We start from the raw sequence: 288,358 nt of genomic DNA on the forward strand, positions 1-288,358 counted from the left end.
AAAATATATTGCAACAATTTCAGTGCAAAAGCAGCATTAGTGGAGCCATCCTTCAGCCACAAAAGGGAGTTAGCCACTCCTCTCACTGGGTTTTTTTAAAGAGATAAAAAGTTCATTAGGGTTTAAACCAGTTGATTCACATTTGCTATTGTTTGCACAAGATGAAAGTGGAAACCATGTGACCATCTTAATAGATGCAGAAAAAACATTTCACAAAAATCTAACATTCTTAGCAAACTAGGATTAGAAAGAGACTTTCTTAATCTCTTAAAGAACATCTTCAAAAACCTACAGCCAACATCATACTTAATGGTGAAAGACTGAATTGTTTCTGCCTAAGATCAGAAACGTGGAAAGGATTTCCACTCTCACCACTTTTATTCAATATCATGTTAAAGATCCTAATCAGTACAATAAGGAAAGAAAATGTTTTTAAACATAAGTGTAAGAAAGGAAAAAATGAGACCGTCTTTATTTGCAGATGACATGATTATGTATATAGAAAATGCTTTTAAAAAATACAAAACGCTACTAGAATTAGTGAATTTAGCAAGGTCACATGATACAGGATCAATATACAAATCAATTGTATTTCTCCATAGTAGCATTGAACAATCCAATAAAGAAATTCACAGGGCAATTCTCTTTATATTAGCATCCAAAAACGTATTTAGGAATAAATGTATAGATGATATATAATATCTGTACACTGAAAACTTCAAAAAATTGTTGAGGGAAATTAAAGAAATTAAAGAAAACCCAAATGAATTGGAAAATATACCATGTTCATGGATTGGAAGATGATATTTATACCCATCAATCTGTGGATTCAAGGCAATCCCAATCAAAATTGCAGCAGGCTTTTCTGTAGATATTGACAAGCTGACTCTAAAATTTATGGGGAAAAGCAAAAGGACTTAGAATATACAAAATAAGTTTTAAAAAGATGAGCAAAGTTGGAGGATTTACACAACCTGATTTAAAAATAACTAGAAAGCTGTGGTGATTATATTATTGGCATAAGAAAAGACAAAGAAATCAATGGAACAAACTTGAGAATCTAGAAGTAAACCCATAATTATATGGTCAATTGTTTTTCCACTACAGTGCCAAATTAATTCAATGGAGAAATAATAGTGCTAGAATAGCTGATACCTATATGGAAAAAGACATGTATTCAAGACATAAGGTTTAATAAAATTTAATATTCTTTACTAATTCATCAACCACATTCTTAAATGCAGCTGACATTTTTTCTATAAGAGCACGAGGGGGAAGAATACAATGAGTATTAGTACAGTTTGGTGCTGATGCCTTGATTCATACTAGCTGCCAGCAGTTTTATGAACCATTGCTTTTGTGCCCACAATATTGATATTTAGTATTTCAGTATTCTTGCAAAAATAGTTCTGACTTTCAAGGCCCACTAAGAGATCTGTGGAACACACTTTAAGAGCTACTAGTCTAGAAAGAGTTAAAAAGAGGAAAGAAGGAGGACTGAGATCAAACCTTGAAGAGATCTAGTACTTAATAGCCCCGCTGGAGAATGACCATTTAGGGAAACACAGAAGGAGTAACCTGAGAGGTAGGAGAAAAAAACAGAAGAGTGCAAAGTCAGGGAAACTAAGGGAATGCTTTGAGAAGGAGGAAGGGGCCAATAGCACAGAAAACAGGTTAAGGTCCAGTAAGAGGAGAGATGAGCAAGGTCCACTGGTTTAATGATGTGGTGTCACTGGTGATGTTAGTAAAAGCTATTTCTGTGAAGTAATCAGGCCACAAGTTAGGTTGGAGGGAGTTGGGGTGTGCAAGAGGTGAGGAAATGAAGCTGGTGAGGAGGACCAGTCTGCAGGGAGATTGGTGAAGGGAGAAAAGACACAAGGCAGCAGCTGAAGGAAACAGTCACAGTTGTTAATTTACTATGAATGAATAAATAAATGAAAGAATTGTTAATGCATTGCATATGTAGGAAAGAACAAAAGAAAATTCTAGATGACTGCTGGTTTCCAGCTTATGGAGCTAATTGAATAATGGTCTATTTGTCCAGATGGGAAACAAGGTCCAAGTAAGGTGGAACATACCAGTAATTTGAACTGAGGAAGTATTTACTTAGAAAACTTTAATTTCTTTTTTAAGGAAGAGGCTTTTTTCCACCCAAAACTTCAAAGCCTCCTTACTATTTCTGTTGGTAAAAAACATTGAGAAATTCAGGTCTTGGGGTAATGATCTTTTTATCTTGTCTCTTTTTGAGTTAAAAGTTCACATTAGTTTTACTATTTAACCAAAAAACTGTATGTCTTCATATAGTAGAAGATTCTCAAACTTTACCATTGAAATAATTTTGGTTCTTTAATTGAGCATTTTCTTATTTCAATGAAGAGAATTAGCTTGAGTTATATTTTTCTATTCAGAATGAGAAATTATAAGCAAATGGTTTCCGGTTTTTGCCAAAATGTACTTTTATCTTCCCTAATCTTATATAGGAATCCTAATTATGAGAATGCAGTTGCTGTAAAATTTTAACATTTTCAGCAATGTGTGCCTGTCTATGAAAACAACAAATTCTTTTTGAATAAAAGAGCTACTGTCTTCAATTACTTCCATTTAGTATGAGTGAAACCAGGAAAAACTTTTTCCTACTCTCATCTGTAGGAACAAATTTACTGAGTTTATTTAACATAAAAGATAAAGTTATTCAAGTAAAAATGAAGTTTTTAAAAAAATGAATACTACTGAATTAAAGGAATAATGGGTTTCTTTTTAGGGTCATCAGATTTAAAATTACAGAGTAGCACAGATACAGAACATGGACCTGAAATGATTTCACAGAACTATTAGAAACACAAAAAACTATCTGCTAACAAGCTGGAAAACCTAGAAGAAATGGACAACTTCCTAGAAAAATACAACCTTCCAAGACTGACAAAGGAAGAAACACAAAATCTAAACAGACCAATTACCAGCAAAGAAATTGAAGTGGTAATCAAAAAACTACCCAAGCGCAAAACACCCAGGCAAGATGGATTTACCGCGGAGTTTTATCAGACATACAGAGAAGACATAATACCCATTCTCCTTAAAGATTTCCAAAAAAATAGAAGAAGAGGGAATATTTCCAGACTCATTGTATGAAGCCAGCATCACCCTAATACCAAAACCAGGCAAAGACCTCACCAAAAAAGAAAATTACAGACCAATATCCCTGATGAACATAGATGCAGAAATACTCAACAAAATATTAGCAAAGCAAATTCAAAAATACAGCAAGAGGATCATACACCATGACCAAGTGGGATTCATCTCAGGGATGCAAGGATGGTACAACATTCTAAAATCCATCAACATCATCCACCACATAAACAAAAAGGACAAAAATCACATGATCATCTCCATAGACGCTGAAAAAGCATTCGACAAAATTCAACATCCATTCATGATAAAAACCCTCAGCAAAATGGGTATAGAGGGCAAGTACCTCAACATAATAAAGGCCATATATGAAAAACCCACAGCCAACATCATACTGAACAGCGAGAAGCTGAAAGCATTTCTTCTAAGATCGGGAACAAGACAGGGATGCCCACTCTCCCCAATGTTATTTAACATAGTACTGGAGGTCCCAGCCACGGGAATTAGACAAAACAAAGAAATGCAAGGAATCCAGATCGGTAAAGAAGAAGTCAAACTGTCACTATTTGCAGATGACATGATATTGTACATAAAAAACCCTAAAGACTCCACTGCAAAACTATTAAAACTGATATTGGAATAAAGCAAAGTTGCAGGATACAAAATCAACACACAGAAATCTGTGGCTTTCCTATACACTAACAATGAACTAATAGAAAGAGAAACCAGGAAAACAATTCCATTCACAATAGCATCAAAAAGAATAAAATAACTAGGAATAAACCTAACCAAGGAAGTGAAAGACCTATACCCCAAAGACTACAAGACATTCTTAAGAGAAATTAAAGAGGACACTACAAATGGAAACTCATCCCATGCTCTTGGCTAGGAAGAATTAATATTGTCAAAATGGCCATCCTGCCCAAAGCAATTTACAGATTTAATGCAATCCCTATCAAATTACCAACAGCATTCTTCAACAAACTGGAACAAATAGTTCTAAAATTCATATGGAACCACCAAAGACCCCGAATAGCCAAAGCAATACTGAGAAGGAAGAATAAAGCGGGAGGGATCTCGCTCCCCAGCTTCAAGCTCTACTACAAAGCCAAAGTAATCAAGACAATTTGGTACTGGCACAAGAACAGAGCCACAGACCAGTGAAACAGAATAGAGACTCCAGACATTAACCCAAACATATATGGCCAATTAATATATGATAAAGGAGCCATGGACATACAATGGGGAAAGGACAGTCTCTTCAACAGATGGTGCTGGCAAAACTGGACAGCTACATGTAAGAGAATGAAACTGGATCATTGTTTAACCCCATACACAAAAGTAAACTCAAAGTGGATCAAAGACCTGAATGTAAGCCATGAAACCATAAAACTCTTAGAAAAAAACATAGGCAAAAAATCTCTTGGACATAAACATGAGCGACTTCTTCATGAACATATCTCCCCAGGCAAGGGAAACAAAAGTAAAAATGAACAGGTGAAACTGTATCAAGCTGAAAAGCTTCTGTACAGCAAAGGACACCATCAATAGAACAAAAAGGCATCCTATAGTATGGGAGAATATATTCATAAATGACAGATCTGATAAAGGGTTGACATCCAAAATATATAAAGAGCTCACGCATCTCAACAAACAAAAAGTGAACAATCCAATTAAAAAATGGGCAGAGGAGCTGAACAGACAGTTCTCCAAAGAAGAAATTCAGATGGCCAACAGACACATGAAAAGATGCTCCACATCACTAATCATCAGAGAAATGCAAATTAAAACCACAATGAGATATCATGTCACACCAGTAAGGATTGCCACCATCCAAAAGACAAACAACAACAAATGTTGGCGAGGTTGTGGAGAAAGGGGAACCCTTCTACACTGCTGGTGGGAATGTAAATTAGTTCAACCATTGTGGAAAGCAGTATGGAGGTTCCTCAAAAAGCTCAAAATAGAAATACCATTTGACCCAGGAATTCCACTTCTAGGAATTTACCCTAAGAATGCAGCAGCCCAGTTTGAAAAAGACATATGCACCCCTATGTTTATCACAGCACTATTTACAATAGCCAAGAAATGGAAGCAACCTTAGAGTCCATCAGTAGATGAATGGATAAAGAAGATGTGGTACATATACACAATGGAATATTCTTCAGCCATAAGAAGAAAACAAATCCTACCATTTGCAACAACATGGGTGGAGTTGGAGGGTTTTATGCTCAGTGAAATAAGCCAGGCAGAGAAAGACAAGTACCAAATGATTTCATTCATATGTGGAGTATAAGAACAAAGGAAAACTGAAGGAACAAAACAGCAGCAGAATCACAGAACCCAAGAATGGACTAACAGTTACCAAAGGGAAAGGGACTGGGGAGGATGGGTGGGAAGGGAGGGATAACGGTGGGGAAAAAGAAAGGGGGCCTTACGATTATTAGCATGTATAATGTGGGGCGGCGGGGGGCGCGCATAGGGAGGACTGTGCAACACAGAGAAGACAAGTAGTGATTCTACAGCATCTTACTACACTGATGGACAGTGACTGTCACGGGGTTTGTGGGGGGGACTTGGTGAAGGGGGGAGCCTAGTAAACATAATGTTCTTCATGTAATTGTAGATTAATGATACCAAAATAAAAAATAAAAATAAAATAATAATAATAAGGAATGAGATGAATTCAGATACTGGAAAGTCAGAGCAATCACACCCCAATTTGAAAAACAACGTTTTAATATAGAAGAGAAACAGTTATAAAAAGCATAAGAACTTGCTTATCCAAACTGTGGCTAGGAGGACCACCTTGATGATTATGTGGATAGTATGGGATTAATGTAAGAAAAGAAATGTAAAGTTGTTATTCAAAGACCTGCTTTCTAGAAGAAGAATGGCAGGGGCTACTACGAAGCTCTTCCTTACAGCAATGTTTACAGTAGCAGAAGATTGCCAACTACCTGTCCCTCTGTAGAGTTGTGGCTAAGTCACTACAGTGTAGTCACACTGTGGAATTTTGTATGGAGTTAAAAAAGGAGGAAAGTAGATCTGCATGTACTAGCATACAAAGATCTCTAAGATGGTTGCAAAAAAAGAAAGTTACAGCACGGCAAGGAGAATATAACCAATGATTCAGTAACATCTTCCTATGATGACAGACAGTAACCATACTAGAGACAGTGAGAATTTAACAATGTGGGTAACTGCCGAATCATTGTGCTGTGTACTTGAAACCAATAAAAGATTGTACTTCAATGAAAAAATGCACAAAATGCACATTTATATTTTTAAGAAATAGTGCAGTATATATGTTTTTATAAAGACACATATGTGTGTGTGAGTGTGCACATGTGTATAGAATTTTTATACTTTTATTTTGTCTCCCCTGCTAGACAGTAAGTTCTATAAAAGCAGGAATTTTGTTTTATATGTTTTATTCACTGCCACACCCTTAATGCTCTTAACAAAAGCTCAATAGTTATATTCATCTACTTTTATGTGTATGTGCATGTTCCTTTTTTATTTTGTTGTAAAATATGCATAACACAAATTTACCATTTTAACCTTTTTAAAGTGTATAGGTCAGTGGCATTGAGGAAATTCACATTGTGCAACCAGCCATCTCCAGAACTTTTTTCAGCATCCCTACCCACAATTCTGTACCTATTGGACATTAACTCTCCCTTCCCCTCGGCCCCTGGCAACCATCATTCTGCTTTGTTCTTTATGAATTTAAATACCCTAGGTACCTCATTTAAATGGAATCATATAATATTTGTTATTTTGCAACTGGATTACTTCAATTAGCATAACATCTTCAAGGTTCATCCATGTTGCAGTATGTATCAGAGTTTCAGAGTTCCCTTCCTTTCTAAGGCTAAGTAATATTATGTAATATTCAACATCTTACGCAATAATTATAATGATATGTTATATATAATAATATATTGTACATAGATACATACACAATACATGTATATATTTTATATATACATATATTATTTTTATATATTATAATATGTACACACACAAAAAAAATAACATATATATACCACATTTGATTATTCACTTATCTGTTGATGGACACTTGGGTTGCTTCTACCTCTTAACTGTGAATAATGCTGCTATGAACATGGGTGTATCTGTTCAAGACTCTGATTTCAATTCTTTCAGGTATCTACCCAGAAGTGGAATTGTTAGGTTGTATGGTAATTCTGTTTTCAGTTTTTTGAGAAGCTGCCACGCTGTTTCTCATAGCAGCTGCACCACGGTACATTCCCACCAACAGCGCACAGGGTTGCAATTTCTCCACATCCTTCACAGAGCTTGCTATTTTCTAAATTTGGATAATAACCATCCTGATGGGTGTGAAGCAGTCCATCGTTTTTTGAATAAACAAATAAATAAACAGTATCTCTAAAGTTAGAATAATTACTATTTATTGCATTGTATCTTGTCTAAGGGTATTTAGTAGTATTGAAAGAATACAGTGTATCTTTTGAGATACACTGTTTCAGTTTTTAATCCAGCAGAACATTGGAGTGTCCATGTTATGCAAGACACCTAATGGGCCCTAAGACAAATATACTGTTAAACCCAAATTACTGCTTTAATCAAGATAAATAATGTCCATTGTCAAAGAGAGACTGTACCAAAATGCCTTTCAAGATTCCCATACAGTCTCATTTATGGGATGAAATTTAATATTTGAACACAATAAAAAGTAACATTTATTCTCAAAATATTAAGCCCAGAACTGCCACATGAGCCAACAATTCTACTGCCAAGTATGTACCCCAAAGAACTGAAAACGGGTGTTCAGATAAAAACTTGTATACTAATGTTCATAGCAGCACTCTTCACAATAGCCAAAAGATGGAAACAACCTGAATGCCCACTAATGGATGAATGAGATAGCTAAGTGTAATATATTCATACAATGAAATATTACTCAGCCATAAAAAGGGATGAAGCACTGATGCATGCTACATGGATCATGGAACTGTAAAAACATTATCCTAAGTGAAAGAAGCCAGAAATAAAGAGCACACATTATAAATTCCATTTATATAAATGTCCAAAATAGGCAAATCCGTGGAGATTGAAAGCAGATTAGTGGTTGCCAGGGGCCGAGGAAGAGGAGAATGGGGAGTGACTGTCATATGGGATGATGACAACGTTTGGAACTAGGCAGAGGTGATAGTTGCCCAACCGCAAATATACTAAGTGCCACTGGACTGCACACTTTTAAATGGTTAATGAGAATTTTTTGCTACATGAATTTTACCTCAGTTAAAAAAAATGTAACATACCTCCAGGCAGTAGTGAGGGTGGGCAAAGTACCAACATTACAGCAGGGTAGAAGGAACAAATTCTCCCTCCCCATGCTCCAAGCCCACTCTTTGGAAGGACCAGCTACCAGTGGTTTCTTGTTACTCCTTCCAGAAAACATTGGTGCTTAGGCTTTTTATTTTTATTTTTTAACAGTAATTGAATCATATTCTACACACTGCTCTACACCTTGCTTTTTCCACTTAAAGAAATATTTTACTAAGTTTTCCATGCCAACATGGTTAGTGCTGGCTCATTCATCTTAACAGTTACATAGTAGCATTTTATTGATGGAATGAATATACCTTAATTTGTATAGCTAACCCCCTCTTGATGGATGCGTATGTTGGCTACTGCAGACAATGGGACCTTAAATATTCTTACCCAGAGATCTTTGTGCATATATGCAAAAGCATAGTACAAATTTCCAAAACTAGATTTTCTGGATGCTCTGGACAATATTGTGGCCTCCCCCATATTCCTATGTTGAAGCCCTAACCCTCAATGTGACTGCATTTGGAGATAGATATTATTTAGATTTAGGGAGGTAATTAAGATTAAATGAAGTCATAAGGGATGGACCCTTATCTGAAAGGAGTATGTCCTTATAAGAAAGGGAAGAGGCATCAGAGCTCTCTTTCTTTCTATGGGTGCACATGTGAGAACACAGGGAAAAGATGCCATCTACAAGCTAGGAAGAGAGGTTTCACCAGAAACAAACTGTGATGGCACCTTGATCTCAGACTTGCAGCCTCCATAACTGTGAGAAAATGAATTTCTGTTGTTTAAACTGCAGAGTCTGTGGTATTCTGTTATGGCAGCCCAAGTAGACTAATACACTGGGTCAAAGGGGATAACACATTTTTTTGTGTGTGTGAGGGCATCTCTCATATTTATTGATCAAATGGTTGTTAACGACAATAAAATTCTGTATAGGGGAGTCAATGCTCAATGCACAATCATTAATCCACCCCAAGCCTAATTTTCGTCAGTCTGCAATCTTCTGAGGCATAACAAACAAGTTCTTACATGGAGAACAAATTCTTACATAATGAATAAGTTACATAGTGAACAGTACAAGGGCAGTCATCACAGAAACTTTCGGTTTTGCTCATGCATTATGAACTATAAACAGTCAGTTCAAATATGAATACTCATTTGGTTTTTATACTTGATTTATATGTGGATACCACATTTCTCTCTTTATTATTATGATTTTTAATAAAATGCTGAAGTGGTAGGTAGATACAAGATAAAGGTAGAAAACATAGTTTAGTGTTGTAAGAGAGCAAATGTAGATGATCAGGTGTGTGCCTGTAGACTATGTGTTAATCCAAGCTAGACAAGGGCAATAAAACATCCACGGATACAGAAGATTTCTCTCAGAACAGGGGGGTGAGGTTCTCAGCCTCACCTCTGTTGATCCCCATTTTCTCAGCTGATGGCCCCCCTGCGACTGTGCCTGTCTTAGGTTGTTCCTCCCTTGAGGAATCTTACCCGTCTCTGGCTAACCAGTCATCTTCCGGGGCCATACAGGGAAATGTGAAGTTGGTAAGTGAGAGAGAAGCCTTATTGTTTGAAATGGTTCGCTTTTTATTTCTTTGCCTATTTATGCCCTGTAGCTTCTATGCCCAGCATTTGTCTTGAGGTATCTTTACCACTTGGAAGAATTATGATACTCGGTAAATTTGATATGAGGCACGAATTCTATTTAAGGGTTGTAATTAGGAAGGAAGAAGAAAAGCTATAGAAGTAGCAGGAGGAAGAAAACATGGGAAGATTGATTATTTCTTTGACCTATCTTCTTGTAGAGTAACTTCAGCATGTATAGGTTTTAAGCTACTACTTAAATTGCGCACACACGTTAACATATTAGGAGTATAGTTACATAACCAAAGCATATCTGTAATTACCAGCCATCTCCAGTGAAACCAAGAAAACCAGTTAGGCACCTTAGGCATTTGTGAAAACTTATCTATGATATGGTGGATATTGTCCAACTGAACTTGAACAGTCTGAGAGAAATCAGACAAATTAAAACAACCCATTCCTGGGAAATGTTCACATCCCTTATGTTCTTTTAACAGTAAATAGTCTGTAGTTGTAAGATTTTGGAGCACTACAATTTGCACTTCTCCTAATTCTTGGTTGAGTTCCAACAGTACAGATCCAGTCAAATTTGTTGTTTTACTGTATGCACAGGCCAGCTTAGATATCTCCTTCCTCATTCCCATGGCAAGTCCAGGAGCTGGTGGGATGAGTGCATCTACAGCTGTAGCAGTGCGTGGATCTTTGTTGGGGTTTTTTGATGATCATCTTCTGGCATGAGTCTTCCAGAGAGTGCTGATGTTGGAAGTTCTCTTTCATATCGTATCTTAGTTCATTTTCGGGGTAGCCCAATTAGGCTTTGATCTTCTGTATAAACGCAAACAGGCCCTTTGCCTACACTTTTATATGCCCTTTATACCCTTGTGTAGAACTCATTGGAGGTTACCACACAGGAACTGCCCTTTTTTTTGTTTGTTTTGTTTTGTTTTTGGTATCACTAATCTACACTTACATGACGAATATTATGTTTACTAGGCTCTCCCCTATACCAGGTCTCCCCTATAAACCCCTTTACAGTCACTGTCCATCAGCATAGCAAAATGTTGTAGAATCACTACTTGCCTTCTCTGTGTTGTACAGCCCTCCCTTTTCTCCTACCCCCCCATGCATGCTAATCTTAATGCCCCCCTACTTCTCCCCCCACTTATCCCTCCCTACCCACCCATCCTCCCCAGTCCCTTTCCCTTCGGTACCTGTTAGTCCATTCTTGAGTTCTGTGATTCTGCTGCTGTTTTGTTCCTTCAGTTTTTCCTTTGTTCTTATATTCCACAGATAAGTGAAATCATTTGGTATTTCTCTTTCTCCGCTTGGCTTGTTTCACTGAGCATAATACCCTCCAGCTCCATCCATGTTGCTGCAAATGGTTGGATTTGCCCTTTTCTTATGGCTGAGTAGTATTCCATTGTGTATATGTACCACATCTTCTTTATCCATTCATCTATCGATGGACATTTAGGTTGCTTCCAATTCTTGGCTATTGTAAATAGTGCTGCGATAAACATAGGGGTGCACTGATCTTTCTCATACTTGATTGCTGCATTCTTAGGGTAAATTCCTAGGAGTGCAATTCCTCCACAGAGGCAAGAATGCAATGAGACCAAACAAGGCAAGTACCTGGCCCCTAAGCAGCACAGCTGGGGCACTGTTCACACGCAGCTGTAGCTACTAATGAACAGTGGCCCCTGGAGCTGTTCAGAGGGTTGATCCTGCCTGGCAGAGAGCTGATGCCTCAATAACAGGAATAATTCTCTTCTCCTTCCTCTCCTCTTAGCCACCCTCCTTCACCTCAGGTGGGCCTGGAGAAAACTCCTGGATGAAGAAGGAACTGAGAAATCTTCTTTATGCCGAAACAGCTGCCTGGCCACAGTTTCCACCCTAGAAAGGCATGTGTATGTGACTTTTAATGAGTGAATTCTTTATCCTCTCTCTCCACCCCTGAAAGTCCACTACATGGTATTTCATGAAAGCTTGTCCAACTATTCAGGGACATTTCAAGTAACTTTTCTTAATTTTTACATTGCTTTTTTAAAAAAATTGAAGTATCACTGATATACAATCTCATACTGGTTTCAAATATACAACACAGTGGTTCAACTGTTACCCATATTATTAAATCCTTACTCCCACTAGTGCAGTTACTATTTATCAACATAGGAAGATGTTACAGAATAATTGACTATATAGTCCATGCTATACTACTCTGCCCATGACCAAGTTATATTATGATTGAGAATTTTTGTGCCCCTTTATCCCCCTCACCCTTCCCACCCACAAACCCTAACCTCTCCCCCATGGTAACCACCAATCACCTCTCAGTGTCTATGAGTCTACTGCTATTTTCTTCATTATGTTTTGCTTTGTTTTTATATTTCACAAAGAAGTGAAGTCATATGGTATTTGTCTTTCTCCACCTGGCTTATTTCAGTGAGCATAATACCCTCTAGGTTCATGTTGTTGCAAATGGCAGGATTCGTTATTTTTAATGGCTGAATAATATTCCATTATGTATATGTACCACTTCTTCTTCATCCATTCATCTATTGATGGACACTTTGGTTGCTTCCATATCTTGGCTATTGTATATAATGTGATGATAAACATAGGGGTGCATGTATCTTTTCTTTATTTTTATTAAGCATCGTTAATTGTCAATCTTATGTTGCTTTCAAATGTACATCACAGTTGTTCAACAGTCCCCATGATCAACATACATTGTGATTGTGAATTACTGATCCCTTTTGTCCCCCTCCCTCCCAATCCTGCACCCACACCAACCACTCCCCCTTGGTAACCTGTAATCACTTCTCACGTCTATGAGTCTCTACTGTTTTCTTCCTTCTGTTTTGCTTTGTTTTTATATTCCACAAATGAAGTCATATGGTATTTGTCTGTCTCCACCCGGCTTATTTCACTGAGCATAACACCCTCTAGATCCATCCATGTTGTTGCAAATGGCAGGATTTCTTTTCTCTTTGTGGTTGAATAATATTCCATTTTGTATATGTTCCATATCATCTTTATCCATTGCTGGACTTCTAGGCTGTTTCCATATCTTGGCTATTGCAAATAGTGTGGTGATAAACATGGGTGTGCATATATCTTTTTGAATCAGGGATTTTGTTTTTTCAGGTAAATTCCTAGGAGTAGAGTTACTGGGTCAAATGGTATTTCTATTTTTAGTTTTTTTAGGAACTTCCATACTGCTTTCCAAAGCAGTTTCACCAATTTGCATTCCCACCAATAGTGTGGGAGGGTTCCTATTTCTACACATCCTCACCAGCATTTGTTGTTTCTTGTCTTTTGGATAGAGGTCATTCTAACTGGTGTGAGGTGATATCTCATTGTGGTTTTAATTTGCATTTCCCTGACAGTTAGGGATGTGGAGCATCTTTTCATGTGCCTGTTGGCCATCTGATTTCTCCTTTGGAGAAGTGTCTGTTCAGGTCCTCCACCCATTTTTTAATCAGGTTATTTGTTTTTTGGGTGTTGAGGCATGGGTTCTTATCACATTTTGGATGTTAACCTTATCAGACAAATTGTTTATGAATATATTCTCCCATCTTGTTGGAGACCTTTTTGTTTTGCTGATGGTGTCCTTTGCTGCACAGAAGCTTTTTAGCATGATGTAGTCTTACTTGTTCATTTTTTATTTTGTTTGCCTTGCCTGAGGAGATGTATTCAGGAAGAAGTTGCTCATGTTTATATTCAGGAGATTTTTGCCTGTGTTTTCTTCTAAGAGTTTTATGGTTTCATGACTTACATTCAGGTCTTTGATCTATTTCAAGTTTACTTTTGTGTATAAAATTAGACAATAATGCAGTTTCATTCTCTTACATGTAGCTGTCCCGTTTTCCCAACACCAGTTGTTGAAAAGGCTGTTTTTTCCCCACTGTATATTCTTGGCTCCTTTACCATATATTAACTGACCATATATGTGTGGATTTATATGTGGTCTATCTATTGTGTTTCATTGATCTTTGGATCTGTTCTTGTGCCAGTACCAAATTCTTTTGATTACTGTAGCTTTGTAGTAGAGCTTGAAGTCAGGGAACATAATCCCCCCAGCTTTGTTCTTGTTTCTCAGGATTGCTTTGGCTATTTGGGGTCTTTTGTGGTTCCATATGAATTTTAACTATTTGTTTCAGTTCACTGAAGAATGCTGTTGGTATTTTGATAGGGACTGCATTGAGTCTGTAGATTATTTTGGGCAGGATGGCCATTTTGACAATGTTAATTCTTCCTGTCCATGAGCATGGGATAGATTTCCATTTTTTGGTATCTCCTTTAATTTATCTTATGAGTGTCTTCTGGTTTTCAGAGTATAGGTCTTTCACCTCCTTGGTTATATTTATTCCTAGGTATTTTATTCTTTTGATGCAATTGTAAATGGAGTTGTTTTCCTGATTTCTCTTTCTGCTAGTTTGTTGTTAGCATATAGGAATGCAACAGATTTCTGTGTATTAATTTTGTTTCCTGCAACTTTGCTGAATTCAATTATTAGTTCTAGTAGTTTGTTGGTAGATTCTTTAGGGTTTTCTATGTATAGTATCATGTCATCTGCAAATAGAGGCAGTTTAACTTCTTCCTTACTGATTTGAATGCCTTTTATCTCTTTGTGTTGTCTGATTGTCGTGGCTAGGACCTCCAGACTATGTTGAATAAAAGTGGTGAGAGTGGGCATCCTTGTCTTGCTCCTGATCTTAGAGGTAAAGCTTTCAGCTTCTCACTATTAAGTACAAGATTGGCTAAGAGTTTCTTGTATATGGCATTTAGTACATTGAGATAAATTCCCTCTATACCCATTTTGTTGAGAGTTTTTATCATGAAAGGATGTTGAATTTTGTGTTGTGCTTTTTCAGCATCTATTGAGATGATCATGTGATTTTTGTCCTTTTTGTTAATGTGGTGTATGATATTGATTGATTTATGAATATTGTATCATCCTTGCATCCTTGGACTAAATCCCACTTGGTCATGAACATATATGTTTTCAAATCAGGGATTTTGTTTTCTTTGGCTAAATTCGTAGGAGTGGAATTACTCAGTCAAATAATATTTCTACTTTTAGGTTTTTGAGAACCTCCATACTGCTTTCCACAGTGGCTGTATCCATTTATATTCCCACCAACAGTGTAGAAAGTTTCCTATTTCTCCACGTCCTCACCAACACTTGTTATTTCTTGTGTTTTGGATGGTGAGCACTCTGATTTTTAGTGTGAGATGATTCTTATTGTGGTTTTTATTTGTGTTTCCCTGATTATTAGCAGTGTGGAGCATCTTTTCTTGTACCTGTTGGCCATCGTATTTTTCCTTTGGAGAAATATCTGTTCAGATTCTCCACCCATTTTTTAATCAGGTTGTTTGTTTGTTTTGGTTCTTTATGTGAGGTGTATGAGTTCTTTATATATTTTGGATGTTAACCCCCTATCAGATGAGTTGTTTATGAATATATTCTCTCATACAGTAGAGTGCCTTTTTGTCAAGTAACTTTCTTATTCACTGTCCATTTCTTCTTTCTTCTTTCATATTTCATGTGCTGAAATGTCTATAAAAGAAATAAAGGCAGGAAACCATAATTTGGAGGCTTCTCATATTGAGTAGTAAGATACTTTAATTCAGAGTGATTTGAGAAAACGAGGTATAGGTCACATAATATTACAGCTCAACATTATCTTCCTCTAGAGTCAAATTACCTCAGGTGCCTACTCATAATGTGAAATGGATTTAAACAGTCTCAGAACAGAAGAGTTATTACATGTGTCCAGAGCACACTTAGAAGTAGGGATAGAAGGGATGTGCAATTTCTGTTCCTGGAAATACATTGAGATGGATTCTTCCTGACCATTCTTCTTTCTTCCTCACCACTTGGGAGTCCAAGGATGTTCCACCAGGACCCTCTGCTCCAGGGGCTCCCAGGAACCCCCTTCAAGCTAGGCATCCCCCAGGTGCATGCATTCCAACCAACTGAGAAAGGATTTAGCTACAATGACATATATTGACTGGGAAAAACACACACTTAACCATGGACCATTGGACTGTGAACAAGGTCCCTGACTTCTGCCTCTTTGTACCCCAGTGTTAAATGTTGGTGGAATGAGTGAATGGATATATGTATGAATTAATGAACGAATGGCAAAGACACCAATTAATTATCTAAGTGTTTCTTGTGAAGAATGTTATTTTGGGCAAGAGGTTGAGTACAGCTTTTGGCTTTCATAGGCTTCAAAGTCATGACCTTGTAGCCACATTGGCAAGATGTGTGGCTTGAACAGACTGAATAATCAAGCTGATACAGCCTTAGTGTCACTTGTGAGAAATTGTAATGCTTTACACACCCACACACATACACAATTACACAAAACTAATTATGATTTTAAGAAGCTAGACAGAAATTATATCTTGCAACTCACTGGTTTTTAGCCATTAATTCACAGATGTTGATTAATCATTGAACATTTATCATGGTTGTGTGTTTTCAGGTCCAGTTTTAGAACTTTGAACAAGGTCAATAATCTGGTATTGCTGTGGTCATAGTCCCTCACTAATTAATGAGAGTGAGTAACTGTGTCTCAAATATTCTCCAGAGCTCTCAGAGAAATGACTTTCAGTGCTTCTTCAATTTGTTATATAGGCTAGTTTCAAAACAGGGGCTAAATTTGAAACTCTTCCACTAGCATTATGTCACATGAATTCTTTTTATGGGGTAACCCTAGCTGCTCCTAGTCATGACACATGGTATGTGGCTTTCAGAGCTCTATGCTGTACTCTTCAGTTTTCCTTGCTAGGTAAGGTGTGCTGTATGTTTGTCCTCAACCTACAAATTTCCAGTTGGCTTTTTTCCACCTCTACCATACAAATATGGAAATTGGCCCCCACTATTTTGACTGTACTTTTCAAAGCCTACTAGACCATCCCAAAACTCCAGGGTAACTCTGTAACTTAAGTTATTCAGATTTTTCTTCAATGAAAAGACTTCCAGGATTGATACACAAGAACAATAAGGGAAAAGCTTGGCATCCTTGGTCTTGCATTTTACCTTAGAAAAGGCCCTTGTGGCTTGGCTTACACATGTTTGCAAACAAAATTTGCCTTTCTGCTTCTTTGTAAGGCAGTCAAAGCATGATGTACCAGTTCAAAACATATTTCATTCTGTCTGCAGCAATTCTTTTGTGCCACAAAACATCCTGGAGGAGAATGAGGTAGAATTGAATAATAGACAAGGTGTTGCATGGATCGGAAAGGCAGAACACTGACTAAAGGAGTAAGTGCTGAAGAAATGATTTTACTATGGAAACCATTAAAATTTGAAGTCATGGGGGCTATTTTATTTTGTTGTGTGTGTGTGTGTTATATGTATGTGTTTAAGCGATACATTCATAGAGTAAAATTTTTCTCAAACACTTCAAAAGGATATAAAGTGATGTGACAGTCTTCCTCCTTCATGAATTTCTATTTTCCATCCTCAGACTTCTGTCAGTTTCTTGCATACCTTTCTAGAAACAGTCAACATTTATGCAGATATACACATAGACACATACACATGACTAGTAGCATATTATGACACTGCTGTCCACTTTGCTGTTTTGCTTTTCCTTAAGAATGTATTCATCAGCAAATATTTACTGGCCATCTAGTATATGATGGATCCTGTTCTAAGTATATGGCTTAGAGCAATGAACTATATCAGTTTTCTATTGCTAGGTAACAAGTTACCACAAATTTAGTAGCTTAAAACAACAGATATTTATTACCTCTGTTTCAGTGGGTCAGGAGTCTGGGTACTACTTAGCTGAGTTCTCTGCTTCAGGTTGTTGCCAGACTGCAACCATGGTGTCAGCAGGGCTGTGCTCTCATCTGGAGGCTCGATTAGAGAAAAATCTGCTTCTAAGTTCACTCCAGTTGTTGGTAGAAGTCATTTCCTTGTGGTGATAGGAGTGAGAGCTTCACTCTTTTTCCCAGCTGTTGGTCAGAGGCCCTCATTCCTGGAGGCTGCCTTGAGGCAGTTCACAAATGGCAGCTTGCTTCTCCAAGGCTAGCAGGAGAGTGAGAGCGAGTCTGTTAGTAGAATGGAGCCTTATATTATGAAACATAATCATGGGAATGACATTCCATCACTCTGCCATAGACTACTGGTTAGAAACAAATCACAAGTCCCACCTGCACTGAAGGGAAGGGAATCACACAAAGATGTGAACACCAGCAAGTGGGGATCATGGGGAGCCCTTTTAGCATCAGTCTGCCAGAAAAACTAAGCCCCTGCTGCCATGGAGCTTATAGTGGGGGAAGACAGAAAACAAAGGAACAGACAAATAAATGCGAGGTGCTGTAAGTAAGTGTCAAGCAGAACAATAAAGCTGGATAAATGGTACAGAAATGTACAATTGTTGCAGAAGCGGGCAGACAGGGAAGGCCTCTCAGGGGCCTTCCACTAGAGCAGACACCTGAAGTATGGAACCGTGGGACCCGCACAGGCAGCTGAAGTGGGTTCCAGTGTAAGACAGAAAGTGCACGGGCCCTACCTTTTGAGCATGCTCCTGTGTCGCTGGAGCATATGGCTCAGGTAATAGGACATGAGGCCAGAGACAGCATGGAGTCAGATCAGGCAGGGCCTTGGGGATGCAAGGAGATCTGAGTAGGTGCAGAGCTATGGGAAAATATGGGGCAGGGGAGAAAGACTGCTTGGCTTACCTTTTTGCAAAGGATCCCATTGTTTCTGGGGTGAGAACATACTGAAGGGAGGTGTTGGTGGAAGCAAAGAGACCAGTTTGTAGGCTGTTTTAATAATCTCAACAAGAAACAATGGTGACTTGCCCCCAAGTAGGGCTGGTGTGTTTCCTGGGAAGTAGGCGGCTGTGGCCTGAAGGCAGAGGCTGTCGCATTGTCGGTGGTGCAGTGGATGTGTAGTGGGAGGGCAAGAGAAATGATAAGGGTGAAAATACATAAGACAATGAGAAGAATGGGTTTTGGCAGAAGAAATCTAGAGTTTGATTTTATTATACAGTTCAAAGGGTCAAGTTTGTGCTTTTAGAAGTTCACTCTGGGTACTGTGAGATGTTGGATTGAGGGAGTTAAAGTGTGGACACGCTGGGACCTGCAACAGGAAGGGTATTGTGGTAGCCTCAGCAAGAAGTGTGGTGGTCAAGGCTCAGTGGATAGAGTGGGAGTAGAGGGAAGTGAGTGGGTTTGAGAGGGTTGTCTGTATGTAGGAGGGACAGTTTTATTGGGAGGAAGATTATACTTGTCTGATAAACATAAAGCAGAAGGTGATTTTCAAAGTAGAACAAGAACTAGAGTAAAGTTGGATTTTCCACAGGGGCTTTGGAAACTTCTTTCCTGACCAAGGACCTTGGTTCAGGCTGCTATAACAGAATACCAGAGCCTGGGTGGCTTATAAAAACATACATTTATTTCTCATGGTTCTGGAGGCTGGAAGTCCAAGATCAGAGTTTCAGCATGGGCACATTCTGGCGAGGACCCTCTTCTAGGTGGCGAACTGCTGACTTCTCATTGTGTCCTCATGCGGTGGAGGGCAGAGAGAGAAAGACTGATTCAGAGTCTCTCATGACTCTCATAAGGGCATCAGTTCCACTCATGAGAGTTCCACCCTCATGATCTCATCTGATTACCTCCCAAAGGCCTCTCCTCCTGTACTATCACACTGGGGAATAGGGTTTCAACATATGAATTTTGGGAGAACATAAATTCCATCTATAACATTCTGCCACAGGACCCTCCTAAATTCATGTCCTTCTTTCATGTAAAATACACTCATTTCATCCCCTAGATTCTAAAAGTCTTAACTCATTTCAGCACCAACTCTAAAGTCTAAAGTCCAAAGTCCCATCTAAATACCATCTAAATCAGGGATGAGTGGGATTCAAGGTGTGATTCATGCTGAGGCCAATTCCTCTCCAGCTGTGAACCTGTGAAACCAGACAAGTTATGTGCTTGCAAATTATAACGGTGGAACAAGCATGGGGCAGAACTTCCCATTCTAAAAGGGAGAAGTAGGGAAGAAAGCAGGGGTGACAGGTTCCAAGCAAGTCCAAAACCTAGCATGGCAACTCATGAGATCTTAAGACTCCAGGATAATCTTCTTTGGCACCATGATCTGCACTTTGTGCCTATGGGGCTAGAAATCCTACCTCCCTGATTCACTGGGGCAGTGGCCACCTCCACAGGGTGGGGGTACTACCCTTGCAGCTCTACAAGGCAGGAGTCAGTCCCCAGGACTCCTCCAGAAAGCCCCACCCCCACAGCTCTCGGCACCCCTGCCCCTACAGCTCTGGGAGGAGGCTGTCTGGCCTCCATGCAGGACAACCATCCCTTCTGAAGCCAAGGCAGCCCTGATGATCTCTGCATCATCTTTGGGGTTACTGTTCCCTTGTCTTGAGGAATAGTACACTATCTCAGCCAAATAGCGCTATGTTCTCATAAAATCCACGAAGTCTGATAGCATTCTTTTACTTCTTCCCATCTCCTCCTTCAGTTCAAACTGGCAGTTTTCTTCCTGGGGTGGCTGATTAATCTGTGGTTCACACCCCTACTCATTTCCCAGTGACCCAAATGGTTGGTTGGCCATATCCTTAGTGTTCTCATTTTTTTTGCAATGGGCATAGGCTGGGAATTTTCCAAATCATTAAGTCCCATTTCCTTTTCCTTAACAGTTCTGTTTTTAAGTAATTTCTCTCCTCTTGAATTTTACAGTAAGCAGCCAGGAGGAGCTGAACCACACCTCAACATTTGCTTCAGTTAAATATCCAGCTTCATTGCTTGCAAGTTCTACCTTCCATAAAGCACTAGAACACAAACACAATGCAGCCAAGTTCTTTGCCACTTTAGAACAAAGATCACTTTTCCTCCAATTCCCAGTAATAAGTTCCTCATTTCCATCTGAACCTCATCAGAATGGCCTTTACCATCCATATTCCTACCAACATACTGTTCATAACTACTTAGGTTTTCTCAAAGAAAAGTGAGGCTTCCTCTATAGTTCTTTTTTTTCTGAGCTCTTATCAGAATTATCTTTAAGGGTAGAGACTGAATTCCTCCAGTCTCTACCCATTACCCAGTTCCAAAGCCACTTCTGCATTTTTAGGTATTTGTTATAGCAGCACCCCCACTTCTCAGTACCAATTTTCTGCATTAGGGTTCTCCAGAGAAAGAGAACCAGTAGGATATATATGCACACACACATACACATGACTTATTTGGATTTATTGAATATAATATATATCCATATACAGAGATTTATGAAGATTTATTATGAGGAATTGGTTCATGCAATTATAGAGGCTGAGAAGTCCTATGACATGCAGTCTATAAACTGGAGACCAGGTAAAACTGACAGCATAATTCTGCTCAAGTCTGAAGGCAGGAAAAAAGGGGCAAATTATTCCCTTCTCTGCCTTTTGTTCTATTCATGCTCTCAACCAATAGGATAAGGCCCACCCACATTGGGGAGGGCAATCTACTTCACTGAGTCCACTGATTCAGATGCTAACTCATCCACAGCATCCTCACAGACACACCCAGAAATAATGTTTTATCAGGGCACCCTATAGCAGCCAGTCAAGTTGATACATTAAATTAAACAAACCAAATAAAACTTTTTTGAGAAGGTCTGCACTGCATTTCAAGTTATGTAGGTTCTAGCAAGAGAATATTCTGGAGTGAGCCTTTTACCTTTAGTAAGAACATTTATCTTTAGAAATGGAATTTCTCTGCTTTAGCTATTCAATGAGCGTTGACAAAAGCAGTTGTGGTAAGTACCTTCTTAGGCAAGATCACCTTATCTGGGTTCTTCTTCATCCACAGACTGCCCTGCAGTGATGAGTTACAAGAATTGTACAATGCAGAGTTATTTGGGTGTTGGATCTTGGCTGAGTTTCTGGGCTTTCTCTTTAGAGCGTGACTGCCCAAGAACCATCACTGGCTTTGCATGCTCATGGCCAAGGGTGCTGTTTCCCTTACAACAGGAAAGGTGGTTGAAGGAGCTGCCTTAATCAACTTGTGAAAACTTGAATGTGAAAAATGTCTGGACTTTTACTGATTGGTCAAAATTATGAGAAAATGCACCCACATTCTGGCAGAGTTTTTTTTTCTTTTTTCATTTTTATTAGGCTAGGCAAATCCCTTCTCAATAGGGATTTTGGCAGCCACCATGGTCAAATTCTATAGAAACACCATGTAAAACAGAGATTATCCAGAGAAGGCATATCTATACAAATAGAAGGTAGATTAGCAGTTGCCTGAGGCTGGGGCTGGGAAAAGGATTGACTGCAAATGAGCCCTAGAGATCTTTTTGGGGGCAGAAATATTCCAAAATTAGATTTTGGTGACGGTTGCATAACTCTGTAAATTTACTAAAAATCATTAAATTGTACACTTAAAGTAATTTTATAGTATATATACTATAAAGTTCTTAAACACCTACATGCATGCACACACACACACACACACACACACACCCCAAAGATCCTAAAATGGCACATAACTTGAGCAAGTTTGTTCCTAAAACAGGAATGGAAGAAATTTGGACTGACCAGAACAAGATGCAGGCTGCCACATTGCATATCATTTTGAAGCCTCATTGAAAGAGATTCTCCTACTTGGAATCCTGTTCGCATTCATGAAGGAGAAAAAAGTGGTACAATAATGTATATTTTGTGCAAGAATGGAGAAATTTGTAAATGGGGCCTAAGCCCAAGATTATTGATACCCGGAGCAAATGCTTCATAACCTCAACACTGAAGATATTAATAACTATAACTATCTGACTATTATTCATGGTTCTTGTTAACTCTGGAGTGGAGTAACACAATTATATACTAAGATTTAATTACAATGCTAATTATTAATAATTCCATGTAGTAGTGTGTATGTGCAATTCTCCTGTTTTACTCAAGTTAATAAATCAATGAAACAGGCATATTAAACTTGCCTGATTCTTGGGTAACTTGCTTTCTTCTCATTTCTCAATTTTTACTCTGTAGAATCTTGGTGTTTCAGTAAATCTTTCAAGTTGAAACTATCAACTCAACATTTTACCTCCTAAGAACAATAATACTGAGAATGAATAGGACATTAGATTATGGTAGAAAATGTCTGGGTTTGTGACAGCTGTATTTTTGGCTCATCAACTTAATGCAGATGGTTTTGATGACTGTTACAAATGTCTGTTCTTTTGTTCTAAGCAGAAAAATGAAAAGGTTGAGTAATCAAAATTTATTATTGAAATTAGTGTAGTCTATCTCTTTGGATGCAGTGGTAGACTATTTTGAGACAAAACATGGCAGATTTACTGGGGAAAGTGAAAAGAATTTTGTGTACACAAAATTTCCTACTGTTTTACTTTATGCTGGATGACTTGGGGGGAAACTTCCAGAAGAGGTATTTTGTGAATCTATGCCATGGTACACAATCAACACTCAATTACACTGCCTTATTATCTTGCACCCAAAGTATATTTCTGCCTCAGGGCCTTTAGACTTGCTATTTTCTCTGCCTGGTGGATCATTCCCTAGATGGGCATGGCCCACTGCCTCACTTAAGTCCCTATTCAACTGTCACTTCCTCAGAGCAGTCTTCCCTGATTAGCCCATTTAAAAATAGCACAATATCACTATCCCCTCAGCCTCCTTTCTTTTTCTTCATGGTGCTTAACCACAGTCTGACCTTACATGCTTGCCTTACCCACCAGAATGCAAGGTCCATGAAGGTAGGGATCTCATCAGTCTTGTTCATTGCTGCATCCCCTGATTCTAGTACATAATTGTTCAAGACATATTGAAGTTAATTGAATGAACTGCAGTTTGACTTTAATATTTACCTCTTTTTGCCTCGCTAACCAGACAATAAGTTCATGGAAGGCAGCCAAAGGCCCTGGTTGCTTATTTATCTTCTCTACAGCAATTAGCTCAGTTCTGCATGGGTTATAGCATTCAACCAAGATTTACTGAATGAATGCCCTAAAACAAGGATGCTAACCAGTCAGCCTTCCCTGCAGGTGAACAAGAACAATAATGTCTTGCCTTTCAGCCCACATTTTACAAAGTACTTTTATGTATATTAACTAATTTGATCATTTTTGCCAATAGTTTTAGTAGCTCTTAAGGTCTGCTTGGAGAAATGAATACTCAAATATAACAAATGTTAATTTCTGGGGTGTACTATTACAATTTTCCATACTTTTTTCTGGTCCTAGATATGGCATTTAATGTGTTCTTGGTCATCTGAAAAATATTTTAAAAGGCTGAATAACATTTAAAATAAATAAGTAAAAATAAAAGACTGTTTTGATCATACTTGTGCACAGAGAGATTTTTGGAAGAGAGTTTAACAAAGTCATCACAGTGATTACTTATAGATGGTGGGAACTTCAGATAGTATTTACCTTTTATGGCTTTCCATTTGCTTGAATTTAAAAGACAAATCAGAAGTCACCAAAAGAAACGTGTATTTATACAATGCCTTATTTTCGTTTGTCATTGTGAATTGTGTAAAAACGATCACTACTTATTTTCCTGGCTATGTAATTCACAGCATACAACCAATTTCATTCCAAGAATGCTTTTAATCCTGATTTGTGGTAAACCAATAACAAATAGAATGAACCAAAATTCTTTGGTTTTTTTTGGGTTTCTGTATTTTCCATATTTATGGCAAGAGCTAGAAAAATGTTTCATTGTTTGGTAATTTTTCATCTTCGCCAAAGAAAAAAGTAAGTTCCAGGATATTGCACTCCCAAAATAGAAGGCCAAAATGCGGCGTCAGGGACTCGTTCTGGACCTTGGACCAGCCTTACAGAGCACACGTGAAATGTGCTCATTTATTCTTTTTTCCTCTTACGATTTAAAATTCTTAAAAATTCCCTTTAGGTTTTTTTTCAACCACAGGGTTTGGGAAGATATGCAAATAACTACCTTGCGGAAAATCTCTACTGATGCCAACAATATGGATTTCATTTTAGGCTTTAAAGGGATGGGATTTTCTTAAAGTTCATTCCGAACTAAGCAGGGCTTTTCATGGTTGCTGGTGCGCCTTAGGGCAAGCGAGCTTCCTTTACAGGCTTGAACAGCAGCAGCTTGTGTCTCCATGTCCGTGCATCTGTGCGTGTCTGGTAACGTGGGTTTTGGGTGTGTGACGGCGGTTTTGAGCCCATGGCTTACACACTCAACGAGGATGCGGGTCCAGCCGTGCAGGTGGGTGCGGGATTCTCCAGTCTCGAGGTGGGTTAGGGGATCCTCCGCCAAGGTCTGCAGCTCCCAGCCCTGGCCAGGGCGCGGTAGGGCGGGCTCAGTGGGGAGCGGGGCGACCGGGGACTGGAGGTACCAGTGCAGCTCGAGCGCAGACAGGGCTCAGAGCACATGCTCGGGTCCGGGACAGCGCATTTTCTTCCCTTGTTGGTGTGCTTAGAGCGGAAACCGCCGGAGGCGTCCGCAGGGCCGGCAGAGCGAGGGGGTCCCGGAGGCCACTGGGTGGGGGAAGGAATAACGTGTGGGGCGGTGCCTCCCCTAATCAATTCCCTGCGGAGCTGGCGGCGACCTCCTTCTGGCCTCACCTAGTCTCAGGGACAGGGAAACCGAGACCCGGGACGGCGCGCGTGTCAAGGGCACCCAGGAACCCAGGTACGTGCTACCCCCTCCCGAGCCGGCACCCGGACGGTTGGGCCAGGCGGTTGCGGCCCCATACGGGCCGCGCCGCGGCCTCTGTGACGCACGGCGCGGCCTCCGGGTCTACGGGCGGCTCAGCGCGGCGGTGGCGGGGCGAGCGTGGGAGGGCGAGGAGGGGTGGAGCGAGCGGGGCGGAGCCGGTGGAGGCCCCGCCCCGGGGCCGGAGGAGCGAGGACGCTACGGAGCAGGCGCGTCCTGCCGCCGCCGCTGCCGCCGCCGCCACTGCTCACCCTTCTTCGGAGCCGCCGCCGCTGCCGCCGCCGTCGCCGCCATTTGCACGGGGACTTCGGTGACAGAGGCTCGGCAGAGGGGCGGTGGGAGGGGGGAGGGCTCGCGGAGCCCCCGAGGGCGGGAGCGACGCCGCCGGCGCCGGCCGGGCTCCCTGCGCGACCGCGCCGCCCGCGGCGGGTCCGGAGCAGCAGAGGCAGCAGCTGCCGAGGCCGGGCGTGCGCCTGAGGCGCGGCGGCGGCGGCGGCGGCCCTGCGGGCGGCCGGGAGGGGCGGGGGCAGCGGCCGCCGCCGTTTGATGGATCCGAGGATCGCCTGGTTCCAGCCAGAGCAGCTCGGACCGTCCAACAGTCTGTGGATGCAGATCTGGGAGACGACCCAGGGGCTGAGGAACCTCTACTTCAACCACCACTGTCACAGCAGCGGCGGCGCGAGCGCCGGCGGCGGTAGCAGCCCGGCCACCGGCGGGAGCGGAAGCAGCCCCGGCAGCCCCGGCGGCGCGGCCCCGGCCCCGGCCGGCATGTACCGCTCCGGGGAGCGCCTGCTGGGCGGCCTCTCACAGCCCGCGGAACAGCGGGACTTCCTGCCCCTGGAGACAAACAACAACAACAACCACCAGCAGCCCGCGGCCTGGGCGCGTCGCGCTGCCGCGTCGCCGTCGCCGTCGCCCGCCGCGTCCCCGGGCCCCGCTGTGTCCGCCGCGGAGTCCGCCGACCCGGCCTCAGGCGGCAGCAACAAGCGGAAGCGCGACAACAAGGCCAGCACCTACGGACTCAACTACAGCTTGCTGCAGTCCCGCGGAGGGCGCGCCGCGGGGACCGGCCGTGCCGATGGCGGCGGGGGCGTGTACAGCGGGACCCCGTGGAAGCGGAGGAACTACAACCAGGGAGTCGTGGGGTGAGTGCGGCCTGGCGGCCGGGCCCGGCGCACGCCCACACGGGGGAGCGGGGAGCCCAGGCGCGGCCGCCGCGCTCGGCCCGCCGCCGCCGCTCGTCATGGGGATGAGGACTCTCCCTCCATCCCTCCGCCGTCCGCGCCTTTCCCCTCGCCTTCAGCCGTGCCCGTCCTTGCGGGACATCCCCTCAGCCATCCACACCTCCCTCACCCCCCTTAGTCATCCACACTCTCCGTTTCAGCCATCCACGCCTTCCCCGACCCTCTTACCCGTTCACTCTCCTCCCATCCCCCTGACGCGCCCTTCCAGACCTCATCTTGCTCCCCGTCATCATACCCCAAGATGAGGTCGTAGCACAGGCAAATCATTCATTCCCTCAGAACGTTCCTGCTGGTGCCTCTTGATGGTACAGGACCTGGAGGTGCTTTCCTTGCCAAGAATAGAAATATCCAGAAAGCTCCTCCCCCTCCCCCAATCCCAAACAGGAATCATGTCAGCCCTGTAAGGCTTTGCCTGCTCTTGACCCTTTGGCCATTTTTTAATTTTTAATTTTGTAAAATTTCCTGTGTTAGCGGTGCCTTGTTCTGTGGGGAGTGAAGAACTGAGTGACAGCTAAGTTTAGGCTGGTGGAGACGGTGAGCTCGAGGCCGATAGAACTTTCTAGGAGTTCATGATCCTTGGCCCCAGCTTCTCACTGTAAAGTTGTTCTGGCAGAGATAGCCAATGCTGTCCATAGTAGGGGATAACTTTATACTAATGAGTGAATGTTGCACCACTAATGATTTACTGTTTAAAGTTCAACTATTACAAAATGGAATCTTACCTGATCCCTGGTGAATTATGTACAGAAGCAGGGATTGGAAGAGCCCCTGTGCTGAAATAAAATAGTCTTTTATGTTGTAAAATAAAGATTTGGTCTGTGTGTGTGTGTGTGTGTGTGTGTGTGTGTGTGTGTGTGTGTTTAGCTTGAGTATGGAGAATAAGCTTTCATATTGTTTTTCATTTTTCAGGTCCTGTATTACACTGGGGACTACAGTAGGCAAATGAAATTACCATTAGTTATCCCTTGTGAAACCTTTTCTTAGGTTCACCCATTCAGCTCTGCCCTGCTTTGGCAAGCAGAGACCATTGTGTACCTTTTTGAAGGTCTGGGTAAAATGAGTTGGTGGGTTCCATCTGCTTCTAGTGGGCTGGTGTCTGCTATATAGTACTGGTGTATGCTACTATTACAATTCCCACCTTTTACGGAAAATGCAGTCAAATGTTTTAGGACTGGTGCGGCGTATTTGTCAAACCTGTTTTCACTTTCCAGAGGGGAACCTTTTAGGGTTGAGTCCTCTGTTGCTAAGCTTCACAGGCGCTCTCCATGGTCATCAGATTTTAATAAAAGGCTCATAGTTCCATCCTGTTAGCATTTCCAAGACAAAGCATAAACCTGTGATTTAGTGACAAGCAAATTGATACTGAGGGGTTCTGATCGTTTCATTTGACAGGAATAGGCTCCAGTTAAGTAATCACTGTCAACTAAAACCTTGAAGTTCCCTAATTTCGTTTTGCTGAAGCTTCTGTATATGTATCTAGCAAAGATGCATTGTAAATCCAAAATGCTGTCTGCCTCTCTTTATGATAGATTAGAAATTGTCATCTCTTCTACTTGCTATTTGATGTCAAGGATACTGTAAAGGGTTCACATTTGAACTTACATAGAAGCAAGATATTCTTGTTCCTGATTCAAAAATTACATTGCCCTCAAAGGGATTTAGGAGAGGAATTTTCATTTCCCAGAGGGACTACTGTTTAAAAACTGATTGTAAATCTGTTTTAAAACTGCTTATCACATCATCAGACTTTCCATTCTTTTACCTTCTCTGTTAGAGGATATCAGCAATTAAAAATTTTAAAATTTTATTCAGCAGTTTCTAAGAGTGTTTTTGTAAGAGTGTCTGGGTGTTTAAATATTCTTGCTTTGATATATGGATCCTTATTTCCTGACTCTTACAGGATTTTTGCTATTTTTAACGTAGGTATTTAAAAAATTGAGTTCAGAGAGCACTTCAATGTTACGCTATTCTGAGATTAAATACAATAGAACTGTGACCATCATTCTGGGTTCTTGGGATCTGACTGACATATAGCTAATAGGTTAACAAATTGTGGTGATCCCTGGCCTCTGAACTAACAGTCCAGTAGGGAGAGGAGAAAAAAATACAAGGATAGTGAATGAGAACTGTGGGATAGCTGTATACATACACCCTTTCACATCTTTGCTCTCTCTGTGTTCTTTGTTTCAGCCAAACTACTTGACTTAGTCCTGGAACACTCCAGTATCAGTTCAAAATACTGACTTCTTCAGTGTGTAGGTTCTTGATTTGTTTGGTTCCTCCATTGAACTCTTGAAGTGCTTGGTTCATGCTCTTGGTATAGCTTGCTTATGTTTAATTTTTCTTTTATGTGTATGTTTCCTCTTAACCATTAGGTTACTATTTAAGATGGAAATGTCTTAAATGTAAAGTAAGATATTTGGATTTTATCTTGAAGTTTTCATATTCCTCTTTCAAAATTAAACTCGCTTAGACTTACCATCTCAGCTTTCTTCTCCATGTACCCAGAGACTTAGGGAGTTTGTTTACTTTTCTTTTTTTTTCCTTTTTAAAGTTAACTTTCACTATTCTATTTCTTGGACTGCATTCCCCTCCAAGCCTGGCTATGGTGTAGGAAGCAGTCCACTTGCTCCTTCTGGTTGTCCATGAAAACAAGCCATAGGCCCTTTTCAGAGATTTAATTGCTGATCATGGAGAAAGAAGATATGACAGAAAGTAGCAAACACAGAAAACTTACGGAGATTCGGAGTCCTTGGTCCTGAGCCCCAGTGTCCAGAAACTTGTGGAAGGTGCTTGGAGCTTGTCCAATCTCATGAGGATAGGTTTGTGTTGGCTGCACTGCCAGATGTGTAGATATTTTTTCAAGGCTTAGATGACTTGTTCAAAATAATGTTTTGAGGTATGAATTTGACTGTGGGGCATCACGAAGACCTTGTTGGGAAACTTGGGTTTAAGGAATAATTTCTTGGACTGGGATGATGGGAATGGGAAAGAAGAATGAATGTAAGAGGTACTGCAAGGTAAGGATGGTGAGAATTCTGACTCCCTTCATGGATTTAATAATCATGCTTTAGCCTTGAAATTGAGTGACTTGGTGGTAGTATTGAAAATAAGGGTTAAGACTATTGGTTTGGAGTAAAAGATGTAATATTTAGGTGATACTGCCTGGCAGGGAGTTGAAATTTTGGGGTTGACATGTTGTTGCTCTACTGCAGTGGGGCATTTTCCTCTTTTACTTAAGTTACACACTATACCACAGTAAGTCCAAGATAGAGATGCCGTTCTTCAGTGCTGGCATTATGACCTCTTTCTGCTTATTTCTACACAGTATGATCAGTGGGATTGGGGTTAGTGCTGGGCTCCAAAGTGACCCAGCAGATTAACATTGTTTGAGTATGAAAGAATTTAGAGTCCTTATTCCAAGTATAATATCTGTGCATTTGCAAATGTAGCCCGCAGTAATTCTTTAGTGAACTAGACCTTCAGATTATTGACTGTTACTGCATTTGGGTACTGAAATGTGCTTTCAAGAAGATACTAGATTTTCTACAGTGTAGATTCTATGCTGGTGTCATTCATATTTGAAAATTTCCCAAAATCTAGTATACTGTGTTCAACTAAGTTTCTTTCCTGCTGCAACTCATCTTCTCACCTAAAGTCTGTGACCAGTGAACACTGTCATTGTCAGAATCATTGGCATTTCAGTGTGTGGAATCTTTTTAAACCCCTGTTAAGTTTAGCTGATGAATGGGAAAAGAAAACAGTGAATGGATGGAGTCTTTGAAGTCTACCTTGGGTTCACACAGAAGGTTTAGTTTGTTGCAGGAAAGGAAAGATGGGAAAGGGATATTAGAAAAGTCTAAAGCAAGTAGAGGGAGTATGCTTCAGAACATTGTGGTCCTGGTGTAAATAAATGGCCTTACAATTACAATTTCTTCCATGAAACTTGTACCAATAAATCCTAATGTTAGGAATCCAAAAGAGTCCATGGAAGAAAAATTCAGGGGCTCTCTTGGCTGATAACAGACTGGTCAGATGGTGTGGTTAGGTATTCTTTTACTGGCTGAAGCTAAGAAGAATTTAAGCTACTTTTTTTATGGAATATAGAAAAGCAAGCTGTTGTATGATTTCACTCAGCTTTCTATTCTCTCTTCTGTTGAATCTGTTAGAGTAACAGTGGGAAACTATTTTAAAATCACACCCACGGCACCAGAGACTGTATTAATCACTTACATACACATAGGTATAGAGTAGTGTGAAGGGGCGATAGGCCAGAGAGGATGCTTATTTGAAAAATAAGGGTCCAGTTCCCAACAGTCTGAGACTGCTATCTTTGCTCTTTCCTACAGAGCTGATTGAACAGTTAAGAGCCTGCTTGAGAAATTCAGAGGACCACAGTAGAGTGTTCATTCTATCCTTCAGAATATTTGCCAATGAGTTAGCTGCTACAGAACACCATAAAGACTTCAGATTCATTTTACCATTTTTGAGGTGATGTGTGATTATATTTTTCTAAGGGAATATCTATTGAAATTAAGGATGGCCTTGAACAAGACTTTTCATTAATATGGTCCCAAACAGCAGGTGATACTTTTATTTCTATCCTCTGAGTTACTTGATGATACATAGACTTTTGTATGTAGTAAGGGCTTTGAGCCATATGGAAATTTGACTTAAAGATTTTGTGGAAAAAATGGAACGTGGAGCCATTTATGTCATGCTCTGGCTCCTTGTTTTAATAAGTTGAGGAATTTCAAGTCTGAAAAAAATTTTGCCATGTGCATAAGAGATTTCATATAGTATCTGGTAACTAAACTCAGTAATTTTGGCTCAAGTCACACTTGCTGCTGAAATAGTTTGAATAGTGCAGAAATCTGTATTTTGAAATTGATTTTTAAGAAGTGCTCAGTAAAATCAAAGTGCTCATGAGAGCCTTTTTATGATGTTGCAAATACTATGTTAAACCTTTTTTACCTGTTATATTAACTTTTTCGGGCATGGCCATATATAGTTTTTTTTCCCCTTACTTTTTATTTTGAAATACAGACCCACAGAAAGTTGAAAAAACAGTAGAGAGATCCAGTGATCCCTTCACCTAGTTTCATGCAGTGGTAACATCTTACGTAACTATAGTTTAATATCAAAACTAGGAAATTGACATTGTTACAATCCATAGCCTTATTCAGATTTCAGCAGTTTTACATGTACCCATTTATGTAGTGTGTGTAGTTCTCCACAATTTTATGACGTCAAGATTTGTTTGACCACCATCAAGATACAGAACTATACTATCACCTCAAAGCTTCCTTGTGCCACCGCTTTCTTTTCTTTTATTTTTATTTTTATTTTTATTTTGGTATCATTAATCTACAATTACATGAAGAACATTATGTTTACTAGGCTCCCCCCTTCACCAAGTCCCCCTCACATACCCCTTCACAGTCACTGTCCAGCTGCATAGTAAGATGCTGTAAAATCACTACTTGTCTTCTCTGTGTTGCACAGCCCTCCCCGTGCCCCCCACACACTATACATGCTAATCGTAATGCCCTCTTTCTTTTTCTGCACCCTTATCCCTCCCTTCCCACCCATCCTCCCCAGTCCCTTTCCCTTTGGTAACTGTTAGTCCATTCTTGGGTTCTTTGATTCTGCTGCTGTTTTGTTCCTTCAGTTTTCCTTTGTTCTTATACTCCACATATGAGCGAAATCATTTGGTACTTGTCTTTATCTGCCTGGCTTATTTCACTGAGCATAATACCCTCTAGTTCCATCCATGTTATTGCGAATGCTAGGATCTGTTTTTTTCTTATGGCTGAGTAATATTCCATTGTGTATATGTACCACATCTTCTTTATCCATTCATCTACTGATGGACATTTAGGTTGCTTCCATATCTTGGCTATTGTAAATAGTGCAGCGATAAACAAAGGGGTGCATCTGTCTTTTTCAAACTGGAGTGCTGCATTCTTAGGGTAAATTCCTAGAAGTGGAATTCCTGGGTCAAATGGTATTTCTATTTTGAGCATTCTGAGGAACCTCCATACTGCTTTCCACAATGATTGAACTAATTTACATTCCCACCAGCAGTGTAGGAGGGTTCCCCTTTCTCCACAACCTCGCCAACATTTGTTGTTGTTTGTCTTTTCGATGATGGCGATCTTTACTGGTGTGAGGTGATATCTCATTGTGGTTTTAATTTGCATTTCTCTGATGATTAGCAATGTGGAGCATCTTTTCATGTGCCTGTTGGCCATCTGTATTTCTTCTTTGGAGAACTGTCTATTCAGCTCCTCTGCCCATTTTTTAATTGGATTATTTGCTTTTGTTTGTTGAGGTGTGTGAGCTCTTTATATATTTTGGATGTCAATTCTTTATCGGGTATGTCATTTATGAATATATTCTCCCATACTGTAGGGTACCTTTTTGTTCTATTGATGGTGTCCTTTGCTGTACAGAAGCTTTTCAGCTTGATACAGTCCCACTTGTTCATTTTTGCCTTTGTTTCTCCCGGGGAGATATGTTCATGAAGAAGCCACTTATGTTTATGTCCATGAGATTTTTGCCTATGTTTTTTTCTAAGAGTTTTATGGTTTCATGACTTACATTCAGATCTTTGATCCATTTCGAATTTACTTTTGTGGATGGGGTTAGAGAGTGATCCAGTTTCATTCTCTTACATGTAGCTGTCCAGTTTTGCCAGCACCATCTGTTGAAGAGACTGTCATTTCCCCATTGTATGTCCATGGCTCCTTTATCATATATTAATTGGCCATATATGTTTGGGTTTATGTCTGGAGACTCTATTCTGTTTCACTGGTCTGTGGCTCTGTTCTTGTGCCAGTACCAAATTGTCTTGATTACTGTGGCTTTGTAGTAGAGCTTGAAGTTGGGGAGTGAGATCCCCCCCACTTTATTCTTCCTTCTCAGTATTGCTTTGGCTATTCGGGGTCTTTGGCGGTTCCGTATGAATTTTTGAACTATTTGTTCCAGTTCATTGAAGAATGCTGTTGGTAATTTGATAGGGATTGCATTGAATCTGTATATTGCTTTGGGCAGGATGGCCATTTTGACGATATTAATTCTTGCTAGCCAAGAGCATGGAATGAGTTTCCATTTGTTAGTATCCTCTTTAATTTCTCTTAAGAGTGTCTTGTAGTTTTCAGTGTGTAGGTCTTTCACTTCCTTGGTTACATTTATTCCTAGGTATTTTGTTCTTTTTGATGCTATTGCGAATGGAATTGTTTTCCTGATTTCTCTTTCTATTGGTTCATTGTTAGTGTATAGGAAAGATTTCTGTGTGTTAATTTTGTATCCTGCAACTTTCCTGATTTCCAGTATTAGTTCTAGTAGTTTTGCAGTGGAGTCTTTAGGGTTTTTTATGTACAATATCATGTCATCTGCAAATAGTGACAGTTTGACTTCTTCTTTACCAGTCTGGATTCCTTGTATTTCTTTGTTTTGTCTGATTGCCTTGGCTAGGACCTCCAGTACTATGTGGAATAACACTGGAGAGAGTGGGCATCCCTGTCTTGTTCCTGATCTCAGAGGAAAAGCTTTCAGCCTCTCACTGTTCAGTATGATGTTGACTGTGGGTTTATCACATATGGCCTTTATTATGTTGAGGTACTTGTCCTTTATGCCCATTTTGCTGAGAGTTTTTATCATGAATGGATGTTGAATTTTGTTGAATGCTTTTTCAGCAGCTATGGAGATAATCATGTGGTTTTTGTCCTTCTTTTTGTTGATGTGGTGGATGATGTTGATGGAGTTTTGAATGTTGTACCATCCTTGCATCCCTGGGATGAATCCCATTTGGTCATGATGTATGATCTTCTTGATGTATTTTTGAATTCAGTTTGCTAATATTTTGTTAAGTATTTTTGCATCTACATTCATCAGGGATATTGGTCTGTAGTTTTCTTTTTTGGTGGGGTCTTTGCCTGGTTTTGGTATTAGGGTGATGTTAGCTTCATAGAATGAGTTCGGGAGTATTCCCTCCTCTTCTATTTTTTGGAAAACTTTAAGGAGAATGGGAATTATGTCTTCTCTGTATGTCAGATAAAATTCCGAGGTAAATCCATCTGGCCCGGGGGTTTTGTTCTTTGGTAGTTTTCTGATTACTGATTCAGTTTCGTTGCTGGTAATTGGTCTGTTTAGATTTTCTGTTTCTTTCTGGGTCAGTCTTGGAAGGTTGTATTTTTCTAGGAAGTTGTCCATTTCTCCTAGGTTTCCCAACTTGTTAGCATATAGGTTTTCATAGTATTCTCTAATAATTCTTTGTATTTCTGTGGGGTCCGTCGTGATTTTTCCTTTCTTGTTTCTGATTCTGTTGATGTGTGTTGACTCTCTTTTTCTCTTAATAAGTCTGGCTAGAGGCTTATCTATTTTGTTTATTTTCTTGAAGAACCAGCTCTTGGTTTCATTGATTTTTTTCTATTGTTTTATTCTTCTCAATTTTATTTATTTCTTCTCTGATCTTTATTATGTCCCTCCATGTGCTGACCTTAGGCCTCATTTGTTCTTCTTTTTCCAATTTCGATAATTGTGACATTAGACTATTCATTTGGGATTGTTCTTCCTTCTTTAAATATGCCTGGATTGTTATATACTTTCCTCTTCAGATTGCTTTTGCTGCATCCCACAGAAGTTGGGGCTTTGTGTTGTTGTCATTTGTTTCCATATATTGCTGGATCTCCATTTTAATTTGGTCGTTGAACCATTGATTATTTAGGAGCATGTTGTTAAGCCTCCATGTGTTTGTGAGCCTTTTTGCTTTCTTTGTACAGTTTATTTCTAGTTTTAAACCTTTGTGGTCTGAAAAGTTGGTTCGTAGGATTTCAATCTTTTGGAATTTACTGAGGCTCTTTTTATGGCCTATTATGTGGTCTATTCTGGAGAATGTTCCATGTGCACTTGAGAAGAATGTGTATCCTGTTGCTTTTGGGTGTAGAGTTCTATAGATGTCTATTAGGTCCATCTGTTCTAGTGTGTTCAGTGCCTGTGTGTCCTTACTTATTTTCTGTCTGGTGAATCTGTCCTTTGGAGTGAGTGGTGTGTTGAAGTCTCCCAAAATGAATGCATTGCGTTCTATTTCCTTCTTTAATTCTGTTAGTATTTGTTTCACATATATTGGTGCTCCTGTATTGGGTGAATATATGTTTATAATGGTTATATCCTCTTGTTGGACTGAGCCCTTTATCATTATGTAATGTCCTTCTTTATCTCTTGTCACTTTCTTTATTTTGAAGTCTATTTTGTCTGATACTAGTATTGCAACACCTGCTTTTTTCTCTCTGTTGTTTGCATGAAATATCTTTTTCCATCCCTTGACTTTTAATCTGTTCATGTCTTTGGGTTTGAGGTGAGTCTCTTGTAAGCAGCATATAGATGGGTCTTGCTTTTTTATCCATTCTATTACTCTCTGTCTTTTGATTGGTGCATTCAGTCCATTTACACTTAGGGTGATTATTGAAAGATATGTACTTATTGCCATTGCAGGCTTTAGATTCGTGGTTACCAAAGGTTCAAGGTTAGCTTGTTTACTACCTTACTGTCTAACTTAACTCACTTATTGAGCTATTATAAACACAGTCTGATGATTATTTCTCTCCCTTCTTATTCCTCCTCCTCAACTTTTGCTTGTCTGGGAATTGTTTAATCCCTCCTTCATATTTAAATGGTAATCGTGCTGGATACAGTATCCTTGGTTCAAGGCCCTTCTGTTTCATTGCATTAAATATATCATGCCATTCTCTTCTGGCCTGTAAGGTTTCTGTCGAGAAGTCTGATGATAGCCTGATGGGTTTTCCTTTGTAGATGACCTTTTTTCTCTCTCTGGCTGCCTTTAATACTCTGTCCTTGTCCTTGATCTTTGCCATTTTAATTATTATGTGTCTTAGTGTTGTCCTCTTTGGGTCCCGTCTCTCGGGAGTTCTGTGTGCCTCTGTAGTCTGAGCAACTATTCCCCCCCCTGTTTGGGGAAGTTCTCAGCAATTATTTCTTCAAAGACACTTTCTATCCCCTTTTCTCTCTCTTCTTCTTCTGGTACCCCTATAATGTGGATATTGTTCCTTTTGGATTAGTCACACAGTTCTCTTAATATTGTTTCATTCTTGGAGATCCTTTTATCTCTCTCTGCATCAGCTTCTATGCGTTCCTGTTCTCTGGTTTCTATTCCATGAATGACCTCTTGCATCTTATCCATTCTGCTTATAAATCCTTCCAGAGTTTGTTTCACCTCTGTGATCTCCCTCCAGACTTCTGTAATCTGCCTCCAGACTTCATCCCTTAACTCTTGCATATTTCTCTGCAGCTCTGTCAGCATGTTTATTTTGAATTCTTTTTCAGGGAGACTGGTTAGGTCTGTCTCTGCAGCTCCTCTCTCAAGTGTTATCTGAACTATCTTGGACTGGACTAAATTTTTTTGCCTTTTCATGGTGATGCGGTGGCTATAGACAGGTTGCAGGTGTGTCAGCTGTGAGAAGAAAGTCCTTTCCTGCTTGCTGGATGTCTTGCCCTTCTCCGCTGCCTGTGTCAGTTACCCGCACTCCTGGAGCAGCCACCGGGTTTGCCCCCTGAGCTGCTGTGGGCGGGGTCTCCGTCAGAGCAGTGCGGAGCCCTGCAGGGAGTGGCAGGCACTCCAGGTGCGCTCCTCTGTGATAGCGGCGCCCCTGCCGGGCAGCTGTGTACCAGCAGCAGTCTTTGGGTCTGGCCTGGGCAGCTGTGCGTTGGGCTGGGATTCCGGTTGGCTGCTGGGAGCACGCCTGCTCCCTCTGGCTCCGCTGCAGGTACGTGTGGGGCTCTCCCGCGCGGGCTTCTACCGGGCTCCTCTGGCTCCACTGCCGCCGGTGCGCGCGAGCCGTACCCAGGCTGTTCTGTTGCTGCTGCTGCGGGCTCGCATAAGCCTCTCCTAGTGTCCTCTGGTGCCATTGGTGCACGCGATCTGCTCCTAGTCCCTTCCCGCACAGCTGCCCCCAGCATGCTCTACCACTCCCCGCTACTGGGCTGGTGTGTCGGGGTCCGCGCCAGTTGGAGGAACGACTGACAGGCTGCTTAGTGTCGTGAGGGGCTTCAGAGCTGCACTGCCTCCCCAGTGTCGAGGGCGCCTAAGGTTCCCCGGGATTCCCAGCTGCTGGGTAAGTATGCCAGGACGACTTTGTCCAGCTATGGGGTCCCTGTCTCTTTAAGACTTGCAGAAAGCACTCGCTTTTATTTTGTCTCGGGGGCACCGGTTGTGGGGACCTGCCCACAGGTTTTGCTTTTCTGTTTCTCTAATATCCAGCACCCTGTGCACCCTGTATCTGCGCTCCAGGTGCAGATTTCTAGAGCTGGTTGTTTAGCAGTCCTGGGCTTTCACTCCCTCGCCGTTCCGACTCCTTTCTTCCCGCCGGGTTCTGGGGTGGGGGAGCGTTCGGGTCCCGCCTGGCCATGGCTTGTATTTTACCCCCTTTGTGTGATGTTGAGTTCTCACAGATGTAGATGTATCCTGGCTGTTGTACTGCATCCACTGGTGTCTCTTTTAGGAATAGTTGTATTTATTGTATTTTCATAAATATATATGTTTTGGGGAGGAGATTTCCTCTGACCTACTACTCATGCCGCCATCTTCCTGTGATCCCTGCCACCCCTTTATTTTCACACACACATGCCCTCATCTCTAACCCCAAGCAACCAGTAATTTGTTCTCCATCTCTGAGTCTGTCATTTTGAGAATGTTATACAAATGGAATCACACAGTATTTTACTTTGGCCTTTTTCCTCTCACCGTAATTCCTTTGAGATCTCTCCAAATTGTTTCATGTATTAATAGTTCATTCCTTTTTAATGCTGAGTAGTATTCCATAGTGTGGATTGAGCACAGTTTGTTTAATGAGGGACGTTCCAGAAGGGTTTTCAGTCTTTGACTGTTACAAATGTTTCTTACTATAAATGTTCACGTACACATTTTTATCTGAACATAGGTTTCATTTTGGGGGCATAAATGCCCAAAAATGCTGAGTCATAAGGTAAGTACATATTTACTTTTAAAAGAAACTGTTCAACTCTCTTCTTGAGTGGTTGTACCATATTACATTCCTACCAGTAGTGTATGAGAGAGCCAGTTTCTCTGCGTCCTCTGCCAGCATTTGCTGTTATCACTGTTTTTTACTTTAGTTGTTCTAATATGGGTAATGATAGTTTACTGTGCTTTTATCATCTTAACCTTCTCATAAATAACCACATCTAATTTTGACTTAAGTTTTATTTTAAAAACTTCTTGGCATTATTGAGAATATTTTCAATTAAAAATATCTTAAGTAAAATTGTGACTTAAAAGGGTCATAATTTTCAGGTTTTACCTTTGGTTTTGTTCTTATCTCTGTCTTTGAAGTATTTTGCAGTGTTTCCTTTACATGTTGCTTTTTCTTGAAAACTAGTGAGAAACTAATATGAAGAAGAACTTTATTTTCACTTTCTAAAAACATATAAAAGGGTAAATGCAGAGTTGATTTCAAAATGTAGAGTCCTTATCTAAACCTGGTAATAATATCAGGTATCATTTACTGAATGCTGGATTACTTTGTGCCAAGCATTGTTCTGAGCACTTTACTTACATTAATTTATTTAATCTTCTCAACAAGTTGGCTCCAACAAGCCATGTCTTCTATGGAAAGAAAAACTCAAAATAATTAATTTGTAATTAGTTATTTAATCTCTAACCCACCTATTAGACTGACAATTCCATGAAGGTGAAGACAGTACTAATCTGTACTGTGTCCCCAGCACTTAGACTACACCTGGTACATAGTAAATATGCAATAAAAATGTGTTGAACGAAGAACAACAACAACAAAAATGTAGAGTCCTGTCTTTTCTATATTTTGAGTAAATTTTACTTTCTGTTGGCATGGCATATTTTGGGGAATAAACTCTGTGGTTAGTGGTCCTTTTTTTTCTGTCATTGGAGATGGTGAATGAAGTTTTTTTACAGTAGTTTTATATCTGAACAATGCTTTCAGACAGTTGAATAAATACTTTATCTTCAAATCTGTCCTCAGTAAACTGCTTCATAGTATCATATTCTGGATGGAAAATGGAGCTGATCTTTCATTTTTCCCTACCAGCCTCTTGTAGTCATTGTTTTGATTTTGTCAAAGTAACATGACTTTTAGCACCATCAAGAGTTGTAAATTTCTGCCAAAGTAAAAATTAAGAATTTATTAGGGATTGTGGTTGTGGAGTTTTAAAAGTTGACTTCTGGCAATTTGGTTTTAATAAAGTGTTAGGTCTTTGGTGAGGTTTTGAAATTTTGATGTCTTAATTCCTTGAAGTTACTCACCCTTTATTTTCTTTACATGAGGTGTTAATGGCTCTGTCCCTTAGAATAGTTGTTTTTAAAGTCAGTGTATATATAAAATAAATGTTATATTACTAATAGATGCTAATTATCAAATAATTAGAAAATACATCTAAACCAAAGGGAGAAAAAATAGCCCCCTATACTGTTAATACCAGAATATAACTGTTAACGTTTTGATGTAATTTTTAGACTTTTTAATATATGTATACATATATTTCCTTTTTTCTTTTTATGGACTCCTACTCTGGTATACTTAACAAATTTTTTCCAATTAAAAAAATGTATTGAAGTCTAGTTGATATACAATATTGACTGAATAATATTCTGTTATATATATATGTGCCATATCTTCTTTATCCATTCATCTGTTGATGGACACTTTGGTTGCTTCCATATAAAAAAATTTTTTTTTCTTAACAGTTCCAGAATATGAAATTCTGGAGGCCAGAAGTTAGAACAGTTTTTTGTCTTAAGATTGTTTTCTTCTTTGGGAGAAGGGCATCAATATTGTGGGCATACTTTTTTGACTTAAGAAAATTTATTAATATGACTAATATCTTTTCATATGAAATTGATCTCTACAGCATTTTGTACTACCCTGTTTTAGTATGAATCTGTGTAACTAGTATGTGTGGCATGGTATTCTACTGATTGAATGCAACTTAATTTATTTCACCATTCCCCTGTTGGATGTTTTGTTTGTTTCCAACCTTTTTATTTTTTATAAAAGACATATTTTAGCTGAGCCTTTGTTCCAGACAGGATTATTTCTCTCATTTTCATACTTATTTTTAATGAGATATAATTCCCATACCATCAAATCAACCCTTTTAAAATATACAATTCAGTGGTCTTAGAATATTACAAGGCTGTGTGAATTATCCAATTCCAGCTATTTAATTCCAGAACATTTCATTACCCCATAAAGAAATCCCATACCCATTATCATAGTCCACTCTCCCCTTCCCCCTTAGCTCCTACAACCTCTTACAGACTTTCTGTGTCTATGGTTTTACTATTCAGGACATTTTATAAGAATGGAATCATATAATATGTGGTTTTTTGTGCCTGGTTTATTTAGCATGTTTTCAAAGTTCATCCTTGTTGTAGCATGGTTCAGTACTTTTTTTTTTCATGGCTGAATATTCCATTGTATGAATAAACCACATTTTGTTTAACCATTTATCAGTTGGTAGATATTGGGGTGTCCACTTTTTCGCTCTAATAAATAATGCTGCTATTAACATTTATGTACAAGTTTTTGTGTGTGTAAGGTAAATTCTAGCTGAAACAAGCAGGCAAAGAGAGGCAACAAAGGGCCAGGTAATTTATTTGAATGCCCCCGGGCGAGGTTCCGCGACTGGGGAAGTCACGCGAAAGTAGACAGGCAGCAAGATTTTAATGAAGGTAGGGGGAGGCAGAGCTTAGATTACAGTGGCGTGAGGATTGGCTAGCCTAAAGCACATTTTTCAGGTTGGGAGGGGTCGCACGTCATCAGTGTCTGACGTGCTCCCCCCTCCCCCCAGTGCCTTCAACCTTACAGTGTGGACGTATGATTTCATTTCTCTTGGGTAAATATTTAGGACTATAATTGCTGGGTCACATAAAGCGGCCGTAACATGTTTCATTCCCACCAGCAGTGTGTGAGGTTTCCAGCTTTTCCATATTCTAGTCAACACTTTTTATTATCTTTTTTTTTATTAAGGTGTCGTTGATATACAATCTTATAAAGGTTTCACATGAGCAACATTGTGGTTACTATATTCACCCGTATGATCAAGTCCTCCCCCACATCCCATTGTAGTCACTGTCCTTCAGTGTAGTAAGATGCTATAGAGTCACTACTTGTCTTCTCTGTGCTATGCTATATACTGCCTTCCCTTTGACCCTCCTACATTATGTGTGCTAATCATAATGCCCCTTAATCCCCTTCTTCCTCCCTCCGCATCTGTCGTCCTCACCCCCTTCCCTTTGGTAACTGCTAGTCCCTTCTTGGAATCTGAGAGTCTTCTGGTGTTTTGTTCCTTCAGTTTTGCTTTGTTATACTCCACAGGTGAGTGAAATCATTTGGTACTTGTTTTTCTCTGCCTGGCTTATTTCACTGAGCATAATACCCTTTAGCTCCATCCATGTTGTTGCAAATGGTAGGATTTGTTTTCTTCTTGTGGCTGAATAATAATCCATTGTGTATATGTACACATCATCTTTATTCATTCATCTACTGATGGACACTTAGGTTGCTTCCATATCTTGGCTATTGTAAATAAATAGTGCTGCAGTAAACATAGGGGTGCATAGTTTTTTTGGGAACCTCCATATTGCTCTCCACAATGGTTGAACAAACTTACATTCCCACCAACAGTGTAGGAGGGTTTCCCTTTCTCCGCATTCTCGCCAGCATTTGTTAGTTTTATTATCTTTTTGATTACAGCTGTCCTAGTGGTATCTCATTGGGGTTTTGATTTGCATTTCTCTAATGACTAATGATATTAAGAGTCTTTTCATTAACTTATAGGCCATATGCATATCTTCCTTGGAGAAATGTCTATTTAGATCTTTTGACCATTTTTTAAATTGGGTTGTCTTTTTATTTTTGAGTTGTAAGAGTTCTTTATATAGCCTAGATACTAGACCCTTATTAAATATTTTCTCCCTTTATGTGGATTTTTACTTTCTTGATAGTATCCTTTGAAGCACTAAAGTTTTTTTTTTTAATTTTATAAGTTCCAATTTGTCTATTATTTTTTGTTGTATCATATCTAAGAAACCATTGCCTAATCCAAGATCATGAATATTAATCCTCTTGTATTTCCTTCTAAGAATTTTATAATTTCAGTTCTTATATTTAGGTCTTTGATCCATTTTGAGTTCATTTTTTTACATGGTGAAGATAGATGCCTAACTTTATTCTTTTGCCTGTGGATATCTAGTTGTTCCAGTGCCGTTTGTTAAAGACTGTTCTTTCTCCATGAATTGTCTTGGCATATGATTATTTCTTGAGGATAAAGGTTTAGATTAGAGGGTGTTTGTATATTGTAAGGCCTTTGCTAAATTTTCATGTGCAAAGATTGGGCCAGTTTAACCCTGTAGCAACAGAGTGCAAGAGTCCCTAGTTTTCCCCTAAACCTTCACCAGTGCTAAATATTACAATTAAGAACAAAACCAATACAAAAGAAAATAGTTTTTGCCAGTTTTATAGGCAAAAAATACTACTTGTTTAATTTGTGCATACCTTCTTATTAGTTGGTTATTTTTTAAAATTGCTTATTTCCCTTGCCTATCTTTGTTTTGGAGGTGTTTCTCTTTCTTATTGATTTGTTAAGAGCTCTTGCTCTGTCCTATTGCAAATACATTTGACCCTTGAACAATGTGGGGGTTAGCCACTTAACCCCCCTTGCAGTAAAAAATCTGGGTACAACTTTTGACTCCTCCAAAACTTAACTATGAATAGCATACTGTGGACCAGAAGTCATACCTATAAGATAAACAATCAATTAACACATATTTTTTATATGTAATTATATACTGTAGTCTTACAATAAAATAGGCTAGAGGAAAGAAAATGCTTTTTCAAATTGTGTCAAATCTTCTGAAGTTTTTCCGATGTATTTATTGAAAAAAATCCACATATAAGTGGACCTGGACAGTTCAAACCCCTTGTTGCTAAAGGGTCAAGTACATATATAAATTTTAACTCTAAGTTTAAGACTTTTAGTTTTATTATGGTGTAATTTACACATAATAAAATGCACCCATTTTAGTTGTACAGTTAGGTGACTTTGGGCAAATATATACAGTTGTGGAACCATAACAATCAAGATGTAGGAAGAAAATGTAGAACATTTCCATCATTCCCAGAGTAGCCTCATGCCCCTTATAGTCAGCCCCCTTACGCCATCCCTTGCCTAAGCAACAGTTTTTCCTTTTCTAGGATTTCATATAAATGAAATTATATGTGCTGTATAGTCTCTTGTACCTGACCAGTTTGCCTTTTCTTGATGTTCTGGAGGTTCATCCGTATTGTTGAATGTAATACTGCTGGTTGTTACTTTTTAATGGTGAGTAGTATTCCATTGTATGGCTCTATCACAGTATGTTCATCCATTCTTTATGATCTATAGAATTTGTAAACATGTCCTCTGAATTTGGTATTATATCTTGTTGGTTTTGCAACTCATCTCTGAACAGTCCAGAACTGATCCACCTATTTTTTGATTGGGTAATCAATTGCTAAGAACAAACCAGGTGCTAGGCTTTTTGTGGGAATTGAAGACAGTAAACCATATTCCTTGCTTTATAGAAAAATTATGGTCTGATTGGATAAACTGTGCATTTCAACTAGTGAGAGGAGGTTGCTTTCAACTAGTGAGAGGAGGGCAGACTTTGAGAAGTTGGAGATTTTTGCTAATGTTTTGAAAGATGAGGCAGGTTGTGTAGTGTTGGAAAGGAAAAATGGATTATGTTTGTTTCGGATAATAAGCTGTAAAGGGGCAGGTTGGATATATAGTATTTAGCCTAACTGAGAGATGGTGAACAGGATCTGCTATGATGGTTGAATTCTCTCAAAGGAATTTGAGATCTGAAGTTAGTATAGTTCCTTTCTTAAAATCTTCTTATTATGGAAAATTACAAATAATACAGGAGCAGAGATGATAATGAGCCTTCATTACACAGCTTCAACACTCCCCAGTCTGTGGCCAAACTTACTTCATCTACAGCTCAGTCCATTCTCACCCACATTATTTTGAAGCAAATTCCAGAAATGTCACATCATTTTGTATATGTTTCTCTATGTGTCTCTAGATAAGGACCTAAAAGGAGACCATAATCACAATACTGTAATTACATCTAAACAAATTAACAATAATTCCTTAGTTGCAGCAAATATCCACTGTTCATATTTCCCCAGTTATTCCATAATTTTTAAACAATTTATTCAAATCAGAATCCAAATAAGGTTTTTACATTGCTATTGATTGAAATGTCTTTTAAGTCTGAATTGACAGCTTTCTCTGCCATCTATTCCCCCCTATTAATTTATTTGTTGAAGAAACCGGGTTATTTTTCTATAGACTTTTCTACTTTCTGAGTTTAATTGATTGCATTCTGAAGTGTCAGTTTAATATATTCCTCTGTCCCCTGTATTTTCTGTAAGTTTATAATTAGACCTAGAGGCTTGTTTAGATTTTTTGTTGTTTTTTGCAAGAAAGTTCATAGATGGTGGTATGCACTTTTCCCAGAAAACATGTGATGTCTGAATGTCTTTCTTTTTGTAATATTAGTAGCCATTAATGATCACTGCCTATATTTATTTATTCATAATATAAGGTTGTAAACTTGTGATGTTCTTATTCTCTTGATCCTCTATTAGTTGTTAGCTGGAACAATCCTAAAAGGAGAAACTTCCTCTTTAGGTATCTGGTTATCCTGAGGGTAGAGTTCTTACAGGGGAAATGGGATAAGAATAAGGGGATGTAACTCCTAACTGGCTCTGTTCATGAGCTGCCATCCCTAAGCGAAGAGAAAAGCAAGATGCGCTGCAGGAAGCAGCAGTGGGCTTTTGGTTGACTAGTGCTGGGTGTGTGGAAAAGGCATTTGTTCTCCCTGTCATAAACTATGTTTGGCCTTTGGTCAGTGGCCAGGACTATCAAGGCAGTCCTTCACCTGCAACTACACCTGATCTTTGCTTTCGGTTTGTGGTAGCTGAAGAAGACCAGATGGGATCTAGTGGCCCGTGAGCGTGGCTTTGGAGACAGACTTTTCACAGCTTTAGTTCAGCAGCCAGGAGTAACACATTTACTATTCCTTGAAATGAAACTTGAGTTATATTTTTTCATCTTGTGCTAATAATTCTTTAACCTTAATAACATCTGCCCTATGGCTAATTTTAACCTGTGCAGCCTTGTAGGAAGGATTCCTACTGGGAGTAAATCTTTTCAGGTGATTTTTCCTGCAATCAAAAATTTATTTTAAAGTCTCAGAGATTATCCTCCCTATTGACTTCCCTAGAAGGGTTGGTCATGAACTCCTAAGGAAGTTGAAGCCAAACTAACCTAGCAGGCTCCCTTCAGATCATTTCGGAGCCTTCCTTTACAGAAGCCATACAGCCCTTCGCACAATTGCTGCCATGTTTCTGCATGGTTTTTATATGTAAATAGTTGCTTTAAAATAAATATTTGTGTGTGTTAGTAGAATTTCTTTTTTTGAGTAATTGTAAGATTTACAGAAAAATTAAAGTGTAGTTCTGATATAATCCCTTCCTCTCCACCCTTCTTCCCTGATGATGCACATTTGCATTTGTTACAGTTGATGAGCCATGCAATGATACATTATCATTAATTAAAGTCTATAGTTTACATTAGGATTTATTCTTTGGGTTGTGTATTCTATGAATTTTGGCAAACTTATTCTGAATGACATGTATCCACCATTATAGTATCATACAGAATAGATTGACTGCCCTAAAAGTCACCTGTGTTCCATTGGTTCGTTCCTCCCTCCCCTTGAGCCCCTGGCAACCAGTGATCTTTTTACTGTCTCCATAATTTTGTGTTTTCCAGCATGTCATGTAGTTGGAATCATACAGGATGTGGCCTTTTGATTGTTGGCTTTCACCTAGCAATATGCATTTAAAGTTACTCCATATCTATTGCTGGCTTGATAGCTCTTTTTTGCTAAATAATACTCCATTGTCTGGATGTACCACAGTTTGTTTATCTAATTAGCTACTAAAGGACATCTTGGTTGTTCCAAGTTCTGGCAGTTATGAATAAAACTGCTGTAAACATGTGTTTGCAGATTTTTGTGTGTATATATGTTTTCAGTTCATTTGGGTAAATACAAAGGAATGAGATTGCTGGATCAGATAGTAAGAGTATGTGCGTTGGTGTTGTCAGTGTTTTGGACTTCAGGCTATTCTAATAGGTGTGTAGTGGTATTGCATTGTTTCAGTTTGCAGTTCCCTAATGACATGTGATGTCTGGTATCTTTTCATATGCTTATTTGCCATCTGTATTTTCTTTGGTGAGGTGTCTGCTCAGATCTTTTGCTCATTTTTTGAGTTGGGTTATTTTTTTATTGTTGAGTGTTGAGAGATGTGTGTGTATTTTGGATAGATACCGGTCCTTTATCAGGTATGCGTTTTGTAAAAATTTTCTCCCAGTCGGTGGCTTGTCTTGTCATTCTCTTGGTAGTGTCTTCTGCAGATAGTTTCTTTTTATTTTTAGTGGAGTCCAGTTCAGCAATTCTTTCTTTCATGAATTGTGCTTTTGGTATCATGACTGAAAGTCATTGCCAAACCCAAAGTTACCTAGATATTCTCTTTTGATATATACTATGAATTTTATAGTTTTGTGTTTTGCTTTTAGGTCAGTGATCCATTTTGAGTTGATTTTTATGAAAGGTGGAAGATCTGTGTCTAGATTCATTTTTTTGCTTATAAATGTCCAGTTGTTCCAGCACCACTTGCTAAAAGACTGTACTTTCTCCATTGAATTGCCTTTGCTCCTTTGTCAAAGATCAACTGGCTGTATTTTATGTAGGTCTCTTTCTGAGCTCTCTATTCTGTTACAGATCTATTTGTTTTTTTTGCCAGTACCACACTGTTTTGATTACTTTAGCTTTATAGTAAGTCAAGTAGTGTCAGCCTTCTGACCGTGTTTCTCCCACTTTGTATTGGCTATTTTGAGTCCTTTGCCTTTCCACAAAATATCTTGCTGGAATTTTTATTGGTATTTCATTTAATCTGTAGATCAAGTTGGGAAGAAATGACGACATCTTGACAATACTGAGTCTTCCTATCCATATATCTGGAATAGTCCTCCATTTCTTTAGATAGTCTTTGATTTCTTTTATCAGACTTTTAAAGTTTTATTCATATCTTGTATATATGTTGTTAGGTTTATACCTAATTTTTTCCATTGTTTTTTATGCTAATATAAATGGTATTGCATTTTAAATTTCAAATTCCAATTGTTCATTGTTGGTATATGAGAAAGCAGTTGACTTTCATTAGATTTGAGTCCTATAACCTTGTTACAATAATTTATTAGCTCCAGGAATTTTTTTGTTCCTCTGGGACTTTCTACATAGGTATTCATGTCACCAGCAAACAGGCAGTTTTGTTTCTTCATTGCCAATCTGCACACTTTATTTCCTTATCTTATTGCATTAGCTAGGACTTCCAATATCATGTTGAATAGGCGTGGTAAGAGTAGACATCTTGCCTTATTCCTAATCTTTGTGGGAAAGCATCTAATTCCTCATCATTAAGTATGGTAGCTGTAGGATTTTTATATATATGTTTTTTTATTAAGTTTGTCATAGTGTTTGATTCTTTTTGTACATTTATGGATTCAGTTTGCTAGTATTTTGTTCAGGATTTTTACATTTGTGTTCATGAGAGATAGTTTTTCTTTATTCTATGTCTTTATCTAGTTTGAGGATTAGGGTAATTCTGGCCTCATAGAATGAATTAGAAAGTATTTCCTTTGCTTCTGTTTTCTGGAAGAAATTACAGAGAATTGAGATAACTTCATTTAAATCTTTGGTAGATTTCATCACTGAACCCATCTGGAGTTGGTGTTCTCTGTTTTAGAAGGTGATCAGTTATTGATTCAGTTTTCTTAATAAATATAGGCCTATTCAGATTGTTCTTTTCTCCTTGTATAAATTTTAGAAGATTGTCTCTTTCGAGGAATTGGGCTGTTTCATCTAGGTCATCAAATTTGTGGACATAGAATTATTCATAATATTCCTTTAGTATCTTCTCAATATCCGTAAGTTCAGTGTTGATGGTTCTTCTTTGATTTCTTATATTAGTAATTTGTATCTCCTTTTTTTTAGTTACTTTAGTTAGAGGTTTATCAATTTTATCGATCTTTTCAAAAAAATCACCTTTTGGTTTCATTGATTTTTTCTCTATTGATTTCATGTTTTCATTTATCTCTGTTCTGATTTTAATTATTTCTTTTCTTTTCCTTACTTTGAATTTAATTTGTTCATCTTTTTCTAGTTTCCTAAGGTAGAAATTTAGATAATTGACTTTTTGATCTTTTCTAATACTTACGTGCAGTGTTATAAATTTTCTTCTGACTGCTTTCCCTGTATCCTACAAGTTTTGATAAGTTGTATTTTCATTTTCATTTAGTTAGAAATATCTCTGGAGACTTATTTGTTTCTTGTTTTATTTAATCTTCAAATATTGTATTTGGGGATTTTCCAGCTATCTTTTTGTTACTAATTTCTACTTTTATTCCACTGTGGTTTGAGAGCATACTTTGTATAATTTCTATTCTTTTAAATTTGTTAAAGTGTGTTTTTATGGCCCAGGATGTGATCTGCTTATTTTTTTTTTTTTAAGAAATGCTGATGATGTAAGGTTCTCTCATCTTTATTGTATGTGACTTCAAAATAACATACAGCTAGAAAAAATCAGAAGGAAACAACCCAAGTGTTCATCATTGGATGAATGGATAAACAAAGTGTGTACACACACCATGGAATATTATTCAGCCTTAAAAAGGAAGGAAATTCTGACAAATGCTACAACATGGATGAACCTTGAGAACATGCTAAGTGAAAAAGTTACATAGGACAGGTATTGAATGATTCTGCATCTCTGAGGCACCTGTAGAGTAGTCAAATTCATAGACACAGAAAACAGGATAGAGGTTGCCAGGGGCTGTGGGGAGAAGAGAATGGGGAGTTCATGTTAATCGGTACAGAGTTTCATTTGGGGAAGATTAAAAAGTTCTAGCGCAGAGTTTCAGTTACTTAGTATAAATAAGTTCTGGTGATCTATACAGCATAATGCCTGTAACTAATAATACTGTACTGTATACTTAAAATTTGCTAAGAGGGTAGATCTTATGTTAAGTATTTTACCACACACATAGATAGATAGATAGATAGATAGATAGATAGATAGATAGATAGATAGATAGATAGATAGATAGATAGATAGGGCAGGAGGAAACTTTAAGAGCTGATGGATATGTTTCTGGCTTTCATGGTGGTGATGGTTTCATGATTGTACACTTATCTTCAAACTTACTGAGTTGTATATATTAAATACTAAATATTTCATTTGTCAGTCATACTTCAATAAAGTGGTTTAAAAAAAAGTTCTGTAGATCAATAGTGGTGATGGTTACACAATGACGTGAATATTCTGAGTGCCAAAGTGCCCACACTTATAAATAGTTCAAGTGGTAAAATTTATGTTATGTATATTTTACAATCTTTAAAAATGGAAAAAATTTAAAAAGAATCAGAACGTTGACAAAGGAAGAAGTTAATGAGTTATTTAAGAAATTTCTTTGATTCCAAATGTTTGTATTTAATTTGGGACTTAAGTGACTAGTTTCACTTTCATTGTCTGACAGAACATAATTATATTTAGTTAGGATTTCTTATGGTGTGGCGAGGAATAGGATTTTTATGTAGACCAACACAAAGTTGTATATATGATGAATCTAATACTTGCAGAAATTCATTCATTTATTTAAGAACCACTCTACTTACAGAATTCACTGATTTGTAGCCACCTGGTGGAATCATCATGAGCTTTGAGATCAAAGGATCTTAAGAGGTCATTCCAGTCCTTTTAAAAATTTTTTTTGGTAATATGAACCTCACAGAGGTTAAATGCCTTGCTAGTAGTATGACTTTATCTCTACCTAAAACCAGGGCTTCTTGTCCCTAGTCTATAAAGGGGTCTCAGCATACTGAGAGTCTGTCTGGTCCTATAGGTCCAGACAGAAATCACCCTGTAATTTCAAATAAAACTAGGGGTTGGTGTTTCACCTCCTCCCTTAGCATGCCACTGTGTTTCCTGTAGCCCATGTGGATAAGGTGTTCTGTTTAGTAAGCTTGATAAGAGTAACTCCCAAACCAGTTACTTCAAAGCAAGATTCTCAATCTGAGGAAGTTAAAAAAAATTCTGATGACCAGAACCTGCTCCTCAGAGATTATGATTTAATAGGTCTGTGTGGAGTGGTGGCTCTCACATCATTTAAACAAAAATCATATACAGTACAGGTTGAAAGGTACTGCCTAAAGGATCTTTTAAAGCATGGGTTCCCAAACCTGGTTAATTGTCCAAATCACTCAGCAAGCTCAGAACCCTCAGAGCTCACTGCTGTAGAGGGATTCCTAGTTGGGGAGCGTGATGAGGTGCTGGAAGTCCTCTAAGGTTATGCTCCAGATGGAATAGCTTTGCCTCGTCACTGAGTTTTCTGTAGTGATCCAAACCAGATCAAGTGAATGAAAAAGCTGCAAGATAGTTATGTGAGCAATAGACATCATTTTAATGAAATGACATTTGACTCAGGCCTTGGGACACTATCATTTTTTGGATTAAAAGTAAAAATGCTTATTAAGGAATTTGAGATTATATGCAACATTTTAAAAAAACTTGATCTTGTACTATAAGTGTTTTTCTTCATTTTTGACAGGGAGGGGTTCTGGGTTTGTTTTTAAGCATGGAAGAGTATGTATATTGTTGGAGAGGTAAAGATGAAAGTATATTTGCACATTTAAATGGGAAGACAGTGTGCCTTCAATGTCCTCTATAAATTAGATTCAGACCACCTGCATTCATTTAGATTTGAATTCCCTTAATGGAATATTAGGTAAATAACATGCAATTTATGATCCAGAGATTTTTCTTAAATTTTAATTATGTTAAGTACAACATGAGTATATTCTCCTTGTGTAGGGAAAATGGAAATTCCTATGGGCAGGATACTCAACTGACCCTAAACTACTTGATGATATATTGGCCTACTGCTAGGCTACTGCTTCCACACCCGTTGGCAATGAGCTATTATTTACTGAGTCACTATATAAAGAGTTCTGGCAAGTGCTCTGGGTGGAGGCAGAGACAGAGGTGGATTACAGACCTGCAGACTGTTGGATGCAGATGTGATTCTAGTGCTTGCCCTGCTGCCAGGAGAATAAAGCCAGGTATAAACCCTTTTACCCCAAAAACGTTCCATTGTCATTTCTTGGTATCACTGAATTCATAGTGAACTTGCCTGGGGCTGAAACCCTCAGGAAAGACACCTTGTGAAACTTAAAACATTACAGAAAGTCAGGAGTCTTACATGACCACCATTCTTAGTTTTTCCTTAGAGGTGGTAATTGTTTGCAGCATCCTGTAGATCCTCCTAGGACTTTTCCTACCAGCTGGACTGACCAAGGAAAATACATATTATTTTGTAACTTTTGCTTTTTTCCACATAATGTATCTTGGAAACTTTTTTTCATTTCAGTTTAAGTGCTATGTAGAATTCAACTGCCTAGCTGTGTCATAATTTTTTTTTTGGTATCATTAATCTACATTTACATGAGGAACATTATGTTTACTAGACTCCCCCCTTCACCAAGTCCCCCCACATACCCCATTAGTCACTGTCCATCAACGTAGTGAGATGCTATAAAATCACTACTTGTCTTCTCTGTGTTGCATAGCCCTTCCCATGCCCACCCCCACATTATACATGCTAAACGTAAGGCCCCCTTTCTTCTTCCCTACCCTTCTCCCTCCCTTTCTACCCATCCTCCCCAATCCCTTTCCCTTTGGTAACTGTTAGTCCTTTCTTGGGTTCTGTGATTCTGCTGCTGTTTTGTTCCTTCAATTTTTCCTTTGTTCTTGTACTCCACAGATGAGTGGAATCATTTGGTACATGTCTTTCTTCACCTGGCTTATTTCACTGAGCATAATACCCTCTAGCTCCATCCATGTTGTTGTAAATGGTAGGATTTGTTTTCTTCTTATGGCTGAAGAGTATTCCATTGTGTATATGTACCACATCTTCTTTATCCATTCATCTACTGATGGACACTTAGGTTGCTTCTATTTCTTGGCTATTGTAAATAGTGCTGCGATAAACATAGGGGTGCATCTGCCTTTTTCAAATTGGGCTGCTGCCTTCTTAGGGTAAATTCCTAGAAGTGGGATTCCTGGGTCAAATGGTATTTCTATTTTGAGCTTTTTGAGGAACCTCCATACTGTTTTCCACAATGGTTGAACTAATTTACATACCCACCAGCAGTGTAGGAGGGTTCCCCTTTCTCCACAACCTCGCCAACATTTGTTGTTGTTTGTCTTTTGGATGGTGGCGATCCTTACTAGTGTGAGGTGATATCTCCTTGTGGTTTTAATTTGCATTTCTCTGATGACAAGCGATGTGGAGCATCTTTTCATGTGTCTGTTGGCCATCTGAATTTCTTCTTTGGAGAACTGTCTGTTCAGCTCCTCTGCCCATTTTTTACTTGGATTGTTCGCTTTTTGTTTGTTGAGGTGTGTGAGGTCTTTATATATTTTGGATGTCAACCCTTTATCTGATCTGTCATTTATGAATGATTTCTCCCATACTGTAGGATGCCTTTTTGTTCTATTGATGGTGTCCTTTGCTGTACAGAAGCTTTTCAGCTTGATATAGTCCCACTTGTTCATTTTTGCTTTTGTTTCCCTTGCCTGGGGAGATATGTTCATGAAGAAGTCACTCATGTTTATGTCCAAGAGATTTTTGCCTATGTTTTTTTCTAAGAGTTTTATGGTTTCATGGCTTACATTCAGGTCTTTGATCCATTTCAAATTTACTTTTGTGTATGGGGTTAGACAATGATCCAGTTTTATTCTCTTACATGTAGCTGTCCAGTTTTGCCAACACCAGCTGTTGAAGAGGCTGTCATTTCCCCATTGTATGTCCATGGCTCTTTTATCCTATATTAATTGACCATATATGTTTGGGTTAATGTCTGGAGACTCTATTCTGTTCCACTGGTCTGTGGCTCTGTTAGCTGTGTCATAATTTTTAAAGCCATTTTCCTACCAATGAATACAGGGTTGTTTCCAGTGTTTCATGTTCCAGTGCTGCAGTGAATATTCTTATGCATCTCTCTGTGTGCATATGTGTTGTGATTGCAGAGGCAGGGGTGTTTGTTAAATGCTAAACTGTCCTCCAGCCAGGTTGTGCTGCAGAGATGATGGAGTTGAGGAGGGGCCTTGGAAGAATTTGTTGAACTTCTTTGAACTTGCAGATATTTGAGTGAAGACAAAATAGCACAGCATATGTCAGCTTTTTGTCTGTAGTTGTCAAAAATATAAGGAGCATTTTGGATTTGCCATGCAGACCCTGCATGCTTGCATGCCCAGTGCCAGTGTTCAGGGTGCTGACTTAGAAACACTTTATAAGAAATGCTGAATCAGGTCAGTGATGTGAATATGATTAACAGATAATGGTAGCCAAAAGACTGTGTCAAAACAGCATGAAATATCAAGAGAATTTGATGCCTTCTGCATTTTCTTTGGTGCCTACCTTTTGTAATAGTGTTAAAGTCTTATGGTTGTAGATTTAATATTTTTCTTGTATATTTGATCAATTTGACAGTAAAATAACAAAAAACATGCCATTTCAAAGAAGTGCTTCATTATAAAATATTAACCATTAGTTTCCATACACTCTTATTTGTGTCTTTGTTAAAGATCCATTTTAAAAAATCATTTTCATCAGTGTGAAAAGTTTTCATGTTTCCTCTAGTTTACATTTTGCCCGGTCTTTTCCATGTATTTACATAGTCTACAAATGCAGCTTTTTTGGGGGATGGGGTAAAGATATTTTCCTATATGAATATACCAAGGCTTATTGGAACACTCCCATATCGTTAGGCATCTAAGTTGCTTTTATTTCCTATGGTGAATAAAGCTCTAGAAGCATATTTAAACTAAATGTTGCTTGCTTTTTGCTGGTTTCTCCATCTGTTTTCCTTAAAATAAGATTGTTATGTTTCTTATTATACATGGCCTAAAAGATTGTGAGGGTTAACAGTGCCTGAGGGAAACTCAGCACACTTCTGAAGGCTCTCTTCTCCCCCAAGTAGATTAGGTTTTATCATCTTATTTTTGTCTTGGTATAGTGGTAGTGAGATTTTTGTCCCATGGGTTTATTGGTGTGTGTGTGTGTGTGTGTGTGTGTGTGTTTGGAGGTATGTGTAAATGTGTTAGTTGTATTGTCATTCTACTTTGAAGTTTCACTGTATGTTTGTGTTTTAATTTTTCTCATGCTTATCACTTTCTTATCAGAAAGTGAGGTAATAGTGGACTTGGCACCATGTAACCAGAACATTGTTTGTCCTTGGCCAGAAGATCATGTGAGCAGGAATGAGTTAAGGGAGGGATTCAGCAATTTCAGAAATGGATGATTGTGTTGTTCAATGGCGAATGCCAAAGAGTTTTTCAGATCTATGTGACTTCCCATAAAATGAGACAAGGCTCCCTGAATAATGGTAAGTTTAAGGATGTGTAATATGTGCTCATTGGTAAGAAGTTAATGGTGAAAAGGTTTTGTTTTTTCTTACCTTCCATGGATGCTTGAAGGTTATCCTGTGAAACCAGCAGTGTCCAGGAGAGAGTTAAGATGGGCAGATGCAGATTCGTGGACTCTAGTGACATGTGGAGAAGCTAGTTAGTCTCTAGGATTAGGAAAAGCTCTGAATGCCTTAGATAAGTGGCGACCTGGGATCTCTAGGCCCCCTTCTGGTCCTAATATAATGTGTTGTGCAAGTTTTGTCAGTATTTTAGAAAGGGTAACAGTTTGCCTTGGTCCGTGTGCTAATTAAAACGGCAAGTTGTTTTGTTTTGGGTGTGTATGTCATTCATTACCTGGATGTACAAGACTTCTTTTTATTGACTTACACACTCTCCTATTCCTCTTATTTTGCTTTGTGGTAGCACACCAGTTACAGCAGACTTTTTTTAGGGCTGCAACAGCAGCTTGTCCTTTCCCTCTCTACCTGCCACCCTTTAAATAACAGCCTCATTGAGATATAATTTGCCCAGCTGCATAATTCATTCACTTAAAAGGTGCAGTTCCAATGGTTTTTAGATACTCACAAAATTGTTCAGCCTTCACCGGAATAAGCTGTAGAACATTTTCATCACCCTGAAAAGAAACCTCATATCCTTTAGCAGTTACTTTCCATCTTCCCCACAAACTCCCCAACCCTAGGCAATCAGCAGTTTACTTTCTGTCTATAAATTTGCCTGTTCGGATGTTTTATATAAATGGAGTCATACAATATGGGGCCTTTTGCATCTGGCTTCTTTCACTTGGCGTAATGTTTTCATGGTTCATCCATGTTGTAGCATGTATCAGTGCTTCATTCCTTTATGTGGCCAAATAACATGCTGTTGTATGGATACACCACATTTTGTTTATCCACTCATCAGTTGAGTTCCCACTTTTTGGCTACTGTGAATAATGCTCTTATAAACATTTTTGTGTTGGTATAAATTTTCAGTCCTCTTGGGGAGATATCCAGGAGTGTTCCTCCTTTTTGTTCTCAGTGTCATTTTGAGCCTGGAGAGGTGCTTTTCCATCTCCTATACTTACATGGAAATAGTATTTTGGCTAAAAAGAAAGAAAAAAAGACCTAGTCTTATGTATATGTGTGTGGAAGGAGGGAGGATAAATGGCTGTAGGATCATTTCCATCCTGACCTTATTTGTACAGTCCTGGTAGAAACAGCAAAGTAGTGAGTTTTAAATTGCAGGTGCCTCCAAGTTCCTGGTTTGTTTAGGAATTTTTGTATTTTATTAATGACAAGTTTTAAGTTGCTTGCAGTAAGTAGTTATGTATTGCTAGTTTGATGTAAACCTACTTGTACGTTGGTAGAAGTACTACAGTTTTTACATTAATTCTAGTGGAAACTAATGTTTATTTAATTTGAAATTTTGAAGGCAAGCAAATACTGTAGGTCCAGTTATGTTCTCAGAATGAGAGAATGCTGATTGACAATTCTGATTGCTTGTTGCTGGCATCTTAGATCTATGAGGACAGAATGGGAAAGTGGAAGGTGCTCTCAATGGTAAGTTGGGGGACATGGCCTGTGCCAGGTGGGCTGTCTGCTCAAAGGCTAAAGAAAATTGTAATTACTCATTATGTAAATTTCTGATACTTAGTAATTTCAAATTTTTGTAAACTATTTCAAACATTGGAGAGGACTTAGAGTAATATAATGAACTCCTGAGTATCATCTACCACCTGGATATGGAAAATCTGACTTTTTTCTTTTTCTCTCCTTTTGCCCTCCTTCTCTCTTTCCTTCCTTTAACAAAAATTTTTTTTTAATTTAGGGAATACAGCTTTTCAGTCATACTTGAACATCCTTTTGTACAACTTCCACTTACCTCTGTTCCCAGAGGTAACCACTCTTGCAAGGTAGATGTATATCCTTTCTCTCCATGTTTTTATGCTCCTATCTATGTTTACATCCATAGCAATATATATTGTTGATTTCAGTATTTTTAAACATTACATAAATGGTTTAGTTTTTTAATTCTCTGTAGCAGTGTTTCTTAAATTAGGATCTTCAGAAAATATTTTTGGCAGATATCCAATGTTACCTTAAGATTTTTTATTGTGATAAAATACACATAAAATTTACCATTTTAACCATTTTTAAGTATACAATTCATTGCCATTAAGTACATTCACAGTATTTTTCAACTTTCACCACTATCCATTTACAGAACTTTTGCATCATCTCAAATAGAAACTCTATACCCATTAAACAATTCTTCCCTGTACTCCCTGCCTCCCACCCCACCCTACCCTCAGCTCCTGGCAACTAACCTCTGTACTACTTTCTGTATGAAAATACCTATTCTAGGTACCTCCTGTAAGTGGAATCATGCAATTTTTGTCCTTTTGTGCCTGGCTTATTATTTCACTTAGCATAATGTTTTTAAGGTTCAGCCATGTTATAGCAGGTATCAGAATGTCCTTCCTTTTTAAGGCTAATATTCCACTGTATGGCTATACCACATTTTGTTTATCTGTTCATCTACTGATGGATGTTTGCGTTGTTTCCACCTTTTGGCTCTTGTGAATAATGCTACAAATATTGATGTATAACTGGGTTTCTGCTTTCAATTCTTTAGGATTTATACTAGGAATAGAATTTCTAGATCATATGGTAATTCTGTGTTTAACTTTTTGAGGAATTGACAAATTGTTTTCACCACAACTAAACCATTTTATATTCCCTCCAGCAGTGCAGGAGGGTTCTTGTTTCTCTACATTCTCACCAACACTTGTTATGTTTGTTGTTTTTTAATTTTCATTATGATAGCCATCCTAATGAGTTGAAATAGTATCTTGTGGTTTTGATTTGCATTACTCTAATGACTAATGATGTTGGATATCTTTTCATGTGCTTGTTGGTCATCTGTATATCTTCTTTGAAGAAATGTCTATTGAAGTCATTCCCCAGCACTGTTTGCTGAAAAGACTGTTCCTTCCCCATTGACTTGGCACCCTAGCTTAAGTTACTTTTATTATAATGTAAGAATGTACAGAAGTATAAATTTCTAATGCTTAAAATATTATAAAAATAAATCATTAACAAATGAAATACCAATAAAATGACAAAACCAATAGATTAAAATTAGTTTTATGGGGCAGATGATGTTTTATTCAAATCAAATTGCTGCTCTTAGTGTGAATATACCATTGCATGCTAGTTGCTGGGAATGCTTTATTACCTTGCCATGGGCTGGCTCAGTTATTGCACCACTTTTTTATCTTCTGAAAGCTGTAAAACTTTGCAGGGGTGCCGTTTGACCTCTACTTGGCATATATGTGTTATGTATTCTTGACTGTTAGTACAGACCAGTTCAAATCCTATTGTTTGGCCTAAGCCTGAGGGTAAACACAACAGTACACATGGGCAGGGAAATCCCTGGGCAACTCTATGTTTCCAGGGAAGCATCTGGATGTTGGGAATAATGCTGTTATGAACATGAGTATACAAGTATCTGTTTGAGGCCCTGCTTTCAATTCTTTTGGCTTTATACCCAGAAGTGAAATTGCTGGATCATATCTATATCTATATCTATATCTATAGATATAGATCTATATCTATATCTAACTCTTTGAGGAACCACCATATTGTTTTTTGCAGCAGCCGCACCATTTTATATTTCCACCAGCAATGCACAAGTAATACAAGTTCCAATTTCTTCACATCCTTGTCCATACCTATTATTTTCTGTTTTTTTTTTTCATAGGAACCATCCTGATAGCTACTTTTAAAATGTATTTTAAGCTTTAATGTCAACTTAGTTTTAAAGTATAGCTAGGCACTTAGGAGTTAACACTAAGTTTTTTTTGGTATCAGTAACAAGTATGACCTTAGTTGGCCCTTTGATATGAACTGGGATGAGACCACAGAAGATGTTGAGAAGACAGTTTTACTGTAGTACTTCTAAAAGCTACCTCTAATTATGTAGATTTCTTTACCACCCCCAACCCTCACCCCAGCAAGTAACATGGTGTAGCTTAGTAGACTTGATCTGTCAAGTTACTCTTGGATGTCTTATGGAGCCTACCTATATATATCAGGAGTCAGCAAACATTTTTTGTAAAGATTAGTAAATGTTTTAAACTTTGTTGGTTTTAAGGTGTCTGTACTCAGCTCTGCTGTTGTAATACATGAAAGCAGTCACTGACAGTATGTAAGTGATGAGCATGGTTACATTCCAGTAAAACTGTATTATGTACACTGTAATTTGACTTTTATGTAACTTACACCCATCCCAAACTATTCTACTTCTTTTGATTTCAACCATTTAAAAATGTAAAAACATTTCTACTTTTGGGCTGTACAAAAATAGGAAGAAGGTTGAGTTTGGCCTGTCAGAGTGGTTTGTTGACCTCTGGTATAGATGAATTAGTAAATATTAGAGGTGGTATGGAACCCGTGTGATACTTGGGTTATTTGTTGAAATACTTTGGAGTTAGCTTTTTGGCCCAGGCAAAAGGCCAAAGGCTTAGGGGAGCCAGGCTGCTGGAGAGGAGTAGTAAGCTTGGAGTAGTAGATTTGGAGCATATTTTTATTCTTTAAGTTTATTATTTAAGAGAGGAAACTCTGATAATACTTACATATTTCATCTGTTGGTGAAGACTAGATTAGGCATTATTTTATTATCATTACAGGGCCTCTTTAAAATTATCAGTGTTCACAGCATCTTCCAAAAGATGTATATGTATATATATTTTTAAATTTCATAGGCTATTAGATCTCTTATTTTGTCCATAGGTCTTAAAAACTTTAAGTTGTCTTCAGGGAGTCAAGATACATTTAGTTAGAGTCTTTACAAAGTTGATGAGTAAGCATTATTGTGGTAAAATGCTGTATGGCCCAGTATAGACATATTAGAAGTACTCTTGATAATCACCTGAGGGTTCACTTTGGAATAGAAGAAATAGTGTAGAAGTGTTATGGAAAATACTGAAAAAAAGCCTGAACTGGATCACTGACGGAAAAAACTAAGCGGCACTTGGAGGTCTTGGAGTGTTGAGGCTTTATTTCACACTGGCGGGCTCAGAGGGGAGTAATCTCCTAAAAAGTCTGAGCCCCGAACAAAGGAAAAGGGAGCAATTTATACCTTTCTGCTTCCTTATCTGTAACGTTCCTACGTGCACAGCAAGTGAGCAGTTAAGGGGAAGGGAGTTTAGGGAGCGAACCTTGGGACCTGGTGCTCAGCAGCATGGGGAAACCAAGGGAGTGTTTTTTTTGTTTGGGTTGAGGATGGGGGCGAGGCAGAGGGGAGCCACCTCATAAATTACTGTCCTCGTAGTGTTGTTTATGTTGAGGAGGGAGGGGTGCAAGACAGAGTGGAGCCACCTGCTAGGTTGTTGTCCTTGTAAATTTTCTTTATCAGAAGAACTTCATAGCATATCGCAGATAGATGTGATTATTAATAATTGATCTAGATTTTAAGAGAAGTTAGTTTAGTAAGTCAGAGATAGTGTTTAACGTAAGTTGGGCTGAGAGATTTAACATGATGAAACAGTATAGAGTCCAAAAAGTTTTTATGATCAATGTTTTAAATTTTATGCACATCCAGAAAATTTTATTCCTGTGATAGGCTGACTCAATGAAAGTATCAGATGTATTGTTTTTGTTTTGTTTGCTATTTATTGGGTTAAGAAAGTTACCTAATTGGGAATATAGGTGGGAAAAATGATTTATTAGGGTAGTGGGTTTCTGTTTCACTTACGTTGTTGTTACTGTAATATTAGTGGCTTGTTTGTGAAATTTGTTCAGAGGGAAGACACATATTTAGAGTTGTAGCTTTTACTTTAATCATCATCATTATCGTCATCCTTGTGATCATAAAAGAAAGAAGCTACCATGTTGGTTTATTCTGGCAAAAAAAATGTAACAGGTGTTTTTATTAAGGGAAGCCTTAAACGAAGTTTGTTAAAAAGAGTACAACTTTAGTGAACTAGGAATATGAAGACACCTACCCCCACAACCTGATAAAGGGTTACACTTTCAAACTAATACACAATATTATGTGAAACACTGGAAATGCTTCCTGTTAAATCAGGAGCAACACATTTATTATTTTGGGCCTTTCTTGGTGATTCTAGCCTGTGCTTTAGGGCTAGAAAATTGTCTGGTTGGCTATAAAATAAACATATTAAAGTCATTAACTTTTCTACATAACAGAAAATACAGTTAAAAAAAGGAAAAAAGATTTCACTTATTGGAGCATCAAAACCCCCAAAATAATTTAAGTCAGAAATGTGAAGAAAATAAAAAACATTACAGTGGGTGGGATAAAATATTTGAAAATGTTAGGTCAACTCATTAATTTGTTAATTAATGTAATTCAAATAAAAGTCCCAGTGAATTTTTTCTGAGGGGTGACTTGTTAAAGTGATTTTAAAGAGCAGCTGGAAGAATAAACTGGCAAGAATGGCCAAGAACATTTTGAAAACTAATGATGAGTTTGGGTGAGGGTTGGTTTTGTACTATTGACTGTTTATAGATTTATACAAGAATTTTAAAAGGTGATCTGAGCCCTAGAATACACAGAAAGAAAAGCTAAGATCTGACTCAACTATGTATGAGTTTAATATATAGTCAAAGGCTTTGTGCGTGAATCAGGATTTTTTTCAAGAACAAGGGAAAGAAAATCAATTATCTTGGTTTAATAAAAAACGGAACAAAAGTGTCTATTTTGTTAAGTACCTGGGGTACCCTTGGGTGATAGGTGCTTCAGTGACTTCAAAGGACGCTCACGTGCCCTGTCTCTCCCTGACTGCTTCTTTCTCTGGGATGGCTCCATTCTCTCCTATTGCTGAGGTGCTTCCTTTCTGCAGCTAGAGGAAAAGGGGGTGTGGTTGTTGATGCATGCAGGCTTCTATTTTTACAGCTTGAGGTCAAAGAAGAGAATGACCTTCCTTAGTGTCAGTACATAAAGTCCTAAGGAAGGATACCATGTGAGGTGCTGGGGTCACATGCCCATACCTGGATCATGACCATGGGATGCTGCACTAACAGGGTCATCCATGGCTGCTCCTATCCAGAACTCCAGCTGGCTGTGCTGTGCAACCTCACCAGAATCACACAGAATAGTAGGGAGAGAGAATGTTCCCCAAGAGAAAGTGGGTGGTGTGGTAGAATTACTTGAGGGAGCAAGGGGCAGGCCATTGGGCAGACTGGAGCATCAAGTGCATAATCAGTCATTGAGAAAAGAATGAAGTATTCAATAAAGGATTCTGGATACTTCATTGACTATTTGAAAAAAAGTTATATCCCTACCTTTTACCATATTCAGTTAAGTTCCTAAATGAATAAATGATAGTTAAATAGGAAAAAAAATTAACTGGAAGAAATATAGTCAGATTTTTAAAAATAGACTATTTTTTTCTAGCAGTTTTAGGTTTACAGCAAAATTGAGTGAAAGATAGAGATTTCTTCCCATATCTCACCAGGGTAGTACATTTGTAACAATCAACGAATCTACATAGATACATCATTATCACCCAAAGTCCATAGTTTACATTAGCATGCACTCCTGGTGCTGTACATTTTGTGGGTTTGGATAAATGTATAATGACATGTATCCACTGTTACAATATCATGTAGAATAGTTTCCTTGCCCCCAAAATCCTCTGTGTTTTGCCTGTTCATCCTTTCTTCCCCCCAGCCTTTGACAACCACTGCTCTTTTTATTGTCTCTACAGTTTTGCCTTTTCCAGAATGTCATACAGTTAGAATTACGGAGCCTTTTCAGATTGGCTTCTTTCACTAAATAATATGCAGTTAAGATTTCTCCGTATTTTTTCATGGTTTTGATACCTTTTTTCTTTTTAGCGTTGAATAATATTCATTGTCTGGATGTACTATAGTTTATCTGCTTACCTACTAAAGGACATCTTGGTTGCTTCCAAGTTTTTACAATTATCTATATGCAGGGTTTTGTGTGGATATAGGTTTTCAGTTCCTTTAGTAAATACCAAGGTGCATGATTGCTGGATGTTATGATAAAAGTATGTTTAGTTTTGAAAGAAACTGACAAACTGCCTTCCAAAGTGGCTGTACTGTTTTGCATTCAACAATGAATCGAGGATTCTGTTCCTCCCCATTCTCATTAGCATTTGGTGTTGTCCATGTTCTGGATTTTGGCCATTCTAATAGGTGTGTAGTGGCATCTCACTGTTGTTTTGATTGGAAATTCCCTAATGACTATGATGTTGAGTATCTTTTCATCTGCTTATTTGGTGTCTGTGTGGTTATTACTATGATTTTTTTCTTTTAGTGTGGTGTCTGTTCAGGTCCTTTGCCCATTTTTTACCCTTGGATTGTCTGTTTTCTTATTGTTTAGTTTTAAGAGTTCTTTGTATATTTTGGATACCAGTTCTTACCAGATTATGTGTTTTGCAGGTATTTTCTCCCATCTGGGGCTTGGCTTCTCATTCTCTTGATTGTCAGATACCTTTCTAATCTTGAGGTAAAAAAGCCTTTTGGAATATATAGAAAAGGGAGACTTAAAAGCAGAGGTTGCAGACTGATGGCCTAGTGGCTGAATCAGACCTGCACACACATACTGTTTTTGCCTACACTGTTTATCTTTTGAAAATTGTGTCAGTATTTTAAAATAAAAATTCTTTGTACGAGTCTGGTTTTCTGACTTATCTGGAAAAATGGGAAGCACTGGCAATACTGGACTCAGATTCCTGTATGGCGACAATTAGCCAGCATTAATTAAGTGGTAGCTGCCTCCTTTTGATGGAGCGTAGGCTTTCCAGGTTACCACTTTCACCACTCCCTAATGCATCCCAGCATTGAAATTGCATGCAAATTGCCCTTTCTTGTTTCAGTTACATTCATTTACCTTAGCTGTGTCTGTTCCTTTTAGGCAAAGCTTCATAGGTGTAAGCCCATCAAAATAAAGAATTTATGCACATTGAAAAAACTTCATAAAATGGAAAGACTAACAGGGAGGAGTATTTGCTGTTTATGGCAAAAGGTTAATAGCCATAATATATAAAGAATGCTAATCAACCAGTAAGAAAATAAGATAAACACACACACACACACACACACACACAAATTAATTCCCAGTAGGCTGTAAGCATGAAGAGGGACCACATCTGTCTTGTTCAGTGTAGTGTCTTAGTACTTACCTCAGTGCCTCATGCTTTGTATGTTTTTAGTAAATATTTGTTAATAATAATTAATGATAGCTGATATTTATTGAGGGTTTACTGTGTGTGCTAAGTAAGCAGTAAACTCTGTGCTATCCCTTTCCATATTTTTGTTTAATCCTACAGAAACCTTTCAAGGTGGATTCTATCGTCTTTATTTCACAGGTGGAAATGGGCCTAGAGAGGTGAAGTACATACTCAGGCATCCAGTAAGTCGTACACAGAGGTTTTATTCCAGCTTGTGCTCTTTAAACTACTCTATTAATTCCATCAAATAGCTTATTGAAATGAGTTGAAAAAGAAAGAATACAAAACACTCTTCATTGCTGTGAAGGTTGGGAAAGACCTGACGCACTTTTGTGGGAATCTGTCAGCACCCATTCTGGTAGAAGGCATTTTGGGAATTTTCTTCGTAAGTATTAACTATTCTTATCTTTTCACAAAGGGATTCCACTTCCCTTCCAATAATTTATTCTAAGAGAAAAATTAGAGGGGTTGCAGATATATGTGCAAAGATAGCATTATAAATATAAAATATATAAAGTTAGTTAATTATAGTATTGAAAAATTGGAAGCAACCTAAATGTTCAGCAATGGGATTGATAGAATATGGTATATTCATATATTAGAATAATGTGTAATCATTAAAAATTCATTTTTATAGTATAAATGACATGCATAGTTACCATGATAGAGCCACTGTGTTTTTCCAATGATTCTAAAATGCACGTAGAGTAAGGCAGTTTGCAGCAGGTGTTTGGTGAGTCTATGTATCTGGCACATAGTCACCACAAGCTGTGTTTGCTGCTGTTCAGGGGGTGGAACTATAGGTGATTTTTATGTTTTTTTCCTCTGTGTGCTTTTCCAAACAGCTATAAATTTCCATATTTCTTTCAGTTTATTTTGTTAATTTTGAAAAAATATAAGACCTTATAAAGGGTTTACATACATTATGCTTTTCATGTATGTGTAAAATTGTGCATTCATTTGTTTTTTTTTGGTTTTTTTTCTTAAGCTTTAAAAAAATTCATAAACAATACTAGCACTTATTCAGAAGATCTCAACAGTACAGGAAAAACAGCAAATTATGAAAACCTTTCTCCAAGTCAGTCTATTATCAAGGAAATCCCAGGTCCATTATCAAGGAAAATCATTATTAATAGTTAAAATATTTAAATATGCATCAGGAGTTGACCCTATTTGATACAAACTATTAAGCAAATAACCATCTCTAATATGTTCTGGATAGCTGGATTTTTCATATATAGGGGTCTTTGAAAGTGAGGTACCCTGTGTTGGTTTTGTGCTTTTTACCAGTAATCTAACACAGGGGAAGATGTTACATTTTTTTGTATTTAAGGAGCACTGTTCTTAAACACCAGCTTCTCCACCAAAGATAAATATATAAACAACAAAAACCAAAACCCAGAATTTTGGTATTTGAATTGTATGAGCTAAACTCATCCACATTTCAAGAATTTGATTTTAATTGGGGAATACTACCAAGTATTTGAGTTTCTCAAGTCCATCCAGATTTAGCTTGATACACTTCAGAGTGATGGGGGAATTCAGAATTTTTGCTGGAAGGGGAAAGAGTTAATGACTAGAGTTAGATAAAGCAACTCCTAGGAACAGTTTATTTGTCTTTTCTCTTTTTCTTTACCTTAAAATTGCTTGAAAGTGGTGACAGGGTTGGGTGACAAAAGTGAGAGGCTTGGGGGAAGAAGTCAGATGGTTTTCACTATCTCTCTTTTACAGCTGTTAAGAGGGAAGGGGGAGAGAGGAAAGCAAATGAAAAAACCATCCTTCTGAAACATAGGCCTAATAAAACTAGACCAGAAATCGAGAACAAGACAAATGTCATTTAAAAGGAATGCTCTGATTTCTAGGAAAGCAGGTATAAGCACCTTTTAAAAGGAGAAGAAAAAAAAAAAAAGAAAACTTTATAATCTAGGATACAAAGACCAAGTATCCATTCTCTTCACTTTTACTCCCATGTCCTAACCAAGGAGGGGTTGACAAAGCAAATAGGACATTCCTTAACTATGAATAACAGTTTTAAATGTCTACGAAGTTTGCACAAGTAAGATATGTAGACTCTTTGACCTTTTAAATGATTTTACATCGTCACCCATAGTTTCTCTATCCCTTTTATAAAAAAATCTTAGGATATAGTGAGAATAATTTGAGGGTGAATATGTTTCTTGTCTATAAATAAAAGAGGGAGAGAGCCTTTTCCTTTTAGTTTTGATACAGGTAGTCCTCCTATTTAGTTAGACATGGCTTTGGCTTTCTTCAAGTGACCTTGCAGTATCCTTACCAGTACTATAGAAAATTAGATACACTGTGCAGATTTTAAAATATAAAGGTAATAGGGTATTCCATTCTTGAAATACTTTTAAGCCTTGGCTTTTAAAGAAAGTTACATTCTCATTGTGGATATTTTCTTACAGCCATATCTCTACACACATGCAGACTTATTTCCTTAGTGCATTCTGAGAAGTGGAATTTGCCTTAAACTCTAAAGGACATCTCTAGTTCTTGGGCTGAATTGCCCTCCTTTCTGGTTCCGTCATTTTTCACCCATGCTGCGTGACTGTATGTTGCCTTGGATCCTAGTACCGAGCTCCCTTTTATGACCATGTGGACATGGGTGTGGGTGATGTACACATGTGAACTAAGGGTCCCCCCCCTTTTTTTTCTGGTTGATTTGTTTTTTATTTTATTTTATTTTATTTTACTTATTTATTTTTATTTTTTATTTAAGGGTCCCTTTTGAAAGAAGTGTTTCTCTGTGCTGTGTCCTGGGTCTGGGGACACAGCTGAACTCGGGAGAGAGTCTGAGCGGGGAAGCCTGTAAGCGGGTAATTCACACGACTGCTAGGCAAGAAGCAGGCGTAGAACTGGAGGTACAGCAGCACTGGGGAGGATCTAATGTCATTCTGCCTCTGGGAATTTTACTGAGGAGGTGATATTTGAATTCTCCATGGCTGAGTGAGAAGGTATGACAGGGGTAGGATTCTTGAAGGCATGCCATGTTCCAGGACAGTTCTGTGTGACTGTGCTAGGGAGAAGAGGGAGCAGACAATGCTAGCAAGGTAAGGTGCTCTTAGAAGGAGTTGGGAAGTGACACAGAAAGGCTTGAGGAGGGGGACCCCAGCAGCCGTGTGGAGAGCAGCCTAGAGGAGGCAGAAGCTGGGGCAGGGATACCAGTTTGGAGGCTGCTGCAGCATCCAACTAAGAGAGACATGGATGAGATTTGGAAGTGTTATTTTTTTCTCAGGGGAGTAGGGAAGGGTTTGTTTTTGTTTTTGTTTTTTGTAGAAAGGACAGGATTTGGAGACCTGTTAGCACCAGAGGGTAAGAAAGGATGAACCAGGAAATACTGATGTTTTTATTTGGAGAAACAGTAACTCTGGAGGAAAATACAGGAAGGAATAGATTTTGGAGAAATATAAGGAATTTCATTTTAAATGTACTGAGTTTGAGGTGACATTTAGGTAGAGGTGTCTAGCTGACAGTGGGAAATGCAGGAGCATGGGTTATGTGTGTGTGAGAGAGAGTGACACTTGCTTTGTAAAAACTGAATTCTAGAGCCTCTGGAAATGTCATTCAGACTCCACTAGGATCGCCCTAGGGCTTGCTGGTTCCTCACTTCTCTCGGTGCCTTCGTGCATTTGAGAAAAACCAGACAGTACAAAGAGGTATAAATCTCTGCACCTCAGACTTCAGTCCTACTTCGCAGAGGAAACTGCCAGCAGTTTCTGTGTATTCTTCCAGAAATTTGTCTTGCATACACATACACTTATAAGTCTATAAATCCCCAGAAAGGGTGAGTCAGACACCAAAAGAAGCTCAGTACACATACTGGTCTGGCATGCAACAACTTCCCAAATGTCGTGTCCTCTATCTGTTGCTGTGTACCTGTGTTTGGGGAGGGTTCCTCTGTGTCCCCAGGTGTCAGTGCTGCCCACAGGCCTACTGCTGAGTTCCTTCTATGATGGCTCAGGTTCTCCTGTTGCTAGTTGTATCTTCAAGGCTAGATTACTAGAGTAAATCAAGACTTTCTCCTGTAAGTGTTAGTTTTCTTTGATGAATGTCTTTCCTTGTTAGAAAAATACACAGTGATAATTAGGATGTACGCATTTAAAAGCTGGACTACATAAATCTATACTTTTTAAAATTTGGTATTATTAATGTACAATTACATGAGCAACATTATGGTTACTAGACTCCCCCTATTATCAGGTCCCCACCACATACCCCATTACAGTCACTGTCCATCAGCGTAGTAAGATGCTATAGAATCACTACTTGTCTTCTCTGTGCTATACTGCCTTCCCTGGGCCTCCCCCCTACATTACGTGTGCTCATCGTAATGCCCCTTTTTCTCCCTTATCCTTCCCTTCCCACGCATCTTCCCCAATCCCTTTCCCTTTGGTAACTGTTAGTCCATTCCTGGGTTCTATGAGTCTGCTGCTGTTTTGTTCCTTCAGTTTTTTCTTTGTTCTTATACTCCACAGATGAGTGAAATCATTTGATACTTGTCTTTCTCTGCCTGGCTTATTCACTGAGGATAATATCCTCTAGCTCCATCCATGTTGTTGCAAATGGTAGGATTTCTTTTCTTGTTATGGCTGAATAATATTACATTGTGTATATGTACCACATCTTCTTTATCCATTCATCTACTGATGGACACTTAGGTTGCTTCTGTTTCATGGCTATTGTAAATAGTGCTGTGATAAACATAGGGGTGCATATGTCTTTTTCAACCTGGGCTCCTGCATTCTTAGGATAAATTCCTAGAAGTGGAATTCCTGGGTCAAATGGTATTTCTATTTTGAGTTTTTTGAGGAACCTCCATACTGCTTTCCACAATGGAATTTACATTCTGACCAGCAGTGTAGGAAGGTTCCCATTTCTCCACATCCTCACCAACATTTTTTGCTGTTTGTCTTTTGGATGGTGGCCATCCTAACTGGTGTGTGGTGATATCTCATTGTGGTTTTAATTTGCATTTCTCTGATGACTAGTGATGTGGAGCATCTTTTCACGTGTCTGTTGGCCATCTGAATTTCTTCTTTGGAGAACTGTCTGTTCGGTTTCTCTGACCATTTTTTGATTGGATTATTTGCTTTTTGTTTGTTGAGGTGCGTGAGCTCTTCATGTAATTTGGATGTCAACCCCTTATCAGATGTCATTTATGAATATATTCTCCCATACTGTAGGCTGTCTTTTTATTCTACTGATGCTTTCCTTTGCTGTACGGAAGCTTTTTAGTTTGATATAGTCCCACTTTTTCATTTTTGCTTTTGTTTCTCTTCCCCGAGGAGATATGTTCATGAAGAAGTTGCTCATGTTTATGTCCAAGAGACTTTTGCTTATGTTATTTTCTAGGAGTTTTATGGTTTCATGACTTACATTCAGGACTTTAGATCCATTTTGAATTTACTTCTGTGTATGGGGTTAAACAAGAATCCAGTTTCATTCTCTTACATGTAGCTATCCAGTTTTGCCAACATCAGCTGTTGAAGAAGCTGTCATTTCCCCATTGTATATCCATGGCTCCTTTATTGTATATTAATTGACCATATATGCTTGGGTTAATATCTGGCCTCTTTGTCTGTTCCATTGGTCTATGGGTCTTGTGCCAGTACCAAATTATCTTGCTTACTGTGGCTTTGTAGTAGAGCTTGAAGTCAGGGAGCGTAATTCCCCTGGTTTATTCTTCCTTCTCAGCACTGCTTTGGCTACTTGGGGTCTTTTGTGGTTCCATATGAATTTTAGAACTATTTGCTCCAGTTCATTGAAGAATGCTATTGGTATTTTGATAGGGATTGCATTGAATCTGTAGATTGCTTTAGGCAGGTTGGCCATTTTGACAATATTAATTCTTCCTATCCATGAGCATGGGATGTGTTTCCATTTATTGGTTTCTTCTTTAATTTCTCTCATGAGTGTCTTGTAGTTTTCAGAGTATGGGTCTTTCACTTCCTTGGTTAGGTTTATTCCTAGGTATTTTATTCTTTTTCATGCAGTTGTGAATGAAATTGTTTTCCTGATTTCTCTTTGCTAGTTCATCGTTAGTGTATAGGAATGCAAAGGATTTCTGTGTATTAATTTTGTATCTCGCAACCTTACTGAATTCAGATATTAGATCTGGTAGTTTTGGAGTGGATTCCTTAGGGTTTTTTTATGTACAATATCATGTCATCTGCAAGCAGGGACAGTTTGACTTCTTCCTTACCAATCTGGATGCCGTTTCTTTCTTTGTGTTGTCTGATTGCCGTGGCTAGGACCTCTAGAACTATGTTGAATAAAAGTGGGGAGAGTGGGCATCCCTGTCTTGTTCCCAATCTTAAAGGGAAAGCTTTCAGCTTCTCGCTGTTAAGTATAATGTTGGCTATGGGTTTGTCATATATGGCCTTTATTATGTTGAGGTACTTGCCCGCTACACCCATTTTGTTGAGAGTTTTTATCATGAATGAATGTTGAATTTTGTTGAATGCTTTTTCAGCATCAGTGGAGATGATCATGTGGTTTTTGTCCTTTTTGTTGATGTGGTGGATGATGTTGATGGATTTTCGAATGTTGTACCATCCTTGAATCCCTGGGATGAATCCCACTTGATTATGATGGATTATCTTTTTGATATGTTTTTGAATTTGGTTTGCTAATATTTTGTTGAGTATTTTTGTATCTATGTTCATCAGGGATATGGGTCTATAATTTTCTTTTTTTGTGGTGTCTAAGACATTGGTATTAGAGTGATGTTGGCCTCCTAGAATGAGTTTGGGGGTATTCCCTTCTCTTCTACTTTTTGGAAATCTTTAAGGAGGATGGGTATTAGGTCTTCACTAAATGTTTGATAAAATTCAGCAGTGAAACCATCTCACCCAGGTGTTTTGTTCTTAGGTAGTTTTTTGATTACTGCTTCAATTTCTTTGCTGGTAATTGGTCTATTAAGTTTTTCTGTTTCTTCCTGGGTCAGCCTTGGAAGGTTGTCTTTTTCTGGAAAGTTGCCCATTTCTTCTAGGTTTTCCAGTTTGTTACCATATAATTGTTCATAGTATTCTCTAATAATTCTTTGTATTTCTGTGGTGTCCATAGTGATTTTTCCTTTCTCATTTCTGATTCTGTTTATGTGTGTAGACTCTTTTTTTCTTGATAAGTCTGTCTAGGGGTTTATCTATTTTGTTTGTTTTTTTGAAGAACCAGCTCCTGATTTCATTGATTCTTTCTATTATCTTATTCTTCTCAATTTTATTTATTTCTGCTTTAATCTTTATTATGTCCCTCCATCTGCTGACTTTGGGCCTCATTTGTTCTTCCTTTCCTAGTTTCATGAATTGCGAGTTTAGATCGTTCATTTGGGATAGTTCTTCTTTCCTGAGATAGGCCTGTATTGCAATATATTTCCCTCTTAGCACGACCTTCACTGCCTTCCACAGATTTTGCAGTGTTGAATTATTGTTGTCATTTGTCTCCATTTATTGCTTGATCTCTGTTTTTATTAGGTCATTGATCCATTGATTATTTAGGAGCATGTTATTAAGCCTCCATGTGTTTGTGGGCTTTTTCATTTTCTTTGAGTAATTTATATCTAGTTTTGTACCTTTGTGATCTGTGAAGCTGGTCAGTATAATTTCAGTCTTTTTGATTTTACTGAGGTTCTTTTTGTGGCCTAGTATATGATCTATTCTTGAAAATATTCCATGTGCACTTGAGAAGAATGTATATACTGTTGGTTTTGGATGGAGTGTTCTGTAGATGTCTGTTTGGTCCATCTGTTCTAATACGTTGTTCAGTGCCTCTGTCTCTACTTATTTTCTGTCTGGTTGATCTGTCCTTTGGAATGAGTGGTGTGTTCAAGTGTCCTAAAATGAATGCATTGCATTCTATTTCCCCCCTTTAATTCTGTTAGTATTTGTTTCACATACATAGGTGATTCTGTGTTGGGTGCATAAATATTTATAATGGTTATATCCTCTTGTTGGATTGACGGCTTTATCATTATGTAATGTTGTTCTTTGTATCTTGTGACTTTCTTTGTTTTTAAGTCTATTTTGTCTGATACAAGTACTGCAACTCCTGCATTTTCCTCCCTGTTAGTTGCATGAAATATCTTTTTCCATCCCTTTACTTTCAGTCTGTATATGTCTTTGGGTTTGAAGTGTGTCTCTTGTAGGCAGCATATAGATGGGTCTTGTTTTTTTATCCATCCAGTGACTCTGTGTCTTTTGATTGGTGCATTCAGACCATTTACATTTAGGGTGATTATCGATAGGTATGTACTTATTGCCATTGCAGGCTTTAGATTCGTGGTTATCAAAGGTTCAAGGGTAATTCCCTTACTATCTAACAGTCTAATTTAACTCACTTCGTATGCTATTACAAACACAACCTAAAAATTCTTTTTTTTCCCTCCTTTTTCTTCCTCCTCCATTCTTTGCATGTTATGAATCATATTCTGGAATCTTTGTCTGTCCCTTGGGTGACATCTGTTAATCTCAGGAATACTTCCATCTAAAGGAGTCCCTCTAAAATGCACTGTAGAGGTGGTTTGTGGGAGGTAAATTCTCTCAGCTTTTGCTTATCTGAAAATTATTTAATCCCTCTTTCAAATTTAAATGATAACCTTTCCAGGTAGAGTATTCTTGGTTCAAGGCCCTTCTGCTTCATTGCATTATCAATGCACTCCCTTCTGCCTGTAAGGTTCTGTTGAGAAATCTGATGACAGCCTGATGGGTTTTCCTTTCTATGTGATCTTTTTTCTCTCTCTAGCTGCTTTTAAAAGTCTGTCTTTATCCTTGATCTTTGCCATTTTAATTATTATATGTCTTGATGTTGTCTTCCTTGGATCCCTTGTGTTGGGAGATCTGTGCATCTCCATGGCTTGAGAGACTATCTCCTTCCGTAAATTGGGGAAGTTTTCAGCAATTACCTCCTCAATGACACTTTCTATCTCTTTTTCTCTCTCTTCTTCTTCTGGTACCCCTATAATGTGAATATTCTGTTTGAATTGTTTACACAGTTCTCTCAATATTTTTTCATTCTTAGAGATTCTTTTTTTCTCTCTATGTCTCAGCTTCTTTGTATTCCTCTTCTCTAATTTCTGTTCCATTTACCGTCTCTTCTACTACCTCTAATCTGCTTTTAAATCCCTCCATCATATGTTTCATTTCAGATATGGAATTTCGTAATGATTGAATCTCCATCTTACATTTGTTCCTGAGTTCTTGAATATTTTTCTGTACCTCCATAAGCATGTTTATAATTTTTATTTTGAACTCTCTTTCAGGAAGATTGGTAAGTTCAGTTTCATTTGGCCCTTTTTCTGGGGTTTGTGAGATTTTGGTCTGAACCAGGTTCTTTTGACGTTTCATATTTCTGTGTGGTGCCCACTAGTGCCCAGAAGGTCCAGTCTCTGCAGCTGCTCAGCCCCTAGAGTGAGGCTGAGGGTTGTAGGGGAGCAGAGTTGGTGCCTGGGGGGAGGAAAGATCTGTTTCCTGACTCCCGACTGCTGTGCCTGTCTCCAGTATCAGAGCCAGTGGGCTGAGCACACAGGTGTAAGCCTCTGTGCTTTGTGTCTCTAGCTGTTGTAGGTGGGGCCTCCCTCTGGCTGGCCTGATGCAAGTGCAGTTACTACCGGTTTGCAAGCAGGTGCCGGCAGGCCAGGAGGAAGGCTCGGCTGGCTGTGTGTCACAGTGGGAGGACGCAGAGCTGAGCAGCCAGCCAGGGGGATGGAGTGCCTGAAGCTCCTCAAAGTTCTCAATCTGCTGGGCAGAGCATGCCCAGACAGCATTTTCCCCCTATCCCTTCTCCTGCGCAGCAGAGTCCGTGTTTACCCTGCCCTCTTGCTGCTAGGAAGTCTGTCAGATTGCCTGCCTTTCCCTTGTCCCAGAGCGGCCGGGTGTGGATCCTGTCCTCCACAAATGGCTGGACTCTCAGTCTTTCAAGCACTCCACCTGTCCCAGCTCCCCATCCTCCAGAGCACCACACAATGTAGGTTTCTGCTCGCAAAGCAGACCTCCAGGGCTGGGTGTTCAGCAGTCCCAGGCTTCCACCCTCTCCCAGCTCCATTTCTCTTCCTCCTGCCTGTGAGCTGGGGTGGGGGAAGGGCTTGGGTCCCACCAGATCAAGGCCTTGGTATGTTACCATTTCGTGAAGTCTGCTCTGTTTGTGAGGTCTGTATGCAGTCTGGTACAGCCTTCTTCCCTTTTGCTGTCTTAGGATTAGTTGTATTAACTATGTTTTTGCACTATCTGTGGTTTTGGGAGGAGTTCTCTGTCTCACGTCTCACGTCGCCATCTTGAATGTCCATAAATGTTTTTCTTTTTAAAAAGTGAGTCTTCCCCATCCCCCAATGATACAGGTTTATCACTGTAAACAGCATGGCATATAGACCCTGTTCTATGGGTGGGAGAAACACACATACATTTTTCACATGGGTAAATAGGAAATGACAATTGGCCTATAATCTATTGATAGTATTCCCTGTTAGAAAAGCAGACAAATACACACTTGTGGTAAGAAAAAAGAAAATCTAATAGTACAAAATAATATGAAATACAATGTTAGTTTCCTCAACTCTCCTGCCATGTCCTTTCCCAGAGGGAGTCACTGTTAGCAGATCTCCTAGAAAACTTGTGATGCAAATAGGAACACAGTTGTCTGTGTGTGTTGGAAGAAGGTGGGTGTCTTTTTTTTTTTTTTTTTTAATAATTATTTTTTTTTTATTGAAGGGTAGTTGACACACAGTATTACATTACATGAGTTTCAAGTGTACAACACAGTGGTAGAACATTTATATACATAATTCTAGGTTCCAGCTATCACCCTACCAGGCTGTTGCAATATCTTGACTATATTCCTTATGCTATACATTACATCCCGGTTACTAATTTATTTTACCATTGGAAGTCTGTCCTTTTTTTTTTTTTTTTTTTTTTTTTTTTTGTGAGGGCATCTCTCATATTTATTGATCAAATGGTTGTTAACGACAATAAAATTCTGTATAGGGGAGTCAATGCTCAATGCACAATCATTATTCCACCCCAAGCCTAATTTTTGTCAGTCTCCAATCTTCTGAGGCATAACAAACAAGTTTTTACATGTAGAACAAATTCTTACATAATGAATAAGTTACATAGTGAACAGTACAAGGGCAGTCATCACAGAAACTTTCGGTTTTGCTCATGCATTATGAACTATAAACAGTCAGTTCAAATATGAATACTCATTTGGTTTTTATACTTGATTTATATGTGGATACCACATTTCTCTCTTTATTATTATTATTTTTAATAAAATGCTGAAGTGGTAGGTAGATGCAAGATAAAGGTAGAAAACATAGTTTAGTGTTGTAAGAGAGCAAATGTAGATGATCAGGTGTGTGCCTGTAGACTATGTGTTAATCCAAGCTAGACCAGGGCAATAAAACATCCACATATGCAGAAGATTTCTCTCAGAACAGGGGGGGTGAGGTTCTAAGCCTCACCTCTGTTGATCCCCAATTTCTCACCTGATGGCCCCCCTGCGACTGTGCCTGTCTTAGGTTGTTCCTCCCTTGAGGAATCTTACCCGTCTCTGGCTAACCAGTCATCTTCCGGGGCCATACAGGGAAATGTGAAGTTGGTAAGTGAGAGAGAAGCCTTATTGTTTGAAAAAGTTAGCTTTTTAATTCTTTGCATATTTATGCCCTGTGGCTTCTATGCCCAGCATTTGTCTTGAGGTATCTTTACCACTTGGAAGAATTATGATACTCGGTAAATTTGATATGAGGCACGAATTCTATTTAAGGGTTGTAATTAGGAAGGAAGAAGAAAAGCTATAGAAGTAGCAGGCGGAAGAAAACATGGGAAGATTGATTATTTCTTTGATATATCTTCTTGTAGAGTAACTTCAGCATGTATAGGTTTTAAGCTACTACTTAAATTGCACACACACATTAACATAATAGGAGTATAGTTACATAACCAAAGCATATCTGTAATTACCAGCCATCTGCAGTGAAACCAAGAAAACCAGTTAGGCACCTTAGGCATTTGTGAAAACTTATCTATGATATGGTGGATATTGTCCAAATGAACTTGAACAGTCTGAGAGAAATCAGACAAATTAAAACAACCCATTCCTGGGGACTGTTCACGTGCCATATGTTCTTTTAACAATAAATAGTTTGTAGTTGTAAGACTTTGGAGCGCTACAATTTGCACTTCTCCAAATTCTTGGTTGAGTTCCAACAGTATAGATCCAGTCCAATTTTGTTGTTTTACTGCATGCACAGGCCAGCTTAGATATCTCCTTCCTCATTCCCATGGCAAGTCCAGGAACTGGTGGGATGAGTGCATCTACAGCTGTAGCAGTGCGTGGATCTTTGTTGGGGTTTTTTGATGATCATCTTCTGGCATGAGTCTTCCAGAGAGTGCAGATGTTGGAAGTTCTTTTTCATATCGTATCTTAGTTCATTTTCGGGGTAGCCCAATTAGGCTTTGATCCTCTGTATAAACACAAACAGACCCTTTGCCTACACTTTTATATGCCCTTTATACCCTTGTGTAGAACTCGTTGGAGGTTACCACACAGGAACTGCCCTTGTTTTTTTTTTTTTTTTTGCTATCACTAATCTACACTTACATGACGAATATTATGTTTACTAGGCTCTCCCCTATACCAGGTCTCCCCTATAAACCCCTTTACAGTCACTGTCCATCAGCATAGCAAAATGTTGTAGAATCACTACTTGCCTTCTCTGTGTTGTACAGCCCTCCCTTTTCTCCTACCCCCCCATGCATGTTAATCTTAATACCCCCCTACTTCTCCCCCCCTTATCCCTCCCTACCCACCCATCCTCCCCAGTCCCTTTCCCTTTGGTACCTGTTAGTCCATTCTTGAGTTCTGTGATTCTGCTGCTGTTTTGTTCCTTCAGTTTTTCCTTTGTTCTTATATTCCACAGATAAGTGAAATCATTTGGTATTTCTCTTTCTCCGCTTGGCTTGTTTCACTGAGCATAATACCCTCCAGCTCCATCCATGTTGCTGCAAATGATTGGATTTGCCCTTTTCTTATAGCTGAGTAGTATTCCATTGTGTATATGTACCACATCTTCTTTATCCATTCATCTATTGATGGACATTTAGGTTGCTTCCAATTCTTGGCTATTGTAAATAGTGCTGCAATAAACATAGGGGTGCATCTGTCTTTCTCAAACTTGATTGCTGCGTTCTTAGGGTAAATTCCTAGGAGTGGAATTCCTGGGTCAAATGGTAAGTCTGTTTTGAGCATTTTGATGTACCTCCATACTGCTTTCCACAATGGTTGAACAAGTTTACATTCCCACCAGCAGTGTAGGAGGGTTCCCCTTTCTCCACAGCCTCGCCAACATTTGTTGTTGTTTGTCTTTTGGATGGCAGCCATCCTTACTGGTGTGAGGTGATACCTCATTGTAGTTTTAATTTGCATTTCTCTGATAATTAGCGATGTGGAGCATCTTTTCATGTGTCTGTTGGCCATCTGTATTTCTTTTTTGGAGAACTGTCTGTTCAGTTCCTCTGCCCATTTTTTAATTGGGTTATTTGTTTTTTGTTTGTTGAGGCGTGAGAGCTCCTTATATATTCTGGACGTCAAGCCTTTATCGGATGTGTCATTTTCAAATATATTCTCCCATACTGTAGGGATCCTTCTTGTTCTATTGATGGTGTCTTTTGCTGTACAGAAGCTTTTCAGCTTAATATAGTCCCACTTACTCATTTTTGCTGTTGTTTTCCTTGCCCGGGGAGATATGTTCAAGAAGAGGTCACTCATGTTTATGTCTAAGAGGTTTGTGCCTATGTTTTCTTCCAAGAGTTTAATGGTTTCATGGCTTACATTCAGGTCTTTGATCCATTTTGAGTTTACTTTTGTATATGGGGTTAGACAATGGTCCAGTTTCATTCTCCTACATGTAGCTGTCCAGTTTTGCCAGCACCACCTGTTGAAGAGACTGTCATTTCGCCATTGTATGTGCATGGCTCCTTTATCAAATATTAATTGACCATATATGTCTGGGTTAATGTCTGGATTCTCTAGTCTGTTCCATTGGTCTGTGGCTCTGCTCTTGTGCCAGTACCAAATTGTCTTGATTACTATGGCTTTATAGTAGAGCTTGAAGTTGGGGAGTGAGATTCCCCCTACTTTATTCTTCTTTCTCAGGATTGCTTTGGCTATTCGGGGTCTTTGGTGTTTCCATATGAATTTTTGAATTATTTGTTCCAGTTCATTGAAGAATGTTGCTGGTAGTTTCATAGGGATTGCATCAAATCTGTATATTGCTTTGGGCAGGATGGCCATTTTAACGATATTAATTCTTCCTAGCCACGAGCATGGGATGAGTTTCCATCTGTTAGTGTCCCCTTTAATTTCTCTTAAGAGTGACTTGTAGTTTTCAGAGTATAAGTCTTTCACTTCTTTGGTTAGGTTTATTCCTAGGTATTTTATTTTTTTTGATGCAATTGTGAATGGAGTTGTTTTCCTGATTTCTCTGTTGGTTCATTGTTAGTATATAGGAAAGCCACAGATTTCTGTGTGTTGATTTTGTATCCTGCAACTTTGCTGTATTCCGATATCAGTTCTAGTAGTTTTGGGGTGGAGTCTTTAGGGTTTTTTATGTACAGTATCATGTCATCTGCAAATAGTGACAGTTTAACTTCTTCTTTACCAATCTGGATTCCTTGTATTTCTTTATTTTGTCTGATTGCCGTGGCTAGGACCTCCAGTACTATGTTAAATAACAGTGGAGAGAGTGGGCATCCCTGTCTAGTTCCCGATCTCAGAGGAAATGCTTTCAGCTTCTCGCTGTTCAATATAATGTTGGCTGTGGGTTTATCATAGATGGCCTTTATTATGTTGAGGTACTTGCCCTCTATTCCCATTTTGCTGAGAGTTTTTAACATGAATGGATGTTGAACTTTGTCAAATGCTTTTTCAGCATCTATGGAGATGATCATGTGGTTTTTGTCTTTCTTTTTGTTGATGTGGTGGATGATGTTGATGGACTTTCGAATGTTGTACCATCCTTGCATCCCTGGAATGAATCCCACTTGGTCATGGTGTATGATCCTTTTGATGTATTTTTGAATTCGGTTTGCTAATATTTTGTTGAGTATTTTTGCATCTACGTTCATCAGGGATATTGGTCTGTAGTTTTCTTTTTTGGTGGGGTCTTTGCCTGGTTTTGGTATTAGGGTGATGTTAGCTTCATAGAATGAGTTTGGGAGTATCCCCTCCTCCTCTATTTTTGGAAAACTCTAAGGAGAATGGGTATTATGTCTTCCCTGTATGTCTGATAAAATTCCGAGGTAAATCCATCTGGCCCGGGAGTTTTGTTCTTTGGTAGTTTTTTGATTACCGCTTCAATTTCGTTGCTGGTAATTGGTCTGTTTAGATTTTCTGTTTCTTCCTGGGTCAATCTTGGAAGGTTATATTTTTCTAGGAAGTTGTCCATTTCTCCTAGGTTTCCCAGCTTGTTAGCATATAGGTTTTCATAGTATTCTCCAATAATTCTTTGCATTTCTGTGGGGTCCGTCGTGATTTTTCCTTTCTCGTTTCTGATATTGTTGATTTGTGTTGACTCTCTTTTCTTCTTCATAAGTCTGGCTAGAGGCTTATCTATTTTGTTTATTTTCTCGAAGAACCAGCTCTTGGTTTCATTGATTTTTGCTATTGTTTTATTCTTCTCAATTTTATTTATTTCTTCTCTGATCTTTATTATGTCCCTCCTTCTGCTTACCTTAGGCCTCATCTGTTCTTCTTTTTCCAATTTCGATAATTGTGACATTAGACCATTCATTTGGGATTGCTCTTCCTTTTTTAAATATGCTTGGATTGCTATATACTTTCCTCTTAAGACTGCTTTTGCTGTGTCCCACAGAAGTTGGGGCTTAGTGTTGTTGTTGTCATTTGTTTCCATATATTGCTGGATCTCCATTTTGATTTGGTCATTGATCCATTGATTATTTAGGAGCGTGTTGTTAAGCCTCCATGTGTTCGTGAGCCTCTTTGCTTTCTTTGTACAGTTTATTTCTAGTTTTATGCCTTTGTGGTCTGAAAAGTTGGTTGGTAGGATTTCAATCTTTTGGAATTTTCTGAGGCTCTTTTTGTGGCCTAGTATGTGGTCTATTCTGGAGAATGTTCCATGTGCACTTGAGAAGAATGTATATCCCGCTGCTTTTGGATGTAGAGTTCTATAGATGTCTATTAGGTCCATCTGCTCTACTGTGTTGTTCAGTGCTTCCGTGTCCTTACTTATTTTCTGCCCAGTGGATCTATCCTTTGGGGTGAGTGGTGTGTTGAAGTCTCCTAGAATGAATGCATTGCAGTCTATATCCCCCTTTAGTTCTGTTAGTATTTGTTTCACATATGCTGGTGCTCCTGTGTTGGGTGCATATATATTTAGAATGGTTATATCCTCTTGTTTGACTGAGCCCTTTATCATTATGTAGTGTCCTTCTTTATCTCTTGTTACTTTCTTTGTTTTGAAGTCTATTTTGTCTGATATTAGTACTGCAACCCCTGCTTTCTTCTCACTGTTGTTTGCTTGAAATATGTTTTTCCATCCCTTGACTTTTAGTCTGTACATGTCTTTGGGTTTGAGGTGAGTTTCTTGTAAGCAGCATATAGATGGGTCTTGCTTTTTTATCCATTCTGTTACTCTGTGTCTTTTGATTGGTGCATTCAACCCATTAACATTTAGGGTGACTATTGAAAGATATGTACTTATTGCCATTGCAGGCTTTAAATTCGTCGTTACCAAAGGTTCAAGGTTAGCCTCTTTAGTATCTTACTGCCTAACTTAGCTCGCTTATTGAGCTGTTATATACACTGTCTGGAGATTCTTTTCTTCTCTCCCTTCTTGTTCCTCCTCCTCGATTCTTCATATGTTGGGTGTTTTGTGCTGTGCTCTTTCTAGGAGTGCTCCCATCTAGAGCAGACCCTGTAAGATGTTCTGTAGAGGTGGTTTGTGGAAAGCAAATTCCCTCAGCTTTTGTTTGTCTGGGAATTGTTTAATCCCACCGTCATATTTGAATGATAGTCGTGCTGGATACAGTATCCTTGGTTCAAGGCCCTTCTGTTTCATTGTATTAAATATATCATGCCATTCTCTTCTGGCCTGTAGGGTTTCTGTTGAGAAATCTGACGTTAGCCTGATAGGTTTCCCTTTATAGGTGACCTTTTTCTCTCTAGCTGCCTTTAACACTCTTTCCTTGTCCTTGATCTTTGCCATTTTAATTATTATGTGTCTTGGTGTTGCCCTTCTTGGATCCTTTCTGTTGGGGGTTCTGTGTATTTCCGTGGTCTGTTTGATTACGTCCTCCCCCAGTGTGGGGAAGTTTTCAGCAATTATTTCTTCTAAGATACTTTCCATCTCTTTGCCTCTCTCTTCTTCTTCTGGGACCCCTATAATACGGATATTGCTCCTTTTAGATTGGTCACACAGTTCTCTTAATATTGTTTCATTCCTGGAGATCCTTTTGTCTCTCTCTATGTCAGCTTCTATGCGTTCCTGTTCTCTGATTTCAATTCCATCAATGGCCTCTTGCATTCTATCCATTCTGCTTATAAACCCTTCCAGAGTTTGTTTCATTTCTGCGATCTCCTTTCTGGCATCTGTGATCTCTTTCCGGACTTCATCCCATTTTTCTTGCGTATTTCTCTGCATCTCTGTCAGCATGTTTATGATTCTTATTTTGAATTCTTTGTCAGGAAGACTGGTTAGGTCTGTCTCCTTCTCTGGTGTTGTCTCTGTGATCTTTGTCTGCCTGTAGCTTTGCCTTTTCATGGTGATAGGAATAGTCTGCAGAACTGGGACGAGTGACGGCTGGAAGGACTTCCCTTCTTGTTGGTTTGTGGCCCTCCTCTCCTGGGAGAACAGCGGCCTCTAGTGGCTTGTGCTGCGCAGCTGCGCGCAGACAGGGTTTCTGCTTCCTGCCCGGCTGCTATGGAGTTAATCTCCGCTGTTGCTGTGGGCGTGGCCTGGCTCGGGCAGCTACTCCAAAATGGTGGAGTCGCGTTGGAGCAGGAGCTGCTCGGAGGCTATTTATCTCCGTAAGGGGCCTCCCTGCTCCCTGCAGCCCAGGGGTTAGGGTGCCCAGAGATCCCGGATTCCCTACCTCTGGATTAAGTGGCCCGCCCTGCCCCTTTAAGACTTCCAAAAAGCACCCGCCAAAACAAAACAACGACCATAAAAAAAACAAGAAAAAAAATTTTTTTATTTAAAAAAAAAATTTTTTTTAATTAAAAAAAAAAAGGTGGTCGTTCGTTTTTCTTTATTCTCCGGTGCCAGCCTCAGGCCTCTGCTCACCGGTCTTTCTGCCCTGTTTCCCTAATATTGGGGTCCCTGTCCCTTTAAGACTTCCAAAAAGCGCTCGCCAAAACAAAGCAGCAAAAAAGCAAAAAAAAAAAAATGGTCGCGCGCTTTTCTTATGTCCTCTGTCACCCAGCCTCCAGTGCCTGCTCGCTGTTCTTGCTGCCCTGTTTTCCCAGTATCGAGGGCCCTGCACTCTGGCCCGGATGGCTGGGGCTGGGTGTTCGGCAGCCCTGGGCTCCGTCTCCCTCCCGCTCTGCCTGCTCTTCTCCCGCCGGGAGCTGGGGGGAGGGGCGCTCGGCTCCCGCGGGGCCGGGGCTTGTATCTTACCCCCTTCGCGAGGCGCTGGGTTCTCTCAGGTGCGGATGTGGTCTGGATATTGTCCTGTGTCCTCTGGTCTTTATTCTGGGAAGGGTTGTCTTTGTTATATTTTCATAGATATATGCTGTTTTGGGAGGAGATTTCCGCTGCTCTACTCACGCCGCCATCTTCCGCCCCCTTCTTTTGGGTGTCTTTTTAATGTACATGAAAGAGATCTTGCTAAACACCTTGTGCTTTTTCTTTTAAACTTAACAGGTATTAGATCAGAATTTCTCTGATAATTCATACAGCTCTCTTTAATTATTTTTAATGAATTATTGGCTGTACCTTAAGGAAAGGTCAGTGAGTGCTCCTGTGATTATTTAATTGGATTCCATTGATAGACATTGAGGATGTTTCTAAATTTTTTAGTATATCAAGTAATGCTGAGGTAAATATCCTTGTTCCTGCATGGAAATAATTCTGGAGGATAAAAGGAAGGAGATTAGTTTTTAAGTAGTAGCTTAATGGAAGTATTATTGATATACAAAAAAATTGTCCATGTTTAACACAAATAATCAAGTTGATGAGTTTGGCCATATGTACACACCCATGGAACCTTCACCACAATTAAGGTAATATACATATACAATACCTCCAAAAGTTTTCTTGTGTCCCCCTCTCCCCTTTTCTGTGGTAAGAACACAACAAATTTATAATATTGTTAGCTGTAGACAGTATGTTTGCTGCAGAGCTCTAGAACTTACCCATCTTGCTTAACTGAAACTTTATACACATTGAACAACTCCTCATTTTCCTCTCCACCCAGCCCCTGGCAGCCACCATCGTAGTCTCTGCTTCTGTGAGTTTGACTATTTTTAGGAGCTCATACAAGTGGGACCATGCAGTATGTGTCTTCTGTGATTGGCTTATTTCACTTAAGGTAATGTCCTTCACGTTCATTCATGTTGCAAATGGGAAGATTTCCTTTTTTAAGACTGAATAATATGTCGTAGGTATATACCACATTTTCTTTATCCATTCATCTGTCAGTGGACATTTGAGTTGTTTCCATATCTTGGCTATGGTGAATCATGCTGCATTGAACATGAATGCGAGTACAGATACCTCTTCAAGATCTTGCTTTTAATTAAAGGAGAGGAATTTTAAAAATTATTTATATAAATGTTAGTAATTATTAATAAGACAATCTTTTGAGAGATTGTAGTAATTTATACTTTCACACGTAGTGTGTGCCTTTTCCATATAGCCTTGTCAAAATTAGTTACTATTAATCTTAAAAGTTGTTTTTTTGAGGGGGAGAAGTATCTTGTTATTGACAGAAATTGCATAGAACTTTGTCAGTGCATTCATGTAAGTCTGAAGTTAATAATTATTGAGGACTTCAGTTATGAAAACTGGAAAGCTTGACCGTGATGTGGAGATGGCCTCAGGTACGCTGTAAGCTGGGCAGGTGTCCTTCATGAAGCATTGTGAGTCTCTGAACAGATAGATGTCAGGTGAGCTGCAGGGGACAATGCTGAACTGGGGCACCAACCCTGCCAAGGGGCTGACACTCGGTCGTCTGATTGCTATAGCCTTGGAGGCATCGAGGGGCTTCCTCATTGCCTCTGGCTTTGAGTATCCTGAGGTTCTTAAGAGACTCACATCTATCCCATGAGCAGCCAAGTGGAAAAGGTGTGAAGTGGGTTATTCCCTTTTATAGCCAGAGAAATTGAGCCTCTGAGGACCATTTCTTCCCTTTTTTTCCCCCTTTCTATAATGAACATTATAAAATTCATATAACTTTGAAAGGCTAGCATTTCTCTTCTAGTAGAGTTTTTCTCAGAGCAAAAGTGATTTTTTTCATATCTCTGCTTTGACCTAAATTGTCTGTGGGCTGTACTTTTTAAAATATAGAATATAATTTTTTACTGATTTCTCTTCCTTGTCACATTAAATTTCTGTATTATCATTAATTTTGACAGTAATGTAAATTTTACCGTGGCAAATTGATTTTGGTTCTTTTTTTGGCATGGGGGAAGCATCTTTTACGGGTCATAGTGGACTTACTTTATCATATTGCTTTTATATTATCTACCTTAACTTAAAAATTTTTTTTATTAAAGTATCATTGATACACAATCTTATAATGGTTTCACAGAAACAATACAGTGGTTTCAATATTCACCTGTTATTGTCAAGTCCTCACTGCCTCTATTGCGATCACTGTCTATCAGCATAGTAAGATGTTACAGAGTCATTGTCTTCAATGTAATGTAGGAGGATTCCTCTTTCTCCACAACCTTGCCAGCATTTGTTGTTCCTAGTTTTTTCGATACTGGCCATTCTAACTGGTGTGAGGTGACACCTCATTGTGGTTTTTATTTGCATTTCCCTGATAATTAGGAAAGTGGAACATCTTTTCATGTGCCTGTTGGCCATCTGAATTTCTTCTTTGGAGAGTTGTCTGTTCATATCCTCTGCCCATTTTTTATGTCCTTTGAAGTGAGTGGACTGTTGAAGTCTCCTAGAATGAATACATTGCATTCTATTTCCCCCTGTAATTCTGTTAGTATTTGTTTCACATATGTAGGTGCTCCTGTGTTGGGTGCTTAGATATTTATAATGGTTATATTCTCTTGTTGGATTGACCCCTTTATCATTATGTAATGTCCTTCTTTGTCTCTTGTGACTTTCTTTATTTTAAAGTCTATTTTTCTGATATAATTACTGCAACACCTGCTTTTTTCTCCCTATTAGTTGCATGAAATATCTTTTTCCATCCTTCACTTTTAGTCTGTGTATGTCTTTGGGATTGAAGTGACTCTCTTGTGGGCAGCATGTAGTTGGGTCTTGTTTTTTTATCCATTCAGGGACTCTTTGTCTTTTGATTGGCGCATTCAGTTCATTTACATTTAGGGTGATTATCAATAGGTATGTACTTATTGCCATTGCAGGCTTTAGATTCCTGGTTACCAAAGTTTCAAGGGTAACTTCCTTACTATCTAAGAGTCTAACTTAACTCACTTAGTATGCTATTACAAACACAATCTAAAGGTTCTTTTTATTTTCTCTTCTTTTCTTCCTCCTCCATTCCTTATATATTAGGTATCATATTCTGTACTCTTTGTCTATCCCTTTTTACTACCTCTGGTGACAGCTATTTAACCTTAGGAACACTTCCATCTATAGCAGTCCCTCCAAAATACACTGTAGAGGTGGTTTGTGGGAGGTAAATTCTCTCAGCTTTTGCTTATCTGGAAATTGTTTAATCCCTCCTTCAAATTTAAATGATAATGTTGCCAGATAGAGTGTTTTTGGTTCGAGGCCCTTCTGCTTCATTGCATTAAATATATCATGCCACTCCCTTCTGGCCTGTGAGGTTTCTGCTTGAGAAGTCTGATGGTAGCCTGATGGGCTTTCCTTTCTATGTGATCTTTTTTCTCTCTCTGGCTGCTTTTAAAAGTCTGTCCTTATCCTTGACCTCTGCCATTTTAATTACTGTATGTCTTGGTGTTGTCTTCCTTGGGTCCCTTGTGTTGGGAGATCTGTGCTCCTCTATGGCCTAAAAGACTATCTCCTTCCCCAGATTGTGGAAGTTTTCAGCAATTATCTCCTCAAAGAAACTTTCTATTCCTTTTTCTCTCATCTTCTTCTGGTATCCCTATGATACGAATATTGTTCCATTTGGATTGTTCACACAGTTCTCTCAATATTCTTTCATTCCTAGAGATCCTTTTTTCTCTCTGTGCCTCAGCTTCTTTGTATTCCTCTTCTCTAATTTCTATTTCATTTATAATTGAAAGGAGAGGAATTTTTAAAATTATTTATATAAATGTTAGTAATTATTAATGACAATCTTTTGAGAGATTGTAGTAATTTATACTTTCACACGTAGTTTCTAATTGGCTTTAACACCCCCCATTGTGTTCCTCAATGATTAGATCTCTGTCCTAAATTCGTTCCTGAGTTTTTGAATATTTTTCTGTACCTCCAGGAGCATGTTTGTCATTTTTATTTTGAACTCTCTTTCAGGAAGATTAGTTTAGTCCCACTCGATCCTTTTTCTGTTGTTGGGATTTTGCTTTAAACCAGGTTCCTTTGACATTTCATATTTGCATGTGGTGCCCTATAGTGCCCAGAAGCTCTACTCTCTGGAGCTGCTCAGCCCCCTGGAATGATGTCGTGGGTTGCAGGGGAGTTGTGCTGGTGCCTGGGGGGAGGAAAGAGCTGTTTCCTGCTTTCCAGCTGCTGCTCTGCCTGTCTCCACTGACAGAACCAGTGGGCCGAACACACAGGTGTAAGCCTCTGTGCTTTGCGTTTGTAGCTGCTGTAGACAGGGCTTCCCTCTTGCTGGCCTGAGGCTAGGGCAGGGTTTGCCGGTTTGCAAGCCAGGTGCAGGCTGGCTGGGTGGAAGGCTCGGCAGGCTGTGTATCATGGTGGGGCTCTTGGAGCTGCGTAGCCAGTCAGGGGGATGAAGCGCCTGAAGATGGTGAAAGTTCCCAACCTGTTGGGCAGAGTGCACCCAGACAATTTTGTCTACCTGGCCTTTCTCCTGAACAGTAAGTTCTGTGTAACCCTTGCCTCTTTAGCAGTCTCCTCTTGCTTTTAGGAAGTCTCTCAAACTGCAGCCCAGATTTCCAGGGCTAGGTGTTCAGCAGTCCCAGGCCTCCACCCCCTCCCCATTCTGTTTCTCTTCCTCCCGCTGATGAGCTGGGGTCGGGGAAGGGCCAGGGTCTCACCAGGTCACGGCTTTGGTATGTTACCCTGTTCCGTGAGGTCTTTTCTGTCTTCCAGGTGTATGCAGTCTGGCGCAGCCTTCTTTCCTGTTGCTCTTTCAGGATTAGTTGTATTAATTATATTTTCATGTTACATGTGGTTTTAGGAGGAGGTCTCTATCTCACCTCTCATGCCACCATCTTTAATCCAATCTCTATGAGTCCATTTCTGCTTTGTTCCTTCAGTTTTGCTTTAAGTGAAATCATTTGGTACTTTCTATGCCTGACTTATTTCACTGAGCATAATACCCTCTAGATCCATCCATGTTGTTGCAAATGGTAGGATTTCTTTTCTTTTTGTGGCTGAATAATATCCTTTTCATCCATCTGTTGATGGACATTTAGGTTGCTTCCATATCTTGGTTATTATAAATAGTGCAGTGATAAACATAGGAGTGCATATGTCTTTTTGAATCAGAGATCTTGTTTTCTTCTGGTAAATTCTTAGGAATGGAATCACTGGGTCAAGGGGTGTTTCTATTTTTAGTTTTTTGATGAACCTCCATATTGCTTTCCACAGTGGTTGAACCAATTTACATTCCTACCAACAGTGTAGGAGGTTCCCCTTTCTCCACATCCTCATCAGCATTTGTTGTTTCTTGTCTTTTGTATATTGTCCATCCTAACTGGTGTGAGGTGATATCTCATTGTGGTTTTAATTTGCATTACCCTGATGATTAGCTATGTGGAGCATCTTTTTGTGTGCCTGTTTGCCATATGTATTTCTTCTTTGGAGAAGTGTCTGTACAGATCCTCCGCCCATTTTTTAATCAGGTCATTTGTTTTTTGAGTGTTGAGGCATGTGAGGTCTTTATATATTTTAGATGTTAACTCCTTATCAGATAAATTGTTTATGAATATATTCTTCCATAGAGTAGGATGTCTTTTTGTTTGGCTGATGGTGTCCTTTGCTTTACAGAAGCTTTTTAGTTTGATGTAGTCCTACTTGTTCATTTTTTATTTTGTTTCCCTTGCCCGAGGAGATGTATTCAGGAAAAAGTTGCTCATGTTTATATTTAAGAGATTTTTCCTGTGTTTTCTTCTAAGAGTTTTATGGTTTCATGACTTACATTCAAGTCTTTGATCACTTTCAAGTTAATCTTTGTGTATCAAGTTAGACAATAATCCAGTTTCATCCAGTAGCTGTCCAGTTTTCCCAACACCAGTTGTTGAAGAGGTTGTCTTTTCCCCACTATATATTCATGGCTCCATTATCGTATATTAATTGAGCATATATGCATGTGTTTATATGTGTGCTTCCTATTCTTTCCATTGATCTATGTGTCTGTTTTTGTGCCAGTACCAAATTGTTTTGATTACTGTAGCTTTATAGAAAAGCTTGAAGTCAGGGAGCATAAACGCCCCCAGCTTTGTTCTTGTTTTCTCAGTATTACTTCAGCTATTTGGGGTCTTTTGTGGTTCCATATGAATTTTAGAATTGTTTGTTCCAGTTCACTGGAGAATGCTATTGGTATTTTGATAGGGATTGTATTGAATCTGTAAATTGCTTTGGGCAGTATGGCCATTTCAATAATACTAATTCTTACTGTCCATGAGCACGGGCAGTATTTCCATTTATTGGTGTTTTCTTTAATTTCTCTCATGAGTGTCTTATAGTTTTCACAGTATAGGTCTTTCACCTCCTTGGTTAGGCTTATTCCTAGGTATTTTATTCTTTTTCATGCAGTTGTGAATGAAATTGTTTTCCTGATTTCTCTTTCTATTACTTTGTTTTTAGTATATAGGAATGCAACAGATTTCTGTGTATTAATTTTGCATCCTGCAACTTTCCTGAATTCAGTTATTAGTCCTAAGAGGTTTTTTTGGTGGATTCTTTAGGGTTTTTTATGTATAATATCATGTCATCTGCAAACAGTGAAAGTTTAATTTCTTCTTTACCAATTTGCATGCCTTTTATCTCTTTGTGTTGTCTGATTGCTGTGGCTAGGACCTCCAGTACTATGCTGAATAAAAGTGGTGAGAATCTACATCCTTGTCTTGTTCCCAGTCTTAGAGGAAAAGCTTTCAACTTTTTGCTGTGAAGTATGATGTTGGCTGTGGGTTTGTTATATGTGGCCTTTATTATGTTGAGATACTTACCCTCAATACCCATTTTGTTGAGAGTTTTTATCATGAATGGATGTTAAATTTTATTAAATGCTATTTTAACATCTATTGAGATGATCATGTGAGTTTTGTCCATTTTGTTGATATGGTATATGATATTGATTGATTTATGAATTTTATACATTCCTTGCATCCCTGGAATAAATCACACTTGGTCATGATGGATGATCTTTTTGATGTATTTTTTGAATTTGGTTTGCTAATATTTTGTTGAGGATTTTTGTGTCTATGTACATCAAGGATATTGGTCTGTGATATTCTTCTTTTGTGGTGTCATCTGGTTCTGTATTAGAGTGATGCTGGTCTCATAGAATGAGTTTGGAATTATTCCCTCCTCTTCTATTTTTTGGAATACTTTAAGAAGGATGGGTATTAGCTCTTCTTTAAATGTTTGATAAAATTCAGCTCTGAAGCCATCTGGTCCAGGGATTTTGTAGTTTTTTGATTACCAATTTGATTTCATTGGTTGTAATTGGTCTGTTCAGATTTTCTTTTTCTTCCTGAATCAGTCTTAGAAGGTTGTATTTTTCTAGAAAGTTGTTCATTTCTTCTAAGTCATCCAACTTGTTGGCATGTAATTTTTCATAGTATTCTCTGATAATTCTTTGTATTTCTGTGGTGTCTGTTGTGATTCTCCTTTTTCATTTCTGATTCTGTTTATGTGTGTACACTTTTTTTTCTTTATAAGTCTTGCTAGGGGTTTATCTATTTTGTTTATTTTCTTGAAGAACTAGCTCCTGGTTTCATTGATTCTGTCTATTGTTTTATTCTCAATTTTATTTATTTCTGCTCTGCTCTTCATTATGTCCCTCCTTCTACTGACTTTGAACCTCATTTGTCTTCTTTTTCCAGTTTCACTAATTGTGAGTTTAGACTGTTCATTTGGGATTGTTCTTGTTTCTTGAGGTAAATGTACCTTGCTATATATACTTGGCCTCTTAGAACTGCCTTCGATTCATCCCACAGGTTTCAGGATGTTGAGTTACTGTTTTCATTTGTCACCATATATTGCTTGCTCTCTGTTTAAATTTAGTCATCAATCCATTGATTATTTAGGAGCATGTTGTTAAGCCTCCATGTGTTTGCAGGCTTTTTTGTTTTCTTTGCATAATGTATTTCTAGTTTCATACCTTTGTGGTCAAGAAGCTGGTGGATACAATGTCAATATTTTTAAATTTATTGACGCTCTTTCTGTGGCCTAGTATGTGATCTATTCTGGAAAACATTCCATGTACACTTGAGAAGAATGTATATTCTGCTGCTGCTTTTGGGTGGAGTATCCTGTAGATGTATGTATGTAAGTCCATCTATTCTAATGTGTTCAGTTCATCTATTTCCTTATTTTCTGTCGGGTTGACCTATTAGTGTGAGTTGCATGTTAAAATGTCCTAATTTGAATGCATTGCATTCTATTTCCCCCTTTAATTCTCTTAATATTTGTTTCACATATTTAGATGCTCTGTTGGGTGCATAGATATTTATAGTGGTTATACCCTCTTGTTGGACTGACCTGTTCATCATTATGTGATGTCCTTGTTTGTCTCTTGTTACTTTGTTTTGAAATCTATTTTGTCTGATATAAGTACTGTTACTCCTGCTTTTTTCTCCCTATTATTTTCCTGGAATATTTTTTCTATCCCTTCACTTTTAGTCTGTGTATGTCTTTGGGTTTGAAATTAGTCTCTTATAGGCAGCATATAGGTGGGTCTTCCTTTTTTATTTTTTTTAACCATTCTGCCCATCTGTATCTTTTGATTGTTACATTCAGTCCATTTACATTTAAGGTGGATAGACATGTACTTATTGTCATTGTGAGCTTTAGATTTGTGGTTACCAAAGGTTCAAGGATAGCTTCCTTACTATCTAACAGTCTATCTTAAATCACTGATTACTCTATTTCAGATACAATCAAAAGGTACTTTCTTTTCCCTCCCATTCTTCTTCCTCCTCTTCCTCTACTCTTTATATATTAGGTTTCATATTCTGCACTCTTTGTGTATCCCTTGACTAACTTTGTGAATAATTGATTTAATTTCATACTTGCTTAGGAATCAGTTGGTCTACTGTCTTTACTGTGAGTTTATTTTCTCTTTTGACAGCTATTTAGCCTTAGGAGCATTTCCATCTAGAGCAGTTCTGTTAACAGATCCTGTAGGGATGGTTTAGTGTTGGTGAATTCCCTCAACTTTTGCTTATCTGGAAATTGTTTATTCTCTACTTCAAATTTACTGATAACCTTGCTGAGTAGAGTATTTTTGGCTGGAGGTCCTACTGTTTCATTACGTTAAATATATCATGCCACTCTCTTCTGGCCTATAAGGTTTCTGCTGATAAGTCTGATAGCCTAATGGGGTTTCCTTTATAAGTATATTTTTTTCTCTCTCTGGCTGCTTTTAATACTCTGTCCTTGTCCTTGATCTTTTTCCATTTTAATTATTATGTGTCTTGGTGGTATCTTCCTAGGGTTCCTTTTGTTGGAAGATCTTTATGCTTCCATGACCTGAGTGTCTATTTCCTTCCCCAGATTGGGGAGATTTTCAACAAGTATTTCCTCAAAGAGACTTTTACTTTATACCTTTTTCTCTCTCTTCTTCTTCTGGTATCCCTATAATGTGAATATTATTCCATTTGGATTGGTCGCACAACTTTCTTATTCTTTCATTCCTAGAGATTCTTTTTCTCTCTGTTCCTCAGCTTCTTTGTTTTCCTGTTCTCTAATTTCTATTTCATTTACTGTCTCCTCTGTATCATCTAATCTACTTTTAAATCCCTCTTTGTATGTTTCATTTCAGATACTGTATTCTTTAGCTGTGAATGGCTTTTCAAGATTTCTATCTCTTTGTTGAAGTCTCCCTGAGATGTTGAATATTTTTCTGTAAATCTGTGAGCATGTTTATGACTTTTGTTTTGAAATCTTTAGCAAGAAGATTTGTGATTTTTGTATCACTAAGCCCTCTTTCTGGTGTTTTATCTTGTAGTTTTGTTAGGACCAAATTCCTCTGCCTCTTTTTTTTTTTTTTTAGTGTTTCTTGTGGAATAATAGCTTTGTGTAAGAGGTGCCCTCTAGTTCCCAGCAACTCATTTTCCTGTGTGCGAGCCCTAGCTGTTGGCATGCAGTGGGTGTGGCACCTGTCTGTCTTGTAGTGATACATCAGGTGTGCTGTGTGGGCCATCAGCTGATCTCGTGAGCAGGGAGAATACTTGGGGTACACCACTGGAGCTTCTGTGGGCTGAGCTGCCTTCCCCCTATGGCTGGAACATGGGACTGGCCCTTGCCAGGGGGAAAGAGCTTGGCTGGGAAGGTTTCCTGCCTTCCTGGCTGTAATGCCTGCCTCCACTGCCAGGTCAAGCGGGCCTTGTGCACAGGGAGGAGCCTCCATGCTGTGCCCCTGGAGGGGATGTGGGCGGACCACCCTCCTACCGGTTTTCTGCGATGGCAGATGTGGCAGGGTAGTGGGACCAATGCCTGCTGGGAGGAGGGAGCGGCAGGCTGTTGCATGCATTGCGGAGCCTTGGGGCTGCATTTCTAGTCAGGGGGATCGAGCGTTTGAAGCTCCTGAGAATTCCCAACCTGATGAGCTAGGCTGGCTGGGAGGTCTGTGTAACCTCTGCCCCTCCAGCACTCCTTCGTTACTGGGAAGTCCTTCAAGCTGCCTGCTTTTCTGTTGTCTCAGGGGGACCAGTAGTGTATACCTGTTCTCCACAAGTAGCTGGAAACTCAGCCTCTCCGCGTGTTCCACCTGTCTTTGCTTTCCAGTCCCACTAATCTCCAAAGCACCACGTAATGTGGGTTTGTGTTCACAGAGCTGATCTCCAGGGTGAGGTGTTCAGTGATCCTGGACTTCTATTCCCTCCTGGCTCCACTCTCCTTCCTCCCACCTGTGGGTTGGGGCTGGGGGAGGGCTTGGGTCCTGCCTTATCATGGCTTTGCCACTTTACTCTTTTCTGTGAGGTCCTCTCTTCTTCCCAGATGTAGGCAGTCTGTTCTGCAGTCTTCAGGTTGTTTTCAGGATTAGTTGTATTTGCTGTATTTTGGTGTTTTATGTGATTTTGGAAGGAGGTTTCTACCTTGCTTCTTACACCACCATGTTTTTCTTCAATCCTACCTTTCCTTTGTAAATAGGGAGTAGGCATGCTTTCTTGCTCATTTTCCTTTTAAAAAGAAAACAGTGATGTCCTAATAGAAGACATTGTATTTTGGTCACTTGTAAGTTTTGATCACAGAAAAGGTCATTTTATAATTTTAAGATGAGAAACTGTAAGGCTGGTGTGTAATTAGTATTTACTAATCAATCATACTGAATTTTGCTTCAGATGTGGAAGAAACTGAAGCTTTCTCTGTGTAGTTGGTTGATTTCAGAAGCGTAAAGTTACGTTAATATGTGAAGCAAGCTTGCAAAATTTCTCTAGTCACCAGACTTTATTAGATCATCATGTCACTCAAAAGTGTGCCAGACATGCAGTTGGCACTCCCCAAACAGGATTCTGTTCCTTCAGTATTTTTTAAGCACCTAGATATATATTGTACCATGCCTGTAAAATGAGTACAGTCCACAGGGATGGAGCACTCTCAAAATTATTTTTAAAATCTCTACTGGAAGTATATTTCCTAAATGTACGAAGATTTTTCACTTAGTTCTTTAAGCATTTTACACATACCTAGTTAGATATAGGCGAGGCAGGCAGCAGTGTTTGTGTTTGGTGTAGGTAGGGATGACCCTGGTAGACTGAGAAGGGCTCTCTTGTTACTATTATTAAGCATGTTTCTACCCTAACAGCCTTCCTTTTTACCTTATTCCTCTCTCTGCCTTCCCATATGGCAAACACACATCAATAAAGAAGTAGGATAACCTGTGGAACCATTTTTTCCTAAGTAGGAAGATGGTTCCATGAAATACTAATGTTTGAAATAGTCCTGTTTTAAAACCTCATCTTGTAAACCTATAATAATTTGCCTCCAAATTAAAGTGCTAACTAGGAACCTGGACTTGTAGTGATAAATTTTAGAATCTGCTCCACTTTTTACCAAGTTCAGGAATCTCTTATTAGATCTTTTTTTGCCTCATGGTCATCTAGTTTCTTTCTTTACACTTGTAGTGATAGGACCTCACTGACCTGCACGGCAACCATTTCATTCCCCACAGCTGTGATGGTTGGAAACCTCCCCTTCTCTTCATCTGAAAACTGGCTATAGTGGAACCATGCAGAATGTATACATTACATATCACAGAACTACTTTAACAGAGTATTTCTTTTGATCATCACATGGAAATTACTCTGGACAAGGATTATGTTTGACTAGCCTTTTTCTTTCTAATACCTTGAACATAGACACTCAATAATGTTTGGAGAATGAATTCTTGCTCAGCTTAAAGATTAACTGGAACTTGGGCTAAATATTTTTTGCCTTTGTAGAGTAGATAGAGTCAAATTCAGGAGGTTTTCTTCATTGGTTAAAAGGGAAGTCTTTAAGGGGATGTGCTTTTGAACCACAAATAAACTTTGATAATTCAAAGCTAATGATCCAGTTAGATAAGGAGAAGTCCCGTTTTGCTCTTTATTCTTGGTCCTTGTCTTTGCCAAAAGATCTGTGCGGAAGAGCAGTGCAGTTTATAAACTTTCTAGTAACTGTTTTAACTTTTGTCTTCAAGAAGCCAAAAGGGGATAACCTTAGAGAAAAACTCAGGAAGCTTTAAAAAAACAGAAGGTGCAGATCCGATTAAAGTACCCAGAGACATAGCAAGGAAGACAGCTCCACTGGAGTCTCTGGATTCACCTGTAGAGCACTCTGGAGTCTTAAAACCCGATTTTTCTGTAGTATTGCACAGGCACGCTGTACAAAATGGTCTCTTTTCACTTTTTCTCTGGTCACTTTTCAAAAGGAACACAGCTGCCTTTAGGCAGAGCCTGAGTCTAGAACTCAAGATTTTTGATTCACTCTAAAAATAAAACATCAGAAAAGGCAAAAACTGTTGATTGTTTACCTGGCCACATTTTAAGTGTTATAGCCAGTGGGAATTGGGATTTAGATCTTTTTCCTTCCTCAGAATTATTTTTGGTCTCCCATGTTTCCAGCTTTGCGTAAATCCTGAACCTGCTGTGGCCCTGAATAGGCCATGCAGTTGCACACTCTTCCTTTAAGATTATACTACCAGGCTGCCCCACCTGGCCACCATCCTCCAGGATGCTCCCTGCTGCCCCTCAGACTCCCATAGCAGTGGGCATCCATTGCTGTTAGTGGCCTTCTGGCCTTCTGGTCCATCATAGTGTGCAAGAGACTGAGCTGGTTCTGGTCCTCCCCTCCAGCTTTCCTCCAGCTCACTGGAGCTGGGCCTCCCACACGGTCAGCGTTCAGCACAAGGTTAGCAGATTTCCTTGTTTCACCCTCACTTTCCCCTCCCAGAAGTAACTCTTCACAGTTGTACCAACTCTGTAAGGAATACTACTTTCATTTTCTTCTGTTCAAGAATAGTAATCTGACCATTAGACAGCCAGGTCAGGCTTTCCTTTCATCAGTCCTTGGTACCTTCAGCCCTGGCAAGCATCCTCCCTGATAGCTCTCCTTTGCTGGTCATGCTCTGTACCCCACCTTGGGTCTGTGAATGTGTGATGTCTCTGGAGCCCATTCCTTTCCTGCTACCATCTTCCTGGCCTTCATCCAGTCCTTCTACAATTGCAGTAATTTATGGACTGTTCTCTCTGCTTCTAGTCTTGTCTCTTTGCCAAGCCATTGTTTGCCCAGTTGCCAGATGAATCTTCAAAAGTGCTGCATTTTTTAAGTCAGTCTTTGCCTGCTCTGCCTCAAAAACAATTAAATAGCTCCCTGTAACCATAGTGGGAAGTCTGAACTTCTAAGCTCATCATTCAAAGCCTGCTGTTGTCAGGTGCCTGCTTTCCTCTTGTTCTTCCTGCTCCTCCCTCTGCCACAGCCTGTTCAGTTTTGAGTGCTTCCTGGGTGTGCCTCGTACCTCTGCTCTCTGGAAGTTATTAGCTCCTTCATGGGGCCTGGGCTACCAGCCATTCTTTTCAGGTCTTTGCTGATATTCCCTGGCTGACCTGTTCATTTGACACTTAACTCACTAAGCAAACATTAGGAAAGACATGCTGTTTGTTTCTGTGAGGAATGGTTGCAGAGGGGTAGAAGGGTCAGTCCCACTACCTGTGTCACCTGGATTCTGTGTCGTCTTGTGTTTGTGTCTACTGGATTGGGAGTGTAAAGGCAGAGATCAGGCTTTACATTTTAAATTAACAATTTTTATAAACTACCAGCACCCAGCAAGTGTTTTGCATAGGTTGATAATAAATGCTGTGAGGGCTGCTGATAATACACTCCCATTAGGACTTCTTGGAATTTCCTACCTTTATTATTTTGGCATGATTGATTAAATCATTCCCATTTAATGTACATTCCCATTTTAGTTTTGCACGAGTTACAACATTAAAAGTAAGGTAAAACTCTATGAATGTAAAGTCATCAGCTGAATTATAAGACTTAGATGATTTAGGATAGAGATTTCTCATTTGGCACTGCCTATAGTAACTTTTCTGCCATTTTTCTTCAGCCTGCATGAAGAAATCAGTGATTTTTATGAATACATGTCTCCAAGACCAGAGGAGGAGAAGATGCGGATGGAGGTGGTGAACAGGATAGAGAGCGTGATTAAGGAGCTCTGGCCCAGTGCTGACGTGAGTACCTGTCCAGGTAGCCAGGTGCTGAGGGTGATACCCCAGCCTGCAGGATGGAGAACATGTGGTGACCTCTCATTCAGAGTCCTTGGGCATGCATATGTGCATCTGTAGAGTTGTGGTCTCCCTAAATTTTAAAGACAATTTTTTTCAGCCTTTAGAATATTGGCCCTCCTAAATGTTTGCATTGAATGAGGGGACTTACTTAAAACTTACTTCTCAATGCTGAATAACAATTTACTAAAGGTGAACTGTATTCAGGAATCATTAGTATAAAGAGAGGACAGACAAACCAAGCCCACTGTAGTCGTCTGTTACTGAATGTGATCTATCAAAATCCCATCACTACATGGATGGAGCTAGAGGGTATTATGCTCAGTGAAATAAGCCAGGCAAAGAAAGACAAGTACCAAATGATTTAACTCATATGTGGAGTATAAGAACAAAGAAAAAACTGAAGGAACAAAACAGCAGCAGAATCACAGAACCCAAGAATGGACTAACAGTTACCAAAGGGAAAGGGACTGGGAAGGATGAGTGGGAAGGGAGGGATAACGGAGCGGGGGGAAAGAAAGGGGGCATTACAATTAGCATGTATAATGTGGGGGGAGGCACGGGAGGGCTGTGCAACACAGAGAAGACAAGTAGTGAATCTACAGCATCTTACTACACTGATGGACAGTGACTGTAATGGGGGTTGTGGGGGGACTTGGTGAAGAGGGGAACCTAGTAAACATAATGTTCCTCATGTAATTGTATATTGATACCAAAAAAAAAAAATTCCCATCACTGCTGTGTTCTAACCTGCCATTATGTAATTGTTTATAGCTGAATGAAAATGTCAGGTGGGAATTTCTTACATCATTTGAAGTTCATTTTCCTAGGCTACTGCAGGCATAAGTTTGTTCTGCTCCTCTCCTGACACTGCTGTGTTGTTCTTTCTGTCCACTCCTTGTCTCCCAGTACAGCCCCACCCAGTGAACAAAACTTTTGCCCAGGATTTCCTCTTTGCTTACTTGTGGTTCTTATTGTTGACACTATGTTAATACTTTACTTTTGGGGGCTCCTTTGAGGGTCTCTTCTACAATTTTGTGCATTCAAAGAAATATCCTATTTAGAATCCATTACTTTGTGTTACATAGGTTTTCTTTAGACTCTCTCATAGGGTGGTGAAGGGGAAGCCAGGAAGGTTTTTTTGATCTAATTGTCAAAACAAAGAAGCTTCAAATAAGGTCCTGTAGGTAAAGAGAAGAGGGAGGACGCTAATATTTTATTGAGCAGCTACTATAGACCACATTATTTCTCCTATGGGATCTCAATTGATGGCTCTCAACAGGGGTGAGTTTTCCCCAGGAGGCATTTTGCCATGTCAGAGACATTTGTTATTGTCGTGATTGGTGAGGTGCTCCTGGCATTAGTGAGTTGAGGCCAAGGATGTTGCTAAACATCCTAGAAAAACCTGGACAGCCCCTCACAAACTAAGAATTATCTGCCCCAAATGTCCATAGTGCTGAGTTTGAAAACCCAGATCTGCCCTAGTCATCCTCCCTCTGAGGGGGATTTTACCCATATTTTTTTTTTACAGATGAAGAACACACAGCTCTGTTTAGGTTCTTGGATCCACCTCACCTCAAGGTTGAGCTTTGTCATCGTTCATCCTGTGTTGCATTTACCTGCATATATGTATACGTTTATCCACCTTACTCTTCCACTGATCTCTGAATGCTGAGATAGGACATGACCCTGTTTTATGCCACAGCACAGTGTTATGATGACAGTGCCTGAGTTCCCTGTGGAGCTGGTCTGCAGGCCAGTGCTTGTCTGCAGTTGGAGTAGTCTGACCCTAATTCAGTCATCTATGAGAAGACTCGTGCTTAGAGAATAAAAATTGATTTGTGATTGTATCTCTGGATTATAAGGGAACATAATGTGAATATTCACATTAGTGGTGTGAATATTACTTTTGAAAGTTTTCTGTTGATATTTGAAGCTAATAAATTTAAACTGTATTCCTAATGACTGCCTGAGGCATAGCATCCCCAAAAGCATGGTGTTAGAAAAAATGCTCTTGTAGTATTAAAGAATACCAGAAGAGGGTAGCAAAAAACCAGCATTTCTCTAGAGCTTGGTGGCTTTATATCTGATACTGTAATATAATAATTTTTTCTATTTCAGGTCCAGATATTTGGAAGCTTTAAAACTGGCCTGTATTTACCTACTAGGTTAGTATATTTATGAAGCTTTCAGGGGATTGTGCATTTTTCTAGAGTGTATTAATTTTGGCTGTTGAATGTGTAAGAATAGAAACAAAGTAGATCCATGAAACAAAAATTCACTTTTATTTTATTCGAATTACCTTAAGGTAGTACCACTTCAGACCATCTTATCACACTGAGATGATGATAGTTGTAAAAGGGAGCATGCAGCAATGCGATCAGTTAGTCACCAATTTAAGCACCAACCCGAGTGTCTGCAGGGAACTGACTACCTTGCAGAGAACCGTTCAACTCTGTAACTTAACCCACTGACATGGATGTTAATGTCATATTATGGTAAAACTCTTGATTATACTGTTGAGCTGCATATACTCTGGAATGCTAGTTCTCTCATTTTTTATTAACTCATACCGTGAGCGCACTTCTGTCATCCTGATCCATCCTACCTCACACTGTTTCCTGAGAAAGGTCTTGGTCTTTTCAGCCCCCTTATTTATATTTGAGTCTTCTCAAGTGAGGATTGTCTTGGCCCACAGCCATCGGGTGAGGGAGGGGTGCTTTTTTTAGAATGGTAAGACTTTTCCTGAAGTACGAATATCTGTTCTCTAAGAATTGAAATGCTATGGTCTTTAAAAAGGAAAAACACTCCATTGTGTTTTTGTTTTTATTTTTATTGTGGTAAGAACACTTAACATAAGTTTATCCTCTTCACAAAATTTTAAGTGCCCAGCAGTACAGTATGATTAACTATAGGCATCCATCATGCTTTTTGATTTGAGCTTGATTCTTTACCCAAACTTAAAATGTGTTGAGGTGGATGGATCCTAGCAATTTCCATTCTTCTCATTGCTGTCTGAGGTCTACAAAAGCCATAAAATATTCAACTTTGAGTTCATTAATATTTTTCCTTATTTAGGTTCTGACCCTTTAGCAAAACCCTGAATCACTCTTTCTAAAAAATTTCATTAAATTTTATGACTAGGTAGTACATTCACATAGTTCAGATTTGAAAAGGGCACAAAAATAATTAGATGAATCCAGTGAAAAGTCTGGATCTCATCTCTGTCCTCCAGTGCCTTTCCCAGGAGGAGACCCTGTTACCAGTTCCTGGCATATCCTTACAGAGACATGCTGTGCATATAAAAGGAAATGTGTGTGCATGTGTTTTCTTCCTTTTTTTAACCAAATGGTGGCCTATTAGGTACGCTGTCTGCAGCTTGCTTTTTACACTTAATAATCTAAATCACAATCAGTTATTGTCATCCACATAGGAAGGTCATGAGTTTTTTAGTACCAGAAACCTTTATGAATAGGAAACATTAATTGGTATTTTTTGAGATTTTTACTTCTTTTAAAATTACTCTGTGTCTGGAGTCCTGACTCCTGTGAAATGGCTGGGAGGAGGAGGTTTTTAGAATCACCAGCCTCCACTTGCTCCTGAACAGTAGTCATCACCAACACATTTACTCTGCATTGGCAAGGTGAGAAATAGGTTTTAATTGTACTAATTTTAAAGTATAGAAGTTTGAATATCAGTTAAAGCAAGTACAGCTTATTGCTTCTTTGAACAACTCGTGTGTGTGTGTGTTTTGTGCTCAGTGACATCGATCTTGTGGTATTTGGGAAGTGGGAGAACCTCCCCCTCTGGACCCTGGAGGAAGCTCTTCGGAAACATAAAGTTGCTGATGAGGATTCGGTGAAAGTTCTAGACAAAGCAACTGTAAGTTCTAAAGCATTGTATCGTAAAATCTCTAGTTACTTATGCATGAAACTTATAAAATTAAAATTCATTTTGGTGAGCACAGTTGGATTGTGAGCAAACGATTCATTCATTAATAATCACAGTGCTTGTACATAAGGTTTGTTTGTGAAACAAATGAACTTGTTCTGGTTATATAGTTCTTCAAAAATAATACTCAATTTTATCATGCATAGTATTCCTTGTAAAGATTTTTTAATATAAAAATGCATAAATAAAAATGGATATCTATTAAACAATTTATACTTACACAGAAGATACTGCTCTCCTATTGTCTTTTGTTTCCTTGAAAAATTATATATAGTTGAAATTTTGTAAATCAAGTAATATTTTAACTAAAAAGCCATTAATAAACTTTCATGGAAGCTCACTATAGAAATAAATATATCTATTTTAGAAGTTTGGATTCTTGCATATTAAGTTGTTTTAGAACAAGACAACTTGTTTTTTATAAAAAGCTATTATTGGAAATCCAGTTCTGCACATAGAGATTGCTGGTCTGAATTTTCTAATGCATGGTACAAATAGAGCTACCTGCTTTTATTTTTTTATTTTTTTACTTTTTTTTTAGATAATTATTTGTTATTGAAGGGTAGTTGACGCACAGTATTACATTACATTAGTTTCAAGTGTACAACACAGTGATAAAACATTTATATACATAATTCTAGGTTCCAGCTATCACCCTACCAAGCTGTTACAATATCTTGACTATATTCCTTATGCTATACATTACATCCCGGTTACTTATTTATTTTACCATTGGAAGTCTGTCCTTTTTTTTTTTTTTTTGTGAGGGCATCTCTCGTATTTATTGATCAAATGGTTGTTAACAACAATAAAATTCTGTATAGGGGAGTCAATGCTCAATGCACAATCATTAATCCACCCCAAGCCTAATTTTCGTCAGTCTGCAATCTTCTGAGGCATAACAAACAAGTTCTTACATGGAGAACAAATTCTTACATAATGAATAAGTTACATAGTGAACAGTACAAGGGCAGTCATCACAGAAACTTTCGGTTTTGCTCATGCATTATGAACTATAAACAGTCAGTTCAAATATGAATACTCATTTGGTTTTTATACTTGATTTATATGTGGATACCACATTTCTCTCTTTATTATTATTATTTTTAATAAAATGCTGAAGTGGTAGGTAGATGCAAGATAAAGGTAGAAAACATAGTTTAGTGTTGTAAGAGAGCAAATGTAGATGATCAGGTGTGTGCCTGTAGACTATGTGTTAATCCAAGCTAGACCAGGGCAATAAAACATCCACATATGCAGAAGATTTCTCTCAGAACAGGGGGGGTGAGGTTCTAAGCCTCACCTCTGTTGATCCCCAATTTCTCACCTGATGGCCCCCCTGCGACTGTGCCTGTCTTAGGTTGTTCCTCCCTTGAGGAATCTTACCCGTCTCTGGCTAACCAGTCATCTTCCGGGGCCATACAGGGAAATGTGAAGTTGGTAAGTGAGAGGGAAGCCTTATTGTTTGAAAAGGTTAGCTTTTTACTTCTTTGCATATTTATGCCCTGTGGCTTCTATGCCCTGCATTTGTCTTGAGGTATCTTTACCACTTGGAGGAGTTATGATACTCGGTAAATTTGATATGAGGCACGAATTCTATTTAAGGGTTGTAATTAGGAAGGAAGAAGAAAAGCTATAGAAGTAGCAGGCGGAAGAAAACATGGGAAGATTGATTATTTCTTTGACAAATCTTCTTGTAGAGTAACTTCAGCCTATATAGGTTTTAAGCTACTACTTAAATTGCGCACACACATTAACGTAATAGGAGTATAGTTACATAACCAAAGCATATCTGTAATTACCAGCCATCTGCAGTGAAACCAAGAAAACAAGTTAGGCACCTTAGGCATTTGTGAAAACTTATCTATGATATGGTGGATATTGTCCAACTGAACTTGAACAGTCTGAGAGAAATCAGACAAATTAAAACAACCCATTCCTGGGGACTGTTCACATGCCATATGTTCTTTTAACAGTAAATAGTCTGTAGTTGTAAGACTTTGGAGCGCTACAATTTGCACTTCTCCAAATTCTTGGTTGAGTTCCAACAGTATAGATCCAGTCAAATTTGTTGTTTTACTGTATGCACAGGCCAGCTTAGATATCTCCTTCCTCATTCCCATGGCAAGTCCAGGAACTGGTGGGATGAGTGCATCTACAGCTGTAGCAGTGCGTGGATCTTTGTTGGGGTTTTTTGATGATCATCTTCTGGCATGAGTCTTCCAGAGAGTGCAGATGTTGGAAGTTCTTTTTCATATTGTATCTTAGTTCATTTTCGGGGTAGCCCAATTAGGCTTTGATCCTCTGTATAAATACAAACAGACCCTTTGCCTACACTTTTATATGCCCTTTATACCCTTGTGTAGAACTCGTTGGAGGTTACCACACAGGAACTGCCCTTTTTTTTTTTTTTTTTGCTTTGTTTTTGGTATCACTAATCTACACTTACATGACAAATATTATGTTTACTAGGCTCTCCCCTATACCAGGTCTCCCCTATAAACCCCTTTACAGTCACTGTCCATCAGCATAGCAAAATGTTGTAGAATCACTACTTGCCTTCTCTGTGTTGTACAGCCCTCCCTTTTCTCCTACCCCCCCATGCATGTTAATCTTAATACCCCCCTACTTCTCCCCCCCTTATCCCTCCCTACCCACCCATCCTCCCCAGTCCCTTTCCCTTTGGTACCTGTTAGACCATTGTTGAGTTCTGTGATTCTGGTGCTGTTTTGTTCCTTCAGTTTTTCCTTTGTTCTTATATTCCACAGATAAGTGAAATCATTTGGTATTTCTCTTTCTCCGCTTGGCTTGTTTCACTGAGCATAATACCCTCCAGCTCCATCCATGTTGCTGCAAATGGTAGGATTTGCCCTTTTCTTATGGCTGAGTAGTATTCCATTGTGTATATGTACCACATCTTCTTTATCCATTCATCTATTGATGGACATTTAGGTTGCTTCCAATTCTTGGCTATTGTAAATAGTGCTGCAATAAACATAGGGGTGCATCTGTCTTTCTCAAACTTGATTGCTGCATTCTTAGGGTAAATTCCTAGGAGTGCAATTCCTGGGTCAAATGGTAAGTCTGTTTTGAGCATTTTGATATACCTCCATACTGCTTTCCACAATGGTTGAACTAGTTTACATTCCCACCAGCAGTGTAGGAGGGTTCCCCTTTCTCCACAGCCTCGCCAACATTTGTTGTTGTTTGTCTTTTGGATGGCAGCCATCCTTACTGGTGTGAGGTGATACCTCATTGTAGTTTTAATTTGCATTTCTCTGATAATTAGCGATGTGGAGCATCTTTTCATGTGTCTGTTGGCCATCTGTATTTCTTTTTTGGAGAACTGTCTGTTCAGTTCCTCTGCCCATTTTTTAATTGGGTTATTTGTTTTTTGTTTGTTGAGGCGTGTGAGCTCCTTATATATTCTGGACGTCAAGCCTTTATCGGATGTGTCATTTTCAAATATATTCTCCCATACTGTAGGGATCCTTCTTGTTCTATTGATGGTGTCTTTTGCTGTACAGAAGCTTTTCAGCTTAATATAGTCCCACTTACTCATTTTTGCTGTTGTTTTCCTTGCCCGGGGAGATATGTTCAAGAAGTCACTCATGTTTATGTCTAAGAATGTTTTCGCCTATGTTTTCTTCCAAGAGTTTAATGGTTTCATGGCTTACATTCAGGTCTTTGATCCATTTTGAGTTTACTTTTGTATATGGGGTTAGACAATGGTCCAGTTTCATTCTCCTACATGTAGCTGTCCAGTTTTGCCAGCACCACCTGTTGAAGAGACTGTCATTTCGCCATTGTATGTGCATGGCTCCTTTATCAAATATTAATTGACCATATATGTCTGGGTTAATGTCTGGATTCTCTAGTCTGTTCCATTGGTCTGTGGCTCTGCTCTTGTGCCAGTACCAAATTGTCTTGATTACTATGGCTTTATAGTAGAGCTTGAAGTTGGGGAGTGAGATCCCCCCTACTTTATTCTTCTTTCTCAGGATTGCTTTCGCTATTCGGGGTCTTTGGTGTTTCCATATGAATTTTTGAATTATTTGTTCCAGTTCATTGAAGAATGTTGCTGGTAGTTTCATAGGGATTGCATCAAATCTGTATATTGCTTTGGGCAGGATGGCCATTTTAACGATATTAATTCTTCCTAGCCACGAGCATGGGATGAGTTTCCATCTGTCAGTGTCCCCTTTAATTTCTCTTAAGAGTGACTTGTAGTTTTCAGAGTATAAGTCTTTCACTTCTTTGGTTAGGTTTATTCCTAGGTATTTAATTTTTTTTGATGCAATTGTGAATGGAGTTGTTTTCCTGATTTCTCTTTCTGTTGGTTCATTGTTAGTATATAGGAAAGCCACAGATTTCTGTGTGTTGATTTTGTATCCTGCAACTTTGCTGTATTCCGATATCAGTTCTAGTAGTTTTGGGGTGGAGTCTTTAGGGTTTTTTATGTACAGTATCATGTCATCTGCAAATAGTGACAGTTTAACTTCTTCTTTACCAATCTGGATTCCTTGTATTTCTTTATTTTGTCTGATTGCCGTGGCTAGGACCTCCAGTACTATGTTAAATAACAGTGGAGAGAGAGTGGGCATCCCTGTCTAGTTCCCGATCTCAGTGGAAATGCTTTCAGCTTCTCACTGTTCAATATAATGTTGGCTGTGGGTTTATCATAGATGGCCTTTATTATGTTGACGTACTTGACCTCTATTCCCATTTTGCTGAGAGTTTTTAACATGAATGGATGTTGAACTTTGTCAAATGCTTTTTCAGCATCTATGGAGATGATCATGTGGTTTTTGTCTTTCTTTTTGTTGATGTGGTGGATGATGTTGATGGACTTTCGAATGTTGTACCATCCTTGCATCCCTGGGATGAATCCCACTTGGTCATGGTGTATGATCCTTTTGATGTATTTTTGAATTCGGTTTGCTAATATTTTGTTGAGTATTTTTGCATCTACGTTCATCAGGGATATTGGTCTGTAGTTTTCTTTTTTGGTGGGGTCTTTGCCTGGTTTTGGTATTAGGGTGATGTTAGCTTCATAGAATGAGTTTGGGAGTATCCCCTCCTCCTCTGTTTTTTCGAAAACTTTAAGGAGAATGGGTATTATGTCTTCCCTGTATGTCTGATAAAATTCCGAGGTAAATCCATCTGGCCCGGGGGTTTTGTTCTTTGGTAGTTTTTTGATTACCGCTTCAATTTCGTTGCTGGTAATTGGTCTGTTTAGATTTTCTGTTTCTTCCTGGGTCAATCTTGGGAGGTTATATTTTTCTAGGAAGTTGTCCATTTCTCCTAGGTTTCCCAGCTTGTTAGCATATAGGTTTTCATAGTATTCTCTAATAATTCTTTGTATTTTTGTGGGGTCTGTCGTGATTTTTCCTTTCTCGTTTCTGATACTGTTGATTTGTGTTGACTCTCTTTTCTTCTTAATAAGTCTGGCTAGAGGCTTATCTATTTTGTTTATTTTCTCGAAGAACCAGCTCTTGGTTTCATTGATTTTTGCTCTTGTTTTATTCTTCTCAATTTTATTTATTTCTTCTCTGATCTTTATTGTGTCCCTCCTTCTGCTGACCTTAGGACTCATCTGTTCTTCTTTTTCCAATTTCGATAATTGTGACATTAGACCATTCATTTGGGATTGTGATTGTTCTTCCTTTTTTAAATATGCTTGGATTGCTATATACTTTCCTCTTAAGACTGCTTTTGCTGTGTCCCACAGAAGTTGGGGCTTAGTGTTGTTGTTGTCATTTGTTTCCATATATTGCTGGATCTCCATTTTGATTTGGTCATTGATCCATTGATTATTTAGGAGCGTGTTGTTAAGCCTCCATGTGTTTGTGAGCCTCTTTGCTTTCTTTGTACAGTTTATTTCTAGTTTTATGCCTTTGTGGTCTGAAAAGTTGGTTGGTAGGATTTCAATCTTTTGGAATTTTCTGAGGCTCTTTTTGTGGCCTAGTATGTGGTCTATTCTGGAGAATGTTCCATGTGCACTTGAGAAGAATGTATATCCTGTTGCTTTTGGATGTAGAGTTCTATAGATGTGTATTAGGTCCATCTGCTCTACTGTGTTGTTCAGTGCTTCCGTGTCCTTACTTATTTTCTGCCCAGTGGATCTATCCTTTGGGGTGAGTGGTGTGTTGAAGTCTCCTAGAATGAATGCATTGCAGTCTATATCCCCCTTTAGTTCTGTTAGTATTTGTTTCACATATGCTGGTGCTCCTGTGTTGGGTGCACATATATTTAGAATGGTTATATCCTCTTGTTGGACTGAGCCCTTTATCATTATGTAGTGTCCTTCTTGATCTCTTGTTACTTTCTTTGTTTTGAAGTCTATTTTGTCTGATATTAGTACTGCAACCCCTGCTTTCTTCTCACTGTTGTTTGCTTGAAATATGTTTTTCCATCCCTTGACTTTTAGTCTGTACATGTCTTTGGGTTTGAGGTGAGTTTCTTGTAAGCAGCATATAGATGGGTCTTGCTTTTTTATCCATTCTGTTACTCTGTGTCTTTTGATTGGTGCATTCAACCCATTAACATTTAGGGTGACTATTGAAAGATATGTACTTATTGCCATTGCAGGCTTTAAATTCGTCGTTACCAAAGGTTCAAGGTTAGCCTCTTTAGTATCTTACTGCCTAACTTAGCTCGCTTATTGAGCTGTTATATACACTGTCTGGAGATTCTTTTCTTCTCTCCCTTCTTGTTCCTCCTCCTCGATTCTTCATATGTTGGGTGTTTTGTGCTGTGCTCTTTCTAGGAGTGCCCCCATCTAGAGCAGTCTCTGTAAGATGTTTTGTAGAGGTGGTTTGTGGAAAGCAAATTCCCTCAGCTTTTGTTTGTCTGGGAATTGTTTAATCCCACCGTCATATTTGAATGATAGTCGTGCTGGATACAGTATCCTTGGTTCAAGGCCCTTCTGTTTCATTGTATTAAATATATCATGCCATTCTCTTCTGGCCTGTAGGGTTTCTGTTGAGAAATCTGATGTTAGCCTGATGGGTTTCCCTTTATAGGTGACCTTTTTCTCTCTAGCTGCCTTTAACACTCTTTCCTTGTCCTTGATCTTTGCCATTTTAATTATTATGTGTCTTGGTGTTGTCCTTCTTGGATCCTTTCTGTTGGGGGTTCTGTGTATTTCCGTGGTCTGTTCGATTATTTCCTCCCCCAGTTTGGGGAAGTTTTCAGCAATTATTTCTTCTAAGATACTTTCCATGTCTTTTCCTCTCTCTTCTTCTTCTGGGACCCCTATAATACGGATATTGTTCCTTTTGGATTGGTCACACAGTTCTCTTAATATTGTTTCATTCCTGGAGATCCTTTTGTCTCTCTCTATGTCAGATTCTATGCGTTCCTGTTCTCTGAGTTCAATTCCATCAATGGCCTCTTGCATTCTATCCATTCTGCTTATAAACCCTTCCAGAGTTTGTTTCATTTCTGCGATCTCCTTTCTGGCATCTGTGATCTCCCTCCGGACTTCATCCCATTTCTCTTGCGTATTTCTCTGCATCTCTGTCAGCATGTTTATGATTCTTATTTTGAATTCTTTGTCAGGAAGACTGGTTAGGTCTGTCTCCTTCTCTGTTGTTGTCTCTGTGATCTTTGTCTGCCTGTAGCTTTGCCTTTTCATGGTGATAGGAATAGTTTGCAGAGCTGGGACGAGTGACGGCTGGAAGGACTTCCCTTCTTGTTGGTTTGTGGCCCTCCTCTCCTGGGAGAACAGCGGCCTCTAGTGGCTTGTGCTGCGCAACTGCGCGTAGACAGGGTTTCTGCTTCCTGCCCGGCAGCTATGGAGTTAATCTCCGCTGTTGCTGTGGGCGTGGCCTGGCTCGGGCAGCTGCTCCAAAGTGGTGGAGTCGCGTTGGAGCAGGAGCTACTGGGAGGCTATTTATCTCCGTAAGGGGCCTCCCTGCTCCCTGAAGCCCAGGGGTTAGGGTGCCCAGAGATCCCCGGATTCCCTACCTCTGGATTAAGTGACCCGCCCTGCCCCTTTAAGACTTCCAAAAAGCACCCTCCAAACGACCACCAAAAAAAAAAAATTTTTTTAATTAAGAAAAAAAAATTTTATTTAAAAAAAAAAGGTGGTCGCTCGTTTTTCTTTATTCTCCGGTGCCAGCCTCAGGCCTCTGCTCACCGGTCTTTCTGCCCTGTTTCCCTAGTATTGGGGTCCCTATCCCTTTAAGACTTCCAAAAAGCGCTCGCCAAAACAAAACAGCAAAAGCAAAAAAAAAAGAAAATGGTCGCGCGCTTTTCTTATGTCCTCTGTCGCCCAGCCTCCAGTGCCTGCTCACTGTTCTTGCTGCCCTGTTTTCCTAGTATCGAGCGCCCTGCACTCTGGCCCGGATGGCTGGGGCTGGGTGTTCGGCAGCCCTGTGCTCCGTCTCCCTTTCGCTCTGCCTACTCTTCTCCCGCCGGGAGTTGGGGGGATGGGCACTCGGCTCCCGCCGGGCCGGGGCTTGTATCTTACCCCCTTTGCGAGTTGCTGGGTTCTCTCAGGTGCGGATGTGGTCTGGATATTGTCCTGTGTCCTCTGGTCTTTATTCTAGGAAGGGTTGTCTTTGTTATATTTTCATAGATATATGCTGTTTTGGGAGGAGATTTCCCCTGCTCTACTCACGCCGCCATCTTCCGCCCCTCCCTCTACCTGCTTTTATTTTTAAGACTTCCTAATACTTCACATAAGTCATTCTATCATTTTTTATTTGAAAATAATTCTTAAATTTTAACTTCTCTTATTAGGTTGTTCTTTGGGCTATTTGCAAAATTTAGCAGTAATGCTAGTAGGTTACTGTGGCTTAAGAATCTAGCAGCTTTCTTCCTAGGAACAGTTGGGTGATATGCCTTTCATAATTCCTGATCTACACTGAGTTGGAAACTGTGGTCCGGAGTACATAATGTTGAGAATGGTTTTTCTTACCTGATTTCATAATTCTCAACCAACAGAAATTATAAAATGTATGACAAGAGGTTAAAGACAAATAGGTAATGTAAAGTATCTAGAAAGTCAAATCAACTGTGTGACAGACCACTATATTCAGACCACTCAGTGTTTTTATGTCCTCAGGCGGAGGTTAAGACCTCAAGCATGGTAACTTTCCGTCCTCTGATTATATCATTTACATTGGTTAGAGTATTTTAATTTTACCTTTTTTCCTCTTTCTAGGTACCTATTATTAAATTAACAGATTCTTTTACTGAAGTAAAAGTTGATATCAGCTTTAATGTACAGAATGGCGTGAGAGCAGCTGACCTCATCAAAGATTTTACCAAGGTCAGAAATTTATTCTAATACTTCGGGGGAAGTATTAGAAATAGTTTTGTTTTGAGATTCAGTTGTGCTGTTTTTATACTTTGCTAAACTATTTTTATGTGTATATTGATGACAAATGCTTCTTTTTTGTGCAGTCGTTGTACTTTGACTCTGTAATAATCAGTAATTTATAGTGTGACCTCATGTAAGAATTAAGCGTTGAGAAAGCCTTTGAAGAACTTCCCTGCTCTAGATCCTTCCTCTTAGGGAGATAAGGGCTGAAATTGTGCTGTACAATTGATTCCAGCCTGCTTTTCATCTTCAAGAGTTCAGACTAAGAACCTCCGTAGGGAGCCTTTTCTAGATTTTAATCTCCACATCTTTTTCTCCTTTTTCCCTTTTCTTCCAAGATAGGGAAGAATTTGTCAACATTATCTTCAAAACATTTCACATGCTTAGACACATCAGCCTTATTCTCCCTAAGCCAAAAACGTTATCTGCTTTGGCTTATGTAGAATATCTTTTCTATCCATTCACAATGTTTTTCTTTGTAGCTGTATGGGCTCACCTTTTTCCTTTTTTTGTAAGAAAAAAATTCAACTACTTCATCATGTTGTAAACATTATTTTATAAATATGCAGAGTACAGAAAAATATTATCCACAATCTCACTCTTTTGGAGGTGTTGAATGCAAAAAAAAATTTTTTCCTGGAAAAGAGACTTTAGAATTGAGAATAATGCACACGATAGAAAATACACCAATATAAAAGGATAGTGAAAAGCAAGTCACCCTTATTCCTTATATGCTTGGATAGGATTTGCCATCATTAACCTTTCTTTTTTGCTTGTGTCCTCTTCTTGAAATTTTTAACAAAGGGAATAGCATTCTACATACCTATTGTCAAATTATTTTTCTTTTAATTTATGTTTTGGAGTGTTTTTTTTGTATCAGCACAGACAGGTCTCCTTCATTCTTTTCACTGATTACACAGTAGTTCCGTGTCAGAATGTATTATGCTTTGTGTAACCTGTTTCCAGTGGGTTTTTTTGCTGTTACAAAAAACACTTGGTGGGCATCCTTACATGCCTGCATCTTTCTTTACACTTTTCAAATGATTGTAGAAAGATTCCTGGAAGTGAAATTTCTGGGTTAAAGGGTATATGCAGATCAAATTCTGCTGGAAATTTGTCTGATTGTTCTTTAAAGAGACTGTATCTATATCTGACTTCAACCGTAATATTTAAAAAATGATTTCTCCATATTTTTGTTATTTCTATACTCACTTACTTTGACATTATTTGTAAAAATATAAACTTTTTTCTTCCACATGGAAGCAGTCTGTGTTCATTGTAAGCATCAAGAAGAAAGGAGAAATCACTAGTAATTCTACTACCCACAGATAATAGGGAGGTAGCATTTATACCTGTAGGTAATGGCTGTTAAGACTTCTTTCTAGATGTTTGTGTCTGCTTTGTTCCCTCAGCATCCCTAGCATAGGGCTGGCTGTGGAGAGTACATAATGAGCATGTGCATGAGTGAAAGACGGACTCTCACTGTCCGTATTTGCCAGCTCAGGGGTTGCCACTGCTCTCTGTAAGGAAGGTGTCTGTGTGTGCTCACCTCACATGGAAGACCGCAGGCAGGACAGCTCCTGCTTGTGGGCTCTGCAGGTCAGCCAAAGGACCCTGGTAGCCTGGGGGGACACCACCTGCAAAAAGTGATTCAGTGCTTTAATAGGGAGACTCTATCCTGTACTGTTCCCGTTACTTGTTTACAAATGAGTATCGTCTGGAAATACCAATAAATGAGTGTCATCAAATATGTGTTGCTAGTGTTTCTGTTCCATAGTGAGTCTTTTGGTGCCATTTTTATATCTGCATGTTTTAGATTTAGATGTGAGAGAAAAATCCTTAATTGTAGCTTACATTTTTATAGTTTGCTCTTAAAATAGAAAATTAAGTACATTTCATATCTACACCAAATTTGTAATGTAAAGACAATGTTTAGTGCTTTTACTGATACAGGAATTTATTGAAAATATGATTTTATTTCTTTTTCAGAAATACCCTGTATTACCATACTTGGTTTTAGTATTGAAACAATTCTTATTACAGAGGGACCTTAATGAAGTATTTACAGGTGGAATTGGTTCTTATAGTCTCTTTTTAATGGCAGTGAGCTTCCTTCAGGTAAGTTGTGTGCTTATACTCTGCTAGGACACCCTAAAATTTAAGAAAATCTACAGGGGAATCATTTTGGCAATGACTTAATTTCCAAATTAAATCAAGCTCTAATTGGAATGCTTCCCTTAATTACCTATGACTTTTCCCTTTAAATAGTACCTTCTTATAATTTAGCAAGTAAGTATTTTTAAGTCCCTGGGAAATAATTTTTTTGTTACTTTTAATCCCCACATGTTTTAGTATTTTTGAAACTTTTTACTGCAAATTTTAACATGGTGAAGGTATAGTATTGGTTTCCTGAAGTGTAAATAGTAGTATAAATGCCAAAAATGAGAATGTCTTCTAAGCAGCTAATCATCTCAGTTTAGCTGGAATTGAGGCCTGCTATCTGGGTAAGATGAATCAGAAGTCTTAATATTGTCAGTGTGTATTTACGTGGTGTAGTGTTGCCAAGTGCCTGACTCTGTTCATGAGTCAGAATGACTTCCCTAATGTATTGGGCCAAGCCAGCCCTGGCAGCATCCTGGGGCAGCTGTAAAACTCAGCCTTATAAATTTTACCCCACCAGCTCCACAGTCATAGAGCTCTAATATTGTCTGCCACAGCAGAACAGTTACTCTATTACCTGCTGGCTACTCTGCTAAACCAAAATTGTAATAGTATTGTTTTGTAGAAGTTATGATGTCATTTATTGTCCCCACCTTGATAATTTAGAGAAAATCCAATATAATTGTTTTCTTTTTTTTTTTTTCCTTTCTGGTTTTAGTTACACCCCAGGGAAGATGCTTGCATCCCCAATACAAACTATGGTGTTCTCTTAATAGAATTTTTTGAATTATATGGACGACACTTCAATTATTTAAAGACTGGCATCCGGATAAAAGATGGTGGTTCATATGTGGCCAAAGATGAAGTACAGAAAAATATGCTAGATGGCTACAGGCCATCAATGCTTTATATTGAAGATCCTTTACAACCAGGTATTGAAATTAGGTAAATTTGTGGGCATTCAAAGAAAAGGCATTGTCAGTCACCATATTGTACTTGAAACTCTCTTTAGATGAAAAATTAAGGATTAACTTCTAATCATAGTTACTCTCTTTTCATCAAAATATTTTTAAGCAAACAAGAAAATATGAGCATGTGAGCATGCACACACACACATACACACACACGCGCGCGCACGCAAACAAGAAAATATGAGCATGTGAGCGCACACACACACACACACACACACACACACACACACACACACACACACACACACACACACACACACACACACACACACACACACACACACACACACACACACACACACACACACACACACACACACACACCTCCCATTGCATACTTCCAAATGAATTGGGAGTAGAGTCAAGTCTACTGAAAAACAAAGGGAAATAGGTATTAGCTGTTTGAGTGGCTTGTGTGCATCTCTAGTTTGATGGCCATTTTTCTTCTTCCTTATGTCTTCATTGCCCCTGATTCCAGCCAGTGGTCAGCTAGCATTTCAGTGTGAGAATTCTGAAGTCCTTAGAGGCAGTAAGCACTGTTAATAAATCTCATAGCTCATGAGTGAAAGGGTTCAGAGAGACAATTTGTTTTCCTTTGGACCCCTTCTTCCTTAATTTTACATCATCTTCCTGTGCTTTTTCCAGCTGTTTGTTGGCTTGAAAGTGAACAGAAAATGAATTCCTTCCATGCTTCTTTGCAATTATGTTTGCTTGCTTGTGTCCTCATTTTTCTGGGAAGTATTTTTTTCCTGATAATTATAAAATATTGAGATTCTGCATTATCAGACCAAAGTGGAAATGCATTTAGTCATTTGGTTAAAAGTGTTGACTTTGAAAATAAGGAATAGAAGTGAAAAGATACAGTAGTTGCCTAGGCGCCCTTTTCTGGCTTATTGAGCCCTCTTTTAAACATTGATAGTTCTTTGTGTTTATTCATTGAGGAAATGTTCACTGGGAGCCTGCTCTGCATACAGTTCATTAAGATTTTTTTTTAGCAAGATGTTCCTTGCTTTTTAAGAGCTTATAATTTAGTGTGGGAGATATTTATATAGCTACCAGAAACAAAAAGAGGTACTCCTAGTTAGTTTGTTTTCACTTTCGGGAGAGAACAGGCAGTTGCTTCTTTTGTTTGGGGTAGTCCCTGTTGGGCCAGAAGATATTTAGCCAATTTATACACCATAATAAGTGTCCCTGCTGCGTAATACACACATTCAGAGCCTGGGGAGTTGTGTGGGGATGACTGACAGCCAAAGTTACGAGTGCAACTCCAGCAGGATAGAGATAGCCCTTGCTCTCCCAGAAGAGAGCATGTGATCTTTTAGTTTATATTAAGCAATGGTAAAGCTTTCTATCTTTATGTACATTTCTTTTAAAGGTAATGATGTTGGAAGGAGTTCATATGGGGCCATGCAAGTGAAACAAGCCTTTGATTATGCCTATGTTGTTTTGAGTCATGCTGTTTCGCCAATAGCAAAGTACTATCCCAACAATGAAACGGAGAGGTAAGAGTAACTAAAATCAGCCCATTGCATCAAAATTGGTTGTGGCTTCTTATTTTCAAATTAATGTACCCCCTCTTTTTTTTTTTAAACACACGCAGCATATTAGGTAGAATAATTAGAGTAACGGATGAAGTTGCCACATATAGAGATTGGATATCAAAGCAGTGGGGCTTGCAAAATAGGCCTGAGCCTTCATGCAATGGTAAGAGTTTTTCATGTGATTGATTGACCAAGTATTAGAGGCTTTTCTGTGTTGTGTGTGTTTAATGGGAAGAAACGTTTTCCAATCTTTTGCCACTCTTTCAGGAAATGGTGTTACCTTGATAGTAGATACTCAGCAGTTAGATAAATGTAATAATAATCTATCTGAAGAAAATGAAGCCCTTGGAAAATGTAGAAGTAAAACTTCGGAATCTCTTAGTAAACACTCTTCAAACTCTTCATCAGGTCCAGTGTCTTCTTCTTCTGCCACACAGTCCAGCTCTAGTGATGTTGTAAGTATGAAGACATGGCTTTTCTAAACCTACATGCTTAGGAGTTCTCTTGGTGGGGATAGCTCTGTCTAGAGGGCTAAAGCTAACTCATTTTCTTTTCTGTTCCTGGGAAATTTTAATAACTTTAATGATTGTACTTTTTCTCAACATTGTAATAAAATTTTCAAACATAGCAAAAGTGAAAGAAGTTCAGTGACCATCCATATACGCCACCACTAGATTCTATCATTAGCATTTTACTTGCCAGTCATGTCCATCCATCCCTCTATCCATTAAGTCATCTCATTCTTTGATACTTGTCAAAGTAAATTACCGACATCAGTACATTTCCCCCAAAGTATTGTAGTGTGCTCATTATTAACCAGAGTTCAGTATTAATCTAATTTTTTCTTTTGATGTAAAATTGACAAAAAGCGAAATCTTAATTCTACATTCACTAAATTTCAACAAGTGCATACATGTATGTAGCGCAATACCCTGGCAAGATACAGAATATTACCATCACCCCGGAGAGTTGTCTCATGATGCTTCCTGGTCATTCCCTAAGCCACCCTCAGAGGTAACCACTGTTATGCCTTTCTGACACCATGGATTTGCCTGCTCTAGATTTCATAGAAGTGGAACCATTATAGTACTCTTGAGTGTAAGGCTTCTTTCACTTAGTAATGTTTTTGAGCTTCTTGATTTAATCTTTAAAAATTGACATACTTCACATAACAAAGTTCACCATTTTAAAGTGTACACTTCAGTGGTTTTTAGTATATTCACAATGTTTTATAGTCATCACCACTATCTAATTCCAGGACCCCTATCTCCTGGTAACCCCTAATCTACCTTCTGTCTCCATCCTGACTGAATTTTTCATGTCAATTATACCTGTAGTTATTTTTCCTCATCAAGGTTAATTTTGAGTTTAACTGAAATCTAAAATGGGCTTATTTACCTGTTTATTTGAACTTTGACTTTATTAAGCATATGGCATAATAAGTTATCTAAATATGGAAGGGACATAGTTTATGTTGTTGATGATGACCATGTACTGTCATGGAGTCATGAATCCTCATATAGAATCTACCTGGTGCCTTGCTGGCCTCTAGAGCAGACCTCTGGAGGACAGACGCTGAGCTAGATGGCACAGACACAGCCGCCTCCTGCAGGAGCACTAGGGCCTGACACTGCGTGACTCAGAGGTGCTGGGTAGAGGGTGAGGGCCAAGTGGAGACCTGAGGGGAGAAGTGGACAGTCACGGCCCAGGCAGCCCAGAAATAGGCGGGCTCAGCCCCTTGCCTCAGGAAGTCCGGATCCATGTGGTGTGTTCAGTTGGAGGAACCACTGATTTGTTATAACACACTCTCAGTGACTGAGCCTCTTAAACCAAGCATTTTGTATTTGGTTGAAGATACTGCATCAGGAACTGGGACCTTGGTCCTACTCTTTGCCACTCTCTTTCCACTATACCGTGGTTCACTTTCTGTAAACGGAAATGCAAGTGAACTCAGATCTGTGAGCTCCTTCAGGGCCGATGAACAAGGTCAGGTTTGGGCAGTGGATTTAACAATGAACAGAAACCCTCTGATAAAATAAGCCATTTTAAATGTCGGAAGAAAGATTTTGGAGGAAAACTTAAGCAGTCAATTTTGTAAATTCCTTAGTGTGCTTCCTTTAACTTCTAAATGTTTAAATTTAGCTCAGATAGTACTCAGTTGAGACTGTTTTCCTCTCATAACATTGAATATCTGAATTATTAATATGTCACATTATAACTCATGTGACTTGTGTTAGGATTCGGATGCGACACCATGCAAAACCCCGAAACAGCTGCTCTGCCGTCCATCCACTGGGAACCGAGTAGGGTCTCAAGATGTGTCCTTGGAGTCCTCGCAGGCAGCTGGGAAAATGCAGAGCACCCAAACCACTAATACATCCAACAGCACCAACAAATCTCAGGTATGTGGAATTTGTGTTTTCGATTGTTATTAAGAAATTCTTAAATATTTTGTATGGAATACTACGGATACATCATGGGTTTGAAAAAACTCTAGGTTAAAGAACAAAACCTATTTTGTTCTAATGGGTTCCAGAGTCTTTCTAGTAACAGAATGCCCAGAGGATCTTTATGATACATCACTGTAAAATAAACCTTGTGGGAATCTAGTGACTAGCCCTTACAGTAGGTTCCAGCTAACCCCTTGTGTTACAGATTCAGCATTAAAAATCAAATTATAAAAAGATACAATTATACTTAACATAAACTCACATGAAGCTTTTGCATGACCTCTTAGCAGTGCTGGGCCTATCTTGAATAACGTATCCCTTTTATATTTTAATATTCAATACCTCATTGCCTGTGTTGAAATGATCAGGCAGCTGTCAGCCATGGTCAGTCAATGTAGCATCAGCTTTGACTTAAAGAAGCCATGGAGATAACTCTATTTTAGGTTTTTTAGTTGCCTAAAATGTTGTGAATCATGAGTAATCAGAATGAGGGGAAGCCATTACATATTGGGCCCTGGGCTTATACCATCTAACCCTCCCCCATGACAAAGCCCCTGGGGAAGACCTTTTGGCAGTAGAGATTCACTGTTGTGTCAGTTACCTAATGTCTGACTTGACTTGCAGAATCCACTTTATCTATACAGCCTTAGTCATGTGCATCAAACACTGACTCATTTAGGAATGGCAATGAAAGTGACAGGTGATAACAGAAAAGGAGGGGCCAGTTTAATGACCTCTGACCTGGCAGCACACCTGTGTGTCTTAGAGCTTTTTCCAGAAATGCCATTTATTATGTGGTTTATGGGTTGGTAGATCCTTGAGAAACGTTTTATGTGCTATGTCGTCTGTTAAGAAAGTAAGGGAGTGAGTGGTCTGTGTTTTCCAATATTTTCATTAAAAAACAATGTAAGTTTTAGAGCTCAAGAGAGTGAACCCCTGTAGCATTGTTTCCTGCCTTCTGCATAAGTCAGCGTATTCCTAGTTTTGAAAGCTCCCCGAGTCAGGTCTTCGCGAGTGCTCTGTTGAGTCCACAATACTGATGTCTTTTTGACCACTTTTCCTTTTCTGCAGCACGGATCAGCAAGGCTCTTCCGTTCTTCCAGCAAAGGCTTCCAAGGTACAACTCAAACAAGCCATGGTTCCTTGATGACAAGCAAACAACATCAAGGCAAATCAAATAATCAGTATTATGGCAAAAAGAGGAAACACAAGAGGGATGGCCCCCTCTCAGACCTTTGTAGATAGTCGGCATTGTACGATGGACTGTCTTCTGCGTGCAGTGATCTCATGCTCAGGACAGTTGGATAGGGACTCCTGGGAGACATTTGGGAGCCTTACATACTGTTCAGACTGATTTAGCAACTGAGTTTTTTCCCAGCTCGCCACGGAATGGATCATGAAGACTGACAACTGCAAAAACAAAAAGCAAGCAAAAAGGGGGGGAAGGCTGATCATTTGATAAGTCATATGCTACAACAGGGTCATTTTAAGATTTAAAGCTTGAATGTAAAATATATTTCTCATTGGCTTTATGCAGAGTTATAGGGAATAGTATTCAGTGTGGGTAGGGTGATAGAAACAAAAAAACAATTTCAGAGGATGGGGTGGGAAAGGAATACAAAGGTATCTCATAAGAAGTCCAGATTCCAAAGGGGAAAGTGATCTGTGCATGCTTTTTTAAAAAATATTTTTGCATATATTTACCATTTTATTGTGTGTATATATAGATGACCATATAGGAAATTGATATTTGTAATAGTGGATTTGTTAATACTTTTTACATAACATTACTGTTTAAATTGTAAACAGATTTTTCTCAGGATTAGTTTGAAAAATAATCTGAATTGTCATCTTAACATCCATATATAGGGAAGTGATTAGTTCTATTACTCAATTTGTTTTCCTCAGTATTGAAATGACTTAATAGAACCCTTGTGACCTGCTGCAAAAATTTTTCCTCTCTAACGAAAAGATTTATGGTGGCAAATGACATTTTATTTTGTAAAAAAAAAAAAAAAAAAAAAAAAGAATACTATGTACTTTTGTGTAAACACTGAAAAATCTCTAGTCATCTCTATGAATTAACTTGCAGCTGTTTTCTATAGTGCTGTCGTCTTGGGCAATGAATGGGCAATTACATGACTTTGTGTTTGTTTCCTTTGCAGTCTTTTTTTTTTCCTTCTTCTTTTTTCTTCCTAATAGGGAAAAAAAAGGCCACCCCTATCTGGTCCTGTCGCAGTGAGACCTGGGGTTGCCCAGACCGTGCATGCTGGCTCCTCTGACCTTGTGTTCTCCTTGAGCTTGTTCTTCCCATCTCTCTTCTTTTTTAAATTCATGCTGAACTGCTGTGGGAGAGAATAACTGTAAACAGCTTTAATTAAATCACACCTATAAAAAACTATTTTCTTATACTCCACTTTATGCTTTTGGTATTGTTGATCTTTAAAAATTAAATGGTCTTTGATAATGGATCTATTTTGTATTGCCTTATTAAGACCAAATACTTCTTGTCATCCCATTCTTTATCCTCTCCTTTCATGGAGTTGTTACCTTTAATTAAAATTTTTTTAAACATTGGTTTGTTTCAATCATACTCTAAATTTTGGTTGTGGTCATCTTTGAGAGCAAATAAGATGTGTAATTCTGTTATTCACCACATTTGAGTTTGAAACTCAGCTGGGAATATTTAATATAATAGAATGTAAGTGATATTTCTGAAAATGCTTACTCTCAAGGTGAAAGCTCTTAAGTTTAGCATAAGTGTGTGTGGCTCTGTTAATTATGGCCATTTCTGAAATGAGATTCTTTTATATATTTATCCATATAAAATACTATTGGCTTTTAGGAATTTCTTTTATATACATTTATGAAATACTGAATACCAATCAGACCATTAAATGGACACTTAGTGCAACTTTTTATAAAGAAAATAATGCTAAAGTAAGACCAAAACTGATGTCATCAATGAAATTAACAATTTCAATATGTTCATATTTTAATTCACAACAGAAAAATGTGTTCCAAAACTGGAAACTCATAATACTTGGGTAAACCATGGAAATTTTAAATGTGATGTTATTTTGACAATGTTTAAAATTTTAGAGTCATATTTTATTCTGATCAGAATTTTAATCAAGATGTTGAGCTTTTGTTTTTTGAAAACTAGTTTGTCATAACGTATTGTGCATAATCACAGTATTTATTTTCTAGGACTATTGTGAATGTGTAGACTTATGTTTACTGCTAAGGGAACAATTATTTATAAAATAATATTAAATCCAGTATTAGCTGCCTATTTCAGATGAACACTTAATACTTGCAGAGATCCATGTTACATTTACCACACTGAAGTTTTGTTTTTTTAAGAATCACCCTCATTGTTGAAAGTAAATGTACTCTTAGGGTGCGGATATTAGTGTTCCAATAAGCATGTGATTATATTAAGGTGGTGGTAGCGGGAAGATAATCTTGATTCCATTGGGAATCTTAGGTTTTCGTAAATTTATTGGGAAAATAGTTTTTCCTGTATTGCTGAAGTTTCTTTTTGGTAAACAGTATCTTTCTAAAAGAAAAAGCATGAAGGAGAAATTGAGGTGTGTACATTTCCTCAAATGACCAGCATTGTATTTGTGAATACTGTGTATCTTGCAATGAACAGTGTGGAAGCTGTTCATTTTTCAATCTGAAGTAAAATACTTTCAAGAACTTTCAGTTTGCCTGCTCATTTGTTTTGTACATTCCATCTCTGTATTTGACTCCCGTCTTTTTTCTCTTTTGAGTTTTAATACTTTCTTTAAAGATTTTGTGAATATATCAGAAGCATGTCATTTAAATATTATAGTCCATCCATATCATGAATCATGACCTTCCTTTGCTAGCACTTGTGGAACAGATTTTACAGACTCTGCCTCACTGTTGTGACATTTCTCTGGCGTTCATGTGCATGTGCCTAGTTCTTAAAAAATCAAGATGAACATTTAAGTACTGCTTTCTAGAGGTGCTGATGGGTTGAAGAGGTACAGCACAAAACCTGAGTGGTTATGTTTTGATGACAAAGGTAAATGATTTTTTTCCCCCTCCAGTTTTAAGGGTCCATGAAGGCGCCTGGTTCTGAGTCTTTGTTTTGTCTGGAGATGTTGTGCCTGGTTTTCAGATCTTACTTTGATCTGTGGGATCTAGTGGTTTTACAGGTAGTTGTCTTCTGGCCTTCAACAGTTGATCATACTATATTTTTGCCCAATTTTGAGTGTGTTTTACCTTTACTTGCATTTTGAGCCTCTCATTAATATTTAGGTTATTTACTTTGGTTCCAGATATTCCTGGATAAAGTCTTCACAGAGCAAAATATGGGTGGTAGGGAGAACATTTTTAATACTCTTTTTTTTCTTTGAAGTCTCATATCTCCATGTGCTTTCTTCTCATTCCCTTCCCCATGTAATGGTAAGTGTGAGTTGTTTGCCATATCCTGTTCACTAGTGTTTGGGGTTTTCAGGGTATAGGCAGGACAGAAGACAGTATGACTACTGTGAGCTAGCTGCAGGACCCTATTCCTGTGATATATGCTTATTGCAAAGATCTCTGCAATGACTAGGATTTGGCTATCAAGCTTGCTCTGTACAAATCCCTAGAAATCATTATCAGGTGTTATTGATAAGTTTTGCTGGTATTTTATTGTTCATGACTACACCTCAATTTTAATACTGATCTACAGTTTGATCAGTTCCTTTGATTTTGACATGCTATTGATTTCTTAGTGTTTCAGTCACTAACTAGGAATGTTGATAGGAAATTGGTTGTTTCTCAATTAACTTTTCAAAAATTAAATGGCAAAGTATGAAAGAAATTCCCAATTTTGCTGTGATTTAGTAAATACTGAAATGTTAAAATTAATGATCAGAAGAGTTTATTCTTATCTATCAGTTCTTGCTCTCCGAGCTCATTATACTCTGAATTAGTGGAAAGCAACATTCTAATAACTTATTTTGTGAGCAAAATACTCTATAAATGGCTCTATTGAACTTAATTGAGTAGAACAATAATATTTAATAGTTACTCTTTATCCTAATTTTCATCAGTGACATAGTTCATCTAGTGAAGTATTTAGAGAATGATGTAGCATTAAAGTGGGAATGAAGATATAAACATACATAAATACATATGTACAGTTTTTTGGAAGTGGTTTTTTCACCTTGCCTCAGCTACTGAATTGCAAGACTCTCAACTAACTGCCATTTTGTCAAAACATTTATGGGTGGAATAAATGTTAAAGAACAAGTTTTAATATACTACTTGATATTTAATATAACTAAGAAACAAGCCACGTTTTACTTTGGAAGTTACTTGCAAGGCTCAGAACTTGACATAACCCAGAAGAAACCTTTTTCTTCACCATATTCTTATGAGCTGTCTTGCCACCTTAAGGAATTTTTTTCATCAAAGATAAAAAGCTATAAATATCTGTGTAAATTGAATGTTGACAGAACTAATTATTAGCCAGAAGAATTGCTTATTAATCTGCTGATCTATTTGATATCCAGAATTAAAAACTTGGGGACAGTTTTTAGTTAATAAACTGCTAATGTTTGTTATGTCAGGTTGTTTTGTTTTGTTTAAGTATTTGGTCATTACATATTCTAGTGAAGGATGTGCCTTACCAAGTTTAACCTAATCCAAGCCTGAGGAGGTAACACTTTAGAAAGAGGTTGAACCGGAGAGATGAAGATAGCACATCCTTTTTGGTTACTATGAACTTGTGATATTTCCTGGATTTACTGGGAGAAATGCTAGCCATATCACCAAGAACAGATGGGAACAGGCAAATCAGGGGTTCTCTTAATTTGTGCATTTGAGCGAAGTGTTTATTAGTATTTGCACATCATCTTTTTTCTTTGCATTTTATCTTAAGTCCTTGTGGTTCCACACGGCCTTGGCTACTTTTCATTCCAACAGCTTCTTTGTAGGAAAGTCTCCATTAAGGAAACAGTCTGGGTGAATTTGATAGGAGTGTTTTATCTTTAAGATGCTATAGTAATGAGAGATTATGAAATAGAGCAAGCTGGTCTTTACCTGAATGCTGGGGTGGGTTTGGAAGGGAAGAGGAAAGAGGCCTAAGACAAACATTATCTAAAGCCAGTCCTTGTCTCTTATGGATGAGTTAGCTTTTAAAGAGAGTGAGATTTTTGGATATCAGCTACATTCTTTGAGTTTAAATATTTTCACCTTTAAATTTGGGTTCTGTGTAATTCGTAGCTGTTCCCTCAATCATTTCATTATTACCTTTTATATTTGGTTGCAATTTGTTATGTCTTTTTCTCTAAAGTTAAATCTCTGAGATTTAAAATCTCCTCACTCTGATTTTTATATATTTGAATTTTACAGAGTCCCTTTCTCTTTTTAAGTCTCTTAAAAGTACTATAATCCTAAAATAATCCAATGACTTGTTCCAAGTATCAGAATCTTCACACTGTACTCACTAATAAAGACTCACTGTCTTAAACACGGTGTTAAGGGCAAAAGGTTAGGCGGCAGCCAGTTTCGTTTCTGGATAGAAAATGTGAAGGACTATTTAGACAATTTTTAGTGGCATATATATAAATGCATATGTTTAGAAGTTTAGTGAGCCAGTGCTTGTTTTTAATAACCTTTTTATTTATTTCCTTCTTTGATTAGCATTGCCTTCTGTATTAAGAAATGCGGACTCCTGTGAGGTGCTGGAGGTTTGAATCATCTTGAAAGCTTTCCAATCTTGTCTAGTTACTGCTGGAGAGGCACTAAAGAATTTACCAGAAAAAGAGATTGAATACAAATGATTTATGAAATCTCAACATTTCCTGAGGTCATATCAGTGGGTGCCAGTTATCAATGCTGTGAATGAATTGCACACCTGGAATCTTTTTAGCTAAAGACGATTTCTTCGAAGATGTCAGTTGTTTGCCTTGAAAATTTTATAAATTGCATTTCTATGCACATCTGCCCCCAGTGCTTGCCACTGGTTTTATTATTCATAAACTTCAATAAAGGCTTTGTGCTTTCATTTATCTTCAAAACCTCTGGTATGAGCCCTTATGTAAAACTTGAATGGCTGCTTAAAAAAAAAATTATCTTGTAATTCTGAAAAACAACACTGTTTAGACCAATGAGATTTCCGTGTACATTGATAGCATGTCTGTGGGTTTGCATTCTTATTAATGCCAGCAGTGGAATGGGAGGTGATTCTGTTTTTCCTCCTGCCAAGGTCCTAGCCAAAGGTAGCTGTTTGGCCTCCCCACAGCCATTGCAAGACTATGGAAACTGATTCCCTAGAATTTGGTTATTTGCAAATACCAACCCAGTTTTATCCTTTTCTTTATATTATGTTTGCTATATTAAGAAATGAGATACTTTACCATAAATTCAATGCAGCAACAAATGATACAGACTGTTACAATAGAGTAATGAAAACGGTTGGTTCTCCAAAGAATAGAGAAGCAGGGTTAATAACTAAGTGTAACCAAATCATGTTTTCAGAATTCTCCCTGAGGGAGCAAAAAAGCAGCCCTGTGTTTTGGACTGATGGTGCTTGCCTGGAACCCATCTGACTTGTGAAAATCCTGGGTAGATTGCTTCAAGATAATCAGAAGCTAATTTATAGTGAAGTGTAGCTCAGCAGTGTGTGGACAACTGGATGGTTAAAACCAGACTGCCTACTTCATCCTGATTTCTTCTCTCTTCTTACACATTTACTGGAAATGTTCTCTTTTAAAAACAAAGTATAATCCTGTTAAATAGCATCCTGGAACTTTCTCAAGTGGTAAATTAGAATAAACTGAATATACAGGACAATTATGTCCACCTAGCTAGATACAGTGAACTTTTCTTAATTTCTCAACTAATATGTGAATGTATGTTCTTTTGTGCAAAAATGCAAATAATATGTAAATGTATGGGTGGATCTAGTTTACCCTTAACCCCCTAATCCCACTAGCTCCCTAGCGATAGCTGCTCTAATATTTTGGGATATATCCTTCTAGATTTTTTAAAATGCATTTACATACATATATGTCTGCATATGAATAATTTCAGGGAGTCTTCCCCTTTTATATATGTGCTATCATACTGTAGTATTCTGTAACTCCCTACCATATGGAGAGCTCTTTTCTGTATCAGTATACAGATCCACTTCATTTTTTTTATATGACCCTGACTTTTGCTTGCAAGTAGATCTAGTAAATTAATGCCAGATAGTTAAGGCCCTTATAAACTAACAGCCTCTTATGGAATATCTAGAATTTATCAGCTTATCTGGAATAGGGGTTTTCTAAGTATTGCTTTTGGACGGCACTTTTCTTCTGAACTGAGTTTAGTGGGGGGAAAAAATTCCTTTATCTTCTTTTAGGTGAATTTTCACAAGGCATTAAGAAGTGTTACATTTTTTGATATTTTTCCTAGGATTTTAATCTTAGAAATGCAACATGCCATTTGAAAGTGCACCCTGCTACTTTTTTAATATTTCTACTTTTCAAAAATGTTGCCCTTGGCAAAACTCATGAACAAAATCAGTCATAATGATCATTCTCCACCAGTTGCCACCCCACCAAAAAAAAACCTTGGTATTTTAACTTCAAGACCCTTCAGAAATTGCAGCAGCAGACACAACTCTAAAAATAAGTTACCTGCTTAAAGTAGAATGAATTGTATGGTGAGCAAAGAGGGACTCTTGTGAAGAAGGATCCAGCAAATAGGGTGGAAAAAGAGCATGGGCTTGGATTTCGTTGTGAAAAGAGGATGAAAGGCGGCTGTGGAACATTCCGGACAGTGATCTCCTTAATTCTTAGAAGCACAGTGATATCATTTTAAAGGGGATATTTTTCCTTGAAACCACTTAGGCTCTGATTACGTGATTGTAGAATGTCTACTGTAATTCCTTTTCATTAGTGTTCAGTAAAGTCTATTATGAGATGTTCTGTTATGTACCAGGTTAGCTTAGGAATGCAAGAACTTTTAAATTGGGGACATTTTTCACCTTTTAAGTAAAGTGCTTTATACTTCTTGCTTCTCTAGGAAAATTATTTAAAAACCTAATCTGTGAACCCATTTGGCAAGTTGAATAAATTTGTGTATATGGGTGTGCGTTTCTAAAGCAAGTAACTCCTGTTTGAAAACATGGGATTGAAATGTTGAGAAAGCATTGGAGATAAAGATGTCAGTGTTTAATGACAACAGTAAAATGAGAAGGTTGTTAAAAATATGAAGTGGCCTAGTCAAATAGTGTATCAGTTTTCAAAAGAGCTGTTGCTCAGTTTGGGTTGCAAACGATTTTTGTACCTAAATGACTCATGAGGAATCTTCAGGAATGAGGCTTTGCACTACCACTCAGGTTATAAGGTGGATCATTATATCATGCATGTGTTTTTTAAAATCCAATTTAAGAAAACAACTTTCACCTGTAGGCAAGATGGGCTCCACTGGAAGACTGAAGGTAAGGGGGAAAGTCACACAGGAAGGGCTTGTGGAGAGAGAGGAGTGTCAGGTGGCCAGGCTGCTCAGGCGGGAGGCCGAGGGGGCGCTGGGCAGTTGGGCTGTACTGCCGACAAAGTGAGGAGCAGGTGCACAGGGGTAGGGCAGTGACTCTATCTTGCTAGTTTAAAGCCAAGTCATTCTAAAAGTTTGTCTCCCATCTCCTCCCTCTGCTCTCTTCCTGCTCCTGAGGCAGCCACTTCCAACTTCTGGTGTTATGTTTGCAGACGTGGAATGTTTACCTTCATGTCTCTAAATAATATCCCTCTAATGCAATTTCTTGATTTTTAGTTCTTGGTATTTTGTACTGACTTCCCACCACCCCTGAACTCTTTCTGTGCCCAGCTTCCCAATAGAGTTATATTGAATTTTGTTTAGTGAAACATTTAGCATTTACCTTCTTAAGACTGCGTAGATGCTTTTATCAAGATGTATAATTCCTTTTTCTGTACACATTTTTTGTTTTTCCTGGAGTTTTTGTTTTTAGTTTTCCCTATACTTATTCACCCTAAACTCTGCCAGTTTTCTAAGCCTCTCCAAATGCTCAAGCACATCTCCGAGGCAACTCTCCTGGAGCCTGAGTAGCTGTGCCCAGTCACCCCCGTCCCTCCACCTCCACCTGGAGGCCCCCTTCACTCAGCTCATGTGCAGTGCGTGTTTTCTCTATGCCTTGTTCCCTCTTGATAAACTCCCTCATTCGTGCACATTCCCCAGGCACTTCCCAGGAAAGTGTGCCTAGGCAGTAAACATCTGAAATGCCTGTTCTTTTAGGCTCAATTAATAATTTGGCTGGATACAGAAATGTGGCTTGTAAAACATTTTTCCTCCAGAATTGAAATCATTGCTTCAGCACTCCTAGTGTTGTGAGAAAGGCTAGTTGTAACCTTTTCTTTTCCTCTTGCAACGTTTACAATCTTCTCTGGTTCCCGGTATTCTGAAATTTCACTGTTACGGAAATTAAGTGTGTCTGTTTTGTCTGTTGTCCTGGGTGTTTGATGGTATGAACCCTTTCAATTGGTGCCGCATATCCTAGTACTGGGAAATCTTCCTGAATTCTTATTTTCCTCCTTTCTGTTTTCTCAGGCACTCCACAGTTATTCAGATGCTGGTCTCCTGGACTGATCCTCTTGTTTTCTTATCTTTTCTCTATTTTCCATCTCTGGATTTTTATTCAACTTTATCCTCCAGCCCTTCTCTATTGGATTTTTCATTTCTGCTATCAGGTTTTTTTCATGTCTGAGTTTGTTGTCCTCAGATGTTCCTTGTTAAAAAATTGTATCCTTTTTGGTTTCAGGGTTACAATATCTTTTTGAATCTCTGAAGATACTAATGATACAGTTAAGTTTTTGCTTCCACAGTCTCTGAACTTTTTCTCATTTTTGCTGTTGTGGACTGTTTTTTGGGGTTAGAGGCTTTTTCCTCAGATTCGTGATGTTTTTGCTTGTCTGTACATGAGTAAGAATGGGGCCTGGCAAGCTGCTGGGATGCTCTGTGGCTCAGTACAGTAGGCAGCTGTGTGCTTCCCCACAGGCCTGACGGCAGTGAGAGGATCTTCAGGACTTGGCTAGTGGGGATACCCAGAGAATTCCTCCATCCTGGAGGTGGAGACCTGGCTGCCAACATCCTAGGAGCTGAGGAAGAGGGTTGGCTTACGGGGTGGGTATGTCTCAGCTTCTCAAATGAATTTGCCTTTTAAATTTCTTGTCCTTCAGCTGGGCTTGGTGTGGCCACTCTATTTCAGCTTTCCCAGAGAAAAACACTGCATACTGCTTGGATGGGGTGAGGCAGTTACCCAACTGTGTGGTGGTGGATAGGGGTGGGGAGAGATTGGCACTCTTAACTGCTTAGATTTTCAACTACCTACTGTAATTTATCTCTACCCTGCTTCCTGTGCTACCTGCCACTTTCAGTTTCACTCCTTGGAGCTTACCCAGTACAACTGGGGTTGATTCTTAGTTTTCCCAGCTGCCAGTTTTAAGTCAGTTTCTTGTGTCTCCTAGTTCAGTACCCCTGATCTACCTGCTTCCCACCTTCCAAATTTGTGTTGCTGTTACTTCTTTGCTCATTTTCTCCATTTTTAGGGACCTTAAAAAAAATTCCCTTCATTGCTGTCTTCTTGGGTTTAAGGAGGCAGCATGAGTAGATGCTGAATTCCATCCACCATCTTCTGGTCAGTCCCCACCCCCCAACCCAGTTTTACTGAGACATAATTGACATACAGAACTGTCTAAGTGTAATGTGTACAGCACAATGATTTAATCTGGCCATTTTCTAATATAAAATTGGATTGTCAGGGAGAACAGTACAGAAAGAAAATAATCCCAAGCCTTGAAAATCAGTTATGTCAGGGAATGGCATGAAAGGAGAGGACAGGAGATTTCCGATTCTTCATAAATTTGGGTTTTTCATTTTCTACTGTGAAGTACACATCCTCTGTCTAATTAAAAATCATTAGCTGCCTAGCCCATCCACAGGTACTGAGCACTCCTGGAGGAAGTGAGGGAAAAGAAGGAAGCTCCTTTCTCCTTAGGAGTAAGCAACAAAGGCCATCTGGCTGGGAAGGCTAACACTGTTCCACATAGTGATGAATGAAATTGTTCTAGACTGAAATGACAAGTATCAACCTCTGCAAACTGGAGTGCCATCCTGCTTGGCTGGAGTTCCCATTGCCTGATAAACAGAAGGGTTGAGTTTGCTGAAATAAATAAACCATAGCTTCTGTTGTAGTGATTTATTTTAGGTTTTTAAATCTCCATGGACAAGTGAAACAAGGTCTCTGAACTGTTGCCTACCACAGAAATTCACTTAGGCAACAAATGCGAATGGTTCTCTAGCAGCAGACACTGGCCTTTCCATCGTGGACACTGCCCCTGGGGTAGTTAACAAGCTCTTGAGCTTTCCAACACACCAATAACTAGAATCGCAAACTAGATATGAACATTTCAAGACCTGTTCACCTGGGCAGAGACATTTGTGGATAAAAAGAGTTCCTGTGGCCAGGATTCTCACCTGGCTGTGGTTGACTAGCTCACTGCACCCCTGTGGGTAATACATGGCTGTTGACTCTATAAAAAGAGCTCCGCCCAATGCTTTGGGTGCCACGTAGTGGCACAGCTGCAAGGCTGCAGGGGAGCAGAGCAGAGCCTGGAGTGGTGGCAGTGTCGAGGACAGAGGCCCAGAGGACGGCTGTGTGGGATGACTGTGTAGAGAGGCCCAGAGGATGGCTGTGCAGGACAGCTGTGCAGACAGAGGGGCCCAGAGGCAGAGACTGGCTTGCTGCATACAGACTTGCTCTGAGTGAATGGGATTCTAGTGACTGACCTGCCACCTGGAAATAAAGTTGGGTATAACGCTTTCACCCCAAGAACGTTTTGCTGTCATTTTCTTTGGTCACATTGAATCCATAGCGAACTTGCCTAGGGCTGAAACCCATTGGCAAGACACATTCAACTGTTACAGTGTGGATTTGATTGCCTATACAGACTTCAAAATTACTAAAATATTTTCTAAGTTTTGCTTTCAAGCACAAAGATCTTTAATCTACTGGTTAATTATTGTTGTTTTATGGTGTGAGGTGGTATCTGAGTGTTTCCTCAAATGCAAGCCAGTTCAACCAACACTATGCACTTTTCCCTCCTGACGTGCCATCCTTGTTACTAACTAAACTTACCTGGGTTTTTTAATGTTGCCCTTTGGTAGGCTCCTCCCAGGATCAGAATCTCTGGGAGGGCGACTCCAACCCTATATGGAAAGCAGTGCTGTAGAGCCTTGCTACCCACACCAGCCTGAGGACCAGCAGCATTGGCACCACCAGGGAGTTGGTAGAAGTTAAAATTCTTAGGAGGCACGCCAGAGCTGCTGAATCAGAAGCTGGAGGTGGGGCCGGGCAGTGTGTGCCCTCACTAGGCCTTTGGGAGATTCTGATGTTGGCTACAGGCTGAGGGTCACTGAGGACTGAGTGTGCAAAAAGGCATTTGCTGCTGTGATGACCACAGCACAGATGGTGGAGCTGTGCTGGCAGTCAGTGGTGAGCACTGATGGAAGAATTGTGTTTTATTCACTTTCTCCAGCTCTGTTTTCTTGTCTGCTGTCAGGAGAGGTGGTCACAGATTTGCCTAAAGATGACACACACACGATAGGGTGGGAAAGCATGGCATCGCTCCCCATCTTCCACACACCGCGAAGGGCTGAGGGCTCCCAACACACTGCTTGAACAAGTCAGAAGGGAGTGCTGAGAGAAGCCCCACCAGGACCCCACGCCCAGTGCACCACTTCACTCTCTCCAGGGTTGATATTGGCTGGCAGGGCACACCGCCTGGGGCCTGAGACACTCACAGTTCTTGATGCCTTGGGGAAAACTTTCAGGTTCCTTCACTTCCTGGGTTCTGTTGAGGGGCGGGGCTGCATGGAGTAGGCGGAGCCCGTGTAGAAATTGGCGTTGATGAGGATTAGGTGTGTCCATATCGGCTGCAGTGATCCCATTCCCAGCGCAGGGAAGTCCCAGCTGCTCCAACCTTGCCCTGTGAACCCTCAGGGTGCAGCAGTGTCCTCACCAGGAGAGTGGCGCAGCTCTAGCCCAGTAGGCCAAGTGCCACCATCTGGATGCCCAGAGGCTGCGGGAACCAAGGAGGGGTCGGTATGGACAAGTAAGGCGTAAGGGCACTTTGGACAAGTGGGGAGAGGCTCGTGAGGGTCTGTGAATTAAACGCGCCCCTGATCTTGATTACCCCTCCACTTGTCTGTTTTGTCCCTCCTCGTGGTGACTGCTAGAGGAGTGCTTTCTTGTTCACGCACCCTCGGAAGCAGGGCAGATTTTTTGCTGCCAACTCTGGGGCCCGACCCTGTAGGCAGCGGTGAATGGGGTCACGACGAGGTTACAGCACCTACCATCTGAGGACACCTACTTAGGCAGGCTTTGTCTTCCTGGTGCCAGTGGAGAAGGGTGCTTGGGGAGCGGCTCCCCTCTCTGGACACCCGTGCACTCCCAAGAGTTTAAAGCCTGAGACAGAAGGTTTCGATTTAAACTTCGCTCATCTTGGCAGGAGATCATTAGTCTGCAGTCTATGGATCCTTCTAGAAATGGTCGCTACAAGAGGGGGGTAATCTGGAGCATAAACTTCTGAAAGTTTGCTGAAAAGTGTTTCCCTCTGGGGGTAGGGCAGCACCTGGAGCATTCACACACGTGCGTGGCACTGAGAGAAAAACACTTTTCAAAAAGATTTTATTTCCTGCTCACGTTCTAGCGGTGCCTGGCCGCTCTCTTCCACACCAACGGGGTTGGCGGGCGGCGGAGATTGGATGTTTGCGTTTCCATCGTTTCTGGTGAAAATGGATCGCGGCGGTGCGCAGGCGCCTGAATGGGGGCCGGGGCGTCTGGGGCAGCCCCTCGGCCGGCTGCTGGCCCGGGCGGCCAGCGGGGGGCGCCTGCGGCCTCGCCGCCGCCCCCGCCCGCACAGCGGGATCCCGCCCGTGGCCGGCGCGGCTCCTCGGGCGGAGGCTGCAGCGGCGCCGGAGCGGGAGCGGCGGCGGCAGGTGAGCGCGGGGCGCGTGGGACCCCGGCCGGGAGGGGAGCGGCGCGGCGGGCCGGAGCCCGGGATGCGCGCGCCCGGGGAATCCGCTGGCCCCGCGGTGTAGTGGTGTCTGCGCCCTCCTCGCCCCGCGCGGCCGCTCCCCACCGGCGGAGGGGTGGGTGTGGGGCCGGGCGGCCTCGGCCGGGCCCCTCTCGGCCTGCCTCCAGACCTCGGGTAGAGGCGGGGTGCCGGGCCGTCGAGCACCCAGACCCGCGGAACCGCCCCCGCCCCCGCCCTCCCTTCCACTCTTGCTCCTTCCCCTCGCCAGGTTTGGGGTGGGTCTTCTCAGTTGGCCGCTCCCTCGGGCGCTGCGGGGAGATGCTTCCCAGACTGTGGCCCAACCCCAGTTTCCGGGGGACGAGACTGAGACCTGACAGGGACACAAGTCTGTGTGCACCTCGGACCGTCCGATGGAAGGCCTATTGGCTTGCTGTGGTAGAGAGGGGCTGGTTTGTCAGGTTTCCGAGACTTGGACAAGGCAGGGGGGCTGCACAATAGTCTGTTTAAAGTAAAATTAGCTCAAGAGTAGGGGAGCAGGAACCCCTGCCAGTTAAGGGGCTGTGTGGATGGGAGAGTGTGCAAGGCACTGGCCCCTGACTTGGATCCCCCTGAGGGAGGAAACCTCAAACCTAAACCTTTCACATGAAGGAAATGGGCCAAGGTAGTAGCTGACCCTGGCTGGAGGTGAGATGCAGCAGCCTTTCTCAGTGTGGCTCAGAGTTGTTCTCTTCTGGGTCTCCTTCCTCAAAGGCCAGGAACTCATGTTCTTCCTGAGTTCCAGAGCCACAGGTGGAGATGAGAGGTGGAGGCCATTACTAGAAGCAGAGCCTTTAAGGTCAGGATTGCAGCTGTCACTGGTGGTGCGGCTGTGTCTAGAGTGGTCCCATCTGGTCTGACTTTGAAGGCTGTTTGCTCTTGGGCCTTTTATGAAGGAGGGCAGGGAGAGGTGGGAGTCCTCCAATTTTTGAAACCAGGTGGCTTACAGAGCCACTGCATAGCCCGTGTATTGTTTGATCCTGTGAGTTAGGGTGGGAAAGGTCAGCCCCATTTACAAGTGGGAAAGCTGAGGTCACCAAAGGTCTTGTGGCAAATTTGGCCTGGGGCTGGTACCAGGGCCTGGCCTCCTGGTCTTCCCGTCCTGTCTGGCATGGTTCTGGTGGAGTCCATTTGAGTATACATTGGGAGCTTGATGCCAGCACAACAGGCAGAGTCCCAAGTGGTCAGGTTAAATGCCCCGAAGGGCAAAACATGTTGCCTGCCCATGCACCTACTACCTCTCCCTTCTCCTGTCCCTACCCCGTACCCAGGGATGCTCTTAGCTCTCCTTCACCTATAGCTGGGCACAAAGGGACTGCTGAAGAGGGGAAGTGGCTTATGTGGGCTCTATGGCTAACTCCACCCAGGGTGACCTGCCTCTACCCGGGCAGGAGGCAGAGAGACAAGTTAGGTGTGGTCCCTGCCCTCCTAAGTCCACTGGCCGGCAGGGGAGAAAAATGGTTGCACCTTGACCCCACACACCTCTGTAGGGAGAGGCTCACCCAGCCATTCTGTGCACTGGGCAATGGAGAAGGACAAATGGGGAGGGGTCTTCATTGAGAGTTTGTAGATAAATTTCTTATTTATTCATGTTTTATGTGTTAACAAAATTGTTTACAGTGAGGAAGAAAAGCAAAACTATTTTTTTTGTTCTGGAAAAATCTTTAAGAGCAGCTCTGCTTCTGAAACTTGGAATTGGGTTGCAAGTGAAGTCAGAGGCTGACATCCCAATTTAGCAGTGTCCAGTGGGAAGGTCCCAGGATTTTGAGATATTTCAGCACAAATCAGCCTCAAAACCTAACAAAACGGCCTGGAACAGAGACAGAATGACATCCTAATCTGTCTGATGCAGAGCTGCTGCCAGCAAGCCACACCTGGCAAGGGCCCTGGCCCAGTGCCCACCACCCCACCCTGCAGGGCCCCATTTAGACCCTCTTATACAAGCAGAGGGACAGAGAGCAGTGGAGGCTTGGAAGGGGTCTGGGGTGTCTGTGGCTCATGGCCATGGCCAGTGGCTGGAGAGCTCTCTCGGGGGCTGGCTGGCGGGTGGACGGGAACCAGGAGAGACAGTGGCCCCTCACGGGAAGGGCACGGGGTTGGTGGCGGCCTCCAGGCCCTGAGCCACACCCATTTGGGAACCAAAGAGAGTAATTTTCTAAGCTGATGCTGCCTGGCCTGGGCTGGCATTGGGAGTAGGGGCTCCAAGCCCCATGGGGAGTGGGCCGCATCCCTGTAGGTCCTCACAAGGAAGCTGTGTTTGGGGATCAGCCCAGAGGCTCCTCCTCTTTATAATACCATGGGCTGTGTGACCCCTGAGTCCTCTCTGCTCTCTGCTGGAAGAACACCTTTCCCGCTCCCAGCCCTTGCTGTTGTTCCTCCTTCCTGTAAACTCCTCCTTCCAGTGCAGCCCTGTCATACGGCTTAGAAAGTACTCAGTCCCCTCTTGGACAGCTGACCTCAGTCCCATTCAGCACTGGTGGTCTGTGGGTCATGGACATGGCCTGGGGGTCCTTCTGACTTTAGGTTTTGTTTCTGGGGTGGTTGCCTTCCTGTGCTTTTTGGACATGGGTATTTGAGCCTGGACTGTCGTTTTAGGTGGGAGGAAAGAAAGGCAGAAAGAAAGGTACGCCTTCCAAGCCTCCACTGCTCTCTGTCCCTCTGCTTGTATAGAGGGTCTAAATGGGGCCCTGCAGGGTGGGGTGGTGGGCACTGGGCCAGGGCCCTTGCCAGGTGTGGCTTGCTGGCAGCAGGAGGCGACGCCTTCAGTTAATGACCACCTGCTGAGTGAGGTGGCTGTAGGCAGCTTTCCTGCTGTTTGCAGACAGCCACTGTTTTCAGTTTTTAACAACAAAGGCTATTATTTGCAAGCTGTTATACTTAAAGGACAAGAACAGAGGCTCTGGAAAGAAGCCCCCCGACTTGAGTCTCCCAGCTCCACATTTCCTAGCTGTGTGACTTTGGGCAAGTGCTTCAACCTCTCTGAGCTTTAGTTTCTTATCTATAAAATAGGGACAATAAAAATATCTTGAAGGCAAAGTAACGATTCTGGATTAAAGGGGACCAAAGAGACATGACAACCAACATTTTTGGACTGTTGATGAAACTAGGTATGGACTGTAGATGAAAGTACTGCACTAATATTAAGTGACCTGATAACTATGTGGCTCCTTGTTCTTAGGAAATATGCACTGAAGTATTTAGGGATAGAAGGGCACAGTATGAGCAATCCACTCTCAAATATTAAAGAGAAACAGATAAAGGTCAGGCAAAATGGTACAAATTAGCAGATCTGGGTAAAAAATATAGGAGAGTTCATTGTACTTGTACCTTTTCTGAAAATTTAAAATTATTTCAAAATACAAAGCTTGAAAAATGCTGTCTAATGATATGAATGAAGTGATGTTAATTCATGTTACTTAGTACAGTGCCTCGCGCTCACCCTTAGCTGTTATTGTTACTGTTGCCTTTTTAAAAAATTTCTTAAATTAAAAAAAATTTTATTAAGGTATCGTTGATATACAATCTTATGAAGGTTTCACATGAGCAACATTGTGGTTAGTGCATTCACCCATATTATGAAGTCCCCACCACCACCCCATAGCAATGTCCATCAGCATTGTCACTGTTGCTTTTTATTATCATTAGTATGGGAAAGTGTGCCTTTCTCATTGTCAAAGTAATGTGTTATTTTACAAATGCCACAGTTGAAGGCCAGAGAGTTTAAGTGGTTTGCTCAGGGCCACACAGCAGTGAGTCCAGAGCACTGACAGAATTGCTTAAAATATTTTTTTGGTGTAGTGGCCAGTGTCTGAAACCATGAGATTTTACGTAAAAACCCAGATTTCTAGTTTCCCTTGCTAACTCAGAAGGCCTGCAACACTGACCACATTCCTCAGTGGCAGCTACTGGCTGAAGCTTGGCAGCAGCTCTTCTTTACACAGGGCTGGGGCCTTGAGTTTGCCCCAGACCCCACCCAGCCAGCCAGCCTCACTTGTTGATGTTTCATCTGGCCTCTGGGGGCTCTGAGTTTGCAGTCTGGGGCAAGTGCCATTGTACACCTGATCCTAGGGGGCCAGCCCCCACATGTTCCTCCCTTCCTGCATGATGCCCCCTTCAGTTTCTCCCTTCCCCCTACCTCTCCTCTATCCAGAGGGTACTGCATTGCACCTCCTTTACTCAGCCTATACTTGAGCACCTACCATGTGTGTGGGGAGAGGCTTGGGGGGACTACAGGTGAGGAGGATTAGGAATCTGAAGCTTTGTGGCTGCAGCCTGCTGAGTACTATCATATTCTAGCCCAACCTCAATCCCACCTGCAGTTCTAAGCAGTGAGCTGACTCTTCAGGAGGGGTGCAAGGTGCTTTGCTGACCGCTCCATGAGGAGAACGTAAGAGGAGCCCACAGAGGCTGCCTGGGCTTCAGATTTCATGTTGGTTTGGTGTGTATAGCTGTGTAGTCATTTCTTCTCTCGAGCCTCAGTTCTTCCTCTGTGAAATGTGGATATATTGCTTTTCCTGGAGGGTGATTAGGAGTGGAGGGACTGGCATGTCAGCCTTGAGCAGAGTGGAGCTCTGCATATGTGACCATGAGGATTTATTTCATCCCAGTGTTTTGCCTCTGATGCCCCTGATTCCCCACCAGCCTGGTTCCAGGGTCAGCAGGTGCCGAAGAAGCAAAGGAATGAGCAAAGGCCGGAAATGGCGTGCTTGTCCACGGTGGATGGTGGTGGTGGTAGGGGCCCAGGCTGGGCAGGCGTTGTTTACATGTCTTTGTAGGTGTGCCAGATAGTCCCCTTCTCACAGAGGAGGGGACAGACTTCGTGAAGATGGTGGGAGGAGCTCATTCAGTGGGTTTGGTATATGATGGATGGGGAAACTGAGGCCTTTAGAGGTTCCACAGCCAGGCAGCTTCTGCCTCCTGGGCCAAGGCTCTGAGCTCCATTCCTGGGGGGAGGAGAAAGTCAGCTCTTTTCTTATTTTTAAAAGGCTTTTATAATGTTACAATGTTTTATAATTTTATAATGTTAACTATAGAAATGATTCAGATTTATTATTGAAGAATTAGAAAAACCTGAGCAATAATATGTGGGGGAAACCCAGAATCTGTACTCTTTGAAGTATCCTGTTAACACTGGTGTATAGCCTTCCAGACGACTTCTACGTTTTTTTGATATTGAACAAGAAAAAAAGATGAGCATCGCAACTTTTCTTATTGTCGTCTAAGGGAAGTTCCGTCTGTCCAGCTTGACCCTGGGCTTTGCGAGTGAGTTGTTGGAGTTCTCAGACAGACATCACCCAGCAGTTGGTACACGGGGAACTCTAGTTGATTTTCTCTGTCCCTTATCGTTGGACATTTAGGTTGTTTCCGGTATTTTTGCTGTTAGAGCACTGCAGTAAAGAGCCGGTAGGGAAGTCTTTGTATACGGGGATTCTTTCTGTAGGGTAAATTAAGATGGGTCCATCTCCCATCTTTGTGGCACCTGCCATCTGGATGCAGGTTTGAGGTCGGCTGCATCTGGGGTGTGGAGGTTCCCAGCACCCAGGTCCCTCCCTCTGCATCCCAGGTAAACTGCTTTGCAGTCAGAGGATGAGCTGGGGAGGGGCTCCACCAGGAGGGCTTTGCCAGGAAAGGGGTTAAGATGCCACCAGCCAGGCTGGTCCTGAAGCCTTCAAACTCCTGGGGGAAGGTGGGTGGAGGAGGAGGCAGACTGTGCTCCATGCTGTGGGCGATGGCAAAGCCTGGGACTCCATGGCCTCCCAGGCTTCCTGCAGAGGGGCCTGCCCCATGTTCAGGTTGAGCCCACATCCTGCCTGGTTTGTGGTGGTAATGGTGGGGCTTGGGGGAGCTCTCTCTGCCCACAGTCCCCTTTCCAGCAGGCAGTAGGGCTGAGGCTGGTTCTGCTATTTCTGCCTCTGAGACCCTGGGCGAGTCACCTTCCCTCTCACAGCCTCTCATTCCTACAGGAAAGGGCTTAAAATGACCCTTCATGGTGAGACTCAAATGAGGCAACAGATGCCAGAGCAGAGCTCTTACAGTGACAGTATTTCAACATTTCACTGTGGAAAAATTAAACATATACAAAGGAAAACAGATTAGCATGGCCACCCGCCCATTCCCATCCGTCAGCCACCGGTTTCCACCTCCTGGCCAACCTGCAGTCCTCTCTGCTCCCACACAGTTCTCCCCCCCAGACCACCTGTCACTTCATCTGTAAAAATTATATATTCCTGCAAGATAAGAACTAAAAAAAAAAACAAAAAACACAGCCTAGAATATTATTACCAAACCTACAAATTAGCAACATTCTTTGAGTTGTTAACTTATCCATTCAGTTTTGATTGTTCATACACATCAAAAATATATTTTACTTCATTTTTAAAAATTAGGATCCAACTGAGTTATACATAACGAGACTGCTTGATATATTTCTTAATTCTCTTTTCATTTGTAGGGTTGATATGCATTCATTCTCTCGTGCCATGTATTTTTTTTTTTGAAGGTGAGTACATTCTCCTGGAGCAGAGCTTCCTATGATATGAAATGTGTTCTTCATCCCCTCAGCTTCCTGTGCATTGGGAGTTGTATCTGGAGGTTTGATCTACCTCGGTTTTTATTTGTTCCACACAAGGGCACATTGCCCTTGGGAGGCTTGCTTGGATTGCTCGCATCCCTTTTTGTCATGCTGGCGGCCGCTGATGTTCAGTACCTTTAAGATAGTAATATGCTTAATTGTCATAAAAACCTTCCCTTTTTATATCGTCACAAGTGGTGCTGAATTTGGCACTGAGGGAGAACTTACAGTCACAGGCCTTTGTTCTTCCTTATTCCTACTACTTCTTCAAGGTAGTTACTTTTACCTATTCTCTTTTAATTACATAGGTAGTGTATTTTCATTAGAGAAATTTGGAAATCAGACATAAACAAGACAGACAAATATGAAATTAAAAGAGTGCTAAATCCTGTCACCTGGTGATAACTCCTAAGATCTGGAGTACATTCTTCTAGACTTATTTGCATAGAAAAAAGTAAATGCACACTGGTGATACTGGTTAATGAAGCCAAGAGAATACCCCACGTGGAGCTCTGTGGGCTGCCGTTTCCACATCGGGACGTCTCATCCCCTTCCCAGGATCTGCAGGCAGGGGTGTGGACTTCCTCCCTGATTCTCAGTAGTTCATACCGGGCTGGATGTGGGGAAGGACAGGCGGCCACTGGCGTTGCCCAGTTGCCAAGTTTTTCAAAGGAAATAACGCCTTTTGGTTGGCAGGCAGTTGCTTTCACATCTGTTCTTTTAGGATTCTCTGCTGTTACTCAACACACTGTGACCCTGGCTGGCTCTTCCCTTCTCCAAAGCCCTGTCACTCAGGCCTGGCAGAGGCTGGGGCCATAGGGGTCATGGGAGCCAGCCCCCTGCCCTCCTGCAGGCTGTACCGCTAGCAGTGTAGGATTGTTCATCTTCCCTTGTTCCGAAATTGGAACTGGGACAAGTGACAGCTATTTAGGTTTCTGCATAGGAAGGGCAGTGACTAAGGGAAGTGAGTTTGATAACAAAGATGCTGTTTACTTAGCACATGTGTTTATTTGGAGGGGCTTTGAGGCTCACCCCCAAGGCACCCCATAGGGCCGCCCCTGATTAGTAGGAGTCAGAAGGCCCTGGTTCCGTCCTATAACTTGTAACTGGTTATATGACCTCTGAAAACCCGGTTTCCTGTCTGTTAAGTGAAGTGAGCCAGAGCATCTGCTTATGTGCCCAGGCTGGGAAGGAAAGGATCCCAGCCCATCCTGAGTCCACAGCCGGGAAGCAATGTAGGCAGAGGAGCTGGAGGTGAGTCGGTGCTTTGGAATGCACTCCCTTTCCGCCAGTGTGAAAAGTCAATCTTGGAGGCGGGAGAGTGACAGGACCACAAGGCTGTGCCTGCCTCAGCAAGGCCCTCTGTGCAGGGGTCTCACTTCAGCCCTCCTGGCCCATAGTGTAGAAGAGTTGGGGGGCCAGGATGAGGGCAACCAGCAGACCCAGGGCCAGTACTGAGCCAGCCTGCCCTGTCCTCCAAGGCAGGTGGGTGTGAGGGATACTCATGCTGCTGGCTGCACAGAGTGGGTTCTGTATTTCTGCTCTGTGCTCTTGTTGGGAGAACCTAGGTGCAGATCAGTTTGGCAGAAACATCAGTAGGGCCTCTTGAGTGCCTGATTCTGGGGAGAGGTGTGTCTGATGGAGGAGAAGAGGTGGCCCTTACTCACTCTGAGCAGCCCCGGGTGCTGCAGCCAGAGTTAGTCGGTCTCGTCCTGACTAGTCTAGTCACTTCCAAGGTGGCTCCATCACATGGATGGCAAGTCGGTGCCAGCTGAGGGCAGGAGGCGTCTGCTCCTTGCCGCAGGGCTGCCTGGGTGTCCTCACCACATGGTGGCTGGCTTCCCCAGAGCCAGTGATCCAAGGGGGAGTGAGGTGGAAACCATGATGTCTTTTCTGACCTTAGAGGTCACACATTGTGATTTAGACACTATTTTGTTGGTCATGCAGATAGTAGAAGAGGGGACTGTGAAGGGTGTGCACACCAGGAGGCAGGAGTTGTTGGAGTGCCATCTTGGAGGCTGACTGCCACAGTAGCAGAGATGGCCCCAGCAGCTCCTAGCTCACATCCTTCCAGCCTAGTGAAATGAGGCACCTTTTTTCCCACAGTTCCCTTCCTCAGAAGGCTGGTTCTCCATAGGACTGGGGCTGTTACCAGAGTGGAAATGGATGCTACCATTGGAGGGTAACACTGTATATCCTCCCTTGAGAGGCTTGTGGCACCGTGACCTGGGGGAGGAAATGATGGGACATCAGGGAAGGCTTCCTGGAAGAGGTGGCATTTGTACATGTCTCGGCAGGATGGGTAGCATCTGAGCCAAGGCATGGAGAGTGAGGGCTTTTGACCAGGGCAGGCATGCAGCAGAGCCAGGAACTGAGAGAGCACCCTCTGAATGGCCTCCCATGGCCTCCAGCTTTAATTGAGCACCTACTATACACGTTATTGAGGACCTATACACATTTCTCACCCCTGCCTCCTGAGGAGTTGGATGATAGCATCCTGACTTTATGGATGGGCTCCCCGGGCTGCGAAGGCCATGTAACTTGGCCAAGGCTACTCTGCGTGGCTCTGCCAGAGATCCCAAGCCTCTCCCCCCCATCTGTGGACAAAGTGCTGGGTTGGGGCGAGTTGCCAGCCCGATTGCTTAGACTGCTCTCCAGTCTCCTCTGGGGGTGTGGTGAGCCCCCCTAACTTATGGGGAAAGAGATGAGGTGACTCTACTATAGATGCTTGTTTCACTGCTCACACCCCCTCCCAGAAACCTACCTGGAGCTCCAAAAGCCCTGGGGTGTTGTAGGGTTTCTCCTGAGGGGGAAGGGCTGGGCATCTGGGTTTGTCAAAAGGGGCTAAGCTGTTCGCTCAGCGCTGTTTGTCCCTTGGCCCACTGACAGCCCCGTCTGCTTGTTTTTGCTGTTGTTGGATTCCTTCTTGCCCACTATTTCACAGTCTTCCTCTTTCTAGGCCTATGGCTCCTGTAGACCAGTCAGGGCTTGTCCAGGCCATTTCCTTGGCTTGGGCCACCCCGTCTTGGCCCTGCTCCTTCAGGGAGGCCTCAGACCTTCCCCAGGTGGATGGGGTCTCTCCCCACAGCTGTGGAACCAGGTATCTCACCTTTGTGGATGCTTCTCCCAGGTCTTTGTGTTATGCTGTCGGTGGGCACATCTTAACCTGGGAGCTTGCCTGACAGGGGCTGTTTCCAAGTCACAGTTGTGTCCCCAGCAACAGCATGGGGTCCTACCCCTGGGGAGGAGGGACGGTGTTGCTGAGTGGGACAGGAAAGTGTCCGGGCTGTGCTCTGTGGCCTGGCACCTTAAGTGAGCAGAGAACAGTCTTCCCTGTCTGGTGCTGAGGAAGCCCAAGGTTGCCCCTCCTTTGTGGGGGAATTTGTTCAGCAGGTTTGGGAACATTGAGTGCCAGGGCTTCAAGATCTCAGGACACTGCACTGAAGAGGGTGTAGTAGAATTTGGAGCAGTCTCTCCCCAGAGAAGCCATTCTTTGTCTCTAGGGAGGGTCATGGAGTGAATGATTGAGAGCAGAGACCATAGAGTCAGACCTGAGTTTGAATCCTGTCTCTGACTTTTCTTAGCTGTGTGTACTTGGGCTATTGAGTGGCTTCTCTGAGCCTCTTCCATAGAAGAAGGATAAAAACAGGACTTTCCTCATGGGGCTGTAGGGGAATTACATGAAGTGGTCCATGATGCCAGCACACAGTCAGTGTCTAAATGCTGATCATAGGGCCCATCAGTTTGTGTGCAGATATCCTGCTGGGACCTTGCAGTTGGTGGGAGGTGTGGGGTGTCAAGTGCCCACTGGCTAGGACTGGGGATGTGGTGGGTCAGCAGGGAACAGTCTGACCACTGCCTTCTATGAGGAAAGAGCTGGAAGGGAGGGCATGAGTGTCAGCCGGGAAAATCAGGCTCTGTTTTCTACCTTGTTACCAAACAAGGTTTTACTGTCAGGATGAAAGGAAGAAAATGATCCCAGGACCCCATATCACATGTGCGCGGGGCTCTCTGAGGACCAAGATGTGCCTCTCTCCACTGTCTTGGGAGGTCTTCTTGCTTCCCAGTCTTCCTAGTCTGCTTCCTTGCCAACTAGAACCCCATGATCCCAGTGGGGAAACTGGCCTGGCAAAGCAGAAGGGGATCTGGGGTTTGATTCCTGGCCTCTGGAGCCCAGGAATGCCAGGTTCTCTGGGGGCTTGGGCTGGTCCTAGCATCTCGGAGGCAGCTGGGAAGGCAGCAGCTGGGCTGGAGAACTTTGACCTCTCAGACCATCCCCCTCAAAGACAGATAAAGCTTCCTCACTGCATGGGGAAACTGAGGCTCAGGGCCAGTCTGTGAGTGGCAGAGCCAGGACGAGGTTCCGTGCCAGGCTGCTCTTGCCTCTAATTGCTCATTAAGGATGCATTTACTCCTTGCCTCCAGAGGTCTTCTCCGGCTTCTAATGGAGGTTTTTGGTGCTTGCTTTATTTTTACTTTTTGAGAATTGTTCCGTCTTAAAGCTTCCTATTTCTGTGAAGTCATTGGAGCCAGGAGCCTGGCCTGACGGCTGCTCCCATTCCTGTTGAGGGCTCTGCTGCAGCTGGGAGAGGGGCTCCCCCTACACCCCGGAGGCGCTGAGCGGAGGCTTCAGCGTTTAGCCTTTGTGCTGCTGCCTCCCCGGAGCAGGAAGTTGTGGATCCCAGATGTGACTCATTCTCATTAGGTAGTCGGTGGAAGGCGCCTCCACATGTGTGAGCCTGGACTCTGGCTGAGGAGGGGCAGGCGAGGGCCGGACAACCCCCAAGCCGGCTCAGAACCTGGCCTGGCTGCCGAGAGGCCCTGAGGAGAGCCAGGTAAAGCGAGCTGTGGGGATGGGGCTCCGTGTGTCCTGGTGGCCTGGGCCTGAGGGGAGCTCTGGGCAGGCCCCCACCAGGGGGACCTGGCCTGGGAGTAGACGGACAGGATCTGGACTGCAGGTGGGGAGTCTCTGGAGCCTCCTGGGCAGAAAGCTGGGTGGGGCAGTTCCTGGACAAAGGACCAGAGACACCTGTCACTGGCGTTACCCAGCCTGACAAGAAGGAGCCATTATTACTGTGGCAGTGCCCACATGGCTTGTTCTGTCAGTATTCTACAAACCACAGACGTATATGTTCTCACTTCTTTTCAAGATTGTGATTTTTACATTTACAAGTAAACTGTATTTTTCTCAGTGACAGTATTATCAAGGGAAGGGCAATTGAACTTATTTTGTTAGATTTAAAGACATAAACAAAGGAAAGCCCTGAAAGTGATACATGACCAAGAGACAGAGAACCAAGATGCCTCAAGATAATGGAGTAGCCTCCCTTTCCCTTCCAACCCCAGGCCCCGGGGACCATGTGGACCATCAGGGGCGGGTCCTTCTGGGTCTTTCTGCATGCTCAAACGCATGTACCCAGACACAGGGAGAAGCAGGGGCCTCGTTTCCGCGTCACCACATGGGGTTCAGGACAGCTGGCATTGGGCACTTCCTCCCAGGCCAGCCCTTGGGGGAGAGGGTGGGGGTGGTGGTGAGTAGAGCAGAGGACTGGGCCTCCCAGGGACAGGGTCCCTGGTCTCACGGCCTGGAGGGGTGGCCGGAGTCCTGGCTGGCCCTGCCTGTTAGGCTGTGTGACTGTGGGCCGTTGGCCACAGATGTGTGGGTGGACGGTGTGGGTGGCTAGAGCAGCCTTTCTCACAGTGGGGAGTCCTGCCCCACTGGGGACCCTTGGGTGGTTTAGCCCATATGTGGAAGTACATGTTTAAAATTGTTAGACATTTATTTTAATATGTTTCAGAAAAATAATCTGTAAATAGGATCTGGAATCTGTGATTTCATGAATGTATTTTTGCCTTAGACAAGGCTAAAGATACTGAAATGAAAAGTGAGCAGTCTTAAGAGGAAGTGCCCAGTGATTGGCCCTGCCAGAAGGGCAGGCGTCTCTGCGGGTGACAGCGCGGGAAGTTGTCCTCTGAGCGCCTTGCAGTGCTTCAGTGCTGACCAGGCTGCTGGTCCCCACCTCCAGACGGGCCCTGGGCTTTCTGGGGTTTTCCTGTGGCTCCTGGTGTGAGGTGTGGAGGAGGGCAGGCTCACAGATCATTCTGGATTCTCAGTCTTCAGAAGGGAAGGTGAGAACTTTATGGGGAAAGAATAACCAGTGGTATTTTATTGACAAGAAATGGCTGTTTGCTGGCAGCCATAGTCTGGCGGTGGGGACAAGAGGGGGTCTTGCAGGGCCTCTTTGCTGGGAGTGGGGCTGGGGAGAGGGAGTCTTCCTGTGGGTGGTGAGCAGTGGGATGGGGCGCATGGAGCCTCCAAACAAGCCAAGGTGCTTTTCAAGAGGAGACGCAGGTCTGACTTGACTCACTTGGGGGACATTCATCCCCCTTCGAGTTTGTAGCAACAGGCTTAACCGATTTCCGGCCTCCTCCCCAGTGCCCCTACCTTTCAGCTTACAGAAAGGACAGATGCCCAGCAGGGCACTTCCTTGTGCAGGGTCACACAGTGAGCGGGTCCCAGGGGTGTCCAGTCACACACGGTATGTCATGGAGAACTGCCAACTTGGGGACCCTGTGCCTTGTCTCTGGAGAGGCTTGGTGGGGCAGAGCTGGACAGGGGCTCTGGGGGGCTTTGGAGGGTCAGTGGGGCTGGTCCTCAGTGGTGGAATGAGGAACAGGTTCCTTGAGGGAGCCCCGTGCCTGGGCCTGGCCTGACGCCTGGGCTGCACCCACTGAGGGGTGGCTGGGGCAGAGTCAGGGCTTCACCCCAGCTGGGCCCTGTGTTCTGGGATGTGTGCTGGAGTCCTGCCTGAGCTGGGAGGTGGATGACCTAGCCCTTGGGTTCTCTGTGGCTTGCCCTCCTGCTATTACCAGGGAACAGCAGAAGGTGGTGGTTCGTGCTGTCCCGTACTTGCCTCCTCCTGCCTGGGAGGAAGGAGGTGTGGGGCACATTCACATGGGCTGAGGGCAATTTTCCAGATCCCATTGTTCAGGTGGAGGGCAATGCTTAACCCAGCTGGGAAAGTTCCAGGGCCTCTGAGGGAGCAAGCAGAGTGGGTCCCACTGGGTACCTGAACCAAGTGGCCAGTTCTAGCTGCTGTGGGACTGGGTCTTGGGGATGGGAGGGAATGCTGATGGTGGCCCTTCCAGGTGTTCACTGTGTGTAAAAAGACCTATGTAGCCAAGGGCTGGAGCTAGCTTGGTGTAGTGAATGAGACCACTGTGGCATCTGAACACCAGACGGAGAAGCGTCTGGAGGGCATCAGGTCCAGTCCTCTACCACCATGCAGAGTCAGGTGACACTCTGGTGGCCTGTGTTCAGGCCCCACTCTGCCTCCTTCCAGTGTGTGAGATGAGCAAAGGATTGGCCCAGTTTTTTGCATCTATAAAATGGGCTGCTTGTGGTTACAGGATTAAATGTGTCAGGTGGTTATTAAACAAGGGTTAGGATTAAACAAGGGGACACCCAGACTGTTCCTGGCACAGCGGAGCCACTGCTCATTGGAGGTGTTTGTCATTATCGCTGTTATATAGCTGTGTTTGGGGCTCTCCTCTGCGTTCTGCTGCCTTGGTTGGGAAGGTGGACATCCCCTAGGAAAACCTGGGAGATGAGGGTGGGCAGGGCCAGGCAAGGGGGCCCCCCTGGTAGCCTGCAGCCCTGGGGCTAATTGCTATTGCCCCCTTCCTTGGTTTCCTGTCTGTGGAGTGGCAGTGCCCATGCAGGTTGCTGGGAGACTTAAATATGTGAAGAGCACTTCCCAGCTGTCTGAGGTCAGTAAGCTCAGGCCTAGAGGTCCGCTGGTAGTGGCTGGAGCTCTCCAACCTATGTGTGGGGACTCCTGCCCCCCTTGCCCTCTGCCTAGTGGCCGTTTGGCTCTGCCTTCACCCAAAACCTGGCTTGCAGAGTCTCCATTTACCCACTTGGCCTCCTCACCCTTTCCCCCCAGGGAGGGTCGCGTGGTGCCCACCCAGTAGCCATTGGCATTTGGCTTGACCTGCTTATGGACTTTACAGCCGGCCACATCACGGCTGGGGCATCGCCCAGTCCTGGGCACAGACCTGCCGCACCTTCCATTCCCTGGTTTCCCCCTTTCCCATTGCCCCTGCCATTGTCCTGGAGGTCTCTAGGGGTGGGGTGGGGTGGGGTGGGGCCAGAGGTGGGCAGAGTTCCTCTTTGGTGACTCTCCTGTCCCTGGCACGGGGATTGTCCTTCCTCCCACCATCTGCGGGTCCCTCTGACAGGTCTGCTTTTCATGGGTATTTTCTGAGCACTTACCAAGTGCTGCACTGGTGAGATAAACCTTAGCTGATGCTGATGTCAGCACAGGGTGGCACCACTGCCTGCGGGCCCTGGAGGAGAGGTCCGTGCACTTCCTGGGTTCCTCTGACAAACATCTGGTCAGTTTCTCTGTCTGGGGTCATGCTTGAACCCCTCTCCTGGCTGCTGGGGTGCTCCTGGTCCTGGCTGCCTCTCCCTCTCAGCCCTGCCTTGTAGGGCCCTTATGTGCCCCAAGCCGACCTCCGACCCGGTCACCAGTCCGGCTTGCCTCTGCCGTCCGTCTGCCCCTGCGGTCCCCTCTGCTAAAGTGCTTCTCCTCCCTGCACCCTCTCCTGGCTTGTGTCACCATGTGAAGGCTCTTCAGGGTTCTTCCAGCCCCCGAGTCCGTCCCCTTGGCAGCCTCCCCTCCTCTTCGGCTCCATGTGGAGCCTCCCCCTCACTGGCATCCATGGGGGGGACACCAGGAGCATCCTTTCCCCTTCCTCCCTGAAAGCCTGTCCCACGTGAACCATCGGAATGAAGTACTCCACGACTGTGCCCGAGGGAAAAGCAAATTGAGGACTTTGTTGCAGGCGCCCCAGTTCTCTGCATGTTCCTGGCCCCTGAGGACCACCTCCTCAATCCCTCCTAGGCCAGGCTGGAGGTGACGAGCGGAGCGCTCTGGCCCCAGGGAGGAGGCTCGGGTCTGCCTGCGGCGCAGCACACCTGGCTTGTGGGGAACGGGAGGCCCTGGGGTGCTTGTAGTGGTGGTGCCGCCACTGAGCTCTTGGGACCCAGAGAAGCCTGATGAGGGAGACTTTGTCTCTCAGGATCCAGGTCCTTCTTGCCACCTCGGGAGCATTTCCTGGCCGTTGGAAGCGCCTCAGTCTCACTCCCTTGGGTGCAGCCGGTTCCTGGTGTTGCTGGCTGAGCAAGGGGTGGCCCAGAATCCTAGGGCACAGCCCCTCTGCACAGATGGGGAAACTGAGGCCCAGAGGACACCCCAGCCTTGGGGCTAGTGTGCATTTTCCTGGTTGGAGCTGTGTTGGAGGCACGTGTTTGGGATCTCACTCACTGGGGGTGTGTGGATTAGGGGCCAGCTTCAGTCTCCCCATCTCTACAGGAGCCATGGCTGACTCTGCCTCCTGCGCATTTCCCTGGGTGTGGCCCAGGGGCCTCCAGGTCTTCTGTCCCTGCTCCTGGCCTCCTCCACTTGTCTCCCTTGGCCCCATGTGGCTCAGGGAGGAGGAGCCCCTTGAAGTTTGCTGGAGGTGGTACTTTAATGGGGAACCGGAGCTAATGGGGAGACAGCCTCTTTTGAATCACCTAGACTTCCTGGAGCCACTGCTCAGGTCCCCTGGGGAGGGGTACATTAGTGCCAGGCAGGGCCTGGGGCAGGGGCCAGCACTTCTGCATACTTTTGTTGCAGGGTGGGGGCGGAGAAGGCAAGAGAACTGCCTTCTGGGGGCCCACAGGAAGTCAGACTGAGACCCTTGGGTCCTGAAGTGTGTTCTCCAGTGCCTGTTGATGTCAAGTTTTTCAGGCTGCCCACCCCTTGTGTTTGGAGCCAGCTGGAGTGACCCCATGGGATGGTACTCCCTGTGTGCCAGCCTCTGTGTGAGGCCTGAGCATTCCCTAGCATCACCAGCCCATTCTGTGTGAGGAAACAGAGGCCCAGGGTGGTTAATTAACATGTCCATGGTCACACAGCCCCTTGGGTGTTACACGTTGGGTCTCATAGCCTGTTTGCTCAACCACTAGGCTTTTCTGCCTTCCTACCTGCCTGGCCTGAGGCTGCACCCTTGCCCATCAGGCATTTCTTGTTCTCATGTGGCTCATTTATTACACGTCCCTCCCAACCCCCAACAGTAGTTCCACAAGGGACCCTGTGTGTGTCTTGCCCATTGTGGCCTCTGCACCTTGGCTGGTGTCTGGTGAGGGCAGGAACCCCTGAGCCCTGCTGGAGGGGCAGGGCCCCCAAGCTGGGGCCTGTTTCCCTGTGGTTGAAACAGCACGGTAAGGTTGGCACTCTTCCATGTGCAGAGTTTCTGGATTTAGGAGGTGCTTTATAGCCATGAAGTCATTTCACTGCCAGAATAGGCCAGTGAGCGGGGGAACATTTGCATCCCCATTGCTCAGGTGAGAGACTGAAGCCTGAGAGGCAGATGACTGCCAGAGCTCATGCGGATGGAACCAGGGACACCAGATTGGGGCCTAGCCCCTGACTGCCAGTTCACTGTGGGCTGTGTTTGACTCAGGCAGTGGAGTTTAAGGTTCGAGTGTCCCCAACATGACAGGAAGTGTTGGATTCTGAAAGCTGGGCAGTGTGTGGCCAGACGTTAGCCCTGGGGGAGGTGCCATGTAGCCAGGCAGTGACAGGCCAGGTCCTCTGTGCTTCCACGGGAAGGGCAGGCCCAGGGGAAAGCCAGGCAGGCCCTGAATTCACATTAGGAGGGGATCGGGCAGCCCTCCTGGAGGAGGTGGCAGCTGAGCCTGGCTCTGAAGGGTGGGCAGGAGTTTGCCAGGCAGAGGGAGTTTGTGGGTGGGGAGGTAGGTAGTGCTTTGAGGCTGTGGATCCTGGAGACGAAAGGGTGGAGCTTGTTTGGGGAACCAAAATCAGTCAAATCACGCAGCCATGGAGAAGGCCTCAGGAAGGCCTGCAGGAGTGTTTGGCCGGTGGTGAGCAGGACCGGGCTTGGTGTTCTTGGGGTCCCAGACAGGCGCAGAGAGCCCTGGTGGACTGTGCCAAGAGGAGGCTTGGGTTGGGGAGGCATGGGGCTGCTGTGGACCAAGGCCCATCACAGGGGCTCCCTGTGCGCGGCCGGAGCCTGGCTCCGGAAGGCAAGATTGTTGAAGGAAGGCGTGAGTGACCAGAAGTGGGGGGCTTGGCTCCAGGGGCAGCATGGGGAGGACCTCCTGAGCCCCTGTTTGGGTGTGGCTCCAGAAGCCAGGCTGTGGTTGTGGTCGGGGAAGGTGGGCTGGGGCCACTTTTCCTGCAGAAGGGCTCTTGGCGGGAGTCACCAGGCAGCCATCTGTCCCTCACATGTCCCCTTTGCCTTGCTCAGGTTGTCAGGGAGCTCTGGGGCTGTGGGTGTGAGCGCGAGCGCCTTGAATTAGGACCAAGGACTCTGGTGACTGGTGCTGCAGGAGCCAAATTACGGGCATCTGGGCTAGGTAGTGGTTTTGGGGGCCTGACTAGACAGTGATTCCTCACTGGGCTCCATGAATGGCTGGGGCAGGCCACGGCCTGCTGAGTTCTGGGCAAGGGGGCCTCTCCATCTGCTTTCTGCTTTTCTCACTGACCTCTCTGTGGCTAGCTTCTCTGCTAGCTGAGTGGGAAGGGACTCATAGACCCTGGAGGCCCAGAGAGGGTGAGAGACAGCTCAGGTTACACCGTGGGTCTCCCAACATTCAGCCCAGGACTTTGTCCCTTGCACTGCTTTGCCTGTGGCAGGTAGGGAGACCCAGGTGGGTGGACCACCTCCTTGCATTGCATGGAGAAGCAGGAAGTACAATAGGGGTCTTTTCCCGGTTGGTACTTTGAACTCTCTCTTGCTCTCTCTTCCCAGAGCAGATTGCTTCCCAAACTAAAAACTGCCCGAGGGCAGGGGCTGTGTGCCCAGACCACTCCTCTCATCTTTGCCTCTCCCCACCCAGAGCTAAGCTCAGGGCTGGCCCCTGGCTCACAAGCTGGAACAGGGCTTGCCCTCCCCCATGAACCCATCCAGCCCAACCCAGGGTCAGGTGGAGGTGTGGCCCCCAGGCTGAAAGAGCTCCTAGGCTGTCAGAAAAGGGGAGGACAGTGCCTCTCCACACTACAGCGGCCCTGGGAGTTGGGGGGCTTCCCGGGGAGGAGTTCTGAGCTGTTCTGGAGACTGCCCAAGTCAGCAGTTCCCAAAGGGGGTTCCTTTGAGATTAGTGCAGACAGAGTCCCATGATCAAGAAAGGCTGGGAAATGTTTAGCTGTGTTCTTTCCTACAGGGCATCTCAGACACTTTAATTTGTTAATGTGTGCAAGGAATCTGTAAAGGAGGAGGAGGAAGAGGGTCAGGCACTGTGACCAGAAACTGGTGTGGGAGTGAGTGGCTGTGTGTGGGTAGCTGCTCACGTTCCCGCGCTGGGCAGAGCATACCCCAGGAAATGCTGGCAGAGGGTGGAGAGAACCTGGGCCTCAGAGTAGGGCAGGCCTGGGTTTGAAGCCCAGCTCTACGGTTTCCCAGCCAAGGGGCTTTGGACAAGTAAGTGAGGATCCCAGAATCCATCCCAGGCTAGAACTAGAGTGAGAGCAACCCCACCCCAACCCTGGGGCAGGATGAAAGGGCCTAGCTGGTTCTTAGCAGGTTTGCTGGTGGCTGTTCTCTGAGGAGGGAGACGGCCAGTCAGGGATGCCAGCTTGGCTGGTTTTCTGCCTTGTGTGGTTCCCAGGTTGGGTTCAAAGTTTGCAGGGCTTGTCTTCAGGGCTGGGTGTTCTGCTTTCTCCCCTCTCAGCAGGCCTGGAAGTTTTGGGGTGAGGACCCTGTGCTGCCTGGCATGCCACCTGGGAGCTCTCTTTGGCTCAGATCCACATCCCCACCTCCCCCCGACCCCAGGTTGGGTGGACAGCTGCTTTCTTGCGGCCCAACTAGGCAGCACGTGGGGGTGTCAGCCCCTGTTACTGCTCATGGCCCCAGAAAGGAGCCCTGAATTGCTGGCCACTGCTCATCCACCCCCAGAGGCCAGGCCACTCCCAGGGCAGAGTGGGGGCCATGGCTCACTGACCCCTGCAGTGCTGTGACTCATGACCGGGCTGGGGCTAGAGGGGAAGGGACAGGTTCTGGGCCCGCCCCGGACCTCACAGCCCTTTCTGCCAGATTGATGATACTTGTCATCTTGACTTGGGAGCTTTGTGCCAGGTGCAGCCTCAGCACTCTGCATGCCTTATCCACACCGAATCCTCTCGAAGCCCTGGGTGGTCAGAACGTTATTCTCCCTTTTTTAAAATGAGGAAACAGAGACATAGGGTAAGTAACATCCAAGGGTCATGTAACTTAGACATGGGACCTGAGGCTGGCTTTTTTCTTTCTTTCTTTTTTCATGGGTTCTATTTATTTTTTGTCTATTAACATACATACTTGTATATGTATATGTATACACACATACAGCCCAGTGATCATGCCAGGAACACATCTTCCCATGTTAATATATTAAACTTACTATGTCAACCCATCAATCATCTTATATTGTCCTTTGAAGTTTTATCCTGGAGTCTTTTCTTTGTAATTTATTTTTAAAACCACTTTATTGAGGTATGATTGACATACAACAAGCTGTGCATATCTAATATATACAACTTGATGAGTTTGGAGGTAATTATCCACCTGTGAAACCATCAGCACAGTCCGTGCCATAAACTTACCCCTCACCTCCAAACATTTCTTCTTGCCCTATTCATTTATTATTATTTTTGTGTGATAAGAACCCTTCACATAAGGCCACCCACATAGAAAAGTTTTAAGTATACAATACAGTACACAGCTAACTAGAAGCACTATGTATACAGTAGATCTCCCTTATTCTACTGAAAACTCTTTTTCAGTTGCACAGGCTGCATTATGATAATAGAAACAGAAACTGAAAATGAGGAGAAGTAAGATTTGTTCCCTGTCAAACAACAGTTTTGGTTTTTCACTCTGTCAAAGCAGCAGTTGTGGTTTTTCTGTCCTGGTTCTGCTGTTGCCCATTCCAGGCAATACTGCTGCCAAGTGGGTTTTTCCCACGGTGCCTTGCGACAGTAAAATTCCAGCAACCGCACCCTTTTAGACAGCTGCATAGTATGCCACAGTAAGGACGTATTGTGATTATCTCACCAACCCCCAGAGGATGGACATGTTGTTTTCAGTCTTGTGCTATTACACATGATGGTGCAATGAATAATCTTGTACACATGTCACTTCACACATGTAAAAGTTTAGGATAAATTACTTGAGTAGATTTGCTAGGTCAAAAGATTTTGCTGTGTGTGTACATTAGTGACTCTGTTAAATATGACTAAATTGCCCTCCCCAGGGCTTACTATGAATCACACTCCTGCCAGGGGGTAGTGAGTGCCTGTTTCCCCCGAGCCTGGCAACACAGATTGGTGAAATGCTTTGATCCTTGCCGATCGGATAGGTAAAAATGGTTTTCTGCAGTAGTTTTAATTTGTGTTTCTCTTGATCATGGATGAGGTCGGCTTCTTTCCAAATTTTTAAGAGCCATTCGTATTGCTTTTCTGTGAATTTTCTGTTCCTACCCTTCTCTTTTTCTTTTTGATTTGTAGGAGCTTTTTATGTCTGAGGGAGATTAGTTCCTTGTGGTGAGAGTTGCAAATGTTTCCCTAATCTCTCATTCATCTTTTGATTTTGCTTTTGATATGCTTTTACTATGTAGTACATTAAAAAAAATGTAATTGCAATGATCATTCTTTTCATTATGGCTGGTAGGTTTTATGTCAGCTTAGAAAGGACTTACCCCACTGCAGCACTTAAGAGAGTTCTTTCATTATTTCACGCTCTCTTTGGAAACCATCCTGGTATTATTTATGAGTGCAGCTGCCTCACTCTTCTATGGGCTCTGCTACCTCTTTAAACAGGCTACTAGCAGCACAAGATTAACACTTGAATTAACATCCTTCTTGCTCCTCCAGTTCAGTGGTTACTCTGAGTTATATCCGTCTGCAGGTTTGTAAAATGGGTATCTTCTCCCACCTCCCACCCCATTCATGCCTCCTCACCGTTGGCCTCACTGTCTCAGAGGCCCCTGGGCAAAGCATGAAGCCAGTGGGAAGATCATGGCCTCTGTAAGGTTCCTGAAGGCCAGCTAGACTTTCCCTTTCTTATCAAGGGCAAAGGGATCAGAAATGTTTAAACATAGGCATGAAAGTGTTTTCATTCAGGAATGAATCACCAATAGTGGTCTTTCAGACAAAAGTGGGGAAAATACTACTATTCTTTCCAACAGGGGACCTGGTGGGTTGGTTAGTCAGTTAATAGGCACTGTGGCCTGAACACCCACTGGGTGCAGAGCCCTGGGGCAGGGGCGCTGAGGTGTCTGCCTTCTGGGAGCTTGTGCCTGGGGCAGTTTCCTCTTGGCATCCAGCCTGGTGCCTGGCACACAGAAGGTGCTGGCTCACATCTGTTAAAGGAATGAATGCATGAATCTCTGTCAAGATGAGTGAATGAATGGACTTCCCAGGCAGTCACTAACTGTCATTAGAACTGGCACAGGAGATAAGGAAACTGATTAACTATCCCTGGCAGCTAGAGCCTTGGGGGTGAGGGGTTAACAAGGTATTTGCATTTTAAAGGAGAGATTTCTTAGGGTAATGGTTAATCCAGAGGAAAAGTGAAGGGGAAAATTTCAGCTGTACCAAGAATTACTCCCTCCCCACCCCTAGAATTAGCTTTCTGGGGCCAGGTGACAACACTGGGCTGTTGTCTTCAGCCTTTCTTCCATCTGTTTCATTTTATGATTCAGCTTCTGCTCCCAGTCTAGCCCAGAGCGGGGGCCTCTGACATAACCATTCTTTGTAAAAGGGGACCCTGAGGCCCAGATCAGGCAAGGACCTTGCCCAGGGTCACAGAGCAGGTCGGTGGTAGACCTGGACCGGGAATAGGTCTCTGGACTCCAAGACTCATGGGCAGCCTGGGGGACGGTTCTTGGGGAGCAATGAGGAGGAACAGGGCTGGCTGGGGGCTCATGTTATTGGGGTATTTTGGCTTTTGCCACCTGCCTGGTGGCTTTGCAGGCTCTCACCAGGTGGTGAGGAGATGAAGTGAAGGGTCTGACATGGCCCCTCCATGTCTCAGTCTCTCTGTTTTGGACCCCATGGTTGGGCTTCTGCAGCTCTGGGAACTGAGCCTTCTCCCTGGGCTTGTCTGCCATTTTGTCCCCACAAAGGTGGCCTGTCCACCGTCATGACCTACATCTCACCCTCCCCCCAACTTGAGTATCAGCACCCCAGTTTGTGAGGCCCAGAGTGTGAGGCACCTGCCACTCACTGGCCGTGGGAGCAGACCTGGGATTCGAGCCACGGCTCTGCCCTCCAGGCCGGCGTCCTGGGCAGATGGTGAGGCAGCAGGCACTTCCTGCTCTGGGAGAGACCCTCTCTTCAGCACTTGTCATCTCCTTCGGCCTTAGCGGCTGACTCCTCCTCCTTCCAAAGCTGCCCTGCTTGCTTTACTCCATGTTTCTGCCTGGGGCAGGATTCCCCCTGGTTGGCTCTCCCGTCCATCCTCCAGCCGTCTGTCTGTCCCTCTGTCCCTCAGGCTGTTGCCAGGGCCCAGCTACAGGACACAGTCTGGTCCGGCAGGCGCTGTGGTGCTTGACAAGCGAGAGTGCTGCCGGGGATCTGGGACGTCCTTAAGGGGGACCTGCCTGGGTAGAGGGGCCAGGAGGAGGCCGGGCCCCACAGGAGCCGAGGCTCCACAGCGACAGAGGCCTGAGGGCCAGCGGGGCTCTCGGCGGAGAAGCGGTGCTGGCTGCAGGGGGAGCTTGCATGCCAGCAAGAGCACTGGGGCCAGGCCTGTGCTGGGCAGGCAGCGCTTCACTCTCCTTCACAAAACTCTAGGTCTCCTGAGGGAAATGGCCTTAACGTGAGACACTCTCAGCAAATGTGAAATCCGCTGTGACCCGGCCTGCTGAGGAGCTGACTGCCTGTGGGTGGGGCAGCAGTGTGGTCACCCTGGGGCGGTTGGGCACAGGGACTGGGCCCTAGGGCCTGAGGGGGGCTGCTTCTCTCCTCAGGCCTGCCTGCACTCCCCCGCATTTCCTCACTTCCCCTTTTTCAGGCCACCAGGGCCTCTGGCCCTATGCAGCTCTGGGGCCTGCCCAGGCTGGGCCAGAGGAAGCCAGGCAGGGGTTTCTGCCTGCACCGCTGGGGTGAGGAAGTGAGTAATGCATCTGTGTCTGTGAAAGCTGGGGGTGGTCTAGAACTCCCCAGGGTGTGGTAGGGCTGGGGGTGCTGCTCCATCAGCCAGTTCCTTTGGGGAAGGACTTCCTGAGCACCCCTGAGTATCATAATTTGAGGTTCCAGACCCCTATTTCTAGCAGCTTTCTGGCTGAATAACCTGTGCCCCCAGGCAGCACTTGGCAAGGAGACCACATTCCTGCCTCATTTGCAGGGAGGAGAGAAGAGGATGCATGTGGGTAGCTCAGAGGGCTTCCTGGAGGAAGAGGCCCTCCTGGGTCTTGCTGTGTGAGAGGGGGCTCCCTGGCATGGCTGTCTGACCTTGCTCCCTGCAAGGCAGAGAGAGGTACCTTGATGAGGTCCACTTTGCTCCCTGCCATCTACCCTGGGCCTTGAGAGGAGAAGGCAGGAAGGGGTTGGCATTTTGAGATGTTAATGGGCTCTGTGGATGTCAGCACTGTGAGGGTGATGGGTAGGATGAGAGGCACCCCCGGATGACCTGTGTCCAAATCCCAGCACTTTCCCAATAACTTTGTGACCTCAGCCAAATGACTGAGCCTGTCTGTGCCTCAGTTTCCACATCCATTAAGTGGAGGCACCAGTCATACTCAGCTGTGGATTTAAAGCCCCCAGCACTGGGCCCGCAGTAAGCACTCAGCAGATTTTGTTAACAGCATTGTCTGCCCCACTCTGTCCCAGTACCTAGGCTGCAGGGAGCTCAGAGCCCAGCAGGATCATGCAGGGGAATAAGGGTAATTCCCCCATGGGATCCATTTCAGCCTCACTATGCCTTTGGGTTCCCTGATTCCTCCCATAGAGGAGTCTCTGGAGGCCACTGGAGAGGATATGAGATACCCTGCCCCCAGCCTCTTGTAGCCTGAGCCTCCTGCTTCCCTGCAGCCCCAGGTCCTCTGTAGCCTAGCTGAGCCTGGGGTGTGGAGTCTGGGCCTTGGTGACAGAGGTATGAGGGAGGGGGCTTCCTCTCCTTGGCCCAGCCCCCTTCTAGAGGAGGTCTTAGCCAGGTCTGGCTGTGTCTGCAGGGCCCACTCTCACCCCTGAGCTAAGTGGGCGCTTTCCCCTGACTCTGGGCGCATCAAGGGGCAGCGACGTCTTCCTGGATGTAATGAATGGGTGGGAAGCCCAGTGAGGACCTTGGGACTCTTAGTTGCAAGTGACAGAAACTCAAATTGGCTTCAGCTGGAAGAGGTACTGATGGTCTCATGCAATTGGGGTATCTGGAGGATGTCTGAATGTCAGGCAGAGCTGGACCCAGGGGGTTGGGGTACTTCAGGCCTCTTCTCTCTCCAGCTTACTGTGTTGGCTTCATTCTCAGGTGGGCTGTCTCCCTGCGGTGGCTCACGTGGCTGCCAGCAGCTGCAGGCCACCTGGAAAAGAAAACACATCTCTGCAGGGCTCAGCGACGGACTCAAACTCGCTGAGGTGGCTGTGGTTACATGGCCATCCTTAAACCAGTCACTGGGGCTTGAGAGAGACTATACTGGTGAGCCAGACCTGGGTCATGTGGCCCCTGAGCCAGGGTAGACCAAGTAGGGGGGAGCGCAGTGCCCAGCAGAAGTAAGAAACACTCTCAATGGGACCCTTGGGTCCAGTTCTTCTATAAAATAGGGCTGCTCCCCCTGCCCCTCACCACCAGGGTGATGGTGACATGTGAATGGTGGTGAGGGGCCCCTGGACTCCAGTGCTTCCAGAAAAGGGGCCTTGACTTCCCCAAGTGACATCTGCGCTCCTAGTGCAGAGTTCAGACAGACTGGCAGAGCAGGGGGTGAGGGAGTGACGGGGAGGGAGGGGCTGGCGTCACCTGAGACGGGACTTAGAGTGAGGTGTGCAAGCTCAGGCTGCAGGCTCATTTCTTGGAGACACAGCAAAGGAGTTCCTTCATCCAGGGTCTCAGAGGGGGCCGCTCAGTTGCCAGCTGAGCCAGTGATCAACAGAACTGGTGACTGGACAGAGAGGCCTTGAGCCGGCCCTGGTGCGGGGCTGGTTTGGTCGGGTGGTTCCTGGAGAGGAGCTGGCTGTGGAGGTGCCCATTTCTGGTGGGTCCCCAGGCTGTCCCTCAGGGAGTGATGAGTGCAGCCTTTCCTCCCAGCCCCCAGCCCTGCCTGCCACTGCTCTGCTTGTTGCAGGAGCTGGACAGGGTCCCTGGGTGGGCCCAGATCCCTGGGCCCAGTGCTATCTATTGTGCCCCTCCTCTCCCGCCTGCTGTTGCCCATCAAGTGGCCTCATTAGATCCCTGAGAGGAACGTTTTCCAGGCCTGGGTTCCCATGGCCCCCGGGAACCTTTCAGCTGGTCCCCCTCTTTCCATGCCTGGCTCAGCAGGGCTTTGGCGCTTTTGGTGTCTTTGGGTGGTGAAAGGCCGCTGGGGCATGTATGTATATGTGTGTGTGCGTGTATGTGCGCCTGTCCTGGTCCCACAGCTCTGGTTTGGGGGCTTTGCCTGTGTGTGTGTGTGTGTGTGTATGGGGGGCCTCTGGTCTGGGGGCTTTGCCTGTGTGTGTGTGTGTGTGTGTGCATGGCCTCTGGTCTGGGGGCTTTGCCTGTGTGTGTGTGTGTGTGTGTGTGTACATGGCCTCTGGTCTGGGGGCTTTGCCTGTGTGTGTGTGTGTATGTGTGTATGGGGGGCCTCTGGTCTGGGGGCTTTGCCCGTGTGTGTGTGTGTGTGTGTGTGTGTGTGTGTGTGTGTGCATGGCCTCTGGTCTGGGGGCTTTGCCTGGGTGTGTGTGTGTGTGTGTGTATGGGGGGCCTCTGGTCTGGGGGCTTTGCCTGTGTGTGTGTGTGTGTGTGTGTGTGTGTGTGTGCGCGTGCATGGCCTCTGGTCTGGGGGCTTTGCCTGTGTGTGTGTGTGTGTGTGTGTGTATACATGGCCTCTGGTCTGGGGGCTTTGCCTGTGTGTGTGTGTGTGTGTGTGTATGGGGGGCCTCTGGTCTGGGGGCTTTGCCCGTGTGTGTGTGTGTGTGTGTGTGTGTGCATGGCCTCTGGTCTGGGGGCTTTGCCCGTGTGTGTGTGTGTGTGTGTGTGTGTATACATGGCCTCTGGTCTGGGGGCTTTGCCCGTGTGTGTGTGTGTGTGTGTGTGTGTGCATGGCCTCTGGTCTGGGGCTTTGCCTGGGGGATGGAGCAGCTTCAGGGAGTTGCCCTGGCCCCTTGGTGTTTGGGTTTCTCAGCCTGGCAGTCCTCGGGCACTGGTGTTTGGCACCAGCGTAGAGGGACAGGCAGTGTTGTACATGCTTGTGGCAACCTGTTCCCTCTGGGATCTGCCGTTGTGGAATGGGAGGAGCTCAGTGGGAAGCCTCTCACAATTCAGTGAGACAGCAAGACAGGGCTGAGGAGCACTGGTTTGAGTCCCTGCCCTTCTACCAAGGAGCTTCAGTGGTGTGATCTTAGGTAAGTCACTCCACCTGTCGGGGCTCACTTCCAAAAATGGCTGTAACATCTGGGCCATAGCAGGTTATGAGGACAAGAGTGTGTATGTGTGTGTGCAGACATTTGGCAGGACAGCATCACTGTGTTACGACTGTAAAGAGCTGTTTTGGGGAGCCCAGCACTGGGGGCTTCTCAGGGCAGGGACCTTATCTTGCTTCGTAAACCCTACAGCACAGAACTAGACATATATGGTTGATACTTAAACAATGGCCCTTGCAGAATAAAGACTGGTTTGTTTAGATTTAGAGGTTGCAAGCTAGTGGGCAGCACCACTCAAATTTTTAAAGTTAACTACCAACATTTAACATAACTGCCAACAGTACTTCATGTAGAAATCAGAGATGTAGCTTGTCTAAGTGCTTTGGGCACTTGGGCAGCCCTGGCCCCAGATCCTGCGAGGGTTGCTCAGGATAAACAGGTGCCAAGGTCCGGCCCAGAGGGAGCAGAGGGAGCCAGACCCCTGGCAAACAGCCCCTCCCTCCACCTTTGTGCTTGGGGTTTGTGGACTTCCCCTAGATGGCAGAGTGCCTGGCAGGGCTCCTGGGTCCCAGGTGGCCTCACGGTCCTCATGGCAGTGGGCATTCACTAGGGGGCCTCACTTGGGCTCAGGGACCCTGGGTGCCCCACTCTTCTGCCTCTGGGGGCTCTTTCCTTCACAGTTTCTGTCTGCGGCCGTGCGTATCCTTTGTGATGGCCCTGGGCCTTCCCTCATCTGTGGCCTTCCTGCCCTCTGTGCTATCTTGGTTCCAGTCTCTGAGGCAGGCCTGGAGGAGGAGGTTGTAGGCTGGCCTCCTGGTCCAGGGCTGCTCCCTTGACACAAGGTTCCTGCTGGAACAGTGGAAGCTGCCCTGCTATCACTGCATCTAGGGATGGCACAGGTTTTGGTGACTTTCTTTGGGGACTGGGAGCTCCAGGGAGAGAGAGGGCCAGCCTGGCACACAGCAGGTGGGTAGCAGGCCTGGTGTGCCATAGGCATGATTAACAAGCCTTTTTGGAATAAATGAATGATGCTGGTGAGAGACAGAACCAGTGTGGGCTGAACATTGAAAGGCTGGGGTCTCCTCCCAACTTAAAGAGGCCACTTTGTTCCCTCTTTGAGGTTCAGGTTCCTTTTCTATGAAACAGGGCTTGAAAACATCTTAAATTCTTTCAGGGGGTTCTTTTAAAAAATGCAGTCTTATGTAAAAGCTTAACATAATATGAATGCAAAGGGGCTGCTCTAGGTGAAGCAGGTATGGGGGTCTGAGATACAAGATTTACTAAAATGCCCCAGCAATCCAGTGAGTGTGGTCTGTGCACAAGGGCCATTGGGACAGAAGAAAGTCTGTGAGCAGACCCTGCATGTGTGGTCACTTGATTTATGACAGAGGTGGCCCCACTGAAATTTTTTGAGGAAAGGATCATGGCGTCCCTGGGGGTAATTTGATATGCAATTGGAACAAAGAAATGAAGCCGAATCCCTGCCTCACACCATATACACAAATTCATTGCGAGGGAGCAGAGATCTACATGTGAAAGTGAAACAGGCAAACATCGAGTGTTCTGGGTGATAGAAGTGCTCTGTATCTGTGCTGCCCAGTGTAAGAGCCACCAGTGTGGCTGTTGAGCCCTTGAACTGTGCCAGCTGTGACTGAGGGACTGATTTTTAATTTCATCTTTAGTCACCTTTAATTTTCAACAGTCCTGTGTGACTGGTGGCTACTGTATGGGACAGTGCAGTTCTAGGAAACAAAGGAGACTAGTTTTATGGCCTTCCGTGGGTAAAGCTCTAAATAGGACCTAAAAGTTAGGTTTGGGTTAAGGTTAGTAAATCACACCCAGGGCTCTGAAACCTGGCGCTGCTCTCCCATGTTGCCAGCCCTTCCCTGACTTGGCCTGTCCAGTTCAAATCTGGGTCTGCTTTGTGTCTCTGCAGATGTGAGGACTGCAAGTGTCTGGTTGGCCTGGCCTGGATGCAAAGGAATACGCTGGCGGCACAGTGAGCAAGGCCGGTGGTGGAGTGGTTCAGGCCCCATGTTGCTGCAGTCAGGGGGCGACCCTCTCCGGCCCTGCCTGTCAGGCTCACAGAGGCCTGAGGCCTAGGCCCAGAGGGAAGCGTGTCAGCAGACAGATGCTCCCCAGGCCGTGGGGTGTCCTGAGTGGACTGCTAGGAGGCTGCGCCAGAGGTGGAGGATGCCGGCCAAGGGGCGCTACTTCCTCAATGAGAGCGAGGAGGGCCCAGACCAGGATGCGCTCTATGAGAAGTACCGCCTCACCAGCCAGCACGGGCCGCTGCTGCTCACGCTCCTGTTGGTGGCCATTGCTGCCTGCACCACCCTCCTCGTCATCGCCTTCACCTCTGAGGTGAGTGAGGGCAGCCTGGGGGCCATGGGGTCTGCCCTGGGGTGCACATCTCAACTCTGACACTACTTGTGAGGCCTTGAGCACTTCATTATCCTCTGTGAGCTTGCATTTCTGCATCTGTAGAGTGCAATGGAGCATATGTAGGGTGGGAGGACATAGGTTTTTAAATTTTAGTTTGGTGCTTAGAGTGGTTTTACGTACTACATTAATTTGGCCACATAAACTACCTTTGCTTTTCTCCAAAACAAACTTTGATTCAGTTGAAGACTTAGGTCGGGAGGGCCTGTGTGTCTCTGCTCCCACTTCTGTACCATGGCACACATCAAGAACCAGTCCCAGCGCTCCTCATGGAGCCTGTCCGTAGTCTCAGAGTCCTTTTCATCACAGTGTCCAGGCCGACACCACTAATACCATTGCTGACCTAGGCTTTGCTCTCTGCAGCCACGGTCTGTGTGTGGCTGTTGAGCACTTAATGTGGCTAGTATGATGGAACTGAAATTTTAATTGATCAGTAATTAATGTAAATTTACTTTGGAGTAGCTGCATATGACTAGTAGCTTCTGTATGGGACAGCAGAGTTCTAGAAGAAAACGTCAGCGTAATATGTGTGATGTAGCCAGCACCCAGTAGGTGCTCTGTTCATGCTGCCTGTATCTACATGGGTATAAACCACAGGACATTTGTTTTGGCATTCAGCACATAGTTACTGAGTACCTGCTGTGTGCTGGTCCCCAGATCAGCCTACTGGGGGATGCCAGGTGCTGTCATTTCTCATACTGCCCCCATACCCCCACCCCAGTGTGATACCTTTTGCTCCAGCTCCTTCCCTGTCTGGGTCACTCTTGGTCATCATTTCCTCACAAACTTCTGTTCATTCTTTCAGAGTCAGGAGCAGTGGCCTCTCCTCCAGGAGGCTTTCCTCAGTTTTGCTCCTGTCATCTTGTACTGTCCCCCACAGCTATGCACAGGGTGCCCTGGGAACCGTGGGAGAGGCCTGATGGGGAGGGGCTTGGGAGGAAGAATAGCACAGGGCTGGACTGTGAAATATGCTTAGGGCACCACAGGGGGCGGGTGGTGGTGAAGGCAGCTCAAGCAGAGCCAATAGCAAAAGACCTTGGTGTTCAGAGGGAGCAGGGACATCAACCATGTGGAGGAAGCTGAGCTGACATTGCTCAGGACAATGTCACGGAGCTAACCTGGCAGGCTTCCTGGAGGAAGTGGCACCCCACTGGGAAAAGCCATGGCATCTCTGTGTATGTTTGCCCGCCCAGGATCCCTCTGGACTTCAGGCTGTCCTGGGGACAGTGTTCTTGACACTCGCTGTGTTTGTGGTTCTCTACGTGCTGGTGTATGTTGAGTGCCTCGTCCGGCGGTGGCTCAGGGCCTCAGCCCTGCTCATCTGGGTCTGCCTTTTGACACTGGGCTACGTGCTGGTGTTCGACTCGTGGATGAAGAAAGCCTGTGCGTGGGAGCAGGTAACAGGGCGGGGGACCCTGGCATCCTTGGGGGCTGGACGCCACTAGCCAGCTGTGCAGCAGGCTACTCCTGCCCTCTCTGAGCTTCTGGTCCCTCTGGAGAGGAGCCTGCATTTGGAGTGCTAGCTGCAGGCCCTCTGTGCTCCATGGGCTGCGGTTCTGTGATGTAGATGGGCCCTGGGTCACCAATGTCCTCTCAGTTCTCTGCACCGAGATGGGGGTGAGGTGGGAAGAGTGTCTCTGGGCATGTCTTGGGCATGTATCTAGGTGGACCCTCATGGGGTTGGAAGGGACATTACTCCAGCTCAAAGAGGCTCGTGTGCCCAGAAAGGCTGAGAGGCTAGTCCTAGGGCTTTGGCATAATGGCCGACCCTGATTTGCTGTCTGCTCTGCTGTCCTCTGTGTTGTTTCATTCCCGGGCAGGCCATTGCCAGGTTGGGCAGAAATGGCTATAGTGGCTCCAGCTGCCCACCCACCAGCTTACACACCTCAGCTAAAAGAGCCCTTTCTTGACCAGTTTGAGTCATGTTGACCTGGCCTGGGTCATAGGTCCAGCCCTGGACAGTCACTGTCACCAAGGAGTGGCACCCTCTGATTCTGATGCTCCTGGGCCTGGAGGGGTGAGGCTGTGGAAGCCAGGCAGACCGGAAGCTTGTGGAGGCTGCTGTTCCCAGAAGGGGCAGGTGCGGGGCAGGCGGGCAGAGCAGCCAGCTAGGAGTGCATGGAGGCAGGTGGGGCTGCGCTGCTGGGTCAGCAGGTGAATGGCCCAGCCCCAGTCTTCTGTGGAAGGAGGCCTTGGGCAGTGGCTCCAGGCAGGAGCTCCCTGGGTCTTGAGGGCTATGCAGTCTCACTGCCCAGGAGGCTTGACTTTGGCCCCAGATCATCAATCAGCTCATAAGAAATGGTGAATAGTGCTGGCTAGGCCCGACCCAGAAGCAGATTTTGACTTTTTCTTGCTCCATTGCATGTCTTTCATTGTCTCTCTCCACACAGGGAATGGGGAGGGGGTGACCTGAGGGCAGAGGTACTTGGTGGCCTGGACTAACGGCTGAGGGGCTCAGGATCCAGGTTTCTGGGGCTGAACCCGGAAGGCAAGAGCCTACAGGGGCCAGTATCAGCTCAGCATTGGGCCGTCCTGGGGCAGGGGCCAGCCAGGCCCTGAGCCTCATGACGCCTGTCCCCAGGTGCCCTTCTTCCTGTTCATCGTCTTTGTGGTGTACACGCTGCTGCCCTTCAGCATGCACGGAGCTGTGGTAGTAGGGGTCATCTCCAGCACCTCCCACCTCCTTGTGCTTGGCGCTCTGATGGGGGGCTTCTCGACGCCCAGTGTCCCGATGGGGCTGCAGGTGAGGGGCGCATGGGGGTCTGGGCATGGAGGAGGGCTAAGGGGCTGTGGGCAGGAGCTATGGTGTGGGCCTGAGGGAAGCCATGGCTGGCATGAGTGAGCTGGTCCTTGGGCCTCAGGGTCCTGTTTGCGGACAGATGGCCTCAAGGCCAGGCCCTCTCCAGGTACGCTTGGGATGCTGGACCCCCTGGGCAGGTGTCCTGCCCTGCAGTCTTTTCTTTGCTGGCCTGTGGCACCCCGGAGGCCTGGCCCCTCACTCTTGCCGTGGCCTTGAGGTCTCCCTCCTGCATCCGCTGTTACACGATGGGCCTGTTCACGTGGTTTCACCGCAGAGCCTGTCCTGGCAGGCCTGGGATGTATGCCTGGACACCTTATTTGTGTCTTTATGTGGAGTGAGCGAAGCTGAATCCTGATTAAAGGTGACTTGACAGATGTGTTTTCCTCCTGACGGGTCTGCTGTGTGCTCCGCTCTGGGAAGTGGCGGCCAGAGCTCCGGCAGCCAGTAGTGAGCGTGCTGTGCCTTCTCTCACTGCCTTGGTGATCCCCTGGGCTCTGGGCTCTGCGAGGCGATGTGCCTCTGCCTCCCCAGGAGTGGCTGGCTTCCTTGGTCTCTGAGGCCCAAGCCCTCCTGGCCTGGAGAATGCTGAGATGGGGCTGCCAGATGCCCGAAAGGGCCTGAGTCCTGGTCCTGTAGTCAAAGTGACTGCCCAGGAGACCAGCTCCTGTCTGGGCCTCAGTTTCCCTGCCTGCCCCAGGAAGGGTGCCGGCCAAGTGGGTTGGGGGTCAGGAAATGGAGAGGGGACCAGGCTGAATACTGAGCTTGCCCTTGGCCTGCCCTCAGCTGCTGGCCAATGCTGTCATCTTCCTGTGCGGGAACCTCACTGGCGCCTTCCACAAGTACCAGATGCAGGACGCCTCCCGTGACCTCTTCACCTACACTGTGAAGTGTATTCAGATCCGTCGAAAGCTTCGCATTGAGAAGCGCCAGCAGGTGTGAATTCTATCTCCTCTGGAGCCACAGCCTGGCCACTGCCCAGCCCTCCTCAGCCGTGGCCATGAGTCGCTGTGGACACCCATGCAGGCCTCACCCCAGGGGGCTGCTAGGGACACAGGAGGGGATTTGCCCTGCTGGGTTGGTGGCAGGATGTGGGCCAGTGGAGATGGAGGGTGCTTTGGGCAGGTCAGGCAGGAGGGTAGAGAAAATTGAGGCCTGGTGGGCCAGGCCTGGGGCCCGATGCCACTCTGCTGTCCCCTACCGGTGCCCAGGAGAACCTGCTGCTGTCAGTGCTGCCCGCCCACATCTCCATGGGCATGAAGCTGGCCATCATCGAGCGGCTCAAGGAGCGCGGGGACCGCCGCTACATGCCCGACAACAACTTCCACAGCCTCTATGTAAAGCGGCACCAGAACGTCAGGTGGGCAGCCTATGCGCCCAGTATCGCCTGGAGCAGGGATTGGGGGGAGGCAAAGCCAGGCCCCTCCTGGGCCTCAGTCTCTCCATTTGTTTTCCCCTAGGGGGTCAGATTAGATTGGGGTTGGGAGAGATCCAGTAGCTTCCTAAGATTGTAAAATGGTGCACAAACATGACTGTTGGGATGCATGGGGTCCTTTCAGATGATTCTCAAGGGTGCACAGGCCCCCTGAAAGGAGGTGAAGCTCCCCATGGCTTGGTGGCCACGAAGGCCCAGTCCTGATACCTATCTGTCTTTGGTTTCAAAGGGGCTGCAGAATTACTTGACTGCACCAGCCTAGGGAACTGTAGATGCGGGTGCTGGGAACCCCACCCCCATGCTCTGCCTGAGGTCCGAGCTTCATCTGAGGCTGGACCCACTGCTCTCTATGCTGTGGGCCACCCAGAGCTCACCGACTTTGCAGCTGGGAGGTTGGGTGCAAGGCGCAGCTCTGGCTTCCCAGCAAGTCTTAACCTCCCCGAGCCTCAGTTTGCTCATCTGTGGAGTGGGAATCCTATGAGGGTGAGGACTGGGTGTGTACAAAGTGTTGGGTGTGGAGCGTGGCTTGAGGGAGCATGGAGCTGCATTTTAGCAGGGAGTTTAGTTCTGAAGTCTGGGCAGAGCTGAAGACCCAGGTGTAGGAAAGGAGAAGGAAGTTCAGGGGTGCGAGGGCTCAGCCTGTAAGAGCACCAGTCGTCTGCAGTGATGGGGCCTGGGGTGGCGTTCTGTGGGACCCTGCAGTCTCGAGGGTTTGCTCTGTTCTGCTTTAATGCCAAGCCTCTGGAACTTTAATTCATCTTTATGGCCAGGAGCTTCTCTCCCATCCCTATAGAGGCTGAGGAGTAGCAGGGATGATTAGGGTCAGGGTAGTGGGTGCTTGGGAGCTCTGGATGGTTCCAGTGACTGGCTCTGATCCATCCTGTGGCCTCACCCCACCCCCAGCATTCTCTACGCTGATATTGTGGGCTTCACACAGCTGGCCAGCGACTGCTCCCCCAAAGAGTTGGTAGTGGTGCTGAATGAGCTCTTCGGCAAGTTCGACCAGATTGCCAAGGTGAGCCCTGGCTGTTGTGCTGCCTCTCCCTCCTGCTGTTGGTAAAGTCAGGCCCTCCCACCCCCACCCCCATTGCCTTCCAGTGGTGTCCTGTGCCAGTGCTGTGCTGAGATGGGGATGGGGAGGCCTTGGCTGAATTTTAGCATTCAATCAGCAAACACTTCCAAGCACCCCATGGCGGAAGTGGAGGTCAAGAGGTGGCCAAGGCAGCCAGCATCCTGTTTCCCAGAATGTGAGGCTGGTGGGGAGACTCACAGTACACTGGAGGAGCACAGGGACTAAGGAGCTCAGGGGGCTCAGGGGGCTCAGGAAGGCTGCCTGGAGGAGGAGATGGCTTCATCCTCATTACTAAGGCCAGTAACCTTGGCCTCATCTGGGAGCTTAGGAGGAGTGTGGAATGCCAGGCCTTACCCAGAATTGGCCTTTTGACAAGATCCCTAAATTGTATGCACATTAAAGTTTGAGAAACCTAAAAGAATACCTGAAGGGGAAAAGGAACAGTGTTCTGAGCAGAGGGAACAGCATGTGCAAAAGGCTGGAGTAGATAGAAAGCTGCTTGCCCTGGGGATGAACGTGGCTCAGGATGAGTAGGAGTGACAGAGCGATGGGGAGAAGGTCAGAGAGTCCAACGTGCAAAGACTTAGGGTGGAGGTAAGGAGTGGGACTTGATTTGAGGACCTTGGGAAGCATAGCAGGTGCCAAGCAGGAGAGGGCATTGGGTAAGGAGGATCTTCAGGGAACAGATGAGTGGGGAGAGGTCTGGGAGCAGCCAGGGCTGGGCTGGGGTCTTAGCCTTTGTCTCCATGGCAGTGTGGGCCCAGGGTAGGTAGGGGCAGGTGGTGGTGGTAGTGTGTCTGTGTCTGTGTCTGCCTGCCTGGTGGCAGCCCCATTGTATAGATGGGGAGAGGAAGGCCATGGCCGTCCCTCCAGCTGGAGTGGCTAGTCCCTGAAAGACAGCTGGGCTCAGAGGGCAGTCCAGCGGCTGATCTGGGAGGAGTTAAGGGCAACTGGAGCTTGCGCCTGGGAGTCCATCCCCTGCCGGTTTGTAGGAAGGCCACTGTCCTTGTGTCCTGAGCCAGGCCACTCAGTACTCAGCATGTGCCAGATGGGGCCCAGCAGGGAACAGCTGGCACACACCACAAATGTGGTTATTAGATGAGGAGTTGAGAAAGGAGCTGGCATAGCTCCTTCTCAGAGTCCCTGAAACCCCACCCCCAAGGCCTTGGTATGTGTGGTCACCTTTGCCCAGGGCTTATTGGCTGGGGGGAGGGGCAGGGGGAGGCTGTCTAGTGGCCTCAGCACCGCATCAGGTGGAATGGCTTGGGCCTTGCCTCCCCCTCTCCATGCACATTTTCCTCTGAGACCCCAGCCTCTCTCCTCACCCCCATTTTTCCTCTCTGATCCCTCCCCACTCACAAACCCTAGAAGCATCCCTAGCAGCATCGCCATCTCTTGGATTACCTCAAACTTGCTGACCCCTTGGCTTATGGCACCTGCCACCTCTCTTGTCTTCATCTCCCCTACTTCCTCTACTTCAGCAACACTGGCTGCTTTACTGTTTGTTTCTCAGACAGCTTTCTGGCCTCAGGGCCTTTGCACATGCTGCTTCCATCTTCTGCCTGGAATGGGCTTTCTCCAGATTCTGGCATGGCTTGCTTCCTCAGTCACTCTGAGTCTTTGCTCAAATGTTATCTCCTCTGACTGCCTGGGAACTTGCTCTGTCCTTTCATCCCTCATTTTTCTCCTTGGCACTTACCACCATCGAGTGTCTATAGATATTATTTATCTAGTTTAGTGACTAACTCTGCCGCCGGTGTGCGAGCTCCATGGCTGTCAGGGGTTTTGTCTGTTTTGCTCACTGCCATGTCCCAGTGCCTGGGGCAGGACAGGGCACTTAGTAGGTGCTCAAACATTGCATGAAGAAATGAGACAAAGACAGTGTTTCCCACAGAGGCACCCAGGTGGCCACCATTAGTAACATCCACTTCCATCCCTGATGCTTGTGGGAGGGTTCTTCCTGGGGAGCCCCCCATGTCTTCAATCCATGTGCTAAGCTGCTACTGGTAGCTGATACCCCAGAGGAAGCCTCCAGCCAGGAAAGAGCCTGGTTCACCCTGGCAGCTGTGGGGGAGATGGCTGGTTTGTGTGCCTGCAGGCCTTCCTCAGACCAGGCCTCTCCCTTGTCCTGCAGGCCAATGAGTGCATGCGGATCAAGATCCTGGGGGACTGCTACTACTGCGTGTCAGGCCTGCCTGTGTCCCTGCCCACCCATGCCCGGAACTGCGTGAAGATGGGGCTGGACATGTGTGAGGCCATTAAGTAGGTACCATGGGCAGGCTTGGGGCACCAGGTCCTGTCCCCACGATGGACCCCTTCGGCTTGCTAAGGCAGGAGGGGAATGCATTGTCCCTGTTTTGCAGATGAGGAAGCTGAGGCTTGGGTGAAATCAGTTGCCTGGACTACTTAGCAGTATGTCTGCATACTGGGCCTCTGAGTCCCAGAGAGTATCAGCGGCTAGGAGCTGGTGGGTGTGAGGAGGGGGCAGCTGGGCCTTGTTATCCTATAGACTGAGTGTTAGCAGCGCGAGGAACCTGTGGACTCTAGGTCTGACTGCAGGGCTCCATCTGCTTCCTGTTCTCCCTGGGAAGACCTGGAGTCCGGACTGGTTCTCCAAGCTGCAGGGAGACCCCCAGCCTCGTGGGGCTCCTTCCCATCAGCTCCCCACAAGTTCCCTGGAGCCCTGAGCAGCCATGGTCTGTGGGAAGGACCTGCCACGGTGCTCAGGTGCAGGGTGGAGAGCCAGGTGGGCTTAGCCAGACCCACCAGTGTTCAGGGCAGAGCGGGCTGCAGCTGGGCTGCCTGAGGAGTGTGGCTCCCGGGTGTAACCCAGCTCCAGCCTGGCCTCCTCCTGGAATCTCACCAGCAGTGGTGGGGGCTGCCGGATCTGGAGAGGGAGTGGGGGTCTGGTTCTAGCCTGGCTCTGCATCCCACTACCTGGATGACTTTGGCCAGGTCACCCACCCCAGGTCAGTTTCTCCCCAAGAGCATGTGGAGGCCGTGCAGGCCCCTTATGCTCCCTCTGGCTTTGACTCCATCCCCAGCCCTGTTGGTGGGCACCTGACCCTGGCTGCTTCTGGGCCCTCATCCACTTGTCAAAGGGCCCTGGGGCTCTGCTTATGTTTAGAGTGCCCTGTGCCCTGGGGAAGCTCTGACTTGGGGCTTCTTGCACTGAGAGGTGCTAGTAACCCGCAGTGCTCCCACTTCCCCAAGGTGGGGGTGTAGAAGGCCCCCAAAGCCCAGCTCTTGTGTTCTTTGTCTCTGCTGGGTTTGGGGTAGGGCCTGAGCTTGTCTGCAGAGCCCAGCTGGGGCTGCCAGGCGGGGGGAACAGCCAGTGATGTATTTTAGGGCCTTCAACATGAGCTGTAGTAACCAACGACAGTTGGAACTCCTTCTGACAGCCTGTGAACTTGGGGGCCAGCCACATCTATCTGCATACTCCCAGAGACAGGGTGCTCATGCCCTCTTGAGGAGGCAGCCCCATCAGGCTGAGAAGGTTCTCTCCTGGGAGCTGGGCCTGCCCCTTCCCACATGCTCCCCCCACAGCCTTGCTCTGCCCTGCCTGTGTCACATTCTGTACCTGGGACCTTGACCTGCCCTAGGGTTTAGGGCCCCCAGCAGCCCTAGCTGAGGTGGGGTGACTGGACTGCTCTGCCCCAGGCAGGTGCGGGAAGCCACAGGTGTGGACATCAGCATGCGTGTGGGTATACACTCGGGGAACGTGCTGTGTGGTGTCATCGGGCTGCACAAGTGGCAGTATGATGTGTGGTCCCATGACGTGTCCCTGGCCAACAGGATGGAGGCGGCTGGAGTCCCTGGGTGAGGCTTGGGTGACAGTAGGGGGTCAGAGGGCAGGGGCTGACTCAGCTGGGGAGGGGACCAAGGGTGGGGTCAGAGACAGAATCATGACCTCTCTGTGGGGGGAGCCGGCCTGCTTGGCCCTTCCTGCCGTGCATCTCGGAGCAGGTGCCAGCCTTCTCTGGACCCACTGCTCTGTCTGATTCTGGCCTCCCCCAGCCGTGTACACATCACCGAGGCAACGCTGAACCACCTGGACAAGGCGTATGAGGTGGAGGACGGGCATGGGCAGCGGCGAGACCCCTATCTGAAAGAGATGAATATCCGTACCTACCTGGTCATTGATCCCCGGGTACGAGGGCTCAGATGCAGCAGGCGGGTTGGGGGATGGAGGGAGGGCCTGGAGACGTGGAGTGTTCTTCCCTTCAAGGCTGTGAGGAGGCAAGGAAGAGGCCTGCCTGGGGTTGGAGTGAGCTCCCCGCGCCTGGGTGTGTCCCGGGCCTCAGCGTTCCTTTCCATGAAATGGGAGTAACGACAGAGTAGAAAACGCTAATCCGAGCGAGGCAGTCAGGGCAAGCTGACAGTCACTGTTAGTGTATTTTCCATGAGGTAGTCCCTAATCTCCAGATTTTCAAAAGACACATTTTAAAAACATGCTTTGGCTGAGACTCAGGAAGGTAGGGAAAGGCCAGGGGGCCACTAGGCAGGGGCCTCCGTGTGTCCTGGGTTCTGACCCACGGTGCCTGCCTGGCTGCGTAGCTCTGCCTCCTCCGCTGGCCCCGCTTTCCTCGGGCCCCCGTGCTGGGGGAGGCTGTGGGCAGCTGCTAGGCCTGTGGGCCCCAGTCCTGCCCCCAGCCGTACCGGGCCTGCTGGGGCCTTCTTCCTGCCTGTGGGAGGCCAGCTTGCCTGGAGGCCTCTGTGCATCGTCCTTGGGGCCTGCTCGAGAATGTCAGTCGCAGCAGGCTCTCTCCAGCTCCCTCTCTGGCCTTCGTTGTCCTCAGGGCTGGGCTGTCTGACTGCCAGTCTCCAGGGGAGCAGAGGGCCAGCCTGTGGCCTCCCCAGCTCCTCGGGCCTCATCCTGCTGCTGAGTCAGCACCTGGGGAAGCCCTCCTAGATACCTTGGGGCTGCCCCCCTACCCCAATCATGGAATATAGTCCAGCCCCTCACCTTGTACTCACAGTTCTGGGCCCTGCCCACTTCTCTGCCCTATTCTTTCATCCTGAGTGTACTTCACCCCAGTCCCGTGCCATCCTCCTGTCCTTCCTGCCAGGCTCTTTCCACCACAGGACCCTTGTCCCTGCTGCTCCCTCAGCCCTGAGCCCTCTTCCCTCTGTCCCAAATGCTCCTGTTTATCCTTTTTGCTTATATATTGTCGGTGTGAACACCACATGGGCAGGCTTCGGGGAGGGGTGCCCTCTTCTCCTGGCTGCAACCCCTGTTGGTACAGAGCCCGTGCTTGGATACCTTGTGAATGAATAAGGCAGAGCACCCAGACTGCAAGGCAGAGCAGGCAGAGCTCCAACCCCCACCCCCAGGGCTGCTGGATTCAGCAAGTGCAGCTCCAGGGTGCTCAGTTCACCTTGCATTCAGATAAACCACAGAGTTTTTGAGCGTGAATCTCATGCAGGATTGAACTGGGCATCCTATATTTTATCTGGCAACCCTCCCTTCCCCATCTTTAATTTTGCTCATTTACATAGTTGGAAATTCAGAAAGCATGAAGGGCATGTTGCAGACAGTTTCCCTTGAATTCTTGTCCACAGCCAGCCTGTCCCAGCGTGGTGTTCCTTGAGTTCTTTCCACAGAGATGTCTCTGCACACGTAATAGCTCGAAAGATTCTCATCTGCCCTCCTCATTAAGCCCACGGGATAGCGTGGCCCCCACTGGGTTGGAACCTTGGAGACCTTCCCTCTGTGTGCACAGACCATCCTCACTTCTTTTCTTCTCACAACTGTGCAATGAGCCGTGGAAAGGATGCTCAGATGTCCCTCCTATTGTGGACAAGGTGGTGCTTTTCCAACTCTGGCCTCCTTAGGCTCTGATTCATACCATCTCTTAGGTGCGAAGACACCTGGGGTAAGGGGCCAGAGGTGGCCTGTGGGGCTCCCCTGCAGGCTGGTGGGGCTGCAGCTGCCCTTCTGGGGCCCACTTCTCAGGTGCATTTTACTTAGAACTGATGAATCTTTCGTACACATCTGTTTCTCAGGGAGGCAAGGTGTCTGGCCTTCCTTGCCCTCAGAGAAATGCCAGAAGCCTTGAGCTGGAGTGGCCGGGTGCTGTATAGGCAGAGGGGCCGACAGTGGAGGGGGAGACAGAGACTGAGATGTGCCCCCCGCCCCCACCCCAGGCAGGTTGCTCAGTGCAGGGCTCAGCGTGTGCGTGTCCTCTGGACCCCGGGACACTCACAGAGGCCGGATTCCACGCTGTTCTCCCTGGCGAGGCTGACGTGCCTCAGGGTTTAAAAATGTTTCTCTCCCAGAAGGAGGCTAGACGTTTCCAGGAAAGCTGCCGCTTATGGCTTAGCGAGCGTTTGTGCCTGTAGTGCTGGTCCCAGTCGGTGTCTGTGGGGACCCAAGGGGAGGCGGGCTCTGCAGGTCTCGAAATGTCCCATACTTGTCTCCTGCAGTCTCCTTCCCCCTTTTCCAGCCCTGCCCAGCCTCCCCAGCCGGGGGAGGTCCCTGCCATGTTGTTCTTCCTGTGGGGGCAGGGTGGGCCCCCTCATTCAGGGCCTGGCTAGGCCACCACGCCCTGGCAGAGCTATGGCAGGCACGTGGCAGGTAGGGGACCCCTGCTGTTGTTTAGGGGCCAGTCTGTGGGGCTCCCTGGCCATCTCTAGGTGACTGGCCAGCATTCTGCTCCCGGTGGCTCCCTACAGGAAAGACATCTGCCAGCCACATGTTGGTGGGAAGGCAGGATGCCTGTGGTCTCCCTGGGTGCTGTCTCCCCAGGGTGCCTCCGTGGGGAGGGGCTGATGGGCTTTCAGGCCCCCAGGTCAGCATCTGGTTCCAAAGAGCCTCGTGAGTGAGTGGAGCCCAGAGCTTAGGATCTTAACCAGCTTCTTCCCCTGGGGGGCAGAGAAGGGGCCGAGGGGCTGTACCCAGCTGTGTGTGACCCGGTTTCCTCCCTGCCGAGGAAGGACAGGAGTGCACCGGGCGTTCGCCAGTCCCCGAGGGGATTGCAGACCAAGCAGCTTTTTTGCCATTTTCCCTTTCACCAGATGGGCTGGCGCTCCAGCTGGAGCAGGGTGGGGGTGGCAGCCCCTTTCCAGGCTGAGAGGGAAGGGGATGGGACAGGCCTCTGTGTGTCTGCCTGCAGAGCCAGCAGCCACCCCCGCCCAGCCAGCACCTCCCCAAGCCCAAGGGGGATGCTGCCCTGAAGATGCGGGCGTCTGTGCGCATGACCCGCTACCTGGAGTCCTGGGGGGCTGCGCGGCCCTTTGCCCACCTCAGCCACCGTGAGAGCGTGAGCAGCAGTGAGACTGCTGTCCCCACCAGCCGGAGGCCGAAGGTAGGACTGCTCCCTCCGACGGAGCTGTGGACGGGACCCTGAGGAGGGGCAGGAGAGCCCTTTCCATCCAGGCCTCACTGCCTCCATCTGTAAAGTGGTGCCTGACCCTGTGCTGCCTCCCTCCTGGGCTCTTGGGGTGCTCCAGGGAGTATGAGAACGGCCCAGTCCTCAGTCCCCAGACTGTGTTCAGCTTTGGTATCAGATGCCTGAAGCTGTGACGTCCCCGACACCCACCACTAGCACCTGGTGATAGATGTCAGGGCTCCGCAGGCTGGGCAATCTCTCTCCCTCCCTTCCCTTCCAGGCCATCCCCCTGAGGCGCCATTGGACTCCTGATAGGTATGTGCACTGCCCCTCCTTCCTGCCATGTGTGGCCTGCCCTCCTGGCCAAGCACCGCCCCAGTCACCTCCTCTAGCCAGGTTGCCCAGGCCAGCCTCCTCCTGGGGGACAGCTCTGCTAGGCCCAGCCCTGACCATGGAGTTGGCTGTGGCTTGGGTCAAAGTGTTTTAGGAACCAGAGCTTTGCTGTCACTGAGTGCCTGTGGTGTACCCACCCTGTAGGGGGCTCAGCAGGGCTGGTGTGAAGGAGCTCTGGGTTTAGTGGAAGAGGCCTTGGCCTGGGGACTGGGGTCTGCCCTCTGCTTGCTGACAGCTGGGGGAGGCTGTGTGATGCTGGGTGTTCTCCTGCCCTCTTTGGGCCTTAGGGGACCCATCTGTTTCTCCACTATTCTGCACAAGGCTTTGGGGCCTCCTGCAGGCCCCTGGGGACCCCAGTTGGGGGAGTCATTTTGTCCGCACCCCTGCCTCTGGGCAGGTGGATGTGGCCCCTGGGTGGTGCAGTCGTGGATGCCTGATTCTAGAAGCGCATCCCCCAAGGGGCGGTCGGAGGACGACTCGTACGATGATGAGATGCTCTCAGCCATTGAGGGGCTCAGCTCCACAAGGTGAGGCTCCCAGACGTCTGCTCACCCCCTCACCTAATGGGGGCCTGATACAGCCAGGCCCACCTTGTACCCGTACGCCCGGTGGCCGGGCTCTTGCTGGGCCCATGGTAGCTCCTTCCCTCCCTGGTGCTGCCTCCCAAGGGGGGGCTGCCCACTTCTCCTCCTGAGGGTGGGGTCCCTGCCCCTCCCCTTACCTGAAGGTGGGCCTCTGTCCCCCACTCCCCCAGGCCTCACATCTCACTGCTTGTGTCTGCCGCCTTATAGGCCCTGCTGCTCCAAGTCTGATGACTTCTACTCCTTTGGGTCCATCTTCCTGGAGAAGGGCTTTGAGCGGGAGGTGAGGGCCCCTGAGCAGCTCCAGCAATGGGACCTGGGGTGAGGGGTGGGGGCTCAGGCCATGCGGCAGCCAAGACTCCCAGAAAATTGTTCAGGGGGGGTCACGGGGAGGGCCAGCTCCAGCTGGCTGGTGAGAATGGGAGACTTCATCCAGCCCCCCTTGGGCTCTCTTCCTGCTGGCCTCACCCCTGTTCCTGACATGCCCCATTAGGGATTTGCCCGCTTGGGTTTGGGACGTTTGCTCGCTTCAAACATGAGCACCTTAGCAGGTAAGGGCCAGTGCAGCCAGCCGGAGGCCAGCAGCAGCCTAGTACTTGGGAAAAAGCTTCACTTCAGCATCAGTGCCCAAGGGGCTGGTTGGCTGCTTCAGCAATGTGCTTTTTTGCCACTAGTGACCATCTACTTGTTTCTGGAGCACCTACTGGGTTCTGACAACTTCTGGGCACACGTGTTGTCACTGAGCCTTCAGACGGTCACCAAGGGCACTGTTACCCATTTCACAGGCTCTCAGAGCCCGTCTTGGCCTCAGGTGTGGCCCATCTGGGAGGGTGGCTGCGGCCCATGGCTTTGGTGCGGGGACCTCTCTCCTGCCCAGCCTACAGGATTTGGTGCTGGGGGTAGGGTAGGGACGGGCTGCCTCTAGCTGGGGCTCCCTGAGTGGGGGCTCTCTAGGTGAGGAGCTGGGGGTCTGGAGGAGGCATGGTCACCAGAACGCCACCCCACTGGGCCTTCTGCTGACTGTGTGGTGCTGGCAGGCTGCTGGGCTCTCTGAGCCTTGGTTTGCCCGTCTGCAGCAGGAGCCCTTGGGGGCCAGGATAATGAGATGGTGCTGGAGTGGGGGGCCGGGCAGCACTGGGTCCCTGCCCGCCAGCACCCGGCTCAGGACCTGCTTTACTCCTTGGTTTGCAGTGAGGGGCACACCCGCCACTAGCCTGTCTCAGCAGCTGGGTTCCCATCTACAGACGGGAGGCCATGGCCTTTTCAAGGGCCTTGGAAAGAAAGTCAGAGAATCTGGGGGTGGAGGGGAGGGCCTGTATCCAGGTTGCTGCTTCATGATGGTGTCACACCATCATCTGGAGCTCAGGGTGGGTGTGAGGGGTTTTTTTAGGGTGATTGACTTGAGCCAGGGTAGACCTATGAAGGGGTGAGAGCAAGTGGCCCTGCAGCTGGAGCCTCGGCCGCCCTGGGCACCCCTTACAGTCTCTGTTGTCCTCAGTACCGCCTGGCGCCCATCCCCCGGGCCCGTCGTTACTTCGCCTGTGCCAGCCTCGTTTTCGTCTGCATCCTGCTCATCCATGTTCTGCTCACGCCCAGGTCAGTGGGGTGGCCAAGGATGGCCCAGACCACGAGGGGCCGTGGCCTTACAGGATCCACCAGAAAACCTGCGAGGGGCAACATGGCTGGCAGGAAGGGGCCCGCTGTTTGAGTTCAGTAACTGTAGACCCTGGAGTCCCAGAAACTGGCACAGGGATTTGACCCCCAGCCCTGGAATTACTCATTTGTGTTTTCATTGGAAGCCTTAGAAGTCATCTGTCACCTGTGTCGCCTTGTATGCGTCTGTAGTTTGTGACCCATGCCTGAAGTGTTTGCAGTCCTAGAAGGGCAGACCTAAGACCTCTTCTGCCATCATCTTCTCTTCGATATGGGAAACTGAGGCCCAGAGGGGTTAATGACTTATCCAGGCTGCGTGGCCAGGACGTCAGGAGTGGCTGAGGTTCATGCCTCTGCCCCAAGGGCCCTTTTGGTGTGCTGGGGACGAGGCCACAGGGAGGAAGTCAGCTGCTTGGTGGTTTCGGGAAGGGGGTGGCTAGGCTGAAGGACCCCGGGGACTGTGGTTTTAGATGTGCTCAATAAAGATACACCAGGGAGTACTCCATGGTACTTACGGGCCAGACGTGATCGAAGGCTGTGTAATCACTCATTTCTTATATACTCAGCCTAGAAAGGGGGTTGTGATCTTGATCTTGGCCTTCATATTTTGGCCAAGCCTCGTGTGTTTTTAGTGGGGCACTGGGCCAGGCTTTTCAAAGGTCCGCTTTGCTGAGTGTAGAGTAGCAGTTTGGGAGGGGTGAAGGGGGCAGAAGGTGACCATGAGCCTGAGAATTGGGGTGCTGGGAGGGGTGGGGGAGCAGGCCCGTGGCTTGGCCCTGGACACATGATCCCCCAGAACTTAGGGTTTTCTTTCCTTCTTCTCAGGATGGCGACTCTAGGTGTATCCTTTGGGCTGGTGGCCTGTGTGCTGGTGCTGGTGCTAGGCCTGTGCTTCGCTGATGAGTTTTTGGTGAGTGGGGAGGCCACTGACTCAGTTCCTGGCCAGGCCTCCCACATGTCGGAGGCCCCTGCCTCCTGCCCCTACCCTGGCTTTGGAGCCCTTCCTGGCGAGCCTTGCCCACCTGAGCCTGGCAGGACACATTACAAGGCTCTGGAGCCTTCTCCCAAGGGTTCTACTTTCTCAGCCTAGTGGTTCCCCAAGTGGCTGTGGCTGTCCATGGCCCCAAGGGTGGGAGTGTCCTTTCTGTCTGCGCAGCACATGTGCACCAAGCTCTGGGCTGGGCGCAGAGCACCTGCTGACTCTCCCTAGTGGAGTTTCCCTGCAAGGCTTCAGGCAGGCTCCGCCTCCCTGCCGGGGGCTAGTGCCGCTGACGTGACCCCTGGACTCCACAGAGCTGTTGCCCAGCCTGGGGGATGCTCCAGGCCATCTCTGAGAGGGTGGAGACACAGCCCCTGCTGCGGGTGTCCTTGGCCGTCCTGACCATTGGCAGTCTGCTCACCATCGCTATCGTCAACCTGGTGGGTTCTGGGGGCGGGAAAGGTGGGACCCCTGGTGCCTTTGCAAAGGCTGGTGGGAGCCAGCCTTTGACCCTGGGAACCTCCAGATTCTAGAATCCTATAATCTCGTTGCCTAAAAGTTGCTTCGGGTGTAACCTTTCCCAGAGCCCTGTGGACGGACCGTAAGGTCAGGCTTAGAGCCCCCTTACCCTTCAGTTTTCAAATGAGCACTTGGGCTCCCCAGAGAGCTTATGTGTCCAGCCCTATGAGGTGTCTGGAGTCTCCTTGTCCAATGAAAACTCTCCTCTTGACATCCTCTTGCTTTTTCGTGGCCCGCTGGGGAGGCCCAGTCCTGCCCGGAGTCTGTGTCCTCACTAGGGACGAGTCACCTGAGGGACAAGCTGGGGAGGACACTTGAGCGCCTGTTCCCAGGCCGTGCTCACGTGCTCGGTGTTCCCTCCCTCTCCTCCCAGCACCGCATCTGGAGCTCAGGTCTGTCCCTAACCTCCACGTTACAGACACTAGGCTGCCTGCCTCCCTCAGTGTCACCTGGGGAGAAGGGGGCTTGTTGGAAGCGCTGACCCCAGCTTCTCTGGCCCCCTCCCTGAGTCAGCCTCTGCTGCTCTGGGGGTAATGTCCATGTGTCTTCATTGTACACCCTCTGCCCTGGCCCCTTCCCACTGTGAAGCTGATGGCTGATGCCGGAAATCAGGCACGGGCTTGGGGCTGTGTTTAGGGCTGGGTCTGGCAGGAGTTGCCCATGGTGCTGGTCCAGGGCCCGGCCCCTCTGGCTCTTCCAACCCCCCGGCCCCGCTTGGCCCTGGCAGGTGCTAGAGTCTCGGGCCTCTGGGCCAACCCTCACGGGGACCTGTCCCCTCCATAGCCGCTGATGCCATTCCCACCACTGGGGCTGTCTCCTGGCAACAAGACGAGCCTGAGTGCTACGAACGGTTGGGACAGGATGCTGTGCGACCTCCTCCAGGTGAGGGTGCCGGGTGCTGGACCGGCCTATGCCCTCTCTAGGACTGCTTTTGCCCAGCTTGGGACAAAGCACTGATTCCGAGCACCTGTGACCACAGGGTATGTCAGAGCTGAGGCCAGCCTCTCCCAGGAGAGGTGGAGAGAGAGAAGGGCCCAGACAGGGCTGAGGTGGCCTCTGGTCCTGGAGGCACAGGAGCCTCAGTGCTGGCACACATGGTCCAGGATGTGAGAGGGTCAGCATCCTGTGGGTGTCTCCCGGCCACTCCTCTTTGGCAGGCCCTTTAGGATCACCCATTTCATCGACAAGAAGGTAGCTCAGAAAAGTTGGCTGCCGTGCCTCAGGTGGTAGAGCTAGGCCTGGGCCCCAGGCAGGCTGACAACAGGAGCTGTGCCCAGAGAGCCCCTGCGGGCAGCAGGATGAGGGGTATGGGACCTCGGGGAGCGGTGGTGAATTTGAGCTGGTGTCTAAAAGGGCAGAAGTTTATGGGCCGTCATGGGAGAGGGCCCGGTGAGAAGAGGCTGAGGCACGCAGTGGAGCAGCAGGATTTCAGGTGGTTGTGTTACGGGGAGGGAGTGGGGTGAATTGGGAGATGAAGCCAGAGGTAGGACCGGTCCAGGTCAGGGTGGACCATGAATGCCCCGGCGAAGAGCTTGGTCTTTATTCTGGGGGCCTCATCGTGTTCTTGAGCAGAAGAGTAAAGTGGGGCGAGGTGCAAGGTCAAGGCAGGACTCGAGGCAGGGAAGCCCCCAGGCACACGCACACCACTGCCCTGACTTTTGCATGTCTCATCCACACACCACCTGCCATTTTATTTACTATCTTTTTCCCCTTTAGTTTCACTTGCCATAGTACAAGTAAAAACACAGTAAAAACAACACAGCACTGCAAAGTTTTAGATCCCATTGTGTGGTCTTTGTTAAGACGGGAGGTCAGCAATGCTGCACCCAGTGGCTCTTTGCAGAATTCCCCGGGTGGAAGGGGCTCTGTGAGTCAGTGTCCAAGCTGAGGTGTCCCCCACTTTGGTGGCCACTGGTCCAGTAGGTGCCTCTTGGTAACCAGCGTCCCCCCATCTCCCAGTATTATACCTGCAGCTGCATCCTGGCCTTCCTTGCCTGCTCTGTCTTCCTGCGGATGAGCCTGGAGCCAAAGGTTGTGCTGTGGACAGTGGCCTTGGTGGCCTACCTGGTGCTCTTCACCATGTCGCCATGCTGCCAGTGGGACTGCTGTGTACACAGCTGGGGCAACCTCACCGAGATCAACGGCACCCGCAGGTGAGGCCCACAGCCTTCCTGCCAGGGCCCTTCCCACTGCCTGTCTTGACTGTGGCCCCCTGTGGCATGTTCCGTTTTGGTTCAGTGTTATTGCAAACTAAGGGGTGTTTGCATTCACAGTTCCATCTGGACTGGACACCTTGTGGGGTGCGTTGGGAGGTGGCATGGTTTCTATTTCACAGGGGAGATGTGATGGGACTCAAAGTGTTGTGGAGTGTGACTCATTTGCAGGTTCTCTGGGGGATGCCCCTGGTCCCAAAGAGGCTCCCTGGGCCACCCTGTCTCAGGGCCAGGGTGGAGGCAGGCCTCAGCTCTCGCACAGTCCCCGCTTTGGGCCGGGCCTGAATCTCCACAGAGTTCTGGGTAGAGCAGCTGTCTCTGGTCTCTCCCTGGACAGGTGGGTGACACCTGTGGATGAGAGGGGCTAGTGTGTGTGTAGCTCTGGGGGCTCTGGGCTCCAAGTGGATTGAGGAGAAGGGCCTAGCTCCCCTTGAACTAAAAGGCTGGAATTTGGGGGTCCAGAACAAAATCTGCTGTGGGTCTGGCTTGCCAATCTACAAGTCCCTGACTCACCTTGAGTCATTCCCAGGTGCTCCCTCCCCTGCCTGGGAGGCTTTTCCGTCACTTTGCTATTGTTTCTCGGAGTCATCCAGGTGTGACTGCAGATAACACCTCAGTGAGGCCTCCCCCACCTCCCAGTCACCCCTCATTCCTTTATAACCTGAAGTCATCTTGTTTGCCATCTGTGCTGGGAGACCAGGAGCTGAGGGCAGGGGTTTCCATCCTGGTGACCCTTCCACCTGGCTGGCTCGGAGTGGGTGCTCTGGGGACTGGGTGGGAACCAGGGTGACTCCTGCCTCCCCCCTTCGTGTCCGGCAGCTCCCCATGCGGTTTATGGAGGGACCTGAGGATGATGATCATTTTCTACCTGGTTCTGTTTTATACCACCCTCCTCATGCTCTCCAGACAGGTACGGCCTTGGGAACACCCCCCACCACGTGCCTAGCGCATCTTCTTTCTCCTCCTCTGCTTGGAGAGAGGGGGTGGGCTGGGGCTGCCTCAGGTCTGGAGCGGCACCGAGGACAGCAGACAGCCCTGGAGGGAAGCTCTGGTTCCTGGGTCAGGGCTCTTAAGTCAGTCCTTACCATTCGGCATCACCTCCCCATCAGAACATGAGTGACATTTAATCTTGTGGGTCACTTGAGAACTGTGGGACTTTACGGCCACTGGGAGGTGGCTGTTGAATTGGAGACATTTGCTTGTGGACACAGTGGGAGTGCTGATGGGCTGGGCCAGTAGCCCCTGGGGCTACAGGTGTGACCCATTAGCTGCTCGCTGTGGCCAGGACATTGATGCTCCCCACTGTCCGCAGATCGACTATTACTGCCGCTTGGATTGTTTGTGGAAGAAGAAGTTCAAGAAGGAACATGAGGAGTTTGAAACCATGGAGAATGTCAACCGCCTTCTTCTGGAGAATGTCCTGCCAGCCCATGTAGCCGCCCACTTCATTGGTGACAAGTTAAATGAGGTGTGGTGCAAGAGGCTTGGCCTCGAGGGTGGGGAGCCCCTGAAGGTACATGTGGTCCTGTGCAGCTAGGTGCTTTGGGACTTCGGTTTCCATGGGCCTTGGCCTCACTGATGTGCCCAGGAGACAATGTATGGGATCAACTCTAAGGACACAGGCCTTGGAGTCTGAGATTGGGTTTTAAGTTTGATCATGGACAAGATATTTTACTTCCCAGGGCCTTGGTTTCCAGTTCTGTAAAATGGGGCCAACAGTGTTAGCCCAGCAGGACTGTGAACATCAAATGTATGTCCAGGTACTTAAAACCTGGACAATCACTGTTGATGAAATGTGTATTTCTACCAATTCTGTAAAGCTGTGAGAGTTTTATAAATGAGGCAGGCCCAGGGGGAATTGAACCCTGTCTACTGGTTACCTCTTATTGCCCCAGGGGTTCTCAGCCCATTGTCTGACTCAGGGTACTTTGCTCAAGAGAGCCAAACACCGACCTGAGCCTGACTCTCCCCAGTTCAGAATGTGATCAGAATCTCCTAATTTCCACAGCCCCCCCAGATGAATCTCAGCCCTTCCTGGCTGAGAACCACTTGCTTAGTCCCCCTCCCAAGAGTGGAGCCGGACAGCTGAGGAACACAGGCCATGACCACCTCCCCAGACGCCTGTCCCCTCATGGGGCCGGGTAGCCATAGGGTCCTATTTCTTCCCGCCCCAACTCAGGACTGGTACCACCAGTCCTATGACTGCGTGTGTGTCATGTTTGCGTCTGTGCCGGACTTCAAAGTGTTCTACACGGAGTGCGACGTCAACAAGGAAGGGCTGGAGTGCCTGCGTCTGTTGAATGAGATCATCGCCGACTTCGATGAGGTACGGCCTCCCCCCAGGCCTGTGGGAGGGCGGCTCTCGGCTTCTTGGCCTGGGCTGGGGAGGGGAGGGTGGAGGCATGGGGTATCCTAAGCCCCAGTTAATGGATGTGTGGCAGCTTCCCTGGAGGGAATATATTGCACAAATTTTGTTTCATTCATATTTTCTCTGTGAGGGGCAGCTTGCTATTTGACTTAGGTCCTTGTGGAATGTGTAGTGTGGTTTCCAGCTAAGCCCATATATAAGTCTATTTCAGGGCAAGTCAGTCAGTTTGGGTGTAATTCTTAGCCACAGACAAATAATTGACATTCCTGTGTACATACTCTTGGGCTGTATGCTCCTTAGAAAGAATAAGAACAGATGAGAATGGAGAGGAAGAGGAGACGAATGTCAGGGAAGCCTGGGCTGATTGGAGGAGCAGCGAGGGCCCCTCTTTGCCCCTAGTGTGAGCTCAGAGCGTGAGAAATGGCTGTGTTAAAAGGTGATCGGAGGGAATCTCCCTCCTATCAGAATCTGGGGCAGGCCTGGGCTGCAGCTGGTGGGTGTTCCTGCTTCCTTTTTTCCTGCAGCTGCTGCTAAAGCCCAAGTTCAGCAGCGTGGAGAAGATCAAGACCATCGGCAGCACGTATATGGCAGCTGCAGGGCTCAGTGTCCCCTCAGGGCACGAGACTCAGGTACTCAGCTATCTGGTCTCATGGCTCAGCCCCACAAGGGGAATTTCAATAGCCCCTAGACCTGTCACCTTAAAGGGAGCACCTTCCAAGCCACCTTATGAGGGAGGGGCAGAGGTCATGGCTTAGTCCGGGGGCGGCTTCTGCTGGTGGTGGAGGTGGCCCTGTCCTGGCAGGGAGCTCCCCTGTGGGGAAGCCTTCAGCTCGTCTCTGCCCATTGGCAGCCCTTCCCTGTGGGTGTCATGCTGTTGCCCTTGCTGGCACACCAGTGCCAGGCTCGTCAGGTGCTCTGGAGCATCTGCTGCCAGTTGAGACAGTAAGACAGGGTGGGATTTGCCATGGCCCTGTGTACAGCACTGTGCCCCATAGGACCTAGAGCGGCAGCATGCCCACATTGGTATCATGGTGGAGTTCAGCATCGCCCTGATGAGCAAGCTGGATGGCATCAACAGGCACTCGTTCAACTCTTTCCGCCTCCGAGTCGGTGAGGCCCCGGGAAGGTGGGCTGGGCTTGGGGCCGAGATTGCGTAGCCCCTGCCCTCTGGCAAGCCCCCTCAGGTTTCTCCAGTGTACTTTGCCGTCTGTTACAAAGTTTTAGAAACGAATGTCTGATCTTGTAACTCTGGTGACTGGGTTATTATTCTTTCTCTGCATACCACTTATATGGTTATCAAAGCTTAAATAAATAGGAATATATCACTACAGAAAATGGAGAACCCAGAATCACTGGCTGGAAGTAGATAACCTTAAAATACACAGAGAACAAAGCAAACTTACTAAGGTAACTAGTCACTATTAGCTAAAAGGGTCTGTGCTCAAAGCCCATTTATTCTTTTATATTAAGAGATTAGTGGATAGTAGGAGAGTGTTAGGATCAGACGCAGACCTCTTCAGTAATGCAAAGTCTGAAGACCTGCCCTGGGAATGCCCTTCTCACACCCCAAGCATGATTTCCCTGTCAGACTTGGGAGGCGCTGCTCCAACCTTCATTTTAGTTGTGTCTTGTCAGCCTTCTGTGGTCACTGGAGGATTCTGTGGCCTCCTGTAAGGGCAGAAGCCTAAGGCTTTGCCTCTGTGATCTGCCAACTGGAAACATTATCTTCAGGCATAAACCACGGACCTGTGATTGCTGGAGTGATTGGAGCACGAAAACCTCAGTATGACATCTGGGGAAACACAGTCAACGTGGCCAGCCGCATGGAGAGCACTGGAGAACTTGGGAAAATCCAGGTAAAAAGCCATCTGAGGAAATGGTGACCATGGGGAGAGAACTTTGCAGAGGTAAGGGGCCTGGGAATCAGTCAGCTGGGACTCCATAGCCATACAGTACTTTGGGGAACCCAAGTGTGCAGGCTGCTCAGGGGCTGCTTTCTGTCCACCTGCACCCACCCGCCAACAGGTTTCTCTCCCTTTTCAGGTTACTGAAGAGACAAGTACTGTCCTCCAGGGACTAGGTTATTCTTGTGAATGCCGTGGACTGATCAATGTCAAAGGCAAAGGCGAACTGAGGACTTACTTTGTCTGTACAGATACTGCCAAGTTTCAAGGGTTGGGGCTGAACTGAGGGCTTCTGGTAGCTGCAGAACATGCTGGAAGCTGACCTCCCCCGAGCAAGCAGAGGGGAAGACTCAGCCCCATGCGAGTACGAAGGCGCCCTGACGGTTTGGCATCACCACCCTGACAGAGGGCTGGATTCAACACTGGAGGTGTGCTGTGTGCTGGCATGTGCACCAGACTCCGGTTCGAGGTGACCAGTGAGCCTGCCTTGCACAGGCAGCCAGAGCCTCTGTACCTCTGGAGTCTGCAGTGCGGCCCCCAGCACGGCAGGACGAGGCCCGCTTGCCTTTTACATCCTCGTTCCCCTGGTGCTGTGGAGGGGATCTTAAGAGTATGACCTGAACACACATCCCCCTCGTGGCCTGTGAGCTGCATCAGTGCGATGTGTCAGATGTGTCTCTTCTAGGTACAGGACTATGACATGTTGTCTAGGATGGGTTGGGGACTTGTTTTTCCTTGGTGAACTAGTTACAGGATTCTGTATTTTGGCTAAAAAGGGTGTTTCCAATCCATAAATGGTTTCAGACATTAGGGAGGAAAGCCACAAAGGACAGAGTTATTATACCTTTTCCCACTTCTGACATGAATGTTTTCTGTGGATACATTAATGGAGGCTCTATCCTTTTTAATGACCTCTTAGATGATAGGCAAAATTTTTTCCCTCCAGTCTATTCTTTGCCTTTTTAACCACTGACATGTAAGTAGGACTACTGCCCAGTACCAGCTTATGGGATGAGTCCAGCTGGGGGCAGAGGCTCTGAGGAATGTGGCTCATGGCAAGGTGAGGAACGGTGTAGCGTTGGCTTGACTCATACAGACATGGAGGAACGGTTCAGTAAGTGAAGAATCTGTAAAATTAGGCATAATAATCTCTTAGCCCTTCCCTGACTACTCATGCATTGTTTTCTAGTGCTCCTCTACAATTGGCAGCTCTATCCCAGTTTTTATACTGGAAGGGAATGGAGTCTGCATGGAGAGAATCTGGACCACCTGTAGTACTTCTTTCCTCTCCTCTCCATAGTCCTCACAGCTATGTCTGAAGAGCTTCAAAACAGAAAGGATGCACTCAACTCAGCGTAAGCGTGTATATAGGTTTTGCACCTGGGAAGCCAGCCTCTCATAAGTGCTATTCTGTCTGTTCTGAACCAAATGAATCAAGGCAAGCACAATAAGCGAGTTTGTGAGATGGCGTCTTCTAGTGCTTCAACCCCAAAACAATCAAGTCAACCTGCGTTTCAAGGGGAGGAGTAACCAAACTGCCCATTCCCTCTTTTTCTGAACTGACTTCACTGCCTCACAACCAGAGCATTCCCAGGATTTCAAATATAGTTGAATTTCACTATATAGCAGGGTGTCTTAGCTAGAAGTCACCTGTAACCCCCGATACTATACAGAAGATCTACAGGCTTGCCAACAGGTGGGCTGGGATGCGCTGCGCCCTGGCTGCAGAGGATGGGCGTGTGCAGCCAATGGCAGGAAGGCGCTGCCAATGAACTTGCTGTCTGCTGGTGCCGTGTTTTGCTTTGGGGCTTATCAGCCCTAGAATGGGGCTTATTCTAATTTGCACAAAGGTTCTGAGTGGGCCTGTGGCAGCTCTGATGCACTGCATGCAACTGGAATAGGTACGAATAAATTGCAAGTATTCATTGTATAAAGGGATGTCATGGCAAAAGTGCTGGTAAGGGAATAGCCTTACACACCAACTTCCCACATTCAGGTGAGTACTGTACTGAAAGTTAATACTCTTAAAATTGGCGACCAGGGCTGCTCAGCAGGGCTCTTCTGGGAAGTCAGGAAGGTTCTGTTGCTCAGATAGTGTAAACACATCAGTGAGCCTGGGCCTCTCTGAGGTGGACCTGTTTATGTTCTTGCAATATTCAAGTTATTTTTTTCTCCAGCAACAGAAATCTCAATTGGGAACCATTTATGTATTTTTCTTTATTGCCAATTAAACATTACTAAGGTAAGAATATTTTGTAAGTTTTTAGTTTTGATATTCAGATCATAGTGTATAACTGACAATAAAAATCACTTGCAGTTATTTTTTAAAAATGTTTTCCAATTATTAAGCCATTTCTTTACAGGTATCACTTTGTTTTTGACAGGACAGTTATCTTTTCTAACACTGACCTTCTCTATTGGTCAAGGACTTAAAGTTTCTACTAAGGTGGCCTGACTGACTCTAGTGAAAATCATACTGGAGGTTTTTTGGTTTACTTATTAAGAAATTTTTCTAACAGAGATCATTAACCATTATACAGATTGTGTATATAATAGGTCAATGTACAGAAATATGCTTTGAGAAGGTACATGCAGAAAACTAGGGGTTATTCTGTATACTGAGTATTTATAGATCTGTAATATTTGTTTCAAAACGTTATTTCATTTTTACAAAGTACCAGTGTTTCTACTCTGTTTAGCTTTTCATATATTAAAATAGCAATTGGAAAACATTAATGTCCTAAAGTGTTTTCTTGGTCTTCAAGAACTTAGCTAAGTAGATCTAAAATTTAAGTATTGATTACTGCCTAAATTATATTTGAGAGATTAAGTCCTAAAAAGACTTGATACATATTTAACTGACTTTTAAATTCTTTTGGCATTTGACTTTAACTAGGTCTTTAGCTCTCTTGGGAGAATCACTTTTCCTTTATACCACTTATTCTTGATAAATGTTAGTTTTCAGAGTCAGGGAAATAAAAAAAAAATAGCTGCCTGTCTGGGTGTTTTACAGAAGGGCTCTGTACAGTCCAAGCAGGGTCTTAAACTTAATTTGCTCAGTAACTAGGCTACTGTCTAGTACCTGGTTACAGAAAAGCATCCTACTCAAATTGCTCAAGCACTTGGCCTTTATATTTCAGATAAAAGTAGGAGTTAATTAGTTTAGGGGATGGCTGAGGCAGAGGTTGTGATCTGCAATAGAAATGTAAACCTTCCTTTACACTTGGTGATTCCCTTTTGTATTTTAGGATGACTTAGTTTATCATCTTATTTGGCTTATCCTCTTACTATGGATTCAAGTAACTCTCAAAAATGGAAGAAAATAAACCAAAAAGGAACACTAGACCAGTCAGTGTTATGAGACTCCTGGTCTGCTTTTGTCTGGGGGAAGCACCTAATCTTTCTACATAGGGCATTATGCCCCTCAAGTATGCAAGGGACATGCTAGTAAACTCTAAAATTATTTTAAGTGTATTTGGTTTCATAGCATAACAATGGAAAATCTTACTGGACAGGGATTTTTTTTTAAGTTTCTGTAGCTACGGTCCTGTGAAACATAAGCAGAACTACCACTAATCTGCAAGAACTTCCAGTTCCACTCCTACTTCCTGCTCGGTATGGCAACAGGTCATATTCCTTCCTCACAAGGCCACTTTTTGAATCATCAAAGTAAAATCTGGTATGCTGGAACTATTCAGTGAAGAATGTAGCAAATGTGAAAAAACAAGGATTTCAATTATTTGGGGGACTTCTTTTAACGGATGGTTATGAAAAGGCTGTTTTCTGAGCTTTCCTCTATCACTTTATCCTCAGATTCAGCCTTAGGGCAAGGTCAAGGGGTAACTTATTTGCTTTGCATAATACAGCTGAGTCCCAGGTTCAACTTTATTATTCAATAGAAGTCCAATCTCTGGAACATTAAAATTGTTCCAAAGTTTAATTAAAAAAACAATTTACAAATATTTAATATCTTCTGAAAGCATTTCCAAGTTAGGAATGAAAAAAATTTATACATAATATATAGTATCAAATACCAGCTGGCTTCAAATCCCATCAGGTTCACACTCAGCAACATCACTCTTTCTAGGTTCTTCAAAATCTGCAAGAAAAATATACTTTATTCAGCATTTTTTCTTCTTTATTAAAAAAGGGATGTGAAGGTAAAGCATCCAGAAGAGTAGCTCTTGAGGGTCTTCTTCACCATGTTCAAGGTTAAAGATGAGGTGTACTGCACTATTAGGTTATCGTTGTGGTTGTGTTTTTTTTTTGTAAATGTGTGAAATCTTTAGTTTTGTTTCCATCTTGTCTAAAGAATTAATATAAGAAGTTCACACGTCATCAACATGTGGAGGCGAGACCTTCCAAATGTTACTTGAGGGACAGGTCAGACATCCTTTACTCACAACAGCCCTCCACCCTCCCAGAGACACAGCGCACGTACCTTTTGTTAAATCTACAAAGCTGTTTCCTACGACAGGGGAAGGGATGGAAATCCCCATTGCTTTCCGAACTCCATGCATGCTTACAATATCACCTGGAGTGACTTGCTGTGCAAGTTCTTTAAGATTATTGGTCACTTGTTCAGCTAGAAAATAAATAAAAAACAAAACAGTTCAGGTACTGAAACATGGTTCCTTTAAGTAATTAAAAAAAAAAACCCAAAAGAATGATATCTAAATGCAACAGTAACTGTCCACGGTATTCACTTTAGCACTGCTTCATGGTGGCCCCACACTCAGGAACCCTTGTCCTTTCAGCACCCACCACCTGTGCCTGTGACATACCGAGATGCATTTCTCTGTATGAGGGGCCCAAGAGGCAGATCATATTGGGAGGGGGTCTGGTGCTTAGACGCTCGTTCTGGGCTTCCTGGAGCTCCCTGAGCAATCTTGTGGTCTCATCAAGTTTCCTTTGGAACACTTCGGCTTCTGTGTGGGAAGGCAAACAGCACACTGAAGAAAACATGGATGTACTTGTGTTTGATCTGGTGTAGTAACACTGCGTCTTATGCTCTGGGATTTTGCTGTTTATTGGTTAGTCTTCTCTCCTCAAAGAAGTAATTCCCCTCAAATGAAATCGACACCACAGACATTCTTAATTATTCATTAAAGCATGGCCAGCCAAGATTTTCCTGTTGTGAATGGCTATGTAATCTTTACTAACGTGAATTAAATCTTGACTGCCTGTGTCAAGAAGTGACACTCACCTTCTGAGTCAAAAACTTCAAACGGAGCACCAAAGTTTGTTACTGCTTTCAGCGCTGTGAGCCTGTCCTGATTACTGTAGTCTAAACGTCCTGTTGTCTCAATTTCTGTAATTTGCTTTGGAAAAATAAAAGGAATTATTTGAGCTTGCCAAGCCATGACAGTGTGAGAAAGAGAAATGAGCACAATGGCTTGTGTTTGTAGGCCAACTTAATCCACCTACTCACTCTGGAGTTTTAATTTTGATGCCTATACAAAAATGTCTTCCCAGATTCAAAATGCCATACCCAAATCCTGGCAGACAAGTGTCCATAAACTCACACTTCTCTGTAATGAAAAGATGTATCTTACACAATCTGCGTCACTTGTTTCGTATGGCAACCACTCTGAAGATAAAAGGAATGACAGCCCTGTTACCGCCTACGTTGTGATGAATATTTGGTGATTGTGACAATGTGTCACATTTCCGAGGCTCACAGGCAATGTTTCACCCCCTACCTGTCCATATACTTGCACTCATATAGATTTGGAACGTAAGACTTTTTGGGTCTCCTTCCAGATCAGATCCAGTCTGCCAGTACTGCCTGGGAGAAACAGAATTCTAAAAAAGGTGGAGTTTTATTTTTGATATCACAAAACTCAGAGTTTCCATAACCTCAACAATGCTTTCAAAGAATAGATCGACCCAGATAAAAAGTAACCACAAGTTAATGGCTCCATTTATACTTCAGTGTTGCACTCCAAGCTCAAACAATCTGAATACCCGCCTGCATGTGGAGTGTGCGGTGGAGAGCAGCTGTCAGCACAGAGCTAGGGCCGCCACTTCAGTTCTGACTTTGTACCTCTCACCCAGCTTCCTTCCCCAGCCTGGGGATCTCTTTCCCTTCCAGCCACCTCACTAGGCTCATGACCTTGCCAGACTCCTCTTCCCTTGAGGACAACATGGTTTTGTAAATACCATCTACACCTGCAACTACCTTCACTTGAGCTCATCTTTAAGTTTTCTCTCTCTCTGGTTACAGGCCTTAATGTCTGTCTGTCCAATCTTAAATGTCCCAGTTTTCCTCCACTCATTGAATTCACTGAAATCTACTTTTCATCCCCACCATTTTACTGAAGTTGCTCTGGTGAAGGCTACAAATGCCAGTCGCTGGTCTCCGCCTGCTGGGTTTCTGTGCGGCACCTGACACAGCTGAGCTCTTTCCTGCAGATCACTTCATGGTTTTCCTACCTGAGCTACTTACTGGTCTACCCCAAGGCTGTCCCAGGGCCTTTACCCAGTCTACATGTTCTCCCCAGAGAGCCTGTCTCCTTTAAGGACTATAGTAATATTCTACCTTCATGCCAATGACTTCCAGGGTCCACACACCCCAGGCCTCCACCTCCACAAGGTCCCAAATCACACTCACATCCGAAACAATGTAATTTCCTTCCCTGCCAAACCTGTGCTCCTTTCTCCTACTTTCGATGTCTGCTAACAATACAATTATCCATCTCACGCACCAGCTCCGGTCAATTTTAGTTTTATAGTTTTTCTTCCTTGTGTATCTTTATCCTCTTCCTTTACACTGTTAAGCTAGTTATTTTCTTTGCTAGACAGGTTCTACAGTTTTTCACTGGTCCCCTCCCCTCCAGCCTCTATCACAGCATCCTATTGTCTAGGGTCAAATCTCCATTTCTGCAGTGCACCTAAGACTCCTCATCATCTGGCCCTCACACCTCTGCCCCTCTCCCCAGGTACCTGCAGTCACCCACTCTGAGCTTTCTGCACAGTGCCCTGCTCTTTCAGGTGTATTTATGTCATCACACATGCAGGTCTGTCCACCTCACATGCTTGGGCCTCCCTGCTGGGAGAATGCCTCTTCATCCTTCTAGACCCAGGGCACTGCCACCCTCTCTGTGAGCACCTCCTCAGCTCTCTAAAGCAGTGAGTGCCTCCAACCTGGGTTCCCACAACATAAACATTACCCTGTATGGTGACTGCTTTTGGCTCCCTGGACTACACGCTTGTCTACCGCACTAGCTATGACTACATTCCCCATGGGCAAAGAGAGTTATTTTAATTCAGGAGATACTCAATAAATATTTTTCTTTTAAATTTTAAAATAAAGCTTTATCATTTAGGCCTTTTAGCTTAATCTCCATTTAAATATTTTTTTATAAAGGATAAAATATAATCACCTCCACTTCTTTTGCTGTGTCAAGTGTCCTAGCCTGGCCTTCATCTTCAGGTGATGACTAAAGAAAAAAAACCAATTTTTATTAAAACTATATAAAAAAATGGCAAATACCCAGAAAAACATCAAGAGCTTCATAGTAAGAGGAAAGGAAAAGAATATGGATTGCTGAATATAATTTTTAAAACCAAAATATAATTAGCATTTAGAGTATTTTATAACAAGTTCCCTATTATTGATGACTTCAAGACTGATATTTCTATGTCTGATTAAAGAGGTATACATACTTAAGAAGGTATTTGGTAAACAGTACACAAGTACCTAAATAAATGGAGTCTGCTTTCACCAACCGGTAAATCTCTGACAAGTTTAAAATAGGAGGAATGCTAGGGACTATTTTGTCCCAACAGAGGCAATATTCTCAGCACAGGATTACTGTAAAATACTCAGATGTTATAGAGAATGTGAAACTTTCTATAATCCTGGTCTTCAAAGATAATGCTTATGTAAAGAACAAATTATGCACAAAAATCACTAACGATGTCACCTTTTTTTCCTGAAAGGATGTACTGTGATTATTTAACCAATTCCCAATTTAAAAAAATATATAAACTAAGTATCCCTATATATAACTTTATTTTCTAGGCCAAATTCAAAGATTAACTGCTGGATCATGTGGCTGAGAAACTGAATCTGAAATACACTGCCACATCAACCAAATGAAAGATAATTTTAGTTCAAGACTATTAATTCAGATTAATTGATGGGAACGGCATAGTAAAAATATTGTGGATATACAGTTGAATGATTTTTAGGTCATATGAAAAAACAATTCATGTACTAAGACTGTACAGCACTTCTCACTGGACCTTAGGCAATGCTTCAGCTTTGCTAATAGGTCACACAAGGACCAGCAGCCACAGGTACAGTGAGGGTAGAGGACACTGCACCTATAGCCATAGCCACCAGCAAGAGCCATGAACCCAAGAGATACAGGGTTCCTCTAAATATGGTGACAAGGGCATTCTGGAGATCTATTCTCCTTGGCATCAGGAGGAATACTGTCTGGTTCTAATCTCTGAGCCAAGTCTCTCAATTACTGCAGATTATGAGCTATGTCCAACTAAACTGGAGAGTTTACCGGTGTTAACAAAAGATAGCACTGAGGAATCCTTTCACTGTTTTATCTAAGCCCCCACTAGTGTTACTATTGCATAATAAAAGAAAAAGGACGGCTCTATCAGGTTAATAACTCTGTTTCAAGACAGTGAACAAGACTCCCCTTTTTTAACCAGGGTACACAGCGCTTGCTGACTTCTCAGTTGTAAACCTCATTTTTGATTCCTACATTCCCAAGATGAGGAGATAATGACAATCCTTTGGCCATCACAGATCCCGGTAGCTGAGTTATTTGTTTCCGTCAATTGTCCTCCATCTATGGTCCCCACCCAGGCTGGGCCAGCCTTTTAGGGGAATGGAGTTCAGCTGTCACAGTCGTTAATCCCATGGTTTCATAACACTGCATGACTAATGCTTGAGAGTCAATGATAAATTACCGTTTGTTTAGCAGCATTCTTACCGTCTCCAACTCTTGCAGGGTTCTAGAATGCCCTCCTTTTGTTAAAACATCCAGTAAACTATCTGCCATAACATATGGATAATCCTGGCATGTGGCCAAAAACTCATGGATGCTGAAAGACAGAGTGTTGGGAAAGTCACTTCCATATAAATCATCTCCATTGGCTTAATCTTCATCTTCTATCATAGCCAACTGTTTCCATTAGCTGCCCTTAATTTATATACCATGATATAAAACTTTCTGTCTAGGTACAAGACTCTATTTACCGATTTACCAGTGATAAATTTGTCATCAGGAGAAATTAAGCAGTATCAAGAACACAGTGAAAATGAAATGCTCCCTGGGGGAAGTGCCAAAGAAAAATTAGACCTCAGTGTTTTGCAGGAGTCCAGGGCTCGGTGCTGGACTTGCTCTTCCCTAAGGTGACCTTATTCACCTCAGGACTTTCACATGTACTAGAAGACTCTCAAAGTTATACCTCCAGTTTGGACCGTACTCTTTGGATACACATATGTATATCAGTATTTTAGAAAAATATGGCACTCAGAATAGATGAACTGGTGACTTACCTGAAATTGCTGGGAAGATCAGAGTCTTCCCCATAGGTTGAATAGATTAAATCAGAATCGTTCTTGCTGATATTTGCAAATGTGGAGTCATAATGTGGTGCATAAGAACTGTAAGGTCCATAATTCAAGTATAACACTGTTGATAAAAATTAAATACTATAATAATATCCTTTAACTTGCATGTCAATCTAGTTTTTTGGTTTACTGAATATTATTCTCTTCTAACTTCACCATTTCATTGACTTGTTAACATATCTAAGGTAGGCATTTTCCTCCAAATAGATAATTGTGAAAATGCAACTCAAGTGAATTATTTTCCACAAAGGGGAGAGGAAAGAACAAAACTCATCTTGAAAACCTGATTTTTCAGTTTCTTCTGAAGTTAATAAAATAGCTAATTAATGTTACAAAAGTCCATGGTGAGTAGTGAATAAAGCAGTAAATGGTAATTATGCTTCTTTCCCCTAACTCCTTGAGAGAAAACAGAAAAAACATGACTGCTATGTGTGGGAGCCTTACCTGGAGTTACTTTGTTCCTTTTATCTTCTTTGAACCCCTGCAAAGTATTCACTCCAGACTGAAGTCGTCCAGTTGTCATTCCCAGTCTCACAGGGCAGTAGCCTGGTTCTAAAATATAAGACCCAGTACAGTGGAGGCGGCTCTTGTTTTAATGAACTGAATGGTGTTCTGCAGTGTTTGCACACACACTGCTGTATGGCACTTACACCACTCTGGGAGGGAGGATGGGCAGCCCTTACTACACCCATTTTTAAAACAAGAAAATCTCAGCTTAGGAAAGCAAGAATGTAGCCAGGACCAAAATCTTTTCATTATACTCTACTGATTCCTGGAATTTTTAAATCATGTTGCATTTCACTTAAAAAAAAAGATTTAGAAGTTGGACATTTTAATGTTAAGATGATGGATGTAAACCAACAGAAAAGATTAGTGAAGGACTAAGGGAAAATACCTGATTAAAGACAAAAAGCTCTTAAAACATCCAGGATAAATTCATATGGAGAGGCATATTTTGAGCACAATGAGGAGGAACAGCCTTTAAATACATGATCTCTGTAAACCAGCAACAAATCCCTGTAATGACACTGGGAATCCACAGTAAGAACTGAGGAGATACCAGGAAAAAATGCAGTCTCTAGCAATAGTCAACAGAAAGGGCCTTTTTTTCCTCCTGTAAAAGAGTTCTGGTTTTTGTACCATGATCACAATGGAACAGAGGCTGCTGCCACAAGTGATCAGTGTGATAAAACAAAGCCTTGTGAGAAACTTCACACTTCTCAATCAGATCTTTTCTCCTTCTCATTAAGCAGCCTGGAAATTTGGTGTTCCAATGGGTGCTGGTACCTCCACCAGGAAAATGAAAATGAGAAGTGCAGAGGGGCATCTTCCACCTTCCACCAGTTAACTGGCCTCTGGGGGGCACTGAGTGAGGAGACCAGTTACTTTTGGCCACATATGGGTATGCCTACAGTAGCCAGAAATAAGGAAGCCAGACCAAGGGAAAAGAGATCTTCTAGTGTCACCTAAATCAAGTTGGCTGCATCACCTGTCACCAATTTTTCACCAAGCTTTATTAGAAAGAGCAATGTTCTCATGCTGTACCATTTCATCGAAGACCATATAAATTTTTGAGCAGCTCACTTAAAAGGAAGAAATGAGTTTTATTTTCAAACACAGCACCAGATCCTTTTCTTCTAAGTAAAGGAACTCCTCCTCTAGCATTTCAAGAGTGGAATGCAAAGCTAAATGACACTGTTAATAGGCTTGCCTTTTTTGTCTTCAAATGCATCAAGCTCTTCCAGCCTCAAGGTTTTCTCACTTGCTATTTCCCTATTCCTTACTCATCTTAATCAACCTCAACATCACCTTGTTAAGGAAACCTTCTCTGAGCCCCAAACAGATACGCGGGTAGGTACCTTCTGTATATATCACAGCAGCTCTTTTCCTGTGTAGTACTGATTCACAATAGCCAAACTGCCATCTCTTTCTGTGAGTATTTTTGTTGTGGTCTCTTGCCACACGACAGAATGTAAGAGGGAGAGAGCTCTCTCTCCCCGTTTTGTTGCTTGCTATACACCTAGCTCCACCTCCAGCTTCCAAGACAGGGCCTTGCCCACAGCAAACAATAAATACTGGAGACTGTTTTCTGACGTGTAGGAATTCTGCCCTTATTCATTTTTGTATCCAGTTATGTCTTTCATAATGGCAGTATTAAAATGGATATTTACAAAATACATTAACATTCTCATACCTGCTTATCACATGACATTTCACCCCTCACATGAATGACAGTAAGTTCTTACCCTTCCATCAGATTTCAAAATGCTCCCCTATACTATCTCCATTAAAATACCATCTGAGAAAATAAAAACATAACTGGGGTTCTAAAACAGTGATTCCCAACCATATGAACTTTCTATCAACCACAGTGAAAGATGTTATGTCATTAGTTATAGTTATATTATTCCATTACTATTAAGGTATTGTGACATACATATTCATTCTACTCACTGAAATAAACAAGTCTGTTAAACTCATGTCATAGTTGGAGGGTTTTGAGATACCTCTAGAAGAAACTGACTGTATACATACCAGTCTCTTAAAACGGGGAGAGAAATTGTTGCCAGAAATTGGAGGGTTTTGAGATACCTCTAGAAATAACTGAGTGTTTATACCATAGTCTCTTAAAACCAGAGCTAGAAAATTGTTGCTTAATTTTTTGGCTTTGTTAATGGTCAGTCTGATATTCCAGGGACTTTATAGAAAACTTGATCATATGGTACCTATTTAAAGATGGAGTAAGTTAGGTTAGTTTCAAATACATGATGTCTAGTCAAGTTCTTTGTGGGTATGAAACAGTTGATTTATTAGTATTCAGGCTTGTTGCTTTAAAATGTTAACCCAGGTTATTTCTCTTTGTCAAACAGCAAGTGCATGGTCAGTTTAATTCTGTGCGCCTACCTCCTACAATGGGATCCACAGGATGGAGAAGTCCCAGTGTGGTCGTTCCATCTGGTTTTCTTCTTTCAAATTCACACTGCAATGACCCAAAGTATTCAAATAGCATAGTTTTATACACACACACACACACACACACACACATCTATGTAATCTCACACTAGAAAACCTTACTTTGGTTTAATCAAACTAATATTTATAGGTGGCTATCATCATTACACTCAGATATTGACTTTCACACCTGTCTCCTATATACAGGTGCTGATGGGCTAAAGAAGTCAAGAAAAAAATCTCAGAATTTTAAAGAGCTATGTGGGTCCTTAAGGCCACTCAGTTCTGCCCACTCTATTAAAAAAGGAGGATAACAAAGACCAGGGAAGGGAAGTGACCTGTCCAAAGTCATATATTAATCTATTTGGTTTTACAGCCAATGTGCTGAATAATACAATTTCACATGACCAGAGTATAAATGTTTTCATGTAAAGTTAAAGCATGTTCATTTCCAAATTTTAGAACACATTAATTGCACTAAAAAAAAAATGGTAATAGAGAAGATTAATCACGTGGTTTACAAACATTAATTAGTCTCTGTCAGTGTTGTACTGAAGAGCTCTATAGCAGTAATGGATTACAAGTACATAAGCAGTTTTAACTAAAAGTTTCACACAACCCAGATTAGTAGGTAGTGAAAAGAATGGAAAAGCTCAATCACCTGACTATTAACAAGCCGCCTGGTCAGCTTTCCTCCAGATTCCTTAACAATGCGGTCAATCTGCTCCTGCTCTCTTTCTAAATTACAGCTTTTAAATTTATCTTCCAGTGTATCTTTGTCTTTCCTGAAAGCACACATTAATACTGTTTAAAAAAAAAGACGCAAACATTAAAATGTATTCTAACTAGGAATCCAATTACAGTGGAGACAATGGCACTACTCTCATCAAGTAAACCTTTGGTGCTTAATGGGGCCCCTAACAACCCAGAAACAGTAAGGCAATCCGAACATGTTGGTTAGTTCCCTTCCTTTTCTTGTCCAGTGGTATTTGCCTTACACATTTTTCTCAGAACAATCTCAAAAATGAATACTACCTCGAATACATTTTGAAGGCAGAGGGGCATTTTTTTTTAAAGTTCACTAATTAAAATAAAACATTTAAAATGTGTAAACCTTAGAAATATAACAAAAACTTTTGACTTTTGTCACATTATGACAGTAGAAATCACCAACTGCTAATTAAAACTCTCTCCAGAGTTCAAGTGCTGATGGTCAGTAAGAGTGGGATGTACATGACTGTCCAGCCATGCTGGCTGCTTCCTGGGAGGAACAGTGCTAAGTCATTGTTCCTACTGGCTAACGTCCAGTGGAAAGCTCGCAGACATTGCCCTGACGGCCCAGCTGTTTAGGAGGTAGCTCTAACGATGCTTAAGCTTATCTACTGTCTCAACTCCTTTATGGAATGAGGTAATGAATATACACTTTTTTCTTTTAATAGTTCTATTTAAATAAAGTGACAATATGAGTCCCTAAAGATAATTTATTGGTTTTAAAACTATTTTCATAAGAATACATATTTGGAACTGTTCCCTAAACTATTTGGACTGTTCTGTGTAGTGGTCTGTATGAGAAGAGGGTTATCACATCATCAAAATGGACTTCATGCCTAAACCAACAAACCACAGGCAGGAGAGGCCTAATGTTTTCCCAGTGCAGGCACTGAGTGTATTCTTCCCTTCCACTAGTTTGCAAAAGATAGCTTAACCTTAATATTCCAAAGATCCTTTACTTTTTAGTTTCCTTATTAGGACTTTTGAAGGCTTGTGGTTCAGTATCTCCAGGGTCTTCCCTTTCTCTCAGCCAGCAGCCACTGTCCTCTCCACTCTGCGAGGTGTCTGTTCTATCTTTCTGTTTCCGACTTTTCTGCAAGTCTGCCATGAAGTCTATGCTCTGCTTCAGGCTCTGAATTCTCTCCTAAAAATATTCAAGAACACTCTTATTGTGTGTCATTGATTTTTCAAGTTACGCATTTTTTCCTCACAAGAGTTTGCACTTTATCCTGTTATTAGGGAAGAAAAACAATTAAATATATTATTCCAAGATAGTATTATGTTTAGGAACCGGGACAATGTCTATTCCTTCAATTCAGATAATTTCCAATGTAAGAGAATTGCTTTATAATTTCACAGAAAATATGAATGACTCATTTTTTGCAGTACTAAATTTAAAAAGTAAAATTTAGTTTAATACTATGTCAAAATTTTGCATTTAACATAGAAATTTAAGAACTACCAAGTATTTTTAAACCAAGCCTTATATTCTGGCATTTTAGGATGATCACTGATGACTGGCATTTTTCTCTGTGGGAAAACAACATTCCTCAAGGAGAATAAAGGTTGCTGGCATAATTTTTTCTCAGAGCACTTAATGTTCTTCTAATCTAAGTCTTGTTCCTATTTTGTGAAACATGTGAATTTTCCACTGCATCGATATGCTGTGAAATTTTCATTGTGGTTAAGGGCTTGAGGTTTCTGGAGGCAGACTTCTTCCTAAAAACTACTCTGCCTTTCAGCTCTGAGTGTTGTCACTAGATAATATGGACTGCAGCCTCCTTGGGGCTGCAGAGCAATAGTAGGGAGACTTTTGCAGATTAATAGAAACTAAGAACTGGAAAGGATCAGAGGTTGAATAAGAACAATGTGGCCCAGGAAAACTTAATGACTCACCTAATGTCACAGAACCAGTGACTAAGACCAGGCCTCTTACCTTGCAGGACAGGCCTTTTCTCATCACACTATGCAGTCACAGTAGTGCAGACTGTGACAGTCTTAAGAACATGGACCCTACTATTTTTACGGGATCCTTATTTATTTTCAAATAATCTTAAAACTATTTAATACATTTTATAGGAGACAAAGATAAAGGTAGAGGAGAAAATAAAAACCTTGAGAATTTATTATCCAGAAATGAGCAGTATTAACAGGTTTATCATTCCAATATTTCTCTAAACATTATACACATTAGCAAATTAGAATTATACTGAATTATTCGGTAATAAGCATTTAAAAAATTAAGAAATTCTAAGCATCTCCCCTCTGTATCATTAAATATCTTTAAAATGTTTTAAATAACTGTATAATATTTCATCCTATGTACCGATGATTTTATTGTCCACAATTGGACATCTGGATTATTTCCAAGTTTCCACTATTAGAAGTAAGTCTCATGAACTTCACTATAAACTAATCTCTCTAGGAATCTCTTATATCTCTTTAGTATCAATTCCTAAAAGTAGAAAACACTAGGTTATAGAGGAATGAGTATTTTTAAGCCTTTTGATATTTACTACTACCTCCAGAAGTTATATCAATTTAAGTATTAGTGTTTCAAAGTTTACCAGTGTTGGAAAGTTCTCTGAATCCCTGGCAAACTTGAGAATCATTTAAATTGCCAATTTGATTTAGAAACAAACAAACGGAAAAAGGATTAAAGATGGCGGAGTGAGAGTAGAGACAGAGGCTTCCTCCTAAAACTGGATACAATTAGAAAATATAGTTGGCATAACTAATCCTGAAAGAGCAACAGGAAAGAGGACGGCGCCAGACTGCACACACCTGGAGGAAAGAGCAGACCTCAGCGAACGGGGTAACGTACCAGAGCTGTGGCTCCACAGGACCCGAGCCCCTCCCCCACCCCAGCTCACCGAGGGGAGGAAGAGAAACTGAGCAGGGAGGGACTGGAAGGCTTGGGACTGCTGAACACCTAGCTCCTGAGATGTGCGCTGGGAGAACAAACATACACTTCATGGTGCTTTCATTATATTCTTCTGATTACAGGGTTGGAAAGCTGGGACAGGCTGAGTTCCTGGGGCGACTGGGATTCCGGCCGCTTGTGGAAAGCAGGGATCCATATCCGGCTGCTCTGGGACAAAAGCTTATACCTGTGTGACCAGGCCACTGGCTCAGGCAGTGGAGACAGTCACAGCAGCCGGGAGGCGAAGAACAGCCCTTTCCTCCCCCCAGGCACCAATACCGCTCCCCTGCGACCCCGGTCATTGCTTCAGGGGCTGAGCAGCTCCAGAACAGAGCTTCTGGACACTAGAGGGCGCCATATACAAACATGAAACGCCGAAGAAACCTAGTCCAGAGGAAAATTACTAATACAACTCCGGAGAAAGACTTAAATGATATGGACCTCGTGATTCTTCCTGAAAGGGAGTTCAAAATAAAAATCATCAGCATGCTAATGGAGGTACAGAAAGACATCCAAGAACTCAGGAATGAATTCAGGTCGGAGATCCAATCATTGAAGAGCACGATGGAGGGTATTAAAAGCAGGTTGGATACAGTAGAGGAGACGATAAATGAAATAGAAACTAGAGAAGAGGAATACAAAGAAGCTAAGGCACAGAGAGAAAAAAGGATCTCTAAGAATGAAAGAATATTGAGAGAACTGTGTGACCAATCCAAACAGAACAATATTCGCATTATAGGGATACCAGAAGAAGAAGAGAGAGAGAAAGGGATAGAAAGTGTATTTGAGGAGGTAGTTGCTGAAAACTTCCCCAATCTGGGGAAGGAGATAGTCTCTCAGGCCATGGAGATCCACAGATTTCCCAACACAAGGGACCCAGGGAAGACAACACCAAGACGCATAGTAATTAAAATGGAAAAGATCAAGGATAAGAACAGACTGTTAAAAGCAGCCAGAGACAGAAATAAGATCACATACAAAGGAAAGCCCATCAGGCTAACATCAGACTTCTCAGCAGAAACCTTACAGGCCAGAAGGGAGTGGCATGATTATCATTTAAACTTGAAGGAGGAATTAGACAATTCCCAGATAAGCAAAAGCTGAGAGAATTTACCTCCCACAAACCATCTCGAGAGTCTATTTTGGAGGGACTGCTATAGATGGAAGTGCTCCTAAGGTTGAACAGCTGTCACCAGATGTAATAAAACCACAGTAAAGAAAGTAGAACAGCTAAATACTAAGCAAATGCAAAATAAAATCAACTATCCCAAAGTCAATTAAGGGATAGACAAAAAGTACAGAATATGATACCTAATATATAAAGAATGGAGGAGGAAGAAAAAGGAGGAGAAACAGAAAAGAACTTTAGATTGTGTTTGTAACAGCATACTGAGTTGTTAGACTCTTAGATACTAAGGAAATTAACCTTGAACCTTTGGTAACCACGAATCAAAAGCCTGCAATGGTAATAAGTACATACCTATCCATAATCACCCTAAATGTAAATGGACTGAATGCACCAATCAAAAGACATAGAGTCACTGAATGGATAAAAAAACACTACCCATCTATACGCTGCTTACAAGAGACTCACCTCAAACCCAAAGATATGCACAGACTAAAAGTCAAGGGATGGAAAAAGATATTTCATGCAAGGAACAGGGAGAAAAAGCAGGTGTTGCAGTACTAGCATCAGACAAAATAGACTTCAAAACAAAGAAAGTAACAAGAGATAAAGAAGGACATTACATAATGATAAAGGGCTCAGTCCAACAAGAGGATATAACCATTATAAATATATATGCACCCAACACAGGAGCACCAGCATATGTGAAACAAATACTAATAGAACTAAAGGAGGAAATAGAATGCAATGCATTCATTTTAGGAGATTTTAACATACTATTCACTCCAAAGGACAGATCCACCAGACAGAAAATAAGTAAGGACACACAGGCACTGAAAACACACTAGAACAGATGGACCTAACAGACATCTATAGAACTCTACATTCAAAAGCAACAAGACATACATTCTTCTCAAGTGCACATGGAACATTCTCCAGAATAGACCACATACTATAGGCCACAAAAAGAGCCTCAGTAAATTCAAAAAGACTGAAATTCTACCAACCAACTTTTCAGACCACAAAGGGATAAAACTAGAAATAAATTGTACAAAGAAAGCAAAAAGGCCCACAAACACATGGAGGCTTAACAACATGCTCCTAAACAATCAATGGATCAATGACCAAATTAAAATAGAGATCCAGCAATATACGGAAACAAATGACAACAACAACACAAAACTTCTGTGGGACGCAGCAAAAGCAGTCTTAAGAGGAAAGTATATAGCAATCCAGGTATATTTAAAGAAGGAAGAACAAACCCAAATGAATAGTCTAATGTCACAATTATCAAAATTGAAAAAAGAAAAACAAATGAGGCCTAAAGTTAGCAGAAGGAGGGACATAATAAAGATGAGAGAAGAAATAAATAAAATTGAGAAGAATAAAAACAATAGAAAAAAATCAATGAAACCAAGAGCTGGTTCTTTGAGAAAATAAACAAAATAGATAAGCCTCTAGCCAGACTTATTAAGAGAAAAAGAATCAACACACATCAACAGAATCAGAAACGAGAAAGGAAACATCACGACGGACCCCACAGAAATAGAAAGAATTATGAGAGACTACTATGAAAACCTATATGCTAACAAGCTGGAAAACCTAGAAGAAATGGACAACTTCCTAGGAAAATACAACCTTCCAAGACTGACAAAGGAAGAAACACAAAATCTAAACAAACCAATTACCAGCAAAGAAATTGAATCGGTAATCAAAAACTACCCAAGAACAAAACCCCCAGGGCCAGATGGATTTACCTTGGAATTTTATCAGACATACAGAGAAGACATAACACCCATTCTCCTTAAAGTTTTCCAAAAAATAGAAGAGGAGGGAATACTCCCAAACTCATTCTATGAAGCCAACATCACCCTCATACCAAAACCAGGCAAAGACCCCACCAAAAAAGAAAATTACAGACCAAACTCCCTGATGGACGTAAATGCAAAAATACTCAACAAAATATTAGCAAACCGAATTCAAAAATACATCAAAAGGATCATAGACCATGACCAAGTGGGATTCATCCCAGGGATGCAAGGATGGCACAACATTAAAAAATCCATCAACATCATCCACCACATCAACAAAAAGAAGGACAAAAACCACATGATCATCTCCATTGATGTTGAAAAAGCATTCGACAAAATTCAACATCCATTCATGATAAAAACTCTCAACAAAATGGGTATACAGGGCAAGTACCTCAACATAACAAGGGCCATATATGATAAACCCACAGCCAACATCATACTGAACAGTGAGAAGCTGAAAGCTTTTCCTCTGAGATCCGGAACAAGACAGGGACGCCCACTCTTCCCACTGTTATTCAACATAGTACTGGAGGTCCTAGCCATGGCAAATGGACAAAACAAAGAAATACAAGGAATCCAAACTGGTAAAGAAGAAGTTAAACTGTCACTATTTGCAGATGACATGATATTGTACATAAAAAACCCTAAAGACTCCACTCCAAAACTACTAGAACTGATATCGGAATTCAGCAAAGTTGCAGGATACAAAATTAACACACAGAAATCTGGCTTTCCTATACACTAACAATGAACTAATAGAAAAAGAAATCAGGAAAACAACTCCATTCACAATTGCATCAAAAAGAATAAAATACTTAGGAATAAACCTAACCAAGGAAGTGAAAGACCTATACCCAGAAAACTGTAAGACACTCTTAAGAGAAATTAAAGAGGACACTAACAAATGGAAACTCATCCCATGCTCTTGGCTAGGAAGAATTAATATCGTCAAAATGGCCATCCTGCCCAAAGCAATATACAGATTTGATGCAATCCCTATCAAATTACCAACAGCATTCTTCAACGAGCTGGAACAAATAGTTCAAAAATTCGTATGGAAACACCAAAGACCCCAAATGGCCAAAGCAATCCTGAGAAGGAAGAATAAAGTGGGGGGGATCTCACTCCCCAACTTGAAGCTCTACTACAAAGCCACAGTAATCAAGACAGTTTGGTACTGGCACAAGAACAGAGCCACAGACCAGTGGAACAGAATAGAGACTCCAGACATTAACCCAAACATATATAGTCAATTAATATATGATAAAGGAGCCATGGACATACAATGGAGAAATGACAGTCTCTTCAACAGATGGTGCTGGCAAAACTGGACAGCTGCATGTAAGAGAATGAAACTGGATCACTGTCTAACCCCATCCACAAAAGTAAATTCGAAATGGATCAAAGATCTGAATGTAAGTCATGAAACCATAAAACTCTTAGAAAAAAACATAGGCAAAAATCTCTTGGACATAAACATGAGTGACTTCTTCATGAACATTTCCCCAGGCAAGGGAAACAAAAGCAAAAATGAACAAGTGGGACTATATCAGGCTGAAAAGCTTCTGTACAGCAAAGGACACCAGCAATAGAACAAACAGGTACCCTACAGTATTGGAGAATATATTCATAAATGACAGATCCGATAAAGGGTTGACATCCAAAATATATAAAGAGCTCACGCACCTCAACAAACAAAAAGCAAATAAGCCAATTAAAAAATGGGCAGTAGAGCTGAACAGACAGTTCTCCAAAGAAGAAATTCAGATGGCCAAAAAACACATGAAAAGATGCTCCACATGGCTAGTCATCAGAGAAATGCAAATTAAAACCACAATGAGATATCACCTCACACCAGTAAGGATCGCCACCATCCAAAAGACAAATAACAACAAATGTTGGCGAGGTTGTGGAGAAAGGGGAACCCTCCTACACTGCTGGTGGGAATGTAAATTAGTTCAACCACTGTGGAAAGCAGTATGGAGGTTCCTCAAAAAGCTCAAAATAGAAATACCATTTGACCCAGGAATTCCACTTCTAGGAATTTACCCTAAGAATGCAGCAGTCCAGTTTGAAAAAGACAGATGCACCCCTATGTTTATCGCAGGACTATTTACAATAGCCAAGAAATGGAAGCAACTGAAGTGTCCATCAGTAGAAGAATGGATAAAGATGTGGTACATATACACAATGGAATATTATTCAGCCATAAGAAGAAAACAAATCCTACCATTTGCAACAACATGGTTGGAGCTAGAGGGTGTTATGCTCAGTGAAATAAGCTAGGCAAGGCAGAGAAAGACAAGTACCAAATGATTTTACTCATATGTGGAGTATAAGAACAAAGAAAAACTGAAGGAACAAAACAGCAGCAGAATCACCGAACCCAGGAATAGACTAACAGTTACCGAAGGGTAAAGGACTGGGGACGGTGGGTGGGGAGGGTGGGGGAAAAAGAAAGGAGGCCTTACGATTAGCATGTATAATGTGGAGGGGGGTGGATGGGGAGGGATGTGCAACACAGAGAAGACAAGTAGTGATTCTACAGCATCTTACTACGCTGATGGCCAGTGACTGTAACGGTGTTTGTTGGGGGGACTTGGTGAAGGGGGGAGTCTAGTAAATATAATGTTCTTCATGTAATTGTAGATTAATGATAACGAAATGAATAAAACAAACCAACAAACATGCCTTATTGTAATACATACTTAAAAATATTAGTGAGTAGGATTATTTCTCTGTTTACTGGGTTTGTGTTTCCCGTTGGGCATGTCATTTAGGTAATTCCTTACTCATTTAGCTGTAGTGCCTGAAACAGGTTGGCATACTGTAGGCACTCAACAGATGCTGGTTAAATGAATGTGCTTAGATCACAAAATTCTCAGCAATCTTATTTCTGCTGTAGAATTTTGTAAAGCAGAACCTACGTTATGAACACTATGGAATTTTTAACATAACATGAACAAAATTAAAATAATGAGAAATTTTCTAAATTTTGACACGTCATGGAAAAAGTTGAGTTAATTTTACTTTGAAAGTAATGTGTTTTTAATTTTTGGTAATTAAAATGTCTCCAAATCAGTACACTGTCTTATCAATCCTCAATTTTGCAATGTTAAGTCACTAAAAGGGCTTAATTCTTTGTTATTAATAATAGCTAACATTTACTGAGTGCTTACCCATGTCCCAGGCATAATTCTGTAAGGTAAATACTATTATAATCCCATTTTCTGTGACTGGAAAAAGGCTGAGAAAGTTGCATGACCTGTTTACATGGTGTCTCAATGGCAGAGCCAGGATGTGAATCTTCATTAGTCTGATTCCAAAGCCACTCTGCTACAAATACTACTGTTTGTACTATTTTGTTTTAAGATAATGTAGCATTCTACTATTTTCTTAGGAGATCAAAAGAGATATTTTACCTATGTCCATTCTTTATAGAAGTCACATGTCCTACTAATGGTGACTATGTGTGTATAACTGAAAAAAACTACTGCTTTAGTCTTTATATTGAACACACAGAAATAGTTATCTTTTAATAGACACTGTTCATGGAAGGGTATGCTGGGAGCACTTTCATTAGAGGAATGAACTTGGAAGGCCTACTTTAAATGTTTAAAAATCACTGTTGTAGAGGTGAGGCTTAGAACCTCACCCCCCTTGTTTTGAGAGAAATCTTCTGCATCTGTGGATGTTTTGTTGCCCTTGTCTAGCTTGGATTAATACTTAGTCTATAGGCACAGACCTGATCATCTACATTTGCCCTCTTACAGCACTAAATTATGTTTTCTACCTTTATCTTGCATCTACCTACCACTTCAGCATTTTATTAAAAAAAAATAATAATAACGGAGAAATGTGGGATTCACATATAAATCAAGTATAAAAATCAAATGAATAATCATATCTGATTTGTTTATAGTTCATGATGCGTGATCAAAACTGAAAGTTTCTGTGATATGACTGCCCTTGCACTGTTCACCATGTAAGAACTTACTCACTATGTAAGAACTTGTTCACCATGTAAGAACTTGTTCATTATGCTTCAGAAGATTGGAGACTGTTGAGAATTAGGCTTGGGGTTGGTTAATGATTGTGCATTGAGTCCCCTATACAGAATTTTATTGTTGTTAACAACCATTTGATCAATAAATATGAGAGATGCCCTCTCAAAAAAAAAAAATCACTGTTGTAAGGATCCCTCCCATCTAGGGTAGTGAGAATAGTCAACAGGAAGCTAAAGTGCAGGATGGGTAGGGCTCCTCAACAGGAAGAGATCTGAAAAAGAGGAAGACAACAGAGAAAGAAAAGGGAAAGTGGAGAATAAAGTTTATTTTCTATGCTTCCAGCCAGCCCACCCCCAGTAAAATTCAAGAGGTATCGGAATCTTTTCCATGTAAACCACATAATTTAAAGAAGAGAAAACAGTGGTAAATCAAAGTTGATAAGATTTAGTTCAGATATGTTATCTCTGCAAATTAAACTTTCTTCTGAAAATTTAATGTACATATTTTGGAGTGACTAAATATTGCCATTTGCTGGGTGCACTGTTACTTCAAGTCCAACAGAAGCATTTGCAAGTATTTAAATCTGGAATATGGCTTAATTCTGGATTCTGAATCTTTATACAAAGAACAGGATAAGCATTTTATGTTCTCCTTTCCTCTGCAAATTTTGCCAAAGATGGGTAACTGGCTTACATTATAGTTTCCCAGGTCTTTAGGAAAGGGTGGGAACTGATACGTCTAAATATTAGGAGTGCAAGAATAATCATAAACACAAATGTTTTTCTTTCCTCAGTTAAGTGGATCCAAGAATCTTTCAGAGCAAAGCACACACTCAAGTATCTGCAAACCAAACTCTTTAAATGAAAAACTGACAAAAATGATCACCATAAAAACTGGATAACCATGCCCATCTACACAACTCATTTCTATTATCCTGTAACTGCTGAGTCTGAGCCCAACGTCTTAATTCTGATTTCTTTCTCATTCTTCTATATATGTCTTATATGCACTCATTTCTTCTTTTTAAAATCCCTCTCCTATCTTGCTCTTCTTTTTCATTGTTTCCTCCCAGCTCTAGTTCTTACCTAGAATGAGCACATTAAGGCTAAGCAATTATCTTGGCAATCACAGATCAAACCTTCTCTACAGATGAGAACACTGAGGCCCAACTGTAGTTAAGGTCCATGTTAATGGAAAGGAGTGAAAAACCAGAGTCCAGTCTTCTTACTTCCTGCTATGTGGTAAGGTGCCAGGATTATGTTAACTTCCCATCCTACTTAGAGCTGTGAGTAAGACCTGAAAGACATGACTTACCTTGCAAGCTCTCCTTTCTCCCCCAGCAGATGCAGAGCAATCATTTCAATATTCTTCAAGGTGTTTCATTAACTGTAGCTCTGAGATGACACATTATTTCCTACTATCTACAGTGTCTCTCTGAGCTGAGTAGGTTATCCTGTTTAAGCTCTCTCACAAAGCTTGACAATGAGGGGTCTGTGCCTCTGCACATGTTTCTTCCACTTAAATGCCTTACAATATACCAGCTCTTGTCCTTTAAGGGAGAGCCTGCTCCTGTGTGGAGGTAGCTTTGGGACAGTTCCAAGTTATTGCTCATTTGAGTATTTAGTTTCTTTCTACTTCAAAGAGTTCCTATGCTGACCAAAACACCAGATTCCATCCTTACAAAGGGAAAGATAGAGCTTTCCTCCTAAAATATCTCATAATTTATCTAATCAATCCTACCCTGCAATTCAGGCTGATGTTTCAGGGCAAATTTTAAATCCATCAGGTGAGGATCAATTCAACAGCCTCTAAATAATTACAGCTGGATGCTAATATTTAGTTGTATCAATTCCAAATGGGAATCTCCCTTTTTCTTCTCTTTATTAAAATTTTTCATTTAATATTTCCAACTTTAATTTGATTTACCTATAAAATAAAACCAGGATATTAGATTTGTATCCAATACAAAAAGCAAAGGGATACAGATTTTATAATTATTTATGACAAAGAATTTCCCTTACCTGGCTAAGAATTTTCATCCCTGAGTGTAACAGCTTCTTTGCAGCTTTATAATAAATGGTCTCTGGTTTGTTGTAAATCATGGCATTAGTACACATTAGTTTGAAGTTATCCTGCAAAGAGAGTATTAAGGGGGAATATGCATTAAAACAAAGGTACCTTGGTATGAAATCCTACTAATTCTCAAAATATTAAAATGTAAACAAAAAACCCTTTTCTTTCATTGTTTACTAAACATTAAAAGTATTTTAAAATATTTTAAGACTCACAAGACTGGTAACTGATAAATTAATTTATCCTACTATATACTTTTCCAAATTCTTAGAAATTTTATAAGTTTAGATCCCATCCAAGATGAAATTTTAAAATGGGTTTCTTCATTATAAACTTACTCTATACAGAAAGAATTAGATGAAATTATTTCTATATTAAATAGAATAATCTTAACTCTTCAGCTCCTATAATTAAGAAATATTGCTTAGTTTTAAAAGAAACATCTTAAGTTTCCATTTATTAATTAAAATTTCAGATCTTGACTAAAAACTGGATTCAGTGCTAAATCACCATAGTATTTCCCTCCAAATTCAAATTAACTGAGTAAAATGTTAATATTTTACAACAATTTTAAGTGTTTGGTTACTATCATAAGCTAAACACAATTTGCAGAATGTACACTAATATGAAATAAACCATACAAACTCAGAGTTAAAACATGTAACTGGAGTACCCAAATTATCAAAACTACTTTTGGTTTAAATTTCTAAGTATGCACATGTGTTGGAGAACTCAATCCCACTGTGTATTTTCATGGATAAATAATTTTTACATTACATAAATGTGAAAGTGATTATGCCAAGGTCTGTAAGCTAAAATGATAAAAACCCACACAAAAGAATCTGAGCACCAAACTCCTCCCAATTCAAAACAAAACATTGAAGCCCCACTTGATAATGGTTTAGAACACCAAAAATAGGTAGACTGAATATTATTTAAGAACATACAAGAAGACTGATTCAAGGGTCACCAATAAATTTGGTATTAAATTTAAAGTGGATTAAGTACATGTATGCTCAGTTCCTGGCTAAGTCTCTAATCAGTTAGGATTTAGCTAGGTCCTGGATCTTTGAGAATCTGATGAAAGCTTTGGATCCACTCCTCAAGCACACACAGAGTTGAACACAAAATTTTTCATGTAGTATTAGCAGGTTCCTGGTTCCCCCTTTGAAGACTCATCCGTGGCTACCCACAGGACCCTAGGTTAAGAACCCTTGTTACACACATTCTGAAAAGCTTCCATTCCGTAAGAGTTATTGCATATATACTTGGGGAAAGGACAGGCAGGTGAGGGGAGACCCTACGTGACTATTACTCATACCAAATGACTACTGAGCCTTTAGCTGGCAAGATAGCACTGGATTATTCTACTCATCACAGAATAGAACACTACCTGTTATGGTAACCTGTAGATGACCTTTCTGCATACTTTCATGTAATTAAAAAAAAATTGAACAGCCTAATGAGCTGGATAAGCTAATATTATATTGGGCTATTGAATTTCCCCTAGGAAAAAAATGTAAGTAGAAAACTCCAAAAAGTTAAAAATACTTGTTAATTTCAATTATGATAAACCTTAGCCATTTGCTCAAAAACACTAAGTGAGCACACTTCTCTCCTTTCATCATTAGAAAGATCAGAGGAAAACCATTCACAAAAAGAAAAAAAAACCTGTGAAAATTTTTTCCATTAAGCAATAACAAGGTCAGAAATATGCAGAAGTAAACAGTTCTAGTATAATTTTCATCAGATGAAAAGTTGGGAGAAGTTTCCATTTCTCTGAACACAAGAGAATGTGATTCAGGTTTTTCAGAGCCAATACAAAAATATTATCTATACAGACAAACTGATAGTGAAAACAGAATGAAATGTTGGTGCTGTTCATAAACCTCAGCTGATTGACATGTGGATGAAAAAAAGAGCCAATAAAGATAATATTTACTGTCTTACTTTCCTTCTGTAAATGATTAGGGTCTAGACCTTAAGTCAGGTGAACATCATAATGCTTGTGCAGAAGAAACAAAGGCAAAGTAGATATTATCTAAACCAGTTAAGTTTGTGGTGGTTTGGCACAAACCAAATTTAGAAAAACATGTGGTTCCTTTTCTTTGCAAGATTAAAAGGAAAAGTATACCTCTAAAATCAAGACTAAATACAGAAAAAACTTCAACTATAAAATTAGGCATATACATCATCCTGGTGGCTTGTAGGTTCTTACAAGTTTTTAAGTTACTTCTTTTAAAGAAAATATGCTCAACAAATACAGCTGAAGTAGACTTAGGGAGCAGTTGACTTTCATCAAAGTATAAAATGTAATCAAACTTCCATTTAATATTTCTGGACAAGCCAATTTATTGTTTTAGAAGATACACACACCTTGGATGTCTAGAAACAGAAAACAAAATAGTCTGATTCAACTTTCATTAAAATATAAATTTTACCTGTACTGATCTGAAATTAAAAATCAACATCTTCATTTTAAGGGTTTAGAAAATAAATTATAGAACAAAGAAATTAAAAATTTTACTAAAACCTTCCAAAATAATAAAAGATAGCAGATGCCTTATCTGGTTTTCTATCAACAAACTCAAAAATGTTTTCTAAGACAGAAAAATAGAAAAATTTTTGGATATTAAAATAAACTTAATTCTTTGTAAAATAAAATGTCAATTAAAAAGATTCTGAGTATCAGGCATGCAGATTTCTACAAAGACTTTGTATGTACAAGATCAAGGAGCTTGACTCTCAGTTGAATAAAGACATGTTACTTGTACTATCAGTTTATTTCTCCAATCACAACATAAATAACTATAGCTACTACCTTTAGTTCTTCTATGGACTGGTAATCATTGTTCTTGATCTTTTCTTTCATGGTACTAAAATCCATTGGGTGTTTAATGATCATGGAGTAGCCAGGAGCAATAAAATCAGTCACAGGAAATGAAAAGAAAGCACTTGGGTCTTTTCTGTGGAGATATGAAACAGGCAATTTTATTTCTACTACAAACAAATCTACTGGTCTAGAAGCAGAAGTCAGAGGACCCCCTTCAGATGTAGAAAGAATCTGTAATATGTTAACATGTTTTTCACTGAAAATTGAAGGAATGATTTTTAAACACTAAAGCCATAACTAGTAACAATGTTAAGATGTTTCACATATTTGTTGTACCCTCAAGATGAAGAATCTTTTAAAATATGCATCCTAATTAGCAGCAACTCCTACAAAGGGAAAAATAAAACAAGGTAAACCTGGATTACCTGGACTAACTGGCCAATGTCCTGGCCTTGGGAGATTAGTGCCATGCATTTTTATCAATCACAGGGGAAAAGGCAGAAATAACAATTATGAATGCACATTTGTCATTTTATGCATTGGTTTCTAACTATAGGTTTGGACTTTTGGTGCACCACAGGATTACTGCATCCACATGAGCATGTGTATTTTCTTAATCAATGGGTATAAACTCTACCACGTGTAGTTCAAAAAACTGACACTAAAAATGGACTCATACCCCCAAACTTACAATTAGTGCTTTCTATCATGGGCTTTCAACTCTGGCTCTGCATGAGAATCATCAGAGGTGCTTAAAAAAAAAACTCCATGGGGTGGGAGGAGGCTCACTCTAGAACCATATCAGATCCTCTTGAGGAAGATGGGTAGGCCCAGGCACAGGTATTTGTAGGGTTGAATATTGGTATTGGTATTTGAGTATTTGTATTGATATTTCCAGTACTCACAAGGTTGAGAACCACTGTTCTATATAATTAAGTCATTAGATATTTTTTTCTCTTGAAAATACGGCTTATTGATGTTTACTTACTCCAAATAATTAACAATAAAATGGCTTAAAAAATAATAGTAGTAGTAACTTTTAAATGTATTCACTACATGACAGGCCCAGTGGTAGGTACTTAACATACTTTATATTTAGCCCTCATAAAAGCCATCAGGGTGGTGGTATTCTCACTTAGAGATGAGTATACTACGACTCAGAGGTCAAATCATTTGTTAAAAAATCTGCTATAAGAGTTGAAATCTAAACTCAGGTCTGTGTGAATCTGCCTTTGTTCTTTCTACCAGGATGCCTATATAGTGAAACTAAAAAATGAGAATAAGCAAAAATATCCAGTCTGGAACTTATATATCCAAATGCATGCTGTCCAGAGTAGTTACTATGAATAACAGCACTTATCATCTCTGAAGAACCTGTTCAGAGAAAACTATCCACACCTCCTAAAATTAGTATTTTAATTGAGTTCCATTCCACTTAGTTTGATCAAAAAATGGTATTACTAAACTTGATCAATTATATTCTTTAACAGCATTTGTGCTGAAACTCAAGGATGAAGAATCACTAAGGTTGTTAAAAAAACAACCAGGGCTCTGTGTTCTAATTCCCAAAATGATTTAAGCAATGAGAACATCCTTGGACTAAGAGAGACCTTAAGCAGGTTTCTTTTACAGTGACATCATTAACCTACATTTTTGTCTTATGTTACAAGAAATAAAATCAAGAAGCAGCTAAGACACTTTATAATCATACCTTCTAATAGAGTTGGAATGTCAGTATTTACCTGTTCACTCCTTTGGGACAAGTAATGAATGATTTATTCAAGTTTAAAGCACTTGTGATATAATTTTCTCAACTACTCTGTAACACCAAAAAGGGGGAGGCCACTAACTTGCAATCTTAACTGCAAAGCTGAATAGGTGGTAAATACATATAGCAACCAGAGGCTTTATCTTAAAAAATTACTTATCATGTGTTCTGTGGTTGACATATAAATACAACAATGAGAAGGAAGTTCACTATTAGAATGCATGCCAAACACCTGTGAATTCTCTGCAACTAATGTAAATGTCTTGGAGCTGCAAATTCAAATTCTGAGTTTAGAGTGGTATCAAAACATACACTTAATAAAGACTGAGTTATTCTTTCCCCTTTTAAGAACTTAACATCGGTTTAATTTTTAGAACAAATTTCTGCATTTAAGAAAGGGTCACATAGCTTATCTATGGTATTTTTGTTTCTGCTCTCAGACTTACTGAATTTCACAGCATGATAAGCACTACACCAATGAACAGAAGGCATTGTCATCTATTAGCAAAGTGGAAATACATGTTTTGTTTATTCCTGTTTAAAACTTTAATGTAAGACATTGCTTTAAGAGAAATTTGCCATGAAGAGTATTATGTAACACTGTACGTTGCCAGTTAAAACAAACCAAATGAGAACATCTGAAAGTCAGCCTCTTAGAGTACGTCTATTGCCAGGCAAAATATTTATCATCCACTTTAAAATCAAGTACATTTGGATTTAGGCCACAAAATGTGGTTTTAAATGATCAAAAATAGAGAAGTGGTTTGGATCCTGTATTTCCCTTTCAATTTCCATGTTATACAAATGTTGGAAAAAACATTTACCTCTGTAATTGTCTCATTAGCTGATTCAAAGCTTCTTGAAGGGGTGTCTGTTCTACTTCTAAAGCAAGGAAGGAAAAAATAAAGTCTTATAAAGGAAGATTCCAGAGATTGTTTAGCATATTTTCTTTCTGTATGACTTATGCCAGTCACTAAATATCTCATATAGAAATCCCATTTACCTTATAAATATGTAGAAGCATGAGAATATCAATTAAAAACTGAAGCTAATTTAAAGCTCATACACAGTGAGAAAAATAAGAAAACAAAAAATTCAGTTAAGTAGCTAGTTTCAGGCTTTAACTTAAAAGTAAAAATCCTAGTCAATTTCCCTGGCTACGACCCTTAAAATAATTAAGGGTAAGAAAATGCCTACTCATTCAAGACAGTTAATGCAGTTATTCCAACCTTCTTGTTTGGCTAAAGAGCTTGCGAGGGGCTTCTCAGGAGGCAAGTCTAATCTTACAGGGGCCTGACACTGAAGGTCTTTTTCTGCCTCATTCTCCACACGGTCCCGATCTCGCTTCTTTTTATCCTCCTAAATGGAACAAATGAGATAATTTAGATATACTTCAGAATCAATACCTTTAAAATGAATCATCTTAATTTCAGTGAAAAAAGTAAGACATCATGGCAAAGAAAATAGATTCCAAATGATGAAATCTTAATGTTTTTTACTGCCATCTCCTGGAAAAGGAGAGGATAACGTGTTCATAAAGAGGTTAAAAATAAAGTGCTTCTATATATCAGAAATGACCAATTAGAAAAATACTATTCACAAGAGATAGCATACTTAGAAATAAATCTAATAAAAAGATGCCCAATATCTAATCTTTTAGAAAAAATTATGAAGCATTAATGAAAGGTCACTGTGGAAGACCTGAGTAAAGGAGATATACCATGTTCATGAATTGAAAGACAGGCAATTCTCTGCAAAGTAATGCATAAATACAATGTAATGCTTATCAATACTGTATGGCAGGATTTTTCATGGAATTTGACAAGCCAATTGTATAACTTGAAAAATAAATGAAGAACAGAACATTTTTGAAAAAGATCACATAAGATGTGTCTTACCAGATAATAAGTATTTGTATAAAGTAAGTATTAAGACAATGTGTGTCGGACAGAGGGGTAGAGTACAGCCCAGTAGAACAGATTACAGAGCTTAGAAATAGGTCCATGCACATAGAAATGTCTTGATGTATCACACAAAGATGACATAAATCAACGACAAAAGGGTAGTGCTGGGACAACTGGTTATCAACATGAAAAAAGAAAATGAAATTAGATCTCTACCTCATACCATATACAAAAGTAAATTCCCTATAAATTAAAGACTTAAATTTACAAAAAGCTTTAAAACTTCACATAAAACAATCTTTATGACCCAAGGGTAGAGAAAGGCTTTCTTACCCATAAACAAAGCTAAAAGACCAGCTATCGCCTGAGATAAAGTACTTAAAACACACATAACTCATAAAGTATTAGAAAAGATTAGTATTAGGAAAGAAAAAGAGCATCTACAACTTCATATTAAAAGGAAAATAATCCAAAAGAAAATGGGTAGCAGATATCACAGGTAATTCCCAGAAGAAACCCAAAATGTCAAGAAACAGAAAAATTAGCTCATACTCCCTAGAACTCTGGGAATTATAAAGACTTGAAGTTATTTCATATCTCTCTGGCAAAAATTAAAACGTATGAAAACAACAAGTTTTGATGTGAGTGGAGAGAAATGCGGCTCTTATACTTTGCTGATTGTTGAGTAAACAGGTACAACTACTTTAAGAACAATTAGAATATCTAGTAAAGCTTAAGATGTCTTTACCCTACTTTTCAGCTATTCTACTCCTGGACATATACCCTAAAGAAACTTCCTCTCACACAGTATACATGAAGATATGTGTAACAATGCTCACTGAAGCATTCTTTGAAACGGTCAAAGATTAGGAACAATCCAATGCCTACTAGAAGGAAAACAGATTAATAAATCACGGCATATTTACAAAGCAAGTAAAATTGATACGCTAAAGTTATACTCTATCAACATGTATAGTATTCAGAAATATAATTTATACAGAAGTTGAGAATAACTGTTACAAGATCAGTTACATAAAATTTTTAAATGTGTTAAGTACATATTATTTACAGATACATGTAGAAATAGTAAAATTGTCCAAAATTCTACTTTATGCTTGTGAGAATCAAGATTCTCAAAAGGATCTTATTGACTAAAAACATTATTTCCTCAGTCAGTGTCCTAATTTCCTGTTCTAGTATCTAAGGCAGTGGTTCTCAAAGTGCGGTGGTGCTCAGACTAGCAATATCAGTACTATCTGGGACATTTTGAGAAATGCAAATTCTAAGGTCCCATTCAGTTCTCAAGTTGCAGTTTGCATCAAAATAATTTGAAGGTATTGCTAAATCACTATTGTCTAACAGCAGAATAACCAATCCAGTGGATCTAGGTAGAGCCCACGAATCTACTTACTAACAAGTTTCCAGGCCATCATGGGGGGTATCACACTTTGAGTATCACTGATACAGAACTTCACAATCTATTCTCAGGATCCAAAGCATCTAATACAGAATATATAGTTGGTTTAAAAGCTCCAGAGAACTATGTTATAAAGTATACTCACTGTGCACTTGATCTCAACTACCATTAAATTGATTGGTGTCTGTTTTTTATGGCTTCATGACATATTCTGGAGAAGCAATTTTTGACTTCGTAAAGTTTTTTGTTTTTTTACCTGAAAACGTGGCATGAATCTTTTGCAGGTTGACAGGCTTAGAGCAACATCTACTCAAGGGACGAAGACCCCCAGAGATAGAGAACTCTTTCTATTAAATGTAAATTGTAGAGAGAGGACAGCTTGAAAGGCTTAATAAGCACTCTTCTAAGTGGAAAAAATGAGAGCCACAGTGCCAGGAATTTAGAGCAGAGGTCTGAAAACTTTTTTTTTGTAAACAGCCAGATAGTATATATTTAGGCTTCATGGTCCGTAAGGTCTGTCACAACTAGTAACCTTTATTGTGTAGCACGAAAGCAGCCACAAACAATACATAAGTGAGTAGGTATGTCCAATCAAACTTCATTTATAAAATCAGGTCGTGTTGGCCATAGTTTGCTGACCCACGGTCTAGAGGATCAAATTCTAGCTCCAGCTTCATATTTAACACTCTCTGACCTTCTTAGGTAACTCATTTACTCTCATCAGGCCTCTTTATCACCTCCAAGATAAAGATTTAACTGATTTTATTTCTCTTGCAGTCAATGAGATGGTGAAGTAAGACTCAGGAAATAGGGAAGTTGAAAAAGTAAAAGGTATAATGTCTCTGAATTAACCCAACTTCATCTACTTAGCCTGGTCTACAGTAATAACTTTATTATTTAGCATGGTAAGAATACAGCCTTCAGGGCTAGGGCCTCAAATAAAAAAAGAATATAAAGACATGATCTTGGAAATTTCCCTGAACGGAATGGAGATTTTTTTTAACATGTTATTGCCAGACTAGCAATCAGGACACCTAGCTTCTAGTTTACCAGAATGTGACCTGGAACAAGTTACCCCGCTCTTTTGGTCACAGTTTCACCTATAAAATATGAGGCTTTGATCTTTCAAGTTCTTACTCCATGTAAAATTCTGATTCTAACCTTTTAACTTTCTTTTTTATGATTCAGAGTATACTACAGAATCCTTTCATGAATGTCACTTACTAAAGTTAACAGTTCTGGTTAACAGTATGTGTATTTTGCTAATTACATATAGAAAACTAAAGAAAAACACTAGAGCCATTTAATTTCGGGTAGCCAAGGAAAAAGGGTTTATAGTTACAGTTTATATAGGTGGGTTCAAATTCTAGATTTGCCCCTTATTAGCTATGAAAGCATGGATAAACTATGTAATTATGGGGGTCTAATTTTCTCAACTTTAAAAGATACAACAATACATCACTCAGAAGATTGTTTTGAAGATTAAATATGACAGTGTATGTGAAATCTTGGCATAGTACCCAGCACATTGTAGAAACCCATTCATTTATTCATGAATTCAATAAATAAATGAGGTTCTACTGTGTGGGCACATGTTGGTGGATAAGAAACATCTCTGCCCTTAAGAAGATGACAGTGTAACAATAGAGACAGACATAAAACGACTCACTAAAAAAAGAAAAAAAAAACCAGATTTCAAAGAATGAACTATTGGTGAATCTAATTTTGACTTCAGACACGTGGGAAGGCTTCTAGGAGAAAGTACTATCTAAGCTGAGATCTGAAGGAGAGAGAATTTAGCTAGGTTGAGGGTGGAGGTGGGTGGGTGGGAACAGCATTCCAGGCAAAGGATATATTCTGTGTGCAAGAAGGTCTGAGACAGGAGTGAGGAACAGTGGCTATTTCAGTAACTACAAACGGATGGTACTTATTTCAGACTAGATTCTAATTTATCCATGACTCAATAGCAAGTTATTTTATTAGTCTGTGAGTAACACTTCTGTAGCAGAACTTTGCCTATGTTATTATTATAACTCATTGTGCACTGCATAGTAGACACATCTATTAACTTCTTTTGAGTATCTAAACCTGAAGTTGACTTGCAAAGCCGTTAAAACAGAATTTGGGTTAGGATTATGCTTTTCAGAAGAACAGGTTTGTGTGTCAATGAAGGGATTAAGACCTCTCAATGAAGGGATTAAGGCCTTCTAGGTCGGTTTCTGTATATCCAGGCTCCACTCTTCAACATCTGCTAGGTACTATTAACAGGTTACTACTACTAAGGCTCACCTTTGATCATTCTTCCACTCAGAAAGTTTTTGACTTTTCACAGCCTACATATTCAAGTTCGAATTCCCTATACGACATCTCAACACCTTTTCAGAGTTCACACTCTTCTTCACGTGTTCTGTGGTTAAAAAGAGAACTATTTTGTCTCTCATACACACCCTCACTTCTGCCTGCCTTCATGCTACTGTTCTTAATTCTTTACTTGGTGTACAAGCTTCCTTACCTCCAAACCTCTATACAGTAGTGTAGCACTCCATTCAGTGATCAGTTTCTCAAGTCAGCATATAAATGAAAACTGAATTGTCAGATTATCTTTGAAAATACCTGAAGTAGTCCATAAAGTACAATACTCATGGCTTTATACATATGATCTTTTATGCTCAACTATACAATATGAAAAGACTATCTTTACTATACTACAGTAGTAGCTCAGAGTTGATCCCTTGATTGAACATGTAATGCATCACTGTATTCTGATTTCTTAAGACCAGGTCAAATGCTACTTCCTAAGCAAAGCCTTCTGTGATTCCCCTCAGCTCCAAGAAATCTCAGGAGTCTCAGAACCAGAATTCTGCCTCTGTGAGTGCAATGATTTTATTCTTCCATGTACTGTGAAGAGAAGGGAGGTTGGTGTTCACTTTAACAACTCATTTAGACTACAGACCTGTTTAGGGCAGGATTTGAGTTCTTGTTCTGGTACTGTGTGGCTTTGAGCAAGTTACTTAAACTCTCTGAGCCTTAGTGTTCTCATGTTAAAAAAGAAGATAAAGGTAGTTTGATCGAGCAATTCTACTTTTGGATATATAATCAGAAGAATTAAAAGCAGGGCCATGAAGTGATACTTGTACACCCATATTCCTAGCAGCATTATATGTATTTATAAAAGCCAAAAAGTAGCAATAAACCAAATGTCCATCAATGGATGAATGGATAAACAAAATGTGGTATTGTCCATACAATGCCTTGAAAAGGAAGTTACAACACAAATGAAACTTGAGGACATTATGTTAAGTGAAACAAGCCAATCACAAAAAGACAAACACTGTGTGATTATAGAGGTATCTATACTAGTCAGACTCAGAGACAAAAGGAGAATGGTGGTTACCAGAAGCTCAGAGGAAGGAGAGGTGGGGAGCTGTTTAATGGGTATGGAAAAGTTCTGGAAATTGGTTGTACAATATGAATATACTTAATACTACTGAACTGGACATTTAAAAATGGTTAAGATGGTAAATTTTATACTGTACTTTACTATAATTTATAAGAACAAGATAATAATATCAGTCACATAGGGTTGTGGTATACCAGGAGTAAAGTGAGAGAACATACAAAAAGCACTAAGCACAGAACCCAGCATGTAATATGTGCTTAATAAGTATCAGTCGTTATTTGTAAAGTGTGCATGTAGGTTTTCAGTAATCATAATGGGTGCATAGATGGTTATTTCACTTAAAATGATTTTATAAACATTCTGCCATTTTTATTAATCACTTTATCAATGTAATGACCCACACAGAATTTTACCTGTTGCACCTTAGATTTACTTGTCCTCTTTTGCCTATATTACTGGATCAAATGGTGTGAGTGTTTTCATGAGATGTTATTTTTTATATTAAGAGGAAATAAATTACTTGAAAACATAAGCTGAATCTTTAGGGAAGGGTAATGTTATATAATATATATAACAATAATGTTATATAATATATAATATGCCAGCATGCAAATTCTTTGCTAATTGTTCAGCATGCAAATGTTTCAGGAAAAAAGTCAACACACTTTTGTGGGGGTAGTCTAGATTATGATCTGATTAAAACCAGGCATGTTGTACTCTTAATGCCCTGAGTTGTATGAAATATCACTGCTCTATAGGGAGGAATACTATTGATCCTATCTGTTGGGGCATTCTAAACTAATATAACCAAGGCCTTCCTACTCAAAAAGAAGAAAATCCTTTAAAAAAAATTCCTTTTATTAGGATACATGTCCCCACAAATGTATTTCTCTAAGCAGCTAGGGTGGCCATGTAATTAAGATCCGGCTAATGATATATAAGCAGAAGTTATGTACGCCTTTTAGAAAAATGCTTTAAAAGGGAAAGGACGTGCTGTCTTCTTTTCTTGCATCCTTCCTCCCTCCTTCTACATGAGATGAAAAAGTCACTAGTCTCTGGCCTAAGAACTGACTCTCCCCAAGAAGATACCTGGGTGACTGTCCCTAAAACTCTCTGGAGATCCAGAATGCAGCTCAGAGAGTAGTGTCCTCCTGAAGAACACTAGCAAAAGAACCCCCTTTCTCCATCCCTGGACTGGCCTAGAAATATGGGATGACCCAAACAGTCTCTACAGAACCAATGACAACCTACAGAATCAGGAAATGTCCCATGGTCCCAGGCTCTGAGTTCTGGGGAAATGGGACCTTGGGCAAATTTACTTCACTTATCCCAGTTTCCACTTTACCTTTTGTAAAATGGAAACCGTCCACTGACATGTCTCTGCAGGGTGTTAGTCTGAAAGAGACTGTGGATGCAAAAGGACCTTAATTTGCAACAGAATCAAAATACCGTGGTGACTAATGATATTTAGAGTCATAGTTAAGTAAGGGCAGAGTGGCTGGAACACAGAAGGAGACTAAGGAACCTATTCTGAAGATACTCTTATAAAAGCATACAAAGATATGTGTACAGTGAGGCTTACTGCAGCATTTGTTATCACTTAAAAGTAGTATTGTATAAATGTATAAAATAAAAATATGGTGCATCAATATAACCAAATACAGTGTAGTTAGTAAAAAGAATGAGATAATTGATAAAACAAGAAATCAAGAATTTTATCAACTGGCCTTATGGTGATAGCTGCCAGAAATGAAACCAGAAATAGTTAAAAGGGGTTACCTCAACATCTAGTTAAATGAGATGACAGCAGGAACAAAGAGTCCAGCAGAGATGACAGCAGATGGAAGATGTCAACACACTTGGGAGATGAAAAGGCAAGTGGAGGAGATTGCAGATTGGAGAAAGCTAGATACCTCCTGATGCAGAGAAGTGGACACGTATGAGAACAGTTCAAGCCCCAGAAACAAGGAAAAGCTCGGAACATGGAAATATAAGGAACCAGACGGTCTCTAGATCTGAATCTCAGTCAGAAGTGGGGAAAGATGCTAGACTGAAAGCAGAGCATGGGTAGTAAGACTTTCTGCCTCCTTCCCCTGGACAGCCAGGTAAAATCCTTCTCCCAAGATGGATTTTTCTTTGGAGAAACTGAAGAGCCCATAAAAAATACCTGTAGGGTACACATATCTGTACACATAAAGATATGTGTACAAAGTGTTGTTTAGTGAAATCCATCAGCTAACAAACTTTGGGCACAAAGCATTTAGTCAGTTTTTTTGTGCTCCGCATTTAAATATAAACAGACTACAACAGTGCAACAGTTAACTGAAGGATGCTTTTAACATAAAGAGTCCAAATAAGTAAAATGAACCTGAGAGGAAATGGAGACAATGCATGGAGCAAAAGAAAACTTAAAAGGAAAATAAGAAAGGTGCAAAACCCCATCAATTAATATCCTTAAAGAAATAAAAGAAAAGACAGTGCACACAAAAAAGAACAAGATGTTTTCAAACAAGGACAATTAGAGAGGAAGAAAGAGTTCTGGGAAATTCAAAACACAAGATCTGAAATAAAATTCAATAGCAGAGCTAGAACATAAGTTTAGGAACTCTCCTTCAAGGAAGAACACAAAAAACAGAGATAGGGAAAAGTAGAGAGAAAAACATTAGAAAATTAGAGGATCAGTACACGAGTCCAACATTTAAAAGGCAGGGGTTCCAGAAAGAGAGAAAAGAGAAAATGGAGGGAAAGAAATTATCACAGAAATACTTCAAGCAAACATCTCAGAACTGAAGTCAAGATTATTCACTGTAAAACAGAGCACAAAGATAAAGGGCAAGATCCTAAAAATTCCAAGAGAGCAAATACTGGTCATACACAAAGAACTAATTAAGAGGGCAACAGACTTTTCAACAGCAAATTTAGAAGCGAGAGGACAAATTCCATGCTGAGTCAAACTATCAGTTTATGTGAGGGCAGAAAAAAGATTTTCAAACATGTTAGAACTTACAAAGATCTACCTCCTGTGAATGCTTTCTTTAGGAACTTTCTAGAGTTAAAGACTCACCAGAAACAAGGGAGAAAATTAAGAAGACATGGGATCCAGAAAGCAGACAAGAGAGTCCCAGGAGGCCTAGAGAACAACTAATCAAGATTAGAGCAGGAAGGGACAGAGTGCTACAAGATGGATTTCTCAAAGCAAGGGAACTGTTTGTTCATATGAAAAACATAAATCAGATGGGTTTACAAATCTGTCAGAGTTTGGGAAGAATAAGTACAAGATTACCAAACAAATGAAAGCAATTAACGAAGTGGTCGAGATCAGATCTGTATTTGTATTATTTGTCTCCAGTGAATAATTAAAAATAAACACTGAATATTGACTTGACCACAGTTGTGATGTATCTATGCTGTGAGAATGGAGGAATGGAAATTGGGGGCAGAGAGCAGTAAGAATGTTAATTTACATTCTCATCTTCTATAACATGGTGTCAGTATAAGCTATAAACCAAAAACATCAGTAAACAGCAATATAAACCTACATTAGAAATGGAGATAAATATCCAAAAAAAAACTGAAAAGTTTGGGAATTAAAACTCTAGGATGGAATAGACTACTTGTGTTAAAAGCCCTGTAGTACTCTTGACTTCTAAAAGCTATGCTCATGAACTATTTTAAAAGTAATAAAAAGTAACTTAAAAGAACAATACCCCTGGAAAGGGAGACTATAGGAGGGAATGGGGTGAGGAAAACTTTTTTTCCCTCCACTTTGTTCACTTCTGTACCACTTGAATTTCTTTAAAAAAAGGTCTATGCATATATGGGTTTTTTATTTAGGAAAGGAAAACGTTAGATAGCTCTGTGTGCGGTCCCAATCTAGCAAGGCAATAAAAATGTGGGCAGAAAGGACAGATTTAAGATATTCCAAAGAGAGAAACTCTAAGATTTAGTGACTTAACAATGTGTTGGAATAGAACATTTCTGTTACATATATAAACAAAAGAAAAATTATAAAACTAAAATATAGAAATCTACCTAGAAGATACACTAATTGATTTACTATGACAGCGACAAGTTAAATTTGGGAAATGCATTAGAAATCTAGGATAAGTTCAGGTATGTATTGGATTTTCTCTGGAAGGAAAGTTAATTATCATGTTGCCCAGCTTTCAAACTAAGATGGCAGCTACTTACTTTCTTTTCTATTAACTGCACATAGTTAAGAAAATGCTTATTTTTATTATGGATGGTCTCCCTCTTAAAGGTCTCTGATCAAATTTTCTCTTCAACAGACTCAAACTTTGTTTTAAAACATAAAAGTTGCTCTTTATATATGTGGCTTTATAGTATTTATTTCACAACAAAATTTGAACCCCAATAGATCCCATTCACTTTTGAAATGACTATCTTTGATAAACCTCAAACATTGAGGTTTTTTTGAGCATGACTTTTACCTTTCCGAGAGGAAAAAACACTCTTTGAAGCAGCTCCCTCCTGAAAACCAGGACTTGGCTGCTCGTTCACTTGATGTGTGAGTAGAATTACGAGCATAATTAAAAAGTTTGCCAAAACTCATAGAGATTCATTTTTCTATTCTACCGTGCTCTCCTCAAAACAGGTCTGATTTTACAGGTATTTTAGCGCCTCACTAGACATTAAAAAAAAAAAAAAAGGTTGGCAGCGGGAGGTGCGAACATTTAGGAAGTGGTACCCCCGGCAAAACTGAAGCAATGCAACGAACTTTACCTTTACTCGTCTCCGTTTTCTCCCCTTTTCTTCCCCTGGAACCTGCTTCTCTCCTTTCTTTCTCTTTTTTCGCTTTCTGTCCTTGTGTTTGTCATGATCGTTCTTGTCTTCGAAGAGGCTTGAGTCATGCCCCGAACTGCCCGTGGAGAGCTCGGTGACTTCGTTCCCTCCCACTTTGAGGACCAGCTTCAAGGGCTTCTCTACATACTCTTAGACGAAAGGAAAGCACCCGTTAGAGAAGGGACTGGCGGGCAGTATCCACAGGGCAGAGTCAGCGCGGGGAAGACATAGAAGGTGGAGCAGAAGGCCGGTGACTTGGGCACGCATGGGCGCCCCACCAAGCACCTGTTGAATGACGGGAGACTCGCCAAGCAGGGGCCCAGAACGCTCCCGGACCTCTCGGGGCTGTCTCTCACCTGCCAGCCGGACACCCACCCAGAGCCGGAATCCCGGGTTCGAACGCCGCCCCCGCCTGGGGTCTGCACGGCCTTGGGCGGACTGCGCCCCTTCGCGGGACCGTGCCTGTCAGTAGGAGCTGCGGCCCCCGGTCCGCCTCGGACGCTCCTGGGTAGTCGCAAAGGAGCGAAAACCCCACGGAGCCGCCGCGGCCTTGCCGCCCCCACCGTGGCCCATTCCTCACCCTCGTAGAGGTGTTTGTCAGACTTGTGCTTCTTGTGCTTCTTGCCCATGTCCGACCGGGCCCCGGTGCCCGCCCCCCGCGCCAGGCCCAGGCCGTGCGGCGCCGCTTCCGGTCCGGGCCAGGCGAGCGGAGGGCGGGAGCGGGGCCCACGAGACCCCGCGCCGCGAGGCAGGGGGGCGGCGTGCGCCGGGCGGCGCGGAGCCCCTCAAGAGAAGACCGCGAGCGAGATCCGGCCGCGGCCCACAGAGGCGGCTAGTCGGCGAGCGGCCGGCGCGGAGGCGGGAGAGAGGGCCCACGGCGCGCGCGGGATGCTGCTAGCTGCGCGTGGCGGCCCCTGGCGGCTGGAGGTGGCACTGCAGCCTGCGGGCCGGGGGCGGAGTCCGGGGCCCACAGCTGAGTGTCCTTTCTCTCTTGCTGGCTTTCTTCCCTCTCCATCTCTTCCTTTCTTCCTCTCTCTCCCTCTCTTCCCTCCCTCTTCTCTCCCTCTCTCTTGTCTTCCCCACCGCTCCCATCTCCTTTCTTTTTTTCACCCTTCCTCCTTCCCTGACTCCTCCCTTCTATCCCACTGCTCTCTGCTTCCATCTTCCCTTTACTAGTATTTAACTCTGTCCTGGATGTCACACTAGGTTGCCAGTTAGTGGTAGAGCTAGTATTCAAATCCAGGTTTTCTGAATCTGAATTACAAGCTCTTTTTACTTGTGATCATGGTGGAGGAAGTCTTTACTGTCTGGACTTTTAGCCTTATGATGGCCTGTGTATTTTCAAATGAACCCATAATCACAGCCTGCTCTCAAAAAAGGATCTGACATTAGGTTTTTATGTTAGTAGGGATTTGGACCTCTGGATCACTTCTTCCAGGAAGGTTTGCAGCTTTAGTTTGAACTCCAAGGGGAATGGTAGACTTGTAGTTCAGGACCCTATGGCTTGCAAGTAACAGAAACCCAGTTTGAATTATTTCAAGTAAATAAAAAGATGTATTGGTTTATCTGTCCAGGAAGGGCAAGAGTAGAGCTTGCCTGAGGGAAGATGGGAACCAGGGATTTGATGCTGTTAGATCTTTCTCTCTTTCTTTGTCTTGTTTCTGAAGTACGTTGGCTCCGTATATATTTTTTTCTATATGCTGAAAATACAATTACCACCAACTGCTTGCCAGACCAACTGGGTAAAGGATCTCTTCTTTGCCAGCTTCACCCAGGAAAAAATCCCAGGGAAGGGCATCAGACCCTTGGCTTGGCTTGGGTCACATGTTTAATGGGCCAGGGAATGCGAGATTGATCCAGCTTGGGTACTAAATCCACCCTCTTGGCCAAGAAGAGCTATAGTCTGTGACTGGCAGCTCCTACCAGGTCCCCATGATTAGTCAGGGAAGATGAGAGTCCGCCAAAGAAGAGCAATACTTTTTCAAGAAGGTAATAAAAGTGTGTTTATTAACTCCCTGTAACAAGCCTTCCTGGCATCCATGAGGTGGAGGTCAGAGTGGAGGAAGAGGGGTTGTGTTGGGGAAGGGAAACTGCTGTTCTGAAATCAAGCCACCAACCCTTGTAAGTAAGCTTTGATTTCAGCTTTTCAGTCTTTGGCTATAACTTTTTGCTTTAAGGAGACCTGATATGCAAATGCCCCCTGTAGGTCTGTCCTCCACTGTGGCATGCCCCACTTCTGGCTGAACTTGTGAGTTTACTGTCCACTCCCCAACACCCAGTATACTTCCCTAGGGCAGGGTCTGGTAGTGTAGTCACAACACTGGCACAGTGATCACTATTCAGCAAATGCCACTCAGAGCTAGCTCACTTTCTGTGTCTCTCTTCCCTCTGACCACCCTGGGGTGCAGGAAAAGGTTCTGTTTAACTTATGTGCACTAGCATTTTCCTTCCTCCCTTCAACAGAGACCCTACATAGGTCCCAAAGTGAAAAAAGAGTAACAGCACGAAGCAGAAAACACATTACAGATAAAGTTCCTGAGGATAGAAACACCCAACTAATTTAGTTTTTTATTTCCAGATCCAGGACAGTGCCTGGCACATAAAAGGCACCAGAAAATACTAGTTGAACTGGACTGTGCTGTGCCAGGCAGACTTTAAAATGAGCCTTAAAGATTCCTGCCTCCTGATATTCTTTTCTTCCAATAGAGTGTGAACTGGCTTAGAAACTTGCTTCTAACCAACAGAATATGGCAAAGCTGCTGAGATGTCACTTCTGTGATTCAGTTACATAAGATTGTGACTGCCGTCTAGCTAGTTAACTCTATTGCTTTCTTGGCTTGCATGCTTTGATGAAGCCAGCTGCCATGTCTGAGAGGCCCACATGCCAGGAACAGAGGGCAGCCCCCAGGGAACATCCAGCAAGAACTGAGGCTCTGACCAGCAGCCCTTGAGCCATTGATCTTGCCAACAACCACCTGAACTTCAAAGTGAGTCCTTCTTCAGTGGAGTATTCAGATGAGACCTCAGCCCCGGCTCACACCCTGATGGCAGCCTTTGAGAGACCCTGAAGCAGAAGACTCAGGTAAGCTATGCTCAGATTCCTGACCCACAGAAAAAACTGTGAGATAATAACAGTGTGTTTACTTAAACCACTATGTTTTAGGGTACTTTAGGTAATTTGCTAAATAGCAAAGGATAGCTTATTCAAATGTCATCCTAAACAGGGAAACTTTCTGAGCCTGCTACATATCTTAGTAAGAAGAACTACATGACAGTAACTGAGCAATTACTTGTGCAGGATACTTGGCTAGAGACTGTTGCACATACTACCTTATCCTCCTTCATCCTTTTTCTAGCCTGGTGAGAGAAGCACAGTTATCCCTATCCAATGGGTGCAGAAATTGAGGCCTGGAGAAGTCAGATGGCTCTTCAAAGGGGACACAGATTGCCTATCTGGGATCTGAATCCACATCTGTCTACCTCCAAACCCCACATTCTAATCACTGGGCCACACCGCTCTTCGAGTAGAAGGCCAGATAATCTCCCAAGTTCCTTCCTGCATGTTTGGAATAGTGTTAGATGAAAACGCATTCCAGAGGAGGATCCACGCGCTCATATAAACATGCAGGAATGGATGCTTGTGCATTGAAAAGGATAAAAAAGAAGTTAAAGCATGGAAATAGTTGTTTGTTATTTATGGTATTTGGGGGTCTGTGAAGTAAGTGAACAAGGGCAACCTGACCAATATGAGATAACGGCTCAGCTGGACGGAGCAGCTCTGTGAAGGCGGAATATCGGGTTTTGTGAGCCCTGGGGAGCAGGTGGTTCTGGCCTGAGCTGGGAGGGTGGCTCCGTGGCAGCATCTAGTTGCCCTTTATAAAGATTTGGAGACTTTCCTCTTGTGCATATTTCCTGGCTGAAGGGGAAGAGGACAATCTTGGGAGAGGCCAATGCTGGCTCTGTGCCTTGCTTACTCCCACCCAGCACCTTCCTGCATTTGTGAGCCTCTGCCCTGGCAGCTTGCTTTGCTGCAGCTCCATTGTGCAGGCAGAATGGGTGCCTCCTCTTTCCAAGCTGGGCGGGCCTGACACACTTCGCCAGACCCTAGAACACAGCCCCCAAAGCTTTGGGGATGAATAACTGCTGTAATAGCAGTTGAGCATCTGCCGTGCACCCATCACCAGCCCAGACCCTTGCTCAATGTCCAACCTGCAACTCCTAGAGGAGACTGGACTGGAGCTGTGACAATGTCAGGACCAGACAGGAGCCACCTATGTTACAGAGCTAGTGAGTGGGAGTTGGATCCCAGGCCTCTAAGCTCCTGGACCTGAGTAAAATCTTACAGCTCTAGAGTGGGACAGACTGGCTCAAGTGTTATGTTTGCATTTACCAGCTCTGTGACCCTGGACACATCACTTCACTCCTCTGAACCTCTGTCTCCTCCCTTGGAACAAGGGCAAGGCACTCAGTCCTACTGCTTTGTAGGGTGGTTTTAAGGATGAAAGGTGATTGTGCGGTCAAAATGCCAAAAGGCCTGGTTTAGAGTATGTGCTCAAAAAATGTCAGTTGCTAATTTTTAAATATATGCTGAACCTTTAAAAATACAATTCAGATCATCTTCCTGTCTTGCTCAAAACTCTCTCACTGCTCTGCATTTTTCTCAGAGTCAAGGGAAAATTCTTACCTTGGATTTCAGGGCCAGAGCTGGCCCTATTACCTCTCCAGCCCCACTTCCTCCCCTGCATCACTGTGACCAGCCACACTGGCCTCCTCACTGGCTCTGACACCCCAGGCCTGCTTCTGTCTGGGGTCCCCAGCCTCTGCTCTTCACTCTGCCTAAGTTCACTCTTCCCTTGGTTCCTGGCCTGACTCCTGCCTGCATGTCATCCTGATCTTCAGGGAGACTACCTCAGGGATGCTTCCAGGCCAACCATCCACAGCAGCATTTCTCCTGACCCCTCAGCCTCGTGGGACTGTGCTCTCACATGGCATTCATGGGTGCAGACATCATGTTACATGTCTGTGCGTGTGTTCCTCAGCTGTCTTCCCCCTGGACTCCCAGCCCCTCGAGGACAGGGATTGGGCTTGTCTCACTCATGGCTGTGTCCCCCACCTGGCACAGAGCTGGGCTCAGCACAGACCCTTAGGAAGTTTTTGTCAGATGAATGAGTGAATAATTATTACTGTTTTGTGATGATGATTCCCTCTCACCTCCTTCTCTGAGAGTCTTTTCGGGTGGGGACAGGAGGTGACTGGTGGCCACTGGAGAGTCTGAGAAGGAGGAAGAGGAGGAAAGAGGCACTGAGAAAGGCTGGCCACTGGGGGGGGTGTCATTCCCAGGAAATGGCTTCTGCCCAGCTCTCAGGCCCAGGCCTCTAAGCAGAGGGGCCTGAGGCAGGGCAGGCCAGGCCCTTAGCAGACTCACTGCCCTGAGATGTGCCAGCCTCCCAGCACAGTTTCTGATGAAGAGGGTCTCTGGGACACAGCTCATGTCCTGGACAGCTGGCCAGGTGGGATAGAGTGTAACCTCCCTTGGTTGGAGCAGTTCTGGGAGACCCGGTGGGGACCCTTTACAGGTGTCCCCTTAGAGCTGACTGATGAAACAGGCTTACTGGGAGCAACCTGATAGACAAGACCTTCCCTGCTGTGCTCCTCAAAGCCCCTCATGCCATACTAAGGCAGGGTGAGGAGCCCCCAAGATCAGCTGTCCTTGGGCTACTTCTTCTTTTGCCTGAACCTGTGTTTTCTCCTCTGAGAAATGGGCAGAGCCAGCCCCGTGCACCTGTGGGGTCAGCCTGAGGCTCAGGGGAAGTGAGGAGCAGAAAGGCTGCTTGCTCAGTGGAGGCCTTCCCAAGTGTGCAAGAGCAAGAAGGGCGTGGGGTGTTCTCCTGGATTCTCTGGGGGTGCCTGCCCTCTTGGGGTCGGGGGAGGAAGGCGTGGAGCTGGTGTTTGCTGAGCTCAGCGTCTGCAGCAAGTGCCTCCGTGTGGCAGCGTGGACAGGCCTACCTTGCACCAGTTTGTTAGTGCTGCTGGGAGAGGCCCCAAGGGGGCTGATGCTGGTTCAGTGGGCAGCTTTTTGGGGACGTGCAGTGGCCTGAGGTGATGCGCTGTGACAGGCTGTCAGTGGTGCAGTGTCTAGGATTGCTCGTGGTCACAGGCAGAGCTGCCCCAACCACCGGCTTCTGAGCGAACAAAGGGGAGGCAGCAGATGGCAGCTTTCCAGGTGGGGATCCTGGGCTGCCTCTACCTTTGTGGCCTTGTTGCTGCGTGCTGGAGGGCAGTGAGCCCAAGCCCTGGTGCTCATTGTTGACAACCCTAAAAGTCATCGGGACTCGGATTCTGCAGTGACAAAGATAACCCTGGAGCTCTTGGTCAAATAGCAAAGAGGCCGCACAGGGGGCCTCCCTCCATTCTTCCCTCCTTCTCTCCCTCCCTCCCTTCCTTCATCTAGTTTTGTTGAGTGCCTGTTGTGCCAGCCACTGTGCTATGTTCTGGGACACAGTGGGAGTGAGATAGACATGGTCCTGTCCTCATGGGAGTTACAGTCTGGTGAAGGAGACACATTAAACAGGTAACTGTAAGATGATTATTTAATTACAGCTGTACTGACTGTTGTGAAGGAACACGACAGGGTGCCGTTGCCACAGGACTCTGAACCAGCCTGCGGATTCAGGCAAGGCCCTCTGAGGAAGCCACGCTCTACCTGCAGGAGGAGTCTTAGGTAGGGTGCCCTGCAAGCAGAACCTTCCAGATTGATGAGAGTCTGTTGGGGCAACAGGAAACATCTGAAAGAGAGTGAGAGAAGCAGGATGGGGAAGGTGGAAGCAAAGCAAGGTTGTGGTCTCAGCCTCAGCCTCAGTGGTGATGTGGCAAGGGGGTGTGGGACATGAACACACAACAGTTTACCTGCCAGGAGAGGGGCCCGCCTTTGATAGCTGAGTCAGGGAGGGAGGCGAGCCCCGTGGTCCCTGCGACCCTGGCAGAGAGGCAACTCTGGCTTGCTCAGGGCAGTTCTCCAAAGAAGGTGGTGGCTGTGGGCCCTCAGCAGCCAGCACTGACAGCTGCTGGGAGTGGGATGCCCGTGGGACAGTTGAGATGAGTGGGGGCATCAATAGCATCCATTGAACAGGCAGAGGGATCAGCATGTAAGAAGGTGGGAAAAAGTTTGGTTTATCCAAGGAAGGGAGGGGGTCAGTTTTGGAGCCAGAGAAATGAGGGGGTAATTGCACAGATACTTAATTATATTTTCCAGTGATAAGGCTGGACTGGGCAGAACCTCAGGAGATATAACAAAGACGTTTGCTTTTATTTGGGGTGTCTCTGAAGGCAGTGGAAGTGCGTGCATGACCAGGTTTGCAATAACAAAGAGTGCTTCTGAATGGAGAAGAAATTGTGGGTGAAGGAGACAAGGCTGGGAGAGCAGCTAGGAGCTGATATGGACTCCGTGACAGGATAGTGGTGGCTTGGACTAGCATGGAGGCCATGGAGCTGGTGCAGTGGGATAAGTTGAAAGTGATTTAGGAGGAAGAATTTAGGAGGGGTTAGAGATACCCATGAATGATGCTGGAGGAGATGCCAAATAGGAAGCTGGTTGCATGTGTCTGGGGTTCAGAGAAGAGGCTAGTTCTGAAAAGAGGCTTTTGGTCTAGAGATGTATTTGGAACCTTAGGAGTGTATCAGACCACCCAGGAGGGGAGAGCAGAGTGACAAGAGAAGATGGGGCTTTGAAGACCTTCAATGTCCCTGAGGTCAGTGGAGGCCACAGAAGCAGCAAAGCAGCCAGAGGAGGAGCAGCCAGAGGCAGGAGGAAGACCAGGAGGGTGGGCCTCTCAGGATGCCCAGCACCAGAGCTGGGTGAGGGCAGCAGCTGGCTGAGGGTGTGCGCAGGAAGGTGATGGCCAGGCTGCGGGAGTCTCCAAGCCCTGCAAGGTTCTTTTCAGGGGTGGGAAACAGTGGATCAAACAAGTGGATGGTGCATGCAAGGACACTGAAGTGGGGTGCTGGGGGTTAGGGGGTGGGTATGATGAGAAAAAGGAGAAGCAAGACCTTGAATGCTAGGCTATGGAGTGTGGACTTCACCCTGTAAGATGGGATAAACCAGATAATATGTCCTCCTCAGAGATGGCTGGGCATTTTCCAAGAAAACAGGGCTGGGCAGACAGCAGCTCAGCAATGCAAGCTTGGGCACACATTCCAGCATTGCTCCTGGGAACCCTGCTTGGTGATGGGGCCCAGGACTGAATTCAGAAAGTCTCTGTTGGCTATGGCTGTGGTCTTGTACTGTGTCACCCAGATCTCTAGGGCCCGATAGTCCTGTTTCTGCAAAAACCAGCTGTGAGACCTGGGCACGTCTCTTTCCCTCTCTACTCAGGCCTGCAGAAAGAGGACCGAGCAGGTTACTTTCAAACTCTGTTGGTTGTGGGGGAGTATTTCTGATGTTCTGTCAATGTCTAATAAAATTATTATTTAAAATATATGTGTATACTTTTAAAGATTTTTCTTGATTCAGTTATTTAGTTTTAAACTTACTTATTGCCTAAGTAATCCATGTTTGGTATAGACAAATTTGAAAATACAGATAGGCATAAAGGGAAATTTTAAATTTCTCATAATCCCACCACTTTCTATAACATTTTGGAATATGTTTTTCCGGATATTTTCCAATTTGTTTTTGAAACTGGAGCTTGGTAGTGATTCTCATTCTCATCTCCTTGCCTCAGGAGATATATTTGTGATACTCCTTCATTGTGTATTCTAGAGCCTGGCTACTCAGAATGTAGTCCATGGACAAGCTGTGTCAGCAGCACCTGGGAGTTTAGGAGGAATGCAGAATATCAGGTCCCATCCCAGAACTATGGAATCAGAAAACCTACATTTCCAACATGATCCCTGGGTGATTCATATATATATATATATATATATATATATATATATTAAACTTTGAGAAGCACTCTTTTAGAGCTTTATACCTAGGCTTTATTTTCTTGGACCTAAAAAAAGGGGAACTCTCTCTAAAGTTAGAACAACTAGTCACCAAACAGAGAACTTCGACAAAGTCAGACAAATTCGTATGTCCATGTTTTTACCAAAAAGCGCAATAGAAGGATGGAAAAGATCTGAGAGACTTTTTCATTTATCTCAATTATTTAAAAACATTTTAAATTGTTTAAAAAAACTGATGACCCCCTCACACACATACAATCACATATTATATATACTATAATATTTATTTTTTGTGTAAACGACTTTTAAAGACAATTTTTTTAGGGCAGTGTCTTGCCTGAAAGTTTCAGCCTCCAGCAAGTTCACTATGGATTCAGTGAGACTGAGAAATGACAATGGAATGTTCTTGGGATAAAAGGGTTTATACCTGGCTTTATTCTCATGGCAGCAGCTCGAGCACTAGAATCACATCTGCATCTAGCAGTCTGCAGGTCTGTAATCTACCTCTGCATCTGCCTCCACCCAAAGCACTGGGCAGAGCTCTTTATACAATGACTCAGTCAATAATAGCTCATTGCCTATGGATGTAGAAGCATTAGCCTAGCAGTAGGCCAATTACATCATCAAGTGGTTTAGGGTCAGGTGAGGATCCTGGCCATAGGAACTTCCATTTCCCCACAGGTATTTTTAGGTTCACATAAAAATGAAGGGAAGGTACAGTGATTTCCCATGTATCCTGTGCCCCCAAACATGCAGAGCCTTCTTCATTATAAACATTCCCCACCACAGTGGTATATTTGTTGTAATTGATGAACCTGCATTGACACATTATAATCACCCAAAGTCCACAGTGTATGTAAAAGTTTACCTGTAGTGTGGTACATTCTGTAAGTTTGGATGAATGTATAATGACATGTATCCATCATTACAGTATCATACAGAGTATCTTTACTGCCCTAAAAATCCTCTGTGCTCTGCCTATTCAGCTCTCCTTCCTCTGCAACCCCTGGCAACCACTGGTCTTTTCACTGTCTCCATAGTTTTGCCTTTTCTAGAATGTCGTATGTTGGAATCATACAGCATATAGCCTCCTCAGATTGTCTTCTTTCACTTAGTAATATGCATTTAAGATTCTTCCCTATCATTCCATGGCTTGATAACTTATTTCTTCTTAGCACTCAATAATATTCCGTTGTCTAGATGTACCACGGTTTATTCATCTGTTCACCTACTGAAGACATCTTTGTTGTTTCCAAGGTTTGGCAATTATGAATAGAGCTACTATAACATCCAGCTGCAAGTTTTTGTGTGGACATGTTTTCAATTCCTTTGTGTAAATACCAAGGAACATGATTGTTATATCTGATGATAAGAGTATGTTTAATTTTGTAAAAAGCTGCCAAACTGTCTTCCAAAGTGGCGGTAGCATTTTGCATTCCCACCACCAATGAATGAGGGTCCCTGTTGTTCCAGATACTCATCAGTATTTGGTGTTAGGTTCCAAATTTTGGCCATTCTAATAGCCAGGCAGTGGTATCTCACTGTTGTTATAATTTTCATGTCCAAGATGACATATGATATGGAGCATCTTTTCATATGCTCATTTGCCATCTGCATATCTTCTTTGATCAGGTGACTGTTAAGGTTTTTGGCCCATTTTTTAAATCAGGTTGTTTGTTTTTTTATTGTTGAGTTTTAAGAGTTCTTTATATATTTTTGCATAACAGTTTATCAGGTTATCCAAATCCTTTATCAGGTTATGTCTTTTGCAAATGTTTGTTCCCAGTCTAAAGCCTGTCTTGTCATTGTCTTGACTGTCCTTTGCAAAGCAGTTTTTAATTTTAATGAGATTCAACCTATCAATTATCTCTTTCATGGTTGTGCCTTTTGCGTTGTATGTAAATAGTAATATTGCCATACTCAAGGTCATCTAGCTTTTCTCCTCTGTTATCTCCTAAGAGTTTTAATAGTTTTGCATTTTGCATTTAGGTCTGTTATACATTTTGAATTAATTTTTGTGGAGAGTATAAGGTCTGTGTCCTGATTCATTTTTTTTACATGTGGATGTTCAGTTGTTCCAGCACCATTTGACGAAAAGACTCTTTTCTCCATTATGTTGCCTTTTTTTTCTTTGTCAAAGATCAGTTGACTATATTTATGTGCATCTATTTCTGGGTTGTCTATTCTGTTCCATTGATCTATTTGTTCTTTCAACAATACCACATGACTTGATTACTGCAGCTCTATAGTAAGTCCTGAAGTTGACTAGTCTCAGTCCTCCAACTTTGTTCTCCTTCAGTATTGTGCTGGCTCTCTGGGTCTTTTGCCTCTCCATGTTAATTTTAGAATCAGTTTGCCACTAGCCACAAAATAATTTGCTGGGGTTTTGATTGGAATTTCATTGAATCTATAGATCAAGTTGGGAAGAACTAACATCTTGAGAATGTTGAGTCTTCCTACCTGTGAACATGGAATATCTCTTTGTTTATTTAGTTCTTTGATTCCTTCCATCCGAATTTTGTAGTTTTCCTCATATTTTGTGTTTATTTTGTTAGATTTATAATTCTCTTTTTTTGGGTGCCAATGTAAATGATATTGTATTTTAAATTTCAAATTCTACTTGTTCGTTGTTGGTACATGGGAAAATGATTGGCTTTTATATGTTAACCTAGTATCCTGCAACTTTCTATGATCACTTTTTTTGGTCAATTCTATGATCCATTTTTTGGGTCAATTCTTTTAGATTTTCTACATAAACCATCATGTAATCTGTGAACAAAGACAATTTCTTCTTTCCAAATTTTTTATCTTGTTGTGTTGGCTAGAACTTCCAGTATAATATTAGAAAGGAGTGGTGAAGAGGGATGTCCTTGTCTTTTAGCTGATCTTAGAGGGAAAGCGTAGAGTTTCTCACCACTAGGTATACTGTTAGTTGTAGTTTTTTTTGGTAGAGATTCCTTATTAGGATGAATTTCCCCTCTATTTCTAGTTTACTGAGGGTTTTTATCATGAATGGATGTTAGATTTTGTCAAATGTTTTTTCTGCACGTATTGATATTATGTTATTGTTATTTTTTTTCTTTAGCCTGTTGATGTGACAGATTACATTAAGTGATTCTTGAATGTTGAACCAGCGTTGCATATTTGGGCTACACCCCACCTGGTTGTGGAGTATAATTGTTTTACACATTATTGGATTCAATTTGCTAATATTTTGTTGAGAAATTTTATATTTATGCTCATGAGAGATTTATATTTATGTTCTTCTGTAGTTTTCTTTTCTTGTAATATCTTTGTTTGGTTTTGGTATTAGAGTAATGCTGGTCTCATAGAAGGAGTTTGGAAATAATCCCTCTGCTTTTAACCTCTGGAAGACAAGCAGAGAATTCGTATAATTTCTTCCTTAAATGGCTGATTGATCTCACCAGTGAACCCATCTGGGCCTGGTACTTTCTTTTTTGGAAGACTATTAATTATTGATTAAATTTCTCTAATAGATAGGTCCTATTCAGATGGTCTGTTTCTTCTTGTGTGAGTCTGGCAAAATTAAGGAATTGGTACATTTCATCTAAGTTATCAAATTTGTGGACATAGAGCTGTTCATAGTATCCCTTTACTATCCTTTTAATTTCCATGGGATCTATAGTGATGTCCCCTCTTTCATTTTGGATGTTATTAATTTGTGTTCTTTCTCTTTTTCTCTCAGCCTGGCTAGAGGTATATTAATTTTATTTGTCTTTTCAAGGAACAGCTTTTGGTTTTATTGATTTTTCTCTATTGATTTCCTGTATGAGAAGTTTTTATACCTTGGAAACAAAGACATTAAAATTTGGATCTTCACTGATTATGAAGAGTAAACGTTAAGACCTTTAACTTAAAAGATAAAATACATTTGCACTAACAAGACATTGCTTTTATTTCTTATACACAGGAGCTGTTTAAGACTTCATTTGAAATAAGTTGTTGAAAATCTTTGACAAGCACTTGGTGATATGATCTCCAGGGACCCTTCCATGTCTCTGTGATCCAGCTAGGTAAAAAACTGCTGTGATCAGGTGTTCTTATTTTTAAAATATCCATCTTTTAGAAAATCACAAAGCCACACAGATTAGTCAAGTTTGGATGTGTGATTGGATAAAGTCATCTGGAACATGATCCACTGTAAGAAATCAGGACTGGACTAGAAATCAGGATGCCTGGTCCTCATCCTTGTATTGCCCAGCCTCCATGGGGCAGTCAGAATGCTTTTATTTGATGGTATCAGAAACCCACCCCTACTGAATTTGAGCTTTAGGTATAGTTACATCCAGGAGCTCAAAGGATGTCACAAGATTAAGGCTTTCTCTCTCTCCGGGCTCTGCTTCTTCTGCATTGGTCCTATTCTCAGACAGATTCTAAAGATCTCTAGCAGCTCCATGCTGAAGTCCTCACAGTTCGCAGTTCAGAGAAAAGATAATGCTCTTTTCCCCCGTGGTCCAGCAAAATGTCATGGGGTTATATGATTAAACCAATTTAGATCATGTGCCCACTCTGAACCAATCACCATGAAGGGTGGCGGTGGCCACGATGGTGGTAGAATTCAATGGCAAGCCAAATCTAGATGACAGGTCTACCCCTGGAGGATAGGTGGCACCAATGACACCTAAGTTGAGATCCCAAAATTAAAATTAGGATCTCAATTTACCTCAGGATTGGAGAATGGATGCTGAATAGGCAAAGCAACTCAGTAGATACAAAAATGAAACAATTTCTAAACTGAGTTTCTATTTGCCTTGAGGGGACTACTGTTGTGAGGGCCCAATGAGAGAAGATATGTGAACACCTGTTCTGAGATGGACAGAGCCCCGAGGCATGTTGCTGTGTAAACCTGGCTGACTGTCTGATTGAACAGAAACCCACAGTATTTAACAAGCACAGAAAGCTTCACAAAATGTGAACTTTTGCCCTGCAGGAGACTGGTCACCAATAAAGAGCAGGCAGAGAGACTCTTTCTGACTAATCACATTCTGATTGGCTTGGTTGACACTTGTCCTGTTCATCCAAGAGGGAAATGTGCTCATTTGTTCAGGGAATTGCCACCAGGAAGGATTTCTCTGCCTCTCTCTCTCCCATGACCTTGTCTTTCAGAGGCCAATAGGGATCAGACTTGGAATTGCTGACATGTCAGCCCCAGGAGAAAATCTGGGAAACTCAGCCAAATCTATTTATGCCAAATTTTACAACATCACTGAGTTTATTCTCTCTTGGAACTGCTGTAATTGCAATTGATGTAATTTGTTGGAATTGTTGTTTTACCCTACATGTAGGTGATTTGGAAGCACTGATTGATGAATGGCCATCTCTTTCTGGGGTCTGAGGCAGGAAAAGGAAACATAGAAGTCTTCCCTTTACTGAGGAGGAAAAAGCTTGGAGTGGGAGATGTAGGCTTTTCCTTCATTCCTGTCTATTCAGCTGGGGGAAAATTCCCTCCTCCAAGCCTTCCCAGATGCCCGCATTAAGAGGAAAATAGCTTCCTCATCGATGTGCCCTTGACATTCACTTAGCAAGAGCTGCCACATCTCCCAGCCTCTACTCTGCCCTACTCTCAGTCCATTCTCCCTACAATACCCAGAGAGACCTTTGCAAGCATAGAGTAGCCCAGGCTGTATCATCGCCCTGTTCACAGCCTCCCTTCACACTCCTATGAAATCTGAGTTACTGTCCTGTCTCTCCTCTCTGACCCTATCTTGTGCCACGATCCACTTGACTCATATTCCAGAGATAATTTCCCTAATTTTTTAGTCCCTTGAACATACCACACTTTTCTGCCACGAAGGGCTTTCATACATGCTGTTCCCTTTTTCTGGAATGTTGTTCCCACACTCTTCATATGGCTGGCTCCTTCTCATCTTTCTCCTCCTCAGAAAGGGTACCCCCCAAACCCTGCTTAAATGAGTCCCCTTTTAGTCTCTCTCATGGTACTCTGTGCTGTTCTTGTTTCCCTTAAACAGGTCACATTTGTGATTACATATTTATTTGTTTATTATCAGGGTCCCTGTTAGACTGCGATCTTCATGAGGGCAAGAGCCATGTCTTCTTCCTGTTGTGTTCCCTGCTGTACCCCCTGTGCATGGCCCTTAACATGCATGCAATACATTTTGTTGCCCAAATGATTAGAGGGTTGATGTTCTCCCTTATGGTAGGCAGGGCCTTCCATCTGTGCTCTTCCTTCTGTCTGCAACCGATTTCTTCTCCCAAGAGTGAAGCTGGGCTAGGAGGGCTTGCCACACTTACCTCTGCTTCCCTCAGAGCACTTAGCATGGTGATTGGCCTGCCGTAGGAGCCCAGTGAGGGTTGCTGAGTGAATTCACATGTGCACTTCCTGTCATCCACAACTGCAAGGCCTGCAGAATGACACTTCAGAGTTGCTAAGGTGCTGCACAATCAAAACGTCTTGTACCAGTGTGTGGTGGTCCCCGAGAATCTAGCAGGACAGGCTCTAAGAATTGTCTTCCAAGAGACAGCACATTTGGATGAACTTTTATTGTGAAGTGAGCTTGTAATCTCCTCTGGGTCAGGGGTGAGTGGGGTAGGGAGGGTGTGGAATCCAGTGACAGCCCTTGAGGCCCCAGGCTCTCACTTCAACAGGTATTCATTAAGCAAATAGTGACTGTGTTAGGGTCTGTGGGGGCCTCAGACAAGGACAACACAGACTCTAACCTCAGGAGGCTCAGAGTTTAGTAGAACAGATAACTTGCCCCTTTCTAGTTGTATGACCTTGGATCCATTGCTTAACCTCTCCAAGTTCTTGGTTTTCTCATCTGTAAAATGGGGTAATAAATGTACCAACCTCACTGGTGATAATTCAGTGAGTTGCCCAGAAAGTGCTCAGTACAGAGTCAGGCTCAATAAGGGTTGGCAGTAAGTATTATTATGTGCTATGCTCAGGCGAGGACAGGAGTCACCTGAAGCCTTCTGACCACCTCCCCTTAACCATCTTCTCTAAGCAAGACTGCCCTCTGGTGGTAACTATGCAGAATGACTACCTGGCCTTGGCTCTTGCGTGTTCTGTTCTGATCCTGCTGACTATTCCAGTCTTGGCCTTTTGCTTGCCAGGCCCATCATATTTCCCAGACCTTTCCCTTTTGCTTGGTTCCCAAGGCTACCCTTGCTGGTCAACAGGATTCTCAAACTTCCCAGACCTAAGGGACTAGTCAGGAGAGAGACAGAGAGAAGCCTTGGTGTTCCCTGGTTGTTTCTGCTCATCCAGTACCAAGATCCCTGTTTCTTGAAGAACAGCACCCTGCCTTCCCTCCGGAGAGCCTCCTTTCCCTCACATGACCCAGGCATGCCACTGAGAGTATCACAGCTGCCAGGGCCAGTGACTGGGTCAAGGTAGGCATGTGACTAGGGCCTGGCCAATGAGAATGTCACAGCCCCTGATTTACTGATTGGTACAGAGGTGGGCATGGGACTGAGGCTTGACTTTGTGGGGAGCTTTTGGTGAAAAGCTTTTGGGGCTTTTTAGGAGATCCTGCATGAGAAAAAGGCAATGGTAGTGAAAAGAGAGTCCAGAGCCAATGTCCTGGAGACAGTGGCTGAGTTTCTGGATCATCAGCCTCTTACACTTTTCAATCCAGTGGGTCAATAAGTGAGTTTGAGTTTTGTTTCCCCTTTGAGTTTTGGCTACTTTGAACTGGATTTCTGTCACTTGCACCTGAAAGTCACACACACACACACACACACACACACACACACACACACACACCATTTAAAGCTTATTGAGCATCCCTCTGCTCTGGGAATTGAGCACTGCCTGTTTTCCAGGAGTGGGGAAAACAAGGCCAACTCATTGTTCAGATGCTTTTAAGAGCAGCAGGACCAGCTATATAATTTGTGGGATCCAGAGCACAATGAAAATGTGGGATCCTTTGTTGAAAATTATCAAGAATTTCAAGATGGCAACAGCAAAGCTTTGACCCAAGTGCAAACTCCTGTGTAACTGCACAGGTGGCTCACTCATTAAGCCAGTCCTCATTCTTAGCCTGGGACCATTTAGGCATATATGTGAGGAAACTATCACATAAACCATTATCAAACAGTTCTAATTGAAGATGTTCTAAGGGCCAAGGGCCTGTCTCCTTAAAAATAGAATCTTTGTTGGGGACCCAGGACTGCTAAATGTTCATTATGGCAGGCCCCTTGCGGGGAGTTGAGTGAGAGTGGGTGACTATACCATGTACCCGTGTTCACAGAAGAAATCTGCCTTGCTTAGAAAAGAATAGAGTTCCTGGAATGGAAGTATTTCAGACTTGGGTATGTGGGTGGGTGAGAGCAGAGGGAGGTGGTCTGGTTGAGCTCCCTGTGGGTTTTGAGTAGGAGGGAGGCAGAAAGGGGAGCAGTCCACATTTTATAAAAAGAAGAACAAGAGTCGAATAAATTTGCTGGGGAGGTTTGGTACTACATGGCTCTGCAACCAGATAAACCTGGGGATGTGTTTCCCTTTGACTGTTTAGTAGCTTAGTGACTTTTGGCAAGTCACTTGACCTCTCTGAGTTCAGTTTCATGGAACAGAAACTACAAGTCCCATCAAGTCTGTAGTGAGCATCTAAATGGATAACGTCTATGAAAAACCCTCTATAAGCTACAGAAACATTACTGCCAACTATTGGTTTTAAGAAGGACTTTTTAAAAACATCCCATTATTTCTGAAATTGGAATGAACTAAAATTCATGGTGTAACATAATGTCATTGGTGGCTTGTAGTTTCTCTTGGTGGTTCATAAAATTGTGTGTTTTGCAATTAGTGGTATCTCACAAATGTGATGAAATGGTAGTTGAAACAGTAATCATTGTCATTTCCTTCCCACTGCTACGCTTGCCCTTGAAAAGAAATGACACCTTCTCATGTGTGCCCCCTTAGAGCCTGGCACAATGTCTGGCACAAGTCAGTGCCCAATTAATGCTTTATTCTCTGGTAAAAGCAAGTGGTCAGTTAAAAGATTTGGCTGGAGGGTTTTTGACAAGCTAAATGCAACCTTCTCACCTTCGAATTAACTTAGCCATTTGGGCTTGAGGACTAGTCATTTGTGTGTTTTGATTTTTTGTCCATCCATCATCCATTCACCTTGTTTCTGAGAGTTGCTATGGTCCACCCCCATCTATTTCAATGAAGTACTGAGAGTTTCACCACTCTCTCCTGAGCCCCACCCTGTTCCCCTCCCACCTCCTCACTCTATGATTAATCAGTAAGCACATATCCTTATGGCCTCAGTGATTGGTCCAAGCGTGAACATTTGACCCAATCAGAACCTTTAGGATGCAATGAGACTTTTGCTGGTGTAGCAGCCACTGTCTTAGCATTTAGATATTTCCATAGCCCCTTGGAGTTTGCTATTCCCATGAACACTGACTGAACTTCCAATTGCCAGTCCTTGGGACTCTGCCTGAGGGCTCTGTCAGGCTGCTGGAGCCCACTGTGTTCATGCATGCAGCAAGCCAGAGTGTTAGGCAACGGTGCCCCTGAGGAGGACCAGGGGGAGGTGAGTGAGGTGCCTAGGGTGCAGGATGTAAGGAGCCCTAGTCCTCAGCCAATGGCTGATAGGAGCTGCTGGTAAATGCCCTGATTCCCTGTGGGATGTGCATTCTACCAAGTGGCTCACAGCTTCCCAGTGGGTTTGGCTTGAGACGTGTATAGAGATAAATGCCTCCATAAGACACATTTATTGGCTTCATTCCCTTCCTTGGCTCACTTCCCATCCCCCTACCAGTGTTTCCTATGATCACTTCCCAATAAGTCACTCATACTCAAATCCTTGTCTCAGGGTCTGCTTCTGGGGGAGGCCAAAGCAAGACACCAGGACTCCTCCGGTTGGCTGTGGTTCAAAGGCAGTGCAGCTCTAGGAGCTGCTGCCAGCCGTGAGGGGCAAACCCTCCAGGTATGGACATGGGGGAGAGAAGAACCAAGAGACGGCGAGTGATGTGACTTTAATGAAGTTTTGCTGGAATGATCACACAGAGTGTGGACATCTTACGAAACCTCATTAGCTCTCTGTGCACCTGCATTTTTTTTCTCCTCCAGCCAGCCGTCTCTCTTTCTCTGCCCTCTCCAGAAATCCTATGTTTCAGAGCTGTTCATCTCTCTCTTAGTTTCTGCACCCGCTCAATAAAATTATTCTCCTTTGGGATATGTCATCCTGGAAGTTGTTCAGATGTGGGTGGAGAATTGAAAAGAAAAAAAAGAAGGACGTGAATGCTGGTGGGATGGCATGTGGTGTGCGTGTGTGGCACACCTGTTTGTGCTTCTTGGCGGGACTCACACGCCCCGAAGTCAGGAGCTAGGGCCCAGCCCTGTCTACTGGGAAGTCAAGTGGGAGCCCCAAGCCCGAGACTGCAGGCCTCCTCCCCATCTTTCATCTTTCTCTGTCTCTCAGGAACCTTGTGTCTCTCTCAACTCTGCTGTTTCTAGTTATCTGTCTCTTTTTCCTCCTCTCTGGCTCCTCCTCTGCTCTTCATGGACCAATGTGATCGTCAGTCCACACAACCTGACAGCCTGACTCCAGTTGAAATGCTCCACAGGGAATCTGACTGGCTCTGCTCATTTGCCAAGAAACTTATTTATCTTGGGCCAGTTCCTACCCCTTGTCCAATCAGCTGTGGCCGTGGTGCTGGGGGTGGGGCCTTGGAAAGGGTGACCAGTGAAATGTATGCTATAGCTCCACCCCTTGCAGGTCTCTGCTCCAAGAGCCTCAGAAGAGTGTCTGAGAGTGAAGATAATAATGATAGTAGTAAGAGCCAGTAGAGTCTGAGCACTTTAATTCAGGCATGAGACACACGTTACCTCTTTCATAATGAAATTTTATGCAAGTACAACAAGTACCCAGATCTTAAGTGTGCAGCGCAATGTGTGTATTACTTCTTTTAATTCTCACAGCAACCTTATGATACAGGTATAATTATTATCATCTTCCATGTTCAGGTATGAAAACAGGCTCAGTAAAGTCCAGCCACTCCCTGAAGGAGTGGGGCTTGAACCCAGGAAGTACCATTCTAGAATCTGAGGGCATAGTCACCACTGTACGCTGCTCATGACACCAAGTCACCTTCACAGATAGGCATCACCTTCGGTCCCAGGCAGCTACAGGGAGGCCAACCGGTGACACTGATGTCTAAGTGCGTAAGTTACTAGGTGGCAGAGCAGCAGCCCAGCTCCCCACTCCTGGCCGTCTTTTACCCCCGCCTGTCTTGGCCACTTGGTGCCTTCCCCTGCTTCTCCCGGGCAGCGCAGCCGCAGCTGGAGGCAGCCTCTGGGAACCACCAAGCGCCTTTATGATGTGCAGATGGTGTTTCCGCTGAGCCCCTAGCTTTTCATGTCGGTGGCCTCCGGGAGCTGGGCCAGCCCAGATGTCCCTGATCGTGAGAAAGCCTCTTCTGGCAGGGCTGGCATGGGATGCCAGTGACAGGGGCTTTGGGCCAGCTCTGGCCTGGATTCTTTGGTGAGGGGGGCTTGGCTGGATGCTCGTGAGGCAGATGATTCTGTGTCATTTGTGTCCAGCCCTGTGGATTAGGATGGTGTGTCTGCAGAGCCAGGAATATCACTTTTAAGTCCACAAACACACAGAGACACTGTACAGCTCGCTTTTCAAAGGGACTCTAGATTGATTTCTTTTTTCCATACATGTTGTTTCATCTGACTCTCAAGCTTTCTATGGGCACAGACAGCCTCTCCCATCAGAGTAGCTTCCCTCCTGGGACAGGAACAATCTCACCTCCATCAGTGATAGACTGGGCCAAGACCAGGAGCCATGTATCCCATTTATCAGACTGGAAATTCTGGAGTCAGGGATAAATACATCTCCCCCATCATACTAAGAGTCATCGGTATCAGGACAATGTGACTCTGCTATCTTTTCTCAGGCTAGGAGTTCCCCAAATTAGGAAAATGTGACTCTCTCATCAGATTGGGACTTCTCAACGTTGAGAACTATGTGTCTGTCTTCCATCAGGCTGAAAACACCATAGCAATCAGGTGAGTGTCTCCCCCATCAGACCAGGAGCTTCCTGAGAGTGGGGTAACTCTGTATTTTCATCTCTCTCTTCCCAGAGTGTGCTCAGACAAGGCTCTGCCCACGGAGGATGCCTGCTGCAGGAGAGGGCCTGCTGACAGTCCTCGGGGGAGGGAACTTGTAGCCTGAACTCTGCAGATCTGCCCTTGGCCCACCCACCTGGGAAGGGTGGGGATGGTGTCAGCCGAAGTGTGTACTGGATATACATGGATGAGAAGGGCCAACTCTGAGATTTATGGGCACTTGAGCAGTGTCTGTCCTGTGACCTTTAGAAGACCTCAGCTTCTGGCTCAGGGAGAGCTCCTCAACAGGGGCTCAGTGATCATGGCTGAATGAATGAATGAATGAATGAAGAGTGAGTGAATGAAGACCAGGGTCCTGCCCTTGAGAAGCTCACATTCTACAAAAGAAGGAATGAAGCTCACTTCTCTTGAGTGGCTCTGTGTTACACATAATTTTAGGCTCTTTCACATATTGTCACTTTATTTAATCCTCAAGCAGCCCTACAGGATAAGTTTTATTTTTTCTGCTTTATAGCTGAGAAAATTGGGGCTCAGACAGGCAAAGTGAGCTGTCCAAGATCTCACAGCTGGTGAATAAGGGATTTGAATTGAGGTCCATTGATTTCCAAATGTGTGCCCTCTTCTTGGGAAAAATATTGTCATTTAATTTCAGAGCTACCTTAGACAGGTGTGGATGAAGTGGCTTGTAAACAGAGGGAGGCTTGTAAGGAAGTTCAGAAAGCTTCAAAGAAAGAGTGACATTGGGTATGGGTTTTGAAGGATGGGTAGGAGTTTACCAGGCAGAGAAGATGGGGAGGCATGGTAGGAAAGGAGGCACAAATTGTCTGTCTGGAAGATTCCGTTCAGGGGTTGGTGGGCAGGCTGGCCCTTCCCACATGTGTTCTTCTGCAGCCTGCCACTCTGGGAGCTGGACTTCCTCTCGTTGGGATGACATACAGATGGAAGCCTAATCTCATGTTGGCACATCACGGCCAAGATGCCAGGAAATCTCTGCTGTGAGCCTCCTACCTCAGAGCAGGGCCAACTGTGCTTTTAAGAGGAAAGAAGGGTGGTTGGGGGCCAGCTCTGATGAGAAGTTTCCTCTTTGGGCCCTCTGAAGGGGGCAGGGCAGTGAGGAGGAGCTGGGGCCCTGGTCCCACATCTGGCCAGAGGGAGGAGGAAAGAGATGCGGGTGAGTTGAGTGGTCCCCCAGGCCTGTGACCACTGCCCCTTTCTTTCTGGTTCAGAAAGCGGAGGGCGATTTATCATGCCCCCTGTGAGTGTGGACATCCCTTAGATATCTTTTCTGGGTCCGGTTTGAGGACAGGGAGGTGTTACATTCTCCTGGGTGGAGGGCAGAGTAGGTCTTCAGTGGATTTTTTGCTGCTGATGGATGGTCAGACTTTGTGAATCCATCATTTGCTAAAACTGGGTAGAATGAAGTTTAGCTCTTAGATGAGATTATCAGAGATCAATTAGAATCACAGATTCAAGGAGGTCAGAAGGAAAGAGCAGACCCTCTGGACCTGTGGCTTTTAAATTGCGTGTATGTTTTAATTAGCAGAACCTTTAAAAAAGCCTGGATATTTTACCTGGAGCCCGAAGTGTGTAAAAGCAGAGAAGCTCTCTTTAGAGGGAGGTGGGGGAATGAAGGACTGTGCCTGTGGTAAGGGGAGTCCCGCAAAGGGTGCACCCTCTCAGCTCCCTCTTGACATCACCTAATGTCTGTAGAACTCCAATTCTCCCCAGCACCTGAATATCTCTGGTGTACCCAAATTCTCAAATTTTACCACTAGGACGACTGAGGCTCTGAGAGGGGAATGGGTTGTTTGAGGTTGCATCAGCAGTGGTGGGTGGGGTGATGTCCCTCAAATTTCTGGACTGAAACTCAGTGTGTGGGGTTTGTTCCGCTGTAGTGCTGGCTCTGATGCCATGTTCTCCAGGTCCAGGCCAGTGGAACATGTGTGACCCAGAGCCTTGGGTCTGGGCACAGATCCCCAGCAGGATAAGAGAAACTGTGCCCATGAAGGTAGCTCCTGACCCTACTGTGGTAGGGCAAACAGGTCCAGAGAGGGCCAGGGTCTGGAGAAGGTAGGTGTCAGGTTGGGGGTTAGCGCAGGACTGAGAGCGGCTTCTGCTCCTGTTCTTCCAGGCTCTTCACTTGTCCCCGGTTTAATCTGCCAAGGGAGACTCTCCCAGGGGCCCCAGCTGCCAGCCTTCTGCCCAGGCCTTGCCCAGCCGGAGTCAGAACCGTGAGAAGCAGATTCTGATATGGAAGCTGCTAGGGTGTTACTAACAGGCTGTCATTTGCAATTAGGTCAGCGGCCTTTCATCTCCCTGCCACTCCCCTCCTGCTTAGGGCAGCCTTGCAACAGCTTCCTGTCCTGACTGTCTGGCGGTGTCAGGTGCCCCTCCTGAGGTGGGACACCAGGCAGGGGGCCAGGGTGGGCAAGCCTCGCTATAAACCATTGCCAGGGCCCAGCTCCGGGTGGACTGTTGAGTCTCCCAGGGCCATCTCCAGCGGCCTTCAGTCCGCCCCTTGTTCCTGCCAGGAGCAGCCGGACCCCTCTCCGGGCCTTGGCCTGGATGCTTCCATCCACTCCAGTCAGGCCTGCCTGAGATTACCTAGGTGTTCTGGTAACTTCTGAGGGCCTCGCATGAAAGATAACGCCCAAATCAACAAATCTGCCATTGTGGCTTTGAAGAGACTGTTTCAATCACTTTATTTTGTCTTTATGTCAGGTTTGCCAGATGGCTTGGGTCTTTCTGAGGTCCTGTACCGAGGGGGCACAGAGAGAACTGGTGCAGCTTCAAAGCTCCTTTTTAATCTTTAGCAACATCACAGCGGCTGGGAAACTGCCTCGGCTCCCTCAAGTCTCTCCCACAAAAGAGGCGCGGCCGAGGCTCTAATGAAAGCCAGATAAAGGGATGGCTGGAATCAGAAACAGAGGGAAAAGAGCAGTCGTTAGTCTTTCTTGTAGCTGTTTCAAAAGAAATTCTAAGACAAATTATGGCTTTGGGTGTTTTTCTAAAAGGACTGACAGGGAGAGGAGCTGGGGGAGGATGCTTTGACCCCTCAGCACCCTTCCTCTTGCATAAAAGGCTGAGGAGACTGAAAAAAGGCCGAAATATAACAATAAACTTTCCGCGTGCGCGCGTGGGGATGAAAGCCTCACTGGCATAATTATGGGCGAGGGTGCGCCGGGGCGGGTGTGTGGCTTTACCTTGCCGCCAGCGCTATTAATGATGAGGCTCCCTCCTTTTTCTTCTCCGGCAGGGGCGCCTTGGTTTTCTGGAATGGGTGGGGGGCACATTGGCTCAGGCTGTGGTCATGCGATGCGCTGCTCCATCCCAGTAGGGCCCAAGCTCCCCACGGACCGCTGCGGCCCCATCTGCCAGGAGGACAGGGCCAGGGTGTCATGGGGCCTCTTCCTTCCTGCTCCTCCTCCTTTTAGGTTTCAAGGTCTGTCTCTTGGGACCTGGGGAGGGGGTTTCTGACCTGCAAGTTCAGCTCAACTCTCTTTCAGAGATCAGCCCTCTTCTGGGGAAGTTAAGGGATGTGAGGCCCACAGCTCTTTCTGAGGCCTGCACTGTCTTCAGTCTCCACCATGAGCAGAGGCTGGGCCTGCCCAGCGCCACTGGGTCCCTAGCAGGGGTGGGGCACCAGGCTACCCTCACCTCCTATCTCACCTTGGGTCATCTTAGTTTATGGCAATGGTTGATCAGCTCCTTGCAAGACCTTGTAGGAATGGGGCAGTTCAGATTTGATAGGCAGGCAAGGAGGAGGCGGAAAACTGGACAGGATGGGGGACTCCCTGCGGGGAGGGCAGACAGTTGGGGTCTGCTGAGTAGTATCCTGGGGAGAGCACCACTAGCTTTGAAGGTTGGTGAGGACTACTGGAGTCGCAGGACCACGGAGTGCCAGCCTGAAGGGCCGCTCATTGTATAGATGGCAGACAGAAGTCCTGGGAGGGCAAGGAGCTAACCAGGGTCACACAGCTGGTTGAGGACAGAGCAAGGCCTCACATGCATGTTCCACAGGAACAATCAGGTATTCTGAGAGAGTGCAGGTCTGTGTGATGTGGGTCAGAAGAGAATTCAGATCCCATGTGTGAGATGATTGTGTCCATCCATTCCCCCGTGTGTCTCTCTGCCTCCTTCCTTTGCCACTTTGCAGGGCTCAGTGGATGTGGGCTTTGGCCTCTGGCTGAGAGGTGTTCCTGGGGCTTCCAAGCCTCAGACTATTGCCCAGAGCGGGGTCAGTGAGCGGCATCCCCTGGGTGGGGCTGTCTTCACTCACTTCATCTCTGGAGGCTCTTGCCCTGTGTGGGAGACCTGAGGAGAATTGTAACTAAAGAAATGTAGCCAACCAGCTCTTACCTGCTGACTTATAAGGTCTTCCCATCTCCCCATCTTGCTTTCAGCCCCAGAAAGGAGAGACTAGATGTGGGGACCCGGGTGAGGACTTGCAGGAAGGGCGAGCGGGGAGGCGGCCTCATCTCCTTCTCCTTCTTTCCACCTTTGCTCGGTCCCTGTGTGCCTCCCACTTTCTCCCTGTCTGTCTGTCTCCTTCCCATCCTTCTCCAGGGATGCAGTGGCTTGGGGCTCTTGTTCCCATTCTTGTTACTGGGGCTTCCATGGCCTCATGTCTCCTGCAGCTTCCCAATGTGTCTGGTGCCTCATCTCCCCACCACACCTGCTGCCAAGTGAGGATCTTGGGGTGCCAAGAGGTGGGGAACGGTGGGGTCAATGCTAGCTGGAGAGAGTCATATCATACCTCCTCCCTTGGGGCAGAGCTAGGCAGGAGGTGCTGGCCAGGCCCCTGTGCTATTTTAATGGAGGAGAATTTGGGCAGATTAGAGGTTATAACCATGTAGGGGAAGGTTTCTCCCACTTCTTTGTGTGTATGGGGTGCACCAGACACCATGAAGCTTCCCTTGTTGATGATACTGCACCAGTGAGGAGGGTACAGCCTGAGGGACCACACTTCTGAAGTTTGAATCCTGGTTCCCCATCTTCTTAGCTGGGAGACTTGGGCAAATGACTTACCCTTCTTGTGCCTCACTTTTCTCATCTGTAAAGGGGGACTAGTCATGTACTTAGCTCATAAGGTTGTCATGAGGAATAAATGAGTTAATACATGGGAAGTGCCTAGAATAATGGCTGGCACACTGGTACTCAACAATTGTGAGCTATTGTTGTTATTGTCCACGCCTCTGTGGACAATTCCCATCTCCCCAACTCTGGTTCACACAGTAGAACCAGTCCTCATGCTTGGTTGTTGTGGGGGTTCTGGAGTAAATAACTATCTTTTTTCTCTTCTCCTCTTCTGACAAACAGGCACTCTTTCCTTGGGGGGTCTCTGCCATGTAGTCTGCAGGTGGGTAGAACTTGCAGTGGTCATGTAAGGCCTGGCCAATTAGAAAACCCTATTCCTCAGGCTCCAATGATTGATTGGCTCAGGGAGGGTCATATGACCCAAGGCCAGCCAGAATCCTCCCCAGAATTTTGGTGCCAGAAGTGTTAGGAATGCTGGTTTTCCACCTTCTGAAATCCCAAATTCTAAGGGTGACATTAAGCTGGAATCACTAGAAGCCACCTTCTCCGTATGCATGAAGGAAGCTACAGTAGGAGGATGTGAGACCATCATGTCAAGTAAAGTAGACCTAAGACATGAACGGAGGCTGAGAGAGAGAGAGAGGATGTCCTGAATCCAGCTGTGTGGGCAGTCCTGTCCTGTGTGAGCTTAGGGCCAAGCCAATTACCTTTTTCACTTAAAGATGTTTGAGGTGGGTCCTTCAGTTTAAAGAGTCCCATCAATGGCAAGGCTGGCTTGATAACCTAGGAGGCCTGCTCTGGTATTCATGTTACTCTCACTCACAGGAGCTCTTAGCCTCTTTAACAGAGAAGCTGCACCATGAGAACACCGAGGAGAACCAGGTGATGAAGGGTTGAGAGTCAGAGGCAGAAGTGGCTGGATTGGAGAACTGGAGTTGGTGTGAGTTGAGTAGAATGTGAGACTTCCTGGCGGTGGTGGCCATGGAACTGGACTTGGGTTCAGGGTCTTGGAGCAATGGAGAGGGCAAGCATTCCAGGGGAGGGCACAGCATGAGCTCAAGGATCGGAGGGGAGAAAATGTAAGGTGTATTAGGGAAACAGCAGCTAGTCTGGTGGGCTGAGATGTCAGATACCTTGGGAAAGGTAATGAGACTAGAAAGATCTGTTAAAGTCAGAATAGGGAAGATAATGAGTTTCAGGTCTAAGGGTCTTGAATTTTTGGGCTAGACAACAGGGAATCATCAAAGGTGGCTTTTTATTGTTTTTGTTTTGAGTGGAAGTTAAAAGATTCAGAGCTGTGCAGAGGAAGGTTAGGATGGGGAGGCTGAAGTCAGGGAATTGGTTAGAAGAGCAGTTGAGAAATAATGGCAGTCCAGAGTCAGATGGTGGCCTAGGATGGAGACTGGGATCTTGGGAATTTGTTGTTTTTATATTCAGCATCCACTTTTGCTTCTTCTGGTAAGAATTTCCCCATTTTCCTTGGGGAAACCACCCTCAGACTCAGTGTGTATGGTCTGGGTAAGGCTGACCTCACACCCAGACCTAGGGCATGGCCTAAGTCAACCCATATATCCTTCCTTTGACCACAGTAGATGGTTCAGGGACGGCCATGTGTCCCAATTCGGGCTAATGAGAATCAGGCCCAACATGTTTGTAGGATGAGTTAGGGAAAGGGAATTCTATTTTCCAGTAGACTTGTGGCCAAGAGGAAGTGACTTGGGAGCTTTGGAGGCACCCAGGAGGCAGAATGGACCACAGAGAAGAAAGCAGAGTAACAGATGGAGAAAGTGAGACCTGATCTGATGCCATCATTGGAGCCCCTGAATCAAGACACCACCCCACCAGAGGTTCCAGATACCTGAGACTGTGAATTTGAGTTGCGTTTTCTAAGACTTGGCAAACAAGAGCCCTGAGGCTGATAACAGCTGTGGTGACAAGCTTTAGCAACTGACCAGCTCTATTTATGCTAATGCGCACTCCAGGGAAAGGGAGGGAGCAAAGGAGAGAGGAGTGGTAGGGCTTCAGCACCTGAGAGGCTGGTGATGCACTTAACAGGGCCTGGACCTATGGAAGAAGCCACTTCTGTGGGAAGGGGCACAGTCTACCAGAATCCAACATACCTGCATGAACCAAAGGTGGCTAACCATATTTCCACTGTCAGGAGAAAGAAGCAAATGTTGAGAGACCATGTGGATCTTGAGGACTTGGCTGCTAGCAGAATCCATCTTGGGCTAGATTTGGTTTTACCCACCAGCTCCTGAGGTCCATGGTTTACTAACTGCTCATCAAATTGAGCAATGTAGACTCAGCAGCATTTTTCTTTTTGTTTTACAAAGAGTTCTCTGGGAAATTGTATGACACAGAAATTCCGTTCTTCGGAAGCAATTGGTAAAATGAAAAAAGCAACCAATTGAGCAGGCTAAAGACCAGAGTTCACACCCTGGCTCTGCCATGCTTTGTCTTGCTGATCTCGGGCAAATTCCTTAGTTACTTGTAAAATGAGTCAGTGATCATCAGGTGGAGAAGAGCTGAGAAACATTCTAGAAGGAAGAACTGGCTGGTGGCTCAGGTGAGGGAGCCCCCAGAGGGAGGTGGGTAGGTCATAGGCTCTGGTGTTGGCTAGACCTACATTCCAGCTCAAATGAGTAACCTTAAGGCAAGTTCCTCAAGCTCTCTGCCTCAGTTTCTCACCTGCAAAGAGGACCCAGTGATGTCTATCTTGTAAGGCTGACATGAAAATTGCTGGCAAGACTTTTCTATAAAGTGCCAGGCATGTATTTGGTATTCAATAAACAGTTTCTTTGCTACTGTTACTGTTTTTTAATGACTTATTGTTACTTCTCAAGGCACAGAAGTGTGAAGGAGCATGGAGTGTGTGTATATTAGTCAATTTTCTTTCAGTTTCAAATAAAAGAAACCCAAATCAGACTGGTGTAAGAAAAAATGAAAGAAACTTATGGCTCACATAAAAGTAAAGTCCAAGGTACTAATGGATTTCAGGCATGGATAGATCTAAGGGCTCAAATAATATCACTATCTCTCCATTTTTTGCCTCTTTTCCACGGTATAGGTTCCATTCCAAGGGTGTGCTAAAGCCAACTGTAAAACATTCAGGAATTTGGGCAGTGTAGTTAAATCATTGGTAGCATGAAATTGGCCATGGTGGGAGTATTTATATTACAGAAATTGGTGAACTGCACAAATCAAGGTTTTCTTTTGGTGGGAGGATAGCTAGTTCACTGGTACGTGATTGGTTTATTCTCCAAAGTCACTTCCCTTGTAATGGCAAGATGGCTACATGCAGCAACTGGTTGATATCCCACCACCTATGCAACCCCAATGGGAAGCAAGCACTTCTTTCCTAGGAATTCCAGGAAACACCCCAGAATTGGGTCTCATTGGCCTGTCTTGGACCACAAGCCCACTTGTGAAATAGTGACTGAGGCCAGGGTGCTGGGGTGCACTGCATATTATTTGGCACATGTCTCTCTGGAGCTGGGCGCTGGGATCAACTCTACCTGAATCTCATGGACTGAGAGGGTAGGGTTGGTTCCCTTGATCATAGCAAACCACCCCAGAACCTGGCTGCCTGCAACAGGAAGTGCTTATTGCTTGCACATCTGTGGCTTGGCTGGAGGATCTGCTGCCATCTGAGCTTGTCTGAGGCAGTTAGTTTGGACAGTTCTGCTCCCACTCTCTGTCCTTCTCCTTCCTGGACCAGATGACTAGCCCTGCATGTCCTCCTTGGGGTGGTGGAAAGTCACAAGACAAGAAACAGTGACATTCTTACAAGGCTGCGGCTCAGACTGGGCACGCCATCACTGCAGCTTCATTTTATTGCCCAAAGCAAGCCGCAGGACAGCCCAGATTCAAGGGGTAGGGACGTAAACTTTGTTTAGTGAGATAAACTGTAAAGTCTGATGGTGAAGGGTTTAGACATGGACAGGGGAGAAGAACTGGGACCACCGAAACAACTTGGCACTGTCCCTGAAGAAAATCAGGGTGCTGCCAATAGCAGAAAGGGAATGGCTGCTGAGTGGATATAAACAATGGATACCCACTGAGGGTGCTGGAGACGGTGGGGGACAGATATGGCTGTGCCAGGTGTGTGTAGGGGAGGGAAGGCTGGCAGGAGAGCAAGCTGGAGTATAAGGTAAGGGCAAGCCTGGAAAAGAGCCTCCTGCCTCTGGGTACCACATGGGTGAGCTAGATAACTGCTCTGGACTCCAGATTCAGGGGAGCTGTCTTAATTTTTGTTTTCCCCCAAGCAGATCCTGAGCAAGGGTTTAAATGCAAGTTCATTTATTTGGAAAGTGATGCCAAAAAACACTGATAAGGGAGTAGGAAAATGAGCAGTAGTATGCTGGAAAACTAGTAAAAGTCTCTAATTTATAGTGTCTGCCCATTTTCATGGTGTAAATATTTCCACCTTCAAGCTATAAGCATGATGCAAATGAATGAGGAGTTGGGAAGAGATGCATAGAATGGACTCTCATGGCTGGTGCAGCTGGCTTCTGCACACCACTGCAAGTGAGGCAGGGAAGGAAGGTGGCCCATGAAGGGTGTGTGATCAGGCCAGTCACTGCTGTGAGCTCCTAGAGCTCAATATTACTGGGGACTGCTGGAAGTGGTATGGAGTATATACCTCTGTGCAACCCCTTCAAGGGTGAGAGGCTGGGGTTCTCATCCACCAGCTCTCCCTCTGGCCCTGGTTCAGGCTACTCCCCAGGGATGGTAGTTGCTGGCACTTCTGGCCAGGGCTCTGGTTACCAGGGGAAGACACACGGGGCTGGCCATTGCAAGTTGGGTCAGCACGTGTGTGGAAATGGTAAGGTCTGCCCTGGGGGCCAGTGGAGAGTTGCCAGCAGGGAGTGAGGTCTTCCTGCAGAATCCTTATGACTGCCTCCAACAGGCCAGCCTTCAAGGGCCCCTGCCAGCTCCTGGGCCCTGTTCTCCCCCAGCGTACTACTCTTTCACAGAAACATTACCTGCTTCCCTCAAATAAGGATAAAGTAAGCATCCTTGACATTTTCAATGATACCATTTTGATGTTCTCTGGATATGGAGGTGTTTGCAGTATTTTCAGATTTGTCCTCTTTCTGGGCAGTGGGTGGGTATGAGGGTCATATTATGCTTATGCTTGCTTTTTCTCAGTTTCCTTCTTGGGGTTGGGGAGTCTGGAGAAAATGCTCTCTTTTGTTTTCTTTTCATAGCTAAAATCCATTCATTTATAGGAAACTCACTCATTTGGTGCCACATGGAGCAGACACAAGGAGTGCCCTGCCTGGGTACCTTTCCACTCACAGTTCTGACCTCTGGCTTCTCACTGTAAAGAACTGCACAGACTTGAGGACATTCTCTGTGTACATGAGGGTGACCAGCCCTACACAAAGGCCTGAAGTGTTCCAGGAGCAGCCCTTAGCAGGGGACCCCTGGGAAATGGTGGATGAATCCATCTGCTTTATGGCCTGTTGAGTGGACACCTTTCAGGCATGTCCCAGGGGTGTGGCTGAAACGAACCCCTCTTCCCCGCAGCACTAACCTGGTTGGTAACCTATCCTGTATTGGCCACCTTCTCCTCCTGCCTCACCTCCCCATGCTCCTATGGGTGCTTCCTATGACCACTTCCCTGATAAGCTGTTTGCAGTCACCCTTGTCTCACGCTTTGCTTTGGGGGAACCCTGCCTGGGACACAGTGTCACCCTTTTTGGCTTCTGAACTAGGCTAACTGGATGGGGTTGGGGCTGTGTCTGAGGATGCTTCTTGGTTTCTTCCAGGACTTGGCACAGTGTGAGGAGCTCATCAGGGTTTCAACATCTAGTCAAGGAATCAAAGAACGTGAAAATCCAGATCCATGGAGGCACCAGCTCAAGGCTGAAGGGGAGACAGGGAAGGTCAAGTCTGCATGTGCAGTGTCCTCCCTCCCCCAAATCTGTGCATACAGCCTGCTGTCTCCTGAGCTCCAGATCCGTGTATCCAACTGGATGTCTCTAGCTGGATCCCCAAGCTCAAAATGTAACACCATCCCTCCCCACCCCTCCTCACCCAGCTGCCTTCTCTTCTGTATGGCTGGTCTTGGGCACTGAAGGCAGATGCTGGAACCCACTTCTCTCTCTCTTGCTCTCTTTCTTTCTCTCTCTGCCATGCAGGGTCTTGCTTGGGTATTCTGTGCATCTTTCCTGCAGCGCTCCACCTTTCTCCACCTCCTCTGACACCTCTCTGGTTCCTGTCATCTCTGACCCCCATCGTCTCTTGTCCCATCTTGCCTTCCTGCAACCTTGAACACAGCTCCCTGCTGAAAAGCCTCTGCTCTGGCTCCCCACTGCTGTGAAGAGGAAATCCAAGCTTCCTGTTGTGGCCTGACAAGGCCCTGAAGGAGCTGCTCCCTGTCCAGTCTCCAGTGTCCGTGCTCTCCAGGATCCTTTACACTCCCCATGCCTGGGGAGCAGAACTGCCTTCACTTCCTTGAACTACATTCTGTCACTTGCAGACCTTAACAAATGCTGTTCTCTCTGCCCCGACACCTTCCTCCTTCCTCCCCTGGCCGCCCCGGACTCACCCTTTAGATTGGCTTAAACGCTGCTTCCATGGAACGGATGCCTCTGAAACCCCCGCCTAGGTTATGAGAGCCTGTTTTCTCGTGAACGCCTCTGGCATCATGGATCCCCGGGATTATAATCAGTTGTTTAATCACACCTCGAGCAGGGGCCCTGTCTGCTTTGTTCCTGGCTGTATCCCTGGCATTTAGGGATGAAGCTGCATTGCAAATGTCTAGGGTGTGAGTCAGGGTGTGATTCACTCTGAGGTTTCTCTGCCACCCTCGGGAGTGTGTCTAGAGACCTTGGCTCTAAACTCTCCTATAGGAGACAGAGCTTCTGCTTGGTGGCCTTTGTGTCCCCCATAGCATCTTATTCAGGTCCTTAATGGGAAGAGACAGGAGAGAGAGCTGTCGAGGAGTAGGTAGGGCAAGAGAAGAAAGAAAGCCCTAATCCGTGGCCTAGAAGAAATGAACATCCCCAGCTTTCCCACATCTCTCATCTAAGTAGGTCACACGGAAGAACTTGGAGTCCCTGTCAAAGTTTCAAGCAAAAACAATAACTTGGTTTTGACCTTGCTCTCTTCAAAAAGCAAGTTGCTGCTGAGCTGCAACATCAAAAAGAATAAATAATTGTTTTTCTTTTTTGTTGTTATGATATGGATCATCTGAGCAGTTAGTGGTAAGCAAGCGGCTTTGATTCGACTCTGGCTCCCCAGCGCTCCAGCCTCTCTTTATGTCAGCAGGCTCCTGTTTCCACCCCAGGATAGCAGAATCTCTTGATTAAATTCATATTTGTTTTAATCTTTCCCTGTGTCTGATCTCGAGCTCAAAGATGGTCAGGAGAAAAAGCCGGCTGCCCCGCTGCGGCCATGGGGAGGGCCGGTGTCAGGCCCCACACTGTTTGTTCTGTCCAGCGATAAGTCATGCCCACTGGGCCAACGCAGGTCTGTGCTGTCAGGCGGCTGCTGGGACAGCCCACAGAGCCACTGAGCTGCAGGAAAGGGCCAGGAGGCAGCACTGGCCACAGCCTCTGGTCGGGCACCTGTGCTGGACTTGGAAGGCGAGACTTCTCTTTAAATATTTTAAAGCTGGAAAAATTATGGACCTTAGGTGCATGGGATGGAGTTTCTCACCCTGCTCAGGTCATAGTAGGCTGCTATCATTTGTCTGTGTTATATCCCCCATCCCACTAGCACGGAGGCAGCCTTCCAATGTATTGGGTAAATATTCTTAAACACATAATGTTGCTTTGTATGTGTTTCTTTTTTTATTGTGGTAAAACACACATAACATAAAATTTACCTCTTTAATGTATGTGATTTTAATGTATAGCAAGGTATGGTGTTCTAAACTGCGTAGCAGTTAAGAGTCTGGATTCAAATGGCCTGAGTTCAAAACTCCAGCTGAGCTACTGGCTAGCAGTTAGTTACTCAGCCATCTGATGCCTCCACCTGTGCAATGAGGCGGTACCTTTGATCCTACTTTATACAGAGTTGGTCAGAGGATTAAATGAGGTAATACTTAAGAAGCACTCAGAACACTGCCTGGCATATGCTACATGCTCAAACAATCTTAGCTCTCTTTATTATTCTATTTTTTTTTTCACTTTTTACTTTCTGTCTCTCACTTGGCCCAGTGTTTTTGAGAATCATCTTTGCTGCTGTATGTGCATCTGGCTCCTTGCATTTACCTGTATTCCGTACTGTGCATCGCCTGTGTTTTAGTTTTTGATTCCCCAGAGATGGACGCCTAATTGGGAATGCAGCAATGGGCTATCCCTTGCAGAGGGAGGATTTCTCTCCCCAGGAGTGTGGGGTCACTGGGTCCTGGGTTACAGGCTGACAAACTTTCTGTAAAGAGTGAGATAGTAAATATTTTTGGCTTTGTGAGCTGTACAGTTTCTGTTGCAAATACTCAACTTTGCCGATGCAGCACTAAAGCAGCTACGGGCCGTATGTAAATGAATGCATGACTGTATTCTAATAAAAGTTTATTTATAAAACAAGGGTGGGCCAGAATAGGTGTGCAATTTTGCGGACCCCTATAATTGGTCATAAGTATGCCTAATATCACTGAATACTGCCAGTTGCTCTCAGACTGGCTGTACAGCCGATTTTCCTGCTGACAATGCCCCTGAGTCCCTCTCTCTCTCTGGGTCCTCCTCATGCAATTCGTGAAGCCATTGATTCAGAGGGCAGAGAAGAGTCAAGAGGCTCATCCCTCTGTCCTCATCCTCTGGCTGTCTTTCTTGCCCTTGCTCTCTGGTTATGACTTTCTTTCACTGTGAAGTTTGGCCTGTGTACATCTTTTGGTTGAGAACTTTCCTTATGAAATTTAAGTTAACGTATACCTGGGACATGTGAACTGTTGTCACTGCCATGTATTGTGTAGCAGGTGCTGTGCTAAGCTCTTTACATGTATTAGCCTCTTTTATCCTCCCCCAAAACCTGTGAAGTAAGTACAAATGGGATTTCCTTTTCCAGATGAGGAAACTAAGCCTCAGACAGGTGGAATTACTTGCCTAAGTTCATGCGGTTCAGGCAAGGTGGAGCCAGTATATGAAAACATGTTTATTTAATGTAGGTCAAATTCTAATCTAGTTCCTCTCGGTGGGGCTCTGTGAGGCGGACTGGGACTGGCAGAGAAGGTCCAGGAAGCTCAAGTGTGGGAGGAAGAAGGGGAACAAGCTGATAGCAAACCCAGCTCTAATCTTCCTGGTGGAAATGGAGATTGGGCGTCTGTGGCTAAGGAGCTTGGTGTGGCAGTTCTGATGCTCATGCTCATGATGGAAAATTCCTCCTTGGGATCAGCAGCTTGAGACCTGGGGCCTCTGATGACTTGGACCAGCAAGGGCAGAGGCTCAGTTACATGAGCCACGCAGGAGAGAGGCCTGTGTCCAGACCCCCCTGGATCCCTTCTGTAGTCAGTGCTGTGCCTGGCATGTAATGGGTGAAGCCCATAAACTGCCTGAACATGAACTAATTAAAAGGGATATTTTCCAGCCATTAAAAAAGAAATTTTCATCGACATCTAGTATTTATACAGGGAAGTACACAGATCCTAAGAGTAGGATGAATTTTTACAAAGTGAACATATCCGTCAGCAACCAGATCAAGAAATGGAACTTCACCAGCACCCCAGAAACTCCTTTCATGTCCCTTTCCAGTCACCTCGCACCTCCCAAAGGCAGCAACTCTCCTGGCTTCTGACAGCATAAATTAGTATGTCTGGTTTAAACTTGAACTTTATATAAATGGAATTATAGTATCAGTGTGTTCGGCTTCTTTTGTTCTATATTATGTTTGAGATTCATCCATGTTGTTGGTGGGGAGTAGTTTTAGTTTGCTTATTCTCATTGCTGAAGTATTTAATGACACATAGTTTATATATATATATACATATATATATATGTATATATATTCTTCATTATATATGTATCACAATCTATCCATTCTACTGTTGCTGGGCATTTGGATAGTTTCCCTTTTTGGCTATTCTTCACAATGCTGCTATTAACATTCTTATATGTGTCTTTTGGTGACCACTTACAAGAATTTCTATTGGGTGTATATGTAGGATGGTTAGGTCTTAGAGGGGCAAAAGTTTAATGCTAGTTAGATACTGCGAAACAATTCATATTCCCATCCCAGTGCATAGGAAGAGGAGCTCTGTTTGCTCTGGATTCATTATTGCATCAGGGCCTAAAGACATTCACTGAGTTTTTAAGTGTTCTGAGTGCCCTGTGCTTCACCAGCCTGTGCGGGTCACATGAAGTCACCCTAACATGCCTAGTAGGCTCTCCCTGATGGGACATCTCCCTCTCCTCCCTGTCTTTATCTGTACAATCATAAATGCTAAGACTATTAGTCAGTAATACTAATGATGACATTTATCGAGCCCCTGCTATGTATGCAGTACATACTGTACAAGAATTGGTTGATTTAATCCCTGTGACAACCCTTTGAAACAGGTACACTTAATGCCATCCCATTTTATAGATGAGAAAACTGAGACACAGAGAGGGGAGTTACCGGTGTAAGGTTATACAACTGGTAAGTGGCAGTGCCGATAGTAAAGTCCATAAAGTCTGGCTTCAGAGCCTCTCTCCTTCACCCTTATCTCACAGTGCTGGCAGTGCAGTCTTCTTGTGCCATGGCATCTGAGCCACCACTTCCTCCTCCTCTGACCCCGTGAAAGCCACACCTCACTGCTCTGTTCGGGTGGCTGCCCTCAGGGTATCATTAGTCGGCAGACCACTGTCTGGTGCTGGCCTGGGCCGTCCACCCCGGCCTCTCTTAGGCTGCCATCCAGTGAGCTGCTGCTCATGTTCCCCAGGACGCAGGCAGGAGAATGAGCCCCCTGACTGTTCCCGAGGGTCCCGCAGCACAGGTGCTTGGGCTCTGGGGTCTTAGTTCTCGTTGCCACGAGGGGCTTGAGTCAGAGAGGGCAGGAGGGAACTACTATTCCTCCCCGATTCGCAGGCTCAGCTGCCAGTCTGGCCCATAGCATCAGACTTCTTTCCTTCGGGAGGACTCGCATTTTAGAGGTCCCAGTTCAGGCTGGGTTCTGGTTCCAATCAACAGAAATGGTGATGGCAAACTTAAGCCTGACAGGCATGGAGTGGAAGAATATTGGGTGGCTCATAGTATTGCAAAGGTCGGAGTCCTCCAAAGTGGAGCCCAGACTCATCCAGATTCCGGAAAGGATGTTCCTCCAAAATAGGAAGAGTGTGTAGATTTCGGGTAGGGAGAGAGGAGAGAAAATGAGAGCTCTCTTTCCTTTGGATTTGGCATCTGCCACACCCCATTAGCTTGTGTTAACAGCCTGAATGTACCCATGCCTGGATCCTGGCCCTCTCCTGGAAAGCCTTCAGCCCCCAGTGAACCCATGTAAATTAGCGGGCATAAATAGGGCTGTTGCTGGCCTGCCGCAGGTGATGAAGAACTGCTACCCTCTGTAAGTTGGCATCTTGAGTTACTTTTTTCCTGATGGTGACTTTGTTGCCTGAAACAAAGAATAGCCAAATGAAGGGCTCAACACTTTTCTGACAATGATTTGTCACACTGAAGTCATAGCACCACGAGGCAACAACTAGATAAATACAGAATGCGCAGTATTGCTTAGGAGAAAAGGTTTAGTATCTTCAATAAAGTCAATGTTATGGGGAGAAAAAGAAGCAAGATTGAGGAGGGACTGTTCTAGACTAAAAGAGACCTAGGAGACACTACAACCAAGGGCAAGGTGTGGTCTTTGATTGGGTCCTGGTTTAAACAACTGCAAAAGATGTTTTTGGAACAAATGAGGATTTGGATACTGACTGATTATTAGATGCTATTAGGAAATTAATGTTGATTTTATTAGATGAGATAATAGTATTGTTAGGAAGGAAAGGACTCAGCTCTGTGTTGCAGGGAAGTCAGATACAGTGAGACAAGAAACCAAGTCAAGGAAGCAAAGTAAGTTTTAGTACACTCTGCATAGAGTAACAGCGGGCCTGCCTAAGATAAGACAGGCTGAGATGCTTATTCTGAGGCTTCTTTTATGTGGTTTTGGCAGGGCAGAGAGGTCCTTGACTGACAGCTGTCAGCTCTCTAGGCTTGTTCTGATTGGTGAAATGGGGACAGGGGCTGTGCTGTGCCTGTGCCTCTGATGTTTCTTATCTGGGGGGACCCTGGACATTTCCTGAGTCACTCTTGGACCCTGTGGCTTCATCTGATTAATTCTCTGAGTCATTTCTGGCTTTCTGGCTCTATTTGATCAACTCTGAGTCATCTTTGGGGGACCCTTTCGCTTTTTCATCCCGCTTATTTCTTTCTGCCGAACAGTATTGTGGGAAAATTTCTTTATTTTTTGACCATGCATGTGGAAGTATTGCTGTCATGATGTCTGCAGTTTGCTTTCAAATAGTTCAGCAAAAAAATATATAGCTGAGCAAATTTTTTAAATCTCGAGAGGTTTGTGGATGACCACTGTTCCATTTTTTCAGTTTATTTCAAACATGTCTTCAAAAACTTAAAAAGATTCTAGTGCATATAAAACTTTTAAGCAAAAATATAAGAGCAGTGACTGATTTAGGGAAAAAAATGAGGCTATTCTATAAAATGCTGACTTTACGGCCTCCATAGCAACAGTAACCTGGGGAAGACGTGGGTGGTGGGGATTGGGTGTGGTGGGGGCTGACTTTGCCACAGTGCATGAGACCCTCTGTGCTGGTGGCCGGCCAATTCCTCTGGGTGCTGTTGCTGGGATTTGTATTGGACTTATGAAATTCTATTCACTATCTTGGCATCCACACAAGAAATATTGTGCCCTTGGAAAGGTGAGTATGCCCTTGGAAAATCTTAAAAAACAACAACAAAACCAAACAACCCAGGAGGTCTATAAAATCCATGTGGAATCCACAAATTGTGTCTCACCTCTCCCCCATCCTCCTGAATTTGCTGTCACCTCCCCCGAGGCTGAGGCTGGCCTTTAGATTCAGAAGCTGTGATTCTTGACCTTAGCTGCTAAGAAAGGCCTGGGTGAACTTGAACAAGTTATTTGCCTCCTGGGGCATTAGATTTCTCATTGGTAAATAGAGAATGAGGAAATCTGTCTTCTAGGGTTTTTTTTTAGGTGAAATTCACAGAACAGAAATGAACCATTTTAAAGTGAACAATTCAGTAGCATTTAGTACATCCATAATGTTGTAGTGCAACCTCCACCAACGTCCATCTGAAGAACTTTCTCATGATCCCAAATGGAAACTATATACCCTTAAACAATTCCACATTTCCCCTTCCCTCAGCCCCTGGCAACCACCAATCAGCTTTCTGGCTCTATAAATGTACTATTTTGGGTATTTTTAATAGATGGAATCATACAGTATGTGACCTTTTGTGTCTGGCTTCATTTAACATAATGTTTTAAGGTTCATGCATGTTATAGCATGATTCAGTACCTCACTCCTTTTTAAGGCAAAATAATTCTATTGTATGTATATACCACAATATGCTTCTTTATTCATCTGCTGATAGAGATTTGGGATGTTTCCACCCTTCAGCTATCATGAATAATGCTGCTATGGACATGGATGTAACAAGGTTTCAATTCTTTTGAGTATATACCTGGGAGTGAAATTGGTGGGTCATGTAGTTCTCCACAGTGGCTGAGCCATTTTATATTCACACCAGCAGAGTTTGAGGGTCTCAATCTATATACTTACCAATACTTGTTATAATAATAATTTTTTTTAATGTAGCCATCCTAGTGGTATCTCAATTTGGTTTTGATTTGCATTTTCCTAGTGATTGGTAATGTTGAGCATCTTTTCATCTGTTTATTGGCAATTTGTATATCTTATTTGGAGAAATATCTATTGAAGACTTTTGCCCATTGTTTATTTGAGTTAAGTGATAGGAGTTCTTTATATATTTTGATAGTAATCCTTTCTCAGATATATGATTTGTAGACGTTTGCTTCCATTATGTGGGTTCTCTTTTCACTCTCTTGATAGTGTCATTTGATGCCCACAAATTTTAATTTTGGTGAAGTCCTTTTTATCTATTTTTTCTTTTGTGGCCTGTGCTTTTAATATGATGCTTAAGAATTCATTACCAAGTTCAAGGTCATGAAAATTCTTTCCTATGTTTCCTTCTAATAGTTTTATAGTTTTAGCTCTTAAATTTAGGTCTTTGGTCCATCTCGAGTTAATTTTGTATATGATGTAAGGTTAAGGGTCTGACTTTGCTTGTGGATATCCAGTTTTCCCATTACCATTTGTTGAAAGGATTGTCCTTTTCCCATTGAATGGTCTTGGTATCCTTGTCATAAATCAATTGATCGTATATGTGAGGGCTTATTCCTGTGCTCTTTATTCTATTCTATTGATCTACATGTCTATTCTTATACTAATACCATACTGTTTTGATTATTGTGGCTGTAGACAGTTTTGAAATCAGGAAGAGTGAGTCCTCCAAATTTGTTCTTTTTCAGGATTGTTTTGACATTTGGGGTCCCTTGAAATTCCATATATGAATTTTAAGATAGGTTTTTCTATTTCTGCAAAAAACACTGTTGGGATTTTGATAGAGAGTGCATTAGATCTGTAAATTGCTTTGAGTACTACTGTCATCTTAACAATATTAAATCTTCCGATCCATGAACACAGGATGTCTTTCCATTTATTTAGGCCATCTTTATTCTTCAACAATATTTTATAGTTTTCAGTGTGCAAGTCTTTCACTTCCTTGGTTAAATTTATATCTAAGTATTTTATTTTTCAGTGCTATTGTAAATGGAATTTTTAAATTAATTTCCTTTTGGGTTGTGCATTGCTGTTGTATAAAATACAACTGACTTTTCCATGTTGATTTTGTATCCTGAACCTTTGCTGAATTTATTAGTTCTAACAGATAACAGGTTTTTTTTGGGGTGGGGTATGTGTTCTTTAGTATGTTCTACATATAAGATCATGTCATCTGTGAACAGAGATAATTTTATTTCTTTCTTTCCAATTTGGATGCCCTTTAATTCTTTTTCTTGCTCTAATTGCTCTGGTTAGAACTGCTAGTACTATGTTGTAAAGAAATGTGAAAGCAGGCATCTTGTCTTATTCCTGATCTTAGGGGAAAAGCTTTCAGTCTTTCACCACTGAATATGATATTAGCTATGGATTTTCATATTTAGACTTTATCACATTGAAGAAGTTCTGTTCTATTCCTAATTGTTTTTAATCATGAAAGGATGCTGAGTTTTGCAAATGTTTTTTTCTGCGTCAGTTGAGATGATGAATTTTTTCCCTCATTCTATTAATGTGGTAAATTACATTGATAGATTTTCTTATGGTAAACCATCTGTCTATTCCAAGGATAAATTCCACTTGGTCATGTTGTATATGCCCTTTTAATATGCTGCTGAATTCAGTTTTCTAGTATTTTGTTGAGGATTTTGCATCTATATTCATAAGAGATTTTGGTCTGTAGTTTTCTTATACTGTCTTTGGCTTGGAATCAGAGTAATGCTGGCTTTATAGAACAGGTAGGAAGTGTTCCCTCCTCTTGAATTTTGGAAGACTTTCAGAAGGATTGGTGCTAATCCTTTAAATGTTTGATAGAATAATCACTAGTGAAGCTATTAGGTTCTAGGATTTTCTTTGCTGGGAAATTTTTATTACTAATTCAACCTTTTACTTGTTTTAGGTCAATGCAGATTTTATATTTCTTCTTGAGTCAGTTTTGGTAGTTTGTGTGTTTCTAGGATTTGTTTATTTTATCTAGGTGATTCAATTTTCTGACATGTAATTGTTCCTAGTATTCTCATATAATCTCTTTTATTTCTGTAAAATCAGTAGTAATGTTCTTTCATTTCTGATTTTAGTTACTTGAGTTTTCTCTCTCTTTTTTCTATTCAATGTAGCTAGAGTTGCATCAATATTGATGACCTTTTCAAAGAACCAGCTTTTTGTTTAGTTGAGATAGTGCCAAGTTCTCCTTTTAATAGGAGAGTTTAATCCATTTATATGTAATGTGATTCCCTGAAGGAAGTCTGATATCTGGACTTCCTCAGGGAAAGTTTCTGACAATATCATTTTTTTTTCCTTGTGAATGGGCCATATTTACCTGTCTCTTTGTATGTCTTATAATTTTTTTGTTACAAGTGGACATTTTTAATACTAAAATACCATAACTCTTGAAATCAGGTTCTCCCCAGAGTTTGTTGTTGATTTTTGGGGGCTGCAGCTATCCATTTATCAATGACTTTTCCAAACTATTTTTGCAAAGACATGTTGTATGTGGGCCTTATTCCTTGTTGTGTGTGGTCACTGAAGTCTCTGTTCCTTTATCTCAGAGTGACCTGAGAAATTTTCTTAAATGCCTAGAGTCAAAGAGAAGAAACAGACTGTCCTGCTTTTTGCAGATTGGCTCTAAGCAGGAGTACTTATAAGGCAACCATACAGCTCTGCCTTAGTCTTCTCCTCTTGTGCAGACCCCAGAGATCAGCCAAAGGCGGAAGCCTAGTGCCCTTTCAGATCCTTTCCGAGTGAATGTCCAGCCCTGGGCATGCACATTACACTCTAGATTCCCTGGTGTATGCAGTAGTCCTTCAAGGCCCTTTTGCCCCAAGAACCTTCCTCTTTAGCCTCCTGCTTCTTAGACTTACAGGTATGACTGCTGCTTGCATTGTCTGTCCACCACGTGGCTACAGGTACTGTAATACTTTCCATAGATTCCGCATAGAAAGGCACTCCAGCCAGAGAGGGATAAAACAAATATCAGCCTCTGTGCTGATCCCTTAGAGAAGTACTGCACAAGTCAAAATACACCACCACAAATTTTTTTTGAGAACAAGGTCTATATTGCTCTCCAGCTCTAAAAACTCTTACCAATAATGAGGCTGCCATCTCCATAGCTGCTGCTGAGCTGAAGAATGGTAGGCTGGTAAGCTAAAATGTTGCATACTTTCTTGTTGAAATTTAGCAGCTTGTTTCTTCACTAAGGACTCCCCTTGTTGCTGTTTTTTTTTTTTTTTAAAGATTCTAGAGTTTCCAAAAGAATTGATTCTGTTAGTTTTTGCCAGTTTAATTGTTGCTTCTGTGGAGGGATCAGTTCTCGGAGCTCCTTACTCCTCTATTTCTGTGACATCACTCAACCTCTCCTAGGTTTTAAAAAGTTTTTTTTAACATTGAGGTCCTTGGGTGATAACAGAAGGATCCTTTTTCTCAGAGTAACTCTCTCATCCCATGGTTCCTCTTCCTGAAATCTTAGTATTAGCCTACATTTAAACAGGATCATTTCCTGTCATAATGCAGATTCATTCATTGTAGTGGTGACATTGAAGTGGCATTACTGGTGGTGTGTGGATACAGCCTATTTTAGAGATTTCATTGATTTTGCCATGGTTTTAGACAATGGAACTTTTCTGGCAACGTTTATGAGAAAAGGGAGCATATATGTGGTCTGATGGTTTGGGGCATGGTTTTAGGTCAGGGAGACCCAAGTTTGAGTTCCACTTACAAGTCTATGACCTTAAGTAAGCCAATTATCTCTTTAAGCATCAATTTTCTCAGCTGTACAATGAGGCCCATAAGAAAGAGATTTATTAAATTAGTTAAACTACATAAAACACTTGACGCATGATTGAGCTATAATAATAATAGCCAAAGCACAACAAATAATCACTATTATTAGGGAAAAACTGGAAATTTATCACCAGGATTTTGGTTTAATAGCAGCAGAATGTTTTAGGATGGTCCAGCTAGTGGCCTTGCATGGTGTGAGAATAGACAGGAGGGCAGAGTAAGGGGACCTGTGGGAATGCAGTTGCAGTTGCAGTAAGGCAAGCAGGAGTTAATGCAGGGCCAGATCAGGGCAAGAACAGTAGCTCTGGTAAGAAAGGACAGTCATGAAAAACCTGGGAAAGGAAAAGCCAGGCAGTGGTGATAGAAGCATGACCCCTTTCAGCAGGCTTTGATTCATCTGTGTTGACTGATCCAATTTCTTCCTTTTGGTCCAGCCAGCTCAGGCCTTGCTCCAAGTTCTGTGTGACTGTCGATGGCCTCCAGACCAGCAGGTGGCGTGATGGGAGATGGGGGTGGGGTGGGCAGGCTGTGGCTGCTGAATGCTGATGTCCACAACTTAGGGTTGTTCCTTTGAATATTCACCCTGCCTGTAGCCATCTCCTCTCCCTGAGAAGGCAAAAAAGAAAAGCAATCTGGGACCATCTCAGACACTGAGGGCAGTGACTGGCAGCTGAAACTGTGCTGGGACCTGCCTCTTCCCTTTAAGGTGAAGCCACTGGTTTTAGGGTTATTGGTCCTGGGCACCGCTGGAGTCTCCCTCTTGCTTCCATGGGAATCAAACCTTCTTGGTACCTTTTTCCAAGTCAGCTAAAAAAGTTTCTAATCTCTTTGCAAAGTGTCAAGTATCTTCCAGTGCCTTGAAAGGTGATTTTCTAAAAGCAGATCAAACAGTTTTGACATTTGCTGCCAAGCCATTTTAAGTCCTACTACAGGCTTGTTGCTGGCCTCGGGGGCTCAACTGGCTGCAGATAAAGGTTGAAGCGGCATCTCGTCACAAACATGAGGAGACTGCTTGTGGGAGTTGCATCCTGGAGAGAAACATATTCTGTAAATGTTAATCTGCTGCTTTGTCTTGGCCAACAATTTATTCTTTCATGAAAGTCCGGCCCTTGTCCCCAGTTGAATTCTGCACACACATTTTAAAAATTTGCTGGAATTTGCAAAAACACATCAGTGGCCCTGCTGCCTTTGGGTTTTTATGTTTAGCAAAATAATCCCATGGCATCACCTTCAAAGGGCTCTCAGCGTCCTGCACTTCCCAGCTCTATTCTGGCCTTCTGAAGAGTGAGCCTACCAAGGCTCATGAGCGCATAAAGAGAACAGGACTGGGGGTCACTCATCCGACTGTGCTGTGAGGGGCTGCCAGCCAGAACCATCCAGACTGGCCTCACTAACTCAGATGCCTGGGAGGGCCAGGCAAATAAAGGAAATGGGCCAAGTGAGCAGGGGAGACAATGAGAAATCGTGGAGACTGAGGCAAACTGGAGATGCATGCCCTGTCTAAATGGGGCAGGTGGCCTTTGCATGCAACAATACTTACTGTTTGGGAATGTGGGCCCAGTGCCCTCAGAATTTCCCATTTTCCAAAAGAAGCAAGGCGTTTGGCATTTTAAAAATGTGAAATCTGTCCGTTTTTAAATGTTGGCCCAACTTCTCTTCAAACACTCTGCAGGCCAAACCAAACATGTCTGCTGGCTGAATCTGGCCTGTGGGGCTGGCAGTTTGCAGTCTTTGATCAAAAAGGCAGAGATAAGGAGTGGGAAGGGCAGATGTACCTTTTCTTTTTAATCTGAGAGGTCACTGTTCAATGACTTCATTCTGCAAATGGGGAAACCGAGGCCCATCATGTGGAGATCTCACTGATCTTTCTCCTCCACCTACTGCTTCTCTCCTCCAAGACAGGAATGTCGCTCCTCAAGATCTGAGAGTTAAGGTCTGACATCACCCCAGGACCTGCCTCTTAGTAAAGCAAGCCTAAAAGGCTTTACAACTCAAAGACATGCCTCTCTTTTCAAAAAGCCCCTCGAATGCTAGGTGATGGTTCATATTGCCAAGTCCCAAGTGGTAAGTGGGGTAGATCTCCCTAGCAATATTTGATATAGGTTCCTGTTCTCTCACAACCGTGCTGGGGGCACAAGTTAGTTCCCATGAGAAATGGGACCACTGGCACCCTGGGGCTCATGTTTGGCGTTTGCACACCTGCAGGTCTGACATGAAATTCCCAAGATGGCACTGGCTCTGGCCGCTGGTTGGCATCAAAGGTGGTGCCTTCCTCCCTGGGTACTCAGTAAAACAAATCCAAGCAACAAATATTCGTTCAGGACCTGCTCTGGGCTTGGCCAGTGCAGATGCAGTTTGCTAGGAGGAAAGGGTGACATGCTCACCTTCTCTGTCCTGCAGGCATGGGCCGTGAGCCCTTTCGCCTGCCTCATGCTTTTAGCTATGTCCTCGTCCTGCCCCCACACCTCCTCATGTGCAGCCTGTCAGAGACCTGACCACCAAATTAGCCCTTTGTGATTTTATTTGACTTTTATTGGCTCAAGCTGGATGTTGCAGATGGAGCCAGATGTGAGGCCAGGGGACCACTTGAAAGGCCAGGTAATTAGCAGCATCTGCCTTTGCCCTCTTATCTTGACAGGCGGACACACAGATCAGTGACCTGGGAGCTGGGAGGCAGCTGCCTTCTCCACATTAAACGAGGCAAAGGCCAAAGGGGAACCTTACTTGGCCTGGAATGCCACCATCTGTGTGTGTGTGTGTGAGCTTGTGCGTGAACGTGCACATGTGTGCAAACATGAGTGTGAATGTAGTGAAGACTCATCCCCTCCACCCTTTGCTCTTCTGCCCCTAGACTCAAGAAGAACTGTCTGCCAACCTCTAAACACCTGGGGTAGATAGAATTATTATTATTTTAAAATTGAGGAATAATTTATATACAGTGAAATGTATAGATCTTAAATACATAGTTTGATGAAGTTTCACAAAAGAGTAAAATTCATGTAACCCATACCCTAATGATATATAAAACATCTTTGCTCCCAAAATTCTTTATGCTCCTTTCCAGTGAATCCTCGCCCCTCCCCTGCATACAGGCAACCACAGCTATAATTTTTATCTCTATAGATCAGTGTTGCTTGCTATTACATATGTAAACGGGATCATGGAATATAAACATAGACTCTTAATCTTTTTGTGCCTGGCTCCTTTTGCTTAGCATAATGCATTTGAGATTCATCCAAGTTGTTACATGTATCAGTAGTTCATTCCTTTTTATTGCTCAGTACAATTCCATTGTGTGAATTATCGTAGTTTGTTTATCCATTCTCTGGTTGTTGAATATTTGGATGGGTATTCTGGCTTTGGCTATTATATATACAGAAGTATATTAATTTTCAATGGCTGTATCACAACTTGCTCTACATTTCATGGCTTAAAACAAAACAAATGTATTATTTCACAGTTTCTGAGGGTCAGGTGTCCAGGCACAGGTTAGTGGGTGGGGTCCTATGCTCGGGGCCTCATCAGGCTGAAATCAAGGTGTCTGTCAGGGCTGGAGATCTGTCTGGACTTTGGGGTCCTCTACTAAGTTTATAGAATTGTTGGTGGTATTCAGGTCCTTGTGGTTGTAGGACTGAAGTCCTCAGCTCCCAGAGGCTACCTTCTCTTCCCTGCCATGTGGCCCTCTCCACAACAGGGCAGGTTGCTTTTTCAAGGCCACCAGAATACATCTGCTGCTGCTTCAAATCTCTCTAACTTCCATCTCTGACTGCTATAGAACCCTAGTAAAGGACTCACCTGATTAGGTCAGGCCCACCCAGGATAACCTCCCTTTTGATTAATTTAAAGTCAGCTGACTACAGACATCTGAAAACTCCCTTTACCTTTGCATAACATAACCTGATTGCAAGAGTGATATCCCATCATAGGCACACCCAAGACATGTATACCAAGGAGGGAAATCTTGGGAGCCATCTTGGAATTCTGTCTACCACAGGCAACAGTGAACAAAGTGGAGTTACTTTATTATTTGAGTGTGCATCTTAGAAAAATATGAGCATTTTATATTAAGCTAAAATAACACTATCCTTCTTAACAAAACACTTATTTCTAAATAGCATCTTATCCCTGGTCCATATCTAGCAAGGGAAGTGGTTTCTTAGCAATGTGTTTTAGCTGGTTTGTCCAAAGAAGATTCTTGTCCAAGACCTTGCAGTGCCCCTGGGCACATGTCTTCCGGTAGCTTTCCATTTGGATGGTGCCCTTTATTGTGGCTGGTTGAAGAGTGTGGGCCTAACATCTGGCGAACTTCTCACTATTAGTGAATTAGTGTGGTTGCTTCCTTTTGTCACCATTTAGCTTGTTCCTTTATCCTGTTTACATCCTTTGGGCTGGAAGTCAAATTTGAAGTTTGATGGACTCAGATAAACATTTTTTGGCTGGAATACATCATGGGAGGTGCTGAGAGGTTTAAATTACATCACTTGGGGAGACACACGATTTTTGGTTGTCCCACTGCTGGTCATGCAAGAACTACTCCTGGATCAGGGTTGGGATAGCCTGACACCCCACCACCCAACCCATTCTGTTTCTTCCTCCTGGGCCAGAAGGAAATCTGTGGTCTTCCTTTGCAGAATTTGAATGTCCAGATATGCATTGGTGTTCACCTAATGGTTTTAACACATCAATTAACAATCCTTGCCTGAATGAGTAATTTCATCAGGGGCCAAGGGTGGACTTTTGACCCAGGATTTTTACTGTGTAAGGCTAGGGTTAGGTCTGAAATATGCCTGGCTTTGGCCCTGGTGAACTGACCTCCTCTCAGCTGGGACCATCTGCCCAGGGGCAGAGGTGGCCTGAGATGGGAGGGGGCTGGGGACTCAGTCCAGTAGCAGCCTGCATGCAGGTCAGGCTTCACACATCACTTCACTGAAACCTCCAGAAGGCCAGACTGTCACCTCTGAGTCTACGGGCCTTGGGGCATGTCGTGGCTCTCCCACATGATTTTGACAAATGAATGATGGAACACATGGTAAGTGGATGACTGAATGCTCACCTAGCCCTGGCATTGGGCTCCTGAGTTTTCTGAAATCTGCACTTGGTTTGAGTTCCCTACCCATTTCTCAGGCCAGACGCTATTCAGGAGGGCCCGCTATGCACCAGGAGACCTTGCAGTGGGTCTCCAACTGGTATCTGTTCCCTCAGGGAGCCCACCTTGATATGCTGATGCCCCTCTACCACCCAATGCCGCAGCAGGCCTGGGTTTGGCCTGGGGTTATAGCTTCCTGAGGCAGAACTCTGCGTCGCCCGTCTGCTGAATTGGACTCTCCTGAGCCTATCTTGTTCCCTGGGGCCCCATCACAATGAACCAGCCAGGCCAGCTCCCTGGAGATATGACCATGCAGTGCTGGCACCAGCACCAACCTGTAAGGTGCCCATCAGACAGCAAACGTGAGGAGAGCTTGGGTGGGGTGTACCTACTCCCCAGACACTGCTGCCCAACCCTGGCCTCCCTGCTGGAAAATGGCTCAGCAGCTGGGCTCCAACTCCAGGCCAGCTTCTCCTCCTGCAGAGAAATCTGCATTTAATTTAGAAGTTCTATTTCTTTCTCCTTGGAAAAGTCTTTGTGGTACCAATTAAGGAACTCTTTTATCCCCTCCTTTTTGAGGAATGAGGAATTTGATGACTGCCTAGGAATAGCTCTTTTCCTCACTAACTCTCAAGGCAAAGTGACTTTTTCTTGTGATGGACACCTGGCAGGAGGCTCTGAGAAGGTCTTCTCTGGTGATCTGGAGGCTGACAAATGTAGAGGGCTTGCTCTGCGCCAGTGTCTGAGTGTGCTGCCTGGGGTACCTCACTGCTCTGCATCTTCCCAGTCACCCCACAGGAAGGCCTATTGCCATCTGCAGTTTACAGATGAGGAAACGGAGGCTTGGAAAGGTCACTCACTGTCATGCTTAAGGCCAGTAGTTGTTGGTGGAGTCGGAATGTGAACCCAGCTTGGCCTGCCTACAGGGACACAGCCAAAAGTGGTTAAATATGTTGATAGAATATGCTATTTAGTGCCTTTATTATGGGACATCAGCTCCAGAAAAATGTGTAACCTGGGCCAGATGTGGCCACATTTTGCACAATCTAAAACTGACTCTTCTCTGGAGTCTCCAGTGTGTCTGCATGAAGTCCCGGATGAGGGCTGACAGCTCCCAGGAAGGGTCAAGGTTGACTTGGATCTAGAGTTCCTATGTGTGTGTTTCAGGCTCTGCCTGATCTGCTCCTTTCTGGCCTCCCAGCCTCATGTGCCACTGTTTTCCCCCATGTCTTCTGTTCTGGTCACATCCAGTGGCTCTGCTATTTTGGTCTTGGAGCATTTGCTTGGCTTGGATGTTCCCTGGGTCTGGATTGCTGTCCCTAAGTTTCCGCCTGATAGATCCTTTCTCTCTTGAACCCCCAGAGACAAAGGTCACTTGTTCTATTATATAAACCCTGCACACCTTCACACCTCTTGCAGAATGCTGACCATACTGTATTGAAGTTTTTTTTAAGCTTGGGAAAAATTTGAATACAGAAAGTTGCAGCAAATCAGTATAACAAATATGCCCACCACCCAGAACTAACATATGACAAAATTCTATCATCTCTACCTCAGTTGAAAAAAAGATGTATCACTTAAAACATTTAAGCCCTTTTATATTCAATCTCTTCCTCCTCTTCCCAGAAGCTGCCTCAATGATGAATTTGGTGACCCAGTCTATGTTTTTATAACTTTATTTCAGTTTTAACTGTCCAGTAATAAACAGCACATAACATTGTTTCTTGTGTGTAAAATTTTTACTTGATCATATCTTTCAGTAGCTTGGTTTTTTTTCAAACAAATTTATGTTTTTGAGATTTTCTGAGATTTCTGTTGATCTACCTAGTTCATTCCTTTTAAGATATATACAGAATTCCATTTATGAATAAATCACAGGGTATATCTTTTCCCATTTAGTCTGTTTGGTTTGGTTTCCAAGAAGCCAACTTGGAGGCAGAGATTTGTGAACAGCACGTTTTCTGGTGAGTGCTATCAGGAACACCACCTGTGAGGCAGGGAGGGATGCTGAACTGGGCAAAGAAAGAGGCTGAATTGTGATGCAGTTGAGACAGAGACTTCAGCTAATCCCTCCAGGGAGTGTGGGAGCTGGGATGGCCTTTCAGAGTTGTCCTCTCATCAAGACAAGGCTCCAGGCCTTTGTACCCTTCATTGACCAGTCACTGGATGAAGGCTGCCTCCAGGAGAGGGCAACTCCATTCTTCAAAAGTCAGGTCCCAAAGAGGACTTACCTGTGGACCACCCACAGCCAGGGGAGTGAGTGCCTGTGTCCTTAGGGGAGCTCTGGGCAGCTCACCACAGGATCCACTACAGTCACCTCTTGTGCTGCTTTCATCCACTTGTTTCATATGGTAAACTCACCACATCTGGGAGCAGCTCCTCCAGGATTCTGGTTGGTTTCTTTTTCCAGGGAAAATGACAAAAAGAAGGTTAGTGGGACAAACTATAGTCCTTGTCACCACAGCTGGTCTTGAGGCTATATCAGGATCTCATCGTCTCCCATTTCTAGCACTCATTCATGTCCACTTTATATCTATTCTTTGCCCATTTCATCCTCTGTTAGCACCTCTGCTGGTCTAAGTGGCTTTCCAGCTGGAGTGACCGTGACTGTCGTCCCTGAATGCTTGGTCATCATTTTCTCCTCAGGCCGTCAGAATCAGGAAGGAATACACTAAGAGATTCTCAGTAGAGTACCTGGATTCCAAATGCATTTTTCTCTGCTTTCATTATATAATGGCATCCCTACATCCTTCTGCTATCAATGAAACTGTGCTTGCCAGTAGAGTGACTCAACCCCTTGCCTGTGGGCATCTTGGCATGAGGGAACTGATGTAACCAGGTGACAGCTGTAACTTTAACAAGACTTTTACTGTGTGCTCGGATGGGAGAATCCCTGCTCTGGGAACCAGAATTTCTAGATCCACAAAGTCCAAAGTTGAGGGAATGGGAAACCCAAATTCCCCAGTTGGGTTATGAGGAGTGATGGCAGCTGTGCCACTACTACTTCCGTCTGTGGTTCCTGGACCCATTGACTTTATCTATTAGAAATTCCATGCATAGTGATCATTGCTTTAGAGTTTATACTCATCTGGGGGGTAGGGGGGTAGGGGGTAGGGTGCACCCTCCTTGTAGAATGTCATTTCCAAGCTGGCATCTTAGCTACAACTTTCAGGCCAGCAGGTTCTGAGTGGTGCATTATGTGACAGGGATTGTATGCTCATTTGCCCATTGCTGCACAACCTTTACTGTAAAGTGGGTCTCTTGAACTGAGGTGATGTCATACGAGATCCCATATCAGTGGGTCAAGCCACTCTGCAAATTGTGGGATAGTGGCACTGACTGTGACCCTGCAGGTGGGAAAGGCAAATTCATATCCAGAATATGTGTTGGTTTCAGCCAAGATTTGCTGTATCTTTCAGGGTGGAAGGGGTCCAGTGTAGACAACTGTCACCTTCAAGCAATAATGTCATATCGAATGCTCTGTGTTGGTCTCTGTTGCTGTCAGACTGGCCCTTCTGCAATAGCAGTAGCTAGATCCACCCAGGTGAGTGGAAGTTCTTGGGCTTTTTGCCCATAAATGGCCTCCATTCCTGCCATATTCCATTCCTTTCATGAACCCATTTTACCAGTGTTGCATGGCCAATGACAGAGACTGACCAGCACTGACTGGCCCAATTGTTCTTGGTTGTTTAGTGTGTCTTCCATAGTAGATGGTCTCCAGTGGGAGTTAACATGAGCTGTAAAGATCTTTTCACGTCAGACTTACTTCATGTGTGTACCACACTCCTCTTCCCCAGACCTCCTTGACACTAATGTGTTCTTTCTCTTTCTAGGCTTCTGACCAGACGATCCATTCACCACTGCTCATGGATCCACATAGAGCCTAACCTGGAGCTACTTCTCTTCCCATGCAAATAGAATGGTCAGGCACACCACCCAAAGTTCTGCCCCTGGTAAGGTTTTCGCTTATCACTGCCTTTTAAGGTTGTAGTGTAACAGCAGTCCATTTTGGGCTTGCACTCTGTACTGAAATGATCCATCTGTGAATCCAGTTTGGGTTTTTTCTTCTTCCATCAGCTGGTCAATAGTCTTCCTCCAACCCAGAAGCCACTGGTGTGAGCCGAAGGAGAGGAACCAGTGCCACGGTGGCAGATGACATTGTAGCGAGGGTCCCCAGCTCAGGCAGCTTCCTTATGCCTGCAGGCCTTGTTTGCTCCTGATGCTAAATGTTCCACTTCCATCATATGATAAATTGGCATTGGGCCTGGCCAACTTTTTGACTTAGTGAGTCTGGTGGAACTTAGCTCATGATGGGTTGTATGGTCATTTGATGTCCCAAGGTCAGATGGTCTATCTCTAACCAGGGCTCAGTAGCATTCCAGGAGCTGTTTTATAAAAGGTGTATACTTTTCTACTGCAAACAGTATGTTCTTGCTCTTCCATTAGGGCTTGCCATGAGCTATACATGGTGTCTTTTCTCATTGCAAATACCTCTAATACCATGTGTCTACAGGGTCATATGATCCAAGAGGCAGGGCTGCTTACACTATAGCCTAGACCTGCTGCAGAGTATTTTCCTGTGGTGGGTCCCCTCAAAACTAGCAGCCTAACTTATCATGTGGTTATACAGATTGGAGCAAGATTCTTAGGTATGGAATATGCTTAATATGCTTTTTCCAGAACCTAAAGAGGCCTATCAGACATTATCTTTTTTTGTGGTGGAAAGTTCAGATTGCAGTCATTTGCTTTTTTAGTTTTAGAGGGGAGGTCCAGACAACTGGACTCCTAAGAACTTCACTGATGTGGCGGCACCCTGAATTCACGTAGGGTTTGTATCTCACTCTCTGAAATACATATATTTTATGAAGGCCTCCAAAATGCTTACCACTGCTTGCTCATCCAGTTAGCATGTCATTAGCATAGGGGACCATTGTGGGGTTCTGTGGGATGCCTAGCCAGTCTAGGTCTCTTCCAACTATATTACAACAAAGAACAGGGGAGTTAACTTAGCCCTGGGAAGACTGTGAATGCATACTGTTGCTCTTCTTCCATCAGTGGGAAGTATTTCTCATCCTTTTCTTGAAAGGAATGGAAAAGAATGCATTTGCCAAATCAATGGCTACACACTGTGTGCTTGGGGCTGTTTTTAGCAAAGACTGCACATCAGCAGGCAGCTGCAGTTGAGGCTACTACTTGCTTGAATTTACAGTTGTTCACTGTTATCTTTCAGGATCCATCTGTTATTTAGGAGCCAGCCTGGTGAATTAAATGGGAATATGATGGAGACCACACCCCTATATGCTTTAGGTTTTAAGGGTGGCCCTGACTTCTGCTGTTCTTCCTGGGATACAATGTTGTTTTTGATTTACTGTCTTTGGCTCTAATGGAGGGAGGACGGGGTCAGAGGTGTCTCACTTGGTCTTCACTACTGTGACAGTTCTGGTCCCATAGGCCGAGGATTCAATGTGGGAGTTGTAACCATGTATGTGTATTCCCATTATACACTTGGGACTGGGGAAATGTCCATTGGCTGGGTCTGGTGATTCAGATGTGAATCAGATGGGGGCCAGGATATCATTTATGCCTGGTCCCTCTATGTCCCTCTCTGATGGTGAGGGGCATGATACTACCTCAGTTCCTTGAGTATCAGTGTCAATTCAGATCCTGTATCAGAAAGTCACTGAAATGTAAGGCTGTTCCTTTCTCTAGTGCCTTACTATAGATCCCTTTGGAGAAAGCCTGGGGGAATTATTATCAAATACACTTGCCATGGTATTGCAGTTCTCTTCCTCATGGCAGCCTGGCTTCTCCTTTCGTCAGTGGTTTCTGGGTCTGAGAACTGGCTCAGGTCCAGAAACTGGCCAGGAATCATCACTTTATTAGGTTGGCTATGCTTGGCCTTCTGATAATCTATCCTTGATTTCTTTTCAATCTTTCGATTGAAAGCAGGTGGAGGTCTCATGTCAATTGCTGTGCATGATGGATCGATTATGACAGTCTAGAGAATTGCAGGAAAGAGGGTGAGGTGGTGACTGAATAGTAATGTCTGCTGGGAGGGTGCGAATAGGAGAATGTGGCCCTGGGGCTGGGTTCTGGGGATCTCTGATTCATTGCTTTCCTGCTCTGAGAAGTTTGAAGCTCATCTCCTCTTCCTCCTATAGAATCTCTTCTCTGTTTCCTTCAACTGCTTCCTTCTCCACCCCTCAGAATATGTTTGAGGTGCAGGGAGCCCTGTGTCAGCTCAAGTTCAATGTTGGTGGGCATTCCCAGACATACCTGTGTGCCATCTCCTGTTTGAGCTGTGTGGAAGTTCCCAGGCCTGAGAGTCAGGGGTAGCTGATAATAGTTGGGGTGGGCTCTGCTAAGCTGAGAAGCAGCCCACCAGCCTGGAGAGCTCTCTGGACTGGACTACGCTGATTGCTCAGGAACTGTCACCATGAGGCCCTCCCTGTTGATCCTGCTTAGAATCCTTCAGCATCTCTGCTGTGGAGGCCTGCATGGAGCTTCACACTTTCTCATTGTTCAGATGGGAAAACCCAAGGCTTAGTGAAAGAGAGGGGCTCTAGGGAAGGCTGGAGACTTGAACCCAGATCTCCTGACCCTAGTCAGATGCTGGTGTACTTTCTCAGCAGTTTGTGGCACTCCTGGGTCCCTCTTGGGTCTGGTTCCAGATGGCCTTCTGGGAGGACTCTCCCCAACAGGGTCTGAGATGGGCTGCCCTTAACTGGAGCAGGGGCAGGAGACAGAAGCCCTGCACTAGACTGGGGGCCCAGGACCCAGGGGGACCACTGCAGAGGCATTGTGGGGGTTCCAAGGACTGGATTCTCTTCAGCAGAGCCCTTCCTGACTGCTCCACATGTTGCAACCTGGTCTTGTAAATGAGCACTCCAGGACCACAGAAAGAGGGTGTGAGACTTGTGCAGGGCTGCATGGCCCCTGCATCCATCCTGGAAAAAGGCAGGAAGATGCCACCCAGGACATCCATTTGCCCCTTGGTGGCTTCCACTGTCTCTGGCACCTAAGGATCAGATCTTAGCTCATAAAGTGGGTGATAAGTGGAGGAAAAAGAGGGACAAACCAGGCTCTATCTGGGGGCCAGAAGGCTCCGCTGAGGGCTCTGGCAACCCAGCCCTTTTGCAACACCCCCTCCACACCATAGCACCCTTCCCCCAGACCCAGCGCAATCCTCCAGGATCCACTTCCTGCAGCCACCTCTGCAACCAGCCAGACAAGCAGTGGATTGAGCACTGCGTCCCCACCTGATAAATCAGGGGACAGATACTGGTGTGGGAGTCAGATTCCTGAATTCTAGTCCCCTCAGTCTGTTCATCTGTAAGATGGGGGAGAAGAGGGCATTTTTCAGCTGGCCACACACTTGCAGTGCACACACACACACGTCTCCATTCACACATATATAGGCACTTTTGTTTGGCCTGGGTGTGGGATTATTTAGGGGGAGGAAGATGGGCTGCAGAATGCCTGCTCCTCTGGGCTCCCTTGAGCTCTGGATTTTGTGGGGAGCCAGAAGCTAGAGGTGCAAGCTGATGAGGCCGCCAAGGGAGATTTTGTGAGACTGGGTCCCCAGCTAAGGCTTCAGGGTCCAGGGCACTCAGTGGCACCAGGCTGGGGAGTAAACCCTCCCCTACCTCTGCACAGGACCCAGCCCTGTTCCTGGACCTGGAGAAGCATATGGGGTCCACCTCAGGCTGTGTGCTTACAATAGGCAGTTCAAGCCACTTAATGAGCAGGTAGGAACCAGAACTGGGGGGAAAGGGCAGGGCAGGGGCCACACATGAGCCCACACGTTTTGTGGGTGCTGCCGTGGTGCCACATCACTGGGCTCCATGTGCACAAGGGCCGCATCTATTTCCCAGGGCCAGGAAGGAGCCTGGCATGCAGTAGGGCTCACTTAGTGCTTGCTGATTGCCTCAGGGGGCTTAGCTGGGGGCGGATCAAATAGAAGATGTGACTGTCCTTTAGAAACTGGAGTGCTGTGCTTGAGGGAGGGGTCATCATGCTGCCCTTTCCAGGGCATGGTGTCCCAGAGCATGTCAGACATGCAGACACGCTGCTCATGATGGGCTGCAGCAAAGGGCATCGTCCAGAAGCAAGGAGCAGGGCTCCCTAACAGGCCCCAGTTGTGTGCTCCCTCGGGGTGGCCCCTGGCCGGTGACTGAGCAAGGGGGTGGGTCCGAAACCCTGGTGGTTTCTGTCCCAAGCAGGACTCCACTCATGGGCAGTCTTTGCCCTGGAGCTCCCTGCAGGGCTGGCAAGGTTTGTCTGGCAGGCCTGCTCTCCTGCCCCCTCCTTTACTTTCACAGGTGTTACTCCCAATTAAGTTTTTTAAATAACAGTTTTATTGAAATATAATTTATAGGCCATACCAATCACCCATTTATAGTGTACAATTCAGTGGTTTATAGCATATTCATAGAGCTGTGCAATCATTACACAGTCACTTTGAGAATATTGTCATCACCTCAAAAAGATGCCCCATATTCAGTAACAGCCACAGCCCTGTTTCCCCCCAACCCTCCCAGCCGTGGGAAACCATGAATCTGCTTTCTGTCTCGATAGATTTGCCTATTCTGGGCGCTTCACAACTTCTTTCACTTGGGGTTTTCAAGGTTCGTCCATGCCGTAGCCTGTATCAGGTCTTCATTCTTTACCACGGCTGAGTGATAGCCCATTGTTTGGCTCTGCTACAGTTTACTTATCCATTCATCAGTTCATGGACATTTGTGCCATGTCTACTTTTTTCCCATTTTGAAGAATGTTGCTATAACCCCTGTGTACAGGTTTTCATTGAGCTTGGGTATAAACCTAGGAATAGGACTACTGGGTTATATGGTAATTCCATGCTTAGTCTTTTGAGGAACTGCCAGACCATTTTCCATCTGTGCTGTTTTCCAGTCCAGCAGCACTCGAAGGGTTCTGAGTTCTCCACCTCCTAGCCAGCGCTTGGTATTGGCTATAGCTAGTTCATTCTGGCCACCCTAGTGGGTATGAAGTGGTATCTCCTGGTGGTTTGGGTTGCATTTCCTTGAAGGCTATTGATGATGACCATTGTTTCATGGCTTATTTGCCCTAATAAAGATTTTGTGTTTCATCCTAGCCCTGCTTTCCAGAGAACCCATCTTGCAGCATTTTGGGTGGGATGTTGAGGGGGAGTCTATTGCTGTTTCTCTCAATATTCATGTCTCTCTCTTGTTCTTTCTCTGTTTCTTTGCCTGTCACTCCCCCTGCCCATACACACACTTCTTTTAGCCCAGTTTCTGGGCATAACTCTGGTTATACCCATAGTGTTTGCAATTCTTTATTTTCAATAAAAGCACAGAAATGTCAGCTTGACACCACACCATGGCAACTGCCCCACATAACAAAATACATTTACATTCCATGGGATTTTCTGGAGACTGACCAGCACTGTTGGGCCTATAGCCCATTCCAGGGCTGCAGCCTCACTTAACAAGAGGCAGAGCTGGGTCAGCCATGTTCATCTTCTGGTTCTCAGAGAGATTCTGTATTGTCACCAGCCATGCTCCCTATTTTTCTGTCTTCCTCTCCCATCTCCTAATGATTTCCTTTGTGTCAGTCTTTTCTCTCCAACCAGGATGTACAGGCTCATCAAGGGTAGGGACCAGGTCTCTCTCTCTTGTCCCCCCTCAGTGCCAACCCTGGGCTGGACCTTGGCAAAGACTTAGCATTGACACAAAGCTTTGCAGTAAGGTGGGAGTTGGGGATTCAATCTGATGGCCCATGAACTTAGGAGGCTGGGGCACTGTTGTCTAACCGGTGCCCAGGATGGTGACATACATGTTGCAGTCTGTGATATAATAAAGAACATACTTGGTTTTTGTCCATGGTTCCTGGCACAGAGCTCCTAAAACCCTTGTTATTTTTTGGGTGATGGGAGTGTCTTTTCCTAGTGAGCCCTTTTGAGCACATCTGTGTTTATGCTAATAAGATGGCTCAGGGTGGGACCCCAAGAAAGCTTCAGAAAGGGGCTGGTCTCCAGAAAGACCAAATACAGTTGACCCTTGAAAATGCTGAGATTAGGAGCATCAATACCCTGCACATTTGGAAATCCATGTATAACTTTTTGACTCTCCCAGAACTTAAATACTATTAGCCTATTGTTGTCCAGAAGGCTTATTGGTAACATAAACAGTCGAGTGACACATATTTTGTATGTTATATGTATTAATACTGTATTTTTCCAATAAAGTAAACTAGAGTAAAGGAAATGTTTTTTCAAATTGTCACAAATCTCCAAGAAATTTTGCAATATACTTATTGAATAAAATCCATGCATAAGTTTGAACTTACAAGTTCAAAATCCCCACATAGTTCAAACCTGTATTGTTCAAGGATCAACCATAACTGTTAGAGGTGGGAATTTTCAGCCTTACCCCCGACCTCAGGGGAGCAGTCTGGAGGGAGGGTTATAAAAACTCTTGAACTAAGACAATCGGAGAACTTCCAGATTGGTGAACACAGGAGGCACTGGGAGGGTGGTGCACCCAGAGAGGCATGCTAGCTCTGCCCCACCTCCCCCTACCTTACCCTCTGCCTCTCTTCTACTTGTCTGTTCCTGAGTTGTAGCTTTTATAATAAACCAAAAATTATAAGGAAAGTCTCTTCCTGAGTTCTAGGAGTCATCTAACGTTATAGAACCTGAGGAGGGGGTTGTAGGAGCCCCTGAAATTGTAGTGGGTGTGGCAGAAGTGTGGGCCACCAGGGACCCTGTTTGTGGCTGGCATCTGAAGTGATGTGGTCTGTGGGACTGAGCCCTAAGCCTGTGGGGCCTGACACTAACTCCAGTCTGTGTGAGAATTAAACCGAATTGTTGGACACTCGGTTGGTATCAGGGAGTTGGAGAATTGGTGTCAGAGAAAAACCATGTAATGGCCCTCAATGAATATTTGTTGAATGGACAAAGAATAATAGCTAACATAAATCCTGTATCCTATGCAAAGTGCTTCAGGTTCACTTGTGCTCAGTTTGATACAGCTGTAAGCAATTAAGCCAATTCAACAAATATGTTTTTAGCACCTACTATATGCTATGCACTGTTCTAGGTACTGGGGACATAGTCATGAGCAATTCAGGTCCACACAAGTACCTATTGAGTCCCTACTATGTGTCAGGCACTCCTCTAGGCCTGAAGGATGTAGCAGTGGCCAGTCAAAATTACCACTCTGTGTGTATTGTGCGGGAGCCCTCAGAGGCAAAGCCTTTTGTTCACTTTACTCTTGAGGAAATTATGGTTTAGAGAAATTAATTGTCTTTTACAAGGTCACACAGCTGGGGCAACAAGGCTAGACCTAACCCCTGGCCCATCTGACATCAAACTTGTGTTCTCACTTCCTGGCCTAGGCTGAGTATTAAAGTTGAGGTGAGTCCCATGGCCCACCTTGCTGAGCCCTTTAGGGCTCCAACATCCCCAATGCAAGCCACCTTCTTCTGGGCCCCCTGGCCCTGCTCCCTTCTCTCTGATACACAAAATTCCAGCCACAGCTGGCAGTGTTCCTGAGTGACACCCCCGAGTGCCGTAATGTGTTTTTGTGCACAAAACCCTGTGTTCAGCAAATTGCTGTGACCAAGACCCTATCCGGTTACCTGCCACATCAGAGGTATGTTCTGTGGTGCTGCCAAGCAAAGCAGAGAATAATGACTTCTAAGAATTTTAACCATTAGATAGAAAAAGCCCAGCCCTGGTAGGCCCTGGCAGGCGCTGGCAGGCTGGAACCAGAT

At 43.5% G+C, this 288,358-nt stretch overlaps 4 protein-coding genes and 1 long non-coding RNA gene across 16 annotated transcripts; 3 read left to right on the forward strand and 2 right to left on the reverse strand.

The window, feature by feature from the left end:
• Positions 1-22,739: 22,739 nt before the first annotated feature.
• LOC130680973 (spidroin-2-like) lies at positions 22,740-26,265 on the forward strand. Its single transcript, XM_057492869.1, has 2 exons — positions 22,740-25,268; positions 25,632-26,265. Exons 1-2 carry the CDS (start codon positions 25,162-25,164, stop codon positions 26,263-26,265), a joined length of 741 nt encoding a protein of 246 aa, XP_057348852.1. The 5' UTR covers positions 22,740-25,161.
• Positions 26,100-122,219, forward strand: TENT4B (terminal nucleotidyltransferase 4B). Of its 2 annotated transcripts, none has more exons than XM_036881018.2 (12): positions 26,100-26,863; positions 97,933-98,056; positions 100,232-100,278; positions 101,872-101,992; positions 111,234-111,341; positions 113,382-113,510; positions 114,271-114,484; positions 115,899-116,025; positions 116,124-116,227; positions 116,332-116,519; positions 118,302-118,466; positions 119,586-122,219. In XM_036881018.2, the coding sequence occupies exons 1-12, from the start codon at positions 26,265-26,267 to the stop codon at positions 119,757-119,759; spliced, it is 2,100 nt and encodes a 699-aa protein (XP_036736913.2). In that variant the 5' UTR covers positions 26,100-26,264; the 3' UTR covers positions 119,760-122,219. The 2 variants fall into 2 exon arrangements, with proteins under 2 accessions (XP_036736913.2, XP_036736914.2); XM_036881019.2 differs by having other exon boundaries at positions 116,473-116,519.
• An 8,506-nt stretch (positions 122,220-130,725) lies between these two features.
• Positions 130,726-133,233, reverse strand: LOC118910180 (uncharacterized). Its single transcript, XR_008994123.1, has 2 exons — positions 132,914-133,233; positions 130,726-132,622 (listed from the first exon to the last, which is right to left on the reverse strand). It is a non-coding gene; the product is annotated as an uncharacterized LOC118910180 (long non-coding RNA).
• On the forward strand, positions 132,480-189,206 carry ADCY7 (adenylate cyclase 7). 10 transcript variants are annotated; one of them, XR_008994122.1, is made up of 27 exons: positions 133,274-133,541; positions 162,726-163,153; positions 164,425-164,628; positions 165,813-165,974; positions 166,815-166,964; positions 167,240-167,388; positions 168,367-168,478; positions 170,670-170,797; positions 172,196-172,354; positions 172,553-172,685; positions 175,651-175,842; positions 176,147-176,181; positions 176,703-176,786; positions 177,051-177,123; positions 178,339-178,436; positions 179,319-179,403; positions 179,787-179,912; positions 180,775-180,873; positions 181,951-182,144; positions 183,024-183,114; positions 183,517-183,672; positions 184,384-184,530; positions 185,097-185,201; positions 185,568-185,682; positions 186,304-186,428; positions 186,616-187,161; positions 187,666-189,206. XR_008994122.1 is itself a non-coding variant. In XM_057493181.1 (26 exons), exons 2-26 carry the CDS (start codon positions 162,983-162,985, stop codon positions 186,760-186,762), a joined length of 3,240 nt encoding a protein of 1,079 aa, XP_057349164.1. In that variant the 5' UTR covers positions 132,480-132,641; positions 162,726-162,982; the 3' UTR covers positions 186,763-189,206. The 10 variants fall into 10 exon arrangements, 9 of the variants coding, with proteins under 9 accessions (XP_057349164.1, XP_057349162.1, XP_057349161.1 ...); XM_057493181.1 differs by lacking the exon at positions 133,274-133,541 and adding an exon at positions 132,480-132,641 and having other exon boundaries at positions 186,616-189,206; XM_057493179.1 differs by lacking the exon at positions 133,274-133,541 and adding an exon at positions 132,528-132,655 and having other exon boundaries at positions 186,616-189,206.
• A 1,137-nt stretch (positions 189,207-190,343) lies between these two features.
• On the reverse strand, positions 190,344-228,730 carry BRD7 (bromodomain containing 7). Of its 2 annotated transcripts, none has more exons than XM_036881076.2 (17): positions 228,452-228,730; positions 227,812-228,020; positions 217,577-217,706; positions 217,172-217,229; positions 214,568-214,712; positions 211,695-211,805; positions 200,763-200,947; positions 199,694-199,817; positions 198,985-199,060; positions 196,525-196,632; positions 196,006-196,141; positions 195,437-195,548; positions 193,862-193,918; positions 191,683-191,794; positions 191,261-191,404; positions 190,918-191,061; positions 190,344-190,575 (listed from the first exon to the last, which is right to left on the reverse strand). In XM_036881076.2, exons 1-17 carry the CDS (start codon positions 228,498-228,500, stop codon positions 190,520-190,522), a joined length of 1,956 nt encoding a protein of 651 aa, XP_036736971.1. In that variant the 5' UTR covers positions 228,501-228,730; the 3' UTR covers positions 190,344-190,519. The 2 variants fall into 2 exon arrangements, with proteins under 2 accessions (XP_036736971.1, XP_036736970.1); XM_036881075.2 differs by having other exon boundaries at positions 191,683-191,797.
• Between the last annotated feature and the right edge of the window lie 59,628 nt (positions 228,731-288,358).

Source organism: Manis pentadactyla, chromosome 15 (genome assembly GCF_030020395.1).
Source record: "Manis pentadactyla isolate mManPen7 chromosome 15, mManPen7.hap1, whole genome shotgun sequence".
In the NCBI taxonomy this organism is placed as follows: domain Eukaryota; kingdom Metazoa; phylum Chordata; class Mammalia; order Pholidota; family Manidae; genus Manis; species Manis pentadactyla.

What these genes read in the sequence shown, in the direction of transcription:
- TENT4B (XM_036881018.2), top strand. Translation starts at nt 26,265, where the DNA reads ATGGATCCGAGGATCGCCTGGTTCCAGCCAGAGCAGCTCGGACCGTCC. An exon ending in TGGCAGTGAGCTTCCTTCAG is followed by an intron (nt 113,511 to 114,270) that starts GTAAGTTGTGTG and finishes TTCTGGTTTTAG; the next exon opens with TTACACCCCAGGGAAGATGC. An exon ending in GCCTGAGCCTTCATGCAATG is followed by an intron (nt 116,228 to 116,331) that starts GTAAGAGTTTTT and finishes CCACTCTTTCAG; the next exon opens with GAAATGGTGTTACCTTGATA.
- ADCY7 (XM_057493181.1), top strand. Translation starts at nt 162,983, where the DNA reads ATGCCGGCCAAGGGGCGCTACTTCCTCAATGAGAGCGAGGAGGGCCCA. An exon ending in CATGTTCTGCTCACGCCCAG is followed by an intron (nt 178,437 to 179,318) that starts GTCAGTGGGGTG and finishes CCTTCTTCTCAG; the next exon opens with GATGGCGACTCTAGGTGTAT. An exon ending in CCTCAGGGCACGAGACTCAG is followed by an intron (nt 185,202 to 185,567) that starts GTACTCAGCTAT and finishes TGTGCCCCATAG; the next exon opens with GACCTAGAGCGGCAGCATGC.
- BRD7 (XM_036881075.2), bottom strand. Translation starts at nt 228,500, where the DNA reads ATGGGCAAGAAGCACAAGAAGCACAAGTCTGACAAACACCTCTACGAG. An exon ending in CTCTTTAGCCAAACAAGAAG is followed by an intron (nt 217,230 to 217,576) that starts GTTGGAATAACT and finishes TCCTTGCTTTAG; the next exon opens with AAGTAGAACAGACACCCCTT. An exon ending in GGCGGCTTGTTAATAGTCAG is followed by an intron (nt 199,061 to 199,693) that starts GTGATTGAGCTT and finishes GGGTCATTGCAG; the next exon opens with TGTGAATTTGAAAGAAGAAA.
- LOC130680973 (XM_057492869.1), top strand. Translation starts at nt 25,162, where the DNA reads ATGTCCGTGCATCTGTGCGTGTCTGGTAACGTGGGTTTTGGGTGTGTG. An exon ending in ATGCGGGTCCAGCCGTGCAG is followed by an intron (nt 25,269 to 25,631) that starts GTGGGTGCGGGA and finishes GGCCTCACCTAG; the next exon opens with TCTCAGGGACAGGGAAACCG.